Raw genomic sequence first — 288,358 nt, forward strand, 5'->3', positions numbered from 1 at the left:
GCCACCCAGAGAGCCACAGGGATTTCCTTGTTTTTATGTTCCCTGGACTGAGATTATATGTATGTCTCACCACACCTGCATTTGTATGGAGAGTCTTTACATACTGTATAAATCAAACCATATCCTTACCTAAAAAGGGTCCTTTTGTTGTGATATTTTCTGCTATAAATTGGTCCTATGCATCAATGCAGTCTTGCAGACAGTATGTAGGGAGTCCTGGACCTACTGAAAGTATTCGTGACATTAAATGTCACAACACACTAAGTGGCTTCATTTCTACATTCCTATTCGCTTGTGGTGTTAACTTGTAATAAAAATACATGACTCAAATATCAAAATACATGACTCAAATATCAAAAAGGAAATAAACAACTATGTATATATCTCCTCCATCTTCTTCAACTCCCCCTCTGTATGTGCTAGTGTTATAATTCTCCCATTATATGAGCCTATTCAAGTCTATTAATTTTACCAAGAGACTTCTTCATTTCCTACTTTTCTTTCCTCTCCACCACTCTCACTTCTCCACAAACTTTCCCAAAGGATAGATTACTAACCTAGACCTCTGAGATCTCTCAGACACTGAGCCACCAACTAGACAGCAAAAGCTAGCTGGTTCAAGGCCTCTGACACATAAACAGCAGAGGACTGCCTGGTCTAGGCTCAGTAAGAGTAGGTGCACCTAACTCTGGAGAGACTTGAGGCTCTAGGGAGTGGAGAGGCCAAGAGGGGTATGGTAGGGGTGAGGACATCCTCTTGTAGACTGGGGAGGAAGAATGGGATGAGGAACTGACCAGGAGAGGGATAAAGACTGGACTGTAAAAAATTATTAAAGATAATTAGAAAAATAAGAAGAATCAGTTACTCTGACACAGATTTGGTGACTATTTACATATAAAAGATAGCATGAAGAAAGATGAAGAGAGCCTGGAAGGGTCAAAAGACAAAACGAGACTAGTCTGACTAGAGAGAAATGAAAAGCCTTTTATTGAGAGTTGAAGTTTTTTTCTTTCCTTTTTTTTAAAGCCATGCTACCTGGTAATGTCAAGAAAGAACCATTCCCTACACCACTGGATATTGATTATGGCTGAACACTAGTAGAGTTAGTGACTCCGGAGATTCAATTCTATTCATAGTCCCACTCTATGTCCCTGCTTCATTCCAGTATATGAGGAGATCAAGAGCTTTGTTGAAGTTACTGTCTAGTAAATTAATTAATGTGCTAGCATTACTGAATCAAAGTGCCACTGGTCAGCTTTCACCTCAAAGATCTATTTCTGGAAAATAAAAGTCAAAGATCAAGATGTAACCAGAATTGGAGCCACCAATAGACAGATAGACCAAAAGATAGACTAAGAAAGGATCTACCTAAGCCTCTATCATTGGACTATAAATAGGTATCTTTTTCCCATATCATCTTGCCATCTTGTGTGCATCTCTGTGTCTAAACGTATTCTTCATAGAAGGATATCAGTCATTCTGATGGCTTCATCTTAACATGACCACCTCTACCAAAGAGATAAAGAAATACACAAGTCCAAATGTAATCACATTGTCACCTGTTGAGGATCAATACACTTGAATTAGGGGAGAACATGTTAATGTACATCAAAACCATTTGTTTTGTGTGCTGTATGAGTCTGAAGGTATCTCACAGAGCCTCACCTCACAAGAATAGAACTAGGACAAATACATGTAAATTCCCTCAACTCATCTGTAATGAAATAAAAAGAGTCAATGCTTAGATCACTTGGGAGATAGAATCTGTGAAGCTCCTGTCTTTCTAATACTCCTAATATCATCACTTTGAAAGAGAAAGGTAGATGATACGTAGGTAGGTAGGTAAGTAGGTAGATAGATAGATGGATGGATGGATGAATAGATAGACAGATAGATAGATAGATAATTCAAATTTGTCTGATACTCAGCTAAGGACACAAAAATGAATTCCAGTGCTAGTGGGAAATTTAACTAGATTAAATGTAACAGAAGTTTATGCAGATGACCTTCTTAAGTTTTATTAAACACTGCTTCTAAGGTGATAGTTGCAAAATGAGTAAAGCATAAACAAATATATTCAACTTTTAAAAGATGAGGAATATTTATTTATTTTTTTAAGTGACTTTAACAAGTATTTCTAAATCTATAATCTTATGAGAGTCAATAAATTAAAAATAGAACTTCCTGGATCACCATAAAAACTTCTTCATAATCATTTTTCTTAATTTCTTCTGCATTTTCCATTTCCATAGTATGAAAGAGTGTGAGTTCTGGAAACACTTTGTGCCCCTTAGTTCTTTTTTATTTATATGTATTAACCATCATTTATAATAAAACTTATCCAAAAGGTTTTTATCCATTTTTTATAGTAAAACTTATACCAAATGTTTTTGTTAAATGCCCTGTACATTATTTTATTACTCTTCAGGTTCAACTTCTAACCTGAAAGTAATTTGAATATGGAAATAGCATTAGTTATTTCTTTTTTTTTTATTAACTTGAGTATTTCTTATATACATTTCGAGTGTTATTCCCTTTCCCGGTTTCCGGACAAACATCCCCCTCCCCCCTCCCCTTCCTTATGGGTGTTCCCCTCCCAACCCTCCCCCCATTGCCGCCCTCCCCCCATAGTCTAGTTCACTGGGGGTTCAGTCTTAGCAGGACCCAGGGCTTCCCCTTCCACTGGTGCTCTTACTAGGATATTCATTGCTACCTATGGGGTCAGAGTCCAGGGTCAGTCCATGTATAGTCTTTGGGTAGGGGCTTAGTCCCTGGAAGCTCTGGTTGCTTGACATTGTTGTACTTTTGGGGTCTCGAGCACCTTCAAGCTCTTCCAGTTCTTTCTCTGATTCCTTCAACGGGGGACCTATTCTCAGTTCAGTGGTTTGCTGCTGGCATTCGCCTCTGTATTTGCTGTATTCTGGCTGTGTCTCTCAGGAGCGATCTACACCCGGCTCCTGTCGGTCTGCACTTCTTTGCTTCATCCATCTTGTCTAATTGGGTGGCTGTATATGTATGGGCCACATGTGGGGCAGGCTCTGAATGGGTGTTCCTTCAGTCTCTGTTTTAATCTTTGCCTCTCCCTTCCCTGCCAAGGGTATTCTTTTTCCTCATTTAAAGAAGGAGTGAAGCATTCACATTTTGATCATCCATCTTGAGTTTCGTTTGTTCTAGGGATCTAGGGTAATTCAAGCATTTGGGCTAATAGCCACTTATCAATGAGTGCATACCATGTATGTCTTTCTGTGATTGGGTTAGCTCACTCAGGATGATATTTTCCAGTTCCAACCATTTGCCTATGAATTTCATAAACTCGTTGTTTTTGATAGCTGAGTAATATTCCATTGTGTAGATGTACCACATTTTCTGTATCCATTCCTCTGTTGAAGGGGATTTAGGTTCTTTCCAGTTTCTGGCTATTATAAATAAGGCTGCGATGAACATAGTGGAGCACGTGTCTCTTTTGTATGTTGAGGAATCTTTTGGGTATATGCCCAAGAGAGGTATAGCTGGATCCTCAGGCAGTTCAATGTCCAATTTTCTGAGGAACCTCCAGACTGATTTCCAGAATGGTTTTACCAGTCTGCAATCCCACCAACAATGGAGGAGTGTTCCTCTTTCTCCACATCCTCGCCAGCATCTGCTGTCACCTGAGTTTTTGATCTTAGCCATTCTCACTGGTGTGAGGTGAAATCTCAGGGTTGTTTTGATTTGCATTTCCCTTATGACTAAAGATGTTGAACATTTCTTTAGGTGTTTCTCAGCCATTCGGCATTCCTCAGCTGTGAATTCTTTGTTTAGCTCTGAACTCCATTTTTTAATAGGGTTATTTGTTTCCCTGCGGTCTAACTTCTTGAGTTCTTTGTATATTTTGGATATAAGGCCTCTATCTGTTGTAGGATTGGTAAAAAAAAAAATAAAAGATGAGGAATAATACTGTTTGGTCTTATGTCATGTGAAATACTTATCTATCTGAATCATTTTAAAGTATTTGCATTTATATGAACAGGATGTGCTTCTAATGGTATAAAGCACACAATTCAGCAATAATAAAACCCATTTACTAGGATTTTATTAGTTTTCTTAGGTTTACTAAGGGTAAAATTTTCCTTTTGTTAAAATGTCCCTAGAACATCACAATCTCATTCTAAGCACAATGACAGGCATCATTTGTACTCACACTAAGAATCATCATACAGGTGATGATCAGAAGTATCATCCTGGTCAGGGACCAGGACTACATGGACCTACATATTAGAAATGGTAAGATGGATAATTTACCGAAGATAAAAGTATACTTAGAAGACACAGAGATTTCATGCAATATGATGCCCTGAAGAAATGAGGGCTAGCAAAATTGAGGGCTGGCAGGGTAGTTCTATTGATTAATATGCTGGTCTGATAAGCATGAGACCCTTAGTTTTGTCCCCAGAACCCATTTTTTAAAAGCTGATGTCATGGTATATACTTGCCACACCAGTTGTACAGAGACCTAGACAGGAAGCTCCCTTAGGCTTGCTGTCCAGACAATTTAGTCTACTTGGTAATTTCCAGATCACTGAGAGGCTCAGTTTCCAAAATACCGTGAAGAACTCCTGAAGAAGCACAGATGGTCCTGTCTTTTGGTATCCATATGCACGCATATGTGCATATACATGCACAGATATAGATAGATAGATAGATAGATAGATAGATAGATAGATAGATACACACACACACACACACACACACACACACACACACACACACACACCACATGAGCAAAAGCAGTGAGATGCCAAAAACCATTCAGTTTGTTCCATGATAGTGCATTGGAGTCCCTTTCTATGACAAGTTTCCCATAAATATGGATCTATCAATAGCAGGGTAACTTGGTGAAGAGGTATACAAGAACTCTTTATAAACGTTGCTAAATTGTAAACTATTTCAAAATTAAAAGCTCATTCAAAAATAGCACAGACAAGCATTTCTCTGAAAACAATATACTCATGGCCCAAAACGAAAACAAACAGAAAAGATTGCTCAATACCAGTAGTCGTTAAGGCCAGGCATATTGAAAATGCAATTCAATGTCATGATACATACACTGGAAGGGTATAAACAAATTCAAACTGTGATGATAGCAAGTGTAGCTAAGGATGTGAAGAAAGGATATCATTCAGGATCTTCTATTGAGGGGACAAAAGGCAGAAGCTGATACAGAAGTTAATAATGACAGCATGTCTTTATATCTGAAGCTTGAATTGATCACTTAGCAAATCCATTCTAGTTATCTATTCAAAAAAATTACAATGCCTTCTCAAGGTAGCATCATCTAGAACAGGCAGGACAGGAAAAACCCAGTTGTCCATCAAGCAATGAGCTTACATGTGAAACATGGCATATTCAAATGATAAAACATTATCTAACCACAAAAACTTATAACATGCCTCAGTGTCGGTATACCTTAAAAACTTAGTGCTCACTAAAAAAGCGAGGCACAAAAGATGCAAATGTGTACTTCTATTTATGTGAATTGCCAAAAAATGAAAGTCTAGAAATAAGTCTGGTTCTTAAAGTTTGGAAGGGTGAATTTAGACTGACTACAAATCCATGCCAGGTTTCTTTCTCTGAGGATGTAAATGCTCCAATTGAAGTGTTGGATGCCCACACAATATTTGCAATTTACTAAAACTCTCCATTCATCTTCTTTAGATAGATGAATCTCATGGTGCATGATTGATATTTTAATAAAGCTATTAAATATGCTTTAGTAGAAAATGCAGACTATGAAGAAAAGCGTAAAGTGAGTCCACTTGTTACCGATAATTCTATCACTTAAAAATACATTTTGATTTATTTCCTTCTCAATGTTATCATTCCTTGTTGATTTTAATTATTAAAAAGGGTGGAACATAAAGAAATTTATTTTTTTCTGCTGCTATATATGACAATGCAGAAAGCTGACTAGATAGGGTTTTTCTCTTTGTAGCATTTTGTCATAGTCGCTAGGTTCTTGAGGATAGAATTTTTTCCTCTGTACCATTTTGTAGTAGCCCCTGGGCTCCTGAGGATGTTAATGATAAAGACTTTGTGTTTCTGGTCAATAAGAGGCCTCCGCTATCCCTTGGCCTTGAACAAAGCCTAAGACATTGCTCTACTTCTCACATCTTGGGAATTCGGCCACTTGGGAGATGTTCAGGGTCATCCACTTGTATTTTTTCTTTTCAGGACAGAATATCGGCACATTACTTGTGGTGTGAACCGAGAAAAATGCCAGTCTTTTCTGAAACTGTTGGTAGTCATACTGTGAAAGGATCTTGCTGTATAGTCCAGGAAGAAAAAGACTCAAAAGTTGCCACAAAGGTTAATTACCTTTCTTAAATTTTTCCTTTCCTTACTCTACCCTTTTTTCAAGGTAGGAAGGGAAATGTTCTTCATGTAGGTCAGACATCTCAGTAATTACTATGAATATCAATCTAGAAACTTGCTAGCTCAACTTCTCTCTTAGTTAATCCTATAAGAGTCTTCTAGCATATCCCAAATGGAACTTGACTTATTCTGTATCTAGATAAAGAAGTACACATAAGGACAGGTTGACAGAGGCAAAACCACAAAACAAACAAACATCACCCCCATCTACTAACCACCACCACCAAAACCCAAAACAAACTTGCAACTCCTGGATCCGGGAATGTGACTTAATGTCGCTCACATCACCATGTAGGCAAATTCTGTTTTATCAGTAGGTGACATGAGTATATTTTTCCCAATATATTTTTTCACTTTACATTCTGATCACAGCCCCCTCTCCCTCCTATCCTAGACACACCCTTACAAATCCCTTCTCCCCTTGCTTACCCACCTTGGGTACCACCCCACCGTGGTGGGACATCAAGATCAGCAGGATTAGGCACATCCTTTCACACTGAGCCGCAACCAGGCAGTCTAGACAGGGGGAAAGGGATCCAATGGCATGGGACTGAGATCAAGACAGTCCCTGGTTCACTTGTTAGGGAACCCATATGAAGACCAAGCTGCACATTTGCTAAAAAAGGTAGGGAATCTCGGTCCAGCTACTGCATGCTCCTTGGTTGGTGGCCTGCAGGATGAGCAAAGATAAAAATTGAGCAAAGACTGAGAGAAGAGTCAACCAATGACTGCCCAAGCTTGAGATCCATGCCATGTGAGAGAGCCAACCCCTGACACTACTAGTGGTATTCTACATTGCTTGCAGGCAGGAGCCTAGCATAACTGTCTCCTCAGAGGCTTCATCCAGCAGTGGATGGAAGCAGATGCAGAAGCCCACAGACAAACATCAGGGGGAGCTCGGGGACTCTTGAGGAAGAGGGAGGAGAGAAGTGAGCAAACCAGAGGAATAAAGAATACCGCAAGAAGGCCTACAAAGTCAACAAAACTGGGACTATGGGGTCTCAAAGAGTAGATAAATCGTATCCATCATCATAGGTAATATGAATGAAAGAAAATAAAATAAATGTGCTTTTTAAGAAAACTTTCTGCTAACCAAGGAAGAATTGCTCAAAACTCTGGAATTTTCTCTTGCTGTCTGGGTTTTGCTTTTTTCTCTTCTTGCTGTGGATTTACAGTAAGACATCATGGTCTTGGCATGTTAATTTAATTCCAAAGACACTAATTAGAAAACTTGAAGCATCATTAGGAATATACCCACAAGCACTAGAGGGCAATGCTGGACAAATATTACTGAGATTCAAGGAAATTCCACTGAGTATGGCTGGATGCTCATTAGTTTTGAATAAATAAAACTCCAGATGCAACCTTGAATATTCTGGCTGTGAGTAGGAATGAGTTTCTAGTCACTGCCTCCAGTCTGATTACAGGAACAAAGAGGGCAAGGTTTTCTTGATAGCAATCAACTCTGTTTCCTGCTTCATCAGGGCACTTTGCCCAGAGTGAACCTGGGCCAGCATAAGAGCAAGCTGGCAGAGTGAGGAGATGAGGAGATAATGGCCCATGTCAAAGTCAAGAATGTTTCTGGGACTGGTAATCAGAATCAAAGCCTTGAATCTGCAACAGAAAAAAGAAAAAAAGTACCCATTCCGTTGTGTCTTGTGATTTCTAAGTATGTATATGGGGAGACTAATTTATACTAGTTAAAAGTTGATTAGAATCTGATTGTCAGCTCAGGGTTTGGTGCTGAGGAGATGACTTAATAAGAAAAATGTGTAGTGAGCAAGTGTGAGTACCTGAGTTTGTCCCTAGCATGGTGGTGGTGAGGGAACTGGACAGGGTGAGGCAGATCCCTGCATTCACTGTACAGCCAGTATAGTCAACTGTTGAGGCCTCGAGTCAGTGAGAGACCCTGTCTCAAAAAGAAGGTGGAGAGCAATTAGCGATGACCCCCCACACTCAAGCACACATGTATGTTAACCCATACACAGACATGGATTAATTCACAAAGGAACTCATATGCTGATGGAAGAGTCCCTGGTGGTTGCAGGTGGCTTTATTAAAAAATTAAACCTTGTTTTCTTTTTTCCCTTTGTCTTCTGCAATCTCCTTGTACTACAGAGTCCCAATTCTACCCTGAAGATGAATTAAAACCCCCTACTAGATAACAGACTGGAGCAATAGATTGCCAAGAAGAATCACTGAACTGGAAACATCACCACCATTTGGTAACTGTCTACAAATTAAAATATGTTTGTGTGTTTAAATGATAAGAAGTGAAACTATCCATACGTATTGTAGAATGACCAAACTGAACTAATTAGCACACCCCATGCCTTGAATATTTCTATCTTCTCATTGACCCCTGTACCTTCTTATGATATCTCCTAAATTCTTATCCGTAGCATCTGATAACTGCCACTCCATTTGCTGCTTCCATGAATTTGGTTGTTTGAGACACAAACTAGCTACATAGTAATATTGTATAAGCTCTGTCTGGTAAACACTGGCCTTGGAAAATAGAACAGTAAACTTAGAAAAATAAAGATTATATGATACCATATAAATTATAATCCTGCAGTGTATATCTGTTATCTTATTTATATTTACTTTATATAGCATATATAACAAAATCTTTGCATTGTAATATGTCCCAGAACTTATTACTTTCTTTACATGACTTGAGGTACATTTTATGTTCAATTGATTGAATTATTGTCTAGATTATAAAACTAATCATAGATTCTCATTAAATTTCTCATATTATTATTGATAAAGATATTAAGACATATGAATGTACACTACTTTGCCTTACAAAATAGATTTCAAATAGAATATGTTATGGGTTCAAATAACTTGCAATGAGTCAAAAGCTATGATTTCAATCTAATGCTTTTGTCACTACGATCAATATTCTCCCTGTATTATGCCTGCATATACTATATAAGAAGCTCTTTATAAATTCACCAGTTCAAAGGTAATGTAGAAATAACAGCAATGAGGCAGAAATGATATTCTCTCAACATTTACTAGTGTTTGATGAACAACAGGCTTAACTGAAAAAAAAAAAAGAAGCAGATGGACTTTTCTAGAAAGTAAGAGGAAATGTTTCAATATTTTGCAAGAGAAGATGAGGTCATCCACATTTGCAAATGAGATGATGAGAAGAGATATAAATGGGTCCATATCTGTGAAATTATTAGACTATGGACATACAGTGAAGTGAAGAACTGATCTCCCTGCAGAAGAAAGAAAATATGGGGGTTGTGATTGGGTTGTCATTAGATCATTAAGGAGCAAGATCAAAAATTAAGAAGTACTAGAAGTAATAGCTGATTGTATAGTAAGACAAATGCTATTGTTTTCTTGACATTTGTATCAGAAGCTGGCATCTACATGTTCTGACAAGTTTCAGTTTCTTATGATGGTCAGTGTTAAATGCCAACTTTGAGTAATCTAGCATTATCTGGGAGACAGGCCATGCTTTCCAGTGTGCTACGACTTTTCTTCTTGAAGCACAAAAATCTCTTCCACATTCCAGCCACAAAAGAGTTCCAGAAACCTAAAAAGCTGTGATTGATTTTACCACAGAAATGGCCCAACTTCTAGGTACATTTTTTGGTCCTATTTTCTCTTCTGTTGCTGTGATAAAATACTATGACAAAACAACTCTGGGGAGAAGATATTTGTTGTGGCCCAAAGTTAGAGTCTATCATGGTGGGATTTGGAGGAGATAAACACATCCTGTCCACTGACAAAAAAGAAGAAAGTGATAAATGCAACATGGCTCTCAGTGTATACAGTTCTGGATCATGAAAATGGAAGCATGCACAGTGCATGGGTTTTCCAGTCCCACATAATCAAGCCACAGCTATACCCAGAGATTAACTCCCAAAGTTTAAATTTTTTTCAAGCTGACAACACTGCCCATCACAGGGATGACATCTGAGAACATCATATAATGCTAGCGCATAATGAATGGGAGCCTCGGTGGCAGACAACTGAAGGACTGACGCTTGATTGACAAACAGATGGAACTCGTCAAGGTGTGCCCAAGGAGTGCAAGCTATACTTTGTATTGTAGAAGTTCAGAAAGTTCTTGGAGAAGGCATGAATGCCTTAGTATCTAAAGAACAATCTGAGATGTTTTGGGCTAAATGGAACCTTATAACACTTTGTGGTTGTTGAGAAGGGAGGATAACATGATTGTCTTTGGGAAAGAATGGATTACGTTCAGTTCATGCTGTATAATTCAGTATTCAGATTCTTTCCCCATCTAATTGGCCTCTAGTAAAATATTTCTTAACAATGAGTTTGTGCAAATACTGTCTTTGGGGGCTGTTAAAAATTGATAAGGATCATTTAAAAGGAGAGATAAGAACGTGAACCGAGGAGCTCCACACAAGACACTTCCCACTAAACAAATCTTAATGAGTAACACATAAGGAACAGGTGTTGGAACACAAAGGCTTGAGCCTCGGAGACGTTTGGATAAGTCGCGTTACAAACATCTTTGCTGAATAAATGCAAGAATGTATGTTTTGCAGACACCATTATTTTGAAGTCATGACATAGGTACCATTTACTAAGCTACCATTCCTAATATCCTTTTTAGGTCTTTTGCTAAAGGGTTTCACAATCTGAAATGGTAGTGTGTCAGTATTATACAATGTTTTTCAATGGTATTTAGATTATGTGGGTTTCTGCAAATCTGGTCCTTCACATACACTTTTTGGAAAGATTCTACATGTTGTATGCATCATTGTTGAAAAATATATTGAAAGGAAGATATTATAGAATAATTTTAAATGCCAGCACCATGACTGCATTAAGAGTCAGAACAACAGTGAACTATTTTAGGAAACATCTAGAAGTGAAGATGCACATGGAGTTCATGACCGTCTCCCTTCTTACCTTGGATGAGTAATTTAGGAGTTGGTGCTGAAATGGAGCTATACTGCCCATTACTCTGGTTAAACAAAATGGTAAATCCTGTGGTTAAACAATGGCCACAGCAAGCTTTTTATTCTTCATTTTTTCTTTTTCTTTTTAAGAGATTTATTTATTTTATGCATATGAGTACACTAGAGCTGTCTTCAGACACACCAGAAGCGGGCATGGATCCCATTACAGATGGTTGTGAGCCACCATGTGGTTGCTGGCAATTGAAAGCAGGACCTCTGGAAGAGCAGTCAGAGCTCTTAACTGTTGAGCGCTGATCCATCTCTCCAGCCCTCCTTTTCCTCCTCCTCCTCGTCCTTCTTCTTTTTTAATTCTAGGTCTTTTGGGTTGTTTATTTCCTCTCCCTAAATCTGAGCATGCAGATGACTGCAGCTGCTTATAGAGTGTCTCAAATGTGTGTGACTTTGAAGACTAGCTCACAGACTCACTCATTCCAGCATGCAGGATACTGGGTAACCTTGAAGCCATCATGTTGGACCCATTATGTGGAAAAAACAGAATATTGATTTATAAGACCAAGCCATTGTAGTTGCCAGCGGCTAGCATTTTCTAAACTGTGGCATGAGATGTTTAAGTGTCAGAGGTTTGGCACAGGGAGGAGCCATATTCATAGGACCCTAACTCAACTGTAGAATCAGGAGGACATAGGGTTATTGTTTTAAGACACCAAGTTTTAGAATTTTTATGTTGCAACTTTGTACAACCAGAAGAGAGGCAGATAATCTACAAATGGCAAAAATGTTATTGATCAGTGACAAGAACATTTTCTGAGCACCTTACATAAAATATTGACTCCTGCTATTCGTTGTATATGTTTACTCTTGAAATGATTTCTCTCCATAGTAATTACCACTGCCTAGTAGAGTTTATGTACTTGATTAGTTAGTTATTTTGTTTTCTTACACACATAGGATAAATTCTGTTCACACCAATAATACAGTGACAGGTTTTCTATTAAGAATATAGAGTGCATTAATATACCATACTATAGAGTAGTATGTGAGATAGATAATCATACATTAATTTTTATTATAAGAGTAAAAAATAAAACGTTTATGAATTTCATGCAACTTCATTTTTTTCAAATTATTTAAGCAATTTGTGTCAAATATTTGATATGTATCAAAAGATAATGTTCTTGAGCAACTCTATGATAACAATAATGGATGAAATGAGACTGTTTTTGCTAACTTATTCTATTCTTCCATCCTGTGATAAGTACATGAATAATTTGAAACAGTTTGAAAAGGTTTCTTCTATCTTAAAGAAATTTGATGAGTCTTAAAAAAGTGTGTGTGTCAAACTTCTCAAGAATCTAATAGACAAATTCTTTACAAACACATTAAAGAAATTAAACAAACCATTGACTTTATTAAATCTTCATAGGAATTCTAGAATGTACTAGCTCATGCTATGGAGCATTAATTACAACAAAAAGTTCAGGGAATAATACATGAAGTTTATGTGTATAAATCTAGATAATATGTCAGCAAGGGAAGGCTCAGAAGAAAGTACTGAAATAATAAATAATCTTATTTTAATAAATAAGCATTTATTTATACAGTTTGTGTGTGAGCATGCGTGCATGCACGTTGGGGTCAAAGGACAAAGCACAGATGTCATTTATCTCCTGCCATACTAGTCCTCATGATCAAACTCAGACTTAGCAGCACATGCCTTTCCTTGCTGAGTAAACTCCCTGGCGCCACACACTCTTATTTAACAGTGACATAAAGCCAATTTTGTTCAATTTTCTTTTCTGATTTCAAATTTCTCAATGTTAAGCTTCAAGTATTCAAGTGCTTGCTGAAAAGGCGCTGCTAAGCAAGGCTATTAAAGCTGGAATGGGACAGTTATTTCTTGTGTGTCTGATCCCAGTCACTTCAGATTTTTAGTTTTTCCACAAAGAACAAATGAAGTCGGGAGCTTGAAGTAAAGGCTCAATTTTCAGGCCAGTGCCCCTGGAAATGATTAAAGTTTAGAGACCTTATAATAGAAATGGGACGCTGAACAAGTCCGCGAGAATTTGCCTGTCTATGTGTCATTCAGAGATGACTACGGAGTCTTTTGATTTTTATCTAATGTTACTACGTATTATTGCTACAGAACTCATATTAATAAAATACAAACACTATAACAACTATATGTGCAAGTCATGAGACACAAAGGTTACATATTTCAGTTTTTGAAAACAAAAAAAAAAGCAGCCCAACTTTCTGATTCCATGACTGTGACCTTCCCCGTTTCCTATTAGAAGGTCTGAACAACACTGAAAACTCCATCTCCTGAAATGCTGACCTAGCACACACACCCAGCTACTATGTGAAGGTCACTAACAGCAGCACAAGAAATGACACCAAATATTCGAAGGGACAATTAGTTCATAGGTCTTTGTCTTTACTCAAGTTACTTAAAATAGCAAAATTGAATTTCTTAAATTAAAGAAAACGAAGATTCTTAAAGCTGGCTATCGTGATGTCTCCCACATGTAATTTTACTAGATGGGAGAATGGAACAGGGACATTCCATATTGGAGCTCAGCCTATGTCACATGAAAATATTTTATATAAAAAATTAAAATCAACACTAAAATTTAAACTCAATAATGCTAATTCTAGTATCATAGCTTCACAATGCTTTGCAGCTACACTCTTATATTTGTTTCCTATTCACTGTGTGTTAGTGTCCACACAGCCTGAATGTAATTGGTATCGAACATCATGTTTGAAAAGTAATTTGTCTACTCATTAAATAATTTCTATTTCTTTGCTTAAGGGTTTAAGGGTAAATGCAAAATGTTTGATATATGAATCATTTTATTAATTAATTATTATTACATATTTATTTATTGCTTGGAGACAGGGTTTCTCTGTATAGTCCTGGCTGTCCTGGAATTTGCTTTGTAGACTAGACTGGCCTCAAATTTATGAGATCCACCTGCCTTTTCTTCCTTCCTTCCTTCCTTCCTTCCTTCCTTCCTTCCTTCCTTCCTTCCTTCCTTCCTTTCTTTCTTTCTTTCTTTCTTTCTTTTTTTTATTAACTTGAGTATTTCTTATATACATTTCGAGTGTTATTGCCTTTCCCGGTTTCTGGGCAAAAATCCCCCTCCCCCCTCCCCCCTCCCCTTCCTTATGGGTGTTCCCCTCCCAACCCTCCCCCCATTGCCGCGTTCCCCTCAACAGTCAGGTTCACTGGGGGTTCAGTCTTAGCAGGACCCAGGGCTTCCCCTTCCACTGGTGCTCTTACTAAGATGTTCATTGCTACCTATGAGGTCAGAGTCCAGGGTCAGTCCATGTATAGTCTTTAGGTAGTGGCTTAGTCCCTGGAAGCTCTGGTTGCTTGACATTGTTGTACATATGGGGTCTCGAGCCCCTTCAAGCTCTTCCAGTTCTTTCTCTGATTCCTTCAACGGGGGACCTATTCTCAGTTCAGTGGTTTGCTGCTGGCATTCGCCTCTGTATTTGCTGTATTCTGGCTGTGTCTCTCAGGAGCGATCTACATCCGGCTCCTGTCGGTCTGCACTTCTTTGCTTCATCCATCTTGTCTAATTGGGTGGCTGTATATGTATGGGCCACATGTGGGGCAGGCTCTGAATGGGTGTTACTTCAGTCTCTGTTTTAATCTTTGCCTCTCTCTTCCCTGCCAAGGGTATTCTTGTTCCCCTTTAAAAGAAGGCGTGAAACATTCACATTTTGATCATCTGTCTTGAGTTTCATTTGTTCTAGGCATCTAGGGTAATTCAAGCATTTGGGCTAATAGCCACTTATCAATGAGTGCATACCATGTATGTCTTTCTGTGATTGGGTTAGCTTACTCAGAATGATATTTTCCAGTTCCAATCATTTGCCTACGAATTTCATAAAGCCGTTGTTTTTGATAGCTGAGTAATATTCCATTGTGTAGATGTACCACATTTTCTGTATCCATTCCTCTGTTGAAGGGCATCTGGGTTCTTTCCACCTTCTGGATATTATAAATAAGGCTGCGATGAACATAGTGGAGCACGTGTCTTTTTTATATGTTGGGGCATCTTTTGGGTATATGCCCAAGAGAGGTATAGCTGGATCCTCAGGCAGTTCAATGTCCAATTTTCTGAGGAACCTCCAGACTGATTTCCAGAATGGTTGTATCAGTCTGCAACCCCACCAACAATGGAGGAGTGTTCCTCTTTCTCCACATTCTCTCCAGCATCTGCTGTCACCTGAGTTTTTGATCTTAGCCATTCTCACTGGTGTGAGGTGAAATCTCAAGGTTGTTTTGATTTGCATTTCCCTTATGACTAAAGATGTTGAACATTTCTTTAGGTGTTTCTCAGCCATTCGGCATTCCTCACCTGTGAATTCTTTGTTTAGCTCTGAGCCCCATTTTTTAATAGGGTTATTTGTCTCCCTGTGGTCTAACTTCTTGAGTTCTTTGTATATTTTTGATATAAGGCCTCTATCTGTTGTAGGATTGGTAAAGATCTTTTCCCAATCTGTTGGTTGCCGTTTTGCCTAACCACAGTGTCCTTTGCCTTACAGAAGCTTTGCAGTTTTATGAGATCCCATTTGTTGATTCTTGATCTTAGAGCATAAGCCATTGGTGTTTTGTTCAGGAAATTTTTTCCAGTGCCCATGTGTTCCAGATGCTTCCCTAGTTTTTCTTCTATTAGTTTGAGTGTATCTGGTTTGATGTGGAGGTCCTTGATCCACTTGGACTTAAGCTTTGTACAGGGTGATAAGCATGGATCGATCTGCATTCTTCTACATGTTGCCCTCCAGTTGAACCAGCACCATTTGCTGAAAATGCTATCTTTTTTCCATTGGATGGTTTTGGCTCCTTTGTCAAAAATCAAGTGACCATAGGTATGTGGGTTCATTTCTGGGTCTTCAATTCTATTCCATTGGTCTATCTGTCTGTCTCTGAACCAATACCATGCAGTTTTCATCACTATTGCTCTGTAATACTGCTTGAATTCAGGGATAGTGATTCCCCCTGAAGTCCTTTTGTTGTTGAGGATAGTTTTAGCTATGCTGGGTTTTTTGTTATTCCAGGTGAATTTGCAAATTGTTCTGTCTAACTCTTTGAAGAATTGGAGTGGTATTTTGATGGGGATTGCATTGAATCTGTAGATTGCTTTTGGTAAAATAGCCATTTTTACTATATTGATCTTGCCAATCCATGAGCATGGGAGATCTTTCCATCTTCTAAGGTCTTCTTCAATTTCTTTCTTCAGTGTCTTGAAGGTTTTATTGTACAGATCTTTTACTTGCTTGGTTAAAGTCACACTGAGGTACTTTATATTATTTGGGTCTATTATGAAGGGTGTCGTTTCCCTAATTTCTTTCTCGGCTTGTTTCTCTTTTGTGTAGAGGAAGGCTACTGATATATTTGAGTTAATTTTATACCCAGCCACTTTGCTGAAGTTGTTTATCAGCTTTAGTAGTTCTCTGGTGGAACTTTTGGGATCACTTAAATATACTATCATATTATCTGCAAATAGTGATATTTTGACTTCTTCTTTTCCGATCTGTATCCCTTTGATCTCCTTTTGTTGTCTGATTGCTCTGGCTAGAACTTCAAGAACTATATTGAATAAGTAGGGAGAGAGTGGGCAGCCTTGTCTAGTCCCTGTTTTTAGTGGGATTGCTTCAAATTTCTCTCCATTTAGTTTAATGTTAGCAACTGGTTTGCTGTATATGGCTTTTACTATGTTTAGGTATGGGTCTTGAATTCCTATTCTTTCCAGGACTTTTATCATGAAGGGGTGTAGAATTTTGTCAAATGCTTTCTCAGCATCTAATGAAATGATCATGTGGTTTTGTTCTTTCAGTTTGTTTATATAATGGATCACGTTGATGGTTTTCTGTATGTTAAACCATCCCTGCATGCCTGGGATGAAGCCTACTTGATTATGGTGGATGATTGTTTTGATGTGCTCTTGGATTCGGTTTGCCAGAATTTTATTGAGTTTTTTGCGTCGATATTCATAAGGGAAATTGGTCTGAAGTTCTCTTTCTTTGTTGGGTCTTTGTGTGGTTCAGGTATAAGAGTAATTGTGGCTTCATAGAAGGAATTCGGTAGTGCTCCATCTGTTTAAATTTTGTGGAATAGTTTGGATAATATTGGTATGAGGTCTTCTATGAAGGTCTGATAGAATTCTGCACTAAACCCGTCTGGACCTGGGCTCTTTTTGGTTGGGAGACCTTTAATGACTGCTTCTATTTCCTTAGGAGTTATGGGGTTGTTTAACTGGTGTATCTGTTCCTGATTTAACCTTGGTACCTGGTATCTGTCTAGGATATTGTCCATTTCCTGCAGATTTTCAAGTTCTGTTGAATATAGGCTTTTATAGTAAGATCTGATGATTTTTGAATTTCCTCTGAATCTGTAGTTATGTCTCCCTTTTCATTTCTGATTTTATTAATTTGGACACACTCTCTGTGTCCTCTCGTTAGTCTGGCTAAGGGTTTATCTATCTTGTTGATTTTCTCAAAGAACCAACTTTTGATTCTGTTGATTCTTTCTATGGTCCTTTTTGTTTCTACTTGGTTGATTTCAGCTCTGAGTTTGATTATTTCCTGCCTTCTACTCCTCCTGGGTGTATTTGCTTCTTTTTGTTCTAGAGCTTTTAGGTGTGCTGTCAAGCTGCTGACATATGCTCTTTCCTGTTTCTTTCTGCAGGCACTCAGCGCTATGAATTTTCCTCTTAGTACAGATTTCATTGTGTCCCATAAGTTTGGGTATGTTGTACCTTCATTTTCATTAAATTCTAAAAAGTCTTTAATTTCTTTCTTTATTTCTTCCTTGACCAGGTTATCATTGAGTAGAGCATTGTTCAATTTCCAAGTATATGTGGGCATTCTTCCCTTATTGTTATTGAAGACCAGTTTTAGGCCGTGGTGGTCTGATAGCATGCATGGGATTATTTCTATCTTTCTGTACCTGTTGAGGCCCGTTTTTTGACCAATTATATGGTCAATTTTGGAGAAAGTACCATGAGGAGCTGAGAAGAAGGTATATCCTTTTGCTTTAGGATAGAATGTTCTATAAATATCTGTTAAGTCCATTTGGCCCATGACTTCTCTTAGTCTGTCTACGTCTCTGTTTAATTTCTCTTTCCATGATCTGTCCATTGATGAGAGTGGGGTGTTGAAATCTCCCACTATTATTGTATGAGGTGCAATGTGTGTTTTGAGCTTTAGTAAGGCTTCTTTTGCGTATGTAGGTGCCCTTGTATTTGTGGCATAGATATTTAGGATTGAGAGTTCATCTTGGTGGATTTTTCCTTTGATGAATATGAAGTGTCCTTCCTTATCTTTTTTGATGACTTTTAGTTGAAAATTGATTTTATCTGATATTAGAATGGCAACTCCAGCTTGCTTCTTCTGACCATTTGCTTGGAAAGTTGTTTTCCAGCCTTTCACTCTGAGGTAGTGTCTGTCTTTGTCTCTGAGGTGTGTTTTCTGTAGGCAGCAGAATGCAGGGTCCTCGTTGCGTATCCAGTTTGTTAATCTATGTCTCTTTATTGGGGAGTTGAGGCCATTGATGTTGAGAGATATTAAGGAATAGTGATTATTGCTTCCTGTTGTATTCATATTTGGATGTGAGGTTATGTTTGTGTGCTTTTCTTCTCTTTGTTTTGTTGCCAAGACGATTAGTTTCTTGCTTCTTCTAGGGTATAGCTTGCCTCCTTATGTTGGGCTTTACCATTTATTATCCTTTGTAGTGCTGGATTTGTAGAAAGATATTGTGTAAATTTGGTTTTGTCATGGAATATCTTGGTTTCTCCATCTATGTTAATTGAGAGTTTTGCAGGATACAGTAACCTGGGCTGGCATTTGTGTTCTCTTAGGGTCTGTATGACATCTGTCCAGGATCTTCTGGCCTTCATAGTTTCTGGCGAAAAGTCTCGTGTGATTCTGATAGGTCTGCCTTTATATGTTACTTGACCTTTTTCCCTTACTGCTTTTAATATTCTTTCTTTATTTTGTGCGTTTGGTGTTTTGACTATTTTGTGACGGGAGTTGTTCCTTTTCTTGTCCAATCTATTTGGCGTTCTGTAGGCTTCTTGTATGCCTATGGGTATCTCTTTTTTTAGGTTAGGGAAGTTTTCTTCTATGATTTTGTTGAAGATATTTACTGGTCCTTTGAGCTGGGATTCTTCACTCTCTTCTATACCTATTATCCTTAGGTTTGATCTTCTCATTGAGTCCTGGATTTCCTGTATGTTTTGGACCAGTAGCTTTTTCCGCTTTACATTATCTTTGATAGTTGAGTCAATGATTTCTATGGAATCTTCTGCTCCTGAGATTCTCTCTTCCATCTCCTGTATTCTGTTGGTGAAGCTTGTATCTACAGCTCCTTGTCTCTTCTTTTGGTTTTCTATATTCAGGGTTTTTTCCATGTGTTCTTTCTTGATTGCTTCTATTTCCATTTTTAATTCCTTCAACTGTTTGATTGTGTTTTCCTGGAATTCTTTCAGGGATTTTTGTGACTCCTCTCTATGGGCTTCTACTTGTTTATTTATGATTTCCTGGAATTCTTTCATGGATTTTTGTGACTCCTCTCTATTGGCTTCTACTTATTTAATTATGTTTTCCTGGAATTCTTTCAGACATTTTTGTGATTCCTCTCTGTAGGCTTCTACTTGTTCTCTAAGGGAGTTCTTCACGTCTTTCTTGAAGTCCTCCAGCATCATGATCAAATATGATTTTGAAACTAGATCTTGCTTTTCTGGTGTGTTTGTATATTCCTTGTTTGTTTTGGTGGGAGAATTGGGCTCCGATGTTGCCATGTAGTCTTGGTTTCTGTTGCTTGGCTTCCTGTGCTTGCCTCTCGCCATCAGATTATCTCTAGTGTTACTTTGTTCTGCTATTTCTGACAGTGGCTAGACTGTCCTATAAGCCTGTGTGTCAGGAGTGCTGTAGACCTTTTTTCCTGTTTTCTTTCAGCCTGTTATGGCGACAGAGTGTTCTGCTTTCGGGCGTGTAGTTTTCCCTCTCTACAGGTCTTCAGCTGTTCCTGTGGGCCTGTGTCTTGAGTTCACCAGACAGGTCACTTGCAGCAGAAAAGTTGGTCTTACCTGTGGTCCTGAGGCTCACGTTTGCTCGCGGGGTGCTGCCCACGGGCTCTTTGCGGCAGCAGCAACCAGGAAGATCTGTGCCGCCTTTTCTGGGAGCTTCAGTGCACCAGGGTTCCAGATGGCGTTTGGTCTTTTCCTCTGGCGTCCGAGATGTGTATGCAGAGTGCAGTCTCTTCTGGTTTCCCAGGCGTGTCTGCCTCTCTGAGGGTTTAGCTCTCCCTCCCACGGGATTTGGGTGCAGAGAACTGTTTATCCGGTCTGTTTCCTTCAGGTTCCGGCGGTGTCTCAGAGGCAGCGGTCCTGCCGCTCCTGGGCCCTCCTCCACGGGAACCTCTTTCTTTTTTTTAATTTTGTTTTTGTTTTGGATCTTTGAGATACAGTCTTTCCACATAGCCTTGTTTGTCTTGGAACTCACTATGTAGACAAGGATGTCTTCAAACTCCTAGAAATATGTCTGCCTCTGCTTCCAAGTGCTGGGATTGAAGGCATGAACCACCACACTCAGCGACCATTTAGCCATTTTCTACTGACTTAAGTTCATTAACTGTGTTTTACAACCATCACCACTGTTCATTCTGAGAACCCTTTCATCACTCCCTATATAAATCTTGTAGCCACTAAGTAACAATTTACCTTGACAACCTTCTTTTCCTCCATCTTTAATAATGTTTACACTGTTTTCTGTCCCTATGAATCTTAATATTTGTGGTTTTATGTGTGGCTCATTTTACTATCATATTTTAAACATCATTTTGGACTATGGACACAGCCTAGGGGTTGAATGAGGCATTCTGGGTCTGTATAAGAATTAAAGTTAAGCCAAGGCACCTAAGCAGAATGTCCACAATTCATGAGACAAGAAATTTGCTTCTGAAAAGGAAGAGGATGAGTAAACAACGAAGGTTAGAAAGGAAAAGTGAGTCAGATAGATCAAAGCCAGAACGGCTTTGTTCAGTCATGGTGGAAGTCTACTGTTGGGGACTGTCCTTACTGGATGCTTTATGAGTGAAAACTATTGTTCATCTTTAAACCCTTTTTCAGGGTCACTTCTGACATTTAACAAAGCAAATATCCATTAGTACATGATATGGGTGTAGTTCTCCTCTCTCTCTCTCTCTCTCTCTCTCTCTCTCTCTCTCTCTGCTACTTACAATGGGTAATGGAGCAGACTTTATGTTCAATTTCTATGAAGAAATTAAACAGTTGAACACGGGGTAGTCACCTAATAACATATTGGAGATGCTACTATCTTCTCATGGAAAGCCATGAGGGTTAGACTGTTCATATTAGCAAGTTAAGGACCAAGAAATTGCAACAGAGAAGTAATATCAAAATTAAAATGCATTTGTGTTTGTTTTTGAGATAGTTTCATAATATTTAGCCCTGTCTGGTCTGGAACTTGCTATGTAGTCCAAGCTAGCTTCAAACTCACAGAGATCTGCCTGCTTCTGCTTCCTATGTGCTGGAGTTAAAGATGAGAGAGAGCCACTGCACCAGACTCAACATATATTATAAAGGGAGGACTCTGAGGAATCATTCTACCACACTAGACTGAACCCACAACATAGTTCTTTCTACTTGAGATGCTGTCATTGAAGATAAGTTGAGGGTTGTGAATTTCCCCTTTCTAGCGCATGCAATTATACTGGGACTTTCATAGTTAACAATCCAAAGATCTTAGGAAAATTGTCCTGACATCTGCTACAAATAGTGTTTTTGAGGAAATATTCCAACTTGTGTAGTTTTCAGCAAGCAATTCTCACACAAACCTCTAGTGCGCTTCTCCACAAAAATATCCCAGCATGTGGGAGTGTGTGTACTGTGTGGAGCAAACAAAGAATGAGCCAGAGGTTGGCTGAGAGATTACAAAATCGTAGTGAAAAATATTAGTTGATTCATTATTTGCTTCAAATGAAAATATTTTTAAAGGGTTTTCACCTAGAGACCCTTCTCTGGATATTCTCCTAGGTGATGTTTGCAACCTTTCTATTAACATGGGCTTTCTAATTCCCTATCTTTGTGATTTTTCAGCTCCACAAATGCCTTCACCACACATGGACACACATGTGTGTGCATTCACACAGGCGTGCAGGCACGCGTGCACACACACACACATAACACACAGGTTCAAGCATAGATGTTCACATGCACACACTTGATCACATAACACTCCCACCCCCGTTGTCCTTCTCCACCTCTTTGACCACTTCTAACAATTACATTTATTTTTGTCATAAGCATTATCTCTGCTGAATGAGAAAGACTATAATCAGTTAAGATATTGATTTGGACCACACTGCCAAGCAGCAGGGACTTTGATGACTGGCACATTTGTACTCACATGCAACTCCCTATCAGCAATCAGCCTGATGAAGAGAAGGGGAACTGGGACAAATAAATGAAGGACCTCATTACACTATTCGGAAACCGGATTTTCAGTTCTATTCCCAGCAGGCATATTATGGTGCCATGTCACATACTATGTTTATCGTCTGGTGCTCTGGGCTGATGTCACTCTCACCCTCAAGTATGGTTCTGAATTATGGGAAAGGTAAGCAGATCTGATAGAGTCATGAGACGTTTTGCCTAGGGTAATTACTTGACCTCATTTCACAGTTATTCTTGTTCAGATGACCTTGCTAAATCCCCAGCACACATCCCAGTGCTCCCTGCCAACTGACGTGCTCAACTGAAGAATTCCTCCATAATGAAAAGAAGAAAAAATAAAACAAGCACTGTCCATGACCCTGTGCCCTGTGGATTTTTGTGGTGCATTTCTGGACCTGCATGGTCAGTTGTCAGAGCTACTAGAAGGTGAACTTAGGAAAGCTCAGGATAAAACATTAGACATGTAAATTAAATTTCTAAAATCTAAGTAAGTACACAATTTTCAGTGGATAAAATAGTTTATCTAGTCTTCCTTGTCCAGATAATATATTAGCCTTCTTATGAAATACTTGGTGCATTTCCTTCTGAACTATAACTTTTCTAGAAGCAGAATATGGATGCAAATATTGCCATATTATAGGCTCGCATAACTTCTAAGACTGAAAAGTTATCATAGACGTGGCAGGAAAGAATTCTCAGCAGGAAAAGGGCTTGCTACACAAGCATGAAGACCCAACTTGGTGCCTGTCATGACCATGTTAAAAAACCAACTGCAGCATTGCACACCTACCCAATACTGGAAGGCTGGAATAGAAGAATCCCTGAAACTTGCTGGCTGGCCAGTCTAGCTAACTGATGAATATAGGTTCACTGAAAGTCCCTTTCTGAAAAAGTAATATGGATAGCAATTGAGGAAGTCACCTAATGTCTTGCTCTGGTCTCTTTATACATATACATACAGAAACATGTACATTCTCATGTGTACATGCACACACACACGCGCATGCACACACACACACACAGTACTTGCAGGTCTAGTAGCTGAATCTAGGTTGATATGAAAGATCCTCAAGCAGATCAATTTAACTCACAGACTTATCTTCATCTTATTATTATTCATGCTTTTCCTTTGTCACTCTTCTTTATATTTATTTATTCATAAATATGAATACAGTTGTCCCTTGGTATCTGCAGGATATTGGTTTCAGGACTCCCCCACCATTGCCTAAATCTTTGGAATTCTCAAGTCCCTTAACATGAAATGGCACAGCATTTGCATATAACCTACAGACATCCTGTCCTGTATATTTTCAATCATCTATATATTACTTTTAGTATAAAATACAATGCAAATGCTATGTAAATATTTGTTATATTTTACTGTTTCGGTGATCATCCCAAGTAAAAGCCAATACGTGATCAGCACAGAAGCAACTTTTTCTCCGATTATTTTAAATCTAAGATTGGTAAAGTTCACAGAGGAGGAACTTGCTAATACCCAGAGCTGATTGCACAGTGCTTAGTAAGAAAGACATAATCACAATCTTCATGGTGCCAATAATCTAAAGATAAATAATACAGATGATTGACTCTAAGGCATGTTTATTATTGATTTCATACTAACAAAATATCAATTCTAGCAATAATGAGGGATCATTTCTTTTTGCACAATTGCCATGAGTCTTGGAACTGCTCTGGGTTATAAGCAAATTTAATTGTCAGAGAAATTCTAATGTGGGTATTCTTATTACTCTATCTTTTTATACTTGAGAAAACTGAAGAGGATAGAATGTTCTATAAATATCCGTTAAGTCCATTTGGCTCATGACTTCTCTTAGTCTGTCTACATCTCTGTTTAATTTCTGTTTCCATGATCTGTCCATTGATGAGAGTGGGGTGTTGAAATCTCCCACTATTATTGTGTGAGGTGCAATGTGTGTTTTGAGCTTTAGTAAGGTTTCTTTTACATATGTAGGTGCCCTTGTATTTGGGGCATAGATATTTAGGATTGAGAGTTCATCTTGGTGGATTTTTCCTTTGATGAATATGAAGTGTCCTTCCTTATCTTTTTTGATGACTTTTAGTTGAAAATTGATTTTATTTGATATTAGAATGGCTACTCCAGCTTGCTTCTTCTGACCATTTGCTTGAAAAGTTGTTTTCCAGCCTTTCACTCTGAGGTAGTGTCTGTCTTTGTCTCTGAGGTGTGTTTCCTGTAGGCAGCAGAATGCAGGGTCCTCGTTGCGTATCCAGTTTGTTAATCTATGTCTTTTTATTGGGGAGTTGAGGCCATTGATATTGAGAGATATTAAGGAATAGTGATTATTGCTTCCCGTTATATTCATATTTGGAAGTGAGGTTATGTTTGTGTGCTTTCATTCTCTTTGTTTTGTTGCCAAGACGATTAGTTTCTTGCTTCTTCTAGGATATAGCTTGCCTCCTTATGTTGGGCTTTACCATTTATTATCCTTTGTAGTGCTGGATTTGTAGAAAGATATTGTATAAATTTGGTTTTGTCATGGAATATCTTGGTTTCTCCATCTATGTTAATTGAGAGTTTTGCTGGATACAGTAACCTGGGCTGGCATTTGTGTTCTCTTAGGGTCTGTATGACATCAGTCCAGGATCTTCTGGCCTTCATAGTTTCTGGCGAGAAGTCTGGTGTGATTCTGATAGGTCTGCCTTTATATGTTACTTGACCTTTCTCTGCCTAGTATCACATATCTACAAGCAGGAGTAGTACCACCCCAAAAGTCTAAGCTGTGTAATGTAAGCCAGTGCTCCACTGAGAGGCCAGACCTCTCACTGTTAATGTCGAAAGTCTTTGTTAACCTTAAACCTCATTCTTCTTCAAATTTCAGACTGATTGCAGGAAAGACAGAACATCTAATATCATCATAGAATCTATAAGTGCAGAAACAAACACAGGAAGCAGTAGGAATATTCAACAGACAAAATTGAACAGAAGAGAGAAATAGAATTTTCATTAAATTTTAACATAGAAGAAAGTCTGAAAATGCCCAATTGTATATTCAAGTGGTTATTGAAAACTATCTGTGATTTAACATCTCAATAACTGAAGACCATCTGTGATCTAACATCTCAATAATTCAGTGATAACACTGTGAGCCTTGACTTATCAACAGTGATTTTATAGTTAGAAAAATGAAAGAAGTTTAGTAACTTGTTTTAATTTAAGCTCTGTTACCCAGTCAATATTTCTCATCAACCCCTTTATTTTTGTTACTGAATATTTTATTTATTTACATTTCAAATGTTATCCGAATTCCTGGTTTCCCCTCTGTAAACACCCTATCTTAGCCTCCCTCTCCCTGCTTCTATGAAGGTGGTCCTTTACCCACCCACCCACTCCTACCTCCCTGCCCTACCATTCTCCTACACTGGGGGGCATCAAGTCTTCATAGGATCAAGAGCTTCTCCTCCCATTGATGCCAGACAAGGCCATCCTCTGCTATATATGCAACTGAAGTCATGGGTCCCTTGATGTGTACTCTTTGGATGGTGGTTTAGTCTCAGAGAGCTCTGGGGTGTCTGGTTAGCAGATATTTTTGTTCTTGCTATGGGTTTGCAAACCCTTTCAGCTCTTTCAGTCCTTTCTCTATCTCCTCCATTGGGGTCCCTGTACTCTGTCCAGTGGTTGGCTGTGGGCATCCCTATCTGAATTTGTCAGCCTCTGGCCAAGCCTCTCAGGAGTCAGCTGTATCAGGCTCCTGTTAACAAGCACTTCTTTGCATCCACAATAATGTCGGGGTTTGGTGTCTGTATATGGGATGGATCCCCAGTGGGGCAATCTCTGGATAGCCTTTCCTTCAGTCTCTGCTCCACACTTTTCCTCCATATTTCCTTTAGACAGGAGCAATTTTGAGTTAAAAATTTGGAGATGAGTGGGTGGCCCCACCCAAAATGTGTACATTTGCACAATGGAGTACTACTTAGCTATTAAAAGCAATGATTTCATGAAATTCTCAGGCAACTGGATGGAACTAGAACATATCATCCTGAGTGAAGTAACCCAGTCACAAAAGAACACACATGATGCACTCACTGATAAGTCGATATTAGTCCCAAACTGGGAATACCCAAGAAACAATTCACAGACCATATGAAGCTCAAGAAGGAAGACCAAAGTGTGGCTGCTTCAGTCCTTCTTAGAAAGGGGAACAAAATACTCACAGGAGGTAGAGGGTGGGAGGGACTTGGAGGAAGAGAGGAAGGGGTAAAAGTGGGCAGGATTAGGTATGGGAGAAGTTTGAACAGAGGTGTGTAACAAAGGGGGATGGGGAGCTGGGGGTAGCCACCAGCAAGTCCTAGATGCCAGGAAAGCAAAAGGCTTCAAGGACTCAACATGATGAGATTAGCTGAAATACCCAACAAAGGGAGGGAGAACCTGTAGAGACCATACCCTGAGATTATGCTGGGTACCGCCGGGTTGAGGGAAGGGGCCACCTACTGTTGCCTCCTTTATTATGAGATTAGGGATTATAAGCCTATCTTTGCAGCAGCATTTCCTGTGGCATAGGTAAACTTCTAAATTCTGATAAGTTGGGAACGCAACCAAATTTCTAGTATTGTATCTAAAATTAGGTAAACAGAAATGGATAAAAGATTACAAGAGCTTCATTTTGAATTAGGTCAAAACTGATAATTATATTGGTCCCTATCGACCACATGGTTACAACTGACAGAAAGCAAGGCATGGACGGTCTCCATCAGAGGAAGCACTGCAGCACATATGAAATTATTTAAAAAGCAAAAATATAATCTTTGCCTATGAATGTGTCTTCTGTTAGCCAGCTGGCACGTTTTTAAAGAGGGGCCATTCTCTTCTCTTTCTGGGCCTGCAGGCTGCTTTCTTTCTGCACGGCAACTGTGATGCTGCTTTAGAAGATTTGTGCACAGCTGAGTTGAAAGGAAATGTGTGCACAAAAACATGAGCAGAAGTCAAATTTCAGTACTCGTCATAGTTTCCTGATGGCTTAGTTGCTATGGTTTGAAGACCGTTTGTCCCTGAAATGCATACATTGAAATTATGATCCCAAGGGATTGGAAAGTGACTATGCCAGGGGCTTGCAACCCTCTGGAGTAGAACTCATGTTCATGGAAGGATACAGGAAGAATAGGCTGTGTGTCGTGTCAGATTCTCAAACTTGCTGCACTTAGTCAGGTCTCTATTGCTGTAAGAAAATACCATAGGGAGTGAATGTCTTACTTACTTTTCTCATTGCTGAGGCAAAATGTCTGTCAAAAGTCAGCTAATCCCTCACAAACACAGGCAGAAGCTGACCTAATGTAGATCATCCCTCACAAAGGTGCCCACGTGCCTGTCTTCCAGCTGATTCCAGATCCTGTCAAGTTGCTAATCAATGTCATGGGTAGTCATCTTAAAACAAGGGGCCCTGTCTTTTGACACACAGTTCAGGTGTTTCCATTGATGGTCAACTCTCTGTGCTGCTTTGGACCCACAGTTAAGCAGTATATTCTGGGGGAAGCCTGTGATGGAGGAAATTACTCACTTTAGGTCAGCCCTCCAGAACATATCTTAGCATCCTACTTCCTTCTATCAGATTCCGCCTTCCCCCTATAGTGTAATAAGCGAATGAATTTTTCAACTTAAGGCCTGCAGACTTAGTCTAGACAGCAGTTTTCTCTTGGACTTTTCAGCCTCTAGAACTTAGAGAAATAAATCCATTGTATCATTTATTAGCTACTGTAATCACTGTATTTTGTGACAGCTCTCAACCAACTAGTATAATAGCAACACTACATAGTCTACAGATTTATAGCGCCTATTCTGAATCACCAGGACTAAAGACGACGGGCCAAAATATGGTTTTTAAATGCCATCTTTCAGTAGTTATAGGAACAGAAATGGCTCATGTTTGTCTTGAGTCTGTGACACAGATATGAAGACAGATGGGGGGGGGAGCAGCCGATGAAGTGAAAATTCTACAATGTTTTCTTTGTGCCCTATTTTTTGAAGCAATGGGACTGTGTAAACTGTATTTGACTGTGAAGGTTCACCGTGAAGTGAAATCCACCCTCATGCTTATAAATAGAACCTCCCGGGGGCAGCGGTGCTTCACAGGTTAAGGGCACTTGCTGTGTTTGCAAAGGAACCAAGTTCAATTTAAAGCACCAAGTTACATTGAAATTGAAATTTAAACAGCAATTTAAGTTGTTAGGTAGGTGGCTCACAACTGCCTATAACTTGAGCTGCCAGGGAGGGTATGTCTTTCATGGGTACCTACACTCACCTGTACCTATATACACCCATAAACATACATGTAGTTAAAAATAAAGTAAATCTAAAACAACCAAGTGGCACGATGACTGCGATTGTGACTGGGATTATTAATTTATTTCTAAATTTTATTAAAAATCAAATACACGTGAAAAGTCATTCTCTTGCAGTTCCCTACACGGCCACAGAAAACACAATCAAAGTAGAAAAATAACTTTTTTTTTTTTTTGGTAACGAAGCCCATATTCCAAGTCCTCTAAAAAGCCAAATAGTAATCCTCAGGGAACTGAAAAGCAATAAGGAAACAGACCAGAACCCTGTTTTTACTTCATTATACATTGGCTCAGAATCATACCATAGAGGAAACAGTTTCACCCAGGAAGCAAGAGGAAAGGAAGGGTTAAGGGACCGCCATCTTCCCTTCAAAGGCTCCAGTGACCAGGTTCCACTTTTTGAAGATCAATGAACTTTAAAATAATTAAGATCATCTTGATAGCATTAATTAAACTCTTTCCATCACAGTTATTTTTACCAGAAGTCCTGCCTTTTGGTGTACGCAAAAAGCTTAGAATATGCTGACTTCACGCCGATGCTAAAAGCGAGTGGCTGTGGGTGTAACGGTGACATTTCTCCAGCTCGTCAGTATTTTGTCCATTTATATACCATCACCATGGCTACTGTGATAACATTTAAAATAATTCCAATGTAAATCTGACAGCACCTCATTTGGTTCTCTCAGAATCCCGTAATTAGGTAAGAAAAGACTGCTGATTGAGAAGGATTGAGCAGGTTGGAGCCCCGTGGGACAGGCTGTGTTTCCCCACTAACAATCACAATGTCCCTTCTCCAAGGTTTTCCCTGACATGGCTGAGGCTTCTTTCAGGCTGGAATCTAGAGCTTGTCCTTTTCAAACTGAGGTGGGGAGGGGGGGGGCGAGCAACCAAGAATCCATTTCCTTTCTTTAAAAGTGGGGAACTAGAGAGAGATTTCTCCTTTTCTACCCCCTAAGTAAGGGACTTGAGGATGATGCTTCAAAGCTGCTTCCAGAGAAGCTCAGAATCTTGTAAGGGTTAAGTCCCTGGATCTTATTATTGTAATTTACTATTGTTTGCTTTTCATAACGAATTGAATATAATCATAAAAGATAAAAGTGCTATTTAATCAAGGTTCTTTCTGGACAAAAGGCCACCTACCAACAGAACTGGAATGAACCAGGTTCATACTCTTAATAGTGTTTAAATCTGTGGCTTGTTCCAGGCGCCAGAGGTGAGTTTAAGTAACGTACAATTTTTACACAAACATATTCTGTATTTTGATGAGGTGAACCACATGAAAGCTATTTCAGCCACTGCTACAGCTGGGTTGTTTGCGAAAAGGTATCATAAATGCTCTGTTTGACATTCTTTGGGGTTTTAACTAGGGGAGAGTGTTTACACTCTTGAAGTCGTCTGTAATGAGGAAGAATTTAGACTAATTGGCAAACCTAATAAGGGAGCTGATTAGTTCATACAAATAGCTCAAGTCCATTATTCGACACAGAATTCGCAACTGTGTCCTGCTCTAAGAAAGTTCGGTGCCCTTTTATAAGAGTGAGAGAAAAACTAGATACAGCAGAATAGCATATGGTCTGAATCAGTTATTCATTGTTTTTAAAGGGACTGCTCTTCGCCACAGAATGGTCTTATGCAATTTGTGCTTAGAATCCAATTATCCAATCTGAGAAAGGACTCTGCATGGATGCAGTATTCACAGCATGAGAATGAACGAGGAATTGGCCTAGAACCAAACTGTGGTGTGCATGCATACTAGTCGTCTTAGTGTTCTCTATAAAATTCGTATTAGAGCAGAATGCATTGCTCACCGCCAATATCATATCATTCTCTGATTTTACTCATATTCCCCATTATACACTTCTGATATTCAGAGACAAAGAGGTTGATGATTTTAAACTTTTACAACCACGGTTGGATGTAATCAATAGCTAAGGAGATGCAATTTAATTATTTCCAAACTTACATTTTGTGGTTACCACTGGGAGAGGTAGATCTCCTGGTATCTTGGGGGTAAAGGCCAGAGGTGCTTTGAGATACTCCACAATGCCCAACATCAGCCCTGCTAATCTTAGAGGTTCAGATCTCTTGAGGCCTCCAGTCACCTGCCAGGGAATAGTGCTCTTACCAGAAGCAGCTCATGCCTTGAGAGGCTTCACTGCCATCTCACACAAAGACATGAACAAATACAATTCTAAGGCAAAAGTCAGCTCAGGTAAGAATTTCTCATAATGACTAGAGACAGGTCAGTGGACAGCCTTGAAAAAAATGCCACCCGGGATGAGTAGAATGTGAGAAATCAAAGCAGAAGGGGTCTTTGTTTTAAGAGCAAAGAAAAACACTGCTGAAAAAGCACATTGGAACTGTCCACACATCATTTCTGCTCCAAGACAGAGATGAATCTGATTTAGACCAAAACACCAGGGGGAACGGATGGCTTGCATGTCATGACAAACATTTAGTCAGAATAAATTTACTCTTAACACAGCAGGTTCTGCGCTGGTGATTAAATGTACCTGCTGCCACAGGTCACACCATTCGAATTAACACAAATATGCAAGTATTAAATTATTTCACCAGCAAGGCTAAAGCCTTTCTGGAAATAGGTACTCTGATCATATATCTACCTATCCTACCTAACTCCCTGACAAAATGGTTTAGAGACCATGGGAATTATTGCTCCATAGGGAGGAGGCTTATGAAGTAGGTATTTTAAATTCAAGACTGCAATTAACTTAGCTCAAGTTAATGTTTCAGGATTTATACCCACACTGGTTTCCAGAAAAAGCTGAGCTCACACTGCGGAATGCATTTTCTTAACTCTGTTACCCTAAAACCACAGAGCAGCCCTCTTTGAGCTGCAATCTCAAAAGGGTGAGCTTTGTGAACATAGCTCATTTCAGTAAATGATTTAGATACCATGTTACAAAACTAAATCTTTCCCAAGTTCAATCATTTTTGAAGCAAGAGCTATGAAGCCAGAGGTGTGTGTCGACTGTTACAAAGCTAATGGAGAAGGGTTAGCTAGAGGGTTCGTTGGCTAATGGCTTTATCCAGAAAGTGTGGAACCTGAGTTCAATTCCCAGAACTCACATAGTGAAAGGAGAGAACTTACTCCCACAAAGTGTCCTCTGACCTCCATAGCAATGCATGGCACATCTGTACCTGCCACCTCTCCCTCCCACACAAAGTAAAATTTAAAAATAGAAAACAATTAATGAGCAGCCATAGATTAGTGGTTAGCAAGAATTCCAACCTAATCTTTCCATAAGAGAGCATTAATGTTTCCTCAACTCACTCTCTCCCTGCATCTCATTACTATTCTACAAGCTCTTACCTTTCCCACTGGCACAGGGTGCCTTGGATCTAATTGGACGGGATTTGCTTAGTAGGAAGAAATTAACATTTTTCAATGTGCAGGCAGCCATGCATTTCTGTGCACTGCATTGCACCTTCTTTTTAATACTGTGAATAACACTGCATTTCTGTTACCCACTTATCTGACAGTTTTTGCAGCCATAAGATAAGGGTTAGTAAACATTGGAATATGACAAAGGAGAACAAAAAGAGACTTGTACAAGGGAGTTTGGCAACACTCTTATAGACCTTTTGGCCACACAATTCACAGATTATTCTTTCTTTCTTCACGGTGTCTCAGGAATATAGAAAGCCTTAGCAATGGACTGCACATAGATTCTTGCTCTATAGCACAAGGTTGTATGAAACATTCAGAAACTCAGCAAAAAGCATCGCTTTGTTTTTCTAATAGAGAGGCATCATTGCCTGCGCTATCTGACTCTATCAAATCTCTTCTCATGTCTTTGAACTATTGCACAACTCTGGGAGCTGTAGAATCCTGATAACTGTGCAAATAGTTCCCATCCAATAGAAATGCAAATTTTGTCCAGAGGAGATGCAGTTGATTGTTATTTCGCTGTGGCTACTGACTGACTTTACATTTGTGAAGCAAATTTACCCCAGCATCTCTGATCTGTACAAGGGTCTTCCGTATGGATTTTCCTGTAAATTAGTAGTGACATGTTACGTATCATCTGTAGTTAAATAACCTAAAGTACCTGACATGGACTCATTTTAGGTAAGCACACCATTGACCTCCACTTTTCCTTTACATTTACGTTTTAATGCATTCAATGTTCTAATATTGTGAGATCATCGCTCCAATCAAGATCAAAAATTTAGAAGTTTCAACAATCATAATTTGGCATGTTTTGTTGAGATAAGTAAGTTTTTCTTGAATCATGGAAACTCATTTGGCAGGAGTCGGGGGGCAGATGCCACTTCTCACTTTTACAACCTCAATTAGTGTTTATAGTATAAATATTTTTTTTAAAAAAATGGGTGGGTGTGTATCTATAAGAACATGCTAGGATACCTGCAGAGGCTAGATGAGGGCATTGGATTTTCCTGAAGCCTGAGTTACAGATGGTTGTGAATCACTCTGTATGCTGAATACAGAACTTGGGTCCTCTGGAAAAGCAGATGTTCTTGATTGCTGGGACCATCTCTCTAGCCACCGGACTACTTCAGTTTACACACTTGGCTTTTCACAGGCAAGATGATTCTCCATTAAAGTCTTACTTACTTTTAAAGCAAATATTTTGGCCTTAAGACACACAGAATTAGGTTGCTTGCACATGTGAATTCAGGACACAGAAGCAAGCATGTGTGTGTGTGTCTCTATCCTCATCCCCTATCTTTACTGCGCATGGATCGCACGTTCTGCTCGAAGTTACTTCATCTTGCATGGAACGGTAGCTTTCAGTCTGGTCCTTGCCCTGAATGATTCTGTTTTACATAAGAGAAGTTGGCTCCGTTTTCAGCGTGATTGCTGAGACTGAATGTTTCTGCATCTTTTTTATGCAAGTAAACAACTGCCATCTGTCCAACACAAACTACAGCACATACTCATAGCTAATTTATTCATGTAAGCAGACTATTACCACCTATGAACTTACGGAATTAAATTAGGAACACATGGTCACATAGACATATCAAAGTCCTATAAAAATTAGGACTTTGAAAAGTACAACTCTCTCTCCTAGACCATACAGAAGGAAGGACACTAATACCTTACATACAACAGTCCAGAGCACCTGTCATTGGTTAGCCTGATGGGTCATGACATCTTCACTCTGTCCTGAGGGCTTTAACTTATATGCCATTTTTTCCTGATTTAGCCAGCCCCGTGTCTCATGTCACCTGACCTTGCCTTCAGTAGAGTATGTGTCCGTCAGGAACCATGACTCAATTCATTAATTATTTAACCAGAAACTTTCAGTGGGCCTTTGTATCTGTGCCATTTATCTATAGCCTTTATAACCCTTTGTGTAACAGAAAAGCATGCATACGTGCATGAGCACATCACTGTATGAAGTCTAACAAATGGTGGAATCCATTTTAGACATTCTGATTAGAATAAAAAGCCTGTGTTTCCCAGTGCCACATATAAAGCAAAATTGGGGATAATTGGGGAGGTACAGCTCAGGATTTAATATAGTTTGTGAATTTATTGGTATTCAATCAGTGAGAACATTGTAGGAAGGTACACCTTCCTCCTGTTTCTGATATCCTATGCAGAGGACAGCAAAGGCAACTCCTCTAACTGCATTTATCAAGTGTCTTTTTTTTTTTTTTTTTTTTTTTTCCGGAGCTGGGGACCGAACCCAGGGCCTTGCGCTTCCTAGGCAAGCGCTCTACCACTGAGCTAAATCCCCAACCCCTCAAGTGTCTTTCTTGTCCATGTTTTACAGAGTTATTTAGCTGTCTCTTTTGATATATCTATTTAGATATACGGGTATTTGGGGATGCACGTGGTTGTTCTGTATATTGCGGTACATGAATGATTGTACAACACCAACTTTAGAGGGTTTTTTTTTTGACACAATATTGCATTTGAAATCTTTTGGCAATGTGTAAAGGTCGTTGGTTATGGTGGAGGAATAACACTTTATTAGGCATACACATTTCTTTCTACCTTCCTCTACAAACAGACATGAGAGTAGCTATACAATACTGTACAGCACTGAAGCATGGGCATCATGGCATTTGCTGGAGATGTGCAACAGATGGGAGATTTCTGTGCCTAATGGTATGTTTATGTATGATTATTCTTAGGATAATCAGGTGGATTTCTATTAATTAGATACTATTTTCCAGACAGTATTATATAAGCATCCTAGAGCCCATAGTATTTTCAGTGGTGTAAAATTTTTATCATTACACATTCTGCCACATTTATAATTTTTTCAATGATAACTTTTTCTGTTTTAATATGGATTTTCCTTATCTAATTCATTTTTGTCTTGTACTTAAGAGAATAGAAGACAGAGAAGAGAACTAATAACTGAAAAATAGATACATATATTATTTAATAAATTAGTTTCTTCAAGTCCAAGAACAAGGAATTACTACTACTATCTTTTTTTGGATCAGATCCAGAAGACACAGAATATCTGATTCATTCATCAAAAAACAAAAAAATGAAAAATATGCTTATTCGAAAATGACAGGCAAGTTTATCAAGTATTTAAGTGTTCTGCAAGTTGCCTACAGTAAAGATTTTTCAAACTTAGCAGCTATTTTTCTATTTTTACATATTATGAAATATGAAGTTTTATTTTTCACATATTGTGCATATTTATTGTATGCTGATTATTTTGGCTCATTTTACTAACAAATAGGGTTAATTCCCCTATCAGATTAGGAGAACACCAATGTCTCAAATACTTTTAGGGGGATTAAAAAATCTTTAACATGTATTATATATATATATGTATATGTGTATTTATATATATTTATTTTTCCTACATTCCAGATAGACATATATCTGTGTTTTTTTCATGACAATCTGAATGGATCTGACATTGCTTCAAGTGGCTGCTTCCTGCCCTGTTATGGAGGTGAGGGCAAATTTAACAATAATCTCATTCTCACTGACCATGCAAGATTCCTGTAATTTCTTTTGAAGTAATCACCTAAAAAGGAAAAAGAACAGAATACCTATGATTTTGCTTAAAACAACAACAACAACAACAACAACAACAACAACAACAACACACACACACACACACACATACACACACACACCCTGGGAGGTCTGTTCTTTTCTTTTCTTTTTTTTTTTAATGTTGCCCTTTTTTTTTTTTATTAACTTGAGTATTTCTTATATACATTTCAAGTGTTATTCCCTTTCCCGGTTTCCGGGCAAACATCCCCCTCCCCCCTCCCCTTCCTTATGGGTGTTCCCCTCCCAACCCTCCCCCCATTGCAGCCCTCCCCCCATAGTCTAGTTCACTGGGGGTTCAGTCTTAGCAGGACCCAGGACTTCCCCTTCCACTGGTGCTCTTACTAGGATATTCATTGCTACCTATGGGGTCAGAGTCCAGTGTCAGTCCATGTATAGTCTTTAGGTAGTGGCTTAGTCCCTGGAAGCTCTGGTTGCTTGACATTGTTGTACTTTTGGGGTCTCGAGCCCCTTCAAGCTCTTCCAGTTCTTTCTCTGATTCCTTCAACGGGGGACCTATTCTCAGTTCAGTGGTTTGCTGCTGGCATTCGCCTCTGTATTTGCTGTATTCTGGCTGTGTCTCTCAGGAGCGATCTACATCCGGCTCCTCTCGGTATGCACTTCTTTGCTTCATCCATCTTGTCTAATTGTAAGGCTGTATATGTATGGGCCACCTGTGGGGCAGGCTCTGAATGGGTGTTCCTTCAGTCTCTGTTTTAATCTTTGCCTCTCCCTTCCCTCCCAAGGGTATTCTTTTTCCTCATTTAAAGAAGGAGTGAAGCATTCACATATTGATCATCCGTATTGAGTTTCGTTTGTTCTAGGGATGTAGGGTAATTCAAGAATTTGGGCTAAAAGCCACTTATCAATGAGTGCATACCATGTATGTCTTTCTGTGATTGGGTTAGCTCACTCAGGATGATATTTTCCAGTTCCAACCATTTGCCTACGAATTTCATAAACTCGTTGTTTTTGATAGCTGAGTAATATTCCATTGTGTAGATGTACCACATTTTCTGTATCCATTCCTCTGTTGAAGGGCATCTGGGTTCTTTCCAGTTTCTGGCTATTATAAATAAGGCTGCGATGAACATAGTGGAGCACGTGTCTCTTTTATATGTTGAGGCATCTTTTGGGTATATGCCCAAGAGAGGTATAGCTGGATCCTCAGGCAGTTCAATGTCCAATTTTCTGAGGAACCTCCAGACTGATTTCCAGAATGGTTTTACCAGTCTGCAATCCCACCAACAATGGAGGAGTGTTCCTCTTTCTCCACATCCTCGCCAGCATCTGCTGTCACCTGAGTTTTTGATCTTAGCCATTCTCACTGGTGTGAGGCGAAATCTAGGGTTGTTTTGATTTGCATTTCCCTTATGACTAAAGATGTTGAACATTTCTTTAGGTGTTTCTCAGCCATTCGGCATTCCTCACCTGTGAATTCTTTGTTTAGCTCTGAACCCCATTTTTTAATAGGGTTATTTGTTTCCCTGCGGTCTAACTTCTTGAGTTCTTTGTATATTTTGGATATAAGGCCTCTATCTGTTGTAGGATTGGTAAAGATCTTTTCCCAATCTGTTGGTTGCCGTTTTGTCCTAACCACCGTGTCCTTTGCCTTACAAAAGCTTTGCAGTTTTATGAGATCCCATTTGTCGATTCTTGATCTTAGAGCATAAGCCATTGGTGTTTTGTTCAGGAAATTTTTTCCAGTGCCCATGTGTTCCTGATGCTTCCCTAGTTTTTCTTCTATTAGTTTGAGTGTGTCTGGTTTGATGTGGAGGTCCTTGATCCACTTGGACTTAAGCTTTGTACAGGGTGATAAGCATGGATCGATCTGCATTCTTCTACATGTTGCCCTCCAGTTGAACCAGCACCATTTGCTGAAAATGCTATCTTTTTTCCATTGGATGGTTTTGGCTCCTTTGTCAAAAATCAAGTGACCATAGGTCTGTGGGTTCATTTCTGGGTCTTCATTCTATTCCATTGGTCTATCTGTCTGTCTCTGTACCAATACCATGTAGTTTTTATCACTATTGCTCTGTAATACTGCTTGAGTTCAGGGATAGTGATTCCCCCTGAAGTCCTTTTATTGTTGAGGATAGCTTTAGCTATCCTGGGTTTTTTGTTATTCCAGATGAATTTGCAAATTGTTCTGTCTAACTCTTTGAAGAATTGGATTGGTATTTTGATGGGGATTGCATTAAATCTGTAGATTGCTTTTGGTAAAATGGCCATTTTTACTATATTAATCCTGCCAATCCATGAGCATGGGAGATCTTTCCATCTTCTGAGGTCTTCTTCAATTTCTTTCCTCAGTGTCTTGAAGTTCTTATTGTACAGATCTTTTACTTGCTTGGTTAAAGTCACACCGAGGTACTTTATATTATTTGGGTCTATTATGAAGGGTGTCGTTCCTCTAATTTCTTTCTCGGCTTGTTTCTCTTTTGTATAGAGGAAGGCAACTGATTTATTTGAGTTAATTTTATACCCAGCCACTTTGCTGAAGTTGTTTATCAGCTTTAGTAGTTCGCTGGTGGAACTTTTGGGATCACTTAAATATACTATCATGTCATCTGCAAATAGTGATATTTTGACTTCTTCTTTTCCGATCTGTATCCCCTTGATCTCCTTTTGTTGTCTGATTGCTCTGGCTAGAACTTCAAGAACTATATTGAATAAGTAGGGAGAGAGTGGGCAGCCTTGTCTAGTCCCTGATTTTACTGGGATTGCTTCAAGTTTCTCTCCATTTAGTTTAATGTTAGCAACTGGTTTTCTGTATATGGCTTTTACTATGTTTAGGTATGGGCCTTGAATTCCTATTCTTTCCAGGACTTTTATCATGAAGGGGTGTTGAATTTTGTCAAATGCTTTCTCAGCATCTAATGAAATGATCATGTGGTTCTGTTCTTTCAGTTTGTTTATATAATGGATCACGTTGATGGTTTTCCTTATATTAAACCAACCCTGCATGCCTGGGATGAAGCCTACTTGATCATGGTGGATGATTGTTTTGATGTGCTCTTGGATTCGGTTTGCCAGAATTTTATTGAGTATTTTTGCGTCGATATTCATAAGGGAAATTGGTCTGAAGTTCTCTTTCTTTGTTGTGTCTTTGTGTGGTTTAGGTATAAGAGTAATTGTGGCTTCGTAGAAGGAATTCGGTAGTGCTCCATCTGTTTCAATTTTGTGGAATAGTTTGGATAATATTGGTATGAGGTCTTCTATGAAGGTTTGATAGAATTCTGCACTAAACCTGTTTGGACCTGGGCTCTTTTTGGTTGGGAGACCTTTAATGACTGCTTCTATTTCCTTAGGAGTTATGGGGTTGTTTAACTGGTTTATCTGTTCCTGATTTAACTTCGATACCTGGTATCTGTCTAGGAAATTGTACATTTCCTGAAGATTTTCAAGTTTTGTTGAATATAGGTTTTTATAGTAAGATCTGATGATTTTTTGAATTTCCTCTGAATCTGTTGTTATGTCTCCCTTTTCATTTCTGATTTTGTTAATTTGGACGCACTCTCTGCGTCCTCTCGTTAGTCTGGCTAAGGGTTTATCTATCTTGTTGATTTTCTCAAAGAACCAACTTTTGGTTCTGTTGATTCTTTCTATGTTCCTTTTTGTTTCTACTTGGTTGATTTCAGCTCTGAGTTTGATTATTTCCTGCCTTCTACTCCTCCTGGGTGTATTTGCTTCTTTGTGTTCTAGAGCTTTTAGGTGTGCTGTCAAGCTGCTGACATATGCTCTTCCTGTTTCTTTCTGCAGGCACTCAGCGCTATGAGTTTTCCTCTTAGCACAGCTTTCATTGTGTCCCATAAGTTTGGGCATGTTGTATCTTCATTTTCATTAAATTCTAAAAAATTTTTAATTTCTTTCTTTATTTCTTCCTTGACCAGGTTATCATTGAGTAGAGCATTGTTCAATTTCCACGTATATGTGGGCATTCTTCCCTTATTGTTATTGAAGACCAGTTTTAGGCCGTGGTGGTCCGATAGCACGCATGGGATTATCTCTATCTTTCTGTACCTGTTGAGGCCCGTTTTTTGACCAATTATATGGTCAATTTTGGAGAAAGTACCATGAGGAGCTGAGAAGAAGGTATATCCTTTTGCTTTAGGATAGAATGTTCTATAAATATCCGTTAAGTCCATTTGGCTCATGACTTCTCTTAGTCTGTCGACATCACTGTTTAATTTCTGTTTCCATGATCTGTCCATTGATGAGAGTGGGGTGTTGAAATCTCCCACTATTATTGTGTGAGGTGCAATGTGTGTTTTGAGCTTCAGTAAGGTTTCTTTTACGTATGTAGGTGCCCTTGTATTTGGGGCATAGATATTTAGGATTGAGAGTTCATCTTGGTGGATTTTTCCTTTGATGAATATGAAGTGTCCTTCCTTATCTTTTTGATGACTTTTAGTTGGAAATTGATTTTATTTGATATTAGAATGGCTACTCCAGCTTGCTTCTTCTGACCATTTGCTTGGAAAGTTGTTTTCCAGCCTTTCACTCTGAGGTAGTGTCTGTCTTTGTCTCTGAGGTGTGTTTCCTGTAGGCAGCAGAATGCAGGGTTCTCGTTGCGTATCCAGTTTGTTAATCTATGTCTTTTTATTGGGGAGTTGAGGCCATTGATATTGAGAGATATTAAGGAATAGTGATTATTGCCTCCCGTTATATTCATATTTGGAAGTGAGGTTATGTTTGTGTGCTTTCATTCTCTTTGTTTTGTTGCCAAAATGATTAGTTTCTTGCTTCTTCTAGGGTATAGCTTGCCTCCTTATGTTGGGCTTTACCATTTATTATCCTTTGTAGTGCTGGATTTGTAGAAAGATATTGTGTAAATATGGTTTTGTCATGGAATATGTTGGTTTCTCCATCAATGTTAATTGAGAGTTTTGCTGGATACAGTAACCTGGGCTGGCATTTGTGTTCTCTTAGGGTCTGTATGACATCAGTCCAGGATCTTCTGTCCTTCATAGTTTCTGGCGAGAAGTCTGTTGTGATTCTGATAGGTCTCCCTTTATATGTTACTTGACCTTTTTCCCTTACTGCTTTTAATATTCTTTCTTTATTTTGTGCGTTTGGTGTTTTGACAATTATGTGATGGGAGGTGTTTCTTTTCTGTTCCAATCTATTTGGAGTTCTGTAGGCTTCTTGTATGTCTATGGGTATCTCTTTTTTTAGGTTAGGGAAGTTTTCTTCTATGATTTTGTTGAAGATATTTACTGGTCCTTTGAGCTGGGAGTCTTCACTCTCTTCTATACCTATTATCCTTAGGTTTGATCTTCTCATTGAGTCCTGGATTTCCTGTATTTTGGACCAGTAGCTTTTTCCGCTTTACATTATCTTTGACAGTTGAATCAATGATTTCTATGGAATCTTCTGCTCCTGATATTCTCTCTTCCATCTCTTGTATTCTGTTGGTGAAGCTTGTATCTACAGCTCCTTGTCTCTTCTTTTGGTTTTCTATATCCAGGGTTGTTTCCATGTGTTCTTTCTTGATTGCTTCTATTTCCATTTTTAATTCCTTCAACTGTTTGATTGTGTTTTCCTGGAATTCTTTCAGGGATTTTTGTGTCTCCTCTCTATGGGCTTCTACTTGTTTATTTATGTTTTCCTGGAATTCCTTCAGGGATTTTTGTGTCTCCTCTCTATGGGCTTCTACTTGTTTATTTATGCTTTCCTGGAATTCTTTCACGGATTTTTGCGATTCTTTCAGGCATTTTTGCGATTCCTCTCTGTAGGCTTCTACATGTTCTCTAAGGGAGTTCTTCACCTCTTTCTTGAAGTCCTCCAGCATCATGATCAAAATTGATTTTGAAACTAGATCTTGCTTTTCTGGTGTGTTTGGATATTCCATGTTTGTTTTGATGGGAGAATTGGGCTCCGATGGTGCCATGTAGTCTTGGTTTCTGTTGCTTGGGTTCCTGCGCTTGCCTCTCGCCATCAGATTATCTCTAGTGTTACTTTGTTCTGCTATTTCTGACAGTGGCTAGACTGTCCTATCAGCCTGTGTGTCAGGAGTGCTGTAGACCTGTTTTCCTCTCTTTCAGTCAGTTATGGGGACAGAGTGTTCTGCTTTCGGGCGTGTAGTTTTTCCTCTCTACAGGTCTTCAGCTGTTCCTGTGGGCCTGTGTCTTGAGTTCACCAGGCAGCTTTCTTGCAGCAGAAAATTTGGTCTTACCTGTGGTCCCGAGGCTCAGGTTCGCTCGTGGGGTGCTGCTCACGGGCTCTCTGCCGCGGCAGCAACCAGGAAGACTTGTGCCGCCGTTTCCGTGAGCTTCAGTGCACCAGGGTTCCAGAAGGTCTTTGGCTTTTTCCTCTGGCGTCCGAGATGTGTGTGCAGAGAGCAGTCTCTTCTGGTTTCCCAGGCTTGTCTGCCTCTCTGAAGGTTCAGCTCTCCCTCCCACGGAATTTGGGTGCAGAGAACTGTTTATCCGGTCTGTTTCCTTCAGGTTCTGGTGGTGTCTCAGGCAGGGGTCCTGCCGCTCCTGGGCCCTCCCCCACGGGAGCCCAGAGGCCTTATACAGTTTCCTCTTGGGCCAGGGATGTGGGCAGGAGTGAGCAGTGTTGGTGGTCTCTTCTGCTCTGCAGCCTCAGGAGTGCCCACCTGACCAGGCGGTTGGGTCTCTCTCTCACCGGGTCTGGGAGCAGAGAGCTGCTGCGGGCCGGGATCCGCGGGTGTGGGACTTCCGGTAAACACAGAACGTGCCTGGTCCTAGAGAAATTCTGCTTCCGTGTGTCCCAAGCTCACCAGGCATCTTTCTTGCAGCAGAAAATTTGGTCTTACCTGTGGTCTCGAGGCTCAGGTTCGCTCGTGGGGTGCTGCCCAGGGTCTCTCTGCCGCGGCAGCAACCAGGAAGACCTGTGCTGCCCCTTCCGGGAGCTTCAGTGCACCAGGGTTCCAGATGGTCTTTGGCTTTTTCCTCTGGAGTCCGAGATGTGTGTGCAGGGAGCAGTCTCTTCTGGTTTCACACGCTTGTCTGCCTCTCTGAAGGTTCAGCTCTCCCTCCCACGGGATTTGGGTGCAGAGAACTGTTTATCCGGTCTGTTTCCTTCAGGTTCTGGTGGTGTCTCAGGCAGGGTTCCTGCCGCTCCTGGGCCCTCCCCCACGGGAGCCCAGAGGCCTTATACAGTTTCCTCTTGGGCCAGGGATGTGGGCAGGGGTGAGCAGTGTTGGTGGTCTCTTCCACTCTGCAGCCTCAGGAGTGCCCACCTGACCAGGCGGTTGGGTCTCTCTCTCACCGGGTCTGGGAGCAGAGAGCTGCTGCGGGCCGGGATCCGCGGGTGTGGGACTTCCGGTAAACACAGAACGTGCCTGGTCCTAGAGGAATTCTGCTTCCGTGTGTCCCAAGCTCACCAGGCAGCTTTCTTGCAGCAGAAAAGTTGGTCTTACCTGTGGTCCCGGGGCTCAAGTTCGCTCGTGGGGTGCTGCCCACGGGCTCTCTGCAGCGGCAGCAACCAGGAAGCGGTCTGTTCTTTTCTTAAAGCAAATGAAGAAGGAATGGATTTGGGGAGAGAGTGTGTGGAAGGAGAGTAGGGAGGGGAAACTGTGGTTAAGATGTAATATATAAGAGAAGAATAATTAATTAACTTTAAGATATATTAATTAAAGAGAATAATTTAAAATATTATTTATTTTAAGGAGAAAGGGACTATGGAAGCACACATGCCTATTCATATACAATGTGATCATCTGTAGATATCATGGTCATGATTTTATAGAACTATAAAAACTTAATAATTTGAGTGGCTACAGAGATGCATAGTGTTATGTACCTACTTTTATGATACGTTTATTATGGGAAAAGCATTTGTGAGATCATTATTTTATGGCAAATAAATAAGACCTCGTCTATAACCATATCTCATAAAGCATACTTTCCTAGGATGTATATTCAGTGATGCCTGGGTTTGATTGTATTCAGGGTTTTGTGGTTTGAGGTGCAGCCAAAACCAGAAGGTGGAATAACTGTCTCTTTGATGGATAGACAGTTCTTCTGACATTATTCTAATGTAAGTTAGCACATGATACATTGATTCACAGTATAAGTTGCTCCTTGTATATGCCTCTAAAATCCGAACAGATTAGCGCTTTGAAATCTTTGAGTAAAATCATACATATTCTGTCGTTTTTTTCTTAGATTTTCACTGCAAAAGTAAACTACGGGAGTCTTGTGTGATCAGCAGGATGAGAATCAGATTATGTACCTGCTAAGCATGTACTCACCTCCATAGCAGAACATGAGACAAGTGATGCCAGAGCCATTCAGATGTCATCACATGACACAAAGTGCACGAGGAAGAGCCTTAGATGCTTTCAACACCTTTAGTTCACCTTTGGTATCTTCTATTCCCCTTCTTTGGATCAGTTGACACAACACCTGAACCTTCCACATCTTATGAAGCCCACCCATAAACTCATGCAGCAGGAGCAATCCCCTATGCCTTTCCAGTCTAGGTGAAACACTTTGAAACTGCTTACAGCTCCAATCAGCTGCCCTCCAGTATTTATCACACTTCTATATAGATTTTTCTCCCATTACTCTATTGATATTACAGAAGTCAAGAACAAGTCTATGGGGTTTCTAGCTGGGACCTGAACCTCACTGATCCCATGGGAAGGAGAGCTAGACCTTCAGAGGGGTAGACACACCTGGGAAACCAGAGCAGACTACTCTCTGCCTACATTTCTGACTCTAGAAGAAAACACCTAGCGACATCTGGGACCCCGGTACAGAGGGACCCCAGGAGAGGGCAGTGCAGGCTCTCCTGGTTGCTGCCCTCATGGAGTAATGAAACCCTGCTCTGAGAAGCTACTCCAGGCCAGAGACCAGAGGTAAGACCAACTAACTATTCTGCTCCACGTGACCAGCCTCTTGGACTCAGGACACATGCCCACAGGAATATCTGAAGACCAGAAGACAGGAAAGACTACACGCCTGAAAGCAGAACACTCTGTGCCCATAAATGGCTGAATGAGAACAGGAAAACAGGTCTACAGGACTCCTGAAACACGGGCCTATAGGACAGTCTAACCACTATCAGAAATAGCAGAACATGGTAACACAAGAGACAACGTGATGGCAAGAAGCAAGCACAGGAACCCATGCAACAGAAACCAAGACTACAAGGCATCATCAGAGTTCAATTCTCCCACTAAAGCAAACACTGAATGTCCAAACACGCCAGAAAAGCAAGATCTGGACTTAAAATCACTTTTGATCATGATGATGAAGGACCTCCACATCAAACCAGACACACTCAAACTAATAGAAGAAAAACTAGGGAAGCATCTGGAACACATGGGCACTGGAAAAAATTTCCTGAACAAAACACCAATGGCTTACGCTCTAAGATCAAGAATCGACAAATGGGATCTCATAAAACTGCAAAGCTTCTGTAAGGCAAAGGACACTGTGGTTAGTACAAAACGGCAACCAACAGATTGGGAAAAGATCTTTACCAATCCTACAACAGATAGAGGCCTTATATCCAAAATATACAACGAACTCAAGAAGTTAGACCACAGGGAGACAAACAACCCTATTAAAAAATGGAGTTCAGAGCTAAACAAAGAATTCACAGGTGAGGAATGCCGAATGGCGGAGAAACACCTAAAGAAATGTTCAACATCTTTAGTCATAAGGGAAATGCAAATCAAAACAACCCTGAGATTTCACCTCACACCAGTGAGAATGGCTAAGATCAAAAACTCAGGTGACAGCAAATGCTGGTGAAGATGTGGAGAAAGAGGAACACTCCTCCATTGTTGGTGGGATTAGAGACTGGTACAACCATTCTCGAAATCAGTCTGGAGGTTCCTCAGAAAATTGGACATTGACCTACCTGAGGACCCAGCTATACCTCTCTTGGACATATACCCAAAAGATGCCCCAACATATAACAAAGACACGTGCTCCACTATGTTCATCGCAGCCTTATTTATAATAGCCAGAAACTGGAAAGAACCCAGATGCCCTTCAACAGAGGAATGCATACAGAAAATGTGGTACATCTACCCAACGGAATACTACTCAGCTATCAAAAACAATGACTTTATGAAATTCATAGGCAAATGGATGGAACTGGAAAATAATCTTCCTGAGTGAGGTAATCCAATCACAGAAAAACACATTGTATGCACTCATTGATAAGTGGCTATTAACCCAAATGCTCTAATTACCCTAGATGCACAGAACACATGAAACTCAAGACGGATGATCAAAATTCGAATGCTTCACTCCTTCTTTAAAAGGGGAACAAGAATACCCTTGGTAGGGAATAGGGAGGCAAAGTTTAGAACAGGGGCAGAAGGAACACCCATTCAGTGCCTGCCCCACATGTGGCCCATACATATACATCAGCCAAACTAGATATGATGGATGAAACAAAGAAGTGCAGGCTGACAGGGACTGGATGTTGATCTCTCCTGAGAGACACATCCAGAATATGGCAAATACATAGGTGAATGCCAGCAGCAATCCACTGAACTGAGAACGGGATCCCTGTTGAAGGAATCTTAGAAAGGACTGAAAGAGCTTGAAAGGGTTTGAGACCCCATATGAACAACAATGCCAACCAACCAGAGCTTCTGGGGACTAAGCCGATACCCAAAGACTATATACATGGACTGACCCTGGGCTCCAACCACATAGATAGTAATGAATAGCCTAGTAAGAGCACCAGTGGAAGGGGAAGCCCTTGGTCCTGCCAAGACTGAACCCCCAGTGAATGTGATTGTTGTGTGGAGGATTGTAATGGAGGGAGGATGGGGAGGGGAACACCCATAAAGAAAGGGAGGGGGAAGGGTTAAGGGGATGTTGGCCGAGAAACCGGGAAAGGGAATAACAATTGAAATGTAATAAGAAATACCCAAGTTAATAAAAATGTAGAAAAAAAAGAACAAGTCTTTTTTATGGATGATGGTCCTTACAGATATTTAGATTATTCATTATCCTTATCAAAAATAAACAATGTTGGTATGAAGGCTTCTGTAGGTTCTCTCTGAGCATGTATGGGTATGATTTTTCTTAGATGAATTTTTAGAAATTGGAATTGGGCCAAAATAATTTTTTGGAGCAGATACCACCACTGCCTGCCAAAGGGACCATACCAATCTGTATCCTTCTCTATAGAAACTGGTAATCGTGTGTGCTTTGCTTTTAGAGGGGTTCAGCTTCCCTGACTACCAAGTTCTACTATAAATGGTCATAATTTTGGGAACTCCTTAAAACACAGATTCCTGAGCCATCCAGACCAGGACCTTGAACACCCTGATTATAGATGATACTTTTAACAGGATGGAAAAGAAACATCTTGAACAACTTAATGTTTAATTTCCCATTCCTTACCACCTTCTTCTTCTGTTGCTGTTCTAGCCATGCTTTTAGGGCTAGTCTTTTCTCACCTCACACAACATTCCATGACTTCAATTATCACTGAGGTAGTACTTTATTCTATTTATTATATCCAATCCTGATCTCTTCCAAGGGTATCACATGCTTAACATGCTACATGCACATGGAAACACAAAGTACGGAGGACCAAACATCAATACATAAACTTCTTCCCTATATCTAGTTCTTTTGTGTTCTCAATCTCAGTCATTGGTGCCCACATGATAAACCTCTTTGTTTCCTTCCTGTGTTGCCAACCCTCATCTATTACAAATTCCCACATAAAGTTTCTACACATTTATGCATTTTCTCCACCCTATGCCTGTAATTATTACTCATATACTTTCCCCCTCTGAGACCCTTACAACAGCTTTAGACTTGATATTGAAGTTTTGAATACTTGCCTTTCTCCTACTGATTCATATATCCCACCAAGGACTATCTCACAGCAGCCACAAGCAAGAAACAGCACTCCATGACTCTGTGCATAGCCAGACTTCTCTAACACTAATCTCTGCTCAACATCCATCTTCCATCTCCTTCTTCTACTCCAGAATAACAACTAAGTAAGTTCTACTTTCCAGATATAAGATGTTATATCTTAAGTCTGGTAAGGAACCTCCGTGAATAAAGACACTTGACACAAAGAATAACAACCAATCAGAGTCCAGTCCCAAGAACCCATGTGGTACAAGGAAAGTGCTGACCTCCATAGATACACCATGGCACGTGTATGCATAGTCTCTCTCTCTCTTGTAACTTCACACTCCAGTTTGGATAGATGTTCTTTGTTTTGATTCCACAATCTGCTTCTAACACATTTCTGCTTCTAGCATTTTTTTTCCTCCTACAATTGGGAACAAAGCAATCACTGTCCATGAGCATCTTCATAAACACTACAAAATCTGTAGAGCATGAAACAATGTCTCTCATTACATGGTGGCACCACAGGACTTGTTACATGAAAGGGACATATATTTTTCTATCTGTCTCCTTAAACATAAAGACCTTTCCATTAGTAACGACATTTTACTAAGAATATTTGATCCTCCTTTTTGGACTAGGCACTTAATATTTGAAACCAAAATATAAACATTTTTCAAAAAGATGACCCTAACTATTAGGAGTTACTGGATACAGAGGTGGCTTAGTGGTCAAAATTGTTGCTACACAAGTACAAAGACCCTAGGCATTATCTCCCAACAGCTTCATAAAAGGTGCAGGGCACACTGATGCCCTCCAGTAATTCTAGCACCGAGAGAGTGGAAACAGGTGGATCTTGGAGCTCACTGAGACAAGTCAGTCTAGCTGAACCATTAAATTCTAGATTCAGGGAAAGACCACATATCAGAAAAAGGAGGAATGACATAAAGGAAGATATCCAGCATTGGTTTCTGGCTTTTGCATGTTTACATGTACTAATATACATTCACACACACACACACACACACACACACACACACACACACACACACACACCACACCCCAAAACACAACTCACATACAAACGAAAAGCTAGCTTTAAAAATTAGCTGAGCTTCCTGGTTGCTGCCGCTGCAGAGAGCCCCTGGGCATCACCCCACGAGCAAACCTGAGCCTCGGGACCACGGGTAGGACCAAGTTTTCTGCTGCAAGAAAGATGCCTGGTGAGCTTGGGACACACGGAAGCAGAATTTCTCTAGGACCAGGCACGTTCTGTGTTTACCGGAAGTCCCACACCCGCGGATCCCGGCCCGCAGCAGCTCTCTGCTCCCAGACCCGGTGAGAGAGAGACCCAACCGCCTGGTCAGGTGGGCACTCCTGAGGCTGCAGAGCGGAAGAGACCACCAACACTGCTCACCCCTGCCCACATCCCTGGCCCAAGAGGAAACTGTATAAGGCCTCTGGGCTCCCGTGGGGGAGGGCCCAGGAGCGGCAGGACCCCTGCCTGAGACACCACCAGAACCTGAAGGAAAAAGACTGGATAAACAGTTCTCTGCACCCAAATCCCGTGGGAGGGAGAGCTAAACCTTCAGAGAGGCAGACAAGCCTGGGAAACCAGAAGAGACTGCTCCCTGCACACACATCTCGGACTCCAGAGGAAAAAGCCAAAGACCATCTGGAACCCTGGTGCACTGAAGCTCCCGGAAGGGGCAGCACAGGTCTTCCTGGTTGCTGCCGCGGCAGAGAGCCCCTGGGCAGCACCCCACGAGCGAACCTGAGCCTCGGGACCACAGGTAAGACCAAATTTTCTGCTGCAAGAAAGCTGCCTGGTGAGCTTGGGACACACGGAAGCAGAATTTCTCTAGGACCAGGCACGTTCTGTGTTTACCGGAAGTCCCACACCCGCGGATCCCGGCCCGCAACAGCTCTCTGCTCCCAGACCCGGTGAGAGAGAGACCCAACCGCCTGGTCAGGTGGGCACTCCTGAGGCTGCAGAGCGGAAGAGACCACCAACACTGCTCACCCCTGCCCACATCCCTGGCCCAAGAGGAAACTGTATAAGGCCTCTGGGCTCCCGTGGGGGAGGGCCCAGGAGCGGCAGGACACCTGCCTGAGACACAGCCGGAACCTGAAAGAAACAGACCGGATAAACAGTTCTCTGCACCCAAATCCCGTGGGAGGGAGAGCTAAACCTTCAGAGAGGCAGACAAGCCTGGGAAACCAGAAGAGACTGCTCCCTGCACACACATCTCGAATGCCAGAGGAAAAAGCCAAAGACCATCTGGAACCCTGGTGCACTGAAGCTCCCGGAAACGGCGGCACAAGTCTTCCTGGTTGCTGCCGCTGCAGAGAGCCCCTGGGCAGCACCCCACGAGCAAACCTGAGCCTCGGGACCACAGGTAAGACCAAATTTTCTGCTGCAAGAAAGCTGCCTGGTGAACTCAAGACACAGGCCCACAGGAACAGCTGAAGACCTGTAGAGAGGAAAAACTACACGCCCGAAAGCAGAATACTCTGTCCCCATAACTGACTGAAAGAGAGGAAAACAGGTCTACAGCACTCCTGACACACAGGCTTATAGGACAGTCTAGCCACTGTCAGAAATAGCAGAACAAAGTAACACTAGAGATAATCTGATGGCGAGAGGCAAGCTCAGGAACCCAAGCAACAGAAAGCAAGACTACATGGCACCATCGGAGCCCAATTCTCCCACCAAAACAAATATGGAATATCCAAACACACCAGAAAAGCAAGATCTAGTTTCAAAATCATATTTGATCATGATGCTGGAGGTCTTCAAGAAAGACATGAACACACTTAGGGAAACACAGGAAAACATTAATAAACAAGTAGAAGCCTACAGAGAGGAATCGCAAAAATCCCTGAAAGAATTCCAGGAAAACACAATCAAACATTTGAAGGAATTAAAAATGGAAATAGAAGCAATCAAGAAAGAACACATGGAAACAACCCTGGATATAGAAAACCAAAAGAAGAGACAAGGAGCTGTAGATACAAGCTTCACCAACAGAATACAAGAGATGGAAGAGAGAATCTCAGGAGCAGAAGATTCCATAGAAATCATTGACTCAACTGTCAAAGATAATGTAAAGCGGAAAAAGCTACTGGTCCAAAACATACAGGAAATCCAGGACTCAATGAGAAGATCAAACCTAAGGATAATAGGTATAGAAGAGAGTGACGACTCCCAGCTCAAAGGACCAGTAAATATCTTCAACAAAATCATAGAAGAAAACTTCCCTAACCTAAAAAAAGAGATACGAATAGACATACAAGAAGCCTACAGAACTCCAAATAGATTGGAACAGAAAAGAAACACCTCCCATCACATAATTGTCAAAACACCAAACGCACAAAATAAAGAAAGAATATTAAAAGCAGTAAGGGAAAAAGGTCAAGTAACATATAAAGGAAGACCTATCAGAATCACACCAGACTTCTCGCCAGAAACTATGAAGCCCAGAAGATCCTGGACTGATGTTATACAGACCCTAAGAGAACACAAATGCCAGCCCAGGTTACTGTATCCAGCAAAACTCTCAATTAACATTGATGGAGAAACCAAGATATTCCATGACAAAACCAAATTTACACAATATCTTTCTACAAATCCAGCACTACAAAGGATAATAAATGGTAAAGCCCAACATAAGGAGGCAAGCTATACCCTAGAAGAAGCAAGAAACTAATCGTCTTGGCAACAAAACAAAGAGAATGAAAGCACACAAACATAACCTCACATCCAAATATGAATATAACAGGAGGCAATAATCACTATTCCTTAATATCTCTCAATATCAATGGCCTCAACTCCCCAATAAAAAGACATAGATTAACAAACTGGATACGCAACGAGGACCCTGCATTCTGCTGCCTACAGGAAACACACCTCAGAGACAAAGACAGACACTACCTCAGAGTGAAAGGCTGGAAAACAACTTTCCAAGCAAATGGTCAGAAGAAGCAAGCTGGAGTAGCCATTCTAATATCAAATAAAATCAATTTTCAATTAAAAGTCATAAAAAAAGATAAGGAAGGACACTTCATATTCATCAAAGGAAAAATCAACCAAGATGAACTCTCAATCCTAAATATCTATGCCCCAAATACAAGGGCACCTACATACGTAAAAGAAACCTTACTAAAGCTCAAAACACACATTGCACCTCACACAATAATAGTGGGAGATTTCAACACCCCACTCTCATCAATGGACAGATCATGGAAACAGAAATTAAACAGTGATGTCGACAGACTAAGAGAAGTCATGAGCCAAATGGACTTAACGGATATTTATAGAACATTCTATCCTAAAGCAAAAGGATATACCTTCTTCTCAGCTCCTCATGGTACTTTCTCCAAAATTGACCATATAATTGGTCAAAAAACGGGCCTCAACAGGTACAGAAAGATAGAAATAATCCCATGCGTGCTATCGGACCACCACGGCCTAAAACTGGTCTTCAATAACAATAAGGGAAGAATGCCTACATATACGTGGAAATTGAACAATGCTCTACTCAATGATAACCTGGTCAAGGAAGAAATAAAGAAAGAAAGTAAAAACGTTTTAGAATTTAATGAAAATGAAGATACAACATGCCCAAACTTATGGGACACAATGAAAGCTGTGCTAAGAGGAAAACTCATAGCGCTGAGTGCCTGCAGAAAGAAACAGGAAAGAGCATATGTCAGCAGCTTGACAGCACACCTAAAAGCTCTAGAACAAAAAGAAGCAAATACACCCAGGAGGAGTAGAAGGCAGGAAATAATCAAACTCAGAGCTGAAATCAACCAAGTAGAAACAAAAAGGACCATAGAAAGAATCAACAGAACCAAAAGTTGGTTCTTTGAGAAAATCAACAAGATAGATAAACCCTTAGCCAGACTAACGAGAGGACACAGAGAGTGCGTCCAAATTAACAAAATCAGAAATGAAAAGGGAGACATAACTACAGATTCGGAGGAAATTCAAAAAATCATCAGATCTGACTATAAAAACCTATATTCAACAAAATTTGAAAATCTTCAGGAAATGGACAATTTCCTAGACAGATACCAGGTATCGAAGTTAAATCAGGAACAGATAGACCAGTTAAACAACCCCATAACTCCTAAGGAAATAGAAGCAGTCATTAAAGGTCTCCCAACCAAAAAGAGCCCAGGTCCAGACGGGTTTAGTGCAGAATTCTATCAGACCTTCATAGAAGACCTTATACCAATATTATCCAAACTATTCCACAAAATTGAAACAGATGGAGCCCTACCGAATTCCTTCTACGAAGCCACAATTACTCTTATACCTAAACCACACAAAGACACAACAAAGAAAGAGAACTTCAGACCAATTTCCCTAATGAATATCGACGCAAAAATACTCAATAAAATTCTGGCAAACCGAATTCAAGAGCACATCAAAACAATCATCCACCATGATCAAGTAGGCTTCATCCCAGGCATGCAGGGATGGTTTAATATACGGAAAACCATCAACGTGATCCATTATGTAAACAAACTGAAAAAACAGAACCACATGATCATTTCATTAGATGCTGAGAAAGCATTTGACAAAATTCAACACCCCTTCATGATAAAAGTCCTGGAAAGAATAGGAATTCAAGGCCCATACCTAAACATAGTAAAAGCCATATACAGAAAACCAGTTGCTAACATTAAACTAAATGGAGAGAAACTTGAAGCAATCCCACTAAAATCAGGGACTAGACAAGGCTGCCCACTCTCTCCCTACTTATTCAATATAGTTCTTGAAGTTCTAGCCAGAGCAATCAGACAACAAAAGGAGATCAAAGGGATACAGATCGGAAAAGAAGAGGTCAAAATATCACTATTTGCAGATGACATGATAGTATATTTAAGTGATCCCAAAAGTTCCACCAGAGAACTACTAAAGCTGATAAACAACTTCAGCAAAGTGGCTGGGTATAAAATTAACTCAAATAAATCAGTTGCCTTCCTCTATACAAAAGAGAAACAAGCCGAGAAAGAAATTAGGAAACGACACCCTTCATAATAGACCCAAATAATATAAAGTACCTCGGTGTGACTTTAACCAAGCAAGTAAAAGATCTGTACAATAAGAACTTCAAGACACTGAGGAAAGAAATTGAAGAAGACCTCAGAAGATGGAAAGATCTCCCATGCTCATGGATTGGCAGGATTAATATAGTAAAAATGGCCATTTTACCAAAAGCAATCTACAGATTCAATGCAATCCCCATCAAAATACCAATCCAATTCTTCAAAGAGTTAGACAGAACAATTTGCAAATTCATGTGGAATAACAAAAAACCCAGGATAGCTAAAGCTATCCTCAACAATAAAAGGACTTCAGGGGGAATCACTATCCCTGAACTCAAGCAGTATTACAGAGCAATAGTGATAAAAACTGCATGGTATTGGTACAGAGACAGACAGATAGACCAATGGAATAGAATTGAATACCCAGAAATGAACCCACACACCTATGGGCACTTGATTTTTGACAAAGGAGCCAAAACCATCCAATGGAAAAAAGATAGCATTTTCAGCAAATGGTGCTTGTTCAACTGGAGGGCAACATGTAGAAGAATGCTGATCGATCCATGCTTATCACCCTGTACAAAGCTTAAGTCCAAGTGGATCAAGGACCTCCACATCAAACCAGACACACTCAAACTAATAGAAGAAAAACTAGGGAAGCATCTGGAACACATGGGCACTGGAAAAAATTTCCTGAACAAAACACCAATGGCTTATGCTCTAAGATCAAGAATCGACAAATGGGATCTCATAAAACTGCAAAGCTTCTGTAAGGCAAAGGACACTGTGGTTAGGACAAAACGGCAACCAACAGATTGGGAAAAGATCTTTACCAATCCTACAACAGATAGAGGCCTTATATCCAAAATATACAAAGAACTCAAGAAGTTAGACCGCAGGGAAACAAATAACCCTATTAAAAAATGGGGTTCAGAGCTAAACAAAGAATTCACAGCTGAGGAATGCCGAATGGCTGAGAAACACCTAAAGAAATGTTCAACATCTTTAGTCATAAGGGAAATGCAAATCAAAACAACCCTGAGATTTCACCTCACACCAGTGCGATTGGCTAAGATCAAAAACTCAGGTGACAGCAGATGCTGGCAAGGATGTGGAGAAAGAGGAACACTCCTCCATTGTTGGTGGGATTGCAGACTGGTAAAACCATTCTGGAAATCAGTCTGGAGGTTCCTCAGAAAATTGGACATTGAACTGCCTGAGGATCCAGCTATACCTCTCTTGGGCATATAGCCAAAAGATGCCTCAACATATAAAAGAGACACGTGCTCCACTATGTTCATCGCAGCCTTATTTATAATAGCCAGAAAATGGAAAGAACCCAGATGCCCTTCAACAGAGGAATGGATACAGAAAATGTGGTACATCTACACAATGGAATATTACTCAGCTATCAAAAACAACGAGTTTATGAAATTCGTAGGCAAATGGTTGGAACTGGAAAATATCATCCTGAGTGAGCTAACCCAATCACAGAAAGACATACATGGTATGCACTCATTGATAAGTGGCTATTAGCCCAAATGCTTGAATTACCCTAGATCCCTAGAACAAACGAAACTCAAGACGGATGATCAAAATGTGAATGCTTCACTCCTTCTTTAAATGAGGAAAAAGAATACCCTTGGCAGGGAAGGGAGAGGCAAAGATGAAAACAGAGACTGAAGGAACACCCATTCAGAGCCTGCCCCACATGTGGCCCATACATATACAGCCACCCAATTAGACAAGATGGATGAAGCCAAGAAGTGCAGACCGACAGGAGCTGGATGTAGATCGCTCCTGAGAGACACAGCCAGAATACAGCAAATACAGAGGCGAATGCCAGCAGCAAACCACTGAACTGAGAATAGGTCCCCTATTGAAGGAATCAGAGAAAGAACTGGAAGAGCTTGAAGGGGCTCGAGACCCCAAAAGTACAACAATGCCAAGCAACCAGAGCTTCCAGGGACTAAGCCACTACCTAAAGACTATACATGGACTGACCCTGGACTCTGACCCCATAGGTAGCAATGAATATCCTAGTAAGAGCACCAGTGGAAGGGGAAGCCCTGGGTCCTGCTAAGACTGAACCCCCAGTGAACTAGTCTATGGGGGGAGGGCGGCAATGGGGGGAGGGTTGGGAGGGGAACACCCATAAGGAAGGGGAGGGGGGAGGGGGATGTTTGCCCGGAAACCGGGAAAGGGAATAACACTCGAAATGTATATAAGAAATACTCAAGTTAATTAAAAAAAATGTGAAAAAAAATTAGCTGAAAATGTTATCAGTATTTGGGGTGAGTCCTGAGTAGGACTTTTAGAGAACCATGTTAAAAGAGTAACTTGGAAAAAGTCTGATCATATCTAGGTAGTTCAGAAATACCCTAATCTGAGTCTTTTAGAACCTTAGGGTAATTACTGTTCCCATTTGGAGATAATGTTTATTTTCTTTATCCTGAAGTACAAAAGGTGTTTCAGTTTTGAAATTCGTTTTTAGGAAATGTGGCACTTATTTATAACTTACAAGAGAAGATCTATGGCCAATACGTGCTTTATCCGTTCATGAAATATGGCAGTTTTTCAGAAACATCTATGTAGATCTTGAGAAGAAGTAAAGGGCTAAGACCTAGCTGTATTCAAGGACAGCAACTCCCCTGAACAATAGCAGGGTTTGGTGTTTACCTCTGAGTTCGTTAAGAGACCTCCGAATGTTTGTAAAGTCAGTGGGTTATCTGAAATGCCAGATCTTCTTCACATGTTCACATGGATTGTTCAGCAAGTGTGAAGATGTATGTTCCTGAATTAGACTTCTATAATATGAGATTCAAGAATATGACTTTAGGTTTGGGGAAAGTGGTATTAGGTCATCCTTTGGTTTAATGTGTTCAAACTGCAAAGGTGTTCTCGGAAGTTTAAGTACTTCCTAGCATTTTTAAAGTGCCTACATCTCCATTTCAAAGAGAAGACAGGACATATATCATGTCAAGGGGTCTGAACACAGCCAGCCACCTAACGTTTTGGTAAAGGCATTTACAAGAGTTCTTCAAACAGTAAGAGTGATGTAGCAGATGTTAGTACAAAGGAAAGAGCAAATGAGGTGTGAATTACGGGGTGACGAAGCTTGTATGAATCTCATTTGTTTAACCATCTGAATGGTATACTCCAGGTATTAAATGAGCTAGATATGATTGCACACGATTTTCTGAATAGTGCGGGAAGGTGGCTTAATGAACTATGCCCACTTGAATGTCCTCATATCATCTCACCCTTCAGCCAGCCATAGCTTACTTAACATTTCTTCCCAAATCTTTCAAAGCAATTCTTTGGGTGATTATGACCTTGTCGTTCTATTTTCCAGGTAATGAAACATGAGGGATTGTTAAATGATTAGTAATTTAATTAGCAGGTGTATTAACCGAGATTCTTTTGCAAATTAAAAATGTACTTTTAATAATCACTGCTTGTGGAAAGAGCTGACAGTTTGAGGCATGTGAATTTATGTGTTTTACCCCCTCTTAGCCAGTTATCAAGCTCAGATATCCTTGACTTAGTAAAACGTTACTTCTCTGCAAACAACACTAGGGATTGCAGAGTCCTTTCCATGGCTTAATGACTCATTTTCATTAGTTATGCCAAAGTATATCAACACAGGCTATCTTCTCTCTTTTCTCTTTGCTCTCACTCTTACAGAAACCAGAGGAAACCATCTATTCTTGAGTAGTGAAGAGAGACTATAATTGAGTTTGCCAGGAGTAATGGATAGTTCATGGTACATTTCTCATTTGCTAAATTGGTTCCCTGGTTCCCAGGTGAGAATTTTAGTGGTGTGGTGGGAGAAGTTATTTTTAACAGCTCACCCACAGATCTACTAGTGTCCACCTACTTTTGGGAAGTAACTGGATTTAAAAACAAAGAAAAGAATGCTTTTCAACATATAATGTCGCTGTTTCTGCAAAGGCAAGAATTCTAGAAAATAAAATTCTGACTTGTAGTCAGTGTGGCTTGTTTAATAATGCTTTAATTAAAGTTAATTTGACTGGTGTCAAAGATGTCACATACTGAAAAGGATTGTATTTTCCTACTCCATTAATATAGTTGTATCCATTTAGGTATTTATTAATATAGCAGAGCTAGTGTGAATAGTAAGGAAAAGTTGGACTACTTTTACAGATTAATAATAAAGCAAGAGTGAACCCTTATGCTGTTTTTAAAATATTCTGAGAATTAAAAGTATGTAGTGTTGGCAGACATTCCAGGTTTCAGATAAATAGAAGACAGGGAAAGAAGGAAAGACTGAGGGAACATGGTAAAGAGAAAATTAAGGGTACAAAAAGCAACAATGAGGCTAGTATCCAAAGTTTGGCAGCACTCAAAGGGATTAAGAAGCATTTACATATAGCTCATACACCATTCGTCTGCTGGAGCCAGGTCCCAACCCTATGACTGATACAACTGACTGCCTGAAATTACCCACAGGGCTTATTATCACTTTAGAAATACTTCTCTGTATGTCTGTCTCTCTGTCTCTCTGTCTCTCCCTCTCTCTCTCATTCTCATCTCTCTCTCTCTCTCTCTCTCTCTCTCTCTCTCTCTCTCTCTCTCTCTCTCTCTCTCTCTCCTTTCTTTCCAAAAATGCCACTGGATCACACCTAACAGTAGTTAAGGATTTGAGTCTCATCAAGGTAGACATTGGAATAGAATCAGGGGTACAACAAATCTCTTCTCAGTATCTCTTTTCACTTCTAACTTCTTTCTTTCAAAAATTTACTGTATTTTAGTTATTGAGAAATGGTGTCACCCTTAGTCCTTCCTGACCTTAACCTTGTATGTAGACCAGGGTACATGAACTCAGAAATTTGTCTGCTTCTGTCTTCTGAATGATGAGGATGAAGGCATGTGTCACACAGGTCCTAGTATTTGTTTTCTGATCTCTCTGTGGACTTACATTGACCCCCAAGTACAAATAATTTACAGAAAAATGGGGAAAAAGAAAATTTTCTTTCTAACTGAAATCTCAACAGTACTTAGGGTTGACAAAAAACATCCAATGCTACAAGAAACTGACTGTTTCCAGTGACAGGGCTTTCATTTTTGCCCTTATATGCAATTTTTCCATACAACACATCCAGAATTGTCTTTTAAATGAGTTATTCACTCTTATAAATGAATTCCACTAGAGATAATAACCTTGCAGTCCTTACTATGACTCAGAGAACCCCTACTCTGATCATCTCTCTTTTGATAGACTTCCATGGGTACCACTGTCCCTTTCTCTAGATCTTTCTCGTTACTTTCTTGTCTTGCTATATCTCAGACACATCAGAGTCCACCATTTGAGGGCCGGTATAAATTTAACTCCTTTTGAATTGAGCATGTACTAAGAAAACAAGGTCATATTGATATAGAGGATGAACAATACTAGTACCAATCAATGCTCAAGTCTTATTCCTGGATGGATGATATAAGCAAGTATCTGCAGAGTGAAATGGAAAACATAAGAGAAGGCATTAAAGGAAAAGCAAAAACAGCACTGTGGAACAATTAAATAACTTCTTCGGGAAGGATTATTGCTAAAGAAGGTTCCAAACATCCATTAGGCAAACAAATGCAGTCAGCCTAACATAGCTTTCAAGCAACATATATTCCTGTGGAGTGAGTCAAGTTGTAGATAAGTCAAGCATGAAAGCAGTACATAGTGTTGACAAACCTTAAAGATTAAAGCCAGTGGAAAGAAAGCTTTTAATGATGAAATGGGAAGCATGCTTTTCCATACCTTACTGTCAATCAGCTTGTATACAAAGACATGCATTACTCATAAGGTTTGAGGTTAGATTGCTTATTGCTGAGATAATTAATAGCTACAGTTTGGAACAAATAACCATTAACTATGTACCAATTACATAAATGGTAGGTATCTATCATTACATTCAGATACATGTAGATAAAAAGTCACATATCACATACTAAATATATCTCAATGTTTACTATATGTAAGTGATATAATTAAAACATTATGTATATCAGAACTCTATGGAACAGATCATTTTAGAAATGCCACAAAATGGATGAAAGTATTGAGATAGTGAGTGATAAATCAATGTCCTAGTTAATTAACTATTGCAGGAGTTTGTAGTATTTTAGGGACAAGGGGCAATGTACAGCCAAAGACCACTATTCTTGCCTCTACATTATCCTTTTTGTTTTATTGTTTTAAATATATTCTTAGTTGTAGCTCTTATGGTCCACGATTTTTACTTGATGAGACTGTTAGAAGTTACCCTACTGTGACTTGAATATGAAGTATCCAGTTCAGGCTCATGTGCTTAATGTTTCCTCACCAGATGGTGGTCCTGTTTTCGGAGCTCAAAGAAGCTGTAGGAGATAGGACATGGAAGGCAGAAGCAGATCACTGAAGATGTACCTTTGGAGGGCATATCTTGCTGAGGCCCCTCTTTTTGTTCTCTGCTTCCTGACTGCAGAAGAAAGAAACCCTCTTCCTTCACATGCTACTGCTTCAGTGATACTCTGTCCAAGTCAACGGCAAAGCTACTACAGAATGCCTCCTTTGAAACTATAAGCAAAAACAAATCTTTCTTATTTTATCTGCTTGTGTAAATTATTTTGTCATGCTGGTCCAAAATTTACCAATATACTTCATTTCCATTTCTTCAACATCTGAATCCAAAATAGTATTTCTTTTGTGTGTCAGTTTTCTGTCCATTCTTGTCATAGTCATCCAGTATTACTATGAAGTTTTCTTAACTGAAGTCCTTTTCAAGTTCAACGTATCATGTCAGACCATAGTAGTCATGCTGCTTCTTTCTTCCTCAGACTAAAACATATCTTCGTCCTGTATCAACGTGTTCTGTGGTTAGGACTAGTTTCAAGCAATTTATAATTTATCATCATAAGATTATCATATTAATAATGCATATATATGGTAATACTGCTTATATAATTCCCATATATATGTAAATAATGTATATATGTATATATATGTGTATATATGTGTGTGTGTGAAATTTTTACGTGCAGATTGCAAAATTATAGTCTTATAGTTTATATTCTTTTTTTCATTTCTTCATTCTAGTAATGAATTGTTTGAAAAACTTCAAAGACCATCTCCAGAGACACAATTCCTATAAGAAGACCTAATCCTGTCATATTCCGTGATGAGCAAACATTTAAATCTATAAGCCTTTGAGGGCCACTCTCATTCATACCACTATAGTTCTGGACCAAAGTTAGACTAAAAGCCAGCAGGACAAACTCCAAATTCTACATCTCATGTTTGATATAGCAGAGTTCTTCAGAATTCCAATTTCTTTTAGCTTTGTTCACTGTAACACACTTCTCTCTCTCAGGCTGGTTCCATTCCTGGTCTGCAGCTCTCCTTGGCTGACGTAAGTTCCTTAGAGTGATACTGCATGGAATACTATTATTCTAAATAGGATATTCTGTAAGTCTACATATGGTGGTTTTGTCAGAAGCATTACATGTAGAAAAGGCAAATCCGTGACCATAATAAGTATCTAATCAAATAAGGACAAAGTATTGTCCTTTCCACACAGGGGGTTGTACAAAGTAGCCAATCACCCTGAGGAATGATGCCACAGTTCATCTCTGTTGTTGGAAGATATGGCACTCAGCTGTAGTCACAGCCAGATCATCCTTGGTGACTGGCAGTTCATACTACTAAGCCCATATATAACCTCCATCTCTGGCACCATGATTACTTTGCTCATAAGCTTACTGAGCAATGGCAGGAATGGCTGGGGAAAGTGGCTGACTGTCCACAGAACAGGTTATCTTATCCCCTTGATTACTGCTCCTTGTCTCTTCCTTTGGTTTTCTATATCCAGGGTTGTTTCCATGTGTTCTTTCTTGATTGCTTCTATTTCCATTTTCATTTCCTTCAACTGTTTGATTGTGTTTTCCTGGAATTCTTTCAGGGATTTTTGTGATTGCTCTCCATAGGCTTCTACTTGTTTATTTATGTTTTCCTGCGTTTCTCTAAGGGAGTTCTTCATGTCTTTCTTGAAGTCCTCCAGCATCATGATCAAATATGATTTTAAATATAGATCTTGCACTTTTGGTGTGTTTGGATATTCAGTGTTTGCTTTGGTGGGAGAATTGGGCTCTGATGATGCCATGAGTCTTGGTTTCTGTTGCTTGGGTTCCTGCGCTTGCCTCTTGCCATCATGTTGTCTCTTGTGTTACCATGTTCTGCTATTTCTGACAGTGGCTAGACTGTCCTATAAGCCTGTGTGTCAGGAGTGCTGTAGACCTGTTTTCCTGTTTTCTTTCAGCCAGTTATGGGAACAGAGTGTTCTGCTTTCGGGCGTGTAGTTTTTCCTGTCTACAGGTCTTCAGCTGTTCCTGTGGGCCTGTGTCCTGAGTTCACCAGGCAGGTCACTTGGAGCAGAAAAGTTGGTCTTACCTCTGGTCCTGAGGCTCAAGTTTGCTCGTGGGGTGTTGCTTATGAGCTCTCCGTGAGGGCAGCAACCAGGAGGACCTGTGCTGCCCTTTCTGGGAGCCCCCGTGCACCAGGGTCCCAGATGGCGTTTGGTGTTTTCTTCTGGAGTCAGAAATGTGGGCAGAGTGTAGTCTGTTCTGGCTTCCCAGGCGTGTCTGCCTCTCTGAAGGTTTAGCTCTCCCTCCCATGGGATTTGGGTGCAGAGAACTGTTGGTCCAGTCCCTTCAGGTTCCGGCGGTGTCTCGGGCGCAGGAGACCTGCAGCTCCAGTGCCCCTATCTTCCAGTTCCCAGAGGCTTTGTACAGTTTCCTCTTGGGCCAGGGATGTAGGCAGGGGTGGGCAGTATTAGTGGTCTCTTCCGCTCTGCAGTCTCCTACCTTTGCTATCTTATCCCCCCAAAACAAACAACAACAACAACAACAAAAGAAACACATACACACAACAACAACAACAACAACAACAACAACAAAACAACAAACCAAAAGCAAACAAACAAAAACAACCTCACTGTGGAAGCTGCAGTGGTTCATTCAGTATACCCTATTTGCCCAAACAGCTTTACTGGCAAATGTTCATTGCAATGAATCATTAATGTGGTTTGAGGACTCTGGCTTCTGCCACATTATCAATATTGGATCCTGACTGGCACTGCAGCAACTGATACAAAAGAAAGAATGAAATTAGGCTTTCTTATAGTTTCTGAGCTTTAGTCCATTATCATTGTGGGAGGCATGGTGTCTTTCAGGTGGTTGCTAGAGCTTAACTGAAGGCTACATTATTGATCCACAGGTAGAGAGAGAGAGAGAGAGAGAGAGAGAGAGAGAGAGAGAGAGAGAGAGAGAGAGAGAGAGAGAGTCTGGGCTAGGCATGGTCTTTTGATTCCTCAAATCCCGCCCCCAGCGACACACTTCCTCTAATAAGGTCATACTTCCTAATCATAATCCTATCAAAGAGTTTATGTCCAAGTGCATTTGGTGAAGAAGAAGAACATGTCAGATAACTGTCTTCCTTGATGCAATTTGACAAAATGCACACTGATAACTATTTAAATTCTTTCCAATGTGCTATTCTGGAACTAGATCTATATTAATTCTGAGTCCACTAAATCCATACTCTTGAGAATAAATAGAAGTCTGATGATGCATCTATTCTGCTGCAGTACTGTATTATATTTCTAACATTGTGCTAAATATGCAACATTGAAAATGTGTTTTTATATAGGCAAATGAGACATCTAATTTCATTGTTATTATAAGATGATATGGCTTGATTTTGAATACCTGATACTATTTTATAATGTTGTAATTATCTTGTTGATCTTGATTTTTTAAAATATAATATATACTAAGTTATTTACAAAATTAGCATAAATATTTTCTGATGTAGAAAATAATTTCAATTCAAAAAATACAAGTTCACAATATACATAAGTGCACTTTCAGCAATTAATTTTCACATAAGTTTCATAGTATTACTTATTTTTTCTGGCTTTATATCAGTCTTCCTTGTAAGGTTTTAAGGCTGCAGTTGTCACCAGTCTGGTCAAGTGTGAATTTTATGTGTGGCATTTTCTATTGCTGAATGTAAAATGGCGAGATGATGAGGGTCGCTTCTTCCTTCTGTTCACTCTCAACAGAAAGAAAATGCTACCGTTCCATTAATGATGCTTTTGGTTCACGGTAGCTGAGTATTTGTATGGGATAGTTTGCCTGCTTATAACAGATACACAAGTCTCAATAATTACAAGATTTAATGTGATCAAATATGTTCATTTCAAAGTATAAACGATTGAAAAGAATTCTGTATATTTTCCTTAGGTATTTATGTTTGTCCAAATTAGTACTAAAGTAATCATTTCTACCAGATTCTGCCACCTGCCAGTAACATAACTCTAGTCTTTCTTGACAGGTAGATCTGAGTTTAAATCTTGTCTTGTGCCACTATGTGATTCAAACTGTGTTACTTTTCAAGTCCCAGTATGAATAATATTTTAAATGGGAAACTAATGTAAACTGCACAGGGAGTGTTGTATGAGAGAATCATTCCTTCCTTTCCTTGCCAAGTGTTTATTTACTAAATGACTACACGCTAAAGAGCTCTCCTAGGTGCTGAATGTGCCACACTGAGAAACAGCAGTTTTTGTTCAAGTAAAAACAATGTTCTCTGATGCCTACCACACGTGGCTTACTAGAACTGGACTCTTCTTTAACTTTCAAACTGTATTGTGCATTTTTTGAAGCAGCAGGTTTTAGGTGATGCTTTATATTATTAGCATATATATATATATATATATATATGTGTGTGTGTGTGTGTGTGTGTGTGTGTGTGTGTGTGTGTGTGTCTGTATAGAGACAAAGCAAGGGTTTGAGGGCAAGGGATATAAATTACAATTATCTATACTTCATGTACTGATCAGCAGTGCTGTGGACCTTGGAGACAATTTGGGAAATCACATTAATGTAATCAGTAGCGAATGGGTTCCCTGGGGGAATTTGAAGGATAGTAGTTTTTAAATGCACTCTCATTGACAATGAAACTTAGTTTACACATTTTATTGTAAACCCTCAGTGCATTTGCTGAAAGATAATTGTATTTTGAGGTAAGACTGTTTCCTTTACATACCTTAGCATGCATATGCTCATATTTGAATCAACATCCTTTTGAATAATAGAAATATTTTAAAATAACTTGTTTTTTTAACATAGAGTGATTTAATGCATCTTGCCTAAAATACATCAGTATACTTAAAAGGTGTTTAATTGCAAAATCAATTCTATAGTTAGCAAATATATTTTGTAACTTCCCCTGGTCCCTTCATATTTACACACATATGCAAGCAAATATTCATGTTCCCCACTTCTCTCTCACACAATTGGGTTCTAAAGTTAAACACTTAACTCTAGTTTATTCTAGTTTAGTTGTACAGTAGAAGAGTGCTACGACTGCAGTGTTGGGTAAGCCTTTTATCTAGAACATTTTTGTGTGATGGGTATGCATTTTCAGTACATTTGTGTTGAATCATGTTTCATGGGTATATAAGAATGTTAAAATGTCATATTTTTTTCCTATTTTTTAGGTCAAGTTTGTGTGTGTGTGTGTGTGTGTGTGTGTGTGTGTGTGTGTGTGTGTGAGAGAGAGAGAGAGAGAGAGAGAGAGAGAGAGAGAGAGAGAGAGAGAGAGAGATCTGGCTTTCCTGGAATTCACTCTGAATCATGCTGGTCTTGAACTGAGTGATCTGCCTGTCTCTGCTTCTTGATTACTGGGATTTAAGGTGCATTATCATATTTCTAAGTAGATCTTTTCCTTTTATTAATGTCATAAAATCAAATCCAAAAAAGAATAAATATTGTTGGAAGGAAAAGATTTATGGAGACTTCAAATAAATGTACTTGCACTCAAAGTGCCATTTATTTAACTATTTAACTCTATCCATTTTGGATATTCAAGCATACGTTCTGAAAGTAAAATTGTGCTAGACAAAGCAACATTATATATTTATGTAGTTTAGCAAATTCCTCTTTCTGAATAATTAAGTTTAGATGAATAGAAGTGTGATATAATTACAAGACTAAGAAACAGAATTATGAAATATTAACATAACCCTACTCAGAATTATTCTTTTCAACAATCAGAGGCATTTCTTTTTCACTTTATTTTGTAATTCACTTTTTACGTACCTATAAACTGGTCTTACGAAGGATATTCCAGTCCTTGGGTAATGTCATCTTTTGTTTATTGGTACTTACTTTTTGTTTATTGGTACTTATTTTTGTTTATTGGCCAGTGAGATGATGACACTTGAACTCAAATGACTTAAATTCAACCTCTTGATAGTATTCCCGCAATCAAATTTTTGGTCACTCCAAACAATTTGATTAGGCAGATTATTCTAGAATCTTTATCTCTTTCCCAGACAGCACCTCTCATCTTTGTAAGTAGTAAGCAAATATATCTTTCTAAACCTTCACTGATTTTACTGAAACAAAAAGGCTCACAAAAAACTGTTTCAATGCTCTGAATACAAAGATAATAAATTAACATTCAGTGCATACTTACACATACATTATCTCCTTTTACAGAGAAATCTTATTGGTATCTAAGGTACCTACAGCAAAGGGCACACCATTGTACATCTTAATAAAATTCCCACACCAAGAGTGTCTACACACCTAGCATTCCAACTCTACCAGCTTATGCGATGTAATCTGCCAAGGGATGAGTGTGCTTTTAGGCCACTATAGCTTTATCTGTCTCTCATTATTGGCTTTGGATCCTACTTTCAGCTTCCCTGGTACTCCTAAAAAGGGGGGGCACCGTTTCACCTTTAAAATATAAGTAATATAATAAATGAAAGTTCTGGAACTTTATCAGGGGTCACTAAGGGAAATCTACTTTGCCCAGCGCCCCCCCCAAATGGAATCTGAATTCCATTTAGATTGTCTAGTAATTGGTGAGTAAACAGGGGCCTTTCTATGGCCACCCTGGATCTTGAATAATGACACAGAGGCCTATATTTATTTACAATGCTTTTGGCTTTAGCTTAGACTTGCTACCCAACTAGTTCTTAACTTATACTAACCTGTTTACACTATACTAAGTCTGCTGTGTGGTAGGGTACATTCCTCAGTTTCATATGTCTCACTTCTCCCAAGTGTGGGTAGTGACTCTACCACCTCACTCTTTCCCAGAGTTCCTTTCTCTGTCAGATGGCCCACCTTATTATTCTGCCTTCTTCTATAGGCCATAGGCTTTATATTTTAAACACTAAGAAGGTTCCTTAGGGAAGGAAGGGTAGAGCCAATATTTACACAGTGTACAAAAGTATTTCTCCAACATATGTACACATTCTGATCTGTCCCAAAGAATAAAGAGCACATTGTGCTATCTCTTCCTTTGAGAATTAACTCAACTGGTCCTGTCATTCATCTGGCAAAAAACAAAACAAAACAAAACAAAACAAAACAAAACACCCTCCAAGAAGACCAAGCCACTGAAAATATACAGCGGGAATTATGGGAATATTTATTCCCTTAAGGAGACAATATGCTATGCAGAAGCTCCTCCACCAGTGTGTCAATCTATACATCTTGGCTGCTAATTTTGTTCTCAGTTTAAACTCAAAAAAATCCCTTTCCTTTTCTTTTTTCTGCTTTTCAAATACTAGCCTTTTTTTGTCTTATTCTGATTCTCCCGTCCCTCTCTGTGGCTTGCTGATCTCTCCTGCTGAACGTGCCCACTTTCTTGGTTCTAACTCAAAAAAGGCGCATGAGTCTCTCTTATTTTCTCCTTTTACCAAACAACTGCTGAGACTTACATCTTGCCTGCCCTCCTTCTTTTTGTTTTAAACACTTACCCAAGAGTCCTTAGGCTTCCATTTGAGTTCATTCTAACGTCCTTCTGTAAACAATACCAGGAGCACAAATAATGGAGCCACTTTACATTGGTGATGTAAAGTGAAACTTCTCCAAACTTTTGATAACACAATTAGTACTGTCAGTCAAAAACTGCCAGTGAGCTAACCCAATCACAGAAAGACATACATGGTATGCACTCATTGATAAGTGGCTATTAGCCCAAATGCTTGAATTACCCTAGATCCCTAGAACAAACGAAACTCAAGACGGATGATCAAAATGTGAATGCTTCACTCCTTCTTTAAATGAGGAAAAAGAATACCCTTGGCAGGGAAGGGAGAGGCAAAGATTAAAACAGAGACTGAAGGAACACCCATTCAGAGCCTGCCCCACATGTGGCCCATACATATACAGCCACCCAATTAGACAAGATGGATGAAGCAAAGAAGTGCAGACCGACAGGAGCCGGATGTAGATCGTTCCTGAGAGACACAGCCAGAATACAGCAAATACAGAGGCGAATGCCAGCAGCAAACCACTGAACTGAGAATAGGTCCCCTATTGAAGGAATCAGAGAAAGAACTGGAAGAGCTTGAAGGGGCTCGAGACCCCAAAAGTACAACAATGCCAAGCAACCAGAGCTTCCAGGGACTAAGCCACTACCTAAAGACTATACATGGACTGACCCTGGACTCTGACCCCATAGGTAGCAATGAATATCCTAGTAAGAGCACCAGTGGAAGGGGAAGCCCTGGGTCCTGCTAAGACTGAACCCCCAGTGAACTAGTCTATGGGGGGAGGGCGGCAATGGGGAGAGGGTTGGGAGGGGAACACCCATAAGGAAGGGGAGGGGGGAGGGGGATGTTTGCCCGGAAACCGGGAAAGGGAATAACACTCGAAATGTATATAAGAAATACTCAAGTTAATAAAAAAAATGCTAAAAAAAAAACAAAAACCAAAAAAAAAACTGCCCCAAATAGTCTTTTCTCTTTCTGCACCCTTAGATTTCTATGTCCTCATCTTCTATCTACCACTTTCCCTACATTAAGAACATAATATTCAATTATTCATTGCCTAACCATATTAAAGACTGTATTTGTGTGCATGTATGTATATCTGTGTGTATCTACATGCATTGAAGGAGCATGCTCTTAGAGGATGTGATATCCCTCAGAGTTAGAGTTTCAGGCAGTTATGGGAGCTTTATTTGAACTATAGTCCTCTGCCTGAGCAGCAAGCACTCTTAACCTCTAAGACAAGTTTCTAGCCCCACAAAATCTTGGTGTAGCAATCAAAACCCAGTCTTTGGTACAAAATAATTCTGGATTCATATTTCAACTGGCTCAATTAGCAATTATGTATAAAACTTTGAGCATTATCCTCCTGTGAAAGGTAGATTTACAAATAGCTGTGTGTTTTAGTTTACATAAATTGAAATATGAAATGTCTGGCAGGTAATGACTGTCTACTAATAAGTCTTACTCTTAATAGGCCTCTAATGAATGCTATTCTATACCTGTTATTTGGCTGCTAATTAACTTCAGTCTGATAGATTTTCTACATTGTTTTCCTAAATTATTGTTGATTCTTTCTCTTCTAATTCAATTCCATTTTGTGTTTTCGCTGTGTTTCTAAGTGGGTAGTAAGTGTTATGCAGGGCGGTACTGAGTTCCATGCTTATGTCTATTTTTTATGGAAGACTTGTTCAGGAGCTATGCTACATGAATTCATGATTTATAAACATCCCTCTTCCAGGGAAAATCAATGAATGAGAAGATGCCACATGACATGCAAAAATGAAATCTAACATCAACCTGGATCAAATTTAATATTTTCTATACAATTATTCCCCCTGTTGCCTTGATAAATTTAGGGGAGGAGAAGAGTTGACATGAATCAAATTCCCTAGTCTCATTTAATTATACCACTGTAGTTCCGCCAATAAATAGACAAGGGCAATATGATTCCAAGTCACTAATTTTATTGTTTTAAAAAGGAAGAATTTCAGTTTCTAAGAAACAAGCTTCTATTTAGAGAAATGCTCAGGACTCCTTGCTGTTGTCTTTAAATTAATGATCTAACCCTTCAGCTATGAAAAGTACTTATTATATAGATGTAAAAGTGAAACAAGAGCAGCTATGTAGAGAGGACAAAATTGCATTCCTGGACTGGAAAGTAATCAGTCTAGCAATGTTTAAACATCGAGTGGGAAATGAATGAGAATCTTAACAAAGCATCCATATACCAATTCTTGCCAATGAACCTGTGTATTCAGGCAAGTACCGAGTATTCCAGTTTAGAGACAGGATTCTTTACAAGAGAAATCATTTGCAAGTCATTTAAGCATTGAGTGCTTGAAATAATCCCACCATTTACTGCCAATATTTTATGTGGAATCACTAGAAAGAATAGATATTAACTTGTAAATAATTGAAAATTACCTGAGATGGAATTAGTCCTGCTCAAGACCTCCACTTCGGAGTGATCCTGAATGGATGAAGTCTAAATAATGGAGAAATGAAATGTCAGTGGAATTAGTGAAAGGAAACTTACCACTAGGAAACCATTCTTTCAGAGAGCAGGAGAAAATGCTGCAAAGTAGTTGGGGGCAGATTAGAGTAGTTGCTGGGATTTTGATATGTGTAAAGGCAAGCTGTAGAATACAGTAGGGAAACACATAAATATAACCACCTCTGCCATTTTTGAGAGGTATGTGTAATTAAAATTTAAAGCCAAGTAGGGTGACACATGCCTTTAATCCTGGCATGTGGGAGGCAGATGGGTCTGAGGACATACTGGTTAACACAGTGGATTCTAGGTCAGCCCTGGCTACACAGTAAAACTCTGGCCAAACTCCAAAATACCTCATTTGCCCCACAATTACTCATTATGAAAATGCATTGTTGTAATAAATAATTGCTGGACATAAAGGAGATTGAAGAGGGCAACTAAAACACCACAGTAAGTCAAGACTATAGAAACATTTAAGTGTTGGGAATAATTGGTCAAACAGCTGTAAGTTTTCAAAGGAAAAAGAAAAACCTAATCAGAGACTAATGTAGATACTTTCAATCTTAAACAATAACATTTATTTTTTGATATTTTATGCACTGATTAGTTTAGCACTGCTTTCAAAATACCCTTCCTTATTAAGAACCACTCTCAACATCATTATAAGTGGTCACAGAACCTAAGGTTACTTTTCTTTTTGTTTTCCTTTTATTGGATATTTTTTACTTACTTTCATTGTATTATTTATTTCATTGTAATGATTACTATGAAATAACACTGTTACCTTCCCACTTGAACAAAAGTGCTAAACATCTTTTGATAAGTTATCTGATTTTCATTTTCACCAGCCACATAAATTGTCTAGAGAACTGCAATTATATTGTAAATATTTGGCTTTGACATTGTTTCTAACAATATTACAATTTTCTAACAAGAAACCTAATTTTTTGCCAGAATATAAACACGACCAGCTCTCCAGCCCCTTTTGAAAATATGAAGACTTAGAAAAAGCCAGTGTTCTTAGATATTTCTCAGAAACAAAAACAACAATTCCACTGTTTGAGCACTCTTCTTTGTTTTTTTCTTTAATGAATCTTGTCTTTAATTATGAATTCCATATTTCTGAATCATCATAATACTGCTATTGTGTTTTAATTTACAGGTCTATTTTTTGGCAATTAGCAATACAATTAACTGCAATTTCAAGGCTTTGATTTAATTTTTAAGAACATGAGCTATGCAAAGATTCAGAGGAGCATATGGCTAGTGAGGGAAGGCAGAGCAATGCTGTAAAATTTGGAGCAGTCTAGAAACTAACTGAACACCAGGAGATAATTTAGCTTTCTATTCATCATAGGACTGCCTGACTTCACATTTAAGTTTAACTGCCTTACAGTGAAATACCTGGCTGCATTGGCATACCAGAATTTCCACACATTTGTTAAGAATATGAATGGACATGAACACACCACAGACTTGGCATACTCCACTAGGGGCTCCGTGATGAGACTGGGCATGACTCAATTGTTTCTTCCACATGTCCCTTTCTAAAGAATGTGACAGAGCTGGAGAGATGCCTCAGAGGTTAGAAGCACTGACTGCTCTTCTAGAGGTTCTGAGTTCAATTCCTGGCAACCACATGGTGGCTCGCAACCATCTATAGCCCTCTTCTGGTGTGTCTGAAGATAGCAACAGTGTACTCACATATATAAAATGACTAAAATCTTTAAAAAAGAAACAAAATAATGTGATGTATATGCTATGTCACTCTCCTGCATAGAAGGTAGACCAGTACAGATACCACAGTAACAGAGAAACAAGAGGGGAAGAGGTGGAAGAAGAGGGTGTTATAGATGTGGAAGACATCATAGTAAGAGTAATTCTGAGTACAAGGGAGGGCCACAGGATGATAAGAAAAGGGCAAAAGTTTTCATAAAGCATGCATCAGATAAATAAGTGCTTTTAGTATAAGCATAATTCAGTCATCCACATTGCTTTCTTTTTCATATTTATTTTTTACTTTACTTTTAATGTTTTTCTAATGTTTGCCGTCATGATTTATCTTTTTGATTAAGAGGAGAGCTCTTTACCATTTAGTGGTTGAACCATGTTTGTTTGGGTGGCGTCATTCTGGGACATAGCTAGACTACATAGAACTTTTAAAGGTTTATATTTTTCAATGTCTACAGGTTGAGTAAATTCGGAGTCTTAAACACTTGAGCTAGCTGCATTTAAATGCTGGGCTCTCAGGGATCTGAATGATCCTTAAGTACCAATAAACTAATAATATCTATAAAAGTTTCTAAAGTATAACTAATGTCATATATTCCAATAAAAGTATTATTTGTTTCTTAGGCAATTATGGAAAGAATTAGATTTATAAAGCAAGGAAAGCTTAAATATAATTACCTATTGTATTTGACAGCAGTTTTTAAAAATGAGGTTCATTCTGCAAAAAAAAACGCCTAACGATTATTCTATTGGAATTTTATTTACTCATTCTAAAACATAAATAGGATTGTGTGCTAAAGATCTTCACTAGCTCAGTCTACAGATGAAGACAGACTTCTTAGACCACGAAGCATGGTCATATTTCAACAGATACTGGAATGAATCACAGTAGCATTTCCTAATAGCTGAGGGAATTATAGACTATCTGTGCTCTAACCTTCTAGTCTCAGTCATCTATATTTTATTATCATAGTAGATTAAATAGATATCCAAGCTTTAAATAGCTGGGATATTTCTTTCTGATATTCTCCCCATCCCTAAATATCTGGATCTATCCTCAGTTTCTGCTAACAATGCTTCAACAGCCCCTCCCGGAAATTGGAAGAGATGCCAAATGCGTTTCTGATTGATAAGGTTTATGGCCTTTCAGTACTGGTCATATGATCTTGGAATGAAAGGTAATGGCTATAAGGTCTTCCCATGTTCTTCTTTAGTTCAGGAACTTGCAAATAGTTAATTTTGGGGGCAGAAGACACACCAACCTGCATTTCCACGCCCTCGTTTGACTACTTCTTACTTACGTTTCCAGTTCAGCTTAGCTACCACATTTGAGGAACCATGTGTAAACAAGACTGGTCACATTGCATTATAATTGGCATCTGGGTCCTAACTAAACCTTATGCCCAGCAATTTTGTATTCAATTGCAAGTGCTCACTTCAATATCCTGCTAAAGGTAAATGCTTCTTTAAGACTGAGTCCTCTTTACCACTTTATCCCTTGTACCATACACACACACACACACACACACACACACACACACACACACACACACACACACACACACCCTGGAAAGAACAAAAACAGACCTCAATAATTATTGGATGAATAGATCAATAACTGGTGTTTGTGCTGCGGCTGAGAATTTAATTTGCTCTGGAAGGTTTTCCAATGCCAAAATAATTGTCTCAGCAAGGTAAATAACAACAACTCCAAATGAAAACCGTTGAATATTGCTGAAATTAGCAAAACCAGGTAGGATCCAGGCACTGTTTGTTTTTTAAATTCGTTTTTTAGTACAATCTGTCCCTTGGCAAAATCCCCACAGGAAAGTGCACCTTTGTAAATACAGTCAGGAATTTCGGATCTGCTGTGACACATTATATCTGTGGAATTATCTTGGTCCCTAGTACTCCCAAGCAGGATAATACCATTCTGTTAAATCTACTTTGAAAAAATAGGTGATGGTCCAAGCATCTAGACAACCTGTCCATCAGTGGATGGTACAATTCCTTTTTAATTTCCAGTGGTGTTACGGCAGAGGGTGTGGGTACAGAGCCAATACTCAACTACTTGAAGCTTAAATTCTTACTCAGGGTAATTATTGTTCAATTGCCCAGAACAATTAACAACTAGTCATCTGTTCAGCAGTCTACCAGCCAACACCTGCCTGAAGTAACCATGGAGATTCAGACAATGCTGATGATGAGCTAATGAGAAAAGGCGGATCAATCCTGGCTACTTCCGTGTGTCAATATGTGTTCCCCAGACAGTGGAGGCCGTGGACTAGGGAATAAGAAAGTTCCTGAACACGTTTAAATTTTTTTTGTTGAGAACTAAAGTGAAAGGTTGAAAGAACACATTGAAAATCAATTAAGGATTTCCTTCTGCTTTCTCAGAACGGTATGAAATATAAATTCACAGATTCATCTAACAGAGCATTCTCAATCATCCTGTATATTCTTATGAACTATTGAATGAATCAAGGGTTACTTTAGGCATTAAAAAGAAAAACATAAAATATTGAAAAACTCACTAAGTTTAATAATCTCCTTCTACAATTAAAAAAGATGCAGCAGTAGACTGGGGCGATGGATCAGAGGTTAAGAGCATACACTGTTCTTCACGAAGACCCTAGGTCAGTTCCCAGCATCCATATCAGGCTGTTTACAAATGCCTGTTTCGCTAGCTTCAAGGAGTCCAATGTCTATGGTTTCTGTAAACTCTTGAACTCATACACACAATTGCAAACAGAATTTTAAAAAATTGGGGTTGGGGATTTAGCTCAGTGGTAGAGCGCTTGCCTAGCAAGCGCAAGGCCCTGGGTTCGGTCCCCAGCTCCAAAAAAAAAAATTAAGATTATTTCTTTTTGGAGATTATAATTACATATTTTTCTTTCCCTTTCCTCTATCGAAGCCTTCCCATATACTCTTCCATACTCTTGTTCAAATTCCTGACCTCTTGTTTTATTACTTCTGCATACACATGTGTGCTTGCGTTTGTCTGTGTATATGTGTGTGTGTGTGTGTGTGTTAGAGAGAGAGAGAGAGAGAGAAACAGAGACAGAGACAGAGACAGAGAGACAGAGAGAAAGACAGAGACAGTGAGACAGAAAGAGAGACAGACAGAGAGAGAGAGAGAGAGAAAGAGAGAGAGAGAAGATAGATATGCATAAATACAACATGCTTAGTCTGAATAATGTTACTTGTATAGTGTGCTTTTTCCAGGGAAGGACTATTTTTCTCACTCTCAGAATTTGTTAGTTGTCCATAGTTTGCTGTGAAGAGTTGAGGCATCAGTAAAAATTCTTTGGCATAGCAATGATGTCATATCACTGCCTCTTGAGTGGTCTTGAACATTAGAGAGATTAAATATCAACTAACTACCCTTAATTTTTTTAAGGGAGATAAAGCTGTAGATGTAACTGTTAATTTTGTTATCAGTTTTGAAAAAGTGTTTCCTACTTATCTTTTTTTTTCTGTGAGTACCATTCATTTGAAACCTCAGTGCTATTATTTTAAAGCCAGGTATAAGAAAGAAATTAGGTCCTCATGGAATATATGTCAAAAGATACGATGAGTGTTAGAGGCGGGAAAGAAAACTATCTAGATTTTATCTAACTGCCTTCCTATAAATATGAATTTACTTATATTGACTTTGTATTTTATCAATCTAGTAAATACTGGATATTTTCATATCTTCATTTTATTTGTATTACCTAACTACAGAAGGAATAATTTCCTGATAAACACCAAGTAATTATAAACAATATCAATTAACCCGTAAATATAGCAATTAGGGAAGTCACCATGGGGAGGGAGACAGAGGGGAGGAGGAAAATAAAGAATGTGTGCAGACAGGGAGAGAGAAAATGTAGAGAGAAGGCAAGAGGCCAACATGTCTGGATTATATAGGAAAGAAGTTCTGGGGAAGGGGAAGTCTAGTTCCAAGTGTGGAAAGTTCAAGGAAAAAGGCAGTATATGCTAGCAATGCCCTGTAACAGGTAGGGACTGAGGAATTCTGGGAGAACTTGGAGGTCAAGTCCACTTTAGTATGTTAAATATGTACCTCAGCCCCCTCTTCTGGGTCTGAAATTCCACAATGGCATCGAACCCTTCAAAATTGCATGTTGTTGCCTTAAAATCTTCAGTGAGCAGTATTACGCTTTTTAGCACTGAGTTTGATAAATATATAACAGAAAGCACTAAAAATGAAAATGCTTTAGTTAAGTTATAAAATTTATAAATACATAATATTAAGCAGTCCTTGATTTTGTTTAAGTAGCTATAAAGGGTCCTTCAGAAAAAAACCTACTTCTGGCCAATACAATAAAATCTCTGGCTTGGGTCGAGGCTGAACACTCCAATTACACCAGATTAATCATCTGGCCAAGAGACTACTCCTGGTAAGGCCAGCTTATCTAAGGCTCTACTAAAAGATAGGTTTGTGCTTGCAGACAGGATCCTAGCATGGCTGTTCTCTGAGAGGCTCTACCAAGAGCTGACTGAGACAGATTTAGGTACTTACATCCACCCATTGGACTGAGTTCCATGAAAGAGTTAGGGAAAGGTCTGAAGTAGTCGAAGGGGATTCCCCAATAGAAAGACCAACAGTGTCAACTAACCTGGAGCTCTGGGAGCTCCCAGAGAGTAAGCCACAAATCAAAGAGCATGCACAGACTGGTCCAAGAGCCCCTACCCTGCACCCTATGGTGGACTGCCTTGTCTGACCTCAGTGGGAGAGGATGCTCTTAATCCTATAGGGACTTGATACACCAGAGAAGGGTAACAGGGCAGTGGTGTTCAGAGGTAAAGCGGGTGGGGGAAAGTGAAGAACTCTGGGAGGAGGAGTGGGAGGAGGGCAACACTTGGGATATAACTAGAGTAATTAAAATATAATTTTAAAAAGATAGACAAAATAATTAGTCCAATAATAAGATAATCTATTTTTCTCCCTCTTCACAGCATTCATTTCCTATGAGAGTACTGTGGTTGATATTTTGTAAGCCTGAATCAGAAAGGCTTGAGTTTTTCTTTTTCATTTTTCAGACTCTTTCAGATGCTGACTAGAACTTACATGCTTTTTCTGATATGTCAGCTTTCTTTACTCCTTCTATTAAACCTCTCTGTCCACTATGCTGATGCTTTTCTGTGTTTAATCTCTCTGTTGTCTTCAACTACATGGCTCGACCTGATCTCCCACCGCAAAGCCACACACTCTTGAATTCTTCATCACCACCACCACCCAACCCACTCCAAACCTGGGAAGCTACTGATACTTAGAGTTTGCATATCCTGGGATCTTTTCTTTCAAACTCTAAATAACATTTTCCTTGAGCTTGCATTAGAGCCGATTATTAAATTATTTTATTAGTTAGACTAAGAACCCCAGAAGAAGCCATATTTGCTCCTGTACCAATTTCCAATCATTGTCTTTTCTAAAAAAATTGGTTGTCTAAATTTTAAAAATATATTTGTCCTAATTTTAGATTATTTTCTAGTCACTGGGGCATGGTATACTTTTGAAGTGATAAAATCCTAAAGAACATGACCTCATACTAATGGGGAATGACAGGTTTCCATAACATCTTCACTTACTGTACTAACATGTTTGGACTTTATCTTGGAAATGCAAATTGGAAATCTCACAATTATCCCCACTAACTTCTGTAATTTTGCTTTGAAATACTTTTCCAGGCGATGAGAGGACATCCTTCCTTGACCTTGGGCACCACTATTGTTTGGAAGCCTTGGCTACTGTCATTTACAGCCATCAAGATTGGAAAACTGCAGTTTCTAGATTCTACTCTAAAGTGCAGAAATAGCATAACTATACCACTGGCCAGTCTAATTTAAAATGTAACCTTCTTAGAAACACAAGCTAGCTTTCACTTTCTAACTCTACATATTTCCATTGCATAAAAGTACCATTTGTCATGTTAAGTATGTCACTTGTTGATCTATCTCCTTGTCTTGGTTACTATTCTATCGTTGTGAAGAGACACCATGATGGAGGCTACTCTTATCAATTACTCTTATCAATTATTTAATTAGTCCATTATCATCATGGTGGAGAGCATGGATGCATGCAGGCAGGTGCTAGAACAGTTGCTAAGTGCTAGATCCTGCTCCATAGGGAGGGGGTGGAGAGAGAGAGAGAGAGAGAGAGAGAGAGAGAGAGAGAGAGAGAGAGACAGAGACAGAGAGAGACAGAGAGAGACAGAGAGACAGAGACAGAGACAGAGACAGAGAGAGAAGGGGGAGAGACAGACCGGCGGATGGACAGAAAAAGACGACAAAGACAGAGAAAGACTGGGCCTGGCATGGACTTTGAAACCTCAAAGCCCATTCCTAGAGTCACTTCCTCCAACCAAGCTATACCTTGTAATCCTTGTAATCTTCTCAAAGAATTCTACTCTCTGGTGACTAAGTATTCAAGTTCAAGAGACTGGGAGGAAGGGACAATCTTATTCAAAGCACAAGTCAGAGTGCAACCTTTCACAGAGAAGGGGTTTTTGTTAATATTTTTTTTTTATGTTTTGGTTTTCTTTCTTTACTTATTCCACCTCCAGGAATTAATAATGGAAACTGATATAATCCATATTGGCTGGATATAAACAAACAAATATTTAAATATATAGTTGCAATATAGAGCTTTACAAAGGGTTATAGAAGAGAAATAAATTTAGAGTTAGGAAAGAGTTGAGTGGATAAAAGGAATAGTTTAATATATGGAAAAGAATGGAACCAAGAAAGAAACAACTGAATGGTCTCTAGTGGCCTAGAGGCAGATGTAAAGAATTAATGAGGATAAGGAGAGTTGGATACGAGGTACAGGATGCTGGTGGTATTTTTGAACAGTTTGCCTGGGAATGTGTCCTCAGGTAGGAGTTGGGAGATATTGAGATTTTATGGGTTTGTTAAAAGGTGTGTATGGCTGTGGGTGGAAAAAACCTGATACTGTTTTGTCAAGATTATTTGATGTAACCAAATTGTTTGTGAGAGAAAAGAATGAGAATTTGGAATCTCTGCCTGACTTTGACCTTGTAAGTCCTATAAAGTCACATGGAGAAGAGTGGTTTTTTTGGAGGGAACCATGTCTTAATATAAAGTGGGTAGATTGGTGTCTGAATCTCCGGGATCATTCTGGAATGCAATGCTTAGATCAAGTTCAACATTATCAAGGGCGAGCACTGCCAAACAGAAAAGTAAAGTTATAGGCAACATGTCAGACAAAAACTTATTCATATAGATTGCGTCATATACCCATCAAGGCAATCCTATTATCTTTTTCTCCTTAGAGCTCTGTGGTTCCATGACCACTGGCTGCATTCATATAGTTATCACACATACTAGCCACAGAGGGTAAAAGTGAAGACATCGTGCTTGAAGGGCTTGCCATTTTTCTCTCAGTGCATCTCCCACACGAATTGTATACAGGAGATTGGCATGTCATTGCATCAGAGAAGTCTTTCTCATGGCCCTCTAAAACCCAACAGCATCCTGTCCTCATCCCTTAGCTCTGCTATATTTTTCTCAGGAGCTCCATTCGACATTCCATTCCATTCCATCATCATCTGTCTCATTCTATTACAGACCCTTGATTGTTGTTCACTGCCGCTATCTCCAGATCTCGCAAAAGCTCCTGACATAGTATAGGAATTCCATAAATATTGCTTGAAATTTCAACTTCTCTATTCAACTATTTTGATCTGAGACATTTGAAGGAGAAAAAATGAGAGCAAAAGATCAATATCATTAATGTATTTTATATATTTTCAAGATGATTTTCCTGAAAAGTGGAATATTGGAATTTTTGGGTATAAATTATGGTACTGAGATAAATGATACAATATCTTCCTTACATTTTAAGCTGCACTCAAGAGGGAATCATTTTGGATTTCATCTGTCATTGTATATTGAGCATCTGTTACATGTTAGCATAACTTCAGTAGAAAATGCTTAGGATTTTTGAATTTCAGTCAACTGGGCCCCTAGTCATTAGACTAGATTCCATGAGTGGAGTTTGGGAGAAGAGTGGCTAATGATACAACACCTGATAATAGAAAGACCTTATGAAAGACGAAGCTAGTTATTCATCCTTTGAAAAGAGCAACGTTATAAAAAAAGATGTAGTGGTTTAAATGAGAAATGTCCTCAGTAGGTTCTATTATTTGAAGACTTGGTTCTTGGTTGGTGGGAATCTCTGGGGAAGTTTAGGAGCTCTAACTCTGACAGTGGTGAGAGCTCACAGCCGTGTGCTTACTTCCGGTTTTCTCTTTCTGTTTCATACTGTGTTTGAGAAATGAGTTCTAACTTCCTGATCCTTTTGGCATGGATGGCACTTGCTGCCATACCTCCTTGCCATGATGAACTCTCATCTTTCTGGAAACACGAGGACAAATGAACCCCTCCATGTATTCACTGCTTCGGCCACGGTGTTCCATCACAGCAATAGGAAAGTAACAGCACAAAGAGTCACTACAAAAATGTCCTGAAACCTGGAACCATATGATAGAAGTAGCACGAAACCCGACTTATGTGCTTAGCAGTCAAAAGGTCTGAGCATCAGATATCTTTGAAAAAGAACTTTGTCCAGACCCAGTTACATAGAAACTATCAATGGGATTCACTGCTCAACCTTGCCAGTGGCTGAGAGAAGGAACCAGGACCAAGAGAAACCTCAAGGCACAGCAGAATAGACCCAAGGCACAGCAGAATAGACACAAGTTTCATTCATCTATGAATCAAATGAGTAAGTTCCTCATTTTGTCAGTGACGTTGGGATTAATAGATATAAAACATACATTTCCTAAGTAACTGATATAGTCCAAATATAGACAAACTATAGAGCATTTGAATAAGACACATAGTTTTGATCTTAACAATAGTTAATTGTGTATATTAAAATTTTTAAAAATTTTGATTTATACTCATACACTTATCTCAACTTGATACCAATGATTTAAAAAAAATAATAGACTGTAGTATTTGTTTCCAGATAGCAGACTGTTAGAATGCATACTAAACATTGTAATATCCACATTCATGGTAACATCCATAGCCTTTCTCACTGGTTGAGAATAAGAGCACTATAAGAATTTAAAGCCAAATCCGAAGCAAACTTTAATTAAATATTGGTCAGAGTAATGGATTTTGGCCAGGTCCATTCCAGAGTTCCCAGGAAATGGCCATGAGTCACATTTTACAGAGGCCTTAAAAGGCAAAATCACAGGGCCACTGTATTTCCTATCAGATCCAATCAAGGGGAAGCATATATCTTATTGTACTTCCTGCCTTTGTATCCCTTGCCCATTCTCTGTCAGGGGCAAGCATACATACTGCCCAAATACCTCCTACCCACAAATGATCAAGCACATTCAATGTAGTTGGGTCAAATAACTTGTTTAGGGGAGTGAAAACATCTGGTTTATTTTCTTCAATAATCAATAGCCTACAGCATCTCAGGAAGTATATGTCCTTGGACAAGGGGCTTACATTTTTTTGGGGGGGTCATGGATCTCTTAGGCATGGTAATTAAAACTTGTTTATCCAATAACATTCCTTCACTTTGGGACAACGTCACCAATACTGCCATTTTGGGGTGTCACTTTGGACCTGACGAACACGTAAAGTATCTTTCAAGATTATTCACCAGACCAAAAAGTTGCAAACAATTTCAATTGTCCATTAATATGCACTATTTTAAAAACATCACAGGATATCCACACATCAGAAATAGACGTGCGTGTGCAGGCCTATGAGTGTGTGTGTGTGTGTGTGTGTGTGTGTGTGTGTGTGTGTGTGTGTGTGTGCTCCCAAAGACTGGGACAACCCTCAAGAATGTAAAATGTCCAAATACGGGCTAGAAATCTCCAGTTAAAAATCTCAAAACTCAACATAAACACACAGGCTTCCTGCTGGCCTGCTCTGATCCTTCAGACTAGAACATCGTCTTGTCCCTCCACCACCACTGGAACTGTTCATTCTCATATTGTCACATTTCCAACAGTTTAATTCATTTCCATCTTCAAAATGCTTGCAAATGCAGGTTTAATATATAAAATATATAATAAATACAGCATGTGCATATATTTCAAGGCAGATGTTCTGGAGAATGAGGCTGTAAGGCTCTCGAAGTGAGTCTTAACTACTGAGAGACCCCAAGTGATACACGAGAATGGAGTTTGATGCAAACTGCAGACTTCTTTTTCCCCGTGTGTCAGGTTGCACCCTCAGTCAGCCCCTAATGGTGAGAGACTAGAAGATATCCCCAAATGGCTATACCAAGCAGTTTTTTATTACTTTTAGGGGTACAGGTTGCAACAGCAAGGTTACAGTTTAAACTTATTGGCTAAGCATATTGACCTTTGAATCTATTGGCTAGCAAGCGTAGGACATGCATTCAAACTCTGGGACCAGAGGGTCAGGAGACTATCAGTCAGCACATTCTGCAGTTTTTCAAGAATGTTCCTGCTCCTCCCTAGAACTGTGGGTACACAATGGGATTTGAGCTAGCCTTGACCCGAGGCTAGAAGCTGGTACTTGGCCTAGTCTTGACCTGAGGCAGTGGGTGTAAGGCTAGTAAAAGCCCCTAGGATCCTTCAAGGCCAGTATCCTCCATTGGAATGAATGAGCTGCAGTCAGATATAGACCAGAATATTTAGCAGCCTGTAGGACCCAGCACTGACAAGGTAAAGACACCTGTACCTGTCACTTTTTTCCCTTGTCCTAGCTGGTCCTAGGAGAGGATTCAAGGTCTCATTGAAATACATGGGGAATTGAATGCTTTAGAACTCAGGATATAAACTGCTTACCTGTATGCTTCCTGTACAAAATGCACTTCAAATAGAGATCAGGCCTAATCAAGGATTTACTCAGGACCTCAGAGTTGACTCTAAGTAAGAATGACCTTTCCACCCTTTTATTCAATGCAGAGGAAGAAGGCTTAAATGTCACGGTGGCATTTGCATGCTAATAGAATATTCAAGAGTGAACCAGAGCCAGGAAGCAAGGCTGCAAGAATCTAGATGTCCAGGCTAGGAAAGTCTGGCGAGTCAAAAAGGTCATGGACTGAAGACAAGGGACAGGTTTCTCAGGTTCTGGCTGGAAGACACTTCTAGAGTTAAGGAAAAACAACCACAGAATTTTTTTAGTGGGTACAATTTGTACTTCGAAGCAAATATCACTTTCCCAATTAGCATTCAAGGGAATCTTGCTTTTTCCTTCCTCCGGTCTACTGACCATTTTCCTTCATTTTATGCTGTCTTGCTTTCACATTTAAGTACCACTTTCCCTATTTATTACAAAATATAAAAATGACAGAAGCAAAGATACTAAAAGCTTTTTAGTGCAAGATTTCAACTGTAATATTTTTCTCTCAAAGCACAAATCCTACTTTCCCATTAATTACATTCCCCTTCAATTACTATAAAAAGTGTCAACTCTTCAAGCATAGGGTAGCCAGAATCAATGCTAAGATCAATATATCATATATGATTGATTCATTGCTTACTCAGCTCACATTTTATACCATCCAGGACTACCTTTGAAGGAATGGCACTGCCCACAGTGGGCTACGCCCGCCCACATCATCATTAATAAAGAAAAAGCCCTATAGGCTTGTGCACAGCCCAATATATCTTGGTGGAGGTATTTCTTCAGCCGAGGTTCCACCTTTTCAAATATTCCATTTGACAAAAATCTGGCCAGGACACAGTATTGCTGACTGATTTGCTCCCTAGCAAGATTGATAGACTCTCTGGCACCTGTGAGTCAAGGAAGAGAGGCAGCGTTCTGCTAATGCTTGGCTTTTCCGACACTCACCAGATTTTAGCTTTTCTTCTAGACTAGAGTCAGTTTGAACATTTCACTAATATATATGACCTTTCAACTTCATAAATATGCATATTATTGTTACCAACTCCTAATCATGGATAGTGACACACAGATCATTAGCTTCAACACACAGCTTCAAAGTGCTGAAAAGGAATCCGATTTTCCCAGTAAAAACCTGAGTGGTAGGCTAAAGAGATGGCTCTGTCAGGAAAGTGCTCAAGAACCTAGACTCACTTTAAAAAGATGGATATGGTCATGTACGTGCCTATAATTCCAGGCAAACTTTTAGGGCTTACTGCCTATCCAGCCTAGCCTACTTGAGTCCCTGGTCAGTGAGAGATCTTATCTCAAAAACTGACGTGTAAAGCAACCAAAGAAAAAATATGGACGATAATTCTTTGATTTCTACGTATATTCTTACTAGTATACTTCATATGCATTTGTTTATGTATGTACATGAAAACACACACACACATCATCATCATCATCATCATCATCATCATCTGGGCTGAGATAAGGAACAAGGAAAAGAACTTCAGCCAATAAACACTGCTAAAAGATTCAACTTGAAGACCTTTTAAGATACTTCAATAGAACCTGTAGCATTGCTTATTTTTCTTCTGAAAGAAAAATTGGTACAGACTTTAATTTCTTCATTTTTTAAATTTCCTTTCTGTATACTATTTTGGATGTTTATTTGGGTCATACACATGCTATTTCATTTTCATAATAGGATAAAGACAGATAAATTTATTCCCTTTTTATACAATTAGAGATTTTGTCAATTTAATTAACCTGCTTGATGCTAAAACTCATAATTAGCAGAATAAAAAAAATCAGTGTTTAGATTTTCATTCATAAAATCCTGGGATATAGGGTCCAAGTTTCTGGTCAGGTAACACATTATAATTATAATGATAACAAATAAAAGTTACAACAGCAAATACAATAAACTGTACTATTTTTCAAGCTCTTTTCATTGTAAGGGTCTATGATTCACTTAAGAATGATATCCCGGATTCAGAAAGATCAAAGAGTACTTTATTATGAGAGGCCTAGCATGCTGGGGTCTCCCATTCCAAGATAGAAACAACCAGGACTGATTTCAAGCACATTAGGGGAATTCCAGGGCATGTGATCTTTATCTTGCTCCATCTCTAGGGACATCCCAGAACCATTGCTGGGACATGGGGGCTGGACTCTGTTCCTGGCGAGGTCTAGAAACTGTTGCTGACCCATTTTTCCTTGCTTCAGGCCAGGTTGGCAGGACAGCTACTTATGGCAGGACAGGTTCAGACTAGCTGACCTGATTTTTGTTTTTTGCTTTTTTTTCCCCCTAGTAACTGACTTGCCTTGGCTTGCCCAGACTTGCCCAGTTCTTAGACCTAGTCTCCTGAATTGCCAATTTGAAACCAGTCATGGAGTCAGTCTAGCCTTCTCACCATAACCCAATGATATGATTGAGTGAGTGTGTTCATCTCCATTTTCAGGATGCAACATCTCATTCAAGACCCCACAGTAATAGAGTAAGGGTGGGATCAAACTCAGGTCAAACTTCAGAATGAGTTTAAGTATTGTATTCTACTGTTAACTGAGCTGATGACTCAATCCTTAAGCTACTACTGCTTCTTGGTCATTTGTTTTCTAAGAGCTCTGTGGGAACCTGTGAGGAATCCATTCTCCATAGATATGAAATCTTGGTTACCATCACAAGATTATCTCACTATCTTTCTCTGGTCCCAATTTAGTACTGGTTGTTCACTATGTGAGTGTGTATGGGTGGGAGGTGGTGGGGAGAAGATGGAGAGGGAGAGGGAGAAGGAGAGAGAGAGAGAGAGAGAGAGAGAGAGAGAGAGAGAGAGAGAGAGAGAGAGAGGAGAGAGAGAGAGAGAGAGAGAGAGAGAGAGAGAGAGAGAGAGAGAGAGAGAGAGAGAGAGATTGTTCTGCTATGTGTTTGTATATGAGGATCCTGGAAGCAATCATTGGCATAGTCAAATTATAAGCCATCCCACAGCCTGGTCAATGGTGTCTTTACTGCACAGTCATGATGAAAGACAGCTTCTCATGGTTCCTATACCACCTCTTGCTTTTTTAATGTAAGTGGGTATTAAGTCAATTTAGAGCTATAATCCACAGGGTTGGTGTTATTTTATAATTAAGTTTTAAGGAAGCATTGATAGTAATGTGTTCATGATATACACACACACATACACACACACACACACACACACACACACACACGTGTATTTCCCTATCTATCTCCTCATAGTGGACCATTCCTCCTCTCAAATGGCCCTACTGTTTTCATATTACTTATAAAGGACAGCTAATATTTTCTTCTTGAGGGTCTGTACATTTATTCATGTCTTCTGAAGTATAGAGTATAAGAACAATACTATGTTGGACCATCACAGATTAAAAATATATATTTCCCCAGAACTTAGCAAGTTGCTTCCCACTTCTCCAAATGAAAGAAACTATAGCAAGGAATAATCTTTTTGTTTATAATTTTCCTATTGTGACTTGGTATCTATTCAGAAAACAGCTAGCATCCTGTTTCTACTTTGCATATGGGGACTATTTCCAGAGTAATTTATGATGGATACAGCCTTTATTTTATTTTATGGCTGGTACTAAAAGATGGAGTACAAATTAATGAGGTATTGCTAATTCCTCACAATCAATAGCATCTTTAATAAGTGAGGACTGCCCATTAAGAAAATTACAAGCTGCTACTGTAAGAATTAATAACTTACAGTAAATACAATATGAGCTATATATAAAATAAATATTAGAAATTCACTACAAATATCTAGGAATAAACTTATACTCACCTTAGATTTGAGTTATATTTGTTGGCTTCAATCGATATGATAATGAGAGCTATTTTCAAGGCCTCTGGAGCACATTTTGCTGCCAGACACCAGAGAGTAAATTTAATGGATGCTTTTCTGATAGACTTGCCTCGTCTGTACAGCCTTCACATGAATTTTCAATTCAATTTCAACCTCAAATGGGAGCCCCCACAAATCCAAACACCTTGTTGAAGCAGCAGAAAATGAATTATGCGGATAACAATATTTCATCAAGCTCCAGACTCAGCTATGTTGCGTCCACAGCACTAAAACTGTGTAAATAAATTGCTAAGTCACAATGAAATTGATGACTTGTGTCTCATGTTTGAAAATGAGGATGAGTAGTTGAGAGGGGGAGAGAGAAATTATTCTTTTTTCTGACACATTTTATGGTCATTTTCAAGTTCAAACAAGTATTGGACTAAAATTCTCTCCCATTAAATTCAAGTAAATAGGTTAATAATGTTCAATAAGTAGTTACGTGTGTGTTTATCGGTTTTTAGAGTAAGATTTGGGTTTTAAAGATAGGATTTTTCCTGCTCAAAGATTTTAAGAAAATCACTGTGACAGTGGTGACTATCTAATGTGAATGTAGCTTTTAGTTGATTGCCGATATTTGCTTTTGATTTCATGTCTAACATACTGGTCTTGATGTACAGGAGAGTTCAGGAAGTCTACGTTCTCTATTAGATTGATGTATTTCTTTTTCTTTTTTCTTTTCTTTTATTGGTTATTTTCTTTATTTATATTTCAAATATTATTCCCTTTCCCAGTTTCCCCTCCAGAAACCTCCGATCCATTCCCTCCTTCCCCTGCTTCTATGTGGGGGCTCCCCTACCCACCCGTACACTCCCTCCCCCTCCCTGCCCTGGCATTTCCCTACACTGTGGCATTGAGCTTTCACAGGACCAAGGGTTTCTCCTAGTATTGATGCTAGACAAGGCAGTCCTCTGCTACACATGCAGCTGGAGCCATCAGTCACTTCATGTGCATGTGTACTCTTTGGGAACTTGAAATTTCACAATTTCAAATTTTTAAAAAGTTCAGAAATAGCCAACACCAAAGAACTAATAACAGCCTCAGAGCTGTTAATGGAAAGAAGAGAAGTCAGGGCTGGAGCTGGAACTCAATGACAGAGCACTTTTGCCTTGTGTGCAGGAACCTCTGGGTCCAATCTCTGTGGTGGTTGGAATGAGAAGTCTTTCCCATGGCCTCATATACTTGGACACTTGGTTCCCACTGGTCAGTGCTGCTTAGGGAGATTGGAAACAGTTAAGAAGTAGAGAGCTTAATGGGGAGAAAGCATGGAGTGGGGTTATAGCTTTATTCTACTTCCTGTGTGCTCCAACTCTCCTCCTCTACATGTAGGTAAAAATGTAATAAGCCAGCTCCATCCTCCTGCCAACATGACATGCCTTCCCGGCTCTTTATGCACTCTGTCTCTCTGGAAGCATAAGCTCAAATAAATCCCTTATTCCTTAAGTTGCTTTTGGTCATGGTATTTTATCACAACAACAGCTAACAGTCTAGAAAACTTCCCAGTGTCCCCAATCTAAGTGTAGAAGCATCTTAAACCTAATAACCTTTCAACGAATTTTAAAAAGACTTTTATGAAATTTGAATCAGTTAGACAAAGAGAGACATATCCAGCAATGATCTTATATTGTTCAAAATAGCCACTCATTACGTAGGTGGGGCTGGGAAAGTGGGGACATTCACAATCTTAAAATAAGTAGAAATAGGAGAAAGAAAATCATAGGTGTCATCTATTTATCTAAGGCCCCTGCTGATGTTAAAATTAAGAGTCTGGGTCTCCAAACTATGTTCTGCATCCAGAAAGTAGGATGGATACTAAATCATTGTATACTGAATGATTCACTTGCTGCCAGATGCCTTTGGCAAGGATACCCCCTACCAGTCAAATAGTACCACAAGAAACTTAATCACATTCTCTCTCTTGTTGCTATGGGTAAGCTGGCTTAAGTAGACACAGAGTTCCAGAAGGAATGATGATATTTGTAGTAAGTACCCTTTATTGGAGAGAAGAGAAGGAAAGGGCAAGGCTAGGCAGAGAGAAACAATTCCTAGTTACGAAAGGAGGAAGGAACTTCACCATTGGCAAGCCCTTTCTCTGGCCTGAAGGTATTTTCTTTCAGTCCCCATGTCATTTTGACAGATTTCATGAAAGGTAGCATGCAGGTTCTGGTGAGGATGCCAGGCTAGATTGCCTATAAGCAATAAAAGAGTACTTCTACTGCAGAAGGGAAGCCAGTGGACACACATTTCCATTGACTCTTGCCTGGCTTATAATAAAGAACACCTGTCAATAGATGCCCATGACAGAAGAGTAAATAAAAAATGCAGAATCTAATCACACACACACAATATATATATGATATATGATATACAATATATGATATATGATACATAATATATAATACATAATATATAACATATACAATGTATAATATATAATGTATGGACATATATATATTATTTGTGGATTTATTTACCTTGGCTTACTGAGATCCTTAGCAATGCCATCAGTCTTGTCATTTGCAGGGCTCTAAGACATGCTGCCACGTTCTTGTTGCTACATTGCTGACGTTCTTGCTATGTTGCTTTGCTGTCAAATGCTGTGATTCCATGTATTCATTCTCAATCATTTTTTGAAGTCTCATCAATACTTGGCAAGACATATTTTTTCACTGACATTTATTCTATACTTTAAGAACTGTTAGGTAGTAATGATGCTGTTGCTGCACTGAGAGAGCTTGGCAATATGAAGATAATGTTTTTAAAGGTTCTTAAACAATCCAAGGATCATACATTCATATATTCCTGAGAAAACTAAAATGTGATTGGGGTTTCAGCTTCTCAATTTGCAATGGTCCTGCCAGATGACCTCAGCGAGTTGCTTATCAACAGACAATTTGAAATTCTGAGGATTTTTAAATAAGAAGGTTCTATTATTTTATTTAAAAAATTTAAGTTAAGTAAGTATATTTTGCATTATTATAATTTAAAATTACATAATTGTTAGTTAAAACAGAAATCAGTCCTATTTTATTAACCAACAAGTTTTTAGATAGTTTTGTTTAAAGAATTATTTATTTTTATTTTATATGAATAAGTGTTTTACCTGCATGTGTGTATATGTGGCACATGTGGGTCAAGTTTCTGAAAAGACCAGAAAAGGGCTTTCGATTCCCTGAAAAGCTAGTATGAGATACTGTGTGTGAACTGAGCTATGTTGGAACTGAGCCTGATTCTTCTACTAGAACAAGTCTTCTTTTCTGCTGAGCTATCCCTCCAGTTAGTCCTCTAACCATCAAGTTTATTGAAATTCACTCATCTACATAAATAAGAATTTAATTCTTCATTATTCTTAGCTAATGCTGAGAATGCACTATGGAGAGGTGTGAGGGAGACAACTGCATCTAACACATTACCTGGAATTTAGTTTTCACTGAAAAGAAATGCATATAAGTTCATAAATGTGTATGATTTCACTGAAATACACAATACTTAACATATTGTTGTCTTAGACCAAGAACTAACATCTTATTTTTCCATTTCCCATAAAACTTTCCTACTCCTTTTATTCATTTATTATTTTTTGTTTGGTTGGTTGGCTTTTTGCCTGGTTGGATTTTAGCATTGTTAATGCTACACAGAGAACATGCTACTAATTCCTTCCATTGTTTGTTCCAAATGGAATAAGAGTGAAGCAAATCACAATTAGGGCAGCAAACCAAATCTCATTCTTTCTAAGTAAAGTGCTGTTTCTAGAACACATGAGAAAAAACTTTGCTATAGTTCTGAATCATGGAGACCAGGTCCAACTGGTTGGTTCTCAAGACTTACTGACTTATGGTTCATAAACTAGGTGCAAGGCCTTCCTTTGAGAAAATGAAACATTATTTGTAGAATACTCCCCAGGGTATATTAGCTATTAACATTCATACACCTTGCACTCAAAGACAGACATGTAGAAAAATCAATCTCAGAGATACAACTAAGAATGGACAGTTCAGATTCAAATGCAGATAGCCTGATTCCTATGGCATTAGCCTCCTGAATGTCCTGCTTCTATGTACCACTTCTATATCTTTATAGAGGAATAACGTGATGAGAGAGATATAAACGTGGTAGGGTTGCTATTACTTTTGAGCCATTAATATTATTTCGACATTACTGCTAGCCTGAAAGATGAAACCTATGGAGACAGGGGAGCTATTTTTAAGTTCATGAGAGGCTCTCATGAAGTCACAATTAGCTTATGTTGTTCTATATGAAGTTAAGTATTAGGCATTAGATTCAAATTTAAGTTTTGTAGTGAGCATGCCAATCTCTGTATGAGAAGCTCTTAATTATCTCTGTCGCACTAGATTACAGGCTGCTTGGGCAGGCAAAAAGTTTCCAAATGAGAAAATGATGATTGCTTGCTAAGATGATTAGGAAAGAAAGGTGAAGATGAATATTTAAAAGGCAAGAGTCCCTTTAAAACACAAAAGCCAATATAAGAATTAATGAGGAAAGAAACTTTTTATAACAATGTCCCTACAGTAGTCCCCATGTCTACTGCCTATGCATCATCTCATTTAGTATTCACCATGAGGTCAATGACACCCATGAAGGTGGGACATCCTTTTCATCTTATAAATAACAAAGAATTGAAATGTTATGCCCAAGTCACGGGCATAAAGAATAAGCCTGAAGGTAAATTAATAAATGCACAGCTACACAGACATAAAACAACAAAGGCAGGAATGAACTGCTACTTACTTGTTTGTTATATGTGTGGGTGTGTCTATATATATAAATGAGGACACATATGCATTCTACACTGTGCATATAAAGGTAATACAAAAATGGAGATGCCATTCGTTCTTCTATCTTGTTTGAGATTAACACACTTGTTTTTGACACAGCATATACCAGGCTAGCTGGCCTGTAAGCTCCCAGGAGTTTTGTCTCCATTTCCCATGTCACTATGGGAAACCTAGGGGTTCAGAGGTACACTATTGCAACCAACTCTGTGTGTCTCTAGAGATTTAAGTTCAAGTACTTAGGCTTGCATGACAAGTGTTTACCCACTGAGGTTACTCCTTAACCCTGAACATCTGATCATTTTACTTCAAGCAAAACTTACAAATTTCAGAAAGAAATTATGGAAGGAAAACAACTGAAAGAAAGGCAAGAGGAATACTCTTAAATTAACAAATAAGAGTCCATATCTGATGCAATCTTAACCCAAGAAGAGGAAATGTACATCTTGTGACTACTGGGAAGGTTTGAAGTCAATGGAAGCAAAAGAATAGAAAGACCAGACAAAGTTTATTAGAACTACACAGAGCCAGGCCACCAGTCTCGGGTTTAGAGTTCTTGATTTAAGTACATTACTTTGGAATGGATGTATAGAAATTAAGAATCTTTAAAGAGATTAGAGCTGAGGTAGAAGTATCACTGGGGAGAAATTAATATTTTATTAATCTCCTAAATTTACTAGCCATTGATCCAAAGCAACATTATGAGCCATGTCCAAAGAGTGATTTGTGCTGATCTCCTTCAGGCAACTTGGACGTTTGAATGAGCATTATGATACATTCACCCCCACCTCCCGCCGACATCCAAATGATTGTGTTCTAGATTCTGAAGACTTGTGAAAAGAAAAAACACCAACTGCTGGCTTCATGGATCTTACATTTCAGGAGTAGAAGAGACAAAAATAATATACAAATATTGATGTACACTGGGAGAAGTGTTATGGGAAAGCAAAATAGAACATGACAAATGGGTTGGCAGTCTGCAAAGGAGCTCCACCACTTTCAACCTAGCTGCAGAAAAGGAGGTATTTATGAAAAGGCTGGAGGCAGATGGTGAAGCAAGCCATGCAGATATTTCAGGACAGATCGTTCTAAAGACAAGGAACAGCTGAAGCACACATTGCCCCTAAAGTTAATATAAGTTTGAGTACTAAGAATGGTGAGACAAGGAAGGTTAAGACACAGATGATCTGCAGGGAACAGCAGAGGGCCCTGCGGACTTCCATAAATGCGTTACTGCTTTACAAGACCGTTAGCCTCTCTTTCACAGGCAGGCAAGGTCCTTCCAAAATACAGAATATAACAAGATGGTAGGTTAATTTACATTTTAATCTTAGAAAATAGATATGCCAATATTCTAACATGAGCATGAGAAATGGGTGATTTGGGCAGATCTTTTGAAAAGGGAGGGAAACAATTGGTAATTCCAATCTCACCAAATAAATCGAATTAAGTGTTCTTCAGATAGCGTCTCTCCACGCTCCTGAAAAATTATCCCTCTCTGCATTATTGTCACCCTCCCTCCCTTCTTCCTGACACAGTTGCCACAAGGATTCTCTACTCTTTCCAGCTTTTGCTCTCAATTCAACCTCTTCAGTTGACCAATGAGAAACATTTCATTTATTCTAGTCCAAGCATCTGTTTTCCAAAGTGGATCCACAAAAGGCTCCGCTCTTCCCTCTGTCTCAAGCTATAAAATGTTCCTCCAAGGGAACAAATTCCCTGAAGCTGATTATGCTGCCAAGAAAAGAAAACCGTGTGCATGTTGTTACTTTCTGTTTTCTAATCCTTAAAAAGAATTGTATTAAATAAAATTTGCATCGGGTTTTGTGAGAGAGGGAAAGTGAGGTCTTTGTTGAAGATACCTCCATCTCTCGCCTCAGAAAAAGATAGTGTTGGGAATCTGGAAATATCAGTAGACTGCTAGATACTAGGTGAAGGGAACAGTTCATTTCTGCTTCTAAACCTAAATCTAGAATATTCTTGAGTTATCTGCAATGATAGCCAGGCCTGGGATTCATTAGGAAGCTCTTGATATGGAGAACCTAGAAGGGATGTGATCTTGAAAATCTCCACCTCCAAAATTTATTTAAGTAAATTAAAGTTGTAGACACAGAGAAGTATGACACAGAGATGGGAGCCAGCAGAGGAAGAGGGAGTTCTCAATGAAGGAGGAGGCGGGAGGGGAGTTGTTGGTGGAAGCTAGGCTTTGACATTTGCCTAATCCTCATTTATTTGAACAAAAAAGGAGGCCATAAGATATGTCTCAGAAGCAGCCACATGCTCTAGCCTTAGAAAAAGTGGTATCGTAAGCAGGATTAACAGCCCCTCAGATCTACGTTATAAGAAAATCCAGTACTGCAATGCTATGTTACCAGAGATTCCAGTCTCAATTCAGGATAGCAGAAAACAGTAGACACTCAGAGATGTCCCCGTACACAATCACTGCAGAAATTCAGCTAAAGTTTTCCATTCCTGTTACTCAACCTTGAGCACAGAATCTTGACTCCATACAAGGCCAAATTAATTGTCGTCTAATCTTAGCACGCATACGTAAAAACGACACAGGTAGCAACTTGACGCAGTAATACTCCGACTGCACATTAAAATAACTTAGAGAGTTTTTTCTTTTAATTTGACTGATTCGGGACATATCCCACAGTGCATATTTAAATTATTCATACCTTAAGAAATATATATCCCAAGTGATTACATTATGTAGCTAACCTTGAAGATCAGGGTCTTAAAGATAATAAGGATATTTACATTCAAAAGAGACTTGCTCTAAACTTTCATTATTATCCACCATTTGGCCTTTCCTATCAACTAACATCAAAATCACAGTGTATCCTAAGGTATACTTAATACTCAAATTTCCCAAGTTCTATTGATTTTGATTTTAATTTGCAATAGAACTACAGTGAGTGATAGATCAGATAAGACCAGGACAGCTTTTGCTTCTTACCCTCAGAAATGTAGTGATGTTTGTTTTTAAATACTGTTTATAATTCAAGGTTGTGCTTAGGATGGAATGATTTCTCTCTCTTCTTTCTCAAATCATTCCTCCACGAGGAAGATAAAGAATCCTGACTTCACTCAACATTTCCAGGCATGATTACTACACATGGTTTGCAAGTTAGCTTCAGGAACTGAAAAGACTTTGATGGCAGTTGATAACTGTTGTTGAATCAACAAGATTGACTGATCTCACAGTCGATGTTTGGTGCGTCAATCATCTGCACTCCACAACGGAAAACAGGGAAGGAAAATGTACTTTCCTCCCTTGGACTGCTACTCTGTGATAATACGAACCAAGAAACACAACTCCCTATAATATCACAGTCAGTCTTTTCAAATATAACACATAGAAGAGAATAAGAAATGTCAGATTAGAAACAATTGGCTAATTTCAAATTGTTTCTATATTAAAGAAGGATAAAATGAAAAGAAACATGTTTATACTGAGAAACAAAAAGGTGTGGGGGCAGGAGGGGAAACTCTATTCAGGATATAATATGTGAAAAAAATATAGTTTCAATAAAAGGTAAAAAGGAGACTGGGGACAGCATTTCCTAGGACGCAGGAGCCTTCTTTCTTGTCACCTTCTTCACATTTCTGGGATCTTTTTCCTGATAACACTTTTCAGTAATTTTGGTTATGAGTAGTAGAGAAAACATCAAAGGGACTTAAAGAGAAAAGAAGATTAATTTATTGGTGCATGCCACTAAAATATGAGTTCCTAGCTGGCTTCAGGGGGTGGTGGACCCAGATGATCTACTGATGCTGGAATTGGTTCTCCTTCATCACTGGGCCCTGTTTTCACTCCATACTACCTTAATTTTAAGTTACATTTACCACACATGATGGGGGATGATTTACAGTAAGTTTCTTGCTGTAAATCTAATTACCTATCTGTTCCTAATCCATGCATTATGTCCCACAGCCACAATGATACTTCTTGTCAGGGCCTAAGCTTGGCACTCAACTGTTGTGCTTAGACAAGGCTGACCCAAGTTATACTATATATACTCAGAAGAAATTAAGGTAACAGTTTTCTAAAGGATAATCAAAGGGTTGTAATTAGGTAAGGAAGTAAGATTCTAGAGAGACAAAAACACTAGTCTACATGAAATCCTACCGCATGTGCTTTTAATATTGACACTCAATTTTATTCAAGAAATCCAAGGTCAACGAGACTATAGAATGTTCAGTTCACCTTTATTTTATGCTCTGGTGAAAGCTCTGAGCATATTATGTATTATGTCCTTTTCATTCTAAAATGAACAATATGTATGATATTTGACACAGTGAATCCTTGGGGCAATAGAGTGCAGAAAGAGGAAAACTCCAGGAAAGCAGGGTCACTGTGGTCAAGAATGGTACTGGGTTTCTTTTTATTGTTAAATTTGCTTTATTGAGAAATATCTCTTTTGAATATGGCTCTGTGTTAATGCATTATATATGTTATGCATTTATCATTGATATGAAGATGACTAACCTTAGGGTTAAGTAATTCAAGCACGGACACTCGACTTTCTATAAGGAAATATTCCCCTCTTTTCCCCAAAATGTTACACACAGATTCTTTGTGTCATTATCATCACACAAAACAGGCCCCCGCAGGTTTAGGTTCAACCCAAGAGAGCAGTGACGTGCCTGAAACTGACATTTCTTTGCTATCTTATCTCTCATTTTGATAAGACAATGAGATAGCAAAATATTTGCATCAGTAGATAATAAAAAAAGAATGGATGAAAGAAAGATTTTAGATTCACTTGAACATTTTCACAAACTCTTTCAATAATTAATTGGCATTCTAACTAATATTTAAGATAGACATCTTAACATCTTGTCTCTCTCTTCTTGTGAGCATTAGAAAACCAGCTTTACTCCAACTTGTGATCTTGGCAGGCTGGGAGATTCGCAGTGTAGTGTTATTTATAATGGTGGGCTGCAGTTCCTCTTAGGTGGGTCTTCGCTTAGCTCAGCCCTGTTTACACTGAGTCAGATTGTTCATTATTCCTTACACTATGTTTAGCAGTCTCTCTGGCTTCCACTGACTACATGCCTGTAGAAGTCCTAGTTTTTCTGATAATCAAAAACACCTCAGATCTTGTCCAATGTTTCCTGGGGTACACGTTTGTTTCCCATGGATAACTACTGCTTCAAGCATGAAAATGGAGATTGTGGAAAATACAAACTTTGCTAAGATAACACTAACTTTGTAACTCAGAATATAATCTCTTTTGTGACCTGTAAATTCTGTATAATTGCTTTGCAATTCTGCACAAATATGGTGGCTTTGTTTTTCAAAGTTCTGAGAATAAGAGCTGAACCTGCAAAACGGGATGACATTCTTTATTAAGTGAACCTACAAAGGTAACAAGTGAAGAAAAGTACTGCTTCACGGGAGGCGGGCTCTTCAGAAGTCTGCTGGTCACTATAGCAACGAGAACAGAAGGGATTCAGAAGCAGGACACATGCGCTCCAGCACGACAAGTTCAATTTAAATCGAGATTAGCAACATTATAAAAAAAGAGGAGCCGCACTGAATGTAATGAGTGCACCCACACTGTTGGGAGAGCAGTGCACTGCACTGTGAGGAATCCAAGAGTCAGGTTCCCTCCAAGAAAACCCTGGGGAGTCTGTAAGGGATGGGGAGACACAAACATTTCCACTACAATATCACTATGTCAAATCTCTCTGGTGGGTCTGGGATTCCTTGAACCTTCTGGTTCTACTTGCAACACTTGGATACTGCTTTGCTCATAATACAGAGCGACGGGGACTGCAGAATCCAAGAACAGCAACTGCTGAGAATTTTGAATATTTAAATGCAAGTTGGAATATTCATTTATTCCAAGTTAAGGAACCAACATGATATAATACCACTAGAGGTGGAACTGTAGTAATGGTATTTTTTTTATATATATTTTGTCTTAGCAAAATTTTAAAGACAAAGTTAGAAATATCTTTAGAGACAGTAATGTATTGCAAAATTGAAATCAGAATATTCAAATTGAAGCAAAGAGTTGCTTCTACTGGGATTAAAAATCATTACTTAAGATTGTTTTTTTGGTTTGTTTGTTTTTTTTTTTTTTAATCACTCCAGTCATGGCAGACTATTAAGGAAAATGCAGAAGGTGAGCTTTTGTATATTTTGTTTTATTTTTTGAAATGGCTGGAGTTACACTTTAAGCACTTGGAAATTGAATATCTTATTTTAGGAAATTCATAGTTCTGAAGGTAAATTCAAATGTGTAATTTAACCATTTTGTTCAAGCATTAAATTTAATCATTTTTTCCCTACTTAACTGGACCTAAGGTAATTTTTCCTGAGCGTTTGTGCAAGGTAGAGTTGCACAGCACCCGTTTCTCTGTGGAGAATGCTCACGGGCTTCCTTATGCATTTCAATTATACTTTGGTTCCTTTATTCCATCTTGACTATCTTAATTCTTAGAGCATCTTCAATTTTGTTTTCAGTTTTAAATTTTCAAGCAAATTTTGCAACTATGCTTTGGTTCAAGACAGTTCCATACACTATCCAAACAATGTTATATAAGAATAACTAGAAAGTTTGATATAATGAAGATCAAATAGGATCCTTCATATTGTGACATAAGTAATCTTGATATTATGCTATCAAACTACGTATGCACATATGTCGAGAGTATACACAATCTTAGACCCTGGCCACTTGACTGAATTTAGATCCTTTGGAACACCAAATTAGTTTTTATTAAATATCCTTACTTATGGTCAGTCAGAAAAACAACACGCTGCTTTATATTTGATAAAAAAAGAAATAGCAAAATATGCTAGACCTGAATAATGACCTAAGTGACTGGCTGCAGATCAGATTCTTACGTATGTATGAATGTGGGGATAGCTACAGCGAGGGATGGAGCTGTGTATGGCTCAGTGCTCAGGAGGGCTTCACAGGCTTGGCACTCAGTGCTAGGGAATGTGATCTCTGCTTCTTGCTTCTGCAGGCACATGCACACACATGTCATACACTCACACAGGCAAACATTCACATGAAAACAAAAAAAATAAACATTTAAAAACGTAATAACTACAGTGAATCTTTGGATATTTGTGATATACTTTTTTCAGCTAAGAATAGCATAAACAACTTGAATTTGCCTTGGGACTACAATCTCATAGATCTCCAAGCAACTTTTCTTCATGCTCTCCTATGAGGTCTTTGTAACATAAATTAATGTGACCTTCAGTCAATTTCTCTCTTCAGTTTAAAAGAGAAAAAATTGAAAAATGTGGAAAAGAACAGAAATATCTTCTTTCAGACCAATTTCATATATATATATATATGTATATATATACATATATATATAATAAAACCTCTAATCATTAATTTATGAAATCTGAACCTTTCTTATCCAAGTCAAGGATAGTCTTATGGAAATGTATTTTTGAACTTCATTAACTCATTAAATTAACATGGGAAAATCTGAGTAACTTTGAAACCTAATGACCAGCTTAGATGCGTATCTCTTGAGAGTGTAGCAGGTGTTCTCCAGCTTAAAAAGAAACGAAGAGAAATTAGTTAAAATCCAGGATTTTACAAAGTAAAGTAAAAAACAAATTATCTTGAAAGTACTTAAGATTAGCATCCGAGTGTGTGCAAGAGGTGCACGCTTAGTTGTTAAGGAAAGTTTTAAGTTAAGCCGAGGGAACTTTATGTAAAATTCTCAAGAGAAATGCACCCTGCCAGTCCTAAGAGAAAGCAGATTTTTACCAGACAAGAACTTTTCTTCTTCTAGACAACACGAAGGACCATTCTGATTTTGAGGTCTAGAGTCAGGTATACTTCCAGAAGCACATCTTCCTCTCTGGTGATAATTGTGTTACCTGTAAGTAGCTTTTCATTACGAAACTAGGTAGAGTCATCTGTCCTCATGCTCAGGGTACTAGAGGTGAGACTCTTAATTTGATCAGAAAGTTTAATGGGACACCTCTGCCATCAGGAACTAAGACAATTTTTTAAGATTTAGCCATTACTTTATTATTATTATTTTATTACCAATTTCATTCCTTTACATCTCAAATGATATCCCACTTTCCGGTTACCCCTCCACGAGCTCCCCATCCCACATCTGCCCTCCCCCTTCCCCTTTGCCTGTATGAGAGTGCTTCCGCACCCACCCACACTCTCCCACCTCACTGCTCCACCATCCTCCTACTCTGGGGCATCAGACCAGCCCTGGACCAAGGGCCATCCCTCCTGTTGCTGTCAAGCAAGGGCATCCTCAGCCATGGATCCCTCCAAGTACACTCCTTGGTTGGTGGTTTAGACTCTGGGAGAACTGGGTCTGGCTAGCAACTGACTGAGACACATGCTTTAATAGAATATGGATTGCAAAAAATAAGAATACAAAACAAAATTTATAGTGGACCAAATATTAAATTTTTTCAAAGGAAAATAATCCCTGTTGATCTCATCCCCCCCACTTTGTGTGTGCGTGTATGTGTGTATGTGTGTGAGTGTGTGTGTGTGTGTTTCTAAGTTCCAAACCTACGTCCTTCTGCATTCCAGACACAATATCAACCACTGAACTACATCCTCAACCTTTTAACTCATATTTTATTTTTTAAATACTTTTAACACCTACAGGACTTCCATACTATGATTTAAGAAGAGTGGGAAACACCTGTGGGCCTCTTTATCTGGGTTGTAGAAGGGGTTACTGTGCTTGATTAGGAGACTCACTCATTTCATCTGCATCAGACCACAGTGTCTATCTCTGCCAACTGCTTTGTAAATACATGGATCCATGATTCACCATTTCCACAAACAACACCCTGTTGAAAATATTCTGAAAAACATTAGAATTTAAAAACTCTTCTTATGAAATATTCAAGTATAGTTTAAATATCTTACAGGCATGGTATTGACTGGACAACAGAACACGTTTTTACACTCAGGAAGATATTAACAATTGTCACCTCTTCAGAGTCTTGGCACTTTAAGAAAAGTAGGCTGAGATCTGTAAAGTGGAGGCCAATTACAAAGCATTGTGCCAATACAAACAAATAATACTTTAAAACAAAAAGGTCACTGACTTCCAAGTTTTTCTTTGTAATAATTACAGACTTTTGTAGAAGTTACATGTCATAAAGCTGTCACATAATGTCACTAACAAGAAACTGACCTTAGTATAATTAAAAATCTTAGTCATGCTTCATCAATTTTTTTGTTCTTTAATCTTTTTTTTACAGTACAATCTTTATCCCCCTCCTGTTCTGCCATTCCTGCTCTCTATTTCTTATTCTATGCCTCCTCCGTTCCCTCCACCCAGTCTCCAAGAGGATGTCTCCACCCTACCAGACCTCCCCACTCCCTGAGGCCTCAAGTCTATCAAGGGTTAGGTGTATCTACTCTCACTGAGGCCAGACCAGACAGTCCTCTGTTGTATATGTGTTAGGGGCTTCATATCAGTGGCCATATGCTGCCTGGTTGGTGGCTCAGTGTCTGACAGATCTCAGAGATCCAGGTTAGTTGAGACTGCTGGTTTTCCTATGGGGTCACCCTCCTCCTCATCTTCTTTCAGCTTTCCCCAAATTCAACTACACGGGTCCCCAGCTTTTGTCCATTGGTTGGGTGCAAGTATTTGCATCTGTCTTTTTTAGCTGCTTTTTGGGCTTCTAGGAGGTCAGTCATGCTAGGCTCCTGTTTGTAAGCACACCACAGCATCAGTAACAGAGTCAGGCCTTGGGGAATACCCTTGAGATAGATCCCAATTTGGTCCTGTCACTGGACTTCCTTTCTCTCAATCTCTTCTCCATTTTGTCTCTTCAGTTCTTTTAGACAGGAACAATTCGAGGTAAGAATTTTTGACTGTTGGAGGGCAAGTCCATCCCTCCACTTGATATCCTGTTCCTCCACTCTACAAGTACCCCCTCCCTACTGTAGTGCCATTCAGTCAAGGTTACTCACTTTTAGTCTTGAGAGTCTATCACTTCCCAGGTCTCTGGTACATTCTAGAGGGTCTGTCCTCTCTTCCTACCTCCTGAAGTTGCCTGTTTCCATTTTTTCTGCTGGCCCTCGGGGCTTTAGTCTTGTCCACCCCTTCAACCTCCCACTCCCACCCTCAGTAATACCTGATCATGTTCTCCTCTTCCCCTCCCAGTTGCCTTTCCCACCCAGATCCCTCCATCCCTTCCCCCCTCCTGTGATTGCTTTCTTTTATGCATATCCTTTTGGTTCTGAGCTACCTCATTGAGGATGATACTTTCTAGTTCCATCCATTTGCCTCCAAAACTCAGGATATCCTCATTTTTAATAGCTGAGTAATATTCCATTGTGCAAATGAACCACATTTTCTGTATACATTCTTTGGTTGTGGGACATCTGGGTTGTTTCCAGCTTCTGGATATCACAAAGAAGGGTGCTATGAACATAATGCTGCATGTGCCCTTGTGGCCTGGTTGGGCATCTTTTGGGCATATGCCCAAGAGTGGTATAGCTGGGTCTTCAGGGAGTTCTATTTCCAATTATCCGTGGAACCTCCAGATTGATTTCCAGAGTGTTTGTACCATTTTGCAATCCTGCCAGCAACGGAGGAATGTTCCTCTTTCTCCACATCCTCACCAGCATCTGTTGTCACCTGAGTTTTTGATCTTAGCTATTCTGACTGGTGTAAGGGGGTAAGGCATCTCAGAATTGTTTTGATTTGCATTTCCCTGATGACTAAGGACTTTAAACATTTCTTTAGTTCCTTCTTAGCCACTCGAGATTCTTCTCTTGTGAATTCTCCAGTTAGTTCTAGACCCCATGTTTTGATTGGGTTCTTTGGTTTTTTGGTGCTTAGCTTCTTGATTTTTTTTTAAGCCTCAAATCCAGAATATTCACCTTCTGGCATTTCACTGAAAGAAAAAAGAAGAATTACTTCACTAATAACCCAGAAGAGTCTGAAACATCAAGAATTTTCTTGGATACATGGGTAATTTCATATCTTCATTTTCACTGTGAAATGAGAGAAAAAAAGTAGCTTGTTTGAGCCACAAACTAACAAGATCTCTCATGGGACAACTAGGTTGCTGCAGAAAACAAATGCATGCATTCAGCCCACTTCTGAGCCACACAGGTTTTGTGAACGCATGTGCTAATGTGAACATGCTGAATGCACACAAAACTATATGTAGTTTGAGACAATAATGCTAGTGGCTTATAATACTAATATCATGAGTTTAAGCATTGGATACATGAGTCTTTATTCATTGACATGGTGAATCTATTTTTAGAAAGAATGCCAACCCCTTGGGTTGCATAATACTTTAACAGAAATGGAACTAAAAGAGGATGTACTGAGTGAGTATGTGGCTCATATGGTAGAGCAGTAGCCTATGACACAAGAGGATATGCGTTTTAACTCTAACACCATATGTTAATAAAACCAGGTACCACACAGGCAATCCATTATTGGGGAAGTAGAAGGGGATTCCATAGCTTAAGGCCATTTGATGCTAGATCTCAGGTTTTGATGCCAGTCTAGGCCACATAGGACCTTGTTTCACAAACAAACCCACAAACAATCAAACAAAAGTCTTACTGCTACTAAATGTTTTGAATGATCACATGTAAAATTGGACTGATGATTATTTATGTCTTTGGATTATTGTGGGAAAAATAACTATCACAACCCACCAAACAGTAAGAACCTCTGCAGAAATACATCAAAGCCACACTGAGCTATTGTAAAGGAATTCAAGCAAAATAACTGGATTCACGAGACATCTAGGCAAGCCTAACATGGGGCTGACCCCAAGGTGGGAATCAAACTAGTTCTGTTATTTGTGTGCTGTCATTCTCAATAGATGGCTTCTGTGTCACAACATGAAATGATAACTCCAGTCTCGATGCCATTTTCATTTTCACTAAGTAATGATGAAGCAATCATGTCACTGTCCTTGAATGTCACAATCTAGAAATCTCACTCCCTTCTTCCTCTTAGCAGACTGTACGTGTATGTATCTGTTTGCAAGAGCATAGCAAATAGGCTTGCACTGGAGGAGTCATGTATTTGGGAGCGTACATTACTTAAGGAACCCAGAATGGACTTGTGAAGCAGCAAGCAGTTTCTACCACAAACATTAACCTAGGTGAAAATGTGAGTTTTACATCAATTGACAATCTGATATTCTCCATTATCTTTATTTCTGGATCACTGAGCCATAAAATTACATGCATATGTTGAGAACTGTATCACACTGAGACGGTTAAGATGTGAAAAGCTTACAAGGATCTAAAAAAGCAGGGGCATTGACCTTCTGGAGCAGGGGAAAGGTTGCCGTGCAGAAATTAACCACAGGGAGGGCCCAGCAGAGGTTAGTCAATAGGCAACGGATATCCAGCAAGTTGTTGGAAGAGAATGAAAAGAGGTAAAGATACAAAGGTTGGTTAGGATGTAGACTACATAATCACAAGGAAAGGTTGGGAAACAGGATCCTAAGGAAGGAAAACAAAATGCTTGAGTGGAAGTAAATGAAACCGTAAGAAATACTGAAAAATGCTATGGAGTGATTGAAGGAAACCGTTTCCTCTTTCTTTTAACATATATAGAACAGGTCTGGAAGATGGCTCAGTTGACAATGTATTTGCTATACAAGAATGAACACCTGAATTCAGTTCCAGTATCTATTTTAAAAGCTGGGTAGAGTGGCATGCAAATATAATCCCACAACTGGGGAGGCTGAGGGCTTGATGGTCAACTAGTTTAGCTCCCATACCAATGAGAGAACTAACACATACACGGGGAACTGCACTGGGATAGAAGTACTAAAGTCAATACTACTTGCCTTGTGAGACTTTGAAACAAAGCCCATGACCGATGGGATTTAAGAAGTGAGTGAGCTGCCGAGAATACCAATCAAATAGGCACTGGTCCCTATCCTAAGCTAAGCGTGCATTAAAGCTGTTGGGTTAAAAATTCATAGGATTATCCAAAATCCAGCATCTGGTATATGTCACAAATGTTTTTGCTCTTACTTTAAACAAAAATCAATGTCAGGCAACAGTCATTGAATATCAAGTAACAGAAGCTCTGTGTTGTGGGACTAAGAGGGGCAGGATTTGAAATACCTATTAAATGACTCAGACCCAGACCAATATGCTTGGAAAGGAGTCCCTGCCATATTCTAACACCGTAGTGCTGAGATGTAGCAGAAAGAAAAGCACTTAGGAATCAGGCTCTTTCCACCTGACAGCAGACTCTGTAGAAACAAGAGTCTTTTGAAAAGCCCTCTAGTTTAGTGAAGACTTTCAATGTAGTGTAATGGCAAGACCATGTGATGCCAACACTACATTTCTGGAAAATGAGGGAAGGAAGCAGAACAGAACAGCTTGGAAACCAACACACTTGTTGGGCTGCAGACATCAGTGGGCTGTCTATTGGTTTATACCTTGTTGTCTGTGCCTCTAAACTGTCCTCGCTCTTTCTTCATGGCATTTACCTCTTGGAATTCACCCAAGATCTCATCATCTTTTTATCCTGCTATGGCCATGGCCTTCTAATGGCTTCTATTCTTACTCCCACAATGTATGCCCAACAGAATAAGCAGACTTTATTTTTTAAATGCTAATTCACTTTTTGACTGTTCAAAGCTTAACATTTTTCAATCGCTTCATAATCAGAATGAAAGAAAATCTCAAGGCTGAACCTCAGCCTCCAGCCCCCCAGAGAAGCAGCTCTGTGGGTGCTTCATTCAACCCTGCAGTGATGTCAGCTCTGCTCACATGCTTTCTCCTCCTGGGGTTCTTTTGTTCTCCACTTCAGATCCTAGAGAACACTTGTCCCTTCTCCACTTTTTCATAGAGCAAACGTTCCCTTATTTTTGGGTCTTATCTTAGATGTCACTTTTCAGAAAATAGTACTTGTCCAACTTGGAGAGTTTTCTTTGTTAAAACCTGTGTAGCCTCTGTCTCTTTGTACGGCATGTCTCATTCTATAACACTTTTGATTTCCGTGTAAAATTATTAAGCTCCTTAAAATTTGGGAACACTCTTGTCTCATTAAAGTGCTTTTGACAGGGTCTGGCATTGCCCACTAGTCAGAGAGTAAATGCTTAAATGAATGAGTAACTAATCAAAGACTTTTATCAAATGGACTACAGAAGATTACTTTGCCACCGATATTTTATCTTTACAATGACTGCATTGCTATTATAGAATGATTTAGGCAGAAGTGAATCAAATTCAGACAGGTAAATAAAAAGATTATTTTTAGAAAGAGAACTGGTCATTAGTAGGGGCACAATTACTGTTAATAATATTACATAATTAATTATATCTTATTGTTATAAGGAACTTTTGTGAGTTCTCCTTGGTTCCTTAGCTTTGGGGATGACAGAGCCAAGAGTGAAAGGTGATTCCTAACAGTGAATTCCCATTGATTCCTGGAAAGCTTGTGTTCATACTATACTAAGTTGGCAAAAGTTAACATGAAATTTAGGAATTTTACTGCTTTAAGTAATGTCTCCTTTACTTTCATTAAAATATGATCAAAGTACCACTAAGAAGAACTCAATATAGATTGTGAATATAGCAGGACACCAGAATCCCAAACTATGCTGTGTCTAAAAATGTATCACTGAGGGTTGGTGGCACATTGGTAGAATGTTTTCTTACCATGAATATGACACTGTCTGCTCAATAAGACAACACAATGTGAAAATTTGTCACTTATCATGTAAGTTTCTTATAACCCACAGGACTTCCATTAGTCCAGTTTCTTATAGACTATCTTAATCTATTTTCCAATTTCTGAAAGCATTTCTTTGACTTTTAAAGTTGTATACTTTTTCCTTATGAAAAATATCCAAAGGTATCATTTTAAATGGGGACAGATATCTATTTGAAGATGGGTCAGTATGTCAGGTGGATTTCTGTGCAAAATAGAGTCTCTTAAAATAAGTATAGATTTGCAATGAAGCATCTGCTAGCATAAGTTAATCTTACGTTTTTTCTCATTAGTATGCAATGTGCTGTATGTTCATAGGGAATTATGCACATGTGTTTGTTTCCACGGGGAGACATAGGGAGAGTAGGAAGACTTGCTGTCACTGTTCTATATGCTAGTCACTGAGGCAAGGTCTTTCAGTTTAATGTGGAGGTTCCTGATTCCACTAGTCTGGCTAGATAGGTTTTATGAGTAGACTTAACTTACATTTATTTAGAAAAATGTCTTTCTATTACTGAAGAATACAGACAAACACTTGCAGATTCAGTTTGTGTCAAAACACTCGTGATCAACAGCACTTTACTTTTTAAATGGCAATTCATCTTCAATAAATAACCAACATTTTGAGTTGTCAAACAATACTGAGCTGTCAAGAGATAACATTTGTGAATTTGAGTGATAGGATTTAGTTCCTAATTTAAACTACCTAAATAATAGAAAATTACAATTTAAAAATTTTCTGTCTTAATTAATGCTGTTCCTTCATGGGTATTTATTAGGCAAAGAGATATATTAAAAACAGGTCAGTAGCTGTCTTCTACTCAAAGGATAAATGGGCTGAGAAAAAAATTAGGGGAACAACACCCTTCACAATAGCCACAAATAATATATAACACCTCAGTGTGACTCTAATCAAGCAAGTGAAAGATTTGTATGACAAGAACTTCAAGTCTCTGAAGAAAGAATTTGATGAAGATCTCAGAAGATGGAAAGATCTCCCATGCTCATCATTGACAGGGTTGATAGAGAAAAATTGCCATCTTACTGAAAGCAATCTACAGATTCAATGCAATCCCCCATCAAAATTTCAACTCAATTCTTCATAGAATTAGAAAGAGCAATTTGCAAATATATCTGGAAAAACAGAAATCTCAGGATAGTGAAAACTATTCTCAACAACAAAAGAACTTCTGGGGGGAGTCACCATCCCTGACCTCAAGCTGTATTACAGAGCAATTGTGATAAAAACTGTATGGTATTGGTACAGAGATAGACAGGTAGATCAATGGAATAGAATTGCAGGCCCAGAAATAAACCCACATACCTATGATCACTTGATCTTTGACAAAGAAACTAAAACTATCTAGTGGAACAAAGACAGCACTTTCCACAAATGCTGCTGGTTCAACTGGAGGTCAACATGTAGAAGAATACAAATTGACCTATACTTATCTTCTTGTACAAAGCTTAAGTCCAAGTAGATCAAGGTCCTCCACATAAATCCAGATACACTCAAACTAATAGAAGAAATAGTGGGGAAGAGACTCGTACATATAGGCACAGGGAAAAATTTCTTGAAAAGAACACTAGTGGCTTTTGCTCTAAGATCAAGGACCAACAAATGGGACTCATAAAATTGAAAAGCTTCTGTAATGTAAAAGACACTATAAATAGGACAAAACAGCAACCAACAGATTGGGAAAAGTTCTTTACCAATCCTACATTTGATGGAGGGTTAATATCCAATATATACAAAGAACACAAGAAGTTAGACTCCAGAGAATCAAATAATCCTATTAAAAATGGGGTCCAGAGCTAAATAAAGAATTCTCAACTGAGGAATACTGAATGACTGAGTATCAGCTAAAGAAATGTTCAACATTCTTAGTTATCAGGGAAATGAAAATCAAAACAACCCTGAGATTCCATCTCCCACCACTCAGAATGGCTAAGATCAAAAACTCAGGTGACAGCAGATGCTGGCAATGATGTGCCGAAATAGGAACACTCCTCCAGTGCTGGTGGGATTGAAAGATGCCACAAGCACTTTGGAAATCAGTCTGGAGGTTCCTCAGAAAATTGGACATGGTACTACCTGAGGACCCATCTGAGGAAAGGACTGAGCTCTTTTCTGGGCATACACCCAAAAGATGCTCCAAGATATAACAAGGGCAGCTGCTCCACTTTCTTCATAGAAACCTTATTTATAATAGCCAGAAGCTGGAAAGAACCCAGATGTTCCTCAACAGAGGAATGGATCAGAAAATATGGTACGTTTGCACAATGGAGTACAACTCAGCTATTAAAACAATGACTATGCAAAATTCCTAGGCAAATGGTTGGCACTAGAAAATATCATCCTGAGTGATGTAACCCAGTCCCAAAAGAACACACATGGTATGCACTCACTGCCAAGAGTTTGGAATACCTAAGAAAAAATTTACAGATCATATGAAGCCCAAGAAAAAGGAAGATCAAAATGTGGGTGCGTCATTCCTTCTTAGGAGAACAAAATATTCATGGGAAGAAATACAGTGACAACGATTGTAGCAGGGACTGAAGGAAAGGTCATCCCGAGACTGCCCCACCTGAGGATCCATCCCATATGCAGCCACCAAACCCAGTCACTATTGCTGATACCAGGAAGTGCTTGCTGACAGGAGTCAGATATGGTGTCTCCTGAGAGGCTCTGCTACAGCCCTACTGATACAGATGAGCATGGTTGCAGCTAACCATTGGACTGAATAAAGTGACCCCAATGAAGGAGTTAGAGAAAAGATTGAAGGATGTGAAGTAGTTTGCAACGCCATAGGAAGAACAACAATATCAACCAACCAGACCTCACCAGAGCTCCCAGGAACTAAACCACCAACCAATGAGTATACCTGGAGGGACTCATGACATCAGCCGCATGTGTAGCAGAGGATGTCATTGTCTAATACCAATAGGAGGAAAAGCTCTTGGTCCTATAAAGGGTTGTTTCCCCAATGTAAGGGGATGACAGAGTGTTGAGGTTAGAGTGGGTGGGTGGGAGGAGGGAACATCCTCATAGAAGCAGAGGAGGGTGGGAGGCGCTATGAAAGAGGGGGGAAAGGGGCTAACATTTGAAATGTGAATACATAAAATATCCAAGAAAAATAAAATTAAAAAAAACCAGTTGCTCACAATAAAGAATTAACTACTCCAATATTAAAAAAGCATATGTATATAATGATATTACTGTATATGCATATATGTGTGGAATTGTTATAGTTCCTACAAAAAATATAGTCACTGATGAATAGAGGTAATTTTTTTATTTTAATCTGAAGTATCTTAATATTTGTTATTGCCTAATCACTCTCAGGGTAATTTTCAACAATTTATGAAATAGAAGTGGGAAGTGCAGTATCTTCGTGGTTTTCCAATAGTAGGGAAAATCCATTAGTCTTTTTATCATTAAATATGATGTTGTCCACGAGCTTTTCATATGCAGAGCATTTTGTTAATAGCACGTATTCCATGGTGAATTTAGAAAATGGAATAGCTTGTATAATTTACTGAGAAAATTAATTTGGAAACATAGGATTCCAAATGTCATTTAAAGAGTGGCTGCAGATCCCCAAAGAATAACTTAGTGGGCTTGGCTTTATTTTCCTGCAATGTGTATTGTACAGATATAGAAGCCAAAATCTATACTTGTACATCAAGGGAATATGGACCTAACATGTTCTCCCCGTATGGGCAGAGCTGTTCTCACTGTGTTTACAGAAAACTGGTAGCAAGACAAACCCAATAGACGATTCTCCTAATTTTGAAATCTGCTGTCTCTTTACGAACATCCTTCCTGCAAATTCCATTCAGTAAATCCTACTTGGTTCAATGAATTGATAGAAACCTAGTTGTACAGTCTGCCTGATGTATAAAATGGGCTAAATAATGCAATGTTTAGGACGCAAACATCACTTTTCTCAGTGAAGAAGTAAAATGGCTACAATGGAGGTAACCATCTAGTGTACAACTTTGTGCCTCATCATAGAAAAAACCCTACCATCTTAAATATATATGTGCCTATGACTGGTAACCAGCATGTATTCATGTAGTAATGTGTGGCTCAGTGTGTTTAAATAAGATTCTTTCCATCAGCTGTGTATGGGTAACAGTGACTATGTTGGCAGGTATTGTCAGGCGTCAACATGCTTAGGCACATGTGCGGAGGACAGAGGTCAGCCTTTGGTACTAATCCTCATCTTCTAAAATGTTTGAGACAGGGTCCTTCTCAGCTGCTGAACATGCCAGGCTAGCTGGTCCATGAGGTTCTGGGAATTCTCCAGGCCCTGTTTTTCATTTTGTCAGAAGAAGGCTGGGATTGCAGATGTACACTACTACCATGTCTGTCTTTACGTAGGGAGACACACCTCTGAAGCAACCATTTGTCCACTGAGACATCTCTCTTGGTCCCAAATGATATTCTTAAAAAATTTTGAAAGGAGTTTTCCATCATATCTTAAGGAGGTCAAAAGTAACAGGATTCTATTCTTCTATTCTAAATATTTTATTTACCTAATTCAAGAGAAAGTTAAGTATAATTAAAAAAAAACTTCCTGGCAATTTTCTATGATATTTTTATTTTTTTTTATCATATTAAATCAGCAAATTTAGTAATAAAAATAATGTGGTGCTAAACTTTAGAGATGCACATTTTAGCACCCCAATACAATTAGTGAGTAAGTCACAAAATCTCCAAGTACTTACTTTTTCATTATGTATTAAGTTAGCCCAATTTCTTATCATCTTTTAACGGTTTCATTAATATAATCTATACCATGCAAACTCCTGAAAATAGGAGACACTACTGTCTTTCATTTTAAGGAATAAAACATTCTGTTTACTCTTGTTTTTCTCATGCATTACTAAAGATATGCAAATTACACAATTAGATGCACTTTGTTGCTCAAATAAAAATGCATATTCCAAAATCTCAGCTCAAGAGTGCCAATTGGTGAAACCAACTTCGGAATGCATTTCATGCTGATTGGTGTTCTTACTTAAACCTCCCTTACTTGGAGCTTTAAAGTATCACACTTCAGCTAAGTATTGTTTTCTTAGAATGCTTTTGATTTCTAACTAAGAGTGCTGAGAATGATGGGTTGCAATTAGAGAGATTCTTTGAGTGCTGAATGCTATTTGTCACTGTTCGTCATCTATGTCACTAAAGAGAAATGAATTAGAATAAGAGAAAGTAGAAAATGGTATATATTGCTACTAAAATGGACCTCTCAGAACAAAGTAGAAAGTCCTTTTAAAGATTGTATCAGTGTATTCTCAATCATATAAAATAAGAAAAGGAAGACTAATTCTAGTACATTTAGCAAAGAAGAAATACCTGTATTCTACACATGAAACTTTATCTAATAAACTAACTATAACCTTACATATTACAGTATTGACCTGTAAGGCAAGATATATCCACTAGTGCAACAGTCTTATGGTAGTTATAGAGGCAATTATCTGCTTTCTGATTGAATATGAGGCCTTCTCCCAGGATGAAGTTCATCCTTGGTCAAAGGTCTGTGACTACAGAGATCTCCCAGGGGAAAACCAATGTTACTGTTTTATTAAATTGTCATGCTATCAAATTGCTTTCCAATTACTATTATTTATGCCCCTGGGTTTGTGCTGCTTCTCTTAATTCTGTCTTCTGTTTGTTTGTTTTGTTTGTTTCGTTTTGTTTTTGCAATTGGTAGTGGTTTTATGTAGAGGCTTTTAACTGGTCAAAGAGCTAAATATAACTAATCATGAGCTTGTAGCTGCAGATGGATTAAGATGTATCAGCTCCTGGGTCTCCAGCATTTGGGACAGATTTGTAGGGGGCTACTGGAAGAATTTGGAGTGTTCATCAAGAGAAGTCTTAGAATGTTATAAACAGAGCTTAATTTTAGTGATGCTTGGAAACAAGGATGCTGAGAGATATGCAAATACCAGGGGTCTGACTCATACATTTTCAGAAACAAATGACAGCTCTATTAGTAACTGGACTAGAGGCCTTTCTTGCTGCATTCCAAAAAGGAACATGGAGTCATTCTGTTCACATTCAAGCAAATAGAGTGAAACCGAATGAAAAGTTAATGGACTAATTTCTTCATAAAGATCATATAGCAAATCAGCCTTTGGCATGGCTGATATTCAGGGCTCTCATTCTGAACTTCAGTGAGAGAGATTGAATGATATGGAAAACATGAAAATTTTCAAGGACAGTTGTGTGAGAAAATCTGAGATTTTTGACAAGGAGGATGCAGAGTACAGAGCACCTGTAATTATTTAAGGGAACCTTTATATTCTTCAATAAGACCTGAGGAATGATTCTCTGAAGTGAGGTCTTTCCCTGCATCAAAGGCTCCAGCTTGAGAAATGCAAATTTATTTGAAAGAAGAAAACCTGAACTGAGAATAACACAGAATTGGTTCTTTGCTCAAGAACAACTGTCTGGGAAAGTGTTTTTGCATAACCAGCCACTAAAGACTGTATAGGCTGTAAGTGTTAGGCTACAAGAAGTCTAGGTTATCTTTGACCTGACAATAGGTCATTAGTATTATCCTCATGGTACTGATTTTGCATGGACAAAATATACAATATTAGAAGAGTCATGGAATCTTGCTCCATGGTTTCAGAATGATGCTGAATTTAGGTATATTTGTAGAAGTATTGGAGTTCCTGTAAAGAGATGCTAAGAGCCCACTGCATAATTCTATGAATATAAAATTGAAGTTTAAATTGCAATTCCAGGATGTTCAAGATGCCCAGGATCACAAAATTTCCACTGACGAAAGATTAATTCATAAAATGGAGCTGGCCCAAGAGAGATGTTATGTGTGCTTCAGAGAGCAGAGCTAGAGGCATAGAGCATTCAAGGTCTCTAGAGCCCAGATGGCTTCATCCTGAGTGTCAGATCCATTATATGGAGCTGATGGATTTGGTGTTTTCCATTATGGGCCTCAGTCTTGCTATCATTATCTTTCCTTGCTGTGCCTATATTCCTACTTCTCAGAAAAGAAATGTATATTCTTTTCCATCATATATTGGAAATATGTAATTTGTGTCCCCTGTGGGGTATCAGAGTTCATAGATACTTGAGTATCAGAAGAATTTCCATGCTTATCCTTTTGAACAGTATAACAATTATGAGAACTTTCAGAGTTGGACTAAATATATTGTGCATTTTGAGATGACCTTGATCCTTACAGGACAAGTGGATAATAATGCTTAAGAGGAATATACATGTGAGTCAAGCTGAGAAGTACTAGACATAGAGAGAGGTTTATATTATCAACAAGCTCTAGAAACATCGTGAACATGAATATCTGGGTCTTATCTGGGAGGGGTCTTCTAAATTAGGTCAACTGAGATGGGGAGACTGAGCATCAACATTCAACAGGGTGGGAACGTGGGCTACAAAAAGAGAAAGTGAAGTATGGATTAGCACTTATATCTCTTGCAACTCCAGACTACAGGCGCAATATTGCCAGTATCCTTTTTCTCTTGTCAGGATGCCTGTACCTCCATAACTGACTTCCACTTACATTTTAAGCCCAAACAAACTGTGCCATCCTTATGAGTCTTTGGCCAGATATTTTGTTGCAACAAGGAAAGTAACTAAAATAACTATAGTACTCAAGACTTACAAATGTAGAGATTAATTTTTTACTTGTGTGTATATGCATATGTATTCATGATCGGTGTGCACTGTAAGTATTTGTGTGCTGATGTAGACATAAGAGGTCACCAGGTCCACTTCCCCCGGAACTGGAGCTACAGGTTGTTGTAGGCTGTGTGATGGGAAAATTGGGAGTGGAATCCCCAACTAAGTCACATCTCCTCTGTTGAAGACAGCTTCTCCTGAGTGAGGTAACCCAATCACAGAAAAACACACATGGTATGCACTTATTGATAAGTGGATATTAGTCCAAATGCTCAAATTACCCTAGATGCACAGAACATGTAAAACTCCAGGATGACCAAAATGCGAATGCTTCACTCTTTCTTTAAAAGAGGAACAAGAATATCCTTGGGAGGGAATAGGGAGGCAAAGTTTAGAACGGAGGCTGAAGGAACACCCATTCAGAGCCTGCCCTACATGTGGCCCATACATATACTGCCACCAAACTAGATAAGATGGATGAAGCAAAGAAGTGCAGGCTGACAGGAACGGGATTTAGATCTCCCCTGAGAGACACAGCCAGAATATGGCAAATACATAGGTGAATGCCAGCAGCAAACCACTGAACTGAGAACGGGACCCCCGTTGAAGGAATCAGAGAAAGAAATGAAAGAGCTTGAAGGGGCTTGAGACACCATATGAACAACAATGTCAACCAACCAGAGCTTCCAGCGACTAAGCCACTACCCAAAGACTATACATGGACTGACCCTGGACTCTGACCTCATAGGTAGCAATGAATAGCCTAGTAAGGGCACCAGTGGAAGGGGAAGCCCTTGGTCCTGCCAAAACTGAACCCCCAGTCAAAGGGATTCTTGGGAGGACGGTGGTAATGGGTGGAGGATGGGGAGGGGAACAACCATATAGAAGGGGAGGGGGACAGGTTAGGGGATGTTTGCTGGAAACTGGGAAAGGTAATAACAATTGAAATGTAAATAAGAAATACCCAATTTAATAAAGATAGAGAAAAAATGATGAAATTAAAAAAATATTGCTGAGAAAGTAGGAACTGGATACTTGAACTGGTGTTTGCTTCCATTGTGGATATAAAATAATGCTTCTCTGAGAGAAGTTCACCACATAGATCTTCAAATAACTGGAGTCATTGTAAATGTAACTATTTTACCAGCTCTAATTGTCTTCTTGGAGGCCTACTGCTGAATAAGCTCACACTTTCTAATTTTTTCTCAGCTCTGTCTGTCTGGTTCAACTCAGCTGTTCTGACTAAAAAACTCTCCAAGCTGGCTGACTCAAACTAGCTTTTCTTGCCTTCTCAATGAATTGCTCTGCTTTGAAAAACTTCTTCTGAATTCCATGAACTGAACGGCATTGACTTCATGAACTGTACAAAACTGTATGAACTCAACTACATTCAACAGAAGTGCACTGAACTCAACTCAACTGCACTCCACTCTATTGCCTGAATCAGTTGAACAGCACTCACTGACCTATGTTCCACACTTGATTCACTCTGAACTGCTCTTAAACAGCTTCTCTTTGTCCTATTTCTCACTCATTCTGTCAAATCTTTCTGTTTCATCATTTTGTCTGCCACTCAATTATATGTTACTCTCACACATGGCTGCAACCTTTTACAAACTAACTTTACGTTTATTGTTTGGGAGTAATGGTTTATACTCAAGTCAGAGGAATTAAAGATGTGTCATTAAAGCTGGCTTACACAGACCTAGAAAGAAAGTTTGGATAGGACCCCTTGTCAGAGCAGCCGTTAAAATTCCTCTACAAACTCTCTCTCTCTCTCTCTCTCTCTTTCCCTCTCTCTCTCTCTCTCTCTCTCTGTATGTGTGTTTGTGTGTGTGTACTAATACACTAATGCTCTTAGGAGCATGATTCATACCAGCCAGTAAGCAAAGAAAATCTATATATCAATCAGTACATAAACAGTAAAATTATAAACACAAATATATACTCATAATCATACACACTGTATATATAAATGTATACAATAGAATTTTTTCACCCTTACAAAGTAATGAACCTTATTTACTACTCACATATAGGTTCACAGAGAGAACATTCCTTGCTTTTACAAAGCCATTTGCTTCAAGAATATATTATGTAATGTTCCTCCTGTTTCTATTTTATGAAATACTTTGACAAGAATTGGTATCTGGTCTTCTTTGAAGATGTGATAGAATTCTACACTAAAACTATCTGGTCCTGGGGATAGTTTTTTTAGTTGAGAGACTTCTAATGACTGCTTCTATTTCTTTAGGGGTTATGGGACTCTTTAAATGGTTTGTTTGACCCTGATTTAACTTTGGTACTTGGTTTCTGTCTAGAAAATCATCCATTTCATCTAGATTTTCTAGGTTTGTAAAGAATAGACTTTTGCAATAGGATCTGATGATATTTTTAATTTCTTCAGTTTCTATTGTTATGTCTTCATTGTCTTTTCTGATTTTGTTAGTTTGGATACTGTCTCTCTGCCTTCTGGTTATTCTGGCTAAGGGTATATCTATCTCATTGATTTTCTGCAAGAACCAGCGCCTGGCTTTGATGATTCTTTGTATAGTTCTCTTTGATTCTACTTGGCTGATTTCAGCCCTGACTTTGATTGTTTTCTGTCTTCTGCTCCTTTTTGGTATATGTACTACTTTTTGTTTTAGAGCTTTTAGGTGTTCTGTAAAGCTGCTAGTGTATGCTCTCTCTGATTTCTTTATGGAAGCACTCAGAGCTATGAGTTTTCCTACTGCTTTCATTGTGTCCCATAAGTTAAGGTATGTTGTGCTTTTTTCACTAGATTCTAAAAAGTTTTTACTTCTTTTATTTCTTCCCTGACCAAGTTATCCTTGAGTAGATATTTCTTCTGCTTCCATGTTTATGTGGGCTTTCTGGAGTTTTTGTTGTTGAAGACCAGCCTTTCTCCATGGTCATCTCGTAGGATGCATGGGATTATTTCAATCTTCTTTTATCTGTTGAGGCTTGTTTTGTATCCGATTATATGGTCAACTTTGAGAAAGTACCATGAGGTGCTGAGAAGAACTTATATTCTTCTGTTTTAGAACAACATGTTCTGGAGACATCTGTTAAGTTCCTTTGGTTCATAAATTCTGTTAATTTCACTGTGTCTCTGTTAAGTTTCCATTTCCATGATATGTGCATTGGTGAGAGTGGGGTGCTAAAGTCTCCTATTTTTATTGTGTGAGATTCAATGTGTGCTTTAAGCATAATACAGTCTGTGAAGCCACACTTACACTAATACCTAAGCCCCACAAAGATCTGAAAATTCCCCTCACAAATATTGATGCAAAAAATACTCAATAAAATTCTCACAAACCGAATCCAAGAACACATCAGAATGGACATGCAACATGATCAAGTAGGTTTCATCTCAATGATTCAGGTATGGTTCAATATACAGAAATCCATCAATGTAATCCACTATGTAAACAAACTCAAAAAACCCACATGATCATCTCATTAGATGCTGAGAAAGCCTTTGACAAAGTCCAATACCACTTCATGTTAAAAGTACTGAAGAGAATAGGAATTCAAGGTCCATACCTAAATATATTAAAAGCAGTATCCAGCAAGCTAATAGCCGATAACAAGCTAAATGGAGAGAAACATGAAGCAATCTCACTAAAATCAGGAACAAGACAAGGCTGCCCACTCTCCCCTTATATATTTGATGTAGTACTTGAAGTTATAGCCAGAGCAATTAGGCAACAAAGGCAGAACAAAGAAATACAAATTGGAAAGGAGGAAGTCAAGATATAACTACTTTCAGATGATATGATAATATAATAATTGACCCCCAAAATCCATGAGAGAACTCCTACAGCTGATTAAAAAAACTTCAGCAAAGTGGCTAAATAAACATTACCTCACACACATCAGTAACTTTCCTCTACTCAAAGGATAAATGGGCTAAGAAAGAAATTAGTAAAACAGCACCCTTTACAACACTCACAAATTATATGAAATATTTTGGTCTGTCACTAACCAAGAAGAGTGAAAGATCTATTTGACAAGAACTTCAAGTCTCTGAAGAAAGAAATTGAAGAAGACCTCAGAAAATAGAACGATCTCCCATGCTCATGGATTGTCAGGATTAATGTAGTAAAAATTACCATCTTGCCAAAAGCAATCTACAGATTCAATGCAATCCCCATCAAAATTCTAACTCAATTCTTCACAGAGATAAGATAAGAAATCAATTCTCAAATTCATCTGGGATAATAAAAAATCCAAGATATAAAAAACCATTCTCAACAGTAAAAGAACTTCTGAGGGCATCACCATCCCTGATCTCAAGCTATACTACAGAGCTATAGTGATAAAAGCTATATGGTATTGGTACAGAGACATGCAGGTAGATCAATGGAATAAGATTGAAGACCCAAAAATGAACCCACACACCTATGGACACTTGATTTTGACACAGGTGCCAAAACCATCCAGCTGAAAAAGAAAGACAGCATTTTCAACAAATGGTACTAGTTCGATTGGCAGTCAGCATGCAGGAGAAAGTATATTGACACATTTTTCTTTTATTTCAGAATTCATTGTTACCAACACAAGAAACAATAGAATGTTCACTTGGATTTCCTGAACTTAGATACATTATAAATGTTTCTCATACATTGTTTCATTGAATTTCCTACACTAATGAGTGTTTTGGTGGAGAAAACTAGAGCTGGGATGGTGAGGGTATCTGACCCCTCTGGCTGCCACTCGGATCTTTCTTCTTCCTTGGAGACTCTGCACTTTGGGTGTGATTCTCAGTTTCTGAGAATCAGGTGGCTCTTCCAAGTAAATGTTCAGGAAGACATGAACCTACTATCCTGGATTAACCTACATTGGGGAAACAAGCCTTCACAGAACCAAGGATTTTTCTTCATCTTGATGCTGGACAATGTCATCCTCTGCTACAAATTAGGCTGGAGTCATGGGTCCCTCAAGGTGTACTTATTGGTTGGTGGTTTAGTGCCTGGGAGCTGTGGGGGGTCTGGTTGGTTGATATTGTTGTTCTTTCTATGGCATTGCCCACCCCTTCAGCTCCTTCAATCTTTTTTCTAACTTCTCCATTGGGGTCACCCTGTTCAGTATAATGCTTAGCTGCAACCATGCTCATTTGTATCAGTAGAACTCTGACAGAGCCTCTCAGGAGACACCCATATCTATCTCCTGTCAGCAAGCACTTCTTGGTATCAGCAATAGTGATTGGGTTTGGTGGATGCATATGGGATGGATCCCCAGGTGGGGCAGTCTCAGGATGACCTTTTCTTCAGTCTCTGATCCACTCTTTGTCCCTATATTTCTTCCCATGAGTATTTTGTTCTCCCTTCTAAGAAGGAATATAGCATCCACATTTTGGTCATTCTTATTCTTGGGATTCATATGATCTGTGAATTTTTTCTTAGGTATTCCAAGCTTTGGGGCTAATATTTACTTATCAGTGAGTGCACACGATGTATGTTCTTTTGTGACTGGGTTACCTAATTCAGGGTGATATTTTCTAGTGCTGTCCACTTGCCTAAGAATTTCATGTAGTCATTGTTTTTAATAGCTGAGTATTACTCCATTTTGTAAATGTGCCACATTTTTCTGTATTTATCCCTCTATTAAAGAACATCTGGGTTCTGTCCAGGTTTTGGCTCTTATAAGTAAGGCTGCTCTGAACAAATGAACCATATGTTCTTGTTATATGTTGAAGCATCTTTTTGGTGTAAGCCCAGGAGATTTCTGAGCTGATTTCCAGAATGGTTGTACAAGCTTGCAATCCCACCAAAAATGGAGGAGTGTTCCTATTTATACACATCCTTGCCAGCATCTGTTGTCACTTGAGTTTTTAATATAAGCAATTCTGACTGGTGAGAAGTGATGTCTCAGGGTTGTTTTGATTTGCATTTCCCTGATGATTAAGGATGTTGAACATTTCTTTAGGTGTTTCTCAGCCATTTGGTATTCCTCAGTTGAGAATTCTTTGCTTAACTCTCTACCCCATTTTAAAATAGGATTATCTGATTCTCAGGAGTCTAATTTTTTGTGTTCTTTGTATATATTAGATATTTGCCCTCTACTGGATGTAGGATTGGCAAGGACTTTTTACCAATATATTGGTTGCCATTTTGTCCTATTGCCTTACAGTAGCCTTGCAATTTTATGAGGTCCCATTGTCAATTCTTGATCTTAGAGCACAAGCTATTGGTGTTCTGTTCAGGAAATTTCCTCTGTGCCTATGTGTTCTAGGCTCTACCTCATTTTCTCTTCTATTAGTTTCATCATATCTGGTTTTATGTGGAGGTCATTGATGCACTTGGACTTGAGCTTTGTATAAGGAGATAAGAATGGGTCAGTTTCCCTTCTGGTCTCTACCTGTGCCCAGAGCTGTGCCTGTCCTATAGCCTTTGAACAGAAAACCTACCCACAGAGAGCTGGTATGCTAGGAGCATCCTCTGTCCTAAGTCTACAACCCAAAGGTGGGACCTCACTTTCTCTCCATTCACTGTCCAAGGAGAGACAGGCCCGGAGTGCATGGGATGCAGGAGCTGGAGGGTGGCCTAGAACAGGACCCATCAGTCTCCATCTGAACCCAGACTAGGGCTCTTTCATAGCCCTCGGACACAAAACCTGACTGTAGAGAGCTGGTTGCCGGGAGTGCTCTCCTTCCTAAGCCCACAGGTAGGACGCCACTTTCTCTCTACTGACTGCGAAAGACAGACTTGCTGAGAGTGCATAGGGCTCAGGATCTTCAGGGTGGCCTGGAATAGGACCTTTCATTCTCCAATGGTGGCCAGAGCTGGGGCTGTTCCACAGCCCTCTTGCACAAAACCTGCCTGCAGAGAACTGGTCTGTCAGGAGCTCTATCCCTCTGAAGGCCACAGCCCATGGGTGGGCCCTATTTTTTCTCCCTTGATTGTCCAAGGGAAGACAAACTAGGAGCACAAGGGGAAAAGAAACCGCAGGGCAGTCTAGGACAGGACCCTTCTGGCTTCGATCTGTACCCAGAGCTGGTGCTATCCCACAGCACTCCAGACCCAAAACCTGTCTGCAGAGAGCTGGTCTCCCAGGAGCGATCTCACTGCTAAGATCACAAGCTCACAGTCAGACAAGCTCCAGACAGAGACAGCAAGACCAACTAACATCAGAGATAACCAGATGGTAAGAGGAAGACATAGGAACCCAAGCAACAGAAACTAAAACTACTTGGCATCGTCAAAACCCAGATCTTCTACCACAGCAAATACTGGATATCCCAATAAACCAGAAAATCAAGATATGGGTTTAAAAATCTCATCTCATGATGATGGTAGAGGACTTTAAGGAGGTCACAAATAACCCCTTCTAAGAAATACAGGAAAACACAGGTAAACAAGTAGAAGCCCTTAAAAAAACCCCACAAAAATCCCTTAGTTACAGGAAAACACAACCAAACTATGAACAAGTGAAGTAATTGTACAAAACCATCTAGAATCTAAAAATAGAAATAGAAACAATAAAGAAAGACAGCAAAGAGAGATAACCCTGGAGATAGAAAATCTAGGAAAGAGATCAGGAGTCATAGATGCAGGCATCACAAACAGAATACAAGAAATTGAAGAGAGAATCTCGGGGGCAGAAGATGCCTTAGAGGGCACCAGTGGAAGGGGAAGCCCTTGTTCCTGCCAAGGCTGGACCCACAGTGAAAGGGATTCTTGTGAGGGAGAGCAGAAATGGGGGAGGATGGGGAGAGGAACTCCCATGTAGAAGGGGAGAGGGAATGGTTAGGGGATGTTGTCTTGTAAACTGGGAAAGGGAATAACATTTGAAATGTAAATAAGAAATACTCAATTTAATAAAGATGGAAAAAAAGAAAAAAATATACCTTAGAAAACATTGACACAATAGTCAAAGAAAATGGAAAATACAAAAAGCTCCTAACCCAAAACATCCAGGAAATCTATGACATAATAAGACCAAACATAAGGATAATAGGTATAGAAGAGTGTGAAGATTCCCAACTTAGAGGGCCAGTAAATATCTTCAACAAAACTTTGAAGAAAACTTGCCTAACCTAAAGAAAGAAAATGCCAAGGAAACCTACAGAACTCCAAATAAATTGGACCAGAAAAGAACTCCTCCTGTCACATCATAGTCAAAACACCAAATGCACAAAACAAGGAATATTTAAAGCAGTAAGGGAAAAAGGTAAAGTATCATATAAAGGCAGATCTATCAGAATCACACCAGACTTCTCAACAGAGACTATGAAAGCCAGAAGATCCTGGGCAGATGTCATACAGATCCCAAGAGAACACAAATGCCAGCCCAGCCTGCTATGTCCAGCAAAAGTCTCAATTAATATAGACCAAGAGCCAAAGTATTCCATGACAAAAAATTTTACACATTATCTTTGCACAAATGCAGTGCTACAAAAGATAGTAGAGGGAAAACTCCAATGAAACAGGAAATCTACAATCTACAAAAAGCAAAAAAGTAATCTTTTTTCAACAAACCCAAAAGAAGCTAGGACGCACACATAATTCCACCTCTAACAAAAACAAAACAAAACAAAACAAAATAAACAAACAAAAACCAAAAAGCAAAAAAAAACCAGGAAACAATATTCATTTTTCCTTAATATTTCTTAACATCAATGAAATCAATTCCCCAATAAAGACATAGACTAACAGACTGTGTAGGCAACAGGACCCAGCATTTTGCTGCATACAATAAATGTAATTTAGTGACAAAGACAGAAACTACTTCAGATTTAAAGGCTGGAAAAAAATTCCAAGTAAATGGTCACAAGAATCGAGCAGCAGAAGTCACTCTGATATCAAATAAAATTTACTTTCAACTAAGAATTATCAAAAAATATATGAATGGGCACTTAATACACATCAATGGAAAAAATTTTCAAGATGAGCTCTCAATCCTGAACATCTATGATCCAAATGGAAGGGCACCCACATTCATAACAGAAACTTTACTAAAGCTCAAAGCATACATTGTAAAACACACAATAATAGTGGGAGACTTCAACACCCTACTCTCGTCAATGGACAGATCATGGAAACAGAAACAAAACAGAGACACAGTGAAACTACTAGAAGTTATGAATCAAATGGATTTAACAGATATCTACAGAATATTTCATCCTAAAACAAAAGAATGTAACTTCTTTTCTGTACCTCATGGTATGGTCTCCAAAATTCATCATATAATCTGTTACAAAACAGGCCTCAACAGATACAAGGAGACTGAAATAATCCCATGCATTCTATCAGATCACCATAGACTATGGATGGTCATTAACGAAAATAAAAACAACAGAAAGCCCACATACATATGCAAGTTGAACAACGCTTTACTCGATGATAACTTGGTCAAGGAAGAAATAAAGAAATAAAGACTTTTTAGAATTTAATGAAAACGAAGCCCCAACATCCCCAAACTTATGGAACACAATGAAGCAGCTCTAAGAGGAAAACTCATAGCTATAAATGCCTTTAAAAAGAAACTGGAGAGAGCACACTCTAGCAGCTTGACAGCACACCTAAAAGCTCTAGAACGAAAAAAAGCAACCACACCCAAGAGGAGTAAACTGCAGGAAATAATCAAACTCCATGCTGAAATCAACCAAGTAGAAACAAAAACAACCATACAAAGACTCAACCAAACTAGAAGCTGGTACTTTGAGAAAATAAAAAAGATAGATAAACCCTTACCCAGACAAACCAGAGGGCACAGAGAGTATATCCAAATGAACAACATTAGAAATGAAAGGGAATAACAACAGAATCTGAAGAAATTCAAAAAATTATCATATCCTACAACAAAAGCCTATACTCAACAAAAAAGGAAAATCTGGATGAAATGGACATATTTTTTAGAAGATACAAGTTACCAAAGTTAAATCAGAATCAGATAAACCTTCTAAACTGTCCCATAACCCTTAAAGCCATAGAAGCAGTTATTAAAAATCTCCCAAGGAAAAAGCCCAGGACCAGATAGGTTTAGTGGAGAATTCTATCAGACCTTCAAAGATGACCTAATACCAATTCTCTTCAAACTATTCCACAAAGTAGAAACAGAAGGAACACTACCCAATTTGTTCTTTGAAGCCACAATTATGCTTATACAGAAATCATACAAAGGCCCAACAATGAAAGAGAACTTCAGACCTATTTTCCTCATGAATATTGATGCAAAAATACTCAATAAAATTCTTGCAAGCCGAATCAAAGAATACATCAAAGCAATCATTCACCATGATCAAATGGACTTCATTCCAGAGATGCAAGAATGGTTTTAATATATTTAAATCCATCTGTGTAATCCAGTATATAAACAAACTCAAGGGAAAAAACCACACACATGATCATCTCATTGGATGCTGAAAAAGCATTTGACAAAATTCAACACCCCTTCATGATAAAAGTCTTGGAAAGATCAGGAATTCAAGGCCCATACCTAAACATAGTAAAGACAATGTACAGCAAACCAGTAGCCAACATCAAAGTAAATGTAGAGAAACTTGAAGGAATCCCATTAAAATCAGGGACTAGACAAGACTGCCCATTCTCTTCCTACTTATTCAATATAGTACTTGAATTCCTAGTCAGAGCAATTAGCCAACCAAAAGAGGTCAAGTGGATATAAATTGAAAAGGAAGAAGTCAAAATATCACTATTTGAAGATGATATAATAATCTACTAAGTGAACCCAAAAGTTCCACCAGAGAACTACTAAGCCTGATAAACACCTTCAGCAAAGCGGCTGGGTATAAAATTTACTCAAGGAAACTAGTATCCTTCTCAAAGGATAAACAGACTGAGAAAAAACATTAGAGAAGTGACACCCTTCACAATAGCTACAAATAATATAAAATACATTGATGTAACTCTAACAAAGCAAGTGAAAGGTCTGTATAACAAGAACACCAAGACCCTGAGGAAGGAATTTGAAGAAGATGTCATCTGTATAATGTTTCAGGGTGCTATCAGAATAATCTTTGGAAATTGTTACCAATTACTTTAAAAAGTGCTATGCAAAATATTATCAATTAAATCTCACATTTGTTTAATTGCATTTATCCTTTCATGCTTTTATACAAAATGAAAAATATAAAACCATAGGAAGAAAAGCACAGCAAGGACCTGAATCAAACCTAGGCAGACTACATACAAGTAGATGAAGGCTTCTCTCCAAAAATAAAATCTTTCTTCAAACAAGATGTGCACATACAGATCATGATGTTATCCTAACCTTCGTGTTTGACATCATATAAAATTATTTTTTTAAGTAAAGTCCAGTTAACGTGAAATGGCTCAGTGGTTAAGACTGCTGACTGTTCTTCTAGAAGTCCCAGGTCCTATTCCAAGCACCCATGTGGCAGCTCACAACTATTGGTAACCCCAGTTTCAGAGGATCAAATATTTTATCTGGCCTCTCTGGGTATCAAACACACAAACAGGTACATAGACATGCATATATATAAACATCTATACATATAAAATATTTTTAAAATATTAAATTATAAAAAGTAAGAAATGAAAATCAGATTTTTTTCTTCTAATTTAAATTATTTAGGAGAATTTAAAAATAAGTCTGTTTCCTCCTGATGACTTTTAGTTTACCTAAGATAAACACTAAAGTGGGTGGTATAATTCCCAAAACACAAACTTCTGCCAGATTATGAAACACAGGCCACCCAACTACTTACAGCATTGGAACACCTATGCAGGTTTCCTCTCATTTTTACCCATATATATCAGCTTTCATTTCCAGAATATAGGACCCCAAAATGCAGAGGGTGGCCAATTCTATGATGTGAAATTAAAAGAACTCTTTTAAGTTCGGGAATGTCATCAGTGTGTCCCTCTGCCTTTGAAAGTAAAATTTCTTTCTTTCTTGCAAACCTTACAGTTTGCCTGTGAATATCAAAGAATACCTTGCTTTAGGTACATGTGCACAGAAATTGTTCAAAATTAAAAAATTGAATTGTTGGCAATGTTTTACACACACACACACACACACACACACACACACACACACACACACACACACGGGGGTTGGGGGAAGGGAAGGGAGACTATCCACATCACTCAAAAGCTTGGAGTGCTTAAAGAGACTCTTTTACAGAAGCCGAACTAAAAACAAAAATGCAACTTTCATGTTACCATTTTGTGAACATAAAAAAAAAATAATTACCTGGCCGTGGTGACACATGCCTTTAATCCCAGCACTTGACAGGCAGAGGCAGGCGGATCACTGTGAGTTTGAGGCTAATCTAAGCTACAAAGCAAGTTCCAAGCACAATCAGCTATATAGAGAAACACTGTGTTGAAAAAAGCAAATTGTGCGTGCGTGTGTGTGTGTGTGTTTGTGTGTGTGTGTGTGTGTATGCATTTGTATATATACGCACAAATCAGTTTAATTTTCTTATCTGTCTACTTTGGAAGTTAGACAGAAGCAAGACTTATTTATTTGTTAGTATTATTATTTGGTCCTAAGCTCTGGGATGATTGTATTTTTAATAATTACTCAGAATGGTTTGATTACAAATATATTAAACTTTGCGCTTCCTGCTCTTGACTTTCAAAGCTCAGGAGATTCCAAGTTGAGAAGGCTGAGGGAAGACTGTTGTAACATTCTGACTTACCTACTTAACTTTCAGTAAGTGACTAGTCTTAAAATACACAAAAGCCAAATTTCATATTCCCAAACAGGACTCTACAAAAGACACAAACTAAACATACACAGAAGATTTAAAATCAATTCTGAGCATCAGAAGCACTGTGAAATTTCCTCACACTTGTTCACAGATATTTAGGCCAAAATTTCTTGGCCTGGTATTTAACATTTTGATACTGCAAATGAGTCCCATTTGTCTCCTTCATAAAGCACCACCATTCCGATCCCATCACACGTGTCGAAGGTAAGTTTTATCTTCTTTGTTAGAGTTTTCACATATCAAACACCTCAGTGGTTCCTAGATCACAGCAGAAGTTTGGCTTGAAGTATTTATCTTACTAATACGGAAAACCATTGCCATTTGGAACCCCTGGGCTGACAGCTCACTCACTCATTCACCATTACAGGAGCCTCTAAGGGCTCCATTTGGGAAAAGAGGATGCCTAGTTTTTTATAATTAATGAAGCTCTGTTATGACACAAACTAGTCTGTTTTACTTTGCCAATTGCAGCATAATTAGGCACCCTCATTATCATACAGCAGCTCATTAATCTGGGAAATAAAATTTAGCATGTAATTTTCACTAATCTTTAGGTACATACAGAGAAAATAGCTCACGACTTGAACAGAAATATTATCTAAGAAAGTTAAATTGAGTAAACAAAATTCAGGTGGCTTATCAATTAAAACATTCTAAACACGAATTCTAGGGAACAATATCCAAACATCAGTTTGCTTGGGAAGACTTTATTCCTGCCAAAATTAAGTAGTATAATTAATGAGAAGGTATAGGCCGTAATTTCAACTGAGAAATAAGTGGAATCATGGACTACAAATGAGTTCCTTCCAAGAACAAGTAAAATCCACAATGCCACAAAGGAGCAGTGAATAATTTTGATCATAGTTACATAATCAATTGTCATAGAATATTTCTCTGAAAAATGGAAATGCACATTTTTATGAATGTACACAAACTACCAGAGGATAAAATGTGAATTCAAATGAATAAATTATGAAATATTTTAGTCAATAACATTTGGGATATAACATAATTAATCTGTATATTTAACCAATAATAACTAAAATGACATCAGCTATTTGAAAGTTAAATAGTCAAAATATGCTCAGGTAATAACTCATTTAAATAAACACAATCTTTTGGAAGTAATAGTCAAACACATGATCTTACCTAATGTAGCTGATACAATGTATAAAGAAATATTAGACACTCAAAATGTTTATATTAGAAGATTGCAGAAGCTGAGAATCAAAAGTAAATCTACTCAGCGAAACAGGAAAAAACGTAAGTTAATTCCAAGTGGGGATTTGAAACATTATGGTATTATGACAAATATAGCAAGATTGATGAAAAGTCCATACTTCTTGGAAATTACTCATTGTTAATCCTGATTCGAACCCCCTACATCTGATGATTTCCACATTGTATTCCTCCAATGTCTTAGGAAAAGAAATATTAGTTATAAAAAGGAAGAGAAGGGACCAAACAGAGCAATGGAGAGAGGAGAAATATTCCTTGTCTCATTTTGTAGAACCATCAAACATGGACACAAAATTTAAACAGGACATTACAAGGAAGATTGAAACAAAGTTCTAACACTAAGGATGTATAAAATGGGACCAATCTTTCATGAGATTACAAAAAATATGATTTTAAAACTGAGTTTGAAAGAAGAAGGTAACGTATCTGAGGAGGAGGATGCTCCTCCCACAAGTCCTAGGTTTTAAACGAAAATCCCAGTGTCATGTCCTTTCCAAAGTTATGTTGGTCAGGAAGGTCCCAGGAGGCCTTCAAACAATTCAGTATATTGTCATTATTCTCCGTTAACCATCAGAACTTAATAGTAAAACCCTACTGCTGAAAACATAGAACTCATTGATGATAGGACTGTGAGAAATTACCCTAAGACTTACCTAGAAACCTAGGTTTGCTGGCGAGCTTTCATAGTGTCAGAAGTTGCTATCCAAGTTGTTGGGGAGAAAAAAATCACCAACACTCATACCTAGTTCTGAACTCTGTGAGCTACAACAATGAATTATATGGCAAGATATGTTCATTGGTGTAATAGAGGCATGACTGTTATGTTGGTAACCGCATCCAATCAGATGTTTGAACTGTTCCACAGGAGGAAATCGTGTTTGGCAAAACTGCCCATGAACCCATGGCTGGGGTGGTCATAGACCCTCAGTGAGTGCCTACTACTGTTGTTTTGCTAGATATACATATGGTATCAAATTACCTTTTCAAAGTATGTTTATTTTATCTTTATTCCTATCCAGCTACCAGCCTTCATTAAAAAAGCATCTTTGTAAGGCAGACAATGGTTAATATAGAAATTCACTTGTCAAAATGCAAGTAAGTGACAATAGTGTTTGGTCCTAAATAGGACATCTATAATCTCCTCTCTCTCTCTCTCTCTCTCTCTCTCTCTCTCTCTCTCTCTCTCTCTCTCTCTCTGTCAAACACACACACACACACACACACACACACACACACAACCCTCTATCTGTCACCATGTATCAGGCAATTGTCATATAAGAGAGAGCAGAATTATTTTTTAATAATCTCAATGTGGGGGCAAATGTTATGAAACCATGACTTCTGGTCATAATGTGATAAGGTGGCTGATATACTTAAGCACTCATTACAGTAGTGGTCACATGTAGAAGATTGGTCCTATCACATTTTACCATGGAAGAAGGAAGAATTTGTGGTGCTTCATAGTTCTTGAAGTACCATGGACAATTAATGATGGCTGGAAGAAGGAAGGTAGCCATGTAGTCACTTTTGGAAGCATAGCATGAAGATCCTTGTGCCCACCGATCTCTACAGAAGCCAAAACAGCTACACATGCAAATTGTCTTTTCAGTGGAAAAGAACATATATCTACCTGTTCTTCCATTCAGAAAATCAGGGATTGGAGGTGATTAATAGCCCAGTGATCTGCATTTTCTATTGGACCAGGCCAGATCAGGTTCCTACAAGCAGGACCAGAGGTAGCTAGTAATCTATATGACTCTTACAGCTAGGGGTTCCAAAGGCTCCTATAACCAGAACCAAAATAAAAACCTAAATGACCCTTTCATTTTCTATGTAGCTAGAAGCTCCCCAAGCTCCCCAAACCAGAACCAAAGGTGTCTAATAGCCTCAGCTGATCTCTATGCTATCTGTACGACCAAGACCAGGCCAAAATCTTCCTTAGACTCCAGCGCAAGTAACCTGGCTCTAGAACTCACATTTTTGGAAGAAATGAGATGTACCCTTAGTTGAGTTTCCATACAATTATATTTCTTTGTGAACTGGAGATTGATTACACCAGGAAAACATTTTTCCCCAAATTATGTTGTGTTTTAAATAGGCTGACAATGATTCTCCTGGCATTATACTCCCCAAAATCTGGATTCAGGTTGACTGAGTTAACCTGAAATGAATTTTCATTCTCATCTCTCCCTTCCTGGATAGCTGCATACACCTGTCATAGCCACTGTTGCCTTGCCCTTGTTCCAGTAAATAACCTCTGACCCATGCTCACACAGGCTGTTACAGCTCAACTCGTCTCGCAAATACAAAATACACGAAAACGGGAAGGAGACTTATTTAGAAGAGAAGATCTGGTGAGAGGAGTAGTAGGGATGAGGCAGGGTCATTGTGGGAGGAAAGAGCTAAAATCCATTAGACGTGTGTATGACCCTGACAAAGAATAAAAATTAAAATATGAAAAATTGAAATGAAGCAGTAAACCAGTAATAAAAGCGATGCCAAGTCTAGGAACATATAGCAAAGATATCACAGTTAGAGGATATTTGTTTTGTGAATGCGAAATTAGTTAAAAGTGAGGGGAAACTGTCATTTGCAGCATTATTCCCCAAAGAAAAGAATGGCCATGTATACATAGAATGTAGCAATGAATCACTAGACACTTGATTATAAGCAAGACACAGTCATTTTATTAACTTCTCTATGCATATCAATAAAGGAAAGAGAAAGTGGTGTATTGGAAGAATATGGTGTTATTCCTGGAGATGATAGGGCCTAGCGAGAATGTAGAAGTGTCTATAGGTGAATTAAACGCCAGGCAAAAGTCATTGCTAATGAAGTCACATTAACCACCTCTGGTCATGGAATGGAGACTAACTTCTGGAAGAGACAGACAGGGATACACTTTTTGTGTTTAGTTTCTGAAGTTCTTAGCCTATGCACTTGGGTTTCATGCAGTTTTCTGCAAGTAAAATAAACTCTGCAAAGTAGATTTCTACTTTAGGTACTCAGTGAGCAACTGAGATCGTCACATGCCAAAGATAGTATTAGTTAATACTGAAAGAATTGCAGCAAACAGTCTGGACTTGGTTCTATTTTACAAACAGAATTACATTACGTCACATACATAAAATATCCAAGAAAAAATGTTTCTACAGTGTTTAACTTTCTAAAAATACATCACATGAGGTATCCAGAGTTCTGAACTCTTTAAGGTGGCAAATTCCCATTGTGTTAACATAGTATAGTTTTAATTTGCTACACTTTCAATTTGCTATCGTTCTGATTTCTCTTGAGGATTACTTTTGTTCAAGATTTTGGGCACAGGCTTCTGGTTAAACTCTAATTCAAAATGAGTCTGAATTCATAGCAGCCATGAGCCCAGATGATTACATGCCTGAGAACACCATGCTTAGGGAGATAATATTGACTGCACATTGCATTTTTCTCATATTCATGCAAGATTGACTCAACCTGTCAAATGTTTAAAAATCAAAGGCAGACTTATGGCCCAAACATATATTAAATCATGTGCACAAATGATTCATAACAAAAGCCACTCCATTCCAGTGGGCCAGCAGCCACGAACAAATCTCAGTTATGCCTGAAACCTAGGAACCACTCTTCTCATATATTGTTAATGATGAGATTACAAAGCCAGCAAAACACAGGAGATGAATGAGTGACCATAAAGTACATGATGTATGCTCCAGTAAGACCCAAAGTAATCAAAAGAAATTAGATCATGGTGGTACTTCTTTCTAATTCTGTCTAGCTTTTTCTTTTTTCTTTTCTACTTCTCAGCAGAAGTGGATGTTAGAGGAGAAAATATTCGCTAGCTGACACAAAAAGCAGGGAAATTTGGCCACATTTGTACAGATGGAAGACAAATTAATCTGGTTCATATGTTTTAAGCACATCCTAAAATAAAAACTGGAGACTGGTTTGCACCAGGGTTAGAGGGACAGGGGGAGCGTGTGCACAAAGTCATAGAAGCATGCAAGCAATTTAAAATTTTAATATGTCGTTGCAAGTTTAAAAAAATTCCAATGAGGTAATAATGCTGCTATGTGTTTGACTTTATGATTTGATTCCCTTTGAAATGCACATTTACATTTCAAATATTACATCTGACCTAATTATTTCAAGAAGTGTTGAAGTTGTTTTAAATTTTCAACTACAATTCCTAGGATATTTTGTTTCCTGTTACCACTTCCTTGTTGGATATGCTGTCACATTTCACAGCGGCTGAGCTACCAGAAACAGTGCACACAGGGCATATGTAATTTTCTCATGGGAGTGGAGTCCTTGGAGGCACTTCAGCAAACTTAGCTGTGAAAATAGACAGTCATCATTCTTCTATTTTCTTTCATATGTGGACAATAGCAAATTACTTCCTCATATGTAGCTATGAGTTTAAAGATCAGATGAGGAGCTGGGGACATGGTTCAGTTATTAAAACTGTTTTTCCTGCAAGCATGAGGACCTGAGTTCAATCTCTAGTACTCACCTTAAAAAGGAGGTGCACATTTGTAAGCCCAGCACGGGAGTGTTGGGGATGCACATCTGTAATACCAACACTGGAGTGTTGGAGATGCACATCTGTAATATCAACACTGGAGGGGTGGATGTGCAAATCTGTAAGCCCAGCCCTGGAGAGATGGAGACAGTCCTTTAGGCTTTCTGGCCAAGTAATTTAGCTGAGTTAGTGAAATTCAGGTTCAGTGAAAGATTCTATCTAAAAAAAAGGTGTGAAAAGCTATTGAGGAATGTATTCTCTGTAGTCTCTGTAAACTTCTGTCCTCCATACACATGCATGCACACATATACAAATAATAATAATAATAATAATAATAATAATAATAATAATAATAATAATAATAATCAAATAATAGTCATAGTAGTATGGTTATTATATAATGTCCAAAGAAAACAAACCAAGTACTAACATTTGGCAAAGTGACTTTCAAGTATTAAGTTGCTGCTCTATGTAGCGTGGATGAACATAAAATAAAACCAGTTTCATTTTAATTTTTATTTCATCCCTATTAAAGAAAACTGCCAAAAAGTAGGAGCTATGCTTAATTACAAATCTATTCACAAAATCTGTATTTGCTAAGTAGGAAATGTTTGGTAACTTCCTACTGAATGCACACAAGGCTGCCTCTGAAAGGTAGGATCAAGCTCCCTTCAAGTTCTGTGATGCTCTTAATGAACCCAGAGCACCTTGAATGGCATCATTGCTTTGTCCAGGAGTTATCCATCTTCCTTCAAAATTGTTTACTCACAGACACATTTTGCCAAAGAAACTTTTTTGTGCACCTAAGGTATATAGGGATATTAAAGCATGTATAAAATACTATTTCAATACTTAATTATAGAGAAATTTATTTGAAAGCATTGCTTTATTATACATAGAATTGTACAACTCAGTAAACATGAAAGCGAATTAGCATACTGCTGAGAAAAATCTATTTGTTCATTTATTACATCACTTTCCCTTTCCCATCCTCCCACCAGACACTCCCATATACTCTCCCTTGATTTTTCATGTGCTTGTTTTTTCATTAAGAATTAAGTTTTGGCTGACTAGTTGATACTGTAAGAAACACGGCACCTTCAATGTTTTTCTGAGTACAAAAACGTTTTGATTTTCTAAATCTCAGTGTTGAGAATGCTGTTTCATGTAAATGCATAATAAAAACCGACAAAAGTTGGGGCCAATGAGATGGTTCCGCCAGTAAATGCACTTAGGGCCAAGGTAACATTCACTCCACGGGAGCTATATGGTGGAAGGAAAGAATTCACTACCATAAGCTCTACTCTGACTTTCACACACATGTACACAATAATGCCATATAGCCAAACATAAAATTAAGCATACACAATAAATAATCAAGCAAGCAAACAAATAAATACATAATTTAAAAGTTGATGGAAGAAATATGCCTAGTTCCATTACAAAAATCATTAGAAATTCTGTTCTAATCCCAAATCAAATTCCACTGGATGAGCTCTGTTAAAATTTAATTCAATTGGGTTGCTTTGGTTTTTTTGTTTGTTTGTTTGTTTGTTTTGGTTTTGTTTTGTTTGGGTTTTATCTTTGGATTTTTGTTTGTTTTTTGGTGGTTATTTTTGTTTTCGAGACAGGGTTTCACATAGCACAAGATGGCGTCAAATATTCCACAGAGCTGACTCTAGCTTTAAATTTCGGTTCTGCTTGTGCCTATCTCCCAAGTGGTAGGATTATAGGCATTTGAAGAATTTTCTTCTTTCATACTATTGAAGATTATTTTCCTAGGAACTTGACCTGGGATTGTTCTCCTATGACTGCATTTCAAAGATTTAAGTCTTTGTATGATATCTCAAATTCCTGAATGTTCAGTGTTTGTGGGTGTGCATGCAAGCACGTGTGTACGCCTTATTTTTCATATTTCTTGCTACAGTGTTTCTATTCCTCTTCTTTACTTTTGAGTCTTGATATTCTATCTTCAACTTGCTCCATTCTGCTTATAAGGCTTTACCTATTGTTCCTACTTGAGTTGTTAAGCCATCCAATTCCTTCTTCACATCAGATGAGCTGTCTTCAATAAATATCTCTTTTCAAGTCCTGAATGATCTTTGGCATTTCATTCAGCAGTATGCTTGTGTTTCCTTGTATATTTATTGGTATTTTCTTTCAGTTAATTGAACTGTTTGTGCCTGTTCTTCTTAAACTACTTACATTCTCTAATGAAGTTTTTGGGTTTTCATTTCCTTTTGTGCATGCATGGTGCCCAGAGATATCAGAAGAATTTATCATATAATCTGGTTTTAAACTTACCGATGGTTGTAGGCCATCATCTATTTGCTAGTAATAGAAACTGTGTCCTATAAAAGAGCGGCCAGCCATTGCTCTATTTTTTTTATTATATATATATTTCTTTACTTATATTTCAAACGTTATTCCCCTTCCCGGTTTTCTGTCCATAAGCCCCCATTCCCTCCTGTCTCCCTCTCCCATATGGGTATTCCCCCTATACATACTCCTTATTGCTCCCCCCATATTCGCCTCCACTAGGGATCCAACCTTGGCAGAACCAAGGGCTCACCCTTCCACTGCATATGTAGCTATTCTCTGTTACATATGCAGTTGGAGCCCTGAGTCAGTCCCTGTATAGTCTTTCGGTAGTGGTTTAGTCCCTGGAAGCTCTGGTTGGTTGGCATTGTTGTTCGTAGGGAGTTGCAAGCCCCTTCAGCTCTTTCAATGCTTCCTCTAATTTCCCTAAATGGGGTTCTGTTCTCAGTTTTGTGTTTTGCTGCTAGCATTGACCTCTGTATTGAACATGCTCTGGATGTGTCTCTCAGGAGAGATCTATATCCAGTCCCTTTCAGCATGCATTTTTTAGCTTCATCAATCTCATCTAGCTTTGGTGGCTATATATATATGGGCCACATGTGAGTCAGGCTCTGAATGGCCATTTCTTGAGTCGCTGAGTTGCTGCTCTAAACGTGGCTTCCATATCCCCTCCTATGGATATTTTTCCCCTTTTAAGAAGGAGTGGGACATCCGTATTTCAGTCATCCTTCTTCTTGAGCTTCCTGTGGTCTGTGGATTGTGTCTCAGGTAATTCAAGCTTTTTGGATAATACCCACTTATCAGTGAGTGCATACCATGTGTGTTTTTCACATACCAAGTGATTGGGTTACTTCACTCAGGGTGATATTTTCTAGTTCATTCCATTTGCCTATGAATTTCATGAAGTCATTGTTTTTGATTGCTGAGTAGTACTCCATTGTGTAGATGTATCACATTTTTTTAATCCATTCCTCTGTAGAAGGGCATCTGGGTTCTTTCTAGCTTCTGGCTATCATAAATAAGGCTTTTATGAACATAGTGGAGCATGTGTCTTTGTTGTATGTTGGATCATCTTTTGGGTATATTCCCAAGAGTCTCAAACACATGGGCACTGGGGGAAATTTCCTGAACAAAACACCAATGGCTCATGCTCTAAGATCAAGAATTGACAAATGGGACCTCATAAAATTGCAGCGCTTCTGTAAGGCAAAAGACAGAATGGCAACCAACAGATTGGCTAAGAATCTTTATCAATCCTACATCTGATAGAGGACTAATATCCAAAATATACAAAGAACTCAAGAAGTTAGACTCCAGAGAGCCAAAAACCCTATTAAAAATGGGGCACAGAGGTAAACAAAACATTCTCAGTTGAGGATTATCAAATGGCCAAAAAGCACCTAAAGAAATGTTTAACATCCTTAGTCATTAGGGAAATGCAAATCAAAACAACCCTGAGATTCCACCTCACACCAGTCAGAATGGCTAAGATCAAAAACTCAGGTGACAGCAGATGCTGGCGAGGATGTGGAGAAAGAGGAACATTCCTCTATTGTTGATGGGATTGCAAACTGGTACTACCACTCTGGAAATCAGTCTGGAGGCTCCTCAGAAAATTGGACATAGTACTATCTGAGGACCCAGCTATACCTCTCTCAGCCATTGCTCTTAACTGCTGAGATATATTCCAGGATCTTGGGAACTTCTCAGGGTAGGCCACTCTATAGAATGCATGACTGAGGCTAGGCCTGAGGGGTGAGGATGGTGAAGAAGGGCAAGGTCCCCAAGATTCATCAGGCTGCTTTGATTTACCAAAGTGTGAACCTGGTTAGGCCTGAAGGTCAGATACAATACAGGCAAGCTAGGATCTGAGGGTCTCACAAGACTGAATTAGCATATACGATGCAGACATTGGGCCAAATGTGGAAGTGAGAATTGCTCAGGCAAGGTAAGGAACAACTCTGGCTAGGCCTGGAGGTCGATGTAGCACTGGCGCATATTAACCCTAACATGATGATGCTAAATGACTTCAATACCACACTCTCACCAACACAGAGGACATCTAGGCAAAGTCCAAATAGACAGCCTCTGGGGTAAAATAATATAACAAATTAAATGGACACAGCAAACATCTATAGAACATTCCACTCAAATCATAAAGAATATGCTATCTTTTTTAGCAGCCCTTGGAACTTTTCTCCAAAATTGAATTTATCCTAGGACACAAAGCAATTCTTAACACATCCAGGAAAATTCGAAATAAACCTTGCACCTTATTGAGTGAAATTACGGTGGTTTAAAGCTGGATATTAACAAAAGAAATGGCAAAAAGTAAAAACAGAGCACAGTGCTAGCTGGGCAGGCAGAGACACAGGGGATCCCTGTGGTTTTGTACCCAGCATGTACACACACACACACACACACACACACACACACACACACACACACACACACAGAGTAGAGAACAACAACTTTGGAAGGAACATAACATCAAACACTGGCCTCCACCTGCATGCCCAGAAATGCCCATGCACACTTATATATATGTATGCATAAGTAGTAGGGAAGCAGAGAATCGTTCTCTCTTAATTGTTACCATCTTCAACCCACACATTTCTGATCATTATCAAGCAAGTATAATTAAGACTGTGGCCCATGTAACTACAACAAAGACTAGGAAATGCAGGTGAAAGCAGGGTTATCATGTGAGTGCCATCTGCCCCAAACACATAACAACAGTCGATAGATTGTCAGTTTAACTGAGAGCACGTGTTTTGATGCTCTCGTGCCTTTCAATTCCCCTGCAAGCTCCGTGAGAGCTCAAAGAAAATTTTTGGTGTCCTTTCTCAACTATTTATCAAGGCTATCATTTAAATAAATATAAAATACTGACATATTTGTGCTGAATTATATTATTGTAACATTCATGCTCTTGTGCTAGGAGCTTGGGCTTCTTGACATTGGCTTAGAAAATTTATTTTCTAATCTTCTCATAATTCAAGCAGGGTCATCTGAAGTTTGCTGGCTGAGAGCAGATGTAATTTACTATGTTTCCTCTTAAGCAGTTAATTTTCTCTTTGGGGAGGAATTCTGTTTCTTGGGTAATCTAACGATATCCGTTTAGCTTAGACATAAAGCTTTCCTTATGTTTATCTTGTCACATTGCAATAGTTTTATAGAATATCTTGAAACTCAGCATCCCAGTGGACTTGTTTGTTTGTTTGTTTATTGGAACATGAAGAGTTTATTGCAGGGACTGGAGAGATGGCTTGGAGGTTAAGATCACTGGCTGTTCTTCCAAAGGACCCAAAGTTGATACCCAGAAGCAGCATGGATGCTCACAACCACCTTTAACCTCTGATTCAGGGAATCCAGTGTCCTCTTCCACCTTTCATTGGTGCTGCTTGCAGCACACAGTGCACAAACCTACATGCAGGCAAACACTTGTACACATACAAAACCAGGTTAATTACATTACAATTAAATACTAAAGAGACTGTTCTTCCAACTTTACCGAAATTTTAAAATTAATGCCAGGCAAAACATAAAGGTATTGTCTAGTGACAACATCATGGTTTTTAATAATTATTTTTATGTATCACCAATATAGCAACTGCTTTATAGAAAAATAACTATTTTTTTTCAAAACAGATTCCGTGAAGTCTGCTCATTTTGAATAGGAAAGGTGAACTTAAAGGAGTTTTGAAAAGCTTTACACAGTGTTGTTGTAAAAATTAAAAATAAAAAAGTAAGTCTTTACCCTGCTAGGTCCGCACCTCGTATAATCACATCCCAACTCTGTGGCAGCCAATTGTCTCCTGCAGATACACACTTTCCTACACTCAAACCCTCACATCAAAGAACACACAACACAACAATCTTTGACCCAATTGGTAAGATATAATTGTCTACTTAAACATACAAAGCCCGGTGCCATCCATCCCTTAGGAACATTGATAACAACCTGTAAATACACAGAGCAGAATCTTAACATCACCTGCCATGACTTCTCTCCTTCCCTCCACCTGGTCTCCTCCTCTCTCCCCTAGTCTCCTCCTCTTCCTTCAAACTTCTCTCCTGCCCATCCTTCCTTCTCCTCCAATGACAGGCCTCCTTCTATCCTGTACTTGCCTCACCTGTGACATCATCCTTCAACACAAACTCTCAGATTTTTCAGTGCTTTGCAAGGTGTTAAGTGCAACACACCACACATGTGTGAGAGAAGCGAGGTAATTTTATGCTAATATTTCATCAAGGGCTGTGGTGAATATATTTCAATCATATGCCCAAATGAAACAATTACAAGCATTTTATTGTGATTATTTTAACCAAAATTTTACTAAATTATCCTTATGCGACAGCTATTTTTCTCAACTTTTAAGTACAGGATGACTATCAACAATCACATAATGGTCTCAAAATTCTTTAATTTGTATATTAAGGATTATAGGTAGTAAGGTAATTTTTTATAAGCTTTGATCTTTTATTTTTGTTTTTATTACTGTATGTGCGTGTATACATGCCACAACACTCATGTGGAGTTCCTTCTCTCTTTCTGCTTCCAGGTGAATTCCTTAGGTCAAGTTTAAGAAGTCCACCCTGCACATAAAGAAATTTATATCTTACAGGCCTGTTCATGTTTTGTAATCCTTAAAATCAGATTTGTCCTTCCGAGACTGTGAGGAACTATAAGACAAGCAACATTTATTTGAAAATGTTTGCTGATTTCAAACATTCAGTGGGCAAGTGGAATTCTATATAGAAACCTTTGTCTTCTTGAGTAGCTGGTCTGCTATGGAAGAAAGGCAAAATACTTAATACCTTCTTATATGCTACACACTTTGTAAGACTTTTCTGGGACCATTATCTCTTGAACTCTGGAAACAGAAGCAGAAAAAATCATTGGCTTCGCTTGCTGAGGAACAATGTAACTGTTGGCCACACCAGATGAGAGGTCACATCAATTATCCAGGTTAATTTTCAAGCAAAATATTCATTTCCTCTCAGAATTCCAACTTTTCACTAATACCATGTGACATGGTTGAAATGTGAAATGTTTGCCCCGCTACCTCCAGGTTCATGTGTTATAACACGTGGTCTTTGGTGTCAGGGTGGTGATGCTGTCTTAGTTGGGAAATCTTCGAGACTGACTTGGGTGGCTGAAATGCCTTGGAGGAAACAGACACTTCTAATTCAAGTTACATGCTTCCTGGTCTACAGAGATGTTAATGAGATATGTGGGAAACTCTACTCCAGACTAAGCTGCTTCAGTTTCCTTGCCTTTCCCACCTTGAAGGATTATATCCCTGAATCATAAACCAAAATAAACCCCTCTTCCTTTAAATTGCTTCCATTACCTTTATCATCTCAGTGACTTAAAATTAACTGAAAAGTCATGTAAGGGTTACAATCAAATTCACATCCCTGTCATTTGTTACTCTCTTTAGACAGGATAGTTTATGAACCTTTCCAGATCTTCTGCAGTGCATCTGAAAAAGGAGGACTTGAGGCTTGAACATGCCAGATGTCCATGCTGAAAATCCTCAAATCAACCTTTTCAGCATGCTTGCAGTGCTTGGCACACTTGTAATGCATAGTAACTAAGATTTTGTCCCTTACTCTACAAAGCAAGCCATGTTCACATATATATGGAGGAGGCACAGAAGTCAGAATGAACACTATTATCCTATTTTATATGTGCTTTACGAATAGCAGATAGAAGATGCATGAGCTGTATCCAGACTCTGAAGTGAGAGCCATATGAACTCAAGCTTTTCTCTTTACAGATCTCATTTGGTAGTTGGCCCAAAGTCATGTAACTTTTGAACTTTACTATTTGCATGTATAAAACAAGATCATATGAAAATTAAAGTAAGCAATTATGTAAAATCCCCAAAACACAATCAGTGAAGCAAATATAAAAGGCAAGAGTAAAGGTATTTACATGCCATGATATGAAATACATAACACACACACACACACACACACACACACACACACACATATATATATATAAATTTAATTTCACAAGGACTTTAACTGCACATTTGGCAAGCACTATATGAATACAATACTATCAGTCTTCAAATATTTTTACTTAAAATGATACAAAAATACTCCTATATATGATCTGGGAATACATATATGTATACATGTATGATTGTATGTACTTGTGAGCTTCAAATTGTGAAAACCAACATAGATACTTCCACTCATTTTAACCTCCTATCACCTTTTACTTATAGGATGCAATTCAGATCAATACTAGATCCATGTAGATTTGACAGCAAATTTGTAAAACTTGTTCATAGAAATTCAAGTTCTTAGTGCTACCAATAGTTTAAATAATTAACAATATTCTTAACACTCTACAATTTACTAGAAAAAAACTGAAATAAAGAATAGGCTTTATCTTTTATTTTTCCAATTTATACTGGAATTATTGAGCACTTGACCCTCTCCTGCTGACATTTATAGTTCCTGAAAATGGTTTACAGTTAGATTTGATCAGAGCAATGACCAAAAATGCAATAAAATATTCAAACACTAAATAAAGTTTAATTAAATGATGTCAAAGATGTCATAAAACATGATGAGATAGACAAATGTAATTTTAAAATCATTTTTATCAACGAAGTTTGAACTGAAAAGTTTAGGTTAAACTTGATTGAGATAAATTAATCAATTTTCATTGAAAATAGATTTATTGAGATTTACTTGAGAGGTACACATTCAGAATAGTTGGATGATAGTCACTTTGAGCATTGATGAGGACACTGATAAGAGTAAATAAGAGATGAAGCGTGGACAGAGGTAAGAGAACAGATACCATTGATCAAATCACTTGGAGTCCACAAATTAATAGCACAGTACTTTGCCAGTGTGAATGAATGTTGACAAGGAACTGATAAAATGTTTATTTTATATCCACCTTTGGCACATTTTGAAAGTTAAGGAAAATTCATCAGTTCATTGAATTGGTAAAACAAAGTCTATGGAGTGATAAATATTGAAACTAAAAAATGGAGTCATTTAAAATAAAAAGCTGGTATTAAAATACATAGTCTTATATACTCTAATAAAGGATCTAGGAACAAAAGCATGGGCAGGCATAAATATGAAGCTGATATAGACTGGTTATGAGTATGAAATCCTTTAATGCACAAACAAAAAAAATTTCCTGCTTTCACAGAGGTACAATCAACTGAAAACTACTTCCTCAACATAAACCATAAGGCTTTGGGAGTTTGTTCCAAAGCATAAGAGAGAGAGAGAAATTGTGTATTAAGGAAACAAGTTTAAAAGAAGTTTTCTAAGGATAAATGCAATGAGACAAAAGTTCCTGTGGGGAAAGAGAAAATGAGTTAGTGTCACTGCAGGATACAGTTTTACTGAAGTGGCTGTTGATAAAAGTTATAAATAACACATGGAATTAACATCAACCCATGGGTAGCATAATAATTAAGCAATTGAAAGTCAGAAATAAAAGTAAAAGTAAATATAGTTATAGAACTAGGTTTTGAGGGCTAGAGGCTACTGCAGTTTTCTCTTGGTTTCAAACATAGTAGAGGCAATAGCTGCTTGTGCTTGGAGGCCAAAATGTACAGCTTAAATTTGTCCATATTTTTGCTATTTGTCCAATGTTTGCTATGAAATATCATAGAAGATTATCAATATAAAATTAGATCAAAAGGGAATATTAATTTTAAATGAAAAGTCACTATAAATCTTATAAAGCTCAAAAAAAGAAAGAAAGAAAACCCACATTTGGAACTGGACCAGTCCCACAGCTCTCTGGACCCAAATCCCATAGGGGAAAGAGCTGACTCAGAAGTGAGGACCATCCTGAGAACTCAGGGCAGACCACCACTTCTGCTCACATTCCTGGTCCAAGAGGAACATGCCTAGTGCTCTCTGGAAACAGGAACCTAGGAGCAGTCAGGGGCAGGACACTTCCAGTTTCTACCTGAGCCCAGAGCTGAAAGCCAGACACCAGGAGCACTGACATGCCTGAGATCAGAGGTAAGACCAACTCTTCTGCTCCAACCCACATGCCTTGAGGCTTCATGACACACAAACCCCAGAGAAGCGCTCTGTTCCAAGATAAAACTGAAAGAAAACAGGTCTACAGGAGGGGTGACACATAAGCTTACAGGAGGGTCAAACTACTGTCAGAGACAGGAAGACAAGCTAGCACAAGAGAAAACCTGATGACAAGAGGCAAGCACAGAAACCTAAACTGGAGAAACAAAGACTACTTGGCATCACCAGAATACAGATCTCCCACCAAAGCAAGTATCAAAACACACCAGAAAAGAAAAATTTGGATTTAAAGTCACATATCATGATGGTAATAGAGGACTTTAAGAAGGACATAAAGAACTCCCTTAAAAGAAATATAGGGCAACACATGTAAACAAGGAAAAGCCCTTAAAGAGGAAACACAAGATTCCCTTAAAGAATTACAGGAAAAAAACAACCAAACAGGTGAAGGAATTGGACACAATCATCCAGGATTTAAAAATGGAAATAGAAACATTAAAGAAATCAAAAGGGACACAACCCTGGAGATGGAAAACTTAGAAGAAAGATCAGGACTCATATATACAAGCATGACCAACAGGATATAAGAGATAGAAGAAAGAATCTCAGGGGCAGAAGATACAATAGAAAACAAGGACACAACCTTCAAAGATAATGTAAAATGCAAAAAAGCTCCTAACCCAAAACATCAGAGAAACCCAGGCCACAAGGAGAAGATCAAACCTAAGGATAATAAGTATAGAAGAGAGCAAAGACTTCCAACTTAAAGGACCAGTAAATATCTTCCCTAGCCTAAAGATGCACATAAACATACAAGAAGCCTACAGAACTCAAAGAGATTGGACAAGAAAAGAAATTCCTCCTGTCACATAATATTCAGAACATCAAACACACAAAACAAAGAAAGAATATTAAAAGCACTAAGGGAAAAAGGTCAAGTAACATATAAGGGCAGATCTCTCAAAATTATACCAGACTTCTCATCAGACACTATGAAAGCCAAAAGATCCTGGGGAAATGTCATACAGATCCTAAGAGAAGACAAATGGCAGCTCAGGCTACTATAAACAGCAAAACTTTCAATTAACATAGAGGGAGAAATCAAGATATTGCATGACAAAACCAAATTTACACAATATTTTTCCACAAATCCAGTCCTGCAAAGGATAATAGATGGAAAACTCCAACACAATGAGGGAAATTACACTCTAGAAAAAGAAATCTCATTGCAATGAACCCAAAAGAAGAAAGCCACACAAACATAATTCCACCTCTAATAACAAAAATAGCAAGAAACAATAATAACTATTCCTTAATATCTCTTAACATCAATGGATTCAATTTCCCAATGAAAAGACATAGACTAATAGACTGGATATAGAAAGAGGACCCAGCATTTTGCTGCATACAGGAAACACACCTCAATGACAAAGGCAGACACTACCTCAGAATAAAAGGCTGGAAAACAATTTTCAAAGAAAAGAGTCCCAAGAAACAAGCTGGAGTAGCCATTCTAATATTCAATAAAATCCACTTTCAACTAAAAGTTATCAAAACGATAAGGAAGGACACTTCATATTCATCAAAGGAAAAATCCACCAAGCTGAACTCTCAATCCTAAATATTTCTGCTCTAAATGAAGGGCACCTATATTTATAAAAGAACCCTTACTAAAGCTCAAAGCACATATTGTATCACACAATAATAGTGGGAGATTTCAACACCCCTTTCACATTAGTGGACAGATCATGGAGACAGAAACTAAACAGAGATGTAGAAACTAATAGAAGTTATGAACCAAATGGATTTAACAGATATCTAGAGAACATATCAACCTAAAATAAAAGAATATACCTTCTGCTCAGCACCTCATAGGACCTTCTACAAAACTGACCATATAATCTGTCACAAAACAGGCCTCAACACATACAAGAAGATTGAAATAATCACATGCATCCTATCAGATCACCACGGACTAAGGTTGGTCCTCAATAACAGCAAAAATGACAGAAAGTCCACATACCCATGGAAGTTGAACAACTCTCTACTCAATGATAACTTGGTAAAGGAAAAAAATAAAGAAAGTAAAGAATTTTTAGAATTTAATGAAAATGAAGGCACAAGATACCCAAATTTACAGGACACAATGAAAGCAATGCTAAGAGGAAAACCTCAGAGATCTGAATGTCTCCTAAAAGAAACTGGAGAAGGCATGCATTAGCAGCTTAACAGCAAACCTAAAAGCTCTAGAACAAAAAGAAGCATGAGGAGTAGACTCCTAAGAGGAATAGACAGCAGGAGATAAACTCAGGGCTGAAATCAACCACGTAGAAATACCATGCCCATATAGTAAAAATGGCCATTTTTGCCAAAAGCAATCTACAGATTCAATGCAATTCCCATCAAAATTCCAACTCGATTTTTCATAGAGTTAGAAAAGGAAATTTGCAAATTCATTTGAAATAACCAAAAACACAGGATAGAAAAAGCTATACTCAGCAATTAAAGAACTTCTGGGGGAAATCACCATTCCTGACTTCAAGCTGTATTACAGAGCAATGGTGGTTAAAAATTGTATGGTTCGGTCCCCAGCTCCGAAAAAAAAGAACCAAAAAAAAAATTGTATGGTATTCATACAGAGACAGGCAGATAGATCAGTAGAATAGAATTGAAGACCCAGAAATGAACTCATACAACTATGGTCACTTGATCTTTGGCAAATGAGGTAAAACAATCCAATGGAAAAAAGATAGCATTTTCAAAAAATGGTGCTGGTTCAACTGGAAGACAGCATGTAGAAGAATGCAAATTGATCCATTCGTATTGCCCTGTACAAAACTTAAGTCCAAGTGAATCAAAGACCTCCACATCAAACCAGATATACTCACACTAATAGAAGAAAAAGTGGGTAAGAGCCTTGAATACCTTGGCACTGGGGAAAATTTCCTGAACAAAACACTAATGGCTTATGCTCTAAAATCAAGAATCTTGACAAATGGGACCTCATAAAACTGCAAAGCTTCCGTAAGGCAAAGGACACTGTCATTAGGATAAAATGGCAACCAACAGATTGGGTAAAGATCTTTATTTACCATACAATTGAGGGCTAATACCCAATATATACAAATAACTCAATAAGTTTGAATCCACAGAGTCAAATAACCCTGTTAAAATGGGGTACAGAACTAATCAAACAATTCTCAGTTGAGGGATACTGAATGGCTGAAAAGTACCTAAAGAAATGTTCAACAACTTTAGTCATCAGGGAAATGCAAATCAAAACAACCCTGAGATTCTACCTCACACCACTCAGAATGGATAAGATCAAAAACTCAGTTGAAAATAGATTCTGACACAGATGTGAAGAAAGAGGAACAATTCTCCATTGTTGGTAGGATTGCAAGCTGGTACAACCATTCTGGAAATCAGTCTGGATATTCTTCAGAAAGTTGGACACTGTACTATCTGAAGACCCAGTTATACCACTCCTGGGAATATACCTAAATTATGTTCCAACATACAACTAAGACACATGTTCCACTATGTTTATAGCAGCCTTCTTTATAATAGCTAGAAGCTGGAAAGAACCCAGATGCCCTTCAACAAAGGAATGGACACAGAAAATGTGGTACATCTACAAAGTGGAGCACTACTCAGTTATCAAAAACAATGACTTCATGTAGTTCATAGGCAAATGGAATGAACTAGAAAATATCATCCTGAGTGAAGTAACACAATCACACACACAAAAAAATAAAAAAAAACCAAAAACCTACACACATGGTATCCACTTACTGAGAAGTGGATAGTAGCCAAAAAACTTGAATTATCCAGGATACAATCCCACAGACCACATGAAGCTCAAGAAGAATGGCCAAAGTATTGATGCTTCATCCGTTCTTTAAAGGTGGAACAAAACTATTCATAGAAGAAGATATGGAGACAAGTTTGGAGCAGAGACTCAAGGAACGGCCCTTCAGAGCCTGCCCCACCTGGGAATCCAGCCCATATATATACAGCCACCAAAACTAGACAATATTGATGAAACTAAGAAGTGCATGCTGACAGGAGCCTGATATAGCTGTCCCCTGAGAGGGTTAGCCAAAGATTGACAAATACAGAGGCGAATGCTAGCAGCAAACCATTGAATTGAGAACAGGATCCCCATTGGAGGACTTAGAGAAGGGAATGAAGTAGCTGAAGGGCTTGCAACTGCATAAGAACAACAATACCAACCAACCAGAGCTCTCAGGGGCTAAACCACTACCCAAAGAGTACACACAGACAGACCTATGGCTCCAGCTGCATATGTAGGAGAGGATGGCCTTGTTGGGCACCAATGGGAGGAGAAGCTCTTGGTCCTGCCAAAGCTGGACCCCCAAGTGTAGGGGAATGTCAGGGTGGGGAGGCGGGAAAGGGGGTGGCTAGGGATGAAGAACACTCTTATATAAGAAGAGGGAAGGGAATGGGATAGAGGGTTACTGGAAAGGAAAATGGGAAAGGGAATAACATTGGAAATGTAAATAAAGTTATCAGTAAAAAAGAAAAAACCCACATCCTGTTGCAGGATATTTGATCACACTGTGAACCCCGAGATTGTTTTGTTTAATGATTAAGAAAAAGCGGTTTATAGCTGAGGTGTGGCTCATCCCTGAGTACAAACCTTCAATACCAAACAGGAAAGTAAAGATACCTTGTAGAAGGAAGCAAACATGTTTGAAAGAGATGTCTAATTGAGTGGCAGACAAAGTGATGAATCAGAGAAAGATTTGACAGAATAGGATATGGCATTTCTCAGGAGAAGAGATAGGAGAAATGCTACAATAGGAGAATTGTAGAAAGAGTCAGGGGACAGTTTTACTGGAACAGTTATAGACAGATAGGTTGCAAGAAAGAAAAAGCTAGATGTAGGTAAAGATAGAAAGACCGAGAATGAAAAGGAGTCAGAGAACTAGAACATTTTGCCAAAGTTAGTATGAAGCCAAGCAAGCAATTCAGTGAGAAACTGAAAGAAACCAGATTGAATCAGTCAGCTTGGAGAGGACTTTAATTGAGAACAGCTGAGTTGAATCAGCCAGCCAGAAATCAGGAAAAAACAACAACAACAACCAAAAAAAAACAAAAAACAAAAAAAAAACAAGAAAGATTGATCTTAATCAGCAGTAAGTCTCAGAGGCTGAAAAACAATTCAAGGCCTAGATTATATTCTATTGAGGCAAGAAGCTACCAGGATTAGGCCTAGGTTAGAAGATTGAGGCAGTAAGCCTAGGAGATGATAATTACATCAGTAGAATAAAAGATAAATTTATACAAACCTTATATATGGTCAAAGGGATTTATAATGTTTCACAAACATTTTTATAGAAATCTGACACTGCCATCATATCCTCGATGGCAAAAACCAGGCAATAGGGCTAGCATAGAATTTGTTCCGCTTGTTCCACATCCTTCCCAGCATGAGTTTTGACTGGATTAAGATGGAATCTCAATATAGTTTTGATTTGCAGATATTCTGATGTCTACGTGTGTTGAACATTTCAAGTGTTGTGCCACTATTTCTGTTTCCTCTTTTGAGAATTATCTCATCAGATCTGAAGCCTATTTTGAAATTGGGATGATTCTTTTTTTTTTTTATTATTAACTTGAGTATTTCTTATATACATTTCGAGTATTATTCCCTTTCCCAGTTTCCGGGCAAACATCACCCTCCCCCCTCCCCTTTCTTATCGGTGTTCCCCTCCCCACCCTCCCCCCATTGCCGCCCTCCCCCCAACAATCTAGTTCACTGGGGGTTCAGTCTTAGCAGGACCCAGAGCTTCCCCTTCCACTGGTGCTCTTACTAGGATATTCATTGCTACCTATGGGGTCAGAGTCCAGGGTCAGTCCATGTATAGTCTTTAGGTAGTGGCTTAGTCCCTGGAAGCTCTGGTTGCTTGACATTGTTGTACATATGGGGTCTCGAGCCCCTTCAAGCTCTTCCAGTTCTTTCTCTGATTCCTTCAATAGGGGACCTATTCTCAGTTCAGTGGTTTGCTGCTGGTATTCGCCTCTGTATTTGCTGTATTCTGGCTGTGTCTCTCAGGAGCGATCTACATCCGGCTGCTGTCGGTCTGCACTTCTTTGCTTCATCCATCTTGTCTAATTGGGTGGCTGTATATGTATGGGCCACATGTGGGGCAGACTCTGAATGGGTGTTCCTTCAGTCTCTGTTTTAATCTTTGCCTCTCTCTTCCCTGCCAAGGGTATTCTTGTTCCCCTTTTAAAGAAGGAGTGAACCATTCACATTTTGATCATCTGTCTTGAGTTTCATTTGTTCTAGGCATTTAGGGAAATTCAAGCATTTGGGCTAATAGCCACTTATCAGTGAGTGCATACCATGTATGTCTTTCTGTGTTTGGGTTAGCTCATTCAGGATGATATTTTCCAGTTCCAGCCATTTGCCTACGAATTTCATAAAGTCATTGTTTTTGATAGCTGAGTAATATTCCATTGTGTAGATGTACCACATTTTCTGTATCCATTCCTCTGTTGAAGGGCATCTGGGTTCTTTCCAGCTTCTGGCTATTATAAATAAGGCTGCAATGAACATAGTGGAGCACGTGTCTTTTTTATATGTTGGGGCATCTTTTGGGTATATGCCCAAGAGAGGTATAGCTGGATCCTCAGGCAGTTCAATGTCCAATTTTCTGAGGATCCTTCAGACTGATTTCCAGAATGGTTGTACCAGTTTGCAATCCCACCAACAATGGAGGAGTGTTCCTCTTTCTCCACATCCTCGCCAGCATCTGTTGTCCCCTGAGTTTTTGATCTTAGCCATTCTCACTGATGTGAGGTGAAATCTCAGGGTTGTTTTGATTTGCATTTCCCTTATGACTAAAGATGTTGAACATTTCTTTAGGTGTTTCTCCGCCATTTGGCATTCCTCAGCTGTGAATTCTTTGTTTAGCTCTGAGCCCCATTTTTTAATAGGGTTATTTGTTTCCCTGTGGTCTAACTTCTTGAGTTCTTTGTATATTTTGGATATAAGGCCTCTATCTGTTGTAGGATTGGTAAAGATCTTTTCCCAATCTGTTGGTTGCCGTTTTGTCCTAACCACAGTGTCCTTTGCCTTACAGAAGCTTTGCAGTTTTATGAGATCCCATTTGTCAATTCTTGATCTTAGAGCGTAAGCCATTGGTGTTTTGTTCAGGAAATTTTTTCCAGTGCCCATGTGTTCCAGATGCTTCCCTAGTTTTTCTTCTATTAGTTTGAGTGTGTCTGCTTTGATGTGGAGGTCCTTGATCCACTTGGACTTAAGCTTTGTACAGGGTGATAAGCATGGATCGATCTGCATTCTTCTACATGTTGACCTCCAGTTGAACCAGCACCATTGGCTGAAAATGCTATCTTTTTTCCATTGGATGGTTTTGGCTCCTTTGTCAAAAATCAAGTGACCATATGTGTGTGGGTTCATTTCTGGGTCTTCAATTCTATTCCATTGGTCTATCTGTCTGTCTCTGTACCAATACCATGCAGTTTTTATCACTATTGCTCTGTAATACTGCTTGAGTTCAGGGATAGTGATTCCCCCTGAAGTCCTTTCATTGTTGAGGATAGCTTTAGCTATCCTGGGTTTTTTGTTATTCCAGATGAATTTGCAAATTGTTCTGTTTAACTCTTTGAAGAATTGGATTGGTATTTTGATGGGGATTGCATTGAATCTGTAGATTGCTTTTGGTAAAATGGCCATTTTTACTATATTAATCCTGCCAATCCATGAGCATGGGAGATCTTTCCATCTTCTGAGGTCTTCTTCAATTTCCTTCTTCAGTGTCTTGAAGTTCTTATTGTACAGATCTTTTACTTGCTTTGTTAAAGTCACTCCGAGGTACTTTATATTATTTGGGTGTATTATGAAGGGTGTCGTTTCCCTAATTTCTTTCTCGACTTGTTTCTCTTTTGTATAGAGGAAGGCAATTGATTTATTTGAGTTAATTTTATACCCAGCCACTTTGCTGAAGTTGTTTATCAGCTTTAGTAGTTCTCTGGTGGAACTTTTGGGATCACTTAAATATACTATCATATCATCTGCAAATAGTGATATTTTGACTTCTTCTTTTCCGATCTGTATCCCCTTGACCTCCTTTTGTTGTCTGATTGCTCTGGCTAGAACTTCAAGAACTATATTGAATAAGTAGGGAGAGAGTGGGCAGCCTTGTCTAGTCCCTGATTTTAGTGGGATTGCTTCAAGTTTCTCTCCATTTAGTTTAATGTTAGCAACTGGTTTGCTGTATATGGCTTTTACCATGTTCAGGTATGGGCCTTGAATTCCTATTCTTTCCAGGACTTTTATCATGAAGGGGTGTTGAATTTTGTCAAATGCTTTCTCAGCATCTAATGAAATGATCATGTGGTTTTGTTCTTTCAGTTTGTTTATATAATGGATCACGTTGATGGTTTTCCGTATATTAAACCATCCCTGCATGCCTGGGATGAAGCCTACTTGATCATGGTGGATGATTGTTTTGATGCTCTCTTGGATTCGGTTTGCCAGAATTTTGTTGAGTATTTTTGCATCGATATTCATAAGGGAAATTGGTCTGAAGTTCTCTTTCTTTGTTGTGTCTTTGTGTGGTTTAGGTATAAGAGTAATTGTGGCTTCGTAGAAGGTATTCGGTAGTGCTCCACCTGTTTCAATTTTGTGGAATAGTTTGGATAATATTGATATGAGGTCTTCTATGAAGGTTTGATAGAATTCTGCACTAAACCCGTCTGGACCTGGGCTCTTTTTGGTTGGGAGACCTTTAATGACTGCTTATATTTCCTTAGGAGTTATGGGGTTGTTTAACTGGTTTATCTGTTCCTGATTTAACTTCGGTACCTGGTATCTGTCTAGGAAATTGTCCATTTCCTGAAGATTTTCAAGTTTTGTTGAATATAGGTTTTTGTAGTAAGATCTGATGATTTTTTGAATTTCCTCTGAATCTGTTGTTATGTCTCCCTTTTCATTTCTGATTTTGTTAATTTGGACGCACTCTCTGTGTCCTCTCGTTAGTCTGGCTAAGGGTTTATCTATCTTGTTGATTTTCTCAAAGAACCAACTTTTGGTTCTGTTGATTCTTTCTATGGTCCTTTTTGTTTCTACTTGGTTGATTTCAGCTCTGAGTTTGATGATTTCCTGCCTTCTACTCCTCCTGGGTGTATTTGCTTCTTTTTGTTCTAGAGCTTTTAGGTGTGCTGTCAAGCTGCTGACATATGCTCTTTCCTGTTTCTTTCTGCAGGCACTCAGCGCTATGAGTTTTCCTCTTAGCACAGCTTTCATTGTGTCCCATAAGTTTGGGTATGTTGTACCTTCATTTTCATTAAATTCTAAAAAGTTTTTAATTTCTTTCTTTATTTCTTCCTTGACCAGGTTATCATTGAGTAGAGCATTGTTCAATTTCCAAGTATATGTGGACATTCTTCCTTGATTGTTATTGAAGACCAGTTTTAGGCCATGGTGGTCCGATAGCATGCATGGGATTATTTCTATCTTTCTGTACCTGTTGAGGACCGTTTTTTGACCAATTATATGGTCAATTTTGGAGAAAGTACCATGAGGAGCTGAGAAGAAGGTATATCCTTTTGCTTTAGGATAGAATGTTCTATAAATATCCGTTAGGTCCATTTGGCTCATGACTTCTCTTAGTCTGTCTATATCTCTGTTTAATTTCTGTTTCCATGATCTGTCCATTGATGAGAGTGGGGTGTTGAAATCTCCCACTATTATTGTGTGAGGTGCAATGTGTGTTTTGAGCTTTAGTAAGGTTTCTTTTACATATGTAGGTACCCTTGTATTTGGGGCATAGATATTTAGGATTGAGAGTTCATCTTGGTGGATTTTTCCTTTGATGAATATGAAGTGTCCTTCCTTATCTTTTTTGATGACTTTTAGTTGAAAATTGATTTTATTTGATATTAGAATGGCTACTCCAGCTTGCTTCTTCTGACCATTTGCTTGGAAAGTTGTTTTCCAGCCTTTCACTCTGAGGTAGTGTCTGTCTTTGTGTCTGAGGTGTGTTTCCTGTAGGCAGCAGGATGCAGGGTCCTCGTTGCGTATCCAGTTTGTTAATCTATTTCTTTTTATTGGGGAGTTGAGGCCATTGATGTTGAGAGATATTAAGGAACAGTGGTTATTGCTTCCGGCGGTGTCTCAGACAGGGGTCCTGCTGCTCCTGGGCCTTCCCCCACGGGAGCCCAGAGGCCTTATACAGTTTCCTCTTGGGCCACGGATGTGGGCAGGGGTGGGCAGTGTTGGTGGTCTCTTCCGCTCTGCAGCCTCAGGAGTGCCCACCTGATCAGGCGGTGAGGTCTCTTTCCCACAGGGTCTGGGAGCAGAGAGCTGCTGCGGGCCCGGGGTCCGCGGGCGTGGGACCTCAGGCAAACACAGGACGTGCCCGGTCCTAGATGAACTCTGCCTCTGTGTGTCCCGATCTCACCAGGCAGCTTTCTTGCAGCAGACAAGTTGGTCTTACCTGTGGTCCCGAGGCTCAAGTTTGCTCGCGGGGGGTGCTGCCCAAGGGCTCTCTGCGGCTGCAGCAACCAGGAAGACCTGTGCCGCCCCTTCCGGGAGCTTCAGTGCACCAGGGTTCCAGATGGCCTTTGGTCGGGATGATTCTTAAGATATACTTTCTTCAGTCATTTGTATATTTTGGATAGTATTCCTCTGTCAAATGTGTAGAAATTGGTGGAAATTGTTTCCAATTCTATATGTTGATGCTTTGTGATGACAGTGTTCTTGGATGTGCAGCAACTTTTCAGTTTCATGAGATGTTTTATTAATTGATGATTTTAGTACCTATTCAGTGTTCTGTTCAGAAAGTCTTTTCTTGTGGCAATGAGTTCAAGTCTAGACTCTACTTTATCTTCAATCAAATACAATGTATCTGGTTTATGTTGAGGCCTTTAACGCATTTGGAGTTGAGTTCTAACCTAGGCCTAGTTCTGGAAGATTCTTGCCTCCATGCAATCTAATATAATTCTCAGATGTTTTCAGCCTCTGAGACTTACTGCTGATTAAACTCAATAGGTATAGATTTATTTGGATTCTTCTCTATGCAGCTATTTAGTTTGAAAAACGCCATTTATTGCAGATACTTTCTTTTAAGCAATATGTATTTCTGGTTTCTTTTCCAAAACTGAGGTATACATAGGTATGTAGATTTATGTCTTTGTCTTCAGTCAGATACTGTTGATAAATCGTTCACTGCTGTTCAGAGTACAAACTTGAGCAGCTACTGTGGAAATCAGGGTATAGTTCTTTAGAAAGATGAGAATCAATGTCCCTCAAGATCCAGCTATATCCCACTCTTGGACACATAACCAAAGAAGACTTTATCCTACCACAGAGACACTTGCTTACCTATTTTCTCTGCTGCTCTAATAATAATTGTGAGAAATCGAACACAACCTAGATCTTCCTCCACTAAAAAATGAAGAAAATATAGTATATATTTGTAATGGAATAATACTCAGCCATTAAAAATGAAATTATGAAATTCACAGGTAAATGGATGGAACTAGAAAAATAATCATCCTGAGTGAGGTAGCTCAGACTCAGAAAGACATATATATATATATATATATATACACACACACACACACACACACACATATGTATTCATTTATGTGTGGGTATTAGCTGTTAAGTCAATGATAACTAAGCAACAATCTGTAGAACCACAGACACAAGGTACAGAGTAAGGGAGTAGTTGGAGCATATATATCATTGTAGGGAAGAGAATAGAATAAATATAGTTTTATTGATGGGAGAACCTGAAGCAAGTGGAAAGAGGAAGAAAAGATGGGGATGAGTGAGGGAAAATGGTGAGAGGTGGCTAAAAATTAATGGTCATTTGAGTAGTAGTATGAAAATCTACTACAGTAGAGGATTCTCTAAATGTATATGTATATGAAGGTAATCTAGATGTAGTTGCCAAATAATTCTGAAAGACAGAGCCCATAATGTCACTCTGTTACTAAATAAAACTTTCAGTTTTGGGAATGGCATACATCTTACTTAGTTGTTAACCAAAACAGTTCTATGGGAATCCATGAACAACTCAGGTTGCTGTTAAGCCTATAGGTCATTCTTCTTGTACTACTAGCAAGACAACATTGCTGAAGTAAACACCTGCACAACTCTTTGAACATGGAAAAGTTGAGCTAGTGTCCACAGAGAGTCTTCACTCCTACATTCTAGTATATAAAAATACTCTGTATATTATTAAGAATGAAATGTAAACATCAATATAGCCACAAATCCTGTCTATAGTGGTGTCTTATCTACAAGATATGCTAGTTCAATGTTGGCACAAAGATTGTGAGAATAGATAACCAATATCTGATTTGAGTTAAGGCCCACTCTATAAGATAGAATTCATATCCAACACTACTTGGGTGACCAGGATGCTGAGACTAGATAGCCCAGGACTAAAACTATTGTTCTATTGAGAGAATGTTGCGATAAATTGACTACTAATAATATTTCATACTCATAGATTAGTGCCTTGCTCAGCCATAGAAGCTCCCTAATACAGCAGATGAAATAAATACAGGGAGCCACAGCCAGACAATATGCAGAGAATGGGAGATGTTGGAATACTTAATTCTAAATAGCGTGCCTCCATCAAATCCCTCCCCTCAGGGCTCAGGGAACTCTGTAAAATCACAGGTAGAAAATATGTAAGAATAAAGATGAATGGTTAATGCCAAAGAAACAAAGATCTTTTAATCAACATGGTCAATGCATATATGAACGCACAGAGACTAAATCAGCACACACAGGACCTTCATGATCTGTACCTAGAGCTAAAAGAAGAATTGGGCACATGCCCCCATCTCTAACTCAGAAGCTATCTCTAATTGCTTACAATTTGCAAATAAAATTTAGTTTTCTCTAAGGGAGTCTCACTTGGGGGAAAAAATGATTCTTAATGGTAGACTGCACGCCCAGAAGTAGATGATTAAAAAAAAAAAACAAAGTCAACAGCATAAACAGCATATCTGGAGGTTTCTTGTCTCATAATGTCAGGGATTTAAAAAAAAACTTAATCTTTTTTTCATTGTATTATACACATTTTTCTTTCTTTTTATACTACCGGTCCTTTTTGCATATATCACTGCTTCTAATGTAGTGTTTTTGTGGAATTCCTAAATATGTAAAAGATTGAGTCTCTGTCTCTATGTGCTTCTTGTGCCTTATCCTGTACTCTTTTCCTTCTCTTTTGTTTTGTCCTATTCTGATGTGTTACTCATATTTTGTTATACTATTTTTTCCAGTGAGAGAAAGAAAGGGGAGGACCTGGATAGGATGGGAGGTAGGGAGGAACTGGGAGGAACAGTGGAAGGGGAAACTATAATCAGGTTATATTATGTTGAAAAAAACTATTTTCAATATAAGAAAAAAAATGTTAGTCAACTGGAATGGCAGTAACTACTTTATAATTTAACAATGTGCAAAGATGTACTCTTGAGTCACTACAACCAAACCAAATGGGCTCTCATCCTGAACTCCAACAGCAGATTGGGGTCATTTCAAGTTCAGTCATGTCCAGTCTAGTATACTTCAATAACAGAGGAGGAATAATGGAAAGTGAGCTAGATTTGAGCAAGAGTAAGCTTAAACAAATGATGATAATCTGTCCTGTATTTTAGTTCTATGTTCTTTGATTCCTAATTAAGTTTGCCTGAACACATCCATGCCCATGGTTGAGTCTCAATGGGACATGTATTACCTTTGCTAAAGAAGAATAAATGATCTGGGGCAAACATGAATTATCATTTTAAAAAAGAGAGAGAACAGAGGGTAAAATGTAAAATCTAGTTCATTTCCAGATATATATGGACAAGTATTCAAAACTGAAAACTCATAGATGTTTTAAACCTTTAAAGGATTTTTGCATACTTTTATTTGTTTTGTTCTTGGGTATCCCAAGTTCTTCCATATCCTAGTAAGAGCACCAGTGGAAGGGGAAGCCCTGGGTACTGCTAAGACTGAACCCCCAGTGAACTAGACTGTTGGGGGGAGGGCGGCAATGGGGGGAGGGTGGGGAGGGGAACACCCATAAGGAAGGGGAGGTGGGAGGGGGATGTTTGCCTGGAAACCGGGAAAGGGAATAACACTGGAAATGTATATAAGAAATACTCAAGTTAATAAAAAAAAGAAAATTAATGAGGCTTTGCTATCAAATGATGTGGACTTTCTAGACTCTGTAGTGAGATCTGCGATATTGAAGAGATTTCTACCAAAGAATTAGCTACAGAGTAAAAGCATTTAGACTCTTCCAGGCAACATTATTACAGAACCAGAACATGGCTTGAGGCTACTCTTGACATTAATATTCAAAGCCCTATTTTGCTAAGACTACAATATTTGGTCATATTTTCTTCAATTAGAAAATTCATCAAGAATCAGACTATTAAATCAGAGTATCACCAACTACATATCTGAAAGAATATTAACCAGGAAAAGTATCTTATAAAGTTTTGAGGCAGAACAGAGGTAATGAAGGAATATAGCAGGAAGAAAATGATCTCTCCCAAGAAAAATTTCTGCTTATACAGGACCAGCCATAATTGGGCATTCAGTGCAGGGTGAGCAAGCAAAGCGTGGGTGGCTACATTTCTCCAGAAGTAAGAAAAATAGAGAAGGAAGAGGCAGAGTGATGTGATGATGATAACTTTTATTGTGCAATTTTGCCAAGGGCTTGCCTCCCCTCAGGACCTGACAATAACCAGGGTTGACACATGTGCACATAAAATGCCACAGGTGAAAGCTGCATGTATAATCCATAAGCACCAGACTGGAGAGCACCCCTTTTTATGCCATGTACTTTAGACAGGACAGAGGTGACAGATGGCTATTCCTGGGAAGCCTTGAGCAGTATTTCCTGAAGGCTGTGTGTGCAGTCACAGCATTGTGTGAGATGCAGCCATCTCTAGTCAATGCTTTCTACATTTGTTTATCTTAATGTGAACAGACAAAGATATATCGACCCAGGGAGTTTACAGACACTACACAATTACTTTTTAATTTAATACATAGCAGAGAAATTGAGACAACTCAGAAGTAAAAAGTAATATAATGACCAAGTCCTGCAGAGAGGTGATAAAATTTGTACAGGTAAGATGGGCATGACGACTCTCAGAAAAATGAAGCAATTTGAAGGAAACTGTGAAGGATTGAATCTGGGGGGGAGGGGAGGTAGGGCTAGTGAAGGAAGTGGAAACTGCAGTTGGGATGTAATATTAAAAGAGGAGGAGGAGGAAGAGGAAGAAGAAGAAAAAGAAGAAAAAGAAGAAAAAGAAGAAGAAGAAGAAGAAGAAGAAGAAGAAGAAGAAGAAGAAGAAGAAGAAGAAGAAGAAGAAGAAGAAGAAGAAGAAGAATGAAAATTAAGTAATTTGTTATTGAGGGAGATATACTGGTCACTGGCCACCCTATCCTTGCCCTGACCCATTTGCTAATGAGTTGGTCCTCAAGATGCAATGACTGGGATGTGGTTGAACCTTTGAGAGACAGGGGCTTGTGAGAGGTTGTAAAGTCAATGTGGTCATGTCACCAATGAGGATTCTGAGACTTTGTTTGGGGGCGGGTGTTTTTTTCCCTCTCGTACAATACATCTTGATCATAGTCTCCCTTCCCAAACTTTCTTCACTCTCCCCACAGATCCACTTCTCTTCTGTTTCCCTTCAGAAAAGAGCAACCCAACACAGTAAATATAACAAGATGTAATAAGACTAGGCACAAACCTTCAGATCAAGGCTGGATAAGGCATCCCACTAGGAGGAAAAGGGTCCCAAAAGCAGGTTAGAGTTAATATTGCTGTCATTGTTAGGACTCTAACAAAGTCCTCAAGCTAAACAGCCATAGCCTATATGAGGGTCTAGGAGGACCCATGCAACCTTTATGGTTGTTGTTTCAGTCTACATGAGATCCTATGAGACCTGCTTACAGTTGATATTTAAACCTATCACAGGGAGGCTTGTCTAACCACTCTCTCTTGCTATGAGTATCTGAGAAAGGATATGTTTCAAGAATTTTTCTGATATTTTCTTTATGGTTTGCTTAGTTGACTCTGAGTTGCATTCTACTGGCATCTCCAATTCCCTTGGTTCCTACAGTCCTCCCCCTCCGCCTCCCCCTTTTCTGCAAGATTTCCCAAGCTCTGTCTAATATTTGGGTGTAGATTCATAGGACTTTCATTCTTCCTTTCTCTTCTCTTTCCTGGCTGACATTAGGGTAGGGGAGTTCTATGCTTTTTGCTTCTGCCATGATGTGTGGCCTCATCACAGGCCCAAAGTAACGGGGTCATCATGGATGGGACAGCAACAATTGTGGACCAGTTACAATTTACAATTGTAAATCAACTATTTTGGGTAGGTATTCTATTAATGATGGAGAGTTGAATGATGCACAGAACTTTTTGATTCTTAGAAGTGAAGACAAGAAAGAATTTAGCCAAACTCTAAAAGAGACTGACCAAACATACTTCAAACTGAGAAAACATACATTTCACAGAATAACTAAAAGTTTTAAATTTAAAGAATGAAATGAAGGGAATGAGAAGATGGCTCAGTGGGTTAAAGAGTTACTTAGGATCCCCAAAAACCTAGGAAAATATCAGGTAAGAAGAGCAGTCTACATATGATTCTAGGCATAGAAGGTGGAGACAGGTGTGCTCTAACACAAGCTGGGTAGCAAGCTAACCTTATCCACAAACTCTGCATTTGATTTAGAGATTGCCTCGATATGAAAGGAAGAAGAGTGACTGAGGGTGATTCACAGCACCAGCCTCAGGGCAGCACATGAAGCCATATACAGGTATACACACACACACACACACACACACACACACACACACACACACACACACACACCATGGAAAACATGAAAACCCACACATTCACACCACACTGGAGCATGGGACAATGTAGCAGTGGGGCATGAGGAACTGGGGGTAACCTCTGGAGGGTCCCAGACACCAGTGAAACAAGAGGCTTCCAGGACCCAATAGGGATGACTTTAGCCAAAATGCACAGTGAAGGGGAGATAGATACTGTTGAGAACACCTCCAGTAAATAGGCATGGCCCTCAGTGAAGGAATGGGGCCACCCACCCATCTCAAGGTTTTTAACCCAGAAATGTTCCTGCCCAAAGGAAAGACAGGGACATAGAACTGGATCAGAGACTGAAGGAAGAGCCATCTGGGGACTGCCTCACCTGGGATCCATCATGTCTGCAAACACCAAACCCCAATACTGTTGATGTTGTCCAGAGGTGGTTGCTGACAGGAACCTGTTGTAGCTGTTCTCTGGGATGTTTTGCCAGTACCTGACCAATGCAGATGTGGATGCTTGGAGCCAACCATCAGACTAAGCTTGGGGATGCTTGAGGGAGCTGGCAGAAGGACTGGAGAAGTTGAGGGGGGATTGCCACCCCATATCAAGAATAGTGTAGGCTTGCTAGACTTCCCAGTGCTCCCAGGGACTAGAGCACCAACCAAGGAGTGTACAGAGAGGGATCCATGGCTTCAGATACATATATAGCAGAGGATGACCTTGTCTGATATCAATGGAAGGGAAGGCATTTGATCATGTGGTTTGATGCTTCAGAGTAGGGAGATGCTGGGACAAGGGTCAGGAGTGAGTGGGTGAGTGGGAGAGCACCCCCATAGAGGCAAAGGAGTGTGGGCTGAGGGAAGATGTGGGATGGGGGTGTTGTGGAGAGGTAACCAGGAAGGGGGGATAACATTTGAAATGTAAACAATGGAATGATTAATAAAAAAAGAAAAAAATGGAAATGTTAAAATGAAAACCTTTAATGTTGTGATTTCTCTATGCTCTAAGTTTTGGCAAAGCATTTTTATTCCCAATGAGGAGCTTGAGATATGACATCATTATGTCTTAAAGTATAAGTCACAGTTAATGCAGGTTTATTTTATCAAAATCCGACATGAGCTCCCATCCTAGCACTGGATCATGAAAATACATTCATAGAAACTGAGAAGCTGAGATCTCAATCGGCAGGAAAATGGCCAATGCCTGAGACACAACATTGTCTTTCCAAACCATTCCTGGTTAAAAAGTTTTTATGTTCTAAAAATGAGGAATTATTAAGACTAGTTCTATAACACAGTCAAATGTTTAAACCAGAAGATGAAAAAACTTCATGCAAATTGCATATGTGTAAATAGATATGTCTCTGAGCACATACATACTGACATCATATACATTGAGAAATGGAAATTTACTGATAAGGACCAAACTTATTCTTAGCAGTTAAGAATGAGAACTCTGATTCCATGTTTAGACTGAAATACTTTAACAACCCTGTTAGCAAAAGTTTCATCTGTTCTCCACTCTGGCCTTATAACACAGAGACAATTATATGAGCTATCTTACAGTACTGCTGTATTAAACAGGCTACTCTAAAAAACATTAAAAAAACCTATTCCTTGGAAAGGATAAATGGAAAATGGCAAAAAGAACTACTATTGATAGCACTATAATATCTTTTAAAATATACATAAATACGCAGGAGTTTCACTTTTTGTTGACTCAATAATTAATCTGTTTAAATCATGCATTCTCATGTTCACACTTAATGCAGAATGAAAATAGGCATTCAAAGAGTTTACGTAATTAGATTACTTTGTATTGCAGAATTTCCCACTTAACTTCAAATGTAAAAAATACCCTAATCAATAAATGAATAAAGAGATAAAACAACATTGGAGTTGAAAGGGTGGTTTATATTCCAGGTTACAATCCATCACTTCAGGGAAGTCAAAGAAGCAGAAGCATAAGGTATCTGGTCAAACCACGTCCATACTTAAGAACAAAAAGAATTTAATGCACCCATACTTCTTGCTTTAAGTTGCTAATGTTTTTACCTTTTTTTATTTTTATATAACATAGGGCCAAGTCTAGAGGATGGTGGCACCCACTCTAGGCAGGCCCAATTAACAATCAAGTCAATCCCCCTTAGATATAACCATAGCGCAACCTGATTTAGGGAAGACAATTCTATAAGTGACATTCTTTCTTCCCAGGAAAATTTGGTGGCAGTGGCAAGCTGATATTTAAACCCAACTATCACAGCGAGACTTCTCTGACTAGGAATATGCAAGAAAGTTTATGTTCCAAACATTTTTCTGATTTTTTTAATGTTTTCTTTGGCTAACAAATTTTTCAGAATACAAGAGCTGCTTAGGAGTAAGAATGTGTGCCAGTTAGGTTGAGTCATAAACTATGACAATGAGTTTCCTATGTAAAATAGCAAAAAAGGTGGCAGAGCTTATGTAGATAGGGACTCATTATTATGATGACAAAATACTGTTAATTCCTGAAATTACATGTTGTTCAGTATGGTCTGAGCTTACAGTGAAAAAGTGGGAGCTCAAGAATCTATTGGCAAATTGTCTCAAGGCCTGTGTAACATGCTAATAATTTCTGATTTTATCCCAAGGGAAATTGAGAGTAATTGGAGATATTTACAGTGGGAAATTACATGGGCATCTTTACTAAAGCTGGGGAATTAAATGGGCATCGTTACTAAAATGTTATCAGGAAGAATTCTTACTCAGGCACTCTCTGTCATCCCTCAAGTCTATGAAGTCCACTAGCACAAAGGAGAGGGAAAACATTTACTGAACAATTGACCTCAATGCTGCAAGGGTGTATCTTTCTGAATGACAAATTCATGATTTATTGATAACTTTTTAAATTCCATGCTTTTATTTTTATTTTATTGTTTTATACTTTAATTTTTTTACAGCCCATTTTTTTAAAGCCTTATCCTGGTCTTCCCTGATTTTTCCTCATTCCATACCCCCTCCATTCCCCAACCGCTTGTCTCCAAGAGGGTATTCCACCAGACCTCCCTACTCCAAGGGGCCACAAGTCTCTCATGGTTAGGTGCATCCTTTTTCACTGAGGCCAGATCAGGCAGTCCTCTGCTGTATATGCGTTGGGGCCTCATATAAGCTAGTGTATACTGCCTGGTTGTTGGTTCAGTGACTGAGAGATCTCAGGGGTTCAGGTTAGTCGAGATTGCTGGTCTTCCTATGGTGTCTTCCTCCTCAACGTCCTCCAGCTTTTTCCTAATTTAACTACAGGAGTCTCTGGCTTCTGTCCACTAGTTAGGTGTAAGTATCTGCATCTAACTCTTTCAGCTGCTTGTTGGACCTCTTAGAGGTCAGTGATGCTAGACTCCTCTCTGTAAGTACATCATAGCATCAGTAATAATGTCAAGCCTTGGAGCCTCCCCTTGAACTGAAAATAATCTTCACTAACCCCACATCCAACAGATGGCTAATATCCAAATATATAAAGAACTCAAGAATGTAACCAACAGAAAACCATATAGCCCAATCAAAAAACGTGGTATAGAACTAAACAGAGAATTCACAACAGAGGAATATCGAATGGCTGAGAACACTTAAAGCGATGTTCAAAGTTCTTAGTGATCAGGGAAATGCAAATCAAAATGACCCTCGTACAACCACTCAGGAAATAATTCTGGAGGTTCCTCTGAAAATTGGAAATAAATCTACTTGGAGACCCAACTATAGTATTCTTGGGCATCTACTCAAAAGATGCCCTACCATGCCACAGGGGCATGCATTCCACTATGTTCATAGCAGTCTTATTTGTGATAGCCAGAAGCTGGAAACATCCCAGATGTCCCACGACAGAGGAATAGATATAGAAAATGTGGTTTATATACACAATGAAATGCTACTCAGCCAGTAAGAACCAGGACATCCTGAGTTTTGCAGGTAAGTGGATGGAACTAGAAAATAACCTGAGTAAGGTTACCCAGACCCAAAGGACATGCATGGTATGCACTCAATAATAGGTGGATATTAGCCCAAAAGTACAGAATACCCAGGATACAATCCATAGAACTCAATGTTTACAAGCTAAAAAGCCCAACTGAGGATGCCTCCCTCAGAAAGCAATTACAGGACGGGGAAGGGCAGGAGGGACCTGGGCCTGGGTGGGAGAGGGGACAGGGAGGGAAAAAGGGGAGCATGATCAGGTATTGGGGCAGAGAGAACAGGACTGAAGTACTGAGGGCCAGCAGAAAGAATGGAAACAGGCAACCTCAGGATGTAGGAGGTGGGGGACCATCTAGAATGTACCAGAGACCTGGGAGGCGAGAGATTTTCAGAACTCAAAGGGAGGGCCTTAGATGAAATGTCCTACAGTAGGGAAAAAGGAACTTGTAAAGTCCACCTCCAGTAGAAAGACAGGACATCAAATGCAGGGATGGGGTTGCTATTTCACAGTCAAAAACTCTGACCCAGAATTGTTCCTGACTGAAAGAACTGCAGGGATAAAAATAGAGTAGACTCTGAGGGCCAAATTGGGATAATAACTTTTAATATATTGACTGTATAATCCTATGGGTTTTAAGTTATGTTTTTAAAAATATTGCTTTGAGATGGTTGGATAGACTTCTTTGGGTATTCAGAGGGGTCTATGATAGAAGAAAAGGTTAAGTCTCTAAGAAAGGGTCACATGTCCATTAAATATTAGGAAGATTTGGATTATTGGTCCTCAAACTGCCTGTGGGTTGAAGGCTGGGTCTCCTCCTGTTGTGCAACCTTTAGGACACAGAAAACTGTACAGGAAAATTGGATGACTCTAAAGTATTTTTAAGGTGTTACTTAGGACCCTGGCCCCTCCTTTTCTGTTCTTTTTGCTTGCTGGCCATTATGAAGTAAACAGCATATTCTACCATCCTCTCTACCATCATTTATTGCCTAACCACCAGGCCAAAGGCAATATTGCCAAGAAACTACAAACTGAGACCTCTGAAAGCATGAGCAAAATAAAGTTTTCCTTCTTAAAACTTTATTTCTGGTGTTATAGTAACAGAAAGCTAACTATTGCAAATACCAAAGACAGCAGGATAGGAATATGCCATGGTAGTGACTGAGAGTTCAAGTATAATCCAGCATTTCTATGAATGCAATTACTAACCCAACATAAACAAAAGCTCAAAATACTAACATCTCTAGTGTTTGCTCTACAGTGTTTGTTAGAAACACTGTCCAAAATAGCATAAGGGCTTCTTCAAACTGTACTCCAGTAACACCTCAAGAAGAAATCTTGTTCATGATTTTATGTTGTTTCTCTGCATACATAGCATCATGGTGGATATCGACTAGGTTGGAGCTCTCATCAAAGATCCAAACCACCTATAATTAGTAGTAAGAATTCACAGCAGCCAAGTAGTTCAACGAATCACATGCATCTCTTTTCCCTTGCTTAATATTTGTTGTCTCAGGGGAGTTCTCCTCAGTAGGTGCCAAGGCTAAACCAACCACTCTACCATGTTTCTGGGTCAATCTGACCTAAGGTTGTACAATTAGTAATGCCAAGAGTGCTCCAAGAATTAAATGATGGAATTTGTACTCTTGCTGAACTTAAACACTGAAAAAAGGTCTCTTCTGAAATCATCATCTTTGCTACTGAAGTCAGGCATTGCTATCAGAGGAGAAAGTAAGCATGCAGGAATTTGAGAACAGTTTGTATGAAGCAACCTGACCTCTGAAGGCTGAGTCAACACTAGAATTTATTAATTCATGAGGTAAATGGGATTTCCTTATTATTATTAAGAGGGGGGTTGGGAGAGGGAGAAAGATGTAGGGAAAGAGGTGAAGGGAGAGGGAGAAGGAGAGGGAAAGGGAAAGGGAGAGGTAGGGAGAGAGAGAGAGAGAGAGAGAGAGAGAGAGAGAGAGAGAGAGAGAGAGAGAGAGAAATAGAGAATCCTTACAGAGCAACTTTTTCTTTCTAGAGAGCTCCTAACAGAAATGCAGAGTGCATACATACTTTGTAAGAAATGACATTTGCAGCCTTGCATAGATTCATTTAGTCTCAATTATAAAACTATGTGAAATTTTTATTTTATAACATTTCAGAAAAAGAGTCTTTATCCAAGCAACAACCTTAAGGAGATTATCAAATCAGCCACCACATGGAGCTATCAGATTGGACCTTTTTGGGTCATATTGTAATCAAAGCACTCCTTAGTAAATCCTGCCAATTTACCCCTGCCCTGTGTATAAACACAAAACACCTATAGAAAACTTCCATGAGTCAATGGTAGACATTCCCTGGGTCACAGGTCAAATGCACTGGGTAAAATTTCTAAAGAGAGACCTGAGGTCCAGGCATCTTATTCCAGCTCCAATACCTTGAGATTTTTGCAGAACCCTCTTTTCTGTTGGGTTACTAACAGTGATAAGAGTGTGAGGACCTCTTCTATAGGGCTGTGTGATGTACTCGGCTAACCGCGTACTGGCGTCATGTTTGGTCTTGTACTTTCTAGTTATTATTTAGAGTTACAGAGCTGTCGTTCACTGTGCTGAACCCGTACCATGCGCCAGCACTCCCGAGACTCTTCCTGCAGGCTAGAATCCTAGGGTTTAGTTTAGATTTGGTTTATCTGTTAGAAGACTCAAACATTTGTTCATTTGTTGACCAAGCTCACAGGTAATTCTGAAGCATCCTGAAATCAACAGAAATGAAAAGATCAAGGTGAAAAACTAAATTGTAGATAACATGTTACTATTAAATTCCATTATAATTGAGACAACTTCATGTTCTCTTTTATGCAGATGTTTCCTCTCTTCAGCCACCACACTCAAGCCCTTACAGAGGATTACAATTCATGATGCTAAATAGAAATTCAAGCTACTTAAAAAGGAACAGAGCAGTTTTTAATTAGTGTTGACCTAAAGAAAAAGTAGGGATTCCTCTGGTCATTCTTCATAGTTGGCTTGTCATTAGCCAGCAGGGGTTGATTCTTGATGCAGTTGGGGTATTTTTAAAGGAAGAAATTAAGCATACAGTCGAAAATGTGGAAAAGTTGCTGCCTTCGTGAAATAAACTCACTGTGAAGCAAGAATTCCATCTCTGCACCTCAGTCAAAATTGAGTTTGAGTTATGCAGCCATTTCAGGAATAGGAAAACTGTTATTTATCTCCTCTCAGATATGAGTTTTGGCATCTTTTTCAAACCAGCTGTAGAAATTGAGCTGCAGACAGGTAAGCAGAAATGCTGCAGTTTCTTATGAAATTTTTGACAGTGGCTCGAGGTGAAATTGAGAACTTCTATTTTGTAAACCCCACATTATTGGACAAAGGAAGAAAAGTGCATTAATAAAAATTTCCATCTTAGCAAATGGATAGTTTCCTTTATTTCTTATTTTAAGGGCTTTCTCCTATCTTTTTCTGTGAAAGAGAAAAAAAGGACAGGGAGAGAAGGAAGTAAAGAGTGATGTAAAGAAAGAGAAAGAGAAAGGGAAAGAGGTAAAAATTGCTCAGTTACCTGATCAATTCCTAATCTATTAGGAATTCACAGAAAATACATTATACACCTTAACAGTTCCCACTTTACATAAAATTTTACTCAAATGCATCAATGAGGATTTGATATAACTGGAACTACTGAAGTCCAGCATGGTACAGAGGTTGGTGCACATATGGGGCAGGTAAAAAGATCAATTCAAGTCTGTGGCTCTCTCAACTGACTTTGGACAATGTAGTTCAGCCCCTTAGAGGAAGCATAATGTTAAGTGAAATCAAATACAAAAATGAAACCTACCAGATTTCAAATAGACATTTAAGATGTAGCTCCAGGTACCCAAGATACAATCCACAGATCACATGAAGCTCAAGAAGAAGAGGATGCTCCAGTCGTTCTTAGTAGGGGGGACAAAAGTATTCATAGGAGGGGATATGGAGACAACGTTTGGAGCAGGGACTGAAGGAAAAGCCATCCAGAGACTGCCGCACCTGGGGATCCAGCCCATATACATACAGCCACCAAACCCAGACAATATTGCTGTCTCCGGAGAGGCTCTGCCTGAAGCATTACTTATACAGAGGCAGACTCTCACAGTCAACCATTGAACTGAGAATGGGTCCTCACTGGAGGAGTTAGAGAAAGGATCAAAGAAGCTGAAGGGATTTGCAATCCCCATAAGAACGATACCAACCAAACAGAGCTCCTAGGGTACTAACCCACTACCCAAAGACTAGACACAGACAGACCCATGCCTCCAGCTGCCTATGTAGCAGAGGGTGGCCTTGTTGGACACGAACTGGAGGAGAAACCCTTGGTTCTGCCAAGACTGGAATCCCCAAGTATAAGGGAAATGTTAGGGCAGGGAGGCAGGAAGCGGTGGGTGGATGGGTAGGGGAACACCCTCATAGACGAAGGGTGGTGGAGGATGGGATAGGGGGTTATGGAAGGGAAACATCCCAGGAAGGGGGAATACCATTTGAAATGTAAATAAATAAAGAAAATTATCCAATAAAATATGTGTGATGTTCTTGACCTAAGTAGGAATGTCTGGCGTCTTCTGCCAAGCGTAAATAAATACATTTGATGGTGGTTCCCCCGGGTGATGGGAAAGACTGCTTCAGAGTCCTTATAAATTCAGATGTCCACACAACTGTCTCCAACTGGTACAGTTAATCTAAGACAACAGAGCTATACGTTCCTTCATTAGTGCCAACATGGCATTCAAGGAAGGGGTCATCTTGCCTGGTTCTACCTTAGTTTTAGTTATTCATTCTTTTCCAAGTTCTGAAAGTCAGACTGTATGTCACAAAGTGTACCGGAGTTCTGGGCAGCTCAACCTCCATCCTCTGGTATATTGACACTTTAGGTGCCTTGGAAGAAAATTCATCCTAATTCCACGGAAAGTAAGCAGAGAATTTCAAAGTTTGTTAGTTGAATTAGGACAGTGTTCTCCATAGTTTCCTCAAGAGAAAGTGACAGTTCCCAGCAGTAAGAGCAATAATAAAATTTGGCTTCTAAAGATGGTGTGTGTTTATTTTGATTTGTCTTCATGTACGTATCTTAAGTCAATGTGAACGTGTTCACAACAGTTTGTCTTGAAGATTTGATCAAAATGAAAAGAGTCAGGTTTCCAAAGAAAAACATATGGGACATGACTTCGGTTGGGGTTTATCCAATCCAGGCATTCTAAATTCAAACATACAAGTCAAACCCTCTTTTACATCCCATGAAAACATTCCTTGATTTATGTTCACTCCTTTGTTCAGATTTCTGAGTAAAGTTGTGTAAACCTAGATCGTCAGCACTTCATTTTCAGCTTCTATTTACCCTCGGACTTTCAAGTGCTTATTTATTAATTTTTTATTTTATTCATTTACCTTCTAGAATTCTTTTTTCAGGCCATGAATTTGAAATAGAGCAAAGTCATGAGTAAGTTTGGAGGGAATGGTGAGATGTTGTAATTATATCTCAAAGATAAAAGTACAATTAATTTTTTTAATTTTAACTGCTTTTTAAAAAGTAATTTCTCTTTTACTATTTAACAGTAAGATTTCACAAGTCTATCCTCTGGTTGTTCTTCTGTAGAAACTCTCTGGTTCACTAACAGTTTTTCAGCCAGTGTGGTGCCAGACATGCTCTATCGGTCACAAAATGAACCCCGAGCATTCCACATGTGCTCTGGAATATACATTTCCACCTCTGCCTTAAATCCGCAGAGCAATTGCTCCTGCTTTTAATGCATGCTTGACATGCAATTTCCTTGTATTGATCTTGTGGTCAGTTAAATTCTTCCAGGCTTCCCACACAGAGTATACAAAAGCCACTGTGCTGTTCCTGTGATACTGCACAGCTGGATAATCTAGACTCAAGAGGAAGCCATTATATTGTCATTTTTTTGTGTTTTCTGGTGTCAAGAACAGTAAATTGAGTTCTTCGTGAAATTCTTAGCTGAATCTACTACAAATACTTTAAGTGACAGACACTAACTTTCCCTAAGTGTTTGTGAGTCAAACTTTAAGAAATACTGTTTGACTTACTGTAAAGTTGACCTACACAGCTAGTGCCATGAGTTCTGATTAACAGCAGGAGGTAAGCTTCCCTGAGATCAGGGTCTTTATCAGCTTCATTAACTAATACATATATAAGACAGGCCTTCCTTCATGTCTAAGAATGAGTGAGCTCATACACCAGGTTCTTCCACATACTAAATGATTTAATCTTTTTAATAGCTACAAGGGATAAGATATTTTTAATCCTGCTTTACAAGTGATAAAATGATGTGGTGTACTTCCAATTTTTAGAGTGGATATCACCTGATGAGTAGGAATGCAATGTGTACATGAAAAGAAACTAAAATAAGATGTTATAGGTAAGAAATAGGTAACAAAGTTTTCTGAAATTAAAAAAAATATTTCTTAATAAATGTACATATGCATTCACTAGTCATATAAATCTTGGGTGCTTTGTAGTTGTTGAATATTTACTAAACACTGTTAGGAATTGAGGAACCAAGGTCAATGATTATTAATACTCAAAGTACCGATAAGGAATATGTGTAGTAGAAGGGCTTGCAGAACCAGGAAGACTCATTATAACTCTCAAAGTAGACATAATGATAAGAAAACATCACAAAATAGCAATTGTAAAAGAAAAAAATCACAAAAATAAATCATATTACAAAATGAAGCACAACAAGAACCCACAGAAGAAGCATACAGACCTAAGTCAGGTGGCTATTATGGTACCTAGGTCTGGACTGATGACAAAGATTTCACATTAAAAAGAAACCCAATGGTCTCAGAAGTAAGAATATGCCTGACTGTAAATGTACAAATCAAAGGTCATTGTCTTCTTCTGAGGGTCAAACCAACCCATGAAGATGTTTAGCTCTCTAGAGCATTCTGCTTAGTTAATGGCTTGCATTGTTTCTTCTTTCTTGAGCTCAAAAAACATTCCTTTGTCATGGGAACTAATGTTTTTGTCATTTATAATAATGATAACTGAAACTAGTGTGTGTGTGTGTGTGTGTGTGTGTGTGTGTGTGTGTGTGTGTGTGTGTTTTGAGGGTTGGATGGATTGTAATTGATGGTTGATTGATTATGGAATTAAATCGGGTATAGCTTCCAGCTGGGCTCTTCTCTGTGGCACTGGGACCACTAGGCTGATGGCAAGGGGTGGGCAAGAGGTGCTGAGAAGCCTCAGTTCAGTTCCTGAATGCCAGCTGCCCAGGAGGGGCAAAAATAAGGACTTTTTTTTTCTTTTTTCTTTTTTTTCGGGGCTGGGGATCGAACCCGGGACCTTGTGCTTCCTAGGCAAGTGCTCTACCACTGAGCCAAATCCCCAACCCCGTGTGTGTGTTGTAATGATATGTGAACTCATATACAGGGACCTGAGGAAGTCAGACAAGGGTGATATCTCAGACCTGGAATTATAGGCATTTATATTCTAGGAACCAAACTCAAATCTTCTGTAACAGTAGCAATAGCATACAGTAGCTGGAGTAGACATATCTCCAGCCATGTAGCAATTTTTTTAGTGAGTTGTCAGAACTACTCATGTAAAGCTTGCCTTCTTTTTCATACATTTTTCATATAGCATTGAAGTTTCAACTATGTAGTTTCAGAGTCAGCTAATCATTAGTTGAAAATTTTGTTGAAAACCACACAAAGACTTAACAAAGAAAGAGAATTTCACACCAATTTCCCTTATGAATATAGATGCTAAAAGATACTCACAAACTGAATCCCTAGAACACATCAAAAACTTCATCCACCATGATCAAGATCAAGTAGACTTCATCCCATGGATATAAAGATGGTTCAACATATGAAAATGTAATCCACTATATAAACAAACTGAAAGAAAAAAATCACATGATCATCTCATTAGAAGCTGAAAAAGAATTTGACCAAATCTAACACTCCATCAGAAAAGGCTTGGAAAGATCAGTGATACAAGGCTTACACTTAAACACAATAAAAGCAATATACAACAAGCAGATAGATAACATCAAATTAAATGGAGAGAAATTTAAAACAATTCTAAAAATCAGGGACAAGACAAGGCTGCTTACTCTCTTCATATATATACAATACTTGAAATTTTAGCTATCTGCTAAAGCAGATCAAGAGGTTACAAAGTGAAAAGGAAGAGGTTAAAGTGTTGCTATTCGCAGCCAGTATAGAAATAGAAGAAGTCTGAAGAAGGAAAGATCTCCTATGCTCATGTATTGGCAGTATTAACATGGTAAAAATGGCCAATTTCCCAAAAGCAATCTACAGATGCAATGCAATGCCCATCAAAATTCCAACACAGTAATTTACAGACTTTGAAAGAGTAATACTCAGCATAATACTTAATATTTATTACATAATACTCACATAGAAAAACAACAACAACAACAACAACAACAACAACAACAACAACAACAACAACAAAACAAGATAGTAAAGCAATCCTGTAAAATTAAATAACTTCTTGTGGTATCTACGTCTCTTACTTCAAGCTACAGAGCAATAGTAGTAAAATCTCGCACATTGTATTGGATAAAATCAGACAGTTTGATAATAAAATCCAATTAAAGATCCAGAAAGAAATCCATGCACCTATAGACATTTGATTTTTGACAAAGAAGCCAAACTCTACTATGGGAAAAAGAAAGTATATACAGCAAATGATGCTAGTCTAACTAGATGTCTGCTTGTAGAAGAATAAAAATACATCCCTATTCATCACACTGCACAAAACTCATATCCAAGTGGATCAAAGACCTCAATGTAAGACAGGATACACTAAATCTGACAAATGAGGAAGTGGGAGAACTGGCTTGAACACATCAGGAGAAAACTTCCTCAACAGAACACCAACAGCTCAGGCACTAAGATCAACAATTATTAAATGTGAATTCATGAAACTGAAAAGCTTCTGTAAAACAAACAACACTATGAATAGGGCAAAACAGCAGCCTACAGAATGGGAAAAAATTTTTTTATCAACTCCACATTCAACAGAGGGATGTTATTCAAAACATATTTAAAGTACATTTAGATACCAACATACCAAATAAACCAAAAAATTGTGGGTTATAGAGGTAAACAAAGAAATCTCCATGAGGGACTCTCTTATGGCTGAGAAGCATTTAAAGAAATGATTAACATCCTTAGTCATCAGGGAAATATAAATCACAACAACTCTGTGATTCCATCTCACATATGTCAGAATGACTAAGAACAAATTCTCAAGCATTAGCTCATGTTGATGAGGATGTGCAACCAGAGGAACACTCCTCCATGGCTTGTGAGAATGCAAACTTAGGAAATCAATTTGATGGCTTCTCAGAAAATTGGGAATAGTTCTACATCAAGACCCAGATATACCACATCCCAAATGATGCTTCACCATATCACCAGGACATATCCTTAGCTATGCTTGTAGTCGCTTTATTCTACTAAAATAGAAAACAACTAGAAACTGAAAATAACCTAGATGTTCCTCAACTGAAGAATGCATAAAGAAAATGTGGTACATTTACACAATGGAATATTATTCAGCTATTAAAAACAGGACATCAGGAAACATGCAGGCAAATAGAACTAGAAAATATTATCCTGGGTGAGGTAACCTAGACTCAGAACTACACATAGTATGTACTCACTTATAGGTTGATACTAGCCTCTTATACTAAAGGATAACCATGCTACAACCCACAGACCCAAAGAAGTTAAGTAACAAGGAAAACCTAAGGGAGGATGCATGAATCTCACTGAGAAGGGGAAGTAACATAGGCATAGGAGGTCAAGTGAAGGAGGGAAATGCCTGGAAGATGAAGTGTGGACAGTGACTGGAGTGATCAAGTGTGGAGAGGACAGAGGGAGAGAAAACTGGAATTGGTGCTGGTGGTGGGGCATCTCTGGGATGAAATAGAAACCTAAGACAATGAGAACTCCCAGGAACCTATGACAGTGAAGCTAGGTAAGATTCCTAGTAATAGGTCATATATAAACTGAAACAGTTATCTCCTGTAACCAGGCAGAACTTCCAATGAAGGGATGGGGACAGCAATCCACAAAACATTTGACCCACAATTTTTCCTGCCTACAAGTTGTGCAGGGATAAAGATGGAGCAGAAATTGAGGGAATGGCCACCAAATAACCAACCCAACTTGAGATCTGTGCCATGAGAGAGAACCCACCCTTGACCCTTAATGATATTCTACTACACTTGCAGACAGGAGTTTAGTATAAGTGTCCTCTGAGAGGTTTCACCCAACAGCTGATGAAAACAGATGCAAAGAACTACAGCCAAATACTAATTGGAGTTTGGAGCTTAGGGAATCTTGTGGAAGAGTGGGAAGAAGGATTGAAGCAGCCAGAGGGCTCAAGGATACCACAGGAAAAACTACAACATCAACTAACTTGGACCCAAAGGGGCTCAAAGAGACTGAAGCACCAGCAAAAGAGCATGCACTGGACACTGGATGGACCTACACCCCACACACATATGCAATAGATGTGCAGCTTGCTATTCATTTGAGCTCTCCCTAACAACTGGAACAGAGGCTGTCTCTGTCTCCATTGCCTGCATTTAGACCCCTTTCTCTTAACTAGGCTGCCTTGTCTAGTCTCAGCTGAAGGTGTACCTAGTCGTACTACAACTTCATATGCAAGGCAAGTAAATGCCCATGGGAGGCCTATCCTTCTCTGAGGAGAAAGGAAGGGGAAATGAAAGAGGGGAGGGGAGATGGAGGGACTGAGGGAAGAGAAGGAAGGGAATGCTTTTATTGGGATATAAATAAATATATTAATAAAAATATTTTGTTGACTGCCCTGGATGATCAAGTCTCCATATCTTTAGTGGGACACAACACTCTCTGAAGCTTGACAGTTCAATACATTATCTAGCCTTCTCTTGGTCTTTGTGCAGAGCTTCAAGGTTCTCTGGTGATGAGACAGTATCATCTTCTCTAGTCTTTCACAGACATGCTCACAGCTCTGTACATATGAAAGGTTTTCCTAGATCACCTGAAATATGACAGTTGTTCGAAAACCATCCACCCTGTCTCAGGCAGGTGCAAAATTTTACATGTCTCTTGATTTTGACCTGAGCATAGGCAGACAGAGCACTTGGTTCTGCAGGCATGTGAATTTGGGGAATAATGTGCTCCAAACTAATTTTGCTCCTGCAGATGATACTGTGTCTCTTTCCGATGTATAGTGAATGATTATCAGCGGGTTCTCAAGGCTACCTGGGGCTGAGAGGAGAGCATTAACAGGGCATTGTAAAATCCATCTAGGGGTCTGGAGATGTAACTTGGTGACAGATGACTAGTCCACCATGTGTAATGTCCTGTTTTTTATCCCCAGAACCACAAATAACAATAAAATAAAGCCATTAACATCCAGGATCATCTCTTTGTCTTGAATTTAATCACTTCTCCAAGGCTCAAGAAAGCTCCATTTTTCCTGGTTTTCTTTGTTTGTTTGTTTTGTTTTGTTTTGTTTTATTTGTGAATATTCTTGGGGGTAAAAGTGACTTTTGGAGAGCACTGTAGTGCATTTCAGAAGTGTACCTTGCCTTTAAGCTCTTGTGTTAACTCCTTTCATTGTCTTCCCTTCGGTTTCCTATGCAACTTATTCTAACCTGCTCACATTCCCAAGGTTCATAATGTTAATGTATACAACTATCATTTACATGAATATCTTGGGATTTTTATAAGTCTCTGATAGAATACCTTCTCAATGTAGTGTTTTATGCTGATAACCCTCAATTTGCAGAAGGAATTTCGTAATGAGAATCAGCAGGATAAAAACCTCAAATTTTTCAAAACAAAGGTTAAAACATTCTGATCTAGCTAAAACAATAATACTCCTGGTAATGGGAACATTTAGATGCACAGGTAAAATCACAAAAAAGATAAAATAATCACAATAATTCATCATAGTTTTTCTTGGAAAATGCATCAAATGTTTTGGCTAAATAGAATAAATTATGAGAGAGGAGAGAAAGAGGGCAAACAATGTTGGCTTTTTTTGTTTTGTTTTGTTTTGCTTTTCATGTGAGAGGCAGGAAATTTAGTATCAACAGATTCAGTTGTTACAGAGGATTAGTCTCTCAATACACTGCCTCTGATTCTAGTGTCTAAAGGTGCCACATTGGAAATCACAATTTTGAAAAAATATTATTTTTTGCACGTACAACCAACATGTAATATTCTCATTCTATACATGATATCAGGAGGGACTATGTCCTACTCCAAACAGTGTCTTCCAGAAATTTCATAATGTGGCCAAATTTGGGAATAGTGTAGTTGGAGATATAATTACTTAGGATGAGGTCAAACTGTGTTAGCGCAGGCCCAAAGTTCAATACCGGGTATTTTTTTTTTAAAGAATAGAAGAAAACCAGAGACCAAGAGATACACAGGGAAGTATATATGAACACAGAGGTAGAGATTGGACTAGTGCAGCAGTGAAGCCAGAAAGGGCAGGGGCTAGAGGGAGACACTAAAACCAAAGCAAGGTCATTTTTTAAGTGATTTCAGAAGACTCAAGACTCAGCCAAAACCTAGTTTGAGATACCTTGTTGCAATATCCTTCAGAAACTAGTATATGGTGCATGTCATACCCTGTGGTAAATACAAGGCATTTTCAGAAGTAAAGTGGAATTCATATAATTTTGCAATATGATTACCTTACTCACTGGCTATATTCTCCTACTGCAACAGTAATGGGTATCCCTAATACTAAGACTCTAACAATTTTAATTCTACTTTTTCTTTAACACTTTTAAATTTGTAACTTTTGTAATCTGATCTACGTCATCCAGATGGTGTCAGTCACTTTATGAGACTACAGTCCATTAATGACTTAGAGCTATTCCTTTAGTTGTGAATTGTGCATATTGTGTAGTGTGCTGTTTGCATACACGAGGGTCTTTGAATAATGGAGCCTTATTTCATTCCTTTAATTTTTTACTTATATTTTTTCAACTCCCTGGGTCCCTTTCTGTCTTTGTCCCCAATTCTCCAGTCTCTCAGTTTCTCTGTGAGTGTGTGTGTGTGTGTGTGTGTGTGTGTGTGTGTGTGTGTGTGTGTTGTTTTGTACTTATGAATGCTGGTGTACTCAGAAGCCAGAAGATGTTATTAAATTCCATGAGCTGGAGTTACTGATTATTATAAGCCACTTATCCTGTATTCTAGGAAATAAACTCTGGTCCTTGGCAAGAATTAATTAATTAATTAATTAATTAATTAGTTAGTTAGTTAATTTTGCACTCCAGATTTTACTCCCCTCCTGGTCTACTCCCGAATGTTCCACATCCAATACCTCCCCCTTCCTCACAAGGATGTCCCCACCCCACGCACGCCACCAGACCTAAACTTCCTGGAGCCTCCAGTCTCTTGAGGGTTAGGTACATCTTTTATGACTAAACTCAGACCCGGGAGTCCTCTCCTGTGTATGTGTTGGAAGCTTCATCTCAGCCAGGGTATGCTTCCTGGTTGGTGATCCAGTGTCTGAGAGATCTTAGGAGTCCGGGTTAATTGAGACTGCTGGTTCTCCTACAGGGTTGCCCTCCTCTTCAGCTTCCTCCAGCTTTTCATTAATTCAACCAGAGGGGTCAGCAGCTTCTGTCCATGCATTGGGTGCACATATCTGCATCTGACTCTTTCAGCTGCTTTTTGGGTCTTTTGGAGGGCAGTCATGACAGGTCCCTTTTTGTGAATGCCCCTTAATTCAGTAGTGGTGTCAGGTCTTGGGGCATCCCCTTGAGCTGGATCCCACTTTAGGCCTATCACTGGACTTTCCTTTCTTCAAGCTCTTCTGCATTTCCATCCCTGCAATTCTTTCAGACAAGAAGAATTATGGGTCAGAGCTTTGACTGTCCTCATTTTCTAAAAAAAGATTTTATTGGTTATAATACCTATGTCAAAAAATCTCAGAACTTTAAAAAAAAACCACAGTCCATTGCTCATTCTACACATTCACAGAAATGAGTACTGACTACAATCCTTTAAACTAATAAAAAGAAATATTTTATTTGTATGTGCATAGAGCTATGTCACTGTTCACATGTGGAGGTCAGAGGAAAATGTGTTAGTTCTCTGCTTATATCTTGTGAGTCCAAGCAATTGAATACAGGTTACCAGAATTAGCAACAAATACTGTCACACCCTGAGCCAGTTCACTAGTGCCATAGTATTTAATTTTAAGCCATTTCTTCATGACCTCTCAAGGAAAGCTTACAGACTAATCCATCGTCTTTCTTTACTTCCTAGCCCCAGGCAATCACCAATTTACTTCCTTTCCCTATAGATCCAGTCAGAAGCTTCTTATAAGAGGATTTTACAATGGAATACTGTAAAAAAAATATAAAAAAGATGGTTAGTTCAATGAGTTATAAGATGATTTTGAAATTTGAATTAAATAAATAGCCCACTGTGCTTAGATGTGTTTTTTATTAAAATGCGATGATCTCTAAATTTTGTAATTTAGTCAATGATTTATCCATGAAATGGTAGATTTATTTGAATTTTAGTATTTCTCTCTTTTTTTCTTTTTTCTTTTATTCGATATTTTCTTTATTTACATTTCAAATGTAATGAATGTTAAATGTTTCCGAGTTTCCCCTCCAACAAACCCCTATATATGCCCCCTCCTCCTGCTTCTATACGGGTGCTCCCCAACACACAAACCCATTCCCTCCCTCCTCCACGACCCGGCATTCCCCTACACTGCAGTATCAAGCCTTCATAGGACCAAAGGTTTCTCCTACCATTGATGTCAAACAAGGCCATCCTCTGCAACATATGCTGCTGGAGACATCGGATGCTCCATGTGCACTCTTGTTGGTGGTTTAGTCCCTGGGAGCGCTGGGAATCCTGGTTGGTTGATATTGTTGTTTTTCCTATGGGGTTGCAAACACCATCAGCTCCTTCAGTCCTATCTGTAAGTCCTCCATTGGGGAACCCATTTTCAGTCCAATGGCTGGCTGCAAGCGTCCACCTCTGTATTTGTCAGGCTCTGGCAGAGCCTCTCAGAAGGCAGCTATATCAGGTTAGCGTCAGCATGCACTTCTTTGCATCAGCAATAGTGTCTGGACTTGGTGACTGTATATGGGATGGATCCCAGGTGAGGCAGTCTCTGGATGGTCTTTCCTTCTGTCTTTATTCTTCATTTTGTCTTTCCATTTCCTCTTGTGAGAATTTTCTTTCCCCTGTTAAGAAGGACCAAAACATCCACACCTTGTTTTTTCATCTTCTTTTTTTCTTTTTCCTAACTTGAGTATTTCTCATTTACATTTTGATTGTTATTTCCCTTCCCAGTTTCCAGGCCAACATTCCCCTAACCCTTCACCCTCCCTTTCTATATGGGCTTCCCCTCCCCATTATGCTCCCTTTACCACCCTACCCCCAACAATCACATTCACTGGGGGTTCAGTCTTGGCAGGACCAAGGGCTTCCCCTTCCACTGGTGCTCTTACTAGGATATTCATTGCTACCTATGAGGTCAGAGTCCAGGGTCAGTCCATGTATAGTCTTTAGGTAGTGCCTTAGTCCCTGGAAGCTCTGGTTGCTTGGCATTGTTGTTCATATGGGGTCTCGAGCCCTTCAAGCTCTTCCAGTCCTTTCTCTGATTCCTTCAACGGGAGTCCCGATCTCAGTTCAGTGGATTGCTGCTGGCATTCGCCTATGTATTTCCTGTATTCTGTCTGTGTCTCTCAGGAGAGATTTATATCCGGTTCCCGTCGGCCTGCACTTCCTTGCTTCATCCATCTGACTTAATTGGGTGGCTGTCTATGTATGGGCCACATGTGGGGCAGGCTCTGAATGGGTGTTCCTTCTGCCTCTGTTCTAAACTTTGCCTCCCTATTCCCTTCCAAGGGTATTCTTGTTCCCCTTTTAAAGAAGGAGTGAAGCATTCACATTTTGGTCATCCTTCTTGAGTCTCATGTGTTCGGTGCACTAGGGTAATTCAAGCATTTGGGCTAATAGCCACTTATCAATGAGTGCATACCATGTGTGTTTTTCTGTGATTGGGTTAGCTCACTCAGGATGATATTTTCCAGTTCTACCCATTTGCCTATGAATTTCATAAAGTCATTGTTTTTGATAGCTGAGTAATATTCCATTGTGTAGATGTTCCACATTTTCTGTATCCATTCCTCTGTTGAAGGGCATCTGGGTTCTTTCCAGCTTCTGGCTATTATAAATAAGGCTGCTATGAACATAGTAGAGCACGTGTCTTTGTTATATGTTGGGGCATCTTTTGGGTATATGTCCAAGAGAGGTATAGCTGGGTCCTCAGGTAGGTCAATGTCCAATTTTCTGAGGAACCTCCAGACTGATTTCCAGAATGGTTGTACCAGTCTCTAATCCCACCAACAATGGAGGAGTGAGTGTTCCTCTTTCTCCACATCTTCACCAGCATTTGCTGTCACCTGAGTTTTTGATCTTAGCCATTCTCACTAGTGTGAGGTGAAATCTCAGGGTTGTTTTGATTTGCATTTCCCTTATGACTAAAGATGTTGAACATTTCTTTAGGTGTTTCTCAGCCATTCGGCATTCCTCACCTGTGAATTCTTTGTTTAGCTCTGAACTCCATTTTTTAATAGGGTTGTTTGTCTCCCTGTGGTCTAACTTCTTGAGTTCGTTGTATATTTTGGATATAAGCCCTCTATCTGTTGTAGGATTGGTAAAGATCTTTCCCCAATCTGTTGGTTGCCTTTTTGTCCAAACAACAGTGACCTTTGCCTTACAGAAGCTTTGCAGTTTTATGAGATCCCATTTGTCGATTCTTGATCTTAGAGCGTAAGCCATTGGTGTTTTGTTCAGGAAATTTTTTCCAGTGCCCATGTGTTTGAGATGCTTCCCCACCTTTTCCTTCTATTAGTTTGAGTGTATCTGGTTTGATGTCAATGTCCTTGATTCACTTGGACTTAAGCTTTGTACAGGGTGATAAGCATGGATCGATCTGCATTCTTCTACATGCTGACCTCCAGTTGAACCAGCATCATTTGCTGAAAATGCTATCTTTTTTCCGTTGGATGGTTTTGGCTCCTTTGTCAAAAATCAAGTGACCATAAGTGTGTGGGTTCATTTCTAGGTCTTCAATTCTATTCCAGTGGTCTATCTGTCTGTCTCTGTACCAATACCGTGCAGTTTTTATCACTATTGCTCTGTAATACTGCTTGAGTTTAGGGATAGTGATTCCCCCAGAAGTCCTTTTATTGTTGAGGATAGTTTTAGCTATCCTGGGTTTTTTGTTATTCTAGATGAATTTGCAAATTTTTCTGTCTAAGTCTCTGAAAAATTGGATTGGTATTTTGATGGGGATTGCATTGAATCTGTAGATCGCTTTTGGTAAAATGGCCATTTTTACTATGTTAACCCTGCCAATCCATGAGCATGGGAGATCTTTCCATCTTCTGAGGTCTTCTTCAATTTCTTTCTTCGGGGGTTGAAGTCTTGTCATACAAATCTTTTACTTGCTTGGTTAAAGTTACACCGAGGTATTTTATATTATTTGGGACTATTATGAAGGGTGTTGTTTCCCTAATTTCTTTCTCGACTTGTTTCTCTTTTGTATAGAGGAAGGCTACTGATTTATTTGAGTTAATTTTATACCCAGCCACTTTGCTGAAAGTGTTTATCAGGTTTAGTAGTTTTCTGGTGGAACTTTTGGGATCACTTAAATATACTATCATATCATCTGCAAATAGTGATATTTTGACTTCTTCTTTTCCAATCTGTATCCTTTGATCTCCTTTTGTTGTCTGATTGCTCTGGCTAGAACTTCAAGAACTATATTGAATAAGTAGGGAGAGAGTGGGCAGCCTTGTCTAGTCCCTGATTTTAGTGGGATTGCTTCAAGTTTCTCTCCATTTAGTTTAATGTTAGCAACTGGTTTGCTGTATATGGCTTTTACTATGTTTAGGTATGGGCCTTGAATTCCTATTCGTTCCAAGACTTTTATCATGAAGGGGTGTTGAATTTTGTCAAATGCTTTCTCAGCATCTAATGAAATGATCATGTGGTTTTGTTCTTTCAGTTTGTTTATATAATGGATCACGTTGATGGTTTTCCGTATATTAAACCATCCCTGCATGCCTGGGATGAAGCCTACTTGATCATGGTGGATGATTGTTTTGATGCTCTCTTGGATTCGGTTTGCCAGAATTTTATTGAGTATTTTTGCGTCGATATTCATAAGGGAAATTGGTCTGAAGTTCTCTTTCTTTGTTGTGTCTTTGTGTGGTTTAGGTATAAGAGTAATTGTGGCTTCATAGAAGGAATTCGGTAGTGCTCCATCTGTTTCAATTTTGTGGAATAGTTTGGATAATATTGGTATGAGGTCTTCTATGAAGGTCTGATAGAATTCTGCACTAAACCCGTCTGGACCTGGGCTCTTTTTGGTTGGGAGACCTTTAATGACTGCTTTTATTTCCTTAGGAGTTATGGGGTTGTTTAACTGGTTTATCTGTTCCTGATTTAACTTCGGTACCTGGTATCTGTCTAGGAAATTGTCCGTTTCCTGCAGATTTTCAAGTTTTGTTGAATATAGGCTTTTGTAGTAGGATCTGATGATTTTTTGAATTTCTTCTGATTCTGTAGTTATGTCTCCCTTTTCATTTCTGGCTAAGGGTTTATCTATCTTGTTGACTTTCTCAAAGAACCAACTTTTGGTTCTGTTGATTCTTTCTATGGTCCTTTTTGTTTCTACTTGGTTGATTTCAGCTCTGAGTTTGATTATTTCCTGCCTTCTACTTCTCCTGGGTGTGTTTGCTTCTTTTTGTTCTAAAGCTTTTAGGTGTGCTCTCAAGCTGTTGATATTTGCTCTCTCCTGTTTCTTTCCGCAGGCACTCAGAGATATGAGTTTTCGTCTCAGCACAGCTTTTATTGTGTCTCATAACTTTGGAGCGTTGATGTTCAGAATTGAGAGTTCATCTTGGTAGATTTTTTCCTTTCATGTGTAGGAATTGTTCTTATCCTTTTAGCTAACTTTTGGTTCAAAATCGATTTTATTTGATATTAGAATGTCTACTCCAGCTTGTTTCTCGGGATCATTTGCTTGGAAAGTTTTCTCCCAGCCTTTTACTGAGATAATGTCTGTCTTTGTCACTATGTTGCGTTTACTGTATGCAGCAACACACTGTGTCCTATTTTTCTATCCACTTAGTTCATCTATGTCATTTTGGGGGGCAATTGAGTCCATTGATGTAAAGAGATATTAAGGAAAAGTGATTGTTTCTTCCTCTTGTTTTTGTTGTTATAGGTGAAATTATGTCTGTGTGCCTATCTTCTTTTGGCTTTGTGGAAAGAAGATTACTTCTTACTTTTTCTACGGTGTAGTTTCTTTCTTTGTGTTGGAGTTTTCCATCTATTATCCTTTGTAGAGCTTCATTTGTGGAAAGATATTGTGCAAATTTGTTTTGTCATGGAATATCTTGTTTTCTCCATCTATGGTAATTGAGAGTTCTACTTGGTATAGTAACAATGTCCTCCCTTAGGGTCTGTATGACATCTTTGCAGGACTATCTGACTTTCATAGTCTATGTTGAGAAATCTGGTGTGATTCTGCCTTTATATGTTAGTTGACCTTTTTTTTTACTGCTTTTAATATAGTTTCTGTTGCTTATGTTCTTGTGCTTGCCTCTTGACATCTGGTTATCTCTTGTGCTACCTGCCCTTGCTATCTCTGACTGGAGGCTGTTGCACCTGTGATCCTGGATGTATCAGATCTCCTTAGAGTCCATCTGTCTCTTTAATCCTGTGATTCTGGGACCCTGTTATCCTGATATCCTGAGTATGTCAGAGCTCCTGGGAGACAAGCTGCATCTGGGATCATGGAATCCTGGTTTGACCAAGCTTCTGAGATCCTGATGTTTCAGATCTCCTGGAAGTCAAGTTTTCTCAGAGTGTTACAGGAGTGGGTTGGGAGTCAGAACCCTGGGTTTACTCTAGGCACTGATAGAAGCTAGAAGGTACCCGTGCCCCTGGCTGGGCAGAAGTTTGTGTTTCCCTAGTTTCTGTGAGGGTTCTAGTTATGCTGGGTGTTGGGAAAGATGTTGTGGCCTCAATTGTGAACTTGAGTGTGTCAGACCTCCAATGCTCCTCATTGGAGTTGAGTGTCTTCTCTGATCCTGTGACCCTGAATGTTTCGGAGCACCTGGAATTTGGGCTCCCTCTGGTGTTACAAGAATGGATGTAAAGCCAGCACTTCAGGTCTGCTCCAGGTTCAGGTTCAGACTGGGAGGAACCTGTGCCACTGGCCGGGTGGCAGTTCGTGCCTCCCTGGATCCTAGGGGACCCAGTTGCTCTGGATGTTGGGGTAGATGTTGTGGCCTCGCCTGGGATCCTGGGCGTTTCAGAGCACCTGAGAGTCAGGCTTCCTCTGAGTGTTGTGGGACTGGTTGAGGATCCAGAGCTCAGGGTCTGCTCAGGGCACTGATTCAGACCGGAATGGCAAGCCTTATCATTAAATTAGTATCTGTCCATAGAACCTCCTTATATTATTAGGTTTATAGATTGTGTTATATTAATTTCATAGGAACTCTATAATTAATAATATATAATGTATGTCATATTACCACTCACATAAAATACCAATTATATTCAGGATTGTATATTTTTTTCCTCAATTCTCCCTGATTCTCACCATCTCTTTTCACTCAACCTCATGTTCTTTCTCTTTCTCAACAAGAAAAGAAAATTGAAGCAATGCCAACAAGACTAAACACACACACACACACACACACACACACACACACACACACACACACACACCAATCCAATCTCCTATAACATGGAGTCCAATTTGTTGGCCAACTACTTCTGGGAATGGGGCTTGCCCTGGAGTGTGGTTGATGTATCCAATGACAGTGTATTGGTGAAAACTGATTTTCATTTCCTTGAGTATCTGTTATAAGTAGCTTCTAAGAGTTGGAAATTTGTGTTCATTTCCCTTCTTTGTGCTGGGTTTTTGACTGGTTCGAACTTGTGTAGATTTTGTGTGTGTTGTCATAGTTTTGGTGAATTCATCAGTTCTAATGTGTCTGGAAGATGCTGTTTTCTTGGAGACATCCATCTCTGGCTGTTATAATTGTTTGCCTTCTCTCCCAGACTAAATTTTCAACCTAGTTGGGAGGTTTTACCAAAGACATCTCTTTTAGCCTTGAAGGTGCAAAGTCTCTCACTCTCTCTACACTTTGTACAGCTGTAGATCTCTGAATTATTGACTTCTCTGAAGAGGTTTGGGGAATGCTTTAATAAGAATCCCAAATTGGACTCTCTCACTACATAATATCTGGCTGTGGGTCTTCACAGAACAGTGGTAGGAAAGACTTTATGAGTCAAGGGAATGGAGGACCCCAGAACATGGACCAGTGAATCATCTAAGCAGGGCTCATGTGGGTTCAAGGAGACTGAAGCAGCAAGCACAAGTCCTCTGTGCATCTACACTAGGTCCTCAGGTATATGCTACTATTAGCTTGGTGTTTTTGTGGGACTCCTAAAAGTGGGAATGAGTATGTCTCTGACTCTTTTGTCTACTCTTAGGATTCTTTGCCTCCTGTCGAATTACCTCAATATGAGGGGTTTTGACTTATTCTTTCTTGCTTCGTTGTATTTAGTTGTCGTCTCTTGGAGGCCTTCTCTTTTCTGAAAGGAAATGGCGAGGGAGTAGATCTAGGGGAAAGGGAAAGTAGGGTTCAGGGTGGCTGGGAGGAGCAGAGGGAGGTAAAACTGTGGTTGGAAGGTATTGTATAAGAAAATGATTTGTTTTCAATTAAAAAGGATCACAGTCAAGTATGGAGCTTTGGGTACCAGGCAGAGGGCTGTAGGATGGGTTTCTGTGGACTTACATAAGGGATATTTTAAAAAGGTAGCAAGGAATAACTAAAAGGAACCCAGACTCTGGTCCTGCACCAACAGAGCTCCTATTCATTTTTCTTTAGCACAGAATTATATCTTTTCCATGCTTCTCACACATTTAGCCACTGCTTCTATCATACAAGTCCCTTAAAAGTTTCTTACAGATTATAACTTTTGGACAAGAAATACAGCTCAACAGTAGAGTGCTTGTCTAACAGTTAAGAGATTCTAAATTCAATTCTTAGAATGGAAATAAAGTGCAGAGTGCACAGCCCTAAGTGAAACACTGCACTCTACCTCCTGAACTTCAAGTATTATATAGAAGAAAGAACAGAAAAAAAGTCAACGGTGGTAGTTTGCTACAAGGAAACTGTATCTTCTTGAAAAAACTGTACACCTGCATATATAAACTTACAGAGATTGAAACAATTTGCAATATACTCCTGTTAGATTAGGCTAGACAAATTTCCCAATATGGAGAATGAAACTTGTCACAAAATCATGCCCTGTCGGTGATTGTTAGCTTCTGGGAGGTAGATAATCAATTGAGTGTCTATGAATGTAAACCCCGGGAAGTTTACTATACTTTAGCAGAAGCCCACACATTCCGATAATGTTTAGGCTGCACCAATTGATCTTGAAGGACAAAAGCACACAAAGTTGGGTAAATGGGGGGAGGAAGCTGCCCTGGAAAGAGTTGGTGCAGGAAGCTGAATATAATCCAAACATGACACACATTTTAGGAAAAGAACTAATAAAACATTATTTTAAAGATAGCCTCTTAGAGAATAATAATACATGTATATAATATTATTATATATTAATAATAATAAGTGATTCTCAATATAGAGAGAAATGGCATAGAGTGGATAACATTTGGGCTTTGAGACTTAATTCTTTAAATTATAAAAAGATCTTGAACCACTATAAGATAGAGAGTAAGCTGGATCCCAGTGTAAAATAAACTGTGAATATTCTTAATAAGTGATATATTTTTTGTTTAAAATTCACTGTTCTAGCATTTATGTTCTTTGAGGGCTTGCAAATGTTAAAAAACACTTTCTTGTTTAGGACTAATAATCTATCTTTATGTGCTTTTATAAATACTATATTTTATATTTTGATTTATTACATCATAATTTATCTCACAGCCTATTGCTTGGCAAAAGAGCAGTATTTCATGAATGGTAAAAAAGCAATTGAATTGGGAGGAAGAAACTACTGTTTACCAAAATGGTTCATATTATGTTTGTCCCATTGTACTGAGTGTTTACACTCAACCAGATGTCTTACAAAAATGCTCAATTAATGTGTGATGACAGAATCTCATTCTACAGATGAGGAAACTGAGTTACTACAACCAGACAAGAGCAACAGACAGGAGCAAGATCTGAATGTGTCCTCCTAAATCTCTTTCTGTGCTTTTAATAGCATCCAGTATAAATATCCATAGATAACATGAAGTTAGAATTAATAGTCTGAGAATAAATAGAACCATCTATTACAGTCTCAACCTTCTGAATTTCCTTCCCACTTTATGTTGGCATGGTGCAAGGTTTTAAATCCAAATGAATGCAATCCAGACTAATGAAAGTTTCTGAGGAAGGCTTTGAAAAACAATTTTACAGTTTAAAGATGAGGAAAAGCTAGCAGGTAACTCCCCCAACACATTTATTCATCAGTCATGAGCTCAAACCAACTTATCTTATTTGACATGCATCTCTTCATCTTTACCCATGCTTGCAGCTCTCATTTCAGGATGCTGTGTTGGCAATGGAAAGTAAGGCTCAAAAAGATTTATTATGTCATTAATCAATACTCAGTGCCACAGAGCAAATAAACCACAAGCACACAGAATTTGCTAGTTCAGTTGTCTTCAGCACTGTCAACCACAGTTCTGAGTCTTGTGTGTGTTCTTCAAAAGGCTCAGAGTCTTTCGGCATGCACATTAATCAACCAAGTTTAAGGCCAGCAATATTAAAAGGTATGGAACAATAATGTCACACTTTTCAAGTATGTCTGACCATGCCACAATCTCAGGATATTGAATGGTTTAAGTTTATTTTCTAAATATCGCCCTCAATTTAAGAATGTTTTCCTAGTAACGTTCAGTAAATCATAGCTTGCTTTACTCTGATAAGTGATTTCTGTTGTTCACACAACTCTAACTCTTAATATGCCTAAAATGCATAGCAATAATTAAAGTATGAAAAGACACCAATTATGTTATTTATATTAAAGGGTATGAGACCTGGTAGGATGGTGCTTGCCACCAAGCCGGATGACCTCAGTTCTATTCCAGGAGCCCACCGAGTGGAAGCAGAGAAATAATTCCTGAAAGCTGTTCTCTGACCTCCACAAACATCATAGCATTCCTGCCTGTATATGTACACACATTTGCTGTTTGTTTGAATCAGGTCCTCTCAATCATGTAGCTATGGATTCCCTGAAACTTGCTATACAGAGAACCAGGTTGGTTTCAAGTTTACAGAGATCCACTTTCCTTTACTTTGATTAAAGGTATATATTTGACCTAGATATACATTTTTAAAATGTTTAATAGTTTCTGAGAAACCTAGTATTATTTCCTAAATGACAATTAATCTTCTTAAACATTTACAAGCAAGTATTCTGCCAGGAACATAATAAATAGATTATTCTGTTAAAAAAACAGAATAATTTTGTGTAATAGTTTACAAAACTCAAACCTTTATATAATTTCATATGTTCTATGTAGAATTCATAAAATCTTTACTCTGAATACTCAAAGGAAGCAAATGTGAGTATAAGTGGCAGTGATAGAGTTAATTAGGAATTACAATAAAATAAGCACAGACAAGAGATTGTGTGTACCAGAGAGGAGTATATAGGATTAGACGTGGGACTCAGAAAGGGCATTCATTCCTAGAGTCAAGAATTCAGAACTCCTAGATGAAATGATTTATAGGAATCATTGTGAAAACAGTTTTGGGCCAGGAAAAGCACAGTTTTAAAGTCCTTGCTTAGCATGTGCAAGACCCTGGAGTAAACTCTAATACCACAATAAGAAACAGATAAGGAATGGAGAAGGAAAAGAAAAAGGAAGCACTTGCCTCACTTCAACCTGAGGATACTCCTAAGGTTTTCTTTATTTCATTTAATCATCACTACTTGCTTGTAAGGTGAGCACCACCCCATTCAGCCTGTAAACAAGGAAAATAAAGCACAGAGAAGTCAGTTCCATAAACTGATAGAGCCAGGTATGGACCAAGTGAAGTGACTCTAACTGAACAGCTATGTTTTGTCCAAATCCTAATTCTTCAGCTAAAGTAGTAACTAAGGCTTAACAGAGTATTTTCCCAGTTGACATTTTATCTGAGTTTCAATACCACGTTATCCTTGAAGAGATTTAGTGTAGCGGCATATCTTAAAGTTATGCCTGCTTTTGTATCTACTACATTGCTCATGACACAGCAATTTCACTAAGATTATACCCATGTGTTCATACATATAAGAGAGGACATGTAGTTAATGATCCTTAGCAGACTCACTTACATTATCCCTCCCTGTTGGGAGATAACAGTGTGCTCTTACTACTGGATGTACGTGTAATTGGCCATTCACATGGTGAGGCACTGTCTAGCAAGGAGAATGAATAGTCAGCTGTGCTCAACATGGATGAATTTTCCAGTGCTTGTATACATAAAAAAAGGTACAAAAGAGCAAACACTAGATGAGTCCATGTATATGTAACAGAACAAGAGGGAAATTAATGCTGTTAAAAGTCAGTGCAGTAGCTACCTTTTGGCATTTGGACACGAATGTACTCTGTAGAGGTTTCAGAGAGACTGCTAACGTTCTAATTTTCAAAGCTAAGAGTATTGGTTGTATGAATGTTTCTGTATAGATGCACACAGTGTTCTCAAGATAGAACAGTAATGCTTACAAACACACAATGCTTTAATAAATATGTTATGAATAGGGTGAATAGTCTTAATTAAGTATTGTCTTATGGAATCAAAAATATTCTTTGTGTATGCAACTTCAATATATTTAGTCTTCTAATCCTGGCATTATTTAACTAGATTTGTTTAGAACCCCAAAGAAAAAACCATTCAAGAGTTTCACTCTTTTGTTATAGATTTGGGCAAAATAATTCATAACGAGAGGCTGCATGCTAAAGGTCTTTGCATCAGACCAGTGTGGATGCAGGGCTTTGGGCAGAGGAGGGGGGAATTCAGAAAAATGTGATGAGCATGGTTAAGGAGACCCAGAGCTTGTTTACTGAGAGGGTTATGTTGCCACAGTCTCTTGGGAGATAACAATATGCCTGACCCAGGCATGAGTCTATGAAAGAGTGAAAGAGATTTTCTTTGGCTGTGGCTATGGGGTCAAATTTAACTGTAAAGGACAGCAATATAAAGTGACAGTTGCAGTAAACAGAGGTACCAAGCACAAATGAATGTTAACCATCCTAAATTGCCTTCAGCTCCTTGAACTTTTCAATTGCACAAGCTCTAATCACCTTTAAAGCAGTTCCAATATCTGAAAAAGTATGAATTAGACATACAATTTTACGAGGCAGTTATGGGTAAATTTATTTTGTTTTTCTTCATCACTGATGTTGCCCAACCACAAGAGAAAGCAGAGTGGTCCTTAGAATCATAGTGTAAAATATTTAGAGGGGTCAAATACTCATAGCTTTTAACTATTCAAATGAGAATACTTGTCCCGAAGCACATAAAACACCATTCTGTTTAAGAAAATATTAATAAATGATGGGTTACTTAAATTGTACAGCCTGTGGCTTCCCTAGATGAAGAGCAGGAGAGTTCTTTATAAGCTTGTATTGGGAACATCAGTCATCTCCTCACTAGTCGAACGCAAATAAGCACAGAAATGTCCTCTGTGCTGACACACTTACCTCCATGTTAAACTGTAATTAATTTAGGGAGCGGTATATATTTGAGTTGGGGCCAGAATCAGCTTTATGTCCTAGAGCAGAGTAATAAATATAATCATTAGCAGATAGAGTACATGGAAGACTGTTCAACTTACTGTTAGTGTTACGCAGTGGATATCTGCTTCAGATTTCTGTTCCGCACAGATGGGCATCATATAATGCCCTGATGACCTTTAGAAAAACTCCTGATTAAACGCTGTTGTACTTCATCATGACATTTCTCTCCTTGTACTACCAGATTTGATGTGTATGGCTTAATAATGCAAGCAGGCACGAATGTTAATAACTTCACAATTCATTGCTTTGCTATTTTTTAATGCACATGAAATTTAGTACAAGTTTCACTGGCTGCAGGCTTACATGAATCATATAAATTAGAGGGTAACAAAAGAACGTATTAGCATTTGTTAGCTGAGATGCACGGATTTTGTTCTAACCATTTTAATATGTACTACAACTTTTTTACCCTCAAGTTAAAAAGGCTTTCAATTTTTCAACCAACATCATAATTGAATTGGTTCTCTTTTCTGCCTAAGGATAACAATTTCACACTGATGGAATCCTTATTAGATTCTACAGACTATATTGATGCTCCTGGTTTTTAAAGTCAAACAACTCACTTCAAGGGACAAAGGGATTTCAGTTAAATTATGAGACAAATAGGAAAATTATGGTATATTTGGGGAAAGAGCTTGTTTAATTATTATTGAAAAATAAGCACAAAATTATCTGATAATTGATTCACAAGAGAAATGGCCACACACTGCGACTGCTCTACAATCTAAAATTCCATAGAGCAAAACTGGCCTGAAACCATTGCTATTTTTCACACTAGGTGGTATTTTGTTGATTTTTCTGATGAGCACACTTTTAAGTTTTTATTTGAAGTGGGATTCATAAGATAGCACATTTCTTCATGCAGATGAGAATGTTGGATTTCTGAGAAACATTGTTATGCTATAAAAATGGACTGAGACTAAAAACAGCTTCATATTTAGTTTTAAATAAGTCTCAGTTTTCTCAGAGTCTGAGAGTTGTTTACTAACAAAGGCATTTTCAATTCTCAGAATTAAAACTTCTACAACTAGAAATAGAAAAGTACAGTGATGCCTAAGTCATATTAAAACTCATTATTATTTTGAACATTAATAACCATTTTAAGGAAAAATAAAATTACACATATGATCTTTAGGGATAAGCGAGGTAGTCCTAGAACTTTAAAATAATAAATCTGAAAATAATAGTGTATATATTATATCTGAATGATATTGATTAACTCTAGTGTACTTAGTTTTATTTCTTCATTGCCTTTCCTTTCTGGCTTAACCTTGCAAGTGGTATGCAAATAAGGGGAATTGGCATATAGGAACAGTACAAAGGCACTGGAGAAAATACCAATCTTTGTAGTTTTCTTGGTTCTAAGCCATAGAAAGAATCTGTACTACAGCACACACACACACACAAACACACACACACACACACACACACACACATGCACGCACTTCTATGGTAGGCCAGTAGAACCACAGAATAATTTCAATCCTGTATGGATGAAGGCAATATGAGGTTTCTCACTAGCAGCAATAATATTGTTATTTTTTGGAAGTCACCATTGGAATAAAAATTTTGGATCCTTTATCTTGTATTACTGATTTAATGATTAAAATACAGAAAGATTGAGAGGAAAGAGAGAGAGAGAGAGAGAGAGAGAGAGAGAGAGAGAGGAAAGAAGAGAGAATGAGAGGATTGAGAGAATTGTTTTTGGTTGAGCCCAGATCTACTTCTTCCCGAATATAGCCAAGTATCTGTGTTTAATTAGATCACCACAGCACACAGGCTATCACTATCAGAAATGAGAACTGGCAAAAACTAGTATCGTTAACTACAGCAAGACAGCAATGATGGCAAGTTTTTATTCAGATTCCCTTGCTATTGAAAGTTCAGTGGGATGCTTGGCTATATTTTGAACTTAATAGGAACCACATGTTGATGGCAAGCATGATTTAAATAGGTAAAATGATGAATGCTGGGAAATTGTTATGTAGTATTGTTAAGATTTCAGATCTGTCCATTTTTAAATTCTCCCTTCTCCACTTACTAGCAACGTTTAACAAAATATCAATGACTTATTAAACTTTCTTCAATGAGACAATAACAGTATCAGTGCTTCAGTGAATATAATAATTAAATAATGAATATGAAGTGCCCAGTGCAGTACTTGACACACAATAAGTGTTACAACGTGTTAACTTTCAGTGACTATCATTATGTTTCTGTCACATGAATTTTCCAAATGGAAAAAGAACCTTTTATTTAATCTCAATCAACAACCCTAGACATTCGTCAATACTACTTTGGAAAATCACTAAGCATTAATTGTAATCAAAATTATGCATTAAAAGATACTACTGAAAAGAGGCTGCTAGATGGTTATTACAAATAAGAGTGTAATATTAAAATCTATCTCATGTGATGAAAAATTCAAGAATATGTTCATTAAGTTGCCTTCATCCATAGAACTGGATTTCTCAAAAGGAGAGAAATGTAGATGAGTGGGATCAGCTTTGGCAAAGGCAGCTAGCTATGAAATAATTCTAAATCTTGGCCCTGTCATAGACAACATTCTACACTTCTCCACTGCATGGGTTTAATATTGTACATTAAACAGAATGTTCAGCAGAAATTTATTATTTAACAAATCTTTGAATACATACGTGTTTTCAGAATGATCCAAGAAAGTAGATATTAGTCATATTTTTAGCAAGAAAAAAACTTCCGCCCATATAATGTCCCCAGTAAGCCACAGAATCTACTCAGTTGAAATCTATTATTGAAGAATCATGGTCCTAATAATTATTTTGTTTGGCATTGACAAAGAAAAATCTCCAAAAAAATTCTCTGGTTTCACTAGCTGATAGTTGACCTAAAATGTCCCAGAAGTCATCCTTTTGACACAACATTGCTATTTTTCTCCTAGCTGTACAGAAATCCTCTGAAGTGAGAAATGTTACCTAGATTACTTTGACAGAACTTAAGGCTTCTTTTGATAAAACATTTACTTTACTCAAAATTGTTGATCTCTGATAAATTACCTTGATGAGGATAAAATAGAGATGGCGTCTTAGTCCCATGCTGGATTTTTCTCCTTTGTTGCTTTAACCACTCGAGTTGAATTCTGTTATACAAGTCTTATGTGTACCTATTGAATGTTTGAGAAAGGTTTCATTTAGAGCTATAATACAGAATGAACTTGATTTAGATTTCCCCAACCTCCATCTTCCCTGTAGAAGGCACCATAACCATAAATACCAGTAAAGAAGAAACAAGAGCCAATATCTGATGTCCTAGAAGAATCCACCTATTCTCAAAACGCCATCCATTTCTTTCTTTCTTTTTCTTTAGAAATAAAAGTGAACTTTTTTCTCCATCTTTATTAAATTGGGTATTTCTTATTTACATTTCAATAATTATTCCCTTTCCCAACAATCCCGTTCACTGGGGGTTCAGTCTTGGCAGGACCAAGGGCTTCCCTTCCACTGGTGCCCTTACTAGGATATTCATTACTACCTATGCAGTTGGAGCCCAGGGTCAGTCCATGTATAGTCTTTGGGTAGTAGCTTAGTTCCTGGAAGCTCTGGTTGGTTGGTATTGTTGTTCATATGGTGTCTCAAGCCCTTTCAAGCTCTTTCAGTCTTTTCTCTGAATCCTTCAACAGGATTCAGAGAACCCCTTCTCAGTTCAGTGGTTTGCTGCTGGCATTCGCGTATGTATTTGCCATATTCTGGCTGTGACTCTCAGGAGAGATCTACATCCCATTCCTGTCAGTCTGCTCTTCTTTGCTTCATCCATCTTATCTAGTTTGGTGACTGTATATGTATGGGCCACATGTGGGGCAGGCTCTGAATGGGCGTTCCTTCAGTCTCTGTTCTAAACTTTGCCTCTCTACTTGTCCTATCTTTTACTGTAACCCCTGTACCTTCCATGTGGAGAAGATATTCACAGATATATTAATAAATATAGAGGAAAAAGGGGTTGGGGATTTAGCTCAGTGGTAGAGCGCTTGCCTAGGAAGCGCAAGGCCCTGGGTTCGGTCCCCAGCTCCGAAAAAAAAAATATAGAGGAAAAGGACAATCAGAATGAATGAAATGTAATCTGCATATGCAAATATTTCTACAAAAGCAGGTAAATATCATGCCATTTAAAAACTAAGACTATAAGACCAACAGAACAGTGAAAGTATTTTAAGTAAAATAAGGGAAATTAACACTCAGAGATCCTTTTCACAAGCATGATTGTCTCATTGGGAGTACAGAAAACTGATAAGGTATGATTATGCAGAAATCATATAGGAAGCAGTGATCAGTGGAAAACTTCCTGATTCATAGGTTATAGATACGAGACAGCAGTCAAATTAAGAAGGGAATGTGAGTAGAATTTTAAATAATCTAAAAGGAGAGAGAGAAAAAGTCATGAGGTAATTTTCTTGAGCATTTACCATGAACTAGCAATGGTGTATTGAGAACTAAGTTGCAGTGAGATCTACTGCACTATCTCACTTGAAACGTTGCCATTGTTTTCTGACAATAAACTTCCCTTTGCTCTTGGTTAACAACTCCTTCCCTCAGCTCAAGAGTGGGGTAGGACTTTGAACTAAACCAATGAACATATCTCATACTCATAGCATTGGCAGTAGTTCAGGGATACTCATCTAACTCAATTAAAAAAAATAACTTCCTGAGGTTTCTAAGACATGTTTACATTCTTTTCATCTCACATATAAAAGGTAGATGTTCTGTGGTGAGGGGCTTTGTAATATATTTTTTCTGTTTGTAAAGAGTCACTGGAAGATAGCAAAGATTAGAGCAAAATAACAGAATTGTTATGTAATGAAGTGACTAATGTAGTGAAGCCAAGCCTGACACTTGCATGTAAGCCTCACAGCTAATGCAATTTTAATAGACTGACTGCTCATGAAATGATGCTTGGCACTTCTGGGAGATGAGATGCATAAAAGGTCTTCACTTAAGACCATCTGTAATCTTCTAACCAAATGCTTCCACTCCAACAAAATCTAGGATATTTTGAGAGAAAGAGATCTTTGTAACTAGTGGAAATATTGACTATTAGCAAAATCATTAAGTTTAATGAAATGTAGGAATGCTATGATAAAAGTTGCAATGTAAGAAATCAGTCCATTTCTAAAGCACAGGAATTTCTGGGGAAGATTTATATTCCTCCTTAAGAAAATCTATCAATAATACATGTACAACCATCCTTTAAAATTGTTGTCTATTACTGGCTACACTATCTGTAGTAGCCAGGAAACTTTAAGTTCTCATTTGATCTCTACTATGTCTTTTGCAAGTACACATAATTAACACCCTCTTAAGGACAAAGTCAAGAATAGTGTTATAGCTACACTTGATATTCAACACTGAGACTGTCTAATTAAATCAACAGACATATTTTAGGTTACATTCATATGATTATAATGCATATATTAAAATCCCATTGAGTTACTGGACTCTCTCACAGTAGGCTTACTCCTGTGTAAGAGAAAACAGGATTGGTGAGGTTCTGTGACAATATAACTTTATAGTGGGAGTTTGAAAACATGGTGCAGAACAAAAGTTGCTGAACTATTTGAAACAGCAGGATCAATTCTGCAATACTAAATTTTGAGAACAATAAAATGATTCTCATTTCTGTATAATTTAGAATGGTAAAATATTAAAGGCAACAAAAATGCTTAAAGAAAAAGATAAATACACTATTGCTAAACTATACAACAGAGAAGCTAAAAACCTTAAAAAAAGGTTTTCACTGGAAAATTTTTGCTAAGGTAAGATATGGCAAATAGGAACATACTATATGACTATTTTAATACGTATAGGCAAAGAAAAATTTAATTTTCACTGAATGAAGCAATTCTAGAAATTACTCTGTGAAAACTGTTGTGATTATGTCACTGCTGCAGCACAAAGGACAGCGGTCCCTAGAGGCTTGAAAGCAGGAGAGCTGTCCCTGCCCCTCACTGGATGCAGCACTTCGAAGAGCATCCCTGCATCTCACCAGGAAAGCACTTAGAGCTAGTGCTGATTTCAAGTAGGTTGGGGATAGGGTGAGGTTGTGAGTGAGCCAGCCATGAGGCCACGAGTTGGAGAGCTGGCCTTGCCTCCGAAAGACGAGATGATGTGAACATGATAGAGATATGTCCCCCATCCCTTGCGACATACAGAGCAGAACAGCTGTCCCATGATCATGAAAATGGGAAAGTTGGCCCTTCCTTCACCTGCGAAGCAGAATAGAGCTAGCCTCGATGGTATGGGCATGAGGAAGCCAGTCTGGAGGGCATGAAAACATGAGGGCTGGCCCCATTCCTTTTCCCTCTACAGCATCAAGTGAGCTAGACAGGGCTGTACTGCAGAGTGGCCCTGGTGGTGCGGGTATCAGGAGAGGAGGTAGGTTGACCAACTCACCTGCCACCCAAGCCCAGGTTGAGAGCTCTGAATTGCCCCACCCCAATATGTGTGAACTGGTAGAATGTGTGAAGTATCTGGTCCTACACATATAAAGCTGCAGAATCTCTATGGCATGAGGCAACAACAGGATATCCAAATGGAGTCCCTGGGTATGTGGATCTAGTATTTATAGTATAGCATAAGCCAGAGGCCCTGATCCACACCAATGCAAGTAAAGATGTGTGGACAAAAGCATCTACTGTGTGGCACACTGTGACACACTGCAGCCTCTACAATGATATTTTTATGGTGAGGAGATTGCAGGGTGGAGAGTAGTGTGAAGGGACAGGGATAGGGAGAGTGGGATTTGGGTGCATAATGTGAGATTCACAAAAAATACATACAAAGTTTATTTAAAAATTTTTTAAAGATTTATTCATTTTATTATATATAAGTACACTGTAGCTGTCTTCAGATACACCAGAAGAGGGCATTGGATCTCTTTACAGATGGTTGTGAGCCACCATGTGGTTGCTGGGAATTGAACTCAGGACCTCCGGAAGAGCAGTCGGGTGCTCTTAACCGCTGAGCCATCTCTCCAGCCCCTAAAAATTTTTTTTATTTACATTCTATTCATTTCCCTCCCTCAGACCCCTCACAGAGTTCTTCATTCCATTCCTCCTCCCCATTGCCTCCAGTAAGGTGCTCCTCCCCCACCAGACCTCCCTCTTCCCTGGGGCCTCAAATCTCTCCAGGATTTCATATCTTCTTCCAGTGAGGCCAAAGTAGGCAGATTTCTGCTACATATGAGCCAGGGTCCTCAGACCAGCCCATGTATGTTCCTGCTTCGTGTGACTCAGTCCCTGGCAGCAACCTGTGGTCTGGGTTAGTTGAGACTCTGGGTCTTCATATGGGGTCCCTCTCCCTTTCAGCTTCTTCAACCCTTCCTCTAATTCAACCATAGAGATCCCATATATATATCCTGTAAAAGGACAACCATGCCAGGCTCTCCTCTGTAAGCAAATCATAGCATAGTAGTGTCAGGCCTTGGTGTCCCCACCATGAGATGGATCCCAAGTTGGGCCAGTTATTGGACCACTTTTCCTTCAGTCTCTTCTCTATTTTTGCCCTTGCAGATCTTTTGGACAGGATCAATTCTGGGTCAGGAATTTTGACTGTGAATTAGACCCTCCACTTAATGCCCTGTCTGTCTACTGGAGGCAGACTCTTCAAGTTCCCTTTTCCTAATGTTAGGCATTTTGGCTAAGGTCACCCTAATGAGTTCCAAGAGTGTCTCACCTCCCGAGTCTCTGGTACTGTCTAGAAGGTACACCCACTCCTCAGGCTGCTTATTTCCATTCATTTTCTTGCTTTTCAAGCATTTAGGCTTCTCTCCTCTCTCCTCTCCCCTATCTCTGATCCTGTTCCCCTTTTCCTCTTCCCCTTCCCTCTCTCACCCAGGATTGTCCATCCCTCTGCCTCCTGTGATTACTTCCTTCCCCCTTCAAAGTAGTATTGAAACATCCTCACTTGGGTATTTGCTTATCACCCTTCTGACTGTCTGTAGGTTGTATCACAGGTACTTTTGGGCTAATATCCACTTATCAGTGAGTATATACTATGTAAGTCTTTTGGATCTGAGTTACCTCACTCAGGACAATATTTTCCAGTTCCATCCATTTGTCTGCAAAATTCATGTCCTTGTTTTTAATAGCTGAATGATATTCCATTGTGTAAATGAACTACATTTTCTGTGTCCATTATAGGGCTGAAAAACATCTGATTTGTTTCCAACTTCTGGCTATTACAAATATGGCTGCTATGAACATGGTGGACTAAGTAAGTCTCCTTGTGGTACAGTGGGGAGTCTTTTGGTTATATGCTCAAGAGTGGTATAGCTGGGTCCTCAGGTAGAACTATTTCCATTTTTCTGAGGAAACTCCAGATTGATTTCCTGAGTAGTATACCAGTTTGCAGTCCCACTTCAATGAAGGAGTTTTCCTCTTTTTCCACATCCTCAAGCATTTGCTGTCACTTAAATTTTTGATCTTAGCCATTTTGATTGGTGTAAGGTGTAATCTCAGGGTTGTTTTGATTAGTACTTATCTGATAACCAATGACTTTGAACATTTTTTATATGCTTCTCAGCCATTCTAGATTATTCTGTTATGAATTCTCTGTTTAGCTCTGTACCCATTTTAAAATTGGATAATTTGGGTTTTTGGAGGTTAACTTCCTGAGTTATTCATATACACTGGAAATTAGCCCTCTGTCAGATGTAGTATTAGTGAAAATATTTTTCCCAATCTGTAGGTTGCCGATGTGTCCTATTTACTATGTCCTTTGCCTTACAGAATCTTTTCACCTTCATGGTGTTTGTTCCGTTTATCAATTGTTGGTCTTAGAGCCTGAATCATTGGTGTTCTGTTCAGGAAATTTCCCCCTGTGTCAATGAGATTGAGGTTCTTTCCCACTTTCTCTTTTATTAGATTCAGTGTAGCTGTCTTTATGTCGAGGTCCTTGATCCACTTGGACTTGAGCTTTGTGCAAGGTGATAAATATGGATCTATTTTCATTTTCCAACTATAGACTATCATATGAGCAACACTATTTATTTGAGATGCTTTCTTTTTCACTATATGTTTTTGGCTTCTTTGTCACAGATTGTGTCTATAAGTATATGGCTTTACTTCTGGGACTTTAATTCTATTCCATTCATAGACCTATATATCTCCTTCCCAATACCATGTGGGTTTTTTGTTATTAATATTGCTTTTAGTATAGACTGAGTTTAGTGATGGTGATTCCCTGGGAAATAATCCTTTATTGCTGAGAATTGATTGCATTATCCTGAGTTTTTTGTTTTTTTATAAAGTTGAGAATTGCCCATTCCATGTCTGAGAAAAATTGTGTTGGAACTGTGATGAGGATTGCATTGGATCTGTAGATTGCTTTTGGTCATTTTCACCATTAATCCTTCCATTCCATGAACATGGGAGTTCTTTCCATCTTCTGAGTACTTCTCTAATTTCCTTTTGCAGGAATTTGATGTTCTTGTTATACAGATCTTTCAGTTGCTTGGTAAAAGTTACACCAAGATATTATATACTATTAGTGGTGTTGTGAAGGGTGTTATTTCCCTGTTTATCATTTATATTAAGGAGTACTGCTGATTTATTAAGTTAATTTAATATCCAGACATTTTGCTGAAGATGCTTATCATCTGTGGTATTTCTCTGGTAGAATTTTGGGGGTTGCCTATGTATATTATTGTATTACCTGCAAAGAGATACTTTGACTTCTTCCTTTCCAATTTGTATTCACTTGATATACATTTGCTGTCTAATTGCTGTAGCTAGAATTTTGAGCACTATATTGAATAGATAAGAAGAGCATGGGCAACCTTGCCTTGTCCTTGATTTTAGTGAGATTGCTTAAAGTTTTTCTCCATTTAATTTGATGTTGGTTATTAGTTTGATAGATATTGCTTTTATTATGTTTAGGTATGTGCCATGAATTCCTGATCTCTCTGTACTTCTAATATGAAAGGGTATTGTATCTTGCCAATGGCTTTTTCAACAACTAGTAAGATGTTCATGTGGCTTTTTTTCCTTGAGTTTATTTATATAACATATTATGTTTATGGATTGTCATATGTTGAACCATCCCTGCATTCCTGGGATGAACCCTACTTGATAGTGGTGAATGATGGTTTTGATATGATTTTGGATTCGGTCTGTGAGAACTTTATTATTTTTGCATCGATATTCATAAGCAAGATTGAAGTTCTCTCTCTTTGTTGGATATATGTTTGGTTTAGGTATCAGAGTAACTGTGGCTTCGTAAAATGAATTAGACAGTGTTCTTTCCATTTCTATTTTGAGGAGTATTGGTATTAGATCTTCTTTGGGGGTCTGATAGAATTCTGCACTAAAACCATCAGACCCTGGGCTTTTTGGGTTGAGTGGATTTTGATGACTTTCTATTTCCTTAGAGGTTATAAGACTTTTTAGTACCTGATCTTGATTTAACTTTGGTATGTGGTATCTGTCTAGAAATTTATCCATTTCATCTAGATTTTCCAGTTTTGTAGAGTATAGGCTTTTACATAGGTTCTGATGATTTTTTGAATTTCAGGTTCCATTGTTATGTCTCCCTTTTCATTTCTGATTTTGTTAATTTGTATAATGTCTCTGTGCCCTTTAGTTAGTTTGGCTAAGGGTTTATCTATCTTGCTGATTTTCTCAAAAGGATATTCATTCTTTTATGTTCTCTTTGTTTCTAAAATCTCATGGTATCTCCTGCCATGTTCTGTAGATATCTGTTAAATCCGTTAGTTTCACTATGTCTCTGTTTAGTTTCTGTTTCACTGACCTGTCCATTGGTGAGAGTGGGATGTTGAACTCTCCCACTATTATTATGTGAGTTTCAATATGTGTTTTGAGCTTTAGTAAAGTTCCTTTTATGAATGTGGGTGCCCTTGAATTTGAGGGATAGATGTTTAGGATTGATACTTTCTCCTGGTGAAACTGTCTACGTCCCTGGTTACTGTGGACTTCCAGTGCCCGTGGTTACTGCGGACCTCCTGTGTCCCTGGTTACTGTGGATTTCCTGTGTCATTGGTTACTAGGGACCTTCAGGGAGGCTTGCAAGCTGTAGCATTTGGGCAGGTATAAGACCACTCATATGGCATGGGTGGGGAAGTGGGACAGAAAGGAGATGGAGCTTAAAGAGCTTTGTGGATAGGTCCCTTGTTTTCTGGGCTGTGTAAGGGTCCTAGATAGTGGGGGTGAGCAAAATTCTTACCTGTGTCTTTTCACTGAGAACCTCCTGGGAAGTAAGCGTGCTGCAGCGTTTGAGCAGATATTGGCCAGGTTGCTCTGACCCAGGAGGCAAAGTGAGTTGGGAGAAATATAATGTATTTTAAAGGGCACAAATAGTGCAATCTGGACTTGGGGTGACCATCTAATTATATAGGGCATTCTTGATGATTGAGTCCCCAGCCTTGAAATATGATACTGAACTTTCTGTAGGTATGTACAAGCCACATTGCAAATTCAAATGTCTGGTTAGCATAGGAGGGAACATTCTCACCTACCTGGTGCCTATAGTTGACTTTAGTGAGAATAGAGCAGTTCTGTCTTCTAATATGGTATAAGGAATATAAACTTATGAGAAGTGCTTAACCAATAGGAAGTTGAAGTTATCATAAAGTTCTGGGAGCTTCTTAGATGTCAATTCATTCTAAATGATGCCTGCTCTCTGTTACCCCAGCCCCAACTGGGACTCATGAGGGATGGGAACGGAACAATAGAGCGCTACTGGAAAACAAGGAATTTACATATATTTCCCATTTCCTTTTTTCATAATGTTCTAGTCAGCTTTGTGTGTCTCTTTCACTCTTTTATCCCTTTATTCTTTTATTTCCTCAACAAACTGTTTCCAAGTGTATATTGAAGATGGAAAAATACCCTACAACATGTAGGCTCAACTTCCTACTTCAGGCTATCAAAAGAAAACAGACTCTTATTTCTGATTCAATGATACTAAGAGCATCTTGTTAGTTTACTTGAGTCATGATTATGTACTTCTGCCTTAGTACATGCTAGCCAAGGGAGCCATGTCACCATCTAGTCAATCTCTGTGTCAGTGCCAACCTTAGAGGTTGGGGAAGGGGGTCAGAGTCTGGGAAATTAACACAAAGTGTTTTCCTTGTTTTTATATTTTATGCTCATGAATTATTCAACGTGAACATGCAGCACTTTTATACTAATGGCAAAATTATGAAAGAAAAATGATCTCCTAGGTCTTAGGAGGCAGTGGAAACTCCAGGTGTGTCTCTGAAAGACATCAGGGTGTTACTAATAACCTGCTCAAGGTCTCACATGAGGTAGGAATGAACAAACCTCTGCTCCCACACAGTTGCTTCACTGATTCTGGGTTGCAGGGACACAAAGAAACACAATATAGAGACCTCACTTTCAACCCTGCCCCCGGAAGAAGGTGGTTAAAAAAATGAAACCAGCACCACATTCACCCCAGGAGAGTAGTGGGAGGGCATATCCCTCCACAAGGAAGTCACATACTCTCAATGCTTTTAAATATGTAAACTGAATGGACTTGAAGCCGGGAATGTGTGGTTTCTGAGGTACACATTCTAAAATATTTGGTAAGAGTAATTCATAAAATAATGAGCTTCAAATATTAACCAGGTTATTTATGACTGTGAAAACTGTACTCCTAAGCTATTTTGGTATCTGTATTACAAAGGGATTTTCAATATTTGAGGTCATTTATTACAGTCTCTACCCTGTCATTCAGGTAGCAGCAAACCACATTTCAATAGGTTTTTAAACCCTCCTTCATGGCTCATTAACATGGATGGACATAACTGCAGAGGTCATAAAACAAAATAGCCTCCTACACTTAGTTGATAAATAGGTCAATCAGCTTACTGCAGGGCGACAACAGTATTCCTGATAAGCACAAATTGAAACCTCACACATAGCTAATTGTATATGGAACGACCAATATGTCAAATGAGAAATAAGGCCCATGAATTAAAATAGTATCATCTACACGAGACTTCCTTACTATTTTGTTTTCTTCTGGTTATATACTACAATCACCCCACTGAGAAATTGTCAATACTTTTTATCGTTTAGGCAGAAGCAGAGAGTGGGAAGAGAGGTAAGTGTGAACAGATCATATGCCCTGTAAGCTGAATCATTGTGGAACATTCTCTTACTCTAAGAACAAATGTTGAACCTTTCATAATAACTACTGTATACTTACTGCTTTCTCTAATGCCCACTGCATAGTATTATTATCTTTGTTTCAGGTCAGTTTGCTTCCCTTTTCTTCTTTTCTCTTTTTGAAACATTATATTTTCCACACTCTAAATGTACCTGAGTTCCTTTCCTGATAATCAAAAGTCTGTCACGAGGTTTTCTGGCATCACACCCTGGTATTATACTGTTTGACATCACTCAATAATGTGTTGCACAAGGAACAAACAATTGTTACTCTTCGCTCTCTGATATGTGTCAAAACAAATGGCTATATCAGGTTTGGTTCTCACTGAGTGACATTTCTATGTAGTGTCATGCTTTCCTGTATCAACCTTATCTTCCTGGAATGAAAAGCCTCAAGACCAAATATTAGCTCTCTTATTCCCGAGCCCATTTTAGCAACTTGTCAAACCCAGAGATCCATTGTAAACAATTCCACGAAACAACTTGTCGTGTCCTATCTATTCAACTGTATTATTATCTTCAGTAACACTTCTTTGAAGACTGGATCCTGTTTTCAAGATTCTGACTTTATAACCAATATTTCTGTTGGACTTTCTCTTTACCAATATCTCCAGGTTTTTGGATGGCTGGTAGAATATAACAAGACTATGTTGTTTGATAATCTTAAATAATTGGGGTAATTCTCCCCACAGGACTTGCATAAGATTAGAATAAGAAATAGTTCATCATGGATGGGGATGAGGATGGGTCCATCAGTCTCCAGTCCTCCACAATGGATATAGGCAGTCAACCATTATCGGGAAAGAAGATGTTGCTTTCTTTACTGGTTTAGCCACTGGGAAGTTGCACTTCCTGCAAGAAGCTCATTAAATGTACTGGGTTATGCCCAAAAGGAAGACATGAAAATGTAGTGGATGACTTACTGAGAAGAAATTTTGAAAAGAAAGGGATGGGATAAGAGAAGTAAAGAGGGCACACACAGGTCATGACTCTGACAAAATTCATCATGTCTGTTCAGGAAACTGTCAAATAATTTAAACATTTTTAATGCAGGAGTTCATGATTTTGTAAAATGAGCAAAACCAGGAACGTTGGGAATTAATAAGCAATGATGCAAAGACACAGATTCAAAGCAGCAATGAATCCAATGGAAAACTAAAAACAAAAAATGAGAGTATTAACAGATTCATTGTAATTTGCTTTTCTAGCAGTAGTGCAGAGTCTTTTAAAAGATAAAAATTCAAATCTGAATTAGATGGGCCTGGTCCTCAATTTTAATGACACATCTCAAAGTGGAAAAACTATTTCAGCCACAAAAATAGAATTTCTATTTCTCATTTGTTCTCTTTCTAGTGCATTCAGTAACAGTTAAAATAGACATCTTCAATTACTTCAGTTATTCCTTTCCCCCAAGTCTTCATTTCTTTTTTTTTAAATAGTGAACCATTGAGATATTTAATGTAAAGTCCCTGTCCACATCAACTTTCTTGGATAAATATATTTTGCAATTTGGTTTAAGGTAGAAAGCAGGAAAAAAAGAAGCTCGTATTTGAATCTTGGTAGTCCATAATTGAAAAGCAGTAATGTGAAGCAGCCATACTGTTAAGGAATTGACTTAAACAAAAACAAAAACCAAAACAAAAAAGCGTTCATCACATTCAATCCTTCTCTCCTTCAACTCTCCATATGCAAAGCATAAACTCTTGCTTACAATTGAGCTCATAGCAAATACCACACAGAATCCAACACTACTAAATACCTAGCGATGTACTGTAATAAACTCATGCAAGGTTATCTTTTTCACCAAATGCTTTTCTAGTTTGCTTTCTATTGCTATCAAAAATCATCATGACCAAAAGCAACCTGGAGAGGAAAGAGATTATCCTGTTTACAGTTGCACATCACAGTCAATCAGACAATGAAGTCAGTATAGGAACTCAAGGCAGGAAGCTAGATGCAGAAGCTATGAGAAAATGTTGCTAACTAGCTTGTTCCAACTTCTCAGTGGGCTGGGCCTTCTTGGGTCAATCGTTAATAAAGAAACTGCCCCATAGAGTCTATTAGCCAATATTTTCTCAGACGTGTAGTTCCTTCTTCCCAGATGTGAAAATCTGAGAAAAAGCTAAGCAGCACAAATGGTGATCTATCAATCCATTCATCAGGTTTAGGTTATTTCTGCCTGGGCTCCTCCTCCAGCCCGGCAACCTTTGTGTTGCTGTTCTTCCTGCCTTGATGACAATGGACTAAACCTCTGAGCTTTAAGCCAACTCCACTTAAATGTTTTGCTTTATAAGTGTTGCCACAGTGATGGTGTCTCTTCAAAGTAACAGAAGCCCTAACTAAGACAGAGAAGCCCCCCTTCCAAACCCCACCTGCACACACACAGGGTGCTTTCTGTTCTTTGCTCTCTACCTCGTGAAACTTCTGCCTTTACCTTTTCTGAGTCTTCTTTTTTGGACACGGAATTCTTATTTTGCCTCTGGGAAGGACCTGGTCCCTGGGCAGCCTACCATCAACTCTGATCCCCATATTGCAATAGTGGCATGAACTTCTTGGGAAGTAACCAACAGCTCTCTGACTGGATTTTGTATCTGCTCAACAGAAGAGAATTTATGCCAGATACTATGAAACTGACCAAGAACTCAAGGCTATCAAGGTCATAAACTACAAAAGAGAAGTTACTATTATCATTTTGCTAAATTGATAGATTATATAGGCTTCTAAATATTTATCTAAACTCACAGTTTAGTGCCCCTTATACTACTTATCTGAGAAATTTCATTTGCACTGGATGGAATTTATTACAAAGAAGCACAAATGAACAAAGCGCGGACAACCTGACTGTGGAGTGCTCATCCCATACAGGGATTCTATATACTGTGACTCCCTTTCCACAAGACTAAAAGGAACATTGGAGCACACAAGTGGGCCTAGACAGCTGCAAAACTGTATCTTCTGGATATGACACACCATTGTACTAATGAGCTCTAAATAGTCACGTATGTCTACAGCAGACTTTCACAAGATAGATCTAGTCAATTTTCCAGCATGGGTATGCCTTGTGTGGTGTGTGTGTGTGTGCATGTGTGTGTGTGTGTGCCTGTGTGTGTGTGTGTATCTATGCCTGTACATGCATACTTGCACACATATACACTGTTGTTGATACTCTATTTTATTTTATGTTTTGTTTTATTTTTTACTTTTCTCCTATGTGCATGGATGAATTATATTTTGATCAAATTGTTCACTCATTCTCCAACTCTGGAACTACCCACTGAGTATTACTTCTTCTTTCTGAATTTCATGTTAGTATGTGTATATGTGTGTATGTATGTATGTATGTATATATGTATGTTTGTATAATTTCTAATGTGTGTAGACTATTGAGCCCATTTAATATCTAATTAATGTCCATGGGTACAGTTCTGTCCAATGTAACACTGACAATCTACCTGAGGCTCTACCTCTGAGGAAACATGACTTTCCCTTGATCTTGTAAGATATACCCCCCCACATATACATACACACAGTGTGGGGATGAAAATTCCAAGTCAGTTATTCTCTTCACTTTGATCATTTCTGGTTCTCATTAATAACCCCTATCTACCATAAATTAAGTTTATCTGATGAATGGTATAATTTGGCCTAAATTGTGAGTATAAAGTGTTCTAGATTATATCAAGTTGACAATTACAAAGTAAAAATACAGTATGTTTTTAAGTAAAATAATAATAAAAATTATTAATCATTTCCAAAAAAAATTTCTTAACCATCATTACTGCTTATTTAGGGAAGAGCTACTCCCATGTTGACCCAGTTGACACATACACACATGACAAGGCAGACCAATTCAACTTGTAATGACATAGTTATGGGAGTCAAAGCAGCAGGAACTCAAAACAGCTAGTCACATTATCCTTAGACAGGTGTAAAGAGCAATAAATTAACATGAGTGCTGATACTCAGCTATCTTTTAGCAATTTTTCACCATTCAAGACCCCTTGCTCAAGGAATGGATCCACATGTAGTGGGTGTTTCTTCTGACTAATCAAATTAATTCCCCATAGTCATGTTCTCCAGTCAGCCTAAACCAGAAGATGATTCTAGATGATATCAACTTGACAATTACTAGGTAAGCATAAAGTATGTTTTCTAAATTAAAATAATAATAAAAATTATTGACCACTTTAAAAAGTCGTCTAACCACCTCAACTGCTTATTTAGGGGAGAACTATTCCCAATCTGGCCTACCTGGCCCATGTGACAGAGCTAAGCAAGTAGAGGGTACACATTACAGAAATGTGACTGATTGTTTTTCACATGAAGTATCTGGGGTCAGACTGGCCAGAGTAGCTCCTGAATAGTCCTGTCAACTAATGCCAATTACTGGCTTGTCCCCCCATGCACTCTGATTTGCTATATTCATATCTTTGGACTACCTTTTCATGGATGCCCACCCTGTTGCCTGATTTCCATCTTTATAAAGATGTCTACCCAGAAGCATTCTAATGTAATACAGCAAATGGGATCCTATTTTACTTGTAAGATAACTTCCTATCCACAATGGCAATGATTAAACTCATCGTTCTAACTATATAAAGTACCAGTCCACAAAGCAAAATAAGTAGAATTGGAGAAAGACAATATTTACAAATTTACATTAGCATATGCAAATAAACATCAAGTCTATACTACAAATTGTTCTATACTTATATATGAAATGTGTGTTTTCGTGAAGATGTATTCACAATCTTTCTACTTTGTATGCAGTTGTATTTTTGTAACATGGTAGGAACATTATTATAAGATGCAGTATAAAAAACAGCTAATGAAGAAGAAATAATGATGACTGTGCACTGTAAAATGTATTAGAGTACTAATTAGACTACAGCAGAAGTGCTTACTGATGTCTTTTAAACACCTGCTTGGTAATTTCTAAGCTTGGGCATTACTTCATTGAACAATGCACCTATAATTAGAATACAGAGTAAGGATTAAATAATAAACCCAAGGCAGCCCACCACAACACAAGCTTTTAATTTTCTACCCTGTCTTCAGAATGTATGGAGTGACGGCTTTCATTTACAAGGGAAACAGAAGAATAAATGTACTTGCTCTCTCGGAGCAGAGTCCAGACTTTATTATGACCTTAATTTTCTAGAAAAGTGGGGCAGATCTGGAAGAGTGGGTGCCATGGCACTAAAAATGTGTTTGGGAGAGTCATCAGGAAAAGAATGGTGAGTTTCAGAGGTGAGGTCTCCAGGCTTGGTCCAAAATTCACTTAGGGTTTCTATCTTGCCATCCTACACACAAGCCTGTTGTCTCATGTGATTGCTACCGTACATAATTGTCACTGATTCACTTATACACTCTCTTTCTTTTATCAATATAGATACCAAGAGACAGATCACAGCCAGCTAGTCTCTGTTGATGAGTGAACCATTATTCAAAGGCTACTCCATGGACTGACAGCACTGTCCTCACCTAGAACTCAATCTTAGATCAGATAACGAGCATTTAAATTTTGGAAACCATTGTGTAATATCCATGTACATTAGTGTGTAATATAGAAATTTCCACATTCTTACAGATGAACCCTCATATGGAGATTTGGATACCAGGTAACACTCTGGAATCACGACAAGAATGCTATCTGTTGCTCTGCAATTAGAAGACTACAGAAAGCCATGCTTTGTTTATACAGCCACTTTTATTTCTTAAAAATATAATAAACTTTTAAATTTATTTCTGAATTTTTCTCTAAGACAGAGCATTCCTATAAATAAAGATGGAAGAATATACATATCAAGGGGTCTATAATGAAGAGCTATGTGATGAGGGTCATATCTTATCTTATTAGGGTTTTATTGCTGTGAACAGACACTGTGACCAAGGTAACTCTTATAAGGACAACATTTAATTGAGGCTGGCTTACAGGTTCAGAGGTTGAGTCCATTATCATCAAGGCAGGAATATGGCAGCAATCAGATAGGCAGGGTGCAGGAGGACATGAGAGTTCAACATCTTCATCTGAAGATGATAGAGTACTCACTTCCAGGCAGCTAGGGGGAGGGTCTTAAGGCCACGCCCATAATGACACACCTAATCCAACAAGGCCACACCTCCTAATAGGGCCACTCCCTGAGCCAAGCACATACAAATCATCACATATGTTAATACAGCATCTCTGAATATTCATTTATAGACAGGGTCTGTCATCACCTACGAAGGATAATTCAACAATAATATTATGTTGATAAATTAGAAAGAAAAAGGACAGAGAACCTGTCAGTTAAAACAGTTAAAAACATGCTTATTAAAATAGACAATAGAAAATTAATGTACCTAAGGATGCATTTGCATGCTAAAAGAAGAATTTAAAATACCATAAAAATAGAGTGAAGAAGAGAAAGTGGTATCAATAGGAAAGGACTTTAGGGTAGCTGGACAACACTACTTCTTAGACTAATGATTGCAAAAACAGGTAGAAATAGTTTCGATTTCATATGTTTTGGGTTTTGTAACAGTTTTACATTTAAAAAGCAACAAAAATATTGTGGAGAGCTTAATCCAACCCAAGAGCTTAACCATCTTAAGTTTTGTAAATGATATTGCTCTCAAATTTATCATAGTTACCTGGACAGCTATGAAAGCCTAGTGATCTCAGTTTGATCCCTTTGACTCACATTAAGGTGGAAAGAGATAATTGAATTCAAAAATCTGTCCTTTGACCTCTGTCACCATGACATGGCACACATTTTAAAGTATACAGTATGTACATGTCCTTGTTAAAAAAACATTAAGCAAAAGGTACAGTGAACATTTTTTTTATCCTTTTGGAGACATTCTGTATCTTTAAGTGGACTTATATTTTTATTTTAGCGTATCAACACTGGGACAGTGCTCATCAAAATGAAATGTCTATACAAATCAGATTGTCAGAGCCTATTATGACCTTGCCATAAAAATGGAGACCATTTACTCAACTTCATGTAGGTGGTAAAGATAAGTATAATATCATCCTCAGTACCTTTTAAGGATTGAATTAAGTATTAAGGATTGTAGTAAGTTTTGATCCACTAATCACTGTGTAAGAATGATCTATTACGAGCATAGCTGTTGTTTTGAAAAAAAGTAATAAATGGAGCTGGGCTTTAGAAATCTAATGACGTGGACTGAATCCCAACCTTTTCTAAAGTTGAGTACTGTTTTCCTTACCTCATTTGTAAGAAACATATGCTTTCAAGAGAAGAAAACATAAACTATTTCCTATGGTCACCTATCACTTTCATATAAATAATTATTAATCTTTTAAAATTATTGTTTTATGATAATATTTTTTATTAACTTGAGTATTTCTTATATACATTTCGAGTGTTATTCCCTTTCCCGGTTTCCGGGCAAACATACCCCTAATCCCTCCCCCTCCCCTTCTTTATGGGTGGTCCCCTCCCCATCCTCCCCGCATTGCCGCCCTCTCCCCAACAATCTACTTCACTGGGGGTTCAGTCTTAGCAGGACCCAGGGCTTCCCCTTCCACTGGTGCTCTTACTAGGATATTCATTGCTATCTATGAGGTCAGAGTCCAGGGTCAGTCCATGTATAGTCTTTAGGTAGTCGCTTAGTCCCTGGAAGCTCTGGTTGCTTGATATTGTTGTACTTTTGGGGTCTCGAGCCCCTTCAAGCTCTTCCAGTTCTTTCTCTGATTCCTTCAACGGGGGTCCTATTCTCAGTTCAGTGGTTTGCTGCTGGCATTCGCCTCTGTATTTGCTGTATTCTGGCTGTGTCTCTCAGGAGCGATCTACATCCGGCTCCTGTCAGCCTGCACTTCTTTGCTTCATCCATCTTGTCTAACTGGGTGGCTGTATATGTATGGGCCACATGTGGGGCAGGCTCTGAATGGGTGTTCCTTCTGTCTCTGTTTTAATCTTTGCCTCTCTATTCCCTGCTAAGGGTATTCTTATTCCCCTTTTAAAGAAGGAGTGAAGCATTCACATTTTGATCATCCATCTTGAGTTTCATTTGTTCTAGGCATCTAGGGTAATTCAAGCATTTGGGCTAATAGCCACTTATCAAAGAGTGCATACCATGTGTGCTTTTCTGTGATTGGGTTAACTCACTCAGGATGATATTTTCCAGTTCCAACCAGTTGCCTACGAATTTCATAAAGTCATTGTTTTTGATAGCTGAGTAATATTCCATTGTGGAGATGTACCACATTTTCTGTATCCATTCCTCTGTTGAAGGGCATCTGGGTTCTTTCCAGCTTCTGGCTATTATAAATAGGGCTGCGATGAACATAGTGGAGCACGTGTCTTTTTTATATGTTGAGGCATCTTTTGGGTATATGCCCAAGAGAGGTATAGCTGGATGTTCAGGAAGTTTAATGTCCAATTTTCTGAGGAACCTCCAGACTGATTTCCAGAATGGTTGTACCAGTCTGCAATCCCACCAACAATGGAGGAGTGTTCTTCTTTCTCCGCATCCTCACCAGCATCCGCTGTCATCTGAGTTTTTGATCTTAGCCATTCTCACTGGTGTGAGGTGAAATCTCAGGGTTGTTTTGATTTGCATTTCCCTTATGACTAAAGATGTTGAACATTTCTTTAGGTGTTTCTCAGCCATTCAGCATTCCTCACCTGTGAATTCTTTGTTTAGCTCTGAACCCCATTTTTAATAGGGTTATTTGTCTCCCTGCACTCTAACTTCTTGAGTTCTTTGTATATTTTGGATATAAGGCCTCTATTTGTCGTAGGATTGGTAACGATCTTTTCCCAATCTGTTGGTCGCCGTTTTGTCCTAACCACAGTGTCCTTTGCCTTACAGAAGCTTTGCAGTTTTATGAGATCCCATTTGTCGATTCTTGATCTTAGAGCATAAGTCATTGGTGTTTTGTTCAGGAAATTTTTTCCAGTGCCCATGTGTTCCAGATGCTTCCCTAGTTTTTCTTCTATTAGTTTGAGTGTATCTGGTTTGATGTGGAGGTCCTTGATCCATTGGACTTAAGCTTTGTACAGGGTGATAGGCATGGATTGATCTGTATTCTTCTACATGTTGACCTCCAGTTGAACCAGCACCATTGGCTGAAAATGCTGTCTTTTTTCCCTTTGATGGTTTTGGCTCCTTTGTCAAAAATCAAGTGACCATAGGTGTGTGGGTTCATTTCGGGGTCTTCAATTCTGTTCCATTGGTCTATCTGTCTGTCTCTGTACCAATGCCATGCAGTTTTTATCACTATTGCTCTGTAATACTGCTTGAGTTCAGGGATAATGATTCCCCCGGAGGTCCTTTTATTGTTGAGAATAGTTTTAGCTATCCTGGGTTTTTTGTTATTCCAGATGAATTTGCAAATTGTTCTGTCTAACTCTTTGAAGAATTAGATTGGTATTTTGATGGGGATTGCATTGAATCTGTAGATCGCTTTTGGTAAAATGGCCATTTTTACTATATTAATCCTGCCAATCCATGAGCATGGGAGATCTTTCCATCTTCTGAGGTCTTCTTCAATCTCTTTCTTCAGCCTCTTGAAGTTCTTATTGTACAAATCTTTTACATGCTTGGTTAAAGTCACACTGAGGTACTTCATATTATTTGGGCCTATTATGAAGGGTGTAGTTTCCCTAATTTCTTTCTCGGCTTGTTTCTCTTTTGTGTAGAGGAAGGCTACTCATTTATTTGAGTTAATTTTATACCCAGCCACTTTGCTGAAGTTGTTTATCAGCTTTAGTAGTTTTCTGGTGGAACTTTTGGGATCACTTAAATATACTATCATATCATCTGCAAATAGTGATATTTTGACTTCTTCTTTTCCGATCTGTATCCCCTTGACCTCCTTTTGTTGTCTGATTGCTCTGGCTAGAACTTCAAGAACTATATTGAATAAGTAGGGAGAGAGTGGGCAGCCTTGTCTAGTCCGTGATTTTACTGGGATTGCTTCAAGTTTCTCTCCATTTATTTTAATATTAGCAACTGGTTTGCTGTATATGGCTTTTACTATGTTTAGATATGGGCCTTGAATTCCTATTCTTTCCAGGACTTTTTTCATGAAGGGGTGTTGAATTTTGTCAAATGCTTTCTCAGCATCTAATGAAATGATCATGTGGTTTTGTTCTTTCAGTTTGTTTATATAATGGATCACGTTGATGGTTTTCTGTATATTAAACCATCCCTGCATGACTGGGATGAAGCCTACTTGATCATGGTGGATGATTGTTTTGATGTGCTCTTGGATTCAGTTTGCCAGAATTTTATTGAGTATTTTTGCGTCGATATTCATAAGGGAAATTGGTCTGAAGTTCTCTTTCTTTGTTGTGTCTTTGTGTGGTTTAGGTATAAGAGTAATTGTGGCTTCATAGAAGGAATTCGGTAGTGCTCCATCTGTTTCAATTTTGTGGAATAGTTTGGATAATATTGGTATGAGGTCTTCCATGAAGGTTTGATAGAATTCTGCACTAAACCTGTCTGGACCTGGGCTCTTTATGGTTGGGGGACCTTTAATGACTGCTTCTATTTCCTTAGGAGTTATTGGGTTGTTTAACTGGTTTATCTGTTCCTGATTTAACTTCGGTACCTGGTATCTGTCTAGGAAATTGTCCATTTCCTCCAGATTTTCAAGTTTTGTTGAAAATAGGCTTTTATAGTAAGATCTGATGATTTTTTGAATTTCCTCTGAATCTGTAGTTATGTCTCCCTTTTCATTTCTGATTTTGTTAATTTGGACACACTCTCTGAGGTGCAATGTGTGCTTTGAGCTTTAGTAAGGTTCCTTTTACGTACGAAGGTGCCCTTTTATTTGGGGCATAGATATTTAGGATTGAGAGTTCATCTTGGTGGATTTTTCCTTTGATGAATATAAAGTGTCCTTCCTATATCTTTTTTGATGACTTTTAGTTGGAAATTGATTTTATTTGATATTAGAATGGCTACTCCAGCTTGCTTCTTCTGACCATTTGCTTGGAAAGTTGTTTTCCAGCCTTTCACTCTGAGGTGGGTCTATCTTTGTCTCTGAGGTGTGTTTCCTGTAGGCAGCAGAATGCAGGGTCCTCGTTGCATATCCAGTTAGTTAATCTATGTCTTTTTATTGGGGAGTTGAGGCCATTGATATTTAGATATATTAAAGAATAGTGATTATTGCTTCCTGTTATATTCATATTTGGATGTGAGGTTATGTTTTTGTGCTTTTCTTCTCTTTGTTTTGTTGCCAAGACGATTAGTTTCTTGCTTCTTCTAGGGTATAGCTTGCCTCCTTATGTTGGGCTTTACCATTTATTATCCTTTGTCGTGCTGGATTTGTAGAAAGATATTGTGTAAATTTGGTTTTGTCATGGAATATCTTGGTTTCTCCATCTATGTTAATTGAGAGTTTTGCAGGATATAGTAACCTGGGCTGGCATTTGTGTTCTCTTAGGGTCTGCATGACATCTGTCCAGGATCTTCTGGCCTTCATAGTTTCTGGCGAAAAGTCTGATGTGATTCTGATAGGTCTGCCTTTATATGTTACTTGACCTTTTTCCCTTACTGCTTTTAATATTCTTTCTCTATTTTGTGTGTTTGGTGTTTTGACAATTATGTGACGGGAGGTGTTTCTTTTCTGGTCCAATCTATTTGGAATTCTGTAGGCTTCTTGTATGCCTATGGGTATCTCTTTTTTTAGGTAAGGGAAGTTTTCTTCTATGATTTTGTTGAAGATATTTACTGGTCCTTTGAGCTGGGAGTCTTCACTCTCTTCTATACCTATTATCCTTAGGTTTGATCTTCTCATTGAGTCCTGGATTTCCTGTATGTTTTGGACCAGTAGCTTTTTCTGCTTTACATTATCTTTGACAGTTGAGTCAATGATTTCTATGGAATCTTCTGCTCCTGAGATTCTCTCTTCCATCTCTTGTATTCTGTTGGTGAAGCTCGTATCTACATCTCCTTGTCTCTTCTTTTGGTTTTCTATATCCAGGGGTGTTTCCATGTGTTCTTTCTTGATTGCTTCTATTTCCATTTTTAATTCTTTCAACTGTTTTATTGTGTGTTCCTGGAATTCTTTCACGGGTTTTTGTGACTCCTCTCTATGGGCTTCTACTTGTTTATTTATGTTTTCCTGGAATTCTTTCAGGCATTTTTGCGATTCCTCTCTGTAGGCTTCCACTTGTTCTCTAAGGGAGTTCTTCACGTCTTTCTTGAAGTCCTCCAGCATCCTGATCAAATATGATTTTGAAACTAGATTTTGCTTTTCTGTTGTTTTAGGATATTCCGTGTTTGCTTTGGTGGGAGAATTGGGCTCCGATGATGCCATGTAGTCATGGTTTCTGTTGCTTGGGTTCCTGCGCTTGCCTCTCGCCATCAGATTATCTCTAGTGTTACTTTGTTCTGCTATTTCTGACAGTGGCTAGACTGTCCTATAAGCCTGTGTGTCAGGAGTGCTGTAGACCTGTTTACCTGTTTTCTTTCAGCCAGTTATGGGGACAGAGTGTTCTGCTTTCGGGCGTGTAGTTTTTCCTATCTACAGGTCTTCAGCTGTTCCTTGAGTTCACCAGGCAGGTCACTTGCAGCAGAAAAGTTGGTATTACCTGTGGTCCCGAAGCTCAAGTTTGCTCGTGGGGTGTTGGTTACGAGCTCTCCGTGGTAGCAGCAACCAGGAATATCTGCGCCGCCCTCTCTGGGAGCTTCCGTGCACCAGGGTTCCAGATGGCGTTTGGTGTTTTCCTCTGGTGTCAGAGATGTGTGCAGAGTGCAGTCTCTTCTGGTTTCCCAGGCGTGTCTGCCTCTCTGAAGTTTTAGCTCTCCCTCCCACGGGATTTGGGTGCAGAGAACTGTTTATCTGGTTGGTCCCTTCAGGTTCTGGCGGTGTCTCAGATGCAGTGGATCTGCTGCTCCTGGGCCCTCCTCTACGGGGACCCAGAGGCCGTATACAGTTTCCTCTTGGGCCAGGGATGTGAGCAGGGGTGGGCAGTGTTGGTGGTCTCTTCCACTCTGCATCCTCAGGAGTGCCCACCTGACCAGGCGGTGAGGTCTCTCTCCCACGGGGTTTGGGAGCAGAGAGCTGCTGCGGGCTTATGATAATATTTTAAAGCTGATATTGCAGACAATCTGTTTTTAAAAGAATTTTTATATATATCATCCATATGCATATATCACAGATTAGGTCATATTTTTAAAAAAATATTAGAAGCTGTCTTAAAGGATCTAGAGAGAGACTCCAGTTGTTAAAGTACTTGCCACACTAGTTGGCACCTAAGTTGAAACCCAACACAAGTAAAAACCTGCGTGTAGTGGCGTGTTCACTTGCAATACCCATGCTAGAGAGACAGAGCAAAGAGTCCCCTGGAGCAGGCTAACTGACTCAGCATGCTCAGTCTAATTGATGAGTATCGAGGGTCTTATTGTAGTATTGTCTAGTCTACATATTTGAAAATGTTTATTAAAAGTAAAGTACTACCCCTATAAATTCCATCAAGAAGAAGGCTCCTGAAGAAAATACTTGTCACTTTATGGAAGTCTAATGTGCCAAGTTTCCTGACTGTTTTATAATAGATCTTTTTTTCCTCTCTCTACTTAAGTACCAATAGAAGAATTTGCAAATTTACTAGGTTAAAAATTGGAGCAAATTCTTTTAATATATATTTCTCTGAATAAGCGTGAAGTTGGCCTTGACACTCTCAATATTTATTAGTTCAGTCATTGTCTACTATTCATACTTTTGGTTTATTTTTCTGTAGGTTTCCTTCATCTGTTATTATAAAACTCACTGTAGGGGCTGGGGATTTAGCTCAGTGGTAGAGCGCTTGCCTAGGAAGTGCAAGGCCCTGGGTTCGGTCCCCAGCTCCGAAAAAAAAAAAAAAAAAAAACTCACTGTAATCGTTATACAGTCTAGATATGTGTTCTATTGTATAACACGATATTTTTCTCATTTTTATCTAATTATTTTTCCAAACAGAAAGTGTTAACCTTTATTCAAATATATTTTTTCAAATATTTATTTTGTATTTGCCATTTAGAAAAATTCACCATCACCATGCACTATTTTCTCTTTATTCTTTTACAATTCAACATTTTATCATTTCCAATGCATAATTTAGAACTAGTTTAGATGTATTCTATAAGTCAAGATCTAACTTACACACAAATAATCTATTATTGCTTATTCTAAAAATAAATACACCTCTCCTAATGTATTTAAATTTTCTCTTCTTCATATTTGAATAATTCTGGACTAGGATGTTGTCTGTTGGAGCTAGCAATCTTTCAAAGCTTGCCAATGTTTATGTTTAAGTCTCGAAAGAGGAAAATACTTCTCATTTATTAGAAACAAATGTGTTTGGTAAAGTCACAGCAGACAGCTTTAGGCCTACTCCTTTTTCCTCACAAAATGAAGGAAGAGAGCTACACTGTCCTGCAGGCATCATGTTGGTGATTTCTTACACCCCAATGAAAAGTAGATGATGACATTAGTACAATTTAAAACCTGTGGTGTTCACAGTCATGACATTCCCATATGAAGCACAAAACTTCTCACTCTACTTTTAGGGAAGGTCTAAAAATGTGACTAGTCTTGGAAGGCAGCACGTTAACATTCATGAACATTAGGCTTGATAGTGACAGGAGTTATTCCTAGGAACAGATGTTGAGATAATTGCCATGGATCTCCTGAAGGAGCAGTGAGGAAATAAAGAACAGCTAATGGAGGAGTATAAATATCAAGGCTCTCTAGCTATGGCCTTTTAACACTGCCCTGTCTAAAAAAGATATGACCCCAACATAATCTAGCAGTCTTTCTATGGAAGATGGGCATAGGTATGTACAAACAGAGAAACAGAGGGAATCTATTGGGTTCTAAATTTTACTGACCTTTTGACAAAAATCCCTAAAACACAACTTGCTGAGGAAAAAAAGAGGAACGAGGTTTTTTAATTCAAGGTGGTAAGAACCATAACACAATGTACTTCAAACACAAAGGGATCACACTGGAATATAATACAAGATCATCCAAAATTCCAGAAAAAAATAAGAAATGGCTTGTAGTGCTCATAGCCAGTGGAAATGGGATCGCAGATGGTTTATGTAATAAACTAGTCTAATCCCACAAGGGACAGTAACTTGATGGAGAAAATTTCTAATCATAGTTGGATCTAGGAGCAGAGAGGTGATTTCTCTCTAGGAACACATAGAACCACACAGATCCTTGCTGCTTCAATCACCACTTCAACATGGCAAGCCAATTGCAACACCTTTTGTGCTAAAACTTCCTATTTTATTGAAGAAATATACAGCAGCATGCACATTCTAAAGCAAGAGAATAAATAAGACACTTCTTCACAAAGAAACAAATACTACATTTCTTTTAAATGTTATTTCTTCTCTCTTAAAATAGTGAACCAGCAGTTTTAACTAACCCAGAACCCTGGAGAACTCTCAGACACTGAGCCACCAACCAGGCAGCATACACTAACTATATGAGTTCTCCCCCTCCCCCGACAACCAGCATATACACAGCAAAGGACTGCCAGGTTTGGCCTCAGTGAGAGTCTTGAGGCCCTAGGAGTGGGGGTGCCTGGCAGAGGGGGAGGTGGAGACACCCTTTTGGAGACAGGAACGGGGAAGAATGGGATGAGGAACTGTGGTAGGGTAAACCAGGCAGAGGGTAACTGGGCTATAAAAAAAATAAAAGTAATAATAAAAAAGTAGTGAACCCCGAGCATATTTCAATGCACATTATTCTGTTTTTATTCAGCCCTCATTGCATTTTCTTTCCTACACAATCACTCTGATTGCAATTACTTTCCATGAAGACACCAATTTCTAATTAATATTTCTCTTGCTCTAGAACTTGGGTTACCTGTGGAGTATATACTATCAAGTCAAAATTCGATGTGACCTCCAACCAAAACCAACAGCATACTCTTGATGCTAATCCAAGTGCATTCCCTTATAGACTAAGTATAAAGCTCTCGTGAATAGCATTTCTAGAGCATTCCTCTTTTATTAGTCAATGATGCATGATTTTACTTTCCAGTGTAGAGGTGAGACCAAGCTCTCTCTGAGTTTATTTAAATATTTTCCACTGAGTGATTTCATTTGTGCAAGTGGGACTGGAGTTGTTTTACAGTGTGTATGTGTTCACCATAGTAATTGCAATCATTAATTGGATAATCATGCAAATCAATACCTATAGACCTGTGCTCTCTTAATTTTCAGGCACAGTTAACTGCTTACTGGTACTTTTCTGATGACAGACTTTCATCTAAGATTCTGTGTGATTGAAATAGTCTCATAGTCTATTTCTCCACGTGTCGAATATTCTCATTTTCTGCTTTCTCCCTTTTTACCATCCATGCCTGGAATGATTCCTCACTCAATGAAGAAAAAAATCCAAATTATGTGGCTCTACTTGAGATGGGATCCTCTGGGCAAAGACAAGCCTAGAAATCTTTCCAACGGCCTTTTAAGATACCCTGGACAGTATGGGTTAGAAATGATGTGAATATAGTTCTCAAAATTCTTGAAGCAAAGAACTTCAAGGTAAAGGTATAATCAAAGTTCAGTGTGAATAAGACCTCACCTTTTGGGTCATAGCTTATGCTTCCTTGTGCTCTGTCACTGTGGAAGATGCACAGGGTTTTTGAGAGGTCTCTATATCCAATTACTCTGAGGAAAAGGAAAATACAAAAAACTAAAAATTAATACAAAAATTACCAGGCTTTTTTTTGAATGTTCAAATATTTTCTTTTATTTTTTATTGGATAATTTTTATTTACATTTCCAATGTCGTTCCCTTTTCTGGTTTCCCATTCATAAGCCCCATATTCTATCCCTCTTCCCTTCTTCTATAAGGATGTTCCCCCTCCCCAAACACCCTGTCCTCCCCGCCCCCTGCCCTGACATTTCCTACACTGGGTGGTCCAGCCTTGGCAGAACCAAGGGTTTCTCCTCCATTGGTGCCCAACAAGGCCATCCTCTGCTACATCTGCAGCTAGAGCCATGGATCTGTAAATGTGTACTCTTTGGATGGTGGTTTAGTCCCTGTGAGCCCTAGTTGGTTGGTATTGTTGTTCTTCTGAGGTTACAAGTTCCTTCAGCTCCTTCAATCCTTTCTTTAACTGCTCCAATGGGGATCCGGTTCTCAGTTCAATGGTTTGCTGCTAGCCTTTGCCTCTGTATTTGTCATGCTCAGGCAGAGCCTCTCAGGAGGCAGCTATATCAGCAAGTGCTTCTTGGCTTCATCAATACTGTCTAGGTTTGGTGGCTGTGGGTATATGGGCTGGATCCCCAGGTGGGGCAGTTTCTGAATGGCCATTCCTTCAGTTTCTGCTCCAAACTTTGTCTCCTATGAATATTTTTATTCCCTCTTTGAAGAAGGACTGAAGCATCTGCACTTTGGTCGTCCTTCCTCTTTAACTTCATGTGGTCTGTAGATTGTATCTTGGGTAATAATTATTTTTTTAAATGAAGAAAGCTCATTATGTGATTGCTTATTAATTAAAGTACAGCCTGACAGCACATGGCAGGATGCTAAAGTTTTGAGGAGAGCAGGAAGAAAGTCAGGGTTATTGAGGAGTATAGGTGACCCTATATAATCATATTTATATTGGAGAACTATCCTCACAAATTCAGACTTGGAAACAAGAAAGTATTCTAGAGACAATGAGGAGAACCAGTCAATGAGTTAAGACCCTTCCCTCATGAGCAGAGGTCATGCCTTCCACAAAGGAGTATTAAGTCTCATTTTCCTTTGCTGAAGATGTTCTTCTCCAGGAACCTCCACCAGGTCCTCCTTCCTATGTGGAAGAGAACCTTAAAGATACTTCCCCCAGGTCAGAATCAAATACTTTTGCAGTCCAATCCCTTTTCCCCTCTACCTGACTGTGGTATGGTATAGCAGTGGAGTCATGGGGAAACATACGTGTGTCAATCATGTAGAGATTTTTCCTCCACCTGTGTCCCCTGAGAGGAAGTCATGTAGCCCTGTAGTTAGGTTAAACTTTCCCCCTCTTATAAGGTCATGTTCAGCAGCACCTGAAATTCCTCCTTGTGCAAATGAGGCATCAGCACCCTGGGCCAATGATGTACACTCACCCCATAACCCCTGCCCAACCCTCAATCAAAGGTTTAAAGAGCCTTTGTTTCCTCAGTTAAATGTGCTGATCCATGAAACCTGTCAGCTGAGAAGTCTATCTCTTGCCACGCTCACATGTTGCCTGAAGTCTCCCTTACCCACAGCTGTTCCTATACTAGTGTGCTAATCTCAATTGCCACAAAATCTCCCATCATTCACTCTCAAAATTTTATTAAGAGTTTGTACAGAAAAAAAAATCGTTCTTCAATCATCATTTTGAATCAGTCTTAGGAAGGTTAAGAGCTATGTATTGCGGCTCAAGTTCTATAACCCAAATTATTAAACTCCTTATATGTGTACTGCCTCGGTCTAGTGAGGATGGGATGATGATAAGGAGAAAAGGGAGTGAAAACAGCCAGGAGATTTGCCAGTATATACATAGAACATAATCAGTCCATATTTCTCACTGACATCTGGAATCAAGGCGCTCTCATTTAGCCTATTTTATACAGAAACTCTCTGTATACAAAAGGCAGAAACACAAACTAAGCTTGAAGCCACGTATTTTCAACTCTTTCTATGAAAGTGACAGTATCTTTCATTGGAGAGATCATAACAGTGATCCCCTTCACTAAACAGATATATTCAAAAGAATCCTCTTTCTATAGCTACCATACTCTACCTGTATGGCAAAGACGTGGAGGGTAGAATCAATCCAGGCTTCACTCTTAGCCTCTGCTCAGTCTTCGTAAGAGCAGTAGTAAGCCGTGCATTAGGATAATGATATTAGCAAAATACAAAGCTGCAGAAGAGAAAATTGACTTGGAATAGTAAATACTAAGACAATACCTTTCGGTACTAATCACAAACTCCAAAGATGAATAGAGCAATGGCTGGTAGGCCTTAGGAGAATAAGCAACAATTTAGTTTCTCTAGGAGAATCTGAAGAAACTTTGACCCCTCTAAGATGGAAAAAGTACAGATAAAGTCATAAAGACAGGAAGTATAACTATAACACAATGAAGGTGAGCATGTGTGTAACTAGGAAGGAAACTGAATAAAGAAACACAGTCCTTTAAAACAAAATACCCACTGTCTAATGGGAACTGGGACCACCATCTAGGATTGAGAATATTTATCCAGTGTTTAATCAATTTTCCCCATGAACCATTAAAGGATAGAATCATTCTTTATGATACTTTATTTTTTCCTTATGATATTTTAAAAATCTGTTGAAGTACAATTTCTTTGTATAAATTATTAGCAGGTAAATATAAATAGATTATATCTTTCAAAAATATAACTGAAAATTTGATCAAGCTTATGATACCAAACAGATTTTCTCATGTGCAGAAGGGGCTCAAATCCAATCAGAGAGAGGTTGTTTAACCCACAACCATAGTGCCATCCATTCTCAAGTTGGCATAACTTGACAGGCAGAATTATCTCATAGTTTGGGGGCTTCATGGTGTACTAACGCAAGTGTTGCCTTTTATCTTTCAGCAGTCAGCCTTACATGCTCCAGTAAAATGAAAGTTACATGGCTAGGAGGAAGTCAGTCTATACCATGCACAAAAGGTGTGTAGTATATTTGGCAACACAGACTTGCCATCTAATTTTAGAGTGCAAACAAGAGGAATGGCAAGAGATTGGAGCTTTTGGGTGTATGCTGATTAATGTTTCATAGTGTGGCTTGTCATCATGTGCCCTAGGGTTCTAGTAAATCATGGATGGCTTCTACGAGTAGCCTTTGGAAGATACACAAGGTCTCTCTCTCTCTCTCTCTCTTTATCTCTCTCTCTCTCTCTCTCTCTCTCTCTCTCTCTCACACACACACACACAGGTTCTTTTAATTGAATGATTTGATCTTATTTTTTTGGAAAATCTATATTTTAATTTAATTAAACTACATGGGTCACAAGGACAAGTCATGAATCTGAGAAAAAGTCCAAAGGTGGCTTGATGGGAGATGAAAGAGAGAATGGAGAGAGTAATCGGAGTTGTATTTACATATGAAAATATCAAAAAATTATTTTTAAAAAAATAATATGCAAAAGTATCTCTATCTTTCCTTCAAGGAGCATTGCATCTTATCTCATTCTTTTTTATCCAATCTTTCAAGTGAGTTTTTCAAAAACATAATGACCATGTTTGTTTTTCTTATTGATCTGCCTTTCCCTAAACAGAACTTTTGTCTGACTGTCGGATTTCTGAATCATCTCTAAACAGAGCTGCATGGATGGTTTGACTTACTTTATAGAAATTCTGTATGAATACCATCACAAATCTTGTTAATTATTGAACCTTTAAAACCCGTGTTACCATCTCCAAGTGAACAGCTTATGATGAATACAGCACACGGCTAACATCCACAAGCTTGTATTTAATGATTGTGACAATTAGCAGTGACTATAAATGCCCATGACACACACACACACACACACACACACACACACACACACACACACACACACATACACACACTTGGACTTTTCTTTGAGATGTGAATTTAAATTGCCTGCTGGGAGCTTTTGGGAGTGGAAAGCTCTGAAGTAAATCACCTGCCTAAGTGACTAAGCCCTCTGGTTATTCAGCAGCTCTGAGACTCATAGAGACCTAAATGCTTTAGCTTAGATCCCAAGTCAACTCATAAAATTATCAAACGTCTATCTATCTATCTATCTATCTATCTATCTATCTATCTATCTATCTATCTATCTATCTACCTACCTACCTACCTACCTACCTACCTACCTACCTACCTACCTATCTCCTTCATATGTTTGTACGACTAAATGAGTTTATGGGCTTCACAAGAGTGCGAGTGCTCATGGAGAGTAGAAGGGTATTTAATTCCCAGGCTGTGACATTATTGGATGTATGAGTCACTTGATACGAACCAAACCTGGGTCCTCTGCAAATGCAGTAAATGATCTTAACCACTGAGTCATCTAAGTCTCAAATGATCATTTTTTTGAGTTAAATTTTTGTTTTGATTTGTTTTTGTTTGTTTCCTTTTTTGTCATTTTTTTTGTTGTTGTTGTTCTTTTCTTCAACACATGATCAGCTCTCTATCCCAGGCTGGTTTCAAATTTACTATATAGCCCACTTTGACTTCAAACTCACAATCTTGTGCCTGCTGAGTGCTGGGGTTACAGATATGTTCAACCACACTACACTGAGGATTTGGTTTAATCAAAGAAACAATTGGAGAAGATTGTTTATATGCAGCATGTATCATGGACGGACACATTTTTCATATGCTATGAGTTCTTTGTCAGCCCAGTCAGAAAGCCTGCTTCAGTGAAGCCAAAGAATCCACCATGAAAATGCACTCTTGGTCAGAAAGAGCACCCTTGTTCTAAACTGCCTCAACTGAAGCCAGAGTGGTATTAACAACTTCCGAGGATCCAGCGATTTGAGAAAGAGTCATTCTGAACACTCAGCTAGGTGAGAATGTTAATGGCATTTTATAAGGTGTTCTCAAACAAAAATGATGTAATAATTAATATACAAGCTTTTGCCACCACTAGCATCTCCATGTGCTTTTATATCATTATCATGTTCTGAGAAATCATAAGGCGGCACTAATACAGATATCCAGGGGAACATCTTATTCAAATCTTTGACAGGTTTTTCTGGTCTCCCTGTTGTCTAGCTTCTTCATATGTTAATTACCAGAGTTTAAATTTAATGACAGTTTCTCCTTTAGTTCTTAGAGAAACAGCTCACATATATCATCAAACCTCCTTACATTTGAAGCTAATGATCTAAAAACCGCCACCACCTGGTCGTTCCTTTCTCTTTCATTAATTTACCCAATTACACACTTATTACAGGCATTGGTTCGTGATCAGGGCTACAGGCCAACATAAGGCCACTACTGTCCTATGGCATAGACACTTTGAGGGGGAAATATAGGTGTATAAAAGACAATATTAGACTGGGTTTCAAATGGGCTTCTGAATTACCCAGGCAAAGAGCAATAGCAACTACTATGTGAAGGAAAATTAGCAATTGAGATACTAGATAGAGTCCTTGAGTGTGACCAGGATGGGCTCTGTGCTGGAATGTATATGGCTTAGAGAATGAGGGCTTAGATGCTACAACATTCACTACCTTAAATCACTGGGCTTCATCTTAAGGACAATAAATGCCATCTGAAGAGTGGCAATCTAGAAGTGGCATGGGGAAATGAGAATTTTAAAATATTTTCTTTGGATTGGAGGATGAACTTCAGAGAAAAAAGTCAGAAGAAAGCAAAACAGTGCAAGAATACAGGCCAGACACATGGTAGATTGTATTACCTTAGTAAGACTGGACGAAGGAGTATTGGAGGCAGACTTATATTATTCCAGATACTGTGGTGAAAAGTGGTAAAGTGGCAACAGGAGTCCGAAGGAGATGAAAGGATCGGAAGTGTGAATGATGGACTCCTGTATTCCCAGGGCACAAAACAAACAAAACCCAGATTTTTAAAAACATTGTTATGAGATGCTCATGTTTCATAGCAAGGCAGACATCAGAAGTATGCAGGTCTCTGCTAAAGTAAAAAAAAAAATTGGCTTAATCTATAGTCACATTGGGCAATACTGTCTGCAGAGGAAATACCACACAGTAGTTATAGTGGGCTTTATATCAAAAGCCTAGGGATAGAACTAAAGACATGATGAATCTTTCAGAAAAGAAAGGCTGAGCTTTGCTGCTAAGCTTGCAGTTGTCTTCTCTGAAAGGATTTTCCGGTTCTAATCCATGACTGCCCCTGTAATAGTCTTAGTCTTATGATTATCATGGTCTTTGTGTAGAGAGCAGAAGGAATAGGCAAAATAGATTTCTGTTTAGCTCCGACCAGATGATTGACAGAAGGCTAGAGCAAACAAGAATGGATCTATATTCAAACTAAACACCAGCTCAGTCTTGTTTTGGAGAGTTCTTTAGGTATTTTTGTCCTGCTCTTATTACTTAGCACCTTCGTGAATTGTTTGTATAGTCCAGCCCTATGAAATTAGTTGTGATTGTTACAGCAGTTAACATGGCAATAGTGCCATGATCTGATCAGCCTGCTTGGACAATGATGTTATCAGCTGAATTGTGAATCCCATCAATGAAGTGACAGTCTGAAGCTATAACTAAAATTCTTACACTGAAACCAGGCACCAAGAAGAACCTATTTCATGCTAAGAAAATCACTGCATTTTTCCTTATCTGTGTTTTCCTTGTGTATACTAACTTGGGAGAGATTATCTCTACCATATAAAGGATAATAGAGTTATTGTAGCAAAAAGTCATTTGGGAAATAATGTTGTAAGGTGCATTCATTACTAAAGAAGCTATCATGAAACAATGCATATTTCTCAAATGTAGAAGGTAACTTGCTTTATCTCTCAGTCCTGACTGGAGGAATTCATGTTGTCAATCACTCAAAAAGATGCACATTTCTTTAAACTGGAAATTTACTACATTCCTTTTGCCCATGACAATAAATTCTTTGCAGTTCACTGTACCTTACTCTCAACCACCTTAAGAGGGTGGGAGCTACACACATCCACCTACTTTTATTGGAAATGTACACATACTTACTTTGCATTGAAAATAAATTTGTAACACACACATACAATACACGTTTGTAACTGTGAGAGGTAGAAAGAAATTTCTGCTAAAGCCAAACCAGCTATGGCCACCCAACTGCTAAGTAGCATTTGTGAGACTTGAGCAGTAGAAGTGTACATACCCCCCACTTCAGCTCCTCACCTTACAAGAATGAATTCTTCCACAATTATTCCTTTGTAAGATATCATGAACTTCATGGGATTATTTACATTCGTGAAACTAAGCATCCATGTTAAACAGAATGGAAAAGGTCACCTTCAGCAAGTGTTAGTGCACAAACTTGCATTCCTGGGGTGCACAAAGCTTGGTCTCTGAAGCCTGCAGAAACATTTTTTTTCCAGAGTGAATGCAACAGCTGAGAAATACAGCAACCCAGTGAGCAGTAGCTTCTGTTGGAGTGAAATACTTGTCTTTGAAAATCATCAGTTCCCCGGACGTTCAGTTCATTTTCCAACTGTAAATTATTTAGAGAAAGGCATCACCTCGGCTAGTCTAATACATTTCAGGCACTATTTCTCATCATATTTATACGACAATGTGAAAATCTCTGTCGTCACCCCTCTTTGGAGCCAAAATAAAATACAGCAACACTGCTGAGAATTTGTATATTAAAGCACCAGAGTTATGTTTCCAAAAATAATCAAGAAATATTAAACTAGAGCCTTTTTCTATGTAAGTGAAATTGATTAACAATTCAGCACATTTGCAAGTTAATGGGAATGTTAACTTGGTGGCAGAGAAGGGTATAAAGCTAAAAACTTGAAAACCACACTCCTCACTCATTGTGTGTGCATTGTTTTAATGTGCATCTCTTCTACACTGATTCAGAGTAATAAAAAGAGAATTATACTAGAAATTCCGCATGGAAGTAATAATGTAATGAAGTAGAGTTGCATAAAGTTTCTCTTCCATTCAGAAGATGAAATCTGTAATTCAGGGGAAACCCGGATGTTAACAGGTTCTATATCAGAACTGAACAGCCTCAGCTATAAATGAAACTTTCAGAAAAATACAGCCAAGTTTCAAATGCTGTTCAGAAAAGAAACTTGGAAAGGTCAAAGACTTCAGTCAGACTTGTACCTCAACATGTGGACAGGCTAAGGATGATTGAATACCTTCCTTAATCAATTAACCAAACAACCAATCAAAGAACACAACCTACCCAACCAACTAAACAACCAACCAGTCAAACAAACAAACAGAATCCAGCACTTCCATTGTTCATTTTGCCAAACCCACCAGGACTAACAACTTCACCCTCTTAGTATTCATTTTAGCCATGATCCTCCAAACGAAAGCTAGCATGCTAAAATCCCTAATTGTCCATTTATATCGCCAACAAAATATTCTCTAGCCAAATTTTAAAGAGCTTCAAAAGGTCTGGATGATGAGTGAGGTAACCCAGTCACAGAAAAACACACGTGGTATGCACTCATTGATAAGTGGCTATTAGCCCAAATGCTTGAATTACCCTGAATGCACAGAACACTTGAAAGTCAAGAAGGATGACCAAAATGCGAATGCTTCATTCCTTCTTTAAAAGGGGAACAAGAATACCCTTGGGAGGGAATAGGGAGGCAAAGTTTAGAACAAAGGCTGAAGGAATGCCCATTCAGAGCCTGCCCCACATGTGGCCCATACATATACAGCCACCCAATTAGATAAGATGGATGAAGCAAAGAAGTGCAGGCTGAAAGAAACTGGATGTAGATCTCTCCTGAGAGACACAGCCAGAATACAGCAAATACAGAGGCGAATGACAGCGGATGCTGGTGAGGATGCGGAGAAAGAAGAACACTCCTCCATTGTTGGTGGGATTGCAGACTGGTACAACCATTCTGGAAATCAGTCTGGAGGTTCCTCAGAAAATTGGACATTAAACTTCCTGAACATCCAGCTATACCTCTCTTGGGCACATACCCAAAAGATGCCTCAACATATAAAAAAGACACGTGCTCCACTATGTTCATCGCAGCCCTATTTATAATAGCCAGAAGCTGGAAAGAACCCAGATGCCCTTCAACAGAGGAATGGATACAGAAAATGTGGTACATCTACACAATGGAATATTACTCAGCTATCAAAAACAACGAGTTTATGAAATTCGTAGGCAACTGGTTGGAACTGGAAAATATCATCCTGAGTGAGTTAACCCAATCACAGAAAAGCACACATGGTATGCACTCATTGATAAGTGGCTATTAGCCCAAATGCTTGAATTACCCTAGATGCCTAGAACAAATGAAACTCAAGATGGATGATCAAAATGTGAATGCTTCACTCCTTCTTTAAAAGGGGAATAAGAATACCCTTAGCAGGGAATAGAGAGGCAAAGATTAAAACAGAGACAGAAGGAACACCCATTCAGAGCCTGCCCCACATGTGGCCCATACATATACAGCCACCCAGTTAGACAAGATGGATGAAGCAAAGAAGTGCAGGCTGACAGGAGCCGGATGTAGATCGCTCCTGAGAGACACAGCCAGAATACAGCAAATACAGAGGCGAATGCCAGCAGCAAACCACTGAACTGAGAATAGGACCCCCGTTGAAGGAATCAGAGAAAGTACTGGAAGAGCTTGAAGGGGCTCGAGACCCCAAAAGTACAACAATGTCAAGCAACCAGAGCTTCCAGGGACTAAGCGACTACCTAAAGACTATACATGGACTGACCCTGGACTCTGACCTCATAGATAGCAATGAATATCCTAGTAAGAGCACCAGTGGAAGGGGAAGCCCTGGGTCCTGCTAAGACTGAACCCCCAGTGAACGTAATTGATGGGGGGGAGGGTGGTAATGGGGGGAGGATGGGGGAGGAGATCACCCATACAGAAGGTTAGGGAGAGGATGTTAGGGGGATGTTGGCCTGGAAACCGGGAAGGGGAATAACAATCAAAATGTAAATAAGAAATACTCAAGTTAATAAAGCTGGAAAAAATAAAAAACAATTTTAAAAAAGGTCTGCATGCATTTATGGACGTGTTTCTAAGACATTATTTATAAAAGTTTATATTTCTGGAAACTTAAAAAGTAGAAATTGTTAAGGATTAATCACTTGAGATAAATCAGCCTGCACGTCTCAATGTCAGTTCCTGTCAATGACCCTTGTCGTCCTATCTCACAGTCTCAGCTCATAACAAATCATCTGATTAATATCACTGGAATAGAAACTGCTTTGCAAAAATGTAGAATTATTTTCAAGAGTGACATACTGCTTTGTGTAAATGAACTTCTGCATTCATCTATTAGACTTACTTCTTCCTAACTTCTCTGCCACAGTTGTATCTTCAGAACAAAAGTGACTTTATATTTTGGACAGAACCGGGAAGACCAAGAAGAAGCAAAATAGTGTATTTGAGAATTGGTGATATAAATGTCATAGTAGTTTTCTTCAAGATTCACTAACTGGCTCATGGATTTTTTTAATTTTCATTATTTTTGTTGTTGTTGTTGTTATTGTTGTTGTTGTTGTTGGTGGTGGTGGTGGTGGTGGTGTGTGTGTGTGTGTGTGTGTGTGTGTGTGTGTGTGTGTGATTAAATTAGCATGCTGTGGCTTTTCCTCTTCCCATCATAAGCAAATCCAGCTGAAGACATCAGCAAAAAGTGTAGATGACCACATGGGCATGTGGGGCAGGATGACAAATGATGTGGTGACTAGGGAAATATAATGAAGGTGACTTTATGAGTAATTAGGGGAAGAAGACAAAAGGCAGCCAAGCATGTACTGTCAGGCTTCAATAGTCAGCTGTAGCGCTACCTAGATGGTATGAGCACCCAGGAAGGGAATGTAGGAAATTTATGTGGGAGGTTGTCACAGGGAACTAAGTACATTCAGTTTATGGTTGAGCATCTCTAAGACTGTTCCCATGGTTCCCCTACATTATTATCACAGTGAGTGAATCCTTGGTAGCCTAGTTAGGATTTCTATGGCTCCAATAAAACCCCATGGCCAAAAACAACTTGGAGGACAAAGGGTTCATTTTGCTTACTACTTCCTTATTGCATTCTATCGTTGAATGAACTCAGATCAAGAACTCAAATCGGGTGGAACCTTAGAGCCAGCAACCAAAGCAGAGACCAGGTGCTACAAGTTGGTTTGTTCCGCGTGGCTTGCTCACATAGCTTTCTTATTCAACCCAGGAAACCAGCGCAGGGATGGCCCCGCCCTGGACACTTCTACATCCATCACTAATTATGTATGAGCTGCAAAGGCTTACCTACATAGTGGTTTTATGGAGGCATTTTTCTCATTTGACATCCCTGCTTTGTGATGTCAAACTGATATACTTGGGTTTTTCTGAAAATAGCCATGTGGAGAATTGCATCCAGTGCTCTTCTTGAATAGTAAAAAAGCTATACACTTGGCAAGTCACATCATCTCCCTGGACCTCAGCTACAAAAAGTTAATAATGCCCCGAGGGGAAGTTTTGCATTTCTTATAACTCCTAACTAATAGACAGATGCGATACATGGAAGTAAAGATTAAGTCAAAATAAAGAGGAAGAAAATCTCATTTGTAACCTCCATCCAGACTGCTGAATATGATGATTTGAAATCAGTGCTGGCTCTGTAGCAGACTTTCCTGTTTGTTCCTTCAGGTTTATTTTTTCTTTATAAAGTTGGTGATACCTATTACATTAAAGCTTGCTATTGGCACGTAGAAAAATTAAAGTTGGTTAGTTAAATCATTTGCTATTCAATATGGCACTCCAGATTATCACAGGTACTTAACAGGCATAAGCAAGACTCAATGACTTCTCTTTTGTTGTCCAGTGAGTGGAACAAGTTTTCCTTTCAGGGTTATGTGTATCCTTTGAATTCATAAAGACGCCCTGCAGTGGAACATGAGTAACTCCAGAGCTTATTTTCACTCCTGTTTGTTTTGCCTGAAATGTAGATTTGTAATAACAATTTAATCAAGTATTCTTTGTAAGTCCTGATCCCAGCCCCCAAAAGAGCAAGACATATTTTTCCTCTAATTCAGTAAACTGGATATCTGGCATATGACTAAATGTTTAACTCTGACATTTTTGCAAATAAACTATAGTTAAAGGGGCCCTTCTTCGAAAAAATTCATATATTGTACAAAATTATTTTGAGAGAAATGTGTTGATTGGTTCTAAGTATCAATGCTCAGTTAAATATATATGGAATAAAGCAAGCACTGAGTGAGGAAACACTGGTGTGGATTTACAGTTTTATAGTATTAAAATAAGCCCGTAACAGCACGGCAATTTCTATAGATCCTGTCAGATCCTCCAACAGCCTGGTCAGGGCACAACAGTTGGCTCTGAATAGACTGGAATGGATCCACACACTCTTAGAAATGTACAAAAAATAATTGACTCCAATTTATTTTTCCCTTCAGAGGAAAGAGCAGTGTTTCTATAGATCCTTAAAGCATCTGGGATCACAAAAGATTAAACATCACTCAGTGTCTTAAACAAAAGCTGCTTTATTATTTGGGATTAAGGTATTTCTGTAAATGTAGTAGTCTTTTACTAATTAGAAGAATAAAGAAAAGATACTTGGGAGAACAAAGTCCCAGGGCCTCAAAGCAATAAAGGTAGTTTTTTTCATGTATCAATAATGTTTTTCTTTTTATTGCTGAATAATATAGTACAACATGGATTTGCCATAGGATATTTAACCATTTTGAAGAGTATCTTGTTCCCAGTTATTGACAGTTATAAATAAGGTTCATATAAAATTGCTGCACAAGTAGTGCTAAGTTCTGTCTGTCTGTCTGTCTGTCTATCTATCTATCTATCTATCTATCTATCTATCTATCTATCTATCTACCTACCTACCTACCTAGATGTTTTGCCTGCCTGCCTGTATGTGTAATTCATGCATGCAGTGCCCAGGGAGGGCAGTAGAATATGTAAGATGCCTCTGGACTGACTCACAGACAGTTGTGAGCTACTATGTAAGTGCTAGGAATCAAACCCAAGTCTTCTATAAGAGTAGGAAGTGCTCTTAACTTCTGAGCCATCTCTTCAGCATTCCTTCTCAACTTTTTATACTTAAAAACATCTACTGAGTCCAATTAGTGTTGCCCATATGCTTATGTGTTTGGGACTGTCTACTGGGTCATGGGCAATATACTAGTGGACATGCCCACAAAGAGAACTGACCTTTCCTCCTTCATCAGACATCAAGTACTTCTAGCTCCTCTGCTAGCGGTAGAGCCTCAATAGAGCCTACCTGCTTCACGCTAGAATTTTGAATGGCTTTATCTTGCACAGACAACTATCACAGCAGTCAATTCTTACATGCCCCAGCTATATCATGTTCACAAGGCACGGTTTCACTGTTTTTTTAAATTTTTTTTAATTTACATTTCAAATGTTATTCCCTTTCCCAGTTTCCCAGACATAAGCCCCCTATCTCATCCCCCTCCCCTTCTTTTATAAGGGTGTTCCCTTCCCCATCCACCCCTCATTTCTGCCTCCCCTGACATTCCCCTACACTGGGGAATCTCACTTTGGCAGGACCAAGGACTTCTCCTTCCATTGGTGCCCAACAAGGCCATCCTCTGCTACATATGCAGGAGAAGCCATGGCTCAGTCCATGTATATATAGTCTTTGGGTAGTGGTTTAGTCCCCGGGATCTCTGGCTGGTTGGCATTGTTGTTTTTATGGGTATGCAATTCCCTTCAGCTCTTTCAATCCTTTCTCTAATTCCTTCAACGGGGGTCCCCTTCTCAGTTCAATGGTTTGCTGCTAGCATTTGCCTCTGTATTTGACATGCTCTAGCTGTGTCTCTCGGGAGACATCTATACCCGATTCCTGTCAGCCTGCACTTCTTTGCTTCATCCATCTTATCTAGTTTGGTGGCTGTATATGTATGGGCCACATGTGGGGCAGGCTCTGAATAGTTCTTCGTTCAGTCTCTGCTCCAAACTTTGCCTCCATATACCGTCCTATGACTATTTTTGACCCACCATTTAAGAAGGATTGAAGCATCTGCATTTTGGTGATCCTTTTTCTTGAGCTTCATGTGGTCTGTAGATTGTATTTTGGGTAATTTGAGCTTTTGGGCTAATATCCACTTATCAGTGAGTGCATACCATGTGTGTTTTTCTGTGATTATGTTACGTCATTCAGGATGATATTTTCTAGTTCAATCCATTTGTCTATGAATTTCATGCAGCCATTGTTTTTGATAGCTAAGTAGTACTCCATTGTGTAGATGTACCACATTTTCTGCATCCATTCCTCTCTTGAAGGGCAGCTGGGTTCTTTCCAGCTTCTGGCTATTATAAATAAGGCTGCTATAAACATAGTGGAGCATGTGTCTTTGTTGTATGTTGGAGCATCTTTTGGGGATATACCTAGGAGAGATATAGCTGGGTCCTCAGGTAGTGGAATGTTCAATTTTCTGAGGAACCTCCAGACTGATTTCCAGAGTGGTTGTACCAGTCTGCAGTCCCACCAACAATGGAGGAGTGTTCTTCTTTCTTCACATCCTCGCCAGCATCTGTTGTCACCTGAGTTTTTGATCTTGCCATTCTGACTGGTATGAGGTAGAATCTCAGGGTTGTTTTGATTTGCATTTCCCTGATGACTAAGGATGATGAGCATTTGTTTAGCTATTCACTGCTTCTCTTCATAATGTGACAAGGTATCTCAGGTTCCTCTAGGTCAGGTCATGAGTTATCCTGCACCATACAACAGCTGTATTTCCCAAAGTCCCTCCAAGGTATGAAAACTTGAAAACCATGGATCAACCTGTCATTCTCTGTACTAATACCATGTGAATTTTGTCACTAATGTTCTGTAGCACAGATTGAAGTCAGGGATGGTGATTCCTCCAGAAGTTCGTTTATTATTGAGAATTGTTTTCCCTATCCTGGGGTTTTGTTTTTCCATATGACATTGAGAATTGCTCTTTCCATGTCTGTGAATAACAGTGTTGAATCTTGGTGGGAATTGTGTTGAATTTCTGGATTGCCTTTGGTGGGATGGCCATTTTAGTATGTTAATATTATCAATCCCTGAGCCTGGAACAGCCTCCATCTTTTGAGGTCTTCTTCGATTTCTTTCTTTTTTTATTTGTTTTTATTTTTATCTTTGTTTTTTTGGGGGGGAAATTTTATTTATGTACATTTCAAATGTTATTCCTATTCCCGATTTCCCTTCTGGGAACTCCCTATTCCATCCTCCCTCCCCATGTTTCTATGAGGGTGTTCCCCTACCCTCCCACCCACTCCCACCTCTGCACCCTGGCATTTCCCTTCACTGGATCATCGAGCCTTCCTAGGATCAAGGGACTCTCCTCTCATTGATGTCCAACAAGACCATCCTCTCCTACATATGCAGCTAGAGCCAATAGTCCTCCATGTGCATTCTTCAGTTGGTGAGCTCTGGGTTCTGGTTGGTTGATATTGTTGTTCTTCCTATGGGTTGCAAAGTCCCTTCAGCTCCTTCAGTCTTTTCTCTAACTCCTCCATTGGGGACCTGGTTCTCAGTCCAATGGTTGGCTGTGAGCATCCACCTCTTTATTTGTCAAGCTCTGGCAGAGCCTCTCAGGGGACAGCTTCTTTTTTCAGGGATTTGAAGTTCTTGTCATACAAATCTTTTACTTTCTTGCGAAGAGTTACACCAAGATATTTTATACTGTTTGTAGATATCATGATGGGTGCTCTTTCCCTAATTTCTATCTCAACATGTTTATCATGGATACTTATGGATACTTGATTTTTGACAAAGAAGCAAAAAATTATGGAATGGAAAAAGAAAACATCATCAATAATGGTGCTGCTCCAACTGGTAGTCTGTATGTAAAAAATGAAAATCGATTCATATTTACCACTTTGTATAAAGCTTAAGTCCAAATGGATGAAGTACCGCGACATAAAACCAGATACACTGAATCAAACTGAAGAAAAAGTTGGAAAGAGCCTCAAACTTATTGGCACTGGAGGAAATTTCCAAAAATAGAACACTAATATCTCACGCTCGAAGATCAACAACTGATAAATGGAACCTTATGAAACTGAAAAGTTTCTTTAAGGCAAAAGACACAATTAATAGATCAAATCAACAACCTAAAGATTGGAAAAATATCTTCACCAACCACAAATCTGACATAGAGCTAATATCCAAAATATATAAAGAACTCAAGAAGTTAACCTCCAAAAAAACCAAATAACCCAAATAAAAATGGAATACAAAGCTAAACAGAGAATTCTCAACTGAGGAAGTACCTAAAAAATGTTGAACATTCTTAGTCATCAGGGAAAAGTGACCGTGAGATTCCACCTCAGGTCAATCAGAATGGCATATTACATATAACAAGAACACATGCTCCACTATATCCATGACAGCATTATTTATAATAGCCAGAAGCTGGAAATGACTCAGATATCCGTCAATGGAAGAATGGAGACAGAAAATGTGGTACATTAACACAATGGATTACTACTCAGCTATTAACAAAGACCTCACAAATTTTACAGGCAAATGGATGGAACCAGGAAATATCATCCCGAGGGCGGTAACCCAAACCCAAAGAAATATACATGGTATGTACTCACTCACTGATAAGTAGATATTAGCTCCAAAGCTCAGAATACCCATGATACAACTCACAGACCATAAGCTTGACAAGATGAAAGACCAATGTATATGGATGCTTCAATCCCACTTAGAAAGGGGAACACAATACATATACAGCCATCCAATTAGACAAGATGGATGAAGCAAAGAAGGGCAGGCTGACAGGAACCGGATGTAGATCTCTCCTGAGAGACACAGCCAGAATACAGCAAATACAGAGGCGAATGCCAGCAGCAAACCACTGAACTGAGAATAGGACCCCCGTTGAAGGAATCAGAGAAAGAACTGGAAGAGCTCAAAGGGGCTCGTGACCCCATATGTACAACAATGCCAAGCAACCAGAGCTTCCAGGGACTAAGCCACTACCCAAGACTATACATGGACTGACCCTGGACTCTGACCTCATAGGTAGCAATGAATATCCTAGTAAGAGCACCAGTGGAAGGGGAAGCCCTGGGTCCTGCTAAGACTGAACCCCCAGTGAACTAGACTGGTGGGGGGAGGGCGGCAATGGGGGGAGGATGGGGAGGGGAACACCCATAAAGAAGGGGAGGGGGAGGGATTAGGGGGATGTTTGCCCAGAAACCGGGAAAGGGAATAACACTCGAAATGTAAATAAGAAATACTCAAGTTAATAATAATAATAAAAAAAAGAGTATTTTGAGCAGTGGAGCAGGAGAATGTGGGGGGTGGAAGCACCCTCATGAAGGCAAAGGGAAGGGGGTAGGGCATATGTTGGATAGGGCGGATAGGGGTAACTGGGAAGTGGAATATCATTTAAGATGTAAAAGAATGGAACGGTTAATAAAAAATCAATTTGAGGGAAAATATCAATAAAAAATAAAACATTTTTCCTATACCGAATGTTCACTGAAGAATTATGTAAACTCTTATATAAGCTTAAATGTTCTTACATCTTTTAAAAAGTATTTAAAATAAAGAGATTTACTCTTAAAAAAAAAGAAAGGGGAACACAGTAATCACAGGAAGTAGAGGGTAGGAGGTTCTTGGGTGGGAGAGAGGATGGGGAGAAATAGGGGGGAGGTTTAGGTATGGGTAATGACAGGAGAGAAGTATAGAGGGCCAGAAAAATGAATAGAAATAGGAGGCAGTGGAGGTTGGGAACAGGAGAAATTACTAGAAAGTCCCAGAGGTCAGATATTCGAGAGGCTTTTAGAACCCAATAGGGATGACATTAGTGGAGACACTGAACAGATGGGAGTTAGAACTTGAAAACACCACCTCTAGTAGATAGACATGACCCCCAGTTGACGGAAGGGGCCACTCACTTATACCAAAAATTTTAACCCAGATTTGTTTCTGTCTAAAGGAAACATGGGAACAAAAAATGGATCAGAGACTGAAGGAAAGACCATCCAGAGACCACCCCAACTTGGGATTCATTCCATCCACAGACAACAAACCTGGATACTTTTGCTGATGCCAAGAAGTGCTTGCTGATAGGAGCCTGGTATAGCTGTCCTCTGAGAGACTCTGTCAGTACCTTACTAAGACAGATGCATGTACTTACAGCCAACCATTGGATTGAGCCTGGAGACCCCAATGGAAGAGTTAGGGAAGGACTGAAGAAGCTGAAGGGGTTGCAACCCTTAGGAAGAACAACAATATCAACTGACCAGACCTCTCAGAGGTCCCAGTGATTAAACCACCATCCAAAGAATTTACATGGGTGGATCCATGGCTCCCCTATATATGTAGCAGAGAATTGCCTTTCTGGGATCAATGGGAAGGGAGGTGCTTGTTTCTGTGAGGGATGGGTAGAGCTAGAGGTGAGAGGTTGGAGTAAGTGTGTGGGTAGGGGAGGACCCTCTTAGAGGCAAAGGGGAGGGAGATAGGATGGAGAGTTTGTGGAGGGGAGACCTGGAATGGGAGTAACATTTAAAATGTTAATAAATAAAACAATAAAAAAAGACAGGGAAAAAATGGAAAAGAAAACCAGTCTTCTTACTGAATCTATATTACTTCAATATAGGTCTCTTCCCTACTGAAATACTGTTAAGTTAAATAAAAGTTTGAATCAACATTTTTATTTTAAAAGGAACAATTAAAAATTAAAGATCAGGAGACCAATTTTTTTTCCTGTGGATCATAGTATAGTCATCTATTATACATCTACTGACCTTGATGTTGAGGCTGTATATTCAAATTCACTAAAATAAGTGAAATGTGTCTCTCACTGTACTTGTTTTGCAATGTTGGGTTCTAGCTACTCTCATTATGACTAAATTTGTAAATCTTGTGGGCTCTTTTTAAAAATGAAGCAGTCTCTTTTTAAAACAGCTTAGTGTGTGGCTAAAAATGGGAGGAACCTGCATTTGACAATGAGCAGGAGGGACCTGCTCAGACAATTGTGCATTCATCACATCTGAGATGCATTCAGATTTGAGATCAATACTTGAATGACAGTCTTCTTGCTGTATTGAATATTTCTACATACAAAGTGAATCACCCTACTGATTTTACTTTTTTTTTTTTTACCACAAACAGCTTGTCTGCTGTGATTACAATATGGCAGTGAGGAGGACAGACGGCATCGAAACTTTCATCACTAGAGCAGAAGACAGTGGAGAGAACAAGCTTCAGCTCTGTGTTTCCTTACGAAAGGAGTAAATCAAAACTAATTTTTAAAAGAGCCCATAAAAGCAAAATACACAATGGGAGTAAATAACACACCGTTGGGCATATCTAATATCTAAAGTCACATGTATTCAACAACGGATGCCTGAAAGGTAAACACACAGATGTAGACGCACACACAAAGAAGCACAGACACACGCACACACACACACACACACACACACACACACACACGCACACACAGACATGCACACACATACTAACTAAAGCACAAAGAATCAGAAATTCAAAGTAAAGGGGCAAGGCAAGGATTCAGAAGTTAGGGCAGTCTAATTCTGGAAAGAAAGCTCATGTGGCTTCCATATACAAGACTCTACTTCTTGTAGAAACTCACCAAGTGACTGTTAGCTGTATTTACCTTCTAGCTACATGTTAGTTCTTAGAAAAAGACAAATGCGCTAAAACCTTGACAGAAGTTAAGATGCAGGCTTTTTGTGTTGTGCTGTGAAATATCAATTAAAAAGAACAGTGTTTATAATGACACTGTGCCTCCGTAAAAACCACATTGGGGAAGTGACTGTGGTTATTTGTGGTTAGAATTACCTCGGAGTGCCAATCAGCACTATCGTTCAATATTAATATGTCTATCTTGTGAACTAGCAATTTCATTTCTCTAAATGTTTTGTGATGTTGTCTCCGGCAGACAGGAACTAAGGTGTATCCACTCCAGATGGCACACAGACAACAGGCCAAAGAGATAACACTGTAAGAGTATAGCTGATGAACAATCTACTTTACTTAGGACACTTCAAGGAGACTGGGTAACTCAAAGGCAGCTGCATCAAAATAAGGCCTGCCCTAGCATGGTTGATAACTCATGTAAAGTGCATTTCAGAGTTCCCTGCCTGCCTGATGGCAGTTTCATAAAGGGGACTGCCCTGTCCCCTAGCAATCTTTTACTGATTGCACAATGTTGAGGAGGAACCTAGAAGATCATATAACATTCTGAGCCCCAAGTCTATGCAACTTTCTGAACTTATTGGATGTCCTCTTTCCCAGAGGTAATGTTTCAGTTTCGAAGAAAAACAGGATAGACCGAAGAGAAGGGAACCACTAACAACACATAAAAATCACCTTACAAAAGTTGACTTTGCCACTCTGAAGAAGAAAAGGCACATGATCTTCTTAGGAGATATTTTTGGATTATGAGAGAGTGATAACTGTGATTTTTTTAGTGTATCTAAAATGTTTTTCATTGCCTTTCAGCCTTTTGGTAAGATCAAGTTAAAAAATCAAAACAAAACCTGTGCTTTGTGCTTAAGGTTGGTCCTATATGCAGGGAATGCATAGAAAGATCAGTTTCACTGATTCTTCATGTGCACAGAAATGAACCAATGCCTTGTACACAGACATACTTTAAGCATGCTAGACCAACTCATTCCAATCCAATGCTCTCAAAATACCAGGAGGCACTGCACTGTCATGGTCGAAGGTATTGGTGCCCAGTGCAGCAAATGACAAAACATACATGGGTTCTAAAACTTAGGCAATTACTTCCCTATTTTTTGTTTATTTCTCTTTTTTTCTTCTTTTAAGCAGGAACCATAGAAGCAGACTCATTTAACTGTTTTAAGCAATTGCTTTGACATCAGAGACAGGGTGTCTAGCCATGAGTATATTATTCAATGTGTGTGCACGAGACTGACATGGGAGCAGCATTACTGGTCAAGATAAATTACAGGGTTAATTATATTGTGTTAGAATGGTGCTCAAAAGAATTACTGACTCTCAGCCTTTGTGATTCACTATTAAACAAGACATCACTATGTAATGAATATATTTTAAGAGAACCATAAAGATAATTACCTGAAATCTTAAAGTAAATATTATTGGTTCTGTAATAAGCTGTAGCAGGTTAAAGAAGAACATAGTCTTTGCCAACAACCAGTATGTTTGAAAGAAAAGCATATGACTAAACTATAAGCCTACAGTAGGATGTTCCACCATTACACAATAGTTCTTTCTTTTCTAAATACAAACATTATTACACTGGGTATGGGGTTGAAGCATGTTCAACCAGTCATTTGACCTTAGCAGTAAAAGTTAAAAAGAGGTAATAGTTTGTGTTTTGTTCTGTAAGGTGAAGCTTTTGTGACTTCTAGATTATGTAACATCTTGATTTTGACAATATTTATGTATCACCTTATATAGTTTTTTCCTCAAAGGAGAAATAAAATTACATTTATTCAAACTAATTACTTGTTTGCTATGCAGAACAAGAAAATGCGTATTGGACATAGGGTAGCTGCTTAGTTTGCACTGGATTGTGCACGCATTGAGGACATGTCCATAGATGGACTTGGACATGTCACAACAAAACTTTATTTACAAAACAAATTGTGGGCCATACTTCGTAAAAGAGCTACAGTTTTATTTCTTTATATCTGAAAATGTCTTCCTTTTACTTTTTCTCTAGAAAGAAATGTCTATTAATTATAGTGTAGTAGGTTGAAAACATTTTTCAATACGGTGAAGGTGTGGGTATTTTTAAATTTAAATTTGTAAAAGATTGTTTAATTGCATTTTTTCTTTACATTTTAAATGTTATCCCATTTCTTGGTTTCCCCTCCAGAAACCTGCTATCCCCCTAACCTCCACCCCCACTTCTATGAGGGTGTTCCCTCCACCACCCACCCACTCTCTAACCTCTCCCCACCCTGGCATTCCCCTACACTGAGGCATCGAACCTTCACAGGACCAAGGGCCTCTATCCCATTTATGCCCAATAAGACCATTCTTTGCTACATATATAGATCAAGCCATAGGTTCATCCCTGTGTTCTCTTGGGATGGTGGTTTGGTGCCTGGGAGCTTGCGGGTTCTGGTTGGTTGATATCGTGTCCTTCTTTTATTATTATTTTAAATTTAATCATTATTTTAAATCATTTTATTCTAATTGACTTTGCATATTGTAGTGAACTTGTACACAATTGGAGTGATCCTCTGAAGTCATTGAGCTTCGGCTTTATATTTCCATTATCAATTATAATGTTATGGACTTATCCATCACACATAAACACACACACACACACGCAGGCACACACGCATGCACGCACGCACACACGCACGCAGGCACGCACACACAAAACACAAAACAAAACAAAACAAAACCTTGATCTACTCTACAATAAACTTGAAACTACAAAATGAAATAGTGCTATGTTCATTTTTAAAAACCATGTGTTCCTTTGCTTGCATTCAATCCTTTATCATCTAATACTTTCCTTTTTTGTTTTTATTCAATACTTTTGTCTTCCTTCCAAAAAGTTATACGATATATCCAATTACATATGCGTACATATATACAAGCGTACATTATAAACCCATAAGGAATACCTCCGCATATAAGAAAGAACATGTATTTTCTATTAATTCTTTCTTTCATAGTGTGGGTGTCCTCCCTTGATATCAGGGAGTCTAAGCCCATACATTATACTGTCCATATATACACATTTTATCTTTAGGTTTTTCTTTAGAGCTAAACAATGTTTCATTTTAATTGTGTACAGTATTTTTATTTATTCATCTGTTGATGGGTATTTAGTTTGGTTCCCTTTCCTTTATTATATAGTAAATAGAACAACAATAAGAATGAATGTGCAAATATATGTATGACATTCTTTGTACGTATGCTCAGGTGTGGAATACCTGGCCATACGAAAGTTCAATATTGAATTTTTAAAGGAACCTCTGGTCAAACAGCTCCCTGTACCCAAATTCCATGGGACAGAGAGCTAGAAATTCAGAGGGGCAGACATACCTAGGAAACCAGAGGAAACTACTCTCTGTCCACATTTCTGACTCTAGAGGGAAACACCTAGTGCCATTAGGGCCCCCTTCTCACAGGGACCCAGAAGTAGGGGAAGGCCTTTCTGGTTGCTGCCCTCACAGAGAGCTGAAACTCGGCCCAGAGGAGCAACTTCAGGCCCGAGACCAGGGGTAAGACCAACATCCTGTTCAAAGTGACCTGCCTGGTGAACTCAGGACACACAAAGGCAAAATTCCTCTGAGACCAGCCCATAGCTCCCTGCTGCCAAACCCCACAGGAGAGAGAGCTGATCACCCAGACCTGTGAGCAATCCTGAGACTATAGGACAGGAGAGAGCACCACTTTTGCCCACCTTTGCCCACATCCCTGGCCCAAGAGGAAACTCTATAGAGCCTCTGGGCACAGAAAGATAGGGACCGTCAAGTTGCAGGCACCCGTGCTGTCCAGACTGCACCTGGATCTGATAAAACAGCTCCCTGCACCCAAATCCCATGCGAGGAAGAGCTAGGCCTTCAGAGGGGAAGACACACCTGGGAAACCAGAGGAGACTACTCTCTGCCAACATTTCTGACTCTAGAGGAAAACGCCTTGCACCATCTGCGACCCCAGTGCACAGGGACCCAGGAGAAGTAGGGGCAGGCCCTTCTGGTTCCCGTCCACAGGGACAGCTGAAAGCCAGTGGGCAGGAAGCAGAGCACTCTGTTCCCATAACTGGCTGAAAGAAAAAAAGGAAAACATGTCTACAGCACTCCTGACACACAGGCCTATAGGACCGTCAAGCCACTGTCATAAATAGCAAAACAAGGTAACACCAGAGACAACCTGATGGCAAGAGGCAAGCACAGGAACACAAGCAACAGGAACCAAGACTACATGGCATCATCAGAGCCAAATTCTCCCACGAAAGCAAACACTGAATATCCAAACACACCAGAAAAGCAAGATCTAGATTTAAAATCACATTTGATCATGATGATGGAGGACTTCAAGAAAGAAATAAAGAACTCGCTTAGAGAAATGCAAGAAAACACAAATAAACAAGTAGAAGCCCTTAAAGAGGAAACACAAAAATCCCTGAAAGAATTACAAGAAAACAAAAACAGGTGAAGGAATTGAAAGTGGAAATAGAAACAATAAAGAAAGTGCAAAGGTAGACAACCATGGGTATAGAAAACCAAAGGAAGAGACAAGGAGCCGAAGATACAAGCATCACCAACAGAATACAAGAGATAGAAAAGAGAATCTCAGGAGCAGAAGATTCCATAGAAATCATGGACACAATTATCGAAGATAATGTAAAAACAGAAAGAGGTACTGGCCCAAAACATATAGGAAATCCAGGACACAATGAAAAGATCATACCTAAGGATAATAGGTATAAAAGAGAGTGAAGACTCCAAGCTCAAAGGACCAGTAAATATCTTCAACAAAATCATAGAAGAAAACTTCCCTAACCTAAAGAAAGAGATGCTCATAAACATACAAGAAGCCTACAGAACTCAAAGAGATTGGACCAAAAAAGAAACTCCTCCTGTCACATAACAGTCAAAACACCAAATGCACTAAACAAAGAAAGAATATTAAAAGCAGTAAGGGGAAAACGTCAATAACATATAAAGGCAGACCTATCAGAATTATACCAGACTTCTCACCAGAGACTATGAAAGCCAGAAGATCCTGGACAGATGTCATGCAGACAGCCCAGGTTACTGTAACCAGTAAAGCTCTAAATTAACATGGAGAAACAAAGATATTCCATGACAAAACCAAATTTACACAATATCTTTCTACAAATCCAGCCCTACAAAGATAATAAATGGTTAAAGCCCAACACAAGCAGGCAAGCTATACCCTAGAAAAAGCAAGAAAGTAATCATTTTGCACCAAAGCGAAGAGAAGACAAACACACAACATAACCTCACCTCCAAATACAAAGATAACAGGTAGCAACAATCACTATTCCTTAATATCTTTCAACATCAATGGACTCAATTCCGCAATAAAAAGACACAGTTTAAAAAACTGGAAATATAATGAGGACCCAGCATTTTGCTGCCTACAGGAAACACACCTCAGACACAAAGACAGACAATACCTCAGAGTGAAAGGCTGGAAAACAACTTTCCAAACAAATGGTCAGAAGAAGCAAGCTGGAGTAGCCATTCTAATATCGAATAAAATCGATTAACAACCAAAAGTCCTCAAAAAAGATAAGGAAGGACACTTCATATTCATCAAAGGAAAAATCCACCAAGATGAACTCTCAATCCTAAATATCCCTGCTCCAAATACAAGGGCACCTACATACATAAAAGAAACCTTACTAAAGCTCAAAGCACACACTGCACCTCACACAATAATAATAGATTTCAACACCCCACTCTCATCAATGGACAGATTATGGAAACAGAAAGTAAACAGAGACATAGACAGACTAACAGAAGTTATGAACCAAAAGGACTTAACAGCTATTTATAGAACATTCTGTCCTAAAACAAAAGGGTATACCTTCTCACAACCTTATGGTACTTTCTCCAAATTGACCATATAATCGGTCACAAAACAGGCCTCAAAAGATAAAGAAAGATAGTAATAATCCCATGCGTCCTATCAGACCACCACGGGCTAAAGCTGGGTCTTCAAAAACAATAAAGAAAGAACGCCCACATATACATGAAAGTTGAACAATGCTCTACTCAATGATAACCTGGTCAGGGAAGAAATTAAAGACTTCTTAGAATTTAATGAAAACGAAGTTACAACATACACAAACTTAAGGGACACAATGAAAGCTGTGCTAAGAGGAAAACTCATAGTTCTGTGTGCCTGCAGAAAGAAACAGGAGAAAGCATACATCAGCAACTTGACAGCATACTTAAAAGTTTTAGAACAAAAAGAAGCAAATACACCCAGGAGGAGTAGAAGGCAGGAAATAATCAAACTCAGAGCTGAAATCAACCAAGTAGAAATACAAAGGACAATACAAAGAATCAACAGAACCAAAAGCGGGTTCTTTGAGAAAATCAACAAGATAGAAAAACCCTTAACCAGACTAAGCAGAAGGCACAGAGAGTGTTTCCAAAGTAACAAAATCAGAAATTAAAAGGGAGACGTAATAACAGCATCAGAGTAAATTTAAAAAATCATCAGATCCTACTACAAAACCCTATTTTCAACAAAACTTGAAAATCTGGAGGAAATGGACAATTTCTTAGACAAATATCAGGTACCAAAGTTAAATCAGGAATAGATAAACTATTTAAACAATCCCATAACTCCTAAAGAAACAGAAGCAGTCATTAAAGGTCTCCCAACAAAAAAGAGACCAGGTTCACATGGGTTCAGTGCAGAATTCTATCAGACCTTCATAGAAGACCTCATACCAATACTATCCCAAACTATTCCACAAAGTTGAAACAGAGGGAGTGCTACCGAATTCCTTCTATGAAGTCACAATTACTCTTATACCTAAACCACACAAAGACCCAACAAAGAAAGAGAACTTTAGACTGATTTCCCTTATGAATATTGACGCAAAAATACTTAATAAAATTCTTGCATACTGAATCCAAGAACGTCTCAAAACACTCATCCATCATGATCAAGTAGGCTTCATCCCAGGTATGAAGGGATGGTTTAATATACGGAAAACCATCAACGTTATCCACTCTATAAACAAACTGACATTTCATTAGATGCTGAGAAAGCACTTGACAAAATTCAACACCCCTTCATGATAAAAGTCCTGGAACGAACAGGAATTCAAGACCCATACCTAAACATAGTAAAAGCCATATACAGCAAACCAGTAGCTAACATTAAACTAAATGGAGAGAAACTTGAAGCAATCCCACTAAAATCAGGGACTAGACAAGGCTGCCCACTCTCTCCCTACTTACTCAATATAGTTCTTGAAGTCCTAGCCAGAGCAATCAGACAACAAAAGGAGATCAAAGGATTACAGATTAGAAAATAAGAAATCACAATATCATTTGCAGATGTTATGATAGTATATTTAAGTGATCCCAAAAGTTCCACCAGAGAACTACTAAACCTGATAAACACCTTTGGCACATTGGCTGGGTATAAAATTAGCTCAAATAAATCAGTAGCCTTCCTCTACACAAAACAAGCTGAGAAAGAAATTAGGGAAATGACAGCCTTCATAATAGTCCCAAATAATATAAAATACCTTGGTTTGACTTTAACCAAGCAAGTGAAAGATCTGTATGATAAGAACTTCATGCCTCTGAAGAAAGAAATTGAAGAAGATCTCAGAATATGGAAAGATCTCCCAAGCTCATGGATTGGCAGAATTAATATAGTAAAAATAGCCATTTTACCAAAAGCGATCTACAGATTTTCAATGCAGTCCCAATCACACTTCCAATCCAATTCTTCAAAGAGTTAGACAGAACAATTTGAAAATTCATCTGGAATAACAAGAAGCCCAGGATAGCTAAAACTATCCTCAACAGTAAAAGGACTTCTGGGGGAATCACTATCCCTGAACTCAAGCTGTATTACAGAGCAATAGTGATAAAAACTGCATGGTATTGGTACAGAGACAGACAGATAGACCAATGGAATAGAATTGAAGACCCAGAAATGAACCCACACACCTATGGTCACTTGATTTTTGACAAAGGAGCCAAAACCATCCAACGGAAAAAAGATAGCATTTTCAGCAAATGGTGCTGGTTCAACTGGAGGTCAGCATGTAGAAGAATGCAGATCGATCCATTCTTAACACCCAGTACAAAGCTTAAGTCCAAGTGAGTCAAGGACCTCCACATCAAACCAGATACACTCAAACTAATAGAAGAAAAAGTTGGGAAGAATCTCGAACTCATGGGCACTGGAGAAAATTTCCTGAACAAAACACCAATAGCTTATGCTCTAAGATCAAGAATCGACAAATGGGATCTCAAAACTGCAAAGCTTCTGTAAGGCAAAGGTCACTGTTGTTAGGACAAAACGGCAACCAACAGATTGGAAAAAGATCTTTACCAATCCTACAACAGATAGAGGGCTTAGATCCAAATTATACAAAGAACTCAAGAAGTTAGACTGCAGGGAGACTAATAACCCTATTAAAAATGGGGTTCAGAGCTAAACAAAGAATTCACAACCGAGGAATGACGAATGGCTGAGAAACACCTAAAGAAATGTTCAACATCTTTAGTCATAAGGGAAATGCAAATCAAAACAACCCTGAGATTCCACCTCACACCAGTCAGAATGGCTAAAATCAAAAACTCCAGCAACAGCGGTTGCTGGCAAGGATGTGGAGAAAGAGGAACACTCCTTCATTGTTGGTGGGATTGCAGAATGGTACAACCATTCTGGAAATCAGTCTGGAGTTTCCTCAGATAATTGTTCATTGAACTACCTGAGAACCCAGCTATACCTCTCTTGGGCATATACCCAAAAGATGCTCCAACATATAACAAAGACACATATTTTTTTTTTTTTTATATCTGAGATCGAAATTGCTACAACTTTTTTTTTGTTTGTTTGTTTTTTTTTTTTTATTAACTTGAGTATTTCTTATATACATTTTGAGTGTTATTCCCTTTCCCGGTTTCCGGGCAAACATCCCCCTCCCCCCTCCCCTTCCTTATGGGTGTTCCCCTCCCAACCCTCCCACCATTGCCGCCCTCCCCCCATAGACTAGTTCACTGGGGGTTCAGTCTTAGCAGGACCCAGGGCTTCCCCTTCCACTGGTGCTCTTACTAGGATATTCATTGCTACCTATGGGGTCAGAGTCCAGGGTCAGTCCATGTATAGTCTTTAGGTAGTGGCTTAGTCCCTGGAAGCTCTGGTTGCTTGGCATTGTTGTACTTTTGGGGTCTCGAGCCCCTTCAAGCTCTTCCAGTTCTTTCTCTGATTCCTTCAATAGGGGACCTATTCTCAGTTCAGTGGTTTGCTGCTGGCATTCGCCTCTGTATTTGCTGTATTCTGGCTGTGTCTCTCAGGAGCGATCTACATCCGGCTCCTGTCGGTCTGCACTTCTTTGCTTCATCCATCTAGTCCAATTGGGTGGCTGTATATGTATGGGCCAAATGTGGGACAGGCTCTGAATGGGTGTTCCTTCAGTCTCTGTTTTAATCTTTGCCTCTCCCTTCCCTGCCAAGGGTATTCTTTTTCCTCATTTAAAGAAGGAGTGAAGCATTCACATTTTGATCATCCGTCTTGAGTTTCGTTTGTTCTAGGGATCTAGGGTAATTCAAGCATTTGGGCTAATAGCCACTTATCAATGAGTGCATACCATGTATGTCTTTCTGTGATTGGGTTAGTTCACTCAGGATGATATTTTCCAGTTCCAACCATTTGCCTACGAATTTCATAAACTCGTTGTTTTTGATAGCTGAGTAGTATTCCATTGTGTAGATGTACCACATTTTCTGTATCCATTCCTCTGTTGAAGGGCATCTGGGTTCTTTCCATTTTCTGGCTATTATAAATAAGGCTGCGATGAACATAGTGGAGCACGTGTCTCTTTTATATGTTGAGGCATCTTTTGGGTATATGCCCAAGAGAGGTATAGCTGGATCCTCAGGCAGTTCAATGTCCAATTTTCTGAGGAACCTCCAGACTGATTTCCAGAATGGTTTTACCAGTCTGCAATCCCACCAACAATGGAGGAGTGTTCCTCTTTCTCCACAACCTCGCCAGCATCTGCTGTCACCTGAGTTTTTGATCTTAGCCAATCGCACTGGTGTGAGGTGAAATCTCAGGGTTGTTTTGATTTGCATTTCCCTTATGACTAAAGATGTTGAACATTTCTTTAGGTGTTTCTCAGCCATTCGGCATTCCTCAGCTGTGAATTCTTTGTTTAGCTCTGAACCCCATTTTTTAATAGGGTTATTTGTTTCCCTGCGGTCTAACTTCTTGAGTTCTTTGTATATTTTGGATATAAGGCCTCTATCTGTTGTAGGGTTGGTAAAGATCTTTTCCCAATCTGTTGGTTGCCGTTTTGTCCTAACCACAGTGTCCTTTGCCTTACAGAAGCTTTGCAGTTTTATGAGATCCCATTTGTCAATTCTTGATCTTAGAGCATAAGCCATTGGTGTTTTGTTCAGGAAATTTTTTCCAGTGCCCATGTGTTCCAGATGCTTCCCTAGTTTTTCTTCTATTAGTTTGAGTGTGTCTGGTTTGATGTGGAGGTCCTTGATCCACTTCGACTTAAGCTTTGTACAGGGTGATAAGCATGGATCGATCTGCATTCTTCTACATGTTGACCTCCAGTTGAACCAGCACCATTTGCTGAAAATGCTATCTTTTTTCCATTGGATGGTTTTGGCTCCTTTGTCAAAAATCAAGTGACCATAGGTGTGTGGGTTCATTTCTGGGTCTTCAATTCTATTCCATTGGTCTATCTGTCTGTCTCTGTACCAATACCATGCAGTTTTTATCACTATTGCTCTGTAATACTGCTTGAGTTCAGGGATAGTGATTCCCCCTGAAGTCCTTTTATTGTTGAGGATAGCTTTAGCTATCCTGGGTTTTTTGTTATTCCAGATGAATTTGCAAATTGTTCTGTCTAACTCTTTGAAGAATTGGATTGGTATTTTGATGGGGATTGCATTGAATCTGTAGATTGCTTTTGGTAAAATGGCCATTTTTACTATATTAATCCTGCCAATCCATGAGCATGGGAGATCTTTCCATCTTCTGAAGTCTTCTTCAATTTCTTTCTTCAGTGTCTTGAAGTTCTTATTGTACAGATCTTTTACTTGCTTGGTTAAAGTCACACCGAGGTACTTTATATTATTTGGGTCTATTATGAAGGGTGTCGTTTTCCTAATTTCTTTCTCGGCTTGTTTCTCTTTTGTATAGAGGAAGGCAACTGATTTATTTGAGTTAATTTTATACCCAGCCACTTTGCTGAAGTTGTTTATCAGCTTTAGTAGTTCTCTGGTGGAACTTTTGGGATCACTTAAATATACTATCATATCATCTGCAAATAGTGATATTTTGACCTCTTCTTTTCCGATCTGTATCCCTTTGATCTCCTTTTGTTGTCTGATTGCTCTGGCTAGAACTTCAAGAACTATATTGAATAAGTAGGGAGAGAGTCGCAGCCTTGTCTAGTCCCTGATTTTAGTGGGATTGCTTCAAGTTTCTCTCCATTTAGTTTAATGTTAGCAACTGGTTTGCTGTATATGGCTTTTACTATGTTTAGGTATGGGCCTTGAATTCCTATTCTTTCCAGGACTTTTATCATGAAGGGGTGTTGAATTTTGTCAAATGCTTTCTCAGCATCTAATGAAATGATCATGTGGTTCTGTTCTTTCAGTTTGTTTATATAATGGATCACGTTGATGGTTTTCCGTATATTAAACCATCCCTGCATGCCTGGGATGAAGCCTACTTGATCATGGTGGATGATTGTTTTGATGTGCTCTTGAATTCGGTTTGCCAGAATTTTATTGAGTATTTTTGCGTCGATATTCATAAGGGAAATTGGTCTGAAGTTCTCTTTCTTTGTTGTGTCTTTGTGTGGTTTAGGTATAAGAGTAATTGTAGATTCGTAGAAGGAATTCGGTAGGGATCCATCTGTTTCAATTTTGTGGAATAGTTTGGATAATATTGGTATGAGGTCTTCTATGAAGGTTTGATAGAATTCTGCACTAAACCCATCTGGACCTGGGCTCTTTTTGGTTGGGAGACCTTTAATGACTGCTTCTATTTCCTTAGGAGTTATGGGGTTATTTAACTGGTTTATCTGTTCCTGATTTAACTTTGATACCTGGTATCTGTCTAGGAAATTGTCCATTTCCTGAAGATTTTCAAATTTTGTTGAATATAGGTTTTTATAGTAAGATCTGATGATTTTTTGAATTTCCTCTGAATCTGTAGTTATGTCTCCCTTTTCATTTCTGATTTTGTTAATTTGGACGCACTCTCTGTGTCCTCTCGTTAGTCTGGCTAAGGGTTTATCTATCTTGTTGATTTTCTCAAAGAACCAACTTTTGGTCCTGTTGATTCTTTCTATGGTCCTTTTTGTTTCTACTTGGTTGATTTCCGCTCTGAGTTTGATTATTTCCTGCCTTCTACTCCTCCTGGGTGTATTTGCTTCTTTTTGTTCTAGAGCTTTTAGGTGTGCTGTCAAGCTGCTGACATATGCTCTTTCCTGTTTCTTTCTGCAGGCACTCAGCGCTATGAGTTTTCCTCTTAGCACAGCTTTCATTGTGTCCCATAAGTTTGAGTATGTTGTATCTTCATTTTCATTAAATTCTAAAAAGTTTTTAATTTCTTTCTTTATTTCTTCCTTGACCAGGTTATCATTGAGTAGAGCATTGTTCAATTTCCACGTATATGTGGGCATTCTTCCCTTATTGTTATTGAAGACCAGTTTTAGGCCGTGGTGGTCCGATAGCACGCATGGGATTATTTCTATCTTTCTGTACCTGTTGAGGCCCGTTTTTTGACCAATTATATGGTCAATTTTGGAGAAAGTACCATGAGGAGCTGAGAAGAAGGTATATCCTTTTGCTTTAGGATAGAATGTTCTATAAATATCCGTTAAGTCCATTTGGCTCATGACTTCTCTTAGTCTGTCGACATCACTGTTTAATTTCTGTTTCCATGATCTGTCCATTGATGAGAGTGGGGTGTTGAAATCTCCCACTATTATTGTGTGAGGTGCAATGTGTGTTTTGAGCTTTAGTAAGGTTTCTTTTACGTATGTAGGTGCCCTTGTATTTGGGGCATAGATATTTAGGATTGAGAGTTCATCTTGGTGGATTTTTCCTTTGATGAATATGAAGTGTCCTTCCTTATCTTGTTTGATGACTTTTAGTTGGAAATTGATTTTATTTGATATTAGAATGGCTACTCCAGCTTGCTTCTTCTGACCATTTGCTTGGAAAGTTGTTTTCCAGCCTTTCACTCTGAGGTAGTGTCTGTCTTTATCTCTGAGGTGTGTTTCCTGTAGGCAGCAGAATGCAGGGTCCTCGTTGCGTATCCAGTTTGTTAATCTATGTCTTTTTATTGGGGAGTTGAGGCCATTGATATTGAGAGATATTAAGGAATAGTGATTATTGTTTCCCTTTATATTCATATTTGGATGTGAGGTTATGTTTGTGTGCTTTCATTCTCTTTGTTTTGTTGCCAAGACGATTAGTTTCTTGCTTCTTCTAGGGTATAGCTTGCCTCCTTATGTTGGGCTTTACCATTTATTATCCTTTGTAGTGCTGGATTTGTAGAAAGATATTGTGTAAATTTGGTTTTGTCATGGAATATCTTGGTTTCTCCATCAATGTTAATTGAGAGTTTTGCTGGATACAGTAACCTGGGCTGGCATTTGTGTTCTCTTAGGGTCTGTATGACATCAGTCCAGGATCTTCTGGCCTTCATAGTTTCTGGCAAGAAGTCTGGTGTGATTCTGATAGGTCTCCCTTTATATGTTACTTGACCTTTTTCCCTTACTGCTTTTAATATTCTTTCTTTATTTTGTGCGTTTGGTGTTTTGACAATTATGTGACGGGAGGTGTTTCTTTTCTGGTCCAATCTATTTGGAGTTCTGTAGGCTTCTTGTATGCCTATGGGTATCTCTTTTTTTAGGTTAGGGAAGTTTTCTTCTATGATTTTGTTGAAGATATTTACTGGTCCTTTGAGCTGGGAGTCTTCACTCTCTTCTATACCTATTATCCTTAGGTTTGATCTTCTCATTGAGTCCTGGATTTCCTGTATGTTTTGGACCAGTAGCTTTTTCCGCTTTACATTATCTTTGACAGTTGAGTCAATGATTTCTATGGAATCTTCTGCTCCTGAGATTCTCTCTTCCATCTCTTGTATTCTGTTGGTGAAGCTTGTATCTACAGCTCCTTGTCTCTTCTTTTGGTTTTCTATATCCAGGGTTGTTTCCATGTGTTCTTTCTTGATTGCTTCTATTTCCATTTTTAATTCCTTCATCTGTTTGATTGTGTTTTCCTGGAATTCTTTCAGGGATTTTTGCCATTCCTCTCTGTAGGCCTCTACTTGTTTATTAATGATTTCCTGTGTTTCCCTAAGTGTGTTCATGTCTTTCTTGAAGTCCTCCAGCATCATGATCAAATATGATTTTGAAACTAGATCTTGCTTTTCTGGTGTGTTTGGATATTCCATGTTTGTTTTGGCGGGAGAATTGGGCTCCGATGATGGCATGCAGTCTTGGTTTCTGTTGCTTGGGTTCCTGCGCTTGCCTCTCGCCATCAGATTATCTCTAGTGTTACTTTGTTCTGCTATTTCTGACAGTGGCTAGACTGACCTATAAGCCTGTGTGTCAGGAGTGCTGTAGACCTGTTTTCCTCTCTTTCAGTCAGTTATGGGGACAGTGTGTTCTGCTTTCGGGCGTGTAGTTTTTCCTCTCTACAGGTCTTCAGCTGTTCCTGTGGGCCTGTGTCTTGAGTTCACCAGGCAGCTTTCTTGCAGCAGAAAATTTGGTCTTACCTGTGGTCCCGAGGCTCAGGTTCGCTCCTGGGGTGCTGCCCAGGGGCTCTCTGCAGTGGCAGCAACCAGGAAGACCTGTGCCGCCCCTTCCGGGAGCTTCAGTGCACCAGGGTTCCAGATGGTCTTTGGCTTTTTCCTCTGGCGTCCGAGATGTGTGTGCAGGGAGCAGTCTCTTCTGGTTTCCCAGGCTTGTCTGCCTCTCTGAAGGTTTAGCTCTCCCTCCCACGGGATTTGGGTGCAGAGAACTGTTTATCCGGTCTGTTTCTTTCAGGTTCCGGCGGTGTCTCAGGCGCAGAAGTCCTGCTGCTCCTGGGCCCTCCCCCACGGGAGCCCAGAGGCCTTATACAGTTTCCTCTTGGGCCAGGGATGTGGGCAGGGGTGAGCAGTGTTGGTGGTCTCTTCCGCTCTGCAGCCTCAGGAGTGCCCACCTGACCAGGCGGTTGGGTCTCTCTCTCACCGGGTCTGGGAGCAGAGAGCTGCTGCGGGCCGGGATCCGCGGGTGTGGGACTTCCGGTAAACACAGACCGTGCCTCCTAGAGAAATTCTGCTTCCGTGTCCGAAGCTCACCAGGCAGCTTTCTTGCAGCAGAAAATTTGGTCTTACCTGTGGTCCCGAGGCTCAGGTTCGCTCCTGGGGTGCTGCCCAGGGGCTCTCTGCAGCGGCAGCAACCAGGGAGACCTGTGCCGCCCCTTCCGGGAGCTTCAGTGCACCAGGGTTCAAGATGGTCTTTGGCTTTTTCCTCTGGCGTCCGAGATGTGTGTGCAGGGAGCAGTCTCTTCTGGTTTCCCAGGCTTGTCTGCCTCTCTGAAGGTTTAGCTCTCCCTCCCACGGGATTTGGGTGCAGAGAACTGTTTATCCGGTCTGTTTCTTTCAGGTTCCGGCGGTGTCTCCGACACATATTTTTATAATATTATAATATACACTATTATTTATAATAGCCAGAAACTGGAAAGAACCCAAATGCCCTTCAACAGAGGAATGGATACAGAAAATGTGGTACATCTACACAATGGAATACTACTCAGCTATCAAAAACAATGATTTTATGAAACTTATAGGCAAATGGTTAGAACTGGAAAATATCATCCTGAGTGAGGTAGCCCAATCATAGAAAAACGGACATGGTATGCATTCATTGATAAGTGGATATTAGTTCAAATGCTCGAATTATCCTAGATGCACAGAACACATGAAACTCAAGAAAATTGACCAAGATGCGGATGCTTCTCTCCTTCAAAAGGGGAACAAGAATACCCTTAGGAGGGGATCGGGAGGCAAAGTTTAGAACAGAGGCTGAATGAACGCCCATTCATAGCCTGTCCCCCATGTGGCCTGTACAATTACAGCCACCAAGGTAGGTAAGATGGATGAATCAAAGAAGTGCCGTCTGACAGGAGCTGGATGTAGATCTCTCCTGAGAGACACAGCCAGAATATGCCAAATACATAGGCGAATACCAGCAGCAAACCACTGAACTGAGAACAGGACCCCCGTTGAAGGAATCAGAGAAAGGACTGAAAGAGCTGAAGGGGCTTGAGGCCCCATATGAACAACAATTTTTTTTATTAACTTGAGTATTTCTTATTTACATTTCGAATGTTATTCCCTTTCCCGGTTTCCGGGCAAACATCCCCCTAATCCCTCCCCCTCCCCTTCTTTATGGGTGTTCCCCTCCCCACCCTCCCCCCATTGCTGCCCTTCCCCCACAATCACGTTCACTGGGGGTTCAGTCTTAGCAGGACCCAGGGCTTCTCCTTCCACTGGTGATCTTACTAGGATATTCAATGCTACCTATGAGGTCGGAGTCCAGGGTCAGTCCATGTATAGTCTTTAGGTAGTGGCTTAGTCCCTGGAAGCTCTGGTTGCTTGGCATTGTTGTTCATAAGGGGTCTCGAGCCCCTTCAAGCTCTTCCAGTTCTTTCTCTGATTCCTTCAACGGGGGTCCTATTCTCAGTTCAGTGGTTTGCTGCTGGCATTCGCCTCTGTATTTGCTGTATTCTGGCTGTGTCTCTCAGGAGAGATCTACATCAGGCTCCTGTCGGCTGGAAAGATGAACAACAATTCTAACCAACCTGAGCTTCCAGGGACTAAAGCACTACCCAAAGACTATACATGGACTGACCCTGAGCTCCAACTGCATAGGTAGCAATGAATAGTAAGGGCACCAGTGGAAGGGGAAGGCCTTGGTACTCGCCAAGATTGAGTCCCCAGTGAATGGGATTCTTGTGGGGAGGGAGGTAATGGGGGGAGTATGGGATGGGAACACCCATATATAAGGGATTGGAGAGGGGTTGGTGTTAGGGGGATGTAGGCCTGGAAACCAGGAAAGGGAATAACATTTGAGATGTAAATAAGAAATACCCAATTTAATAAAGATGGAAAAAAATTAAAGGAGCCGCCAAGCATTTTCATAATGACTACTAATTTTCACTCCTACCAGTAGTGCAATTTTGTTATCAGATTTATTGATGATAGGTATCAGACTGAGATGAGGTGGTATCTCAGATAGTATTGCATTGGTCTGACCACTAAGGATTTTGAACACTAAACTTTAAAAAATATTATGTGTCTGATTGGGTTACTTACACATGTGTATGCACACCACTTGCAGTCCTGTTCCCATAGAGATCAGAAGAGTTAGTGGATTCCCAGTTATTGGAGTCCCAGGTAGTTGTGAGTTAAGATGTGGGTGCTGGGATTCAAGTTTGCATCCTTTGAGGAACTAGTCCTCCAAACTGCTAAGCAATCATTCGAGGCCCTGCTGAACACTTACAAAATGATAAAATGACTATTGGCTATTGACTGTTTTTTAAAAACTTACTATTCATTACATTAGATCACATATCAACTGGCAATTTTATTGTTTTGGCGTATAATTTCTGTAGTTCTCAATAAATTTAATGTAATGTATAGATGTTAAAGATTTCTCACTCTATGGGATATTTCCTTTTCTAACAACCTTTTTAGTGGTGCAGAAACTTTTAATTTTTTGTAGTCCCATCTTTAGCTCTGAACCACTCCAGTGTCTTGAAGGGTTTTCCTTTAGTGGCTTCATTAGTTCGGGTTTTAAATTAAGGCCTCTGATCCATTTCAGATGGAATTTTGTATAAGGTGAAATATATTAATCTCATTTCATACTTTTACATGTAGATATTCAGACCAGCCATGAGTGTTGATATATTGGCTACCTTTTTTCCCCCTCACTGCCTGAATTATAAGTTTTAAATATCTTATATATTGAATTTTAAATATCTTAGATAAAAATTAGGTGACCATGGAATTTTATTTTATTTCTATACAGGTCCTCTACACTGCTCTGTTGGTCCATGTGTTTTGTTCCTTTACCATATATTTTTGTCTCTAGAGCTCTGTAATTTAGTTTAAGATGGTTAAGTATGGTTATCCATTCTCAGAGCTGCTTTAACAGTTACTGGTCTTCTATGGCTCCATGGGAATTCTTGGATTGAGTTTTTCAATCTGTGAAATACAACATTAGAATTTTGATGGTCATTACATTGAGCAAGTATGTTAATTTTGACAGGCTAACTATATTTATAGTATTAATTCTGCCAACCCAGGATCATGGAAGCCCTTCAACTCATCTATTGTCTTCTTTGATTTCCTTCATCAATGTATTATTAAGGTTTTCATTATTGAGCTCTTTTACTTCTTTGGTTAGGCTTATTTCTAAGGATTTACTATTTTGAGCTATTGCAAATAAGGTATATTCCTTAATTTATTTTTCTAAGAGGACACTGATGCCATATATTAAGTCTACTATTTTATGTTGATTTTGTATCCTATGACTTTACTTTATATATTAATCAGATTTAAGAGTTGTCTAGTAGTTACTACAGGGTGTTTTAAGTAGAGAATCTCGCCTACTGAAATTAGGACAGTTTTCAGAGACTGTTTTAATTCATTTCTTATCATTCAATACTACTAATGTCATAGCTCCCTAAGCCAGACAGCATTTACATTAATTTTATAACCTATGCGAACTCATGCAAATGAGAGATTTTATGCACGACCTTTAATTTTTAAAGGCATACAATTGTCAAACGGTGAGTTAACCACTGTCACAGGGCAGATGAAAGGCATCTTGAGCATCATTGGTCCCCGTGGATAGAGTCTATTAGAAAGATGGCTACTTTCTAAAGAGAAAATATCACATTAGTTACTCTTCATTAAATGAAAAAACAAAAGCTGCTCAGGAAATATTAGGAGCAAGTGGACAGCGAGTGAGAAGAGAAATAGATGAGCTACGGCAACAGCAAGCCCCGTTTCAGTGCACTTTATTGATCATTAACCTTTTGCTTTAGGAGGCATCTGAAAACAACAGAGAAGTGTGTTATTGACTCAACATGGAGCCTCTAATGATGCATGAGGATAGACACTCAAAAATGTCAAAGGACACCAGAGAAAGCACATATTGGCAGATAAAATGTTTTTGATATCGTGTTATACAGGAGTAAAAGGGCACCAAGCCACAGTTTCAACTTGTAATGCTGTCTTGCACAATTTTTCTGGTATTTAGACAAATTAAAACCAAATACTGGTTCAATACACTCCAGCCCCATTTTTAAACACCATCAGATCAAACATAAAATATCAATGTCATCAGCCTACTCTTTTTTTTACCAAATATGATTTAAAATGTTGAATATTCACTCAAATAGTTTTATTAAAGTTAGATCAATGTCTTGCCAGAATAAATTGGTATAGGGTAGTGTTGGCCAAATATTGATGACTCAGTCAGCAAAGGAGAGTGTAAGTCATGTGAAAGTGTCTGCATTGGCTTGTGTTGAAACTCCAAACATCTAATATATCTACCAGTACCTTATTATTCATGAAAGATACTATTATAAATTTAACTGAGCTTATTTATGTTATAGAACAGAAAGGTCTGTAGATCATTTAGAATTTTTCAAGTTTCCAAAGATTTGCAGGCTTGCCTACCCCTATCTACCCCTCACAAAGCTTTGCTGTGTTAACAAATCATGCCTCAAAAAACCACTGCCCATAGGATTTCCTAAATTTTTATACTTAGAAAATAACTCAAAGTTACCATTTAAAGAAAGCTCAATTTGAAAAGAAAATCTTTGTATTAGTCTTATTAATGAAGATAACAGTGACATTTAAAATAAACATTACACTTTAAAATAAGCATTGAGTTGCCAAAGGACCTGGATAAATTTCTAAGTGATTGTTACTGATGACTTTACCAGAAAAGAAGACAGCATTTCAGTCTCTGTGATGTTAACAAAAATAGGAAGTATAAATTAAAGGAGGACTCTTTAAATCATACCATGGGAAATTCTGTCTTCCTATCTGGGTCTCACATGTACTAGTTTGGTGTCATGCATGCCATAACTTGAGATGACACCAGACTTTTGACCTTCCTGCCCTCAGCTTCTGAGTGCATAGATTAAAAGAGTGTTGCAACACACCAGAATTTATGCAGAACTAGGCATCAAACTCTGAATTTTACAGAGATGCCTAAGCTATCTACCAATATGAGCCACATCCGTGTTTGTACACATGTGAATGAATGTGTGCATAAGGATATTCTTGCTGTGAAGACCACAGATTTATTCATCTCACTTTTCACTTTAGGTTTTGCAAAGGTGTCTCTCAATGAACCTAACAAGCCACTTAGGTTATTTTTCCAGCCAGCTCCAGGGATCCAACTGTCCCCAAACCCTAGTTCTGAATTTATAGATGTCGTCTGCTGTCCCTAAATTCAGATCTCCATGTTTTGTTGAAGCATTTTGTGTTGAGTCATATCTCCAGCCCCTTATGTTTCTTGAGCTAATTAAATAACACAATACTATTTATTGTTCCATAGTGAGACTTATGATTTCTTAAAAAAATCAATTATGTTACATGAATTTTTTTTAATTCACAGCAGGTGATTATGTTATGCTTTGTGCACCAGCAGGGGTGTGATTTTACCAGCTGCAGATATTGTAATTCTGGCAAATCTGGAGAGACTATAAATGGGAAAGCCCCAGAGGGTCTGTGGAGATTGCTGCTTTCCATGCCACTCCTGGCTGTTGTTGTTGCAGCTTGCTGAGCACAACCTCACTCCCAATCTCGGTACACTGAAAAGTACTAAGGAGCAAGTATAATCAAGGATTCAAAAGGGTGCCCTAACAAAATTATAAATGATGATATCGAAGACAGACAGACCTGCACATCCATAAAGTAAAACAGCCCATATTCACATTGATTGACAAAGTTAAAAATGTCAACACTGTTCAAGAAATTATAATGGAAACACAAATCAAACCTCTATTGTAGAAGTGTCACCCTAATTATAACAACTATTGCAAACAAAAACCTAGGAAAAGATGGTATTATGTAGAGAAAAGACATTCTTACACAATTCAGGTAGGAGTATAAATCAGTACAAAATCATACAAGAGTATGGAAGTTCCTGAAAAGCATAAAAAGAGGTCTACTATATAGTACCAGTTCCCTACTTCTATGTATGTATGCATAAAAGGAAATGAAATGACCCTTTTTATAGCTGCTAGGACATAGAATCAGGTTAGAGGCACAGCAATAGAATTGAGAAAAATGTTAAAAATGCATGTACACTTAATAAATAAGAAATATAGATATATTAAACATAATTTGTCTATAAAGAACAGAATTCTGCTATCAGCAACAAAATGGATGGAAGTGACATTGTATATGACAGTGGAAGAGTTCAAGAGAGCACGGATGGGCCAGTTCTCTGGAAGCATAGGCTCACATTTACTCTTAAATCTTTCTGCTGTATTTCATTAGTCAAGGAAGCTAAGCCTAAATCATATGGGAGTAAAGGAAAGAGCCGTCATATTTTTATGGATTTATATAAAAAATGGCAGCCATTTTTAATTGGGTACAGACATCAAATGGAGAAGCTAATGACTAGCATGCACTGATACCTTCTCTCTGATGAGAGATGGTTGCTAAGTTAGCAGTGAACCCAATTCCAGAGCCAGACAGAGGGATTGCCTGTGCACACATCCCCCATGACTGCAAGAGAACTGAGCAGAGAACGGTATACTAACTTGTTTTGTTAGAATTCATGCTAGGAAGGTTAAAATGAGGACATTTTAAAAACTGAAAATAACCATAGGAATTTCTAAAAATTATACTTAGGGATAAAAAATGATATTATAAAGTGTATTTAAAGTGATGATGAAATAAAATTATATATAAGATGGTATGTGTTATATGTGTATGTACATGTATATATGTATAGATCTGTGTGTAGATGTATGTGTAGGTTGTATAGGTGTGTGCTCATGTGTGTGTATGAGAGACAGAGAGTGAGAGAGAGCAAGAGAAAGGGAGAGCGAGAGAGAGGGAGAGCGAGAGAGAGAGAGAGAGGGAGAGAGAGAGAGAGAGAGAGAGAGAGAGAGAGAGAGAGAGAGAATAGGCAAGAATTCTGACACCAGCTATAATTCCAGCCAACAAATTAAAATGCCTTCTCATCATCTATTATGAACATTGCTTTTCAGTGTGATTTTATACTACTATTATTCCACTGTTATACCATGCTATATGTAGACATAACCAAAAATAAAGCATATAACACATATTTTAATCAAGGTGATTTTTAACAAGAAAAAGTATAAATCAACCTAAATATACTAGAGTCCAACTCCTATTTCTCATACTGACATCTCACCACAGAAGCATGCATTGCTGTTGATTTAAGTTTCAATACAAACTCATCTGTACTTTTCCAATAAATATTATGTATTGAAATACCCTGTAATATTTTCATGTAGATTAAAGTGGATTTGACTCTATTGTTAAACTTATCTCTAACAACCACCTTTCATATTTTCACTAATGGATTGTTTTAAAGTTTTACAGACTAATTCATGGTATAAACTTACTATGTCTAATATCTGCTTTTATTTCTGTGGACACTGTAATATTTCTTTCATAGACCACAAAGGGGATGGTTCCACAACACTTATTTGTCTCTACATATAACTATTAGAAAACTCCAAAAACTAAATGGTATTCCCTTAATTGGTTTTATTTCATCCATTATTGATAATCAAAATATCTGATGTATCTTTCCATATCATTTGTCATGTTTAGAAATGCTTGTATTCCATTACCTGGTTTCCCTTTGGACACCGAATCTACTTTGGCAGTTGAAAACCTGCAGGTTCTTGTCTTCCTTGTGATTCTGATTCAAAGTGGCTGTGGAGAGACCCAATTCCTGTACAGAAAACTTGAAATGGTCTTTGTTGTTCTTTGAAACCTTTCTTATAAGCAATTCTCAGTCTAAGCAGTTTCCAGACACCAAGGGAACAGTTGTTCAGCTCATCACATCTGATACTCAAATGTAGGACGTTGTATGAAATACTGGTATTTCTAAGGCCCCCGTTACAGTAAAGATTTTCTGGATGCTATGGAGATCATGCCCAGGGCCCAGTAGGCTGAGAATCATAGGACTCAAGAAACCCTCAGAGCAAGAGATAAAAAATCAAAGAGCCTGAGGTTCAGGACAGGCAATTTCTCCATGCCTATTATTTTATCTCACAGTTCCTATAGTTAATGTGGTGCTATATATAATATTCCAAACCAGAGATTTCAAATATTCATATGGCAAAGCAACAGCCCGAAAGGATATCAATTTGCTTGAATTCACACAAAATATATACATGTATCATAAGTCACTCTGTAGCCCATGAGCATATACATTATATCTGCCAATTAAAGAGAAAGCTTTTTACTAAACTCTGCCAGGAAATAGTCCAAAGACATCTTATTCCCATTTAGTTTAGTGGCTGAAAAGTTTTTTGGGACTTTCTGCTTCTGGGGAGTGGGGGGAAAGTGACTGATCTTTTTGGGATGTGACAAGGGATCTTAAGTTTATCTGTATGTTTAATTAAGGAGCTTTTCTTCAAGTCAAAATGTCAAGATGAAACTCTGTTCTCATATAAGAATTGGGCTGAAATTCTCAAAAGTCCCCCCGCCCCCAGAAGCCAAATGCTATGCTAAGATGTCATGAAAGACATGGTTACTCTTCATGCATATACAAAGGGCTTAGGATAACAAAAGTGCTGAGACCTGAGAACACTATAGAAATATTTAATCTCAAGGAAGAGTAATTAGTGTTGAATGCTTTGGGATTCCCGGCCCTGAAATTATTCACACGTGATTATTTTGGTGAAAGTCTCATGAATAGTCTGGAAGGCAGTTTTTCCCTTCTAATGGCCCTTTGCGCACCACAAAGGGCTGCAGACATTTCTTTCCAGTGAGGCATTTGTTCAGTCAGTTTTTACCTTGAGCAGCAAGACTGAAAATGGGGTTAATGGAAGTAATAGAACACAAGGATTAAAATGCACAAAGCATTTTAAGTATTCAGAAGTGCATGTCAGGTTTCTTCTTCTTACAAGACTCGGAATGGGAGAAAAAGAGTCAGACATGAGGATAGGGCACTGAGACTTGTGCCTTGATTGCTGGATAAAACACTTTCATGTGTAACTATGGTAGTAATGACTGTTTATTGTGCAAGGCTGGGGACTGAACACAGACCATTGCATATGGTAGGTAAGTGCACCATTACTGAGGTGGAATTGGGTGTCAGTGCAGCCTAGGATGGTCTGGACCCTATAATCTTTCTGTTCCAGCTTCTAGAATGCAGGTCACTGTATAAATTCTAATTCCCACAAAATAAAGGCATGAACTTCTAATCTCTATTTTATACATGGGCGAATAAATCAACTCATGCCTCTGTCAAACATGAATGCTCAAAGTCACTGTGAATAAAAAGAAAAATGTAGGAGGAATTTTAGGATCTGGCTCCACTAAACATACTACAAAGCTGCAGAAATCAGAAGAGCCTGACGTTTGACATTCTAAAAGTCTGATGGAATAGATTGGTCAGTATATCAGATTTCCCCTCACTGGTACAATATCTGAGGTACAGCTTATGAGAGGAAAGGTATATTTCAGCTCAAAATTTTTATAAGTCTCAGTCCTTTGTTGTAAAAGGGCATGGCAGCTCAGAATTCTTTGCATTACAAGAGTCAGGAAGCAGAATGGAGGTCTGTGTTAGCATGCTGTCTGTCACTTCTTTCCCTGTTACTCCATCTGGGGGCATCAGAGTTTAAGGTGGCACTATCTCCCCACACCCCACCCCCACCCCATACTGACCCATTCATACCTGGAAACACCTTCATCTATGTGCCTGGAGGTGCACTTACCTAATGTATTAGATATCTCCCACTCCAATCCAGTTCACAAGATCGACCATTACACAGAACACAGAAGTAAACCCAGGGATCTGTGTACACTGACTATTCACAAAACTGCTAAGAACGTGGACTGGAGAGAGGGCAGGCTTCCCCATAAGCATTGCTGGGACATTGCCTATGCCTCTGCTGAAGAATGAACTCAGATTGGCCCTGTCCTCTAATTACAAGCATCAACTTAAAATGGCTTACTGCCTTGAATTTAAGATTGGAAACTATAAAACTTCTAGAAGAAAATATAAGTGGAAACACTTTAGGATACTGGAATGATAGATTCTATTTGAACAATACCCCCTGACACCTCAAGAACAAAAAAAGAAAAAAGAAAGAAAGAAAGAAAGAGAGAGAGAGAGAGAGAGAGAGAGAGAGAAAGAAAGAAAGGAAGGAAAGGGAAGGGACAGGGAAAGAAAAGAAAAGAAAAATGGAATATATGAAATCATGACTCCAGCAAGAGAAACAACAAAATGAGGAGAAGAACTACAGTTGTCAAGTGCACATCTGACAAGGGTTGACATTCATTATGTGGAATGAACACAAAAGACTTTATTGTAAACATTAATAACCTTATATGAAATAGTTTATGTATGGAATGAGAAGGACCTCTGTAGGCTCATCTATTTGAATGCTTGTTCCATAGTTGATGTAAATGTTTGGGAAGTATTAGGAGACATGATCTTGCTGGAAGAGGTGTGCCACTGGGGTCTTAAAAGCGCTACCACTCCCAGTTTCCTCTCTCTACCTTGATACCATCTCAGCATGTATGGTCTCAGCTACTGCTCCAGCACCATGTATGCTTACATGAGGGTCATGGACTTTATCCCCCTGCAATGAAGAGCCCCAATAAATACTTTCTTTCATAAGATGTCTTTGTCATGATGTGTTTTCACAGCAATAGAAAGTGGCTAGGAGATATGCATCTGCTACATATTTCTCAAAAGAGAAATTATTATTATGTATATGAAAAATCAATCCATATTGATGATTAAGACTTGATTCCAAATCCAAACTACAATGCTAACTTACTGTAGTAAAAACAGCTATTACCAAGGAATCATAAGAAGCAAAAACAAAAGAATGAAAGCCCATTTTACTTTATTTTATTTTCACAAAATACATGTCTCTGGCTATTATTGTAAGTAAACTAATCTTTAGCTAAGACATTTGTGAAAGTTTCAATATCTCAGTGATTGAGACTGGGACGGTTAGAGAAGTTGAGAGAGACAAAGAAGAAAGGGAAGTGGGAACAGATTGTAACACACCCACATTAGGTGGGAGAAAGCCACTGCATGCACCAGTGACTGGAGGGTGGTGCTTGTAGATACAGTAGTGCCTCTTACCTTTCAAAAAGCTGGAAAGGGAATTTTTAAATCATTCCTGCCATGAGGCCAGCACAAATGCTGGCAAAGGCATCTTATCTTCAACCAGCATTACACAACGTATGAAGCATTGCAACATATCTGAGAGACACTTGACTATACAGAGACTTTCGGTTGCATTAAAAATAAAACTTAAAAATAGCAAAAGGTGGCTTTAAAAAACTTCATTTAATGCTAGAAATCGCCTGTGTCTCTCAGGTTCTTGAGTTATTTAATTCAAGTGGGTTGAAGTTCAAAACAATCAATGAAATTTACCTTGCAAAAACAAACCAGAAACAAATGAAGGCATAGAAAAGGGGACTTTAGAGATGTTAGATTAGTTACTTTGTAATCACTATGCCTTCAATGATAGCCTGTTGCCTGGCTCACTCTGAAGCCCATAATCTCAATGATTTCAAAATGTCCTCAATCATCACTTGGAAAGTGTAATTTTTATGTAACTTCCAAGAATGGATTGCTGAGCTTGCAGCTCTGCCTAACTCTCCTTCCCACCAACCTTGTATCTGGCAATGCTCAGTTCAGACAAGTTTCTGTCTGCAGCCAATCATTTCTGGATTCTTGGGAAGCTCCGGTGTTCCTGGCTGGCCAGCTGGGACTCAGTGAGCGCTTCATTTAACCTGTAGCTTTCTAGTGCCTTTCAAGCAGGAAGGAGGATTCCCTTTGACAGCTTTACTGACCTCACTTGATGGATGAGCCACTCAGTCTTATAGAAGATACTTATCAGCTGACTTCTGTGAAAGATAGGAGTGTCCTGAAATAAGTGAAATCTTTTCCATAATGATGTCACTCGGAAACATACATAAACACTGTCTCAGGGTTCCTATTGCTGCAAGGAAACAAACACTATGGCAAAAATAACCAAAAAAAACAAAACAAAACAAAACAAACAAACAAAGTTGGGGAGAAAGGGTTTATTCAACCTACATGTCCACGTGACTTTTACCAAAGGAAGTCAGGATAGGAACTCATCCAAGTCAGGAGCGTGGAGTTGGGAGCTGATGCAGAGCCCATGAAGGGATGCTGCCTCCTGGCTTGCTTCCCATGCCTTGAGCAGCCTGCTTTCTAATAGAACCCAGGATCGATCACCACCCCAGGGATAGCACCACCAACGAAGGGCTGGGCCTTACCCCATCAATCACTAAGAAAAGGTGTTACAACTGGATGGTATGCAGGCATTTTAACCAGGCTCCTTTCTTTCCGACAACTCTAATTTGTGGGTCAAGTTGACGTAAGAGTAGCCGTATGCTATATATGCTTCCTTTGCCTTCTTTATTTTACAATTACCCTTTTGTATTGATTATAGAAAAGGATACACGTGTGTATGTATATGTGTATACATACATATATATGTGTGTTTCTATACTCATATTAATATATATTTATACTTATGTATATTTATTATTTATATATCTACACATATAGTAATCACATTCATCCCCATGTTGTCTTTTCTACTCTTCTTTCCTGTTAGTCCCCTTTCCCTAATAACCCTCTCCTTTCCTCAGAAGGCATAAATCTTGAACCATAGAAATTACTCTCTTCTTTTTTAAGATATATGTCATTACTGTGAAACTAATATTTCCTGATATGTGCAATTAGGTGACCATTTTTTCTCCCCAGGCTCTTTTCATATCTTTTATTATGCCTTGACTTTCAAGACAAGATTGACCACTTTTGCTACTGAAAAAACCTAGGCAGAAGTGGCTGGGAGACAAATAAGTGTGTTTAAATTCAGAGGGCGGATGATTTTATTTTATTCTGTAGAAAAAGCCAGTGGAGCCCCCTTTGAAACTTAAATCTCAGCAAGATGTACTTTATTGTTCATTGGTAGTGGACTTGGAAGTGTGAAGGAATTTGTCTTAAGTCATATACAAACAGTATAGCCTGTCAAGACTGGTCTGGATCTCATGCTTCCTGCATGACTTCTGGAGGCTAAACCCTGTTGGCTCAACATGCTTAACCTGAGTCCACACTACGAATGTTCCTTGGTGCCTCAGACTTTGCAAGTTCCTAACTAGAAGTCTTCAGAAGCCTAGGCCAGCTCTGCGAGGTCAAGTGGCTCTTGTTCCAACTCCATTACTACAACCCCTGAGAAACATTTTGAGTTATACGCAGGCTTCATTTACAGAAAAGCACTAAACCCTCTTAAAACATTAAGTCAAGCTTTCAGCCTCTGATTTCATAGCTTTCTGAATGGTGTCTTGTGAAGAATTCCTCTAGCTTTCATCTGTGATGCTTTGTGTGGGTGCTGCTGTGAGTGACTAAGTTTGTCTGTGTGCCCAGTAAGGTTCTAGGGGCTCCTTTAGGGAAGTCTCAGTGCTTATAACCACTCCAGCATTCACTCTATCCTTTACCCTCTCATAGTTTACCTTGCTCTCTCCCTGTGTCTTTTGTGAGAAGAAGTTTCCCAGGGCGTCTTTTTCTCTCTCCTACCCAAAGGGCAGAGAATCACCTGAAGCTGAGTAGTCAATAACCCTCAGTCCCTGCTCCTTTTTGTTCTGGTGTAGATCTACTGGCTGATCCTCAAAGAATGGTCTAGATTCTAAAGCCTAATAATAGAGCAGTGAATATTATTAATTTGCTAGACAGTATTCCTGAGTAACCATGAGCCACAGTCTTATAATAGGCCCCTGCAGTCAGGTGTGTGTGTGTGTGTGTGTGTGTGTGTGTGTGTGCGTGTGTGTGTGTGTGTGTGTGTGTGTGTGTGTGTGTGTGATTTTTAGATATTTGAAAATATTAAACTACATACCAAGGGCCAGATAGTTTTTTAGGGGCCTGGTTAGGATTCTAGTCAGATACTGTCCAGAATGCTCACTTTGGGTCAACTTTCTTCCCAGATTTGTTAACTTTTTAATATATGTGCATCAGTTTGAATTGTGTCACATACGTTGTACAACACCTCATATTTTCCTAAGGGTCATAACTTATCATCAGCAGGGACAATCAATGTAGGGAGGTATTAAAGAAGTAAAATAGGAGAGATAAAGTAGAAATGGTGAGAACTGGCTAGTTATTCCCTCAGCTGGTAATCAACGTAGAGAGGAGCCCCTCCTGAGGACAGTGTACTCCAGAGATTAACATCCAGAGGGCAGTTCTTTGTCATCTTTAAACTTCAACCTGGCTAAAACCTTTCCTATGAGGATGCTGGAAACTTGCAAGCAAGTGCTGATGCAAGGATTCCCCTGGCAGGGACATTTCAATTCCTCACTAGCCAGACCTGGAGGTCCATTTTCCAGAACTTTGTGTCTGTCAATTTCTACTGTCCTGGGCCGGAGTACATGTGCTCATTTGCCAGCCTTCTCACTTGTTGCTGCCTTTTCTGTGTTTCCTCAGGTAATACCCAGTTACATAGGGCCTCTCTCCCCCACAGTATCGATGACCAAGGTAGAATCACAAGGAGCTAAGATAATATCAAAGGGTAAATTAGGAATAAAAAAGTGAGAATAAAGGCTGCTAACAATGGAAAGAGTTCATCCTTTGCAAGTTTAATTTTCTTATCAGTGTATGGATTCTCTGTGAAGTCCAGGTGGTAATTATTGCCTTCATGTAAAGCAAGGCATGTGAAATTAGGGTATATGCCTAAATAAAAACAAAACAAATAAACAAAAAACCCTAATGATTGAAATGCACTGCAGCCCAATCTGTTTACATATTTTCTTTCAAGAGAATGGCAGAGTTTACTAATTGCTGATTTCATAATTACTGTTGTGGGTAGTTTTTACTTCCAATATTTACTGAAGTATATCCAAATTACACTGAATACCCATGCATCTTTTCTCATTTTTAAAAAGGGTAAAATGCTTTAGAAAAAAATGAACCCAATTAAGATTAATTTTAAATAAAAAAAAAAGCTGGCATTGTGTGAATGTGAACCAGCAGGAGGGATTTTAATTGGAAAAGAGGAATCTGTAACATTCTCCTCCCTTCACATTTTCTTCATCCTACTGAGTTACGCTGGTTGGTTTTCACTGAACATTGACAAAGATGATTGAAGATCAACTCGTTCCATCTTCAAAAGTTTTAAAGAAAAAGTATAATGAAAATTAATTAAGAATTTTTAGGCTCCCTGATTTTGTGCTCAATAGAGGAGGCACCAAGTCCACTCTGAAGTCAAACCCAAGCTGCTCTGAACCTTCCGGCCTGATGTATGTAGTGTTAAGTGAGACGAAGATGTTCAAGGGTTTAAGCTAAACTACCCTGAGTCCGATTTTATTGTGCTTGTCACAGGACGACCTTGGACAAGTTGTTAACTATTCATCATCTGTAAAATGGGCTCCAAGGAACCTGACTGAGGAGATGATGTAAGGGTTAGGAGAACAAGGAGGTAACTTTGAATGCTAACAGTGTTACTTGTCTTCTCAGAAAAACTGAATTCCGGAATCACTTCTCTTCTAAGGTTCTGAGAATCATACAGCATTGTCTGTAGTACAATGAAATTAAGAGCGATAGAAAACTACGTTCTGAAAGAGGTCTTTTGTTCTCAAGGGTTTCTTTCCTACCTAGGGGGATAATAACAGTATGATTCTATAAGAGTTACACACACTATTTACCTTACTAACATCCTGCCTCTTCAGTGGGCAGTGTTATCAGCTTCAGCTCACTGAACAGGACATTCTGCACCAAGGAGCTCAGCAGATGTCAAAGAAAAATCTCAACGAGGGGAAGTCTATCATACTTGCAGTCCTCAGAAAAAGAATCTGAACTTTGGAACTGGAGCAAGAGACCGTGACCAGCAGTTGGTAAGGATGCACCAATGTTGGCAGATGTTGTAAAGCTGGTCTCTCATTCTTCCATTCCACCAGCACCAGGAATTAGGACTGCTTTATGTGTGATCTCTATCTGCACACTCTTGGGTATTTGTATGTTTTTAGAAGATACCAATACAACCATCTTACCTGGGCTTAAATTTCAAGCCCCACCCCCCAACTCTCCACACATACCATACAGACAATCACACACCACACAAAGAGCACACACTCACACAGTGCAAGGGAAAGAAAGAGTAGGAGAGAGAGAGAGAGAGAGAGAGAGAGAGCTCTATAGAGTTTTCCCTTTAATTCTTCTGTATACACCATGTCTAATATGAGAAGACGACTGAAATATTTTTTCATTTCCGTTTTACTACTTCTTATAACAAAGAGAAAAATCTATACAGAATGTAGTACATTGACAGTTTAAAAAATCCCTCTTGTCAAAAAATATGTGAGTTTCTACTTATGACAAAATGAAGTGAGAAGAAATTAGGCATTGTAAGTCTATTAGGCATTTTTTTTTGTTTTCTATCAAGCCCTTTGATGCACATAGGAATTATGTTAAATATAGAAGTCATTGTATCAACTTACATGTTTTACTGACTTAGTAGAGCACAAAAAAATATTGAAATACTCCTCTCAAAGATGTAAAAGTCAAATGTAGGCTTAAAAATGTAAGGAATGGTAAAAACGGTATTGCTCTAATGGCACACCCCCTTCCTATGTAGATGTATACCTCCACCAAACTACAATGAATAATGCAAAACAATTTGATTATTATAAATTTTATTAGAATAATAGAAAATCATACATACACATAACCATAGGATACACACACAGGAATTTATTTAAAGAGTAAAATTTAGACTTTTCAATATGAAACAGTGTCTACATCTCATGGAGATATACTGATAGAAATAATAGAAAACAAGACAATAGCCATCTTGCAAAAGAAAACTATAGGAAGAAATTCTAGGAGTCATCAGAAAATAAAAAAGGTATAGTTCTGTTATATGTACCATAAAGCATGGGGATTGGAGAAAGTGTTTCCCCACATTTTGACTGGAAATAACAATGGCCATATGAAATCAACTCATCATTCAGATTTCTTCTTTATATATACAATATTTACAGACCCTACAGAAAAACTTAAAATAATCATTCTCCTTTTTACATAGTGATCTTGTCTTGAATCTCTGAAGGAAGGGTCGTATACTAAAATGGCATCAGAATTTGGCTAATGTTCAATGTTTTTTGAGAGCTATACCATCGGTTTCCAATTTTGCTACCTTTGGTAATATGAAAAAAAAATCCAGCAAAATGTGAAATTGGTAGGTAAGTGGTAAAAAATTGATTTTGAATGTCTAACACTCAATCTACTGATTTTATATACTTTTTACATATTACTGCAAAGTCATGTCTTCCACAGTCCTTTGAAAATCCCATATTGAAAGACTTGAGTCATCCATATCAAAGCCAGAAACATCACCATGTTCTTTTACAAATTTAACCTGGGAATGGAAAAGCCTGCCTGACTCAATGAGATAGAGAGTGGAATTTCAATTAAAAAAAGAAAAAAACCTTCTCTGCCATCCAAACTGAGAGAGGGCCCCTTAGTGGAATCAGAAATTATAAATGAAGAATTGTATGCCTTTTGTTTCATATTTGGGTTAAGATATATTTTTTCTTATTTTTCTCTACTGGGATTTGACAAAGTCTGAAAGCTTTTTTTTTTTTTAACATGGGAAGAGAGTGAGTCTTAACTAATTTTACTTTAATTTTTGAGGAAGGATAAAATGTATTCATTTCCATGTTTCATCTTATTTTTGTAAACACCGACAAAAGGGAACACTGTCACAGTCTTCACTGGGGTTCAATTCCCATCTTCGGAAAAAGACAGACAATCCTAAGGAGAACGTGCAATGCCAGCACACTTCAGAAAAGTGCCTGTTTTGTGTTTACCTTAGGAGGTTCATGTAAGATTCTGCAGAGGGACACTGCATAGGGGAAGAAACCATGCCTTCATCCTTCTTTCTTTGTTTTCAACAATAAATTCTTGCAGTAAAAGGCGACAGGAGAAATATTGTCACCTCACTTTATAGAATAAATAAGTGAAAGATGAGAGAAAGAAGTGACAAAGGAAATCTCACAGCCATACAGTAGCACATTGATGCAAGTGTCACTTTCCCAAACTCAGAGTAGCATTTTCTAACAATACTCCCTTCCAGGCTGCTCCCTTCCGGAATAACAGTTTAAGTGCATGTTTCCTCTGAGGGATCAGATTAGTAATTTAAAAATGATAGGTGATGTTGTAATCATGGGAAAAGAACATTTGTAATAAATAAGGTTTTTAGTATAGAAAAAGTCTGTTTGTGTTTGTGTGTATGTATGTATGTGCTTGTGCATTGTGTGTTGTATGTACTGTATATGTACTAGGTGTTTCCATACATCATATGTGCACTGTGTTTTTATGTATCCTGTGTTTGTATGTGCCTCACACATAGGCAAGTGATTAAACTCACAACATAAGAATATTTCTATCAAAAACGTTTGCAGTTTGTAATTTGCAAGTTCCTTTGGTTTACCAAGCAAATATTAAGGCATCTCAGATTCCTCTAAAAGGATTTACTGTTTTTATTATATTCATATTTTACCTATAATGAAGTAGAAATTTAAAAACACAGAGCTGTAAAAACATGCATAATCACTGTTTTAGAAAGCACTTTTGGGGGGGTAACCAATTAACTTTCCAATAAATAATAAAAAAAAGCCCTATCACCACAAAGCATTTACAATAAAGAACAGTAGGACGGATATGTAACCTGACACAGGGTGGATGTCAGAAATGGCTGAAGTGGATCCTCTTGCATCCATACCTGTCAAGGATGATAGAGGGTTCATTAGCAAGCGTTGTAATCAGAACACTGGAGAGTGAACGTTTCCGTTCCCTCTAAAATTATGCTGAATTCCTGTCTTCAGTTGTAATGATATTCATGCCAGTAGTAGTAGTAGTAGTAGTAGTAGTAGTAGTAGTAGTAGAAGAAGAAGAAGAAGAAGAAGAAGAAGAAGAAGAAGAAGAAGAAGAAGAAGAAGCAGAAGAAGAAGCAGAAGCAGAAGCAGCAGAAGCAGCAGCAGAAGCAGCAGAAGCAGCAGCAGCAACAACACAACAACAGCAGCAGCTTTGCAGGTCTTTAAGGCTTTGGACCCCAGGCTCCGCTTTACAGGTAATGGAAGAAACTAAGCACTCCCCACACTTAAATTACCATGTGAAAAGGCCAAGGCAAGAGGGCAGAAGTACTTTCTCCTGGTCAAAAGAATAGATTATTCATTCTATCCCAAACCCTGGGCCTTTTAATTACCTAGTCAGGAGTCCACTCTCCTAGTAAATCTTAATCACCTGAAGCCAAACTTAGACGGGAGGAATAATTATCCCCTGAGTGAGATGATGCACTTTGCCTTCTTAGAAGCTCTTTAGTGAAAGCACTTGCCTTCCAACAGGCAGCATGGAGCACAGCCTGGGGAAGCATGGAGCATACTATGGAGCACAGCCACGTGAACTCCTTGCTTTTGAGTCCTAATTCATTTTTAATTAATATTTATTTATTTATTTATTTATTTATTTATTTATTTGGATATCGGCTAAAGACCTAAGCAACTCCCAATACCTCTGGACTATTTTCCTCCTTCTATAATGCTCCCCATCTCCTTTTATTATTATTATTTTATCTTACTAAAGCTGCTTGTTAACCTCCATTACAAAACACATGAACTTTTCCTCTTCCTAGCCTCCATCTTTCTCCTACAGGCAGCTGCCAGATTTACAGTTTCCCTACCCTGTTGTTTCTCCTAAACATGAATAAGAATGTGCTCAAGCAAACTATTGAGTCCATTTCTAAAAACTTCTGTTAATGACACCAAGAACCCAAAAGGGTAACCCAGTTTCTTTGGTAAAATTTGGTAAAATGTTTTGAAAACATTTATCATTCTGTAGGTACATTAACCATAGGTTTTCTAGTTGCTGAAATTATGAGGAATAAATTCCAGTAGTTATAAAACAGCTAGATAATCATACTTTTATAAAAGTAGTCTGATCTGGGTGATGATGGAGGCATATGCCTGTAATCCCAGCATCCAGGAGGCAGAGGCAGGCCATGTATCTATAAAGGAAGACTCAGGACAGTCAGAGTTACACAGAGAAGCCCTGCTCAACACAAGCCCTTCAATACCAAAAAACAAAACAAAACAAAGCCCAAAACAACAACAACAAAATAAAAAAACCCAAAACAACACATCACAAAACAAAAAACAAAAGTATTTTAAGTGAACTAAGACACACAAGAATGAAACTAAAGCCTGTTCTGTCAAACAGCCTGAGCCTAACCGAGAATCACTGGTTGCTGAGTACACAGAAGTTACTGATATATCCAAGTAGTAAGTGACTCCAGTCTGTTCATTTCATAAAACTTAACTTTAGTTGAAATTGGGAAAAAAACTTCATCATCATGAAAATGACTAGACTTGATTGCAAACAACTGGTGAGATAATTTGATGTTTAATTAAAGAAAGCTTCATGGGATAAAGGTTTAGAAAATTTGCTTTTGTACAGATACAGATACATTTTATGCGTAGTATGAATTATTATCTTTGGAAAGAAATCAATAGAAACTCCATTTTCAAAAACAATTCTGTGTAGTCACCTGATTACCCAAGATCAGCAACAAGGCAGGATCAGATGGTTTGGTTTAGGCAGTTATCCTAGAATGAATATCTATATCTATATTTATATCTATCTATCTATACCCACATCTATCCATATCTATATCTATCTATATCGATATACCTATACCTATATCTATCCATATCTATATCTATCTGTATCTATATCTATCTGTATCTATATCTCTATCTATCTATCTATCTATCTATCTATCTATCTATCTATCTATCTATCTATCTCTACACCTATTCATATCTATATCTATATATCTATACCTATATCTATCTATATCTATATCTATCTATATCTATTTATATCTATATCTGTATATATATATGTATATGGGGGAGAAAGCAGGCAAAGGGAAGTATTGTTCCCAAACTAAAATACCTCCCAATTATCTCCTAAGAAACACAGTATTTAGTTCTGCTATTAGTCCAACTCTCTATATTGTCATTTTAACTGTAGGCCTCACAGTATTAGAGAATAAGGAACATGTTTTCTTTATTTTACAAGCTACAACAATCAGAGCTAGACAGATGAGATGGCTCAGAGATTAAGAATACTGTTCTTGAAGAGGACATGATTTCAATTCACAGCACCCATGTTAGGTTGGTCAACCTCACATCTGCTTGTAATTCACGTCTGTTCACATCTGTTTGTGATTGGAAAGATGCTGTCTTTTGGCTTGTGGAGGAGACAAGAGTACTCATAAGAGCATGCACGAGCTCATGCTCACACAGTTTTCAATATCTTAAAAGAATACCTTAAAGTACTCAGAATAGACATATTCTCTTTTGGTCTATTGAATTGCACAGACTTTCAGGACAGTCCCTAGTCTGAAATGGCCTTTACAGAGTTAAGTGATGAAATAATTATGGACCATTTTCTAGGATAGTTTGATTTGTGTGTTTTAGTCAAAATATTTTCACAGAGAATAAATTTTTTCTGCATTGCCAAATTTTCCACTCCAGTCGCTAATGCCAGTCACTTCGTTTTCAATAGTAAAGACCATAGTTGCGGTCTTGATTGACCAGTACTGTGGACAAGGTTAAGATCAACACGTGGAAAGATGGGAGCATTTTGTTTGTGTCTCTGAGAAGCACAGGGCGCAGTAAGACAGGATGGGCTTTATAATGCTTCAGTTAATGCTGGAGAAATCTAGACAGGATTTAAATGTAAGGATAAATTTATTTTGCCTTGTCTCTGAGAAAATATGCAGGCACGAGTCTGTTTCCCTTAACTCAGAAATTGAAATTTCCAGAGTAAAATATTTTTTTGTGATTCTTTCAGAGGAAAAGTTTGTATGAAGCACCTGTGAAATTAAAAATAGATATTTTAAAAATCTGTCTTTGTGTCCAGGGGATGAACAATTGGAAACAGACAGAATTTCACTATATAACCCGGGCTGTCCTTGAACTAATTTTGTAGCCTAGGCTGATCTGGAACTCAGGATTTTCCTGGTTGGAACTCTTGAGTCTGGAGATTATTGGCTTGAACCACTACACCTGGAAATATTGAAAGTAAGAAAACCTGTGTGTGAGTTAATGTTACCGTGAGAAGTGTTTATGAAGTCTGATTTGAGCAGGTAAGTCCAAGGCAAATACATAACTGGTGTCTAATGCTGTTTCTTGACTTTTCTTCTCCCTTGTTTTGCATCATTCTAATGGTGTTCTTTCTGTCCTTATATGGTACATGCCCCATGCATACCAAAATGCATGCTGGGGAAAACAGGTAAGTAGCACTCCAATCACTGACTTACAGCGTTCAATGACAGTGACAACAGTTAAAGGGAGAATGAGCTCAGTCAGCTTACTGGTTATTCTTGGAATCCTGATCTGCTCACTACTGGTGCCGTCCCCTCCATCTGTGGTGGCCTTGACTTCAATGATGTAGTCTTCCTTGATAGGCAGCAACAGTTCAGCTGAAGTTTTGTTTGTGTTCAGTACTTGCACATTATTTTGACTGCTAGTCCTATAGAAAACCTAGAAGACATAAATTAACTCATTTTTATACAACTGGCATCTGTCTTTCACAAAATTTGTCACTCCAAAATGAGTTTAGGTCTTTATACCCCTATTATATAAAGTATACTTCATGCTAGGTCTTAAACATGGGTAGACATTCGGGAACCATTAAGTTAACAAAATTGAGTGGATACTGAACTTTTACTATGGAAAAATCTCAGTTAGATGTTGGTGAGTCGGGTAGAATACAGACACAGATTATGTAATATGTGAAAAGAGAAGGAGATCATTGTTTCAGAGTCTGACTGAAGCCTCTCCCCATCCTTGAAGCAAAACTTTTGAGCCATTTATATTTGTTGTAAAGGGTGTCCACATAAAGCTAACCTTCTGTTTCTGATAGATATTTTTTTTATAAAGTAACAACGAGCCAGGATTAATGAGGAATGTATAAAAACTTGGGAAGGGCCTCATATCTTTTAGCAGTCATTTCCTGAAGATTATAAACAAAACTTTTATCTTTGAATCGAGCAAATAGACCCATTTTCCCAGAATTCTTGTGACTTATTTTACCAAATGTAATCCTGGTAGTTGCATCTCAGAAAACTTCCAACAATCTCATTTAAACTTCTTTCTTTTTAATGTCAAAAATCTTATTCTTGATTTAAGCTATTTTTGAAGAAAAGTTTTTTATTAGATATATTTCTTTATTTACATTTCAAATGTTATTCCCTTTCCCGGTTTCCTGTCCATAAGCCCTCATCTCCTCCCACTCCCCCATACGGGCGTTCCCATTCCCATCCATCCCCCTTACTGCTACCCCCTATATTTCCCTGCACTGGGGGTCCAACCTTGGCAGGACCAAAGGCTTCCCTTTCCACTGGTGCCCCAACAAGGCTATTCTCTGTTACATATGCAGTTGGAGCCCTGGGTCAGTCCATGTATAGTCTCTTGGTAGTGGTTTAGTCCCTGCAAGCTGTGCTTGGTAAGCATTGTTGTTTTTATGGGGTTGCAAGCCCCTTTAGCTCTTTTAATCCTTCCTCTAATTTCCCCAAAGGGGGTCCTGTACTCAGTTCAGTGGTTTGTTGCTAGCACTGACCTCTGCATTGGGCATGCTCTGGATGTGTCTCTCAGGAGAGATCTATATCTGGTCCCCTTCAGCAGTCATTTTTTAGCTTCATCAATCTTATCTAGTTTTAGTGGCTGTATATATATGGGCCACATGTGGGGCAGGCTCTGAATGGCCATTCCTTCTGTTGCTGCTCTAAACTTTGCTTCCATATCCCCTCATATGGATATTTTTCCCCTTTTAAGAAGGAGTGGGAGCATCTGCATTTTGGTCATCCTTCTTCTTGAGCATCCTGTCATCTGTGGATTGCATCTTTGGTAATTCGAGCTTTTGGGCTAATATCCACTTATCAATGAGTGCATACCAAGTATGTTTTTCTGTGATTGGGTGTCATTTAAGCTTCTTAGCAAGCTTGTGACTACAGTAATTTCAAAGCCCAATAAGACTTTATATGATTATAAATATAAATATATATTTATATATTATATTATATATATTATAAATCATATATATAAAGATATATATGATTATATATATATATATATATATATATATATATATATATATATATATATATATCTCCACATCTCTGCTTTAGAGTTGGTCTTAACTTCATTCTGGGCCTCTGTCTTTCTTTAACTTTAAATCTTAAGACTATTTAACATATCATTATTAAACCTAACACTGTTTCATAACATGGATAGAACTGAAGTTCTCTGAAGCTGTAAATATGACTTTGTTTGTGCCCAAATCCCTAAAAGTCTAGGGATATCCTCAGGTTGCTAAGGATAAAAGTAGGAAGCCATCCTTCCTGCGTTGCTCACCCACAATGCTTGCAGCAAGGATAGATAATGGTTAGAGCTATGTGAGATGTATCCTTGGTGGTAGGGGGCAAGGAACCCGGGTACTCCTTACAGTTATTTTAAAAATGGGATTTCGTGAGCATTGAAAATAAATAATAAATGTTATAACCATCACAATTGAATTCCTTGTGAATCAAAAATTATCTCACATAACTGTATTTAACAAGATATTTTCAGAAATGATCTTTTTAAGGAAAAGCTTGTTAGTTATGTGAAAATTATATTAAGAAACCACATCACCAATATTTTAAAAATAAGCTTTTCACTTAGCTTTCCTTAGAGCATGTTAACAGAGGTAGGACATGTGAAGTCTGAGCCACAACTGACCTTGTAGCCTGTTACTTCTGATTCATTCTCCAAGGCTTTCACTTGTTCCCAGTTAAGCAGCACTTTAGTGTCTGTAGCATTCCAAACAACATTTCCTGGTGGCTGACTGGGAGCTTGAGAGATTAAAACAGATTTGACAACAGAGTTATATTTCAGACGGAACAGACAAATATTCTAGGAAGCTCATGGAAGAAGAGGACTCTCCTTGGTAAACCATGTTGCAGAAATGGAATGAGACAAAACCAAGGAGACGCTTTAAATGTTCCCTTAAACATTTTAAAGAAAGGTTACCATGTTTAAATTTTGAGAAAATTTGCTTTACAATACCATAGGATACCGTATGGTAGGATACCTTATGATACCATACCATACCATACCATACCATACCATACAGTACCGTACTGTACTACCGTACCATACCTACGTACCATACCATAACCATACCTAGAAAATGTTGAAAACATACGAAAGGCAATTCCTTTTTCTACCACTAGAGAGTGCATGCTGAGGAGTCAAGCAGGGCAGCCGTGGGACTTGTTTTGACACTTACTAGAAGCTGAGAGAAATTGCCAAATGAGCAGATTAAAGTCACAGGAAATGAAGTGTGGATGATTTTTAAGCCAGTCTCCTCGTATGATGAGATGGGCAAAACGAGAGGCAATAAAAAATCAGGATTACACAGATTCATTCTCATGAAGTAATAGCTATCCCCATGAAAAATCACGGCAGAGAGTCCATATTTTAAAGTCTTCATTCTCCAAATTTAAATCAGTTTTTGAGAAAAATAATGCAAAAGGCTAAAAAAGTTAATGAGAACTGCATCAGAGAATTAATGAAACTCTCTGGGTTTTATAGACTTGAATTTACAGTTATCTCCTTTACAAGAACGTGAGATAGAAAAATTATACTGGTGAGGTGTAGGGGTGTCTATGTGTGATGTTTATGTGGGGGGAGCATGGGATGGAGTGACAAGTGGCAGGATCCATTTGTTTACTGACAAACACAAGGGACACTAAGGTTCAGTTTCTTTTCAATCGCAAAATGACAAAGATATTACTCATTTGTCAACGGCCTCACAATTGCCTACAACAGCACTGAAACAGTTCACCCTTGTACACTGAAACATAAGATGTGATTTCGATAACTGTATTTGTAATGGGAAAGGAGATTGCCTTTCCAGGGAAATTTCTGATCATCATTAACTCATGCCATAAGGGAAATACAGCTAGACTTATAGACGGGAGATATATATTCTGTGATATATTATGAGATGAATAACTACAAACACGATGATATTGCTTACACATTCTTTAGGGTTTGTGTGTGTGTGTGTGTGTGTGTGTGTGTGTGTGTGTGTGTGTGTGTCCTTTCTAACATGATTCCATGTACTTTTAAATATTTGCTGACTGGATATTAACAATGAGCTTAAGTCAGCTAAGACTGAGCTGCAGGGCTGTGATAGCAAGATCAATGGTAGCTACTTAGAGTTGAAATATTAATCAGTGTGTTCTACTCCCTCTATCCAGATGTCATGAGTGCATTTAAACATCATCCAGAAGTCTGTTATCCATATGGCTGATAGGTGTATAAAAGGATGGGTTTGATTTGATTTGAAGAAGTTCAGAAAATACACTGCAGCACGGACTGTTCTATCAACAAATGAGTGCTGACATGTTATGGAAAGTTTCCAGTCATTTGGGCTACACTGCCTATCCCAATGCCAGCGTCAGAGAAGAAACTGGATAAAGGGTGATTAGGTATGAATTCCCAAATTCATGAATTCAGCCTCGTAGAAATGACAAAAAGGAAGGAAGAAAGGAACATTAAAAAGAAAGAAAAACTTTGAGCAAATATGTAAATTAACACATAAATTTACAAATAAGTGTAAGTAATGAAAATGGAAGGTTGACTTTTGTTTTCTTGTTTTTTCCCTCTTGTGTCTGACTACCCTCCCACATTCATTTCACTTTACTATTGGCTTACTTGCTTGTTTTCCTTATTTTTTTAAAAAAAATTGTTTGTTTTAACCTATGCATATGTGTATGTCTATATGTTTTTATTTTCACCTCTGTATGCATATATTACATGTGTACAGGTACCCACAAAGTCAGAAGTCACTGGATTCCCTGGAGCTGAATGGACAGGGTATTATAAGCCATTGAAGCCCCTGTAGGTGGTAAAAAGTGAACTGTGGAAGAGCAACAAGCACTCTTAACTGCTGACTTATCTCTCCAGCCCCTATTTTTGCTTTTTTATAATTTTAATAGTAAAATAAAGAAAAACATAAATATAATTTGTAGCCTCATTTTAAGTAATGATAGTTACACAAGAGCCAGCTTGATATGCTAGTCACATTTTTGTATCTGCTTTAAAATGGAGCTAATGGCTCCCTTTTAATTTTTAAAATATTAGAAATAGTATCCATCAGCTCTCTTTCTACCACTGCTAATGACACCACTGTATCAGAAATTCTTAACCAGACAACGACTCTTTTAGCTGCTTAGCTTACAAATCAGTGCTTAGTAGCCATCTTTGATTAGTCAGGCAATACAGAATGTGCTTTGATACGAGTTATTTATTCCCCAGTATGCTATACTTCAGTGATATTCATTTCTGTAATTGCCCTAACCCAGAGAGTTAAGAGAGACTATACACGTATTTCTAATATGTGCCAGAACATAGATGAAGGTTGAGGTCAGTAGGCTATGTGAAACAAACCAGTCACATAGCGGGCAACTGAAGGCATGGAACCAAGAAACAAAGTGGAAAAGTCCCTGAAATGACTGACAGTGTACCTTGTAGACCTTCTCACTCCATTCTTAGTGCTTTGCCCCATCTGAAAAGATGATCTACAAAAGCTGGACCTGGGCCAGATCTAATGGACTTCACTCAACAGATGCTCTCTATTTCAAAATGACTGTCAGGTGTGAAGTCTACAGGCTTTCTTTTTCCTATTTGTCAAACTTCTATTTGGACAGGATGATATAATAGCAAAGAAAGGAAAGATCTAATTTGTTTCATTTAGAGGTGATAATTAATTGAATTTAAAACAGAATGTAAATTGACAGACCCTAAAATTCCTGGGAGAATTTAAATATTATACAATAATATAACACTATCCCAAATAGACTTTTTAATCATGGTCTATCTTTAAGCATCTGGCATGATGCTTTCTAGGTTTGGATTTCTAGCTTTTCAACATTTGCTTTCTTGGAGATTTCAATTATTCTATAGATGTCTGCTGGCAAAGAGCCAATGACAGTGACATGGCTATGCCTAGGACACTTTTATCATTGGGAAAACAGTCTAAGAAATGGCTGCCTACTGTTAATGTGAGGTAGCACACATATACAGTGTTCTGCTTTTATTCTTAGTGCTGTGATCAAACGCTTTGACAAAACAGCAACAAGGGGAGAAGACAACTTATTTCGCAGTCTCAGGTTACAGATGGTCATTGTGAGGACGTTAAGGTATAAAGCTGAAGCAACTAGTTCTATCATATCCACAGCCACATAGTAGAGAGAAATGAACACATACATGCTTCCTGCTCGCTCAGGTGGCTTTCTCTGCTCTTGTACAATTTAAACCCTAGGTACTAGGAAATGGTACCACTCACTTTAGGGTGCATGAATGACCACAGTCAGGACATCCTGTTACCTCCTGAGTTTCCCACAAGCCAACCTGATCTAGACATTTCAACAACAACACTCTTTCTCAAGGCGATTCTAAATTGTGTCAACTGACAATTAAGTCAAACAATGTGCCTTTGTGACATACAGGTAATTAAACAGACAGCCAAAGAGAAAACATCTATGAAATAGAAGTCTGGGAAGTATATCCCAAGAGGCAGTTATGATGAGGTTTTGGGGTTATGAGATTGTAGCTGTCTCTTATTGTCTGCTCCATGAGACAATTCTTTCTGCAAATTTCTATAATGGGAGTATTTCAATTGTATGATATATTATAGAGGCTGTTGACATAGTGGGCATTATTGTGTGCAGTTTTCAAGGGTGATATTTCCATAGTGGTGATAGAAACGTTAGAATCTCCTTTGGAAATATGGAATTTTAAGAGTGCATGCTTGCTGTGGTCAATTATACAGAAATCAGTATGTTTTTCAACTCTTTGTTCTTGGCCACCTAATGATACAAAAAGGATATCCCTGCAAGTAAATGTTAGCACCAGTACTTGAAAAGTACATTTTGCAATAAGACATCCCTTGAGAAGATTATCACCATTTTAAATTAGGCTGGGTAAACAAAGTGAGATTCTGAGAAAAGGAAATAATTTGTAGCCACTCTCAGTCTGATACTGAGATACATGTTGCCCCAATCACTATTAGAAATGGACCAAAATGCATCATACCATAAAAATGTTTTCTTCATGATTTATTTTTATTAATTCTAGTTATGTATATGTTTGTGTCTGTGGGAATGTTTCCAAGGAGATTTAGTTGACATGGAAAACCAGCCTGAATAAGAGCATCACCATTTTGTAAGCTGTGGTCCTGGACTCCATAAAAATGAAAGGAAGGAAAAGCTAGTTCTACACCAGCATTCATTACTCCTCTTCTCCCTGATTGTGGATGAAATGTGCCTACTTTCCTGGCACAGTCAACTTGACAGCCATGAAACTAAGTCAAAACAAACTTTCCCTGAGGTTTCCCTGCATTTTCCCCACAACTATCAAAGTAATTCCTTTGTTCTCTGAAGGTATGCCCATAGTTTTCAGGGAGGGAAAAATTGCTTTTTTTAGGAGGTGGTTAGCCCATTCTCATTAATCTAAGTAGCCAGTAAGAAGTTCATACAGTTCTGGGTGGAATCATCAAAATAATGATGATTTTCCTTTCCTGCAAATTAGACCATTCAAAAATAGACAATAAGTAGCTATATTGCTACTTAGAGGATTGGCCTGGGCTAAAATGGTATCACTATGAATAGTGGCAAAAGTTAGAGTCAACCAGTATTTACTGGGTCTGACTATGACCACTGAAGTGAAGACAGAGCTTAAGAACTAATAAAACATTAGTGAAAAGAAGCCTGAAGGAGTTGGGATCCTAACCAAGGGGAGGTAATAGTAAAATGACATCTATGGGCTGGCAAAATGGCTCAGTGGGCAAAGGTGCTTGCTGCGAAGGCTGATGGTGGAAGATGAGATCAAAATTTGGCAAGCTATCCTCTGATAGCAACATGTTTACTGTGGTTCTAACACCCACACAACCAACTCACACCCAAATGTGGAATGAATGAAGTATAGATTAAAAACTAAAACAAACAAACACATACAGAATGGAGCATGTGCGCTGATGATCATGGGTACGCACATGAAGGAAGCGGGAGAAGACAGGACTGTTGGGAGATGCCAGGTTCTATAAGTCTAAATATGGCATTCGGGTAGCATGCCGAGGTGTGAAGATCGGAAAGAGACAAGTGTGTGTCTCATGAATATTCAGAGGAAGTTTTGTCTAGGTATAGGGGACAACAAATGTTGCAGTCCTAAAGTGAATGTGCAACGCACAGGTGAGGAGATAGTAAGAAAGGAATGATTTGGAGCAAGAGCTGGAGAGTGGGTGTCTGAGCCTAGGGGGGGGTTTCGGGTGTTTAACATTTATCATCAATGGATAGGGAACGAATGGAAAGTTCTGTGTAGGGGAGTGGTGGCTACAAATCACCCTAGGTTATGAGAGGCTAGCACTACTGAACAGCAAGAAAGCATTCTACTCCTGGGAAGGATAGAAGCAGCTTGTTCCTTGCTCCAGAATAGCATCTGTGAATGCAGTGTGTGTGTGTGTGTGTGTGTGTGTGTGTGTGTGTGTGTGTGTGTGTGTGTGTGAGAGAGAGAGAGAGAGAGAGAGAGAGAGAGAAGAGAGAGAGAGAGAGAGAGAGAGAGAGAGAGAGAGAGAGAGAGAGAGAGAGAGAGGAAGTTTGGCTATCAGGTGCTTATCAAGGCTAGAAGGTACCACCTGGTTTAGGGTCTCTCCTTCCAACTTATTTGAGATTGTCTCTGGTTTGCCATGCATAAGCCAGGCAAGGTGGATGGAGGGATTCTGAGGATGTTCTAGTCTCTACCTTCCAGCTTGCTATAAAGCACTGGAGTTAACACATCTGGTCTTACATGGGCTCAAGGGTCTAGTAGGTCTTAGGGTCTGAAGCTAGCTCACTGAACATTTTCCTTACTGAGCCATTCCCAAACCCATTAGAAGTGGTAGACACTTGACAAATTCTGAAGTCAATTCCAAGTTAGTTCTTGGAGCCTCAAATAAGGGGGAGAAAGACAGTGTGTGGTAAAGTGCTTGTCAGATAAACTGAGTATAATCTTCGGAGCTCAAAATGTGAAAGAGAAGCACCTGATGTCCATACTTGGCCTGTGTAGGCTTGCACAAGCTGCCACACACACAGACACACACAGACACACACAGACACACACAGACACACACACACACACACACACACACACACATATCCATATAAAAGAGTCAAGGATGCCTGTGTTTTGGAACCTAAGGAATAAAACAAGGAGCTTTTTGCTGAAATGGGGGTGTAATAACAATGTGTCAAGGTGAAGGACGGGAAGCAGCAGTCAGCTTAAGGAAAACTCAGTCTGAGATCCTATTAGATGACATTTGAACACGGTTTCAGCCTGAATCCACCCATACTGCAAGCAGAACAGCTACTGGACGTTTATCCCACAGGCTGCTGAGTGTTTGTCCTACAGATTCATTCTTACACATTCTGGACATGATACTGTCAGTATGCTTCCCTTCAGAAATGAACACTTTCGATCGTTTTGTTTTCAAGCCACCTACAAAATTTTCTCATTAGCCTCATTAGAACGACGATGATAAGAGTTACTTCTCTTTGGCTTTTGAGTGACAGAAACCCATCTTCAATTACTGAAGAGGCTAATTACTGTTAAGTCAAAAATGCTTTTAGAAAGCACAAGTATTTGGTTATAAAAAATTAAGTGTTTAATGGAAGCTACCGTACTTTATTTGAGAATCCTTCTGTTATTTGACAATCAGAAACAACACCTACATCAGCACTGGCGGAAATCCTTGCATGTTGAATTCCATGATTACAAGGACACACAGCTTGCAAATTTTAAACTCCACTGTAAAAGACTGAATCATACATTTTGAATTCTCAATGTGCAGTCTAGAGAGAGTGCATTTGATTAATAACAGGAGTTCAAGCTGGCTTTCTTCTTTAGCTTTCATCTATCCACTCAGCTATCCAGTCAGCACTTTATGAGAGGCTGCCATGTGTTCCGAGTGGGCTGGCAAGGGAGAATGGGTGCCTGAGGCCCAGAGGACTCTGTACAGTTCATGAACTGGAGAAAACAGAGTCCAACAGGATTCAAAACACAGCTCTTTATACCTGTAACATACAGATGATTTCTTCAAATGATTATCACGGGAGCCTTGTCAAAATTCTTAACTAGGGCTTGAAGCTAAACCTCATCAGTGCTTAGGATGATTATTCAAAGCTGCCAGTAACAACATCAGAAATAGCTGTGAAAGATGCTGTCTTACTCTATTTTGGTACATGCTTTAAAAGTCACTAGCATAATTAAAAAAAAAGAATACATGTTCTTTATATCTGATTTTCAGATGACTGAAGAGCTTATGAAATTCCCCATACAATTTAGAAAACCATTGTTAGTAACAGTTGCAGAACAATGTGCAGGTGTCGGTGAACTGCAGCACCAGGAGAATACTATTTTAGAGATGGGTTTTATTCATTTGGTGAAATTCCCATCAGACTTCAGTTGAACTACCTCTGGGCATTTTACCCAGTCCCCAAGCACAGAGCAAAATCACAATAAACGCTGGTGTTGAAAGGGACGTGGCTATTCTAAGTATGTGGTTGGAAGAGAGGAGGAGACAGTGCTTTAGATGTTCTGGATGATTGCCCTATTTTCTGCTCCACCATCTCTTTGAGGGAATCTAAACTTCCTGGAGCTCAGCCTTTTCATTTCTAAAGTGAAGACACAAATAGCTTCCAAGGCAATGTTACCATGAGAATTAGGAATCGGTACATGAACAGTGTTATGACCTGTGAGCAGACATTGCTAAGTGTTAGCTGTTACAACCATAATTATCATCATCATGTGTAAATGTATTTCTCTATGCTGGCTCTCCATTATAAATGGGTGTGGCTTATTTTTCTAAGACTTTATTTCATTCACTGTGTACAATCAAGATATTCTTATTAACTCATGGCAGCTTTCTTTCTTCTGTTTCCCCAGTTC

At 38.7% G+C, this 288,358-nt stretch overlaps 1 protein-coding gene across 4 annotated transcripts in view; it reads right to left on the bottom strand.

Moving 5' to 3' along the window:
• Positions 1-271,937: 271,937 nt before the first annotated feature.
• Positions 271,938-288,358, bottom strand: part of Cntn3 (contactin 3) — a 375,608-nt gene continuing 359,187 nt past the window's right edge. For 3 of the 4 annotated variants that reach the window (XM_087659082.1, XM_087659083.1, XM_087659084.1), the window contains 3 exons: positions 280,109-280,221; positions 277,702-277,870; positions 271,938-274,044 (listed from right to left, as the gene is read on the bottom strand). In XM_087659082.1, coding sequence (XP_087515208.1) covers positions 273,944-274,044; positions 277,702-277,870; positions 280,109-280,221 — 383 coding nt within the window. In that variant the 3' untranslated portion in view covers positions 271,938-273,943. 4 annotated transcript variants of the gene reach the window in all.

The sequence above is a fragment of the Rattus norvegicus genome, chromosome 4 (genome assembly GCF_021556685.1).
Source record: "Rattus norvegicus strain SHRSP/BbbUtx chromosome 4, alternate assembly SHRSP_T2T, whole genome shotgun sequence".
Lineage (NCBI taxonomy): Eukaryota > Metazoa > Chordata > Mammalia > Rodentia > Muridae > Rattus > Rattus norvegicus.